General features: G+C 42.4%; 1 protein-coding gene across 3 annotated transcripts; it reads right to left on the bottom strand.

The window, feature by feature from the left end:
* Positions 1-54,093: 54,093 nt before the first annotated feature.
* Positions 54,094-181,263, bottom strand: Lypd6 (LY6/PLAUR domain containing 6). Of its 3 annotated transcripts, none has more exons than NR_033304.2 (6): positions 181,079-181,234; positions 119,129-119,293; positions 82,006-82,194; positions 73,964-74,062; positions 58,822-58,952; positions 54,094-57,013 (listed from the first exon to the last, which is right to left on the bottom strand). NR_033304.2 is itself a non-coding variant. In XM_011239116.3 (6 exons), the coding sequence occupies exons 3-6, from the start codon at positions 82,121-82,123 to the stop codon at positions 56,846-56,848; spliced, it is 516 nt and encodes a 171-aa protein (XP_011237418.1). In that variant the 5' UTR covers positions 82,124-82,194; positions 140,011-140,108; positions 181,079-181,263; the 3' UTR covers positions 54,099-56,845. The 3 variants fall into 3 exon arrangements, 2 of the variants coding, with proteins under 2 accessions (NP_796113.1, XP_011237418.1); XM_011239116.3 differs by lacking the exon at positions 119,129-119,293 and adding an exon at positions 140,011-140,108 and having other exon boundaries at positions 54,099-57,013; positions 181,079-181,263; NM_177139.5 differs by lacking the exon at positions 119,129-119,293.
* Between the last annotated feature and the right edge of the window lie 107,095 nt (positions 181,264-288,358).

Genomic DNA, 288,358 nt, shown 5'->3' with positions numbered 1-288,358 from the left:
ATGCAGATCTCTGAGTTTTAGTCAGTCCATTCAATTGAGTTGAGTTGAAGGTAGTTCTATTCAGTCAGTTGTGTTCAGTGAGTGCAGTTCAGGGCCTTTCAGTGATGGAGTTAGCTGGGATTCAGTTGAGAGTCGGTGCAGTGACTGCAGTGGCATTGTGTTCCTTCCTAAGTTCATGCAGTTCAATGCAGGGCAGCAGAGGGAGTTGAAGCCAGAGAATGAGAAGGAGCCAGAGGATTAGAACAGATTTCTACAGTTAGTCTCAGGCCAAACAGAACAATTCAGTCAGATACTGAGAGAAGCCAGATCGAATCAGTCAGCTTGGAGAAGAGTTTGAGCCGGAAGAGCTGAGTGGAACCAGCCACCTAGAGTTCAGAAAGAGCTAGGAAAAGTGAGCTTATTTTCCATGTAACACCTAGAAAGGTCTCATTGTTCAGTGTCTTCTTATTTAAAGGTTTCATCCTATTGTGCCCCTTACATTCAAGTGAACTCATAAGTACCTACACATAACAGTTGATGATTTCCCTTTTGTGTATTATGTCAAATAACAGTCATGTTGCATCAGTGACTGTTAAACCTCTATTGATTATCTATGGTCACAGTAAACAAGGAGAGCTGTGGTACTAAACCACAAATATCTCATATGCCTCATTCAGAATTACAAGGCCCCTTCTACCTGACCTTCCTCTTCACCCTTCTGCATTTGTCTATCTAGAAGAGTTTGTGAATAGAAAAGTGCCGTGGGTCTAATAGTAGAGACATGGGCAGTCACCCAGGTGAAAACCAAAGTGTTACGCGTCACTTTAACAGACTTCAGAGCATGAAAAGAGACAGTTGCTCATCAGAATGTTTTTCATTCCTCAATTTTTGGCCTCCTTTCTGGCTATGGTGATGGAGGATACAGATCTAAGCTTTAGCTAGCACCCATCACATTGAGCTATTCAATCTATAATGTCTTATCCTTACTTGGTGTCACGTGGCTGGTTAAAGTCTTCTGTCCCTTGTAATTGGGCTTCTCCATACCAATAGAAATGATTTCTACGATCTAATAAACAGATGCCCAGGCTAAGGCCTGAGGCAAATGTCTAGAAAGAGAAGAACGCTCCTGACTATTGCCAACCGATGGGGCCTGTGATGTTAAGAGATGAAGGGTTAGTTTCATGAGGATGCCAGGGACAAGTCAACTAGTGAAAATGTCCAGTCTCATGTACTGATTATTCTCCCCAGACTGGTTCCCCTGAGAAACACCTACAATGTGTGCAGCACCTGCGGGTTTAGTAGAAACCTCCTTAGGTAAAGCCATAGTGTTCTGTGTTCTCACAAATGAGCAAACTCAGAAGTCACAATAAAGACAGAGAACATTTTTGTCAATCTCAACGTTTTTCCCATGCCCTTGGTGGCCTACTCAGCAGTCACTAACCTATTTTCTGAAACATGTCATATAAGTGAAATCATTTTCATACAGCCTTTGGAGCATAGTTTTATTAACATGGAGCATTTAATCCATATGTTGCGGACATATGGATTATGTCTTTTTAACTGCTGCTATGTATTTCATTATATTGGTTTGCCATGGCATGGCTTCCTCCCCCATACATACAGTGAAGGAGCACAGGATTACCATTAGATTTGGGGATTTATGAAGAAGCCCATGCTCAATATTCACATGTGTATTTTCATGTAAAATGGGTCTTGTATCACTTGTTAGCCATTTAACAAGTGAAATACAGTAACAAAAATAGGATTTATGAGTTGTATACTAATGTATGTTTATCTTTAAAAGAAACATTTAAAGTGCTTGTACTGGAGACTAGATAGTGGTGAAGAGTACTTGCTGAATAGATGGAACTTGAGAAAATCATCCTGAGTGAGGTAGCTCTGTCCCCAAAGGACATGCATGGTATGTACTCACTTATAAGTAGATATTAGCCATAAGCACAGGATATCTATGCTATATCCCACAGACCCAAAGAAGCTAAACAAGAAGGAAGACCTAAGGGATGAAGTTTGAATCTCACTTAGAAGGAGGAATAGTCATAAGAGGCAGATGGAAGGAGGGAACTGGGAGGGAGAAGCAAGAGAGAGAAGGGAATGGAGAGGTTCGGAATCAGGTGTGGGGAAGGACAGGGGATATGGCCAGATGGCCATGAGTATGGATATTAATCTGCAACTGACAGGGGTAGAGATGTAGGTGGCATCTCCAGGCCTGGGCAGAGACCAGGAATAAGGGAGGTAACTGAGAATCAATGGGGGCAACCTTAGATGTGACAATATTGGAGCTATGGAATCTGAAGAGGCTACCTCCTGTAGCCAGGCAGGAACCCCAGTGGAGTGATAAAGACACCAACTCACTCACAAAACTTTTAACCCAAAATTTATCCTGCCTATAAGAAATATGGCATGGAGGTTGGAACAGAGACTAAGGGTATGGCCAATCAATAACCAGCCCAATTTGAGACCCATCCCATGGGCAAACACCAATCCCTATCTCTATTAGTGATAGTCTGTTATGCTTGAAGAAAGGAGCCTAACATGGCTGTTCTCCCAACAGCTGACTCAGGCAGATGTAGACACCCACAGCCAAAAAGTGGATAGAGTTTGGGGACACTTATGGAAGAATGGGAGGAAGGATTGTGGCTTGAAGGGGATAGGAACACCAAGGAAGACCAACAGAGTCAACTAATCTGGACCCTTGGGGCCCTTCAAGACTGAATCACCAACTAAAAAGTATACACAGGCTTGATATAGACTTCCCTGCACATATGTTCTAGATGTGCAGCTTGGTCTTCATGTGGGTTACAAAGACTGGAGTGGGGTAGGGGCTATCCCAAAAGCTGTTCCTTTTATGTGGGATATGTTGTTCTCCCTGGGCTGCCTTGTCTGACCTCAGAGGGAGAGCATGAACCTATCTATAACAGTGTAGCAGAAGAAGAACTCATTGTGCTTCCCAGTTCAGAGGATACTGCCCAAAGTGGCATAAAGTTATGGCGACAGAAGTGGGCAGATGTGGCAGTGAAATGTGAGGAGAATGGTTAGATGAGGAATACGGTTGTTTAAATAGGTTTGGCCTCCATAGACTCATGTGTTTGAATGCTTAGCCCAAAGGGAGTGGCACTTTTAGGAGGTGTGGCCTTGTTGGAGTAGGTGTGGCCTTCTTAGAGGAAGTATATCATTGTGGAGGCAGGCTTTGAGGTCATATGTGTTCAAGCTATGTCCAGTGTGGCACACCTTCTCTTCCTGATGCCTATAGATCAAGATGTAGAACTTTTAGCTAGTTCTCCAGCACCATGTCTGCTTGGTTGCCACCATGTTTCCTGCCATGACTATAATGGATAAAACCTCTGAATCTATAAGCCAGCTTCACTGAAAAATTTTCCTTTATAAGAGTTGCCGTGGTCCTGTTGTTTCTTCACAGCATTAAAAATGCTAAGACAATCAAAGTGGTCATCAGGAAACAAAGCAAGTGTTGGCCAAAACTAGAGACAAGTTACCACCTTCTTGTCCTACTCTTTTGATGCCACACCTTCAAGATAGACTTTGTGTCCCTAAAGTTCTATAGTGTTCCAGAAATTGTGCCAACAGCTGGGGACAAAGTATTAAACACATAATATTGTGGGGGAGATTTCATATCATCTAAGTCACAAATTTATCCTCCCCTCTCATGGACATCTTATGCACAGACTCTGAATGTGTGTCTTTAAAAGTTCCTGTAATTTTAGCATGCCCAACATTATTCTGAGGCTCAAAGACAAGTTTTGTTGTTTTGTTTTGTTTTTGCTATGATCCCTTATCGGTTAATAAAGTAACAAATTTCTAATATGTAATAGCAGGGAATAAACATTTCCATTCCAAAAGGGAAGACATGGAGAGTAATGAAGAGAGATCAAACTGTAGCCTATAGTATACCTTTTTTTTTTTTTTTTTTTTTTTTTTTTTTTTTAAGACAGGGTTTCTCTGTATAGTTCTGGATGACCTGGGCCTATAGTATATCTTGCTCCTGCAGCTTTCCCTAGCAGATATCCAATACTCTACAACTTAAGCTTCTCTTTCATGGCTTTATTTTGTCCACTTTGTAGCTCAGTGCAGAGAATCTGACCCTCTTCTATGTTGCCTAGAATTAGTAGTTTCCTAGAACCTTGGTGCAAGCCTCCATGAAAATAACATTCTTGCATCCTGCATGCCTGCAGTATCAGCTCAACGTGAAAAAACCAAGCTCTACTGACTGCTCAAAATGGAAACTGGCTTCTTAGGATCTTGGGTGCAATAGCATCAGGTAACCTGGATAAATGAGCTTGACAAAACAATTCCTTGAACATTTCTGTTTCAGCAGTGTGCTCTGGAGGCTCTATATTCTTGGAACTCTTCCAGACACTCTTCTCAAATGAATTTGCATTTTTACATTTTGCCTGTCCATGTTGGCTTGGCTATGATTGTTATTGTTGTTGTCCTTGTTTAGCTTGCGTTTAGGCAGTCATGTTGGTAAGGCTTTAGGGATGTAGTTTCTGACATTACAAGGAGACACAATCTCAAGCAAAAGTCCTCATTCCCTGTCTCTTACAATCTTTCCACAATCTCTTGTGAATTGTTCCCAGAGGCTTCAGAATGGGATTGTTTTGTAGATATACCGGCTGGGACTTGACTCAACAGCTCTGAATCTTGACAGGTCATGGTTTTCTGTGACCTTGTTCATCTGCTGCAAAGACATGAGGATGAATGGTGAGGACTCATACCTGAAGATTTGGAGCTAGGAGCCTTCTAATCTCTTTTTACAACTATGATCGTTTTGTTCTTTTTATTATTATTGTTTTTTATTAGGTATTTTCTTTATTTAAATTTCAAATGCTATCCTGACAGTCCCCTATACCCTCCCACCACCCTGCTCCCCAAGCCACTCATTCCTGCTTCCTGGCCCTGGCATTCCTCTGGGATATATATGATCTTCACAATACCAGGGTACTCTCCTCCCCATGATGGCCTACTAGGTCATCCTGTGTTATGTATGCGGCTAGAGACACGAGCTCTGGGGGTACTGGTTAGTTCATATCGTTGTTCCTCCTATAGGGTTGCAGACCCCTTCATCTCCTTGGGTACTTTCTCTAGCTCCTCCACTGGGGGCCCTGTATTCCATCCAATAGCTGACTATGAGCATTCACTTCTGTATTTGCCAGGCACTGGCATAGCCTCACAAGAGATAGCTATATCAGGGTCCTGTCAGCAAAATCTTGCTGGCATATGCAAGTGTCTGGGTTTGCTGGCTGTTTATAGGATGGATCCCCAGGTGGGGCAGTCTCTGGATGGTCCTTACTTCCATCTCAGCTCCAAACTTTGTCTCTGAAACTCCCTCCATGGGTATTTTACTCCCCATTCTAAGGAGGAACAATATATCCACACATTGGTCTTCCTTCTTGTTGAGTTTCATGTGTTTTGCAAATTGTATCTTGGGTATTCTAAGTTTCTGGGCTAATATCCACTTATCAGTGAGTGCATATTGTGTGAGTTCTTTTGTGATTGGGTTACCTCACTCAGGATGATATCCTCCAGATCCATCCATTTGCCTAAGCATTTCATAATTTATTGTTTTTAATACCTGAGTAGTACTCCATCTTGTAAATGTACCACATTTTCTGTATCCATTCCTCTGTTGAGGGACATCTGGGTTCTTTCCAGCTTCTGGCTATTATAGATAAGGCTGCTATGAACATAGTGGAGCATGTGTCCTTATTACCAGTTGGAACATATTCTGGGTATATGCCCAGGAGAGGTATTGCTGGATCCTCTAGTCGTACTATGTCTAATTTTCTGAGGAACTGCCAGACTGATTTCCAGAGTGATTGTATAAGCTTGCAATCCCACCAATAATGGAGGAGTGCTCCTCTTTCACCACATCTGCTGTCACCTAAATTTTTGATCTTAGCCATTCTGACTGATGTGAGGTGGAACTTCAAGGTTGATTTGAATTGCATTTCCCTGATGGTTAAGGATGTTGAGGTAGAATCTCAGGGTTGTTTTGAATTGCATTTCCCTGATGGTTAAGGATGTTGAACATTTTTTCAGGTGCTTCTCAGCCATTTGGTATTCCTCAGTTGAGAATGGTTTATCTCTGTACCCCATTTTTAATGGGGTTATTTGATTTTCTGGAGTCCAGCTTCTTGAGCTCTTTGTATATATTGGATATTAGTCCCCTGTTGGATTTAGGATAGGTAAAGATCTTTCCCCAATCTATTGGTGGCCTTTTTGTCTTGTTGACGGTGTCCTTTGCCTTACAGAAGCTTTGCAATTTTATGAGGTCCCATTTGTCAATTCTTGATCTTACAGCACAAGCCATTGCTGTTCTGTTCAGGAATTTTTCCCCTAAGCCCATATCTTCGAGGCTTTTTCCCTCTTTCTCCTCTATAAATTTTAGTGACTCTGGCTTTATGTGGAGTTCCTTGATCCACTTAGACTTGAACTTTGTACAAGGAGATAAGAATGGATCAATTTTCATTCTTCTACATGCTAACCTCCAGTTGAGCCAGCACCATTTGTTGAAAATGTCTTTTTTTTTCCCCCACTGGAGGGCATTAGCTCCCTAATCAAAGATCAAGTGACCATAGGTGTGTGGGTTCATCTCTGGGTCTTCAATTCTGTTCCATTGGTCTACTTGTCTGTCGCTATACCAGTACCATGCAGTTTTTTATCACAATTGCTCTGTAGTACAGCTTGACGTCAGGCATGGTGATTCCACATGAGGTTCTTTTGTTGTTGAGAATAATATTTGTTATCCTAGGTTTTTTGTTATTCCAGATGAATTTAAAAATTGCCCTTTCTGACTCAGTGAAGAATTGAGTTGGAATTTTGATGGGGATTGCATTGAATCTGTAGATTGCTTTCAGCAAGATAGCTATTTTTACTATATTAATCCTGCCAATCTAAGAGCAAGGGAGATCTTTCCATCTTCTGAGATCTTCGATTTCTTTCTTCAAAGACTTGAAGTTCTTATCATACAGATCTTTCACTTCCTTACTTAGAGTCACACCAAGGTATTTTATATTATTTGTGACTATTCTTTCTCAGCCTGTTTATCCTTTGTGTAGAGAAAGGCCACTGATTTGTTTGAGTTAATTTTATATCCACTTACTGCACTGAAGCTGTTTATCAGGCTTAGTTCTCTAGTGGAACTTTTAGGGTCACTTATATATACTATCATATAATCTGCAACTAGTGGTATTTTGACTTCTTCCTTTCCAATTTGTATCCCCTTGATCTCCTTTTGTTGTCTAATTGCTCTGGCTAGGACTTCAAGTACTGTATTGAATAGATAGGGAGAAAGTGGGCATCCTGTCTAGTCCCTGATTTTAGTGGGATTGCTTCAAGTTTCTCTCCATTTAGTATGATGTTGGCTACTGGTTTGCTGTAGATTGCTTTCATTATGTTTAGGTATGGGCCTTGAATTCCTGATCTTTCTAAGACTTTTATCATGAATGGGTGTTGAATTTTGTCAAACGCTTTCTCAGCATCTAATGTGATTTTTGCCTTTGAGTTTGTTTATAGGGTGGATTACATTGATGGATTTCTGTATATTAAACAATACCTGCATCCTTGGGATGAAGCCTACTTGATCATGATGGATGATCGTTTTTTATGTGTTCTTGGATTTTGTTTGCAAGAATTTTTTTAAATTATTTTTTTATTTACTAGATATTTTCTTCATTTACATTTCCAATTTTAATGAGTATTTTTTGCATAGATACTCATAAGGGAAATTGGTCTGAAGTTCTTTTTCTTTGTTGGGTCTTTGTGTGGTTTAGGTATCAGAGTAATTGTGGCTTCATAGAATGAAATGGTTAGAGTTCCTTCTGCTTCTATTTTGTGGAATAGTTTGAGGAGAATTGGAATTAGGTTTTTTTTTTTTTTTTTTTTTTTTTTTTTTTTTTGGTTGGGAGATGATTAATGACCACTTCTACTTCTTTAGGGGAAATGGGACTGTTTAGATCATTAATCTGATCCTGATTTAACTTTGGTACCTGGTATCTGTCTAGGAAATTGTCCATTTCATCCAGGTTTTCTAGTTTTGTTGAGTATAGCCTTTTGTCGTAGGATCTGATGATGTTTTGGATTTCCTCAGGTTCTGTTGTTATGTCTCCTTTTTTCATTTCTGATTTTGTTAATTAGGATACTGTTCTAGTGCCCTCTAGTTAGTCTGGCTAAGGGTTTATCTATCTTGTTGATTTTCTCAAAGAACCAGCTCCTGGTATGGTTGATTCTTTGTATAGTTGTTTAATCTCTTTCTTTATTTCTTCCTTGACCAAGTTATCATTGAGTAGAGTGTTGTGCAGCTTCCACGTGAATATTTGCTTTCTATTATTTATGTTGTTATTGAGGATCAGCCTTAGTCCATGGTGATCTGATAGGATGCATGGGATAATTTCAATATTTTTGTATCTGTTGAGTCCTGGTTTGTGACCAACTATATGGTCAGTTTTGGAGAAGATACCATGAAGTCCTGAGAAGAAGATATGTCCTTTGGTTTTAGGATAAAAATGTTGTGTAGATATCTGTCAAATCCATTTGTTTCATAACTTCTGCTAGTTTCAACGTGTCTCTGTTCAGTTTCTGTTTCCAGGATCTGTCCATTGATGAGAGTGGGGTGCTAAAGTCTCCCACTATTACTGTGTGCGGTGCAATATATGCTTTGAACTTTATTAAAGTTTCTTTAATGAATGTGGCTGCCCTTGCATTTGGAGCATAGATATTCAGAATTGAGAGTTCCTCTTGGAGGATTTTACCTTTGATGAGTATGAAGTGCCCTTCCTTGTCTTTTTTGATAACTTTGAGTTGGAAGTCAATTTTATTTGATATTAGGATGACTACTCCAGCTTGCTTCTTCGGACGGTTTGCTTGGAAAATTGTTTTCCAGCCTTTTACTGTGAGGTAGTGTCTGTCTTTGTCTCTGAGGTGTTTCCTGTATGCAGCAAAATGTTGGGTCCTGTTTATGTAAGCCAGTCTGTTAGTCTATGTCTTTTTATTGGGGAATTGAGTCCATTGGTATTAAGAGATATTAAGGAAAAGTAATTGTTGCTTTCTGTTATTGTTGTTAGAGTTGGGATTTTGTTCTTGCGGCTATCTTCTTTTAGGTTTGTTGAAGAATTACTTTCTTGCTTTTTCTGGAGCATAATTTCCCTCCTTGTGTTGGAGTTTTCCCTTTATTATCTTTTGAAGGGCTGGATTTGTGGAAAGATATTGTGTGAATTTGGTTTTGTCATGGAATACTTTGGTTTCTCCATCTATGGTAATTGAGAGTTTTGCTGGGTATAGTAGCCTGTGTTGGCATTTGTGTTCTCTTAGTGTCTGTATAACATCTGTCCAGGATCTTCTGGCTTTCATAGTCTCTGGTGAGAAGTCTGGTGTAATTCTAATAAGTCTGCCTTTATATGTTACTTAACCCTTTCCCCTTGCTGCTTTTAATATTCTATCTTTATTTAGTGTACTTGTTGTTCTGATTATTATGTGTTGGGAGGAATTTCTTTTCTGGTCCAGTCTTTTTGGAGTTCTGTAGGCTTCTTGTATGTTCATGGGCATCTCTTTCTTTAGGTTTGGGAAGTTTTCTTCTATAATTTTGTTAAAGATATTTACTGGCCCCTTAAGTTGAAAATCTTTATTGAATTATCCTCTGATGTACAAAGTTGCTGATGCCCAATTTCAAATTGGTAAAACCCCTGCAGTGTACCTTTTGCATAGTATGATTAAGGGTGCTGGGAATATCTTTGTAGTTAATTGTGAACATATGCTAGATGCTGAGAAGGCAGTACAAAGTGCACACCTGTAGCCAGCACACAACAATGAGTTGCCCAGGTAACTCAACCTCTCATCCTCCTGGCTTACTCGGTTCATTGATATCGCAGTGAACAGACTTTTGGTGTCACTGTATATTCAGATGTTGCCACTGGTTTTCGTCTCTACTTGCTGGATGTTGACAGAGGCCTGGCACATCATTACAATAGGTTTGTGACCCAAATATTCTCTATCTTTAGGAAATGCAACATGCAGCTATTTGTTCATCTCCATAGGTGACATAAGTACTTGGTACACATACACACACATAGACACAGGCCTATGTTGGCAGCCTGTCCCTCCTACCTCTGAGAGGAGACTACTCAACAGCTTGCCTAAGTTAGAGCTCCCTGCATGTACCCAGAAGCTAAACAGTTCCTCATTCCTAGGGATGATCTAGCCATAAGTTAGCTTGATTCCCAGCTTTGATAAACCATCTTGCATGTGGTCCATTTCAGAAAATGACACAGTGATGAAAGACATGATGTTCTCATGTGGTCGCTGCTACCTGGCTCCAAAAGAAAGAATGCCCACCCAATCATGCCTGCCAACAAGCATGTCTCTCATGCTTGGGAACCTGATTATAATAGTCTGAATAACACCATGCCACCCCACCCTCAGGACCACAGATGGATTTCAGTCAGTGCCAATTTACCTGAGCGCTAGACTTCAGTTAATCCTATCAAAGGCTGTAGGCTGGAGTAGGGATGAGATTACAAACACAATTGTATTTACACAGATGCCTTTTTTTAGCCTTGCCACACAGCCAGGATTGTATTTACATCTTGTAACAAAATCTCAATTATCACAGACCTAGCTTGTTAGAAATTTAAGACCAGGATATTAAAGAGAGATAGGGGGGTGGGAGGAATGCACAGAGCTAAGTGGGGAAGAAAAGGCACCTGGGGAAGGGTTTCCTGCAGTCAGCTGGGAGTAGAATGGCCATGTTCAACCGGCATTAGATTCTGATTAGGATGGGTCACCTGTATAATCAGATTTTCTGCCCCTTTGCAATCCATCTTCCTAAGACCCTTCTACATACGAGGCTTAGGGGTTCCTCGTGGCCACAAGATGATTCAAAGTAACTGCCAACAAAGCCTCTTTCTTTAGGACAGGATTTACTAGATTTCGTCTAAGTCAGAGCTCTCTGAATGAGAAGGAAGACAGATTTACTCTCTCATGCATTTAATCCTAAGGAGAAGCTTGGTTTTAACACATTCTATTATGGAAAGTAGTTTCCTGACTAATCAAGAAAGCTCTCTAGAATAGAACCCAAGAAGGAGTCCTTCCACATAGATAATCATCACCCAAACCTACTATATATCAACCACAGGACCAGCCAGTCAGCATAGACTGCTGGGGAGAGTGGTGGGGAACTTCGTACTGAGACATTCAGGCAGCTCCTGGCATATTCACGGCCTCAACACAGGAAATAAAATAATCTCCTTCATTGTAAAGTGCACAGGTGAAGAGAGACAGAAAGTAAGCTTTTGCAGTCTCAGTGTTACTCGATAAGATAACATTAAGAAAATCTCCCCCCTAAAGACCATGGAAGTCCAGTGATTGATGCCTGTTCAGTCTGTAGAAATTATTAATAGTTTCTACTTTTATTTATTTATGCTGCTGGTGGTAGAGGTGGTGGTGGTGGTGTGTGAGTAGGGGTAGGAGTCAGAGGACTGAAGGCAGTCTGTTCTCTCCCTTTACCACATGGTTTTTGAGTATTAAACTCAGGTCATTAGGCCTTTACACAGTGAGGCATCTTGCTGGCCCTTAAGCTGCTTTTCAAGATGAAGTTGAATTTTTAAGGTATTCAGAAAAAAAAAACCAGAACAAAACAAAACCTTCCTCTACTTTCTTTAAAACTTGCCTACTTGGGGGCACTAGGAAGGATGGCAACAATCTGAAAAAAAAAAAAAAAACTAGCGTAAAGAAAAGTATATGGAATCTAAGACACACAGGGTGTTATTCCAGATTCCATGACAAGCAAAATATGGCTGTTTAACAGAGAAGGCAAATTTCACCCTATGGCTAAGAAGAATTGAAGTCTAAATGAAATGTGAGAGGACATTTTAACTTCCTTTTAAGTGCCATCACCAGATGGTTGTTAGCATGCCTTCAGCCATTTTACACAGTCACACTGCACAAGGACTTTCTGAAGATCACTTATATGTTAAATTGTTCAGAAACACTCCCAAGAAAGATGTCCTTATAAATATTCTCCACTTGCCACTAAATACAGCCATCTCCAGGACAGAATTTCTCATGAGTAGCAAAGGAAAACAAATCCTATTTACTCGTGACTTACCCTGTCAAAATTCTCACTTCAGAAATGGAAAAGTTGTTTTAGGTTCAGCACTCAGATTATAGAGTGTCTAGGAAACAGAACAGGAAAGGGATACAGTGGAGATAGGCAGACACAGATCTGCTTCAGGCATCGTCCGAGTTACTTTACTTATTGCTGTGATAAAAATACCCTGACAGAAGCAATGCAAGGAAAGAAAGTTTCATTTGGCTTAGAGTTCCAAGAGGATCCAGTCCATCATGGCATCATGTGTGTGTGTGTGTGGGCGGGGGGGGGGGGGCGGGGAGATGGTCATGGTGGCTATCTATTTATGGTGGATCTTCCCTATTCGACGTGCTTAAGAATTTCTCCCAGGTATGCTGAGAGGTTTATCTCCTGGGGGATTCTAGAGCCTGTCAAGTCAGAATTACCTCTCACAATCACCATGTATAGTTGTTTATCCAGCCTTTATGAGCCAAGCAACACTGATCAAGGTCCAGTTAATGGGATGACAGTGTTTTCCATTCTGGAGCCACAGAACACAAAGCTGCAGTCCCAAAGGGTTCCAGTGTTCATTATTACACAGCTCTGAGAATATGCACTTCACCTGTCTGCTTCTGTGACAGGGCCACTTCCTGTCCCCTCCTTTGTGTTCCTGTGTCTATAGTATGTTCTAATCAGTTGCCAGAAAGACAGACTCTTGGGATTGTTTCAAGATTTAGTGCCCCCCACACACACACACAAGATATTGTAAAAGCAGAATGAATTATGAAAGAGAAAGGGAAAGTATTATGGAATTATGAAACCAGGTTTTTGTTCCACTGTTATTTGGACCAAGAGTTCAGAACAAGCAGCAACTGGTACCGAATAGATGGTAGGCAGCCATCTATACTATAATGGAAACAGAATGGGAGTTGGAGAATAAAGGGAAACTGGGAGGTGTCTTGATCAACTACATCCTGCATCTCAGCACCTCTTCTTTTCTTGGATGCCTGCTACTCATGTTGGCCCTTCAACCCTGGCTTCCTTGATTTTCATTATCGGTGGTGACCACCTCAGTTCCAGCACCTCTGCCACTGTGTCTACTCTCTTCCCACTTTTCACCCTTCCACATCCCTCCCGTGCTTCTTGAAACTTCAACCCATTGCAAACCACCACCTGCTTATTACAATGTTCTGGGCAATACCTTTCACTAAACCCCCGCCTTTGTCTTTCTTCTCCCTAACAGAGACCAATTCCTTTAGCAGAGTCACTCCTTCAATTTCTATCATCCCATACCCATCACCAGCAAATCCCCCAGAGCCAGCTCCATATTATTGTTCTATTTCCTACCCTCCTTGTTTAGGGGACTTTTCCTCCTTGGAGTTAACCATCTAACTTGACCAGCCTCACATAAACCGCTTTTCTAAGCCTGAAAGTCCTCTTCATGCTAAGTGAGGTCAATGTAAGAAGAAGAAATGGTAAAGTCAGGAGCAGGGTGTAACTTAGAGAATGGAGTATCTGCCTAGCAGGCATTCAAGTCAACAACACCCCTTCCCCAAAGAAAAACCACACACACACAAGTCTACAACATTCTTGTAGATTTCTTCCATCCTTTCATTTTTTTTCCTGTCATTGCTCAGCCATGAAATCAAGAGGAGTGCTTAAGAAGAAAAGAAAAAGAAACAACAAATCCGAACTCCCCCCAACGCTGTCCCAGTTGATAGGAAATTTGGCAGCAGGAGCCGTGCTTTGCTCTGTCAAACAACTCTTGCTTTGAGAAAACTCCCTAATAAGCTGAATTCCGTGTTCTTTTCATTAGGATTGCTAGTCTAGTTCTGCCTTTTGAAGCTCCGTGAAAGAAATTAAATTGCTTTCCTTATATGACAGCCCTTGGGTCACTGGAGACATTCTCACGTATTTCTGCGAGGATGCCTCTAATCCAGATTCGTGAACTTCAGGGGCCTTTGCTTGTTCTGAATGGAAAACCTTGGCAGTTATTTCACACACATAATTATATTCCCCCTGGATAGTCTTTGGGTTTTGCATGTCACACACAGAACTGCACAGTGTGTTCTCGGTGTGTTGTGACTTGTAGAGCCACTCCAGCCTCTCCAGACACGGTCTTTCTGTAAACATGGCAAAATGCTTATTAAGTTGTGGAGGTGGTGATGGTAGTGATCAGTTCACTGACTGTGCAATGCTTTTTCCTCATCACCACCAACTAATTATAACTAGAAGTTTGTTTCACTTGGTCACACCTTCACCATCTCTTCCAGGTACAGCTGGCTTTTTGTTGCAGATGCTTGCTTTTAAATTTTTATATTTAATTTATCTTATATTCTGTATATCAATTGTATTAGTCAGGGTTCTCTAGAGTCACAGAACTTATGGGTAGTCTTTATATAGTAAAGGAATTTATTGATGACTTACAGTCTGCAGCCTAATTCCCAACAATGGTTCAGTAGTAGCTGTGAATGGTTACTCAGTCTCCTACAACAAGCAGGCGAAGGAGCAAGAGCAAGACTCCCTTCTTCCAATGTCCTTATATTGTCTCCAGCAGAAGGTGTAGCCCAGATTAAAGGTGTATTCCACCACACTTTTAATCCAAGATGAAAGGTGTAGCCCCCTATTAAATGTATGTTCCATCACACCTTTAATCCCAGGTGACCTTGAACTCAGAGATTTAATCTTCTGGAATTCATAGCCACTATGCCTCAAGATCTCTATACCAAGATCCAGATCAGAAACTTCTATCTCCAAGCTTCCAGATAAGGGTCACTGGTGAGCCTTCCAATTCTGGATTGTAGTTCATTCCAAATATAATCAAGTTGACAACCAGGAATAGCCACTACATCAATATTCTGCCTGAATTTAGGACTGCATATGTCTGTGTGTACATGCATAGCACCCATGAGAGGCAGCCACTATGTGGATGTTGAGAACAAAACCTGGGTCCTCTGCAAGAGCAACACTCACTCTTTGTTATTAAGCCATTTCTTCAGCCCCACAGATGCCTTTTTGACCAAAAGTAGGATGATTAGACTTAATAGTATATTTGAGCCATAATATCAAGATAGTGAAGATCATGGGATGGTCTGATTTCAGCAATATTTGGTTATGGCCATTCTTCTCAGCTTGTTTATTTGAAGATTAGTGAGCATGTCTTCTATATCTTTACAGAGGTTTCTCCTAAATATAAATCAAGCAGAGTAACATTTATCTATTAATCAGTATCCTTTGAGTACAACTGTTTAATTCATCAATTTAAATGTACCTCATTTTTCTTCTACTTTGTCCCTAAGGCTCTGCTGAAATATGGCTGCTTTATATATATTTCATTTCTCATTTGTACCAATTTAATAATCACAGAGCCTCCAAAAAAAGATTGGTTTGGTATGATTTTGCCTTAGTCTATTTTGTGGCCCAGAAACAATACCTCAGGGGTAATATATACAAGAATTTTATTTCTGACTATGACATTCAAGAGCAAGATACTAGAACCTAGTCAGGGATGAGGTCTCTGTCCAAGATGGCATGTTGAACATGAAGACCTACTGTGTCTTAAGTTGGCAGAAAGGAAAGGGAAGAGAACTCCCTCCAACAAGCCCTTTTATGAAGGCTTCATCCCATTCTTGAGGGTGGAGCCCACTTGTCTCCATCACTCCTGAGAGCCACAGCTCCTCACCCTTGCACCAGAGAATCGGTATCTGCATGAATTTGTAGGGAACAAAAGTTTCCACTGCACCACGTGCTTCTGTGCATTCAATGACAGAGTCCTTCTTTCATAAAGTGTCTCCTCCATCCTGTTAATAGCAGTCCCCAAATCTCCTGAGATCTATAAACTTCTCACTGCTCTGCAGAGTGAACACCCTACTGTCATCATTTGAGACCTAGAGTTCCACTGGCCAACCAGAGGTCTCTTCACCTTTCTCTACTCCATCATTTCCTTGCTAGGGACACATTCCATTCTTCTACCGAACCTCAGAACTCATGAAACCTCAGAAATAGATTTACAGTGACTTCTATTTTTTTTTTTTGTACAGACAGCACATTCCCTTCATCCCACCCTAAGATACACTTGATTATAAACTCCTTAGCAACAGGGACATTTTTCTCATCATCCCCTGCAGTGCGTGCTCCATATATTTGAAGGCTTGAATTGAACTGAATTGCACAAAGACAGAAAATTAGTTTGATCAATGCAGTCTCAAAATCATTTTTTTTGTCCAATGGGATTCTTTTCATCTATCTTAATATCTAATTTGTGCATAGTTGAATCAGTCTTGCAGTTAATCTGATGTGGCTGTTAAAACTACCAAGGACTCTAAATTCATTTTCCTGATCTGGTGATTTTTAATCATAGAGTCTCAGCCACTCTCACAGAAAAATAAAACAGCAGATTAACTAGAAAACTAATAGCAGAATGATGAATGGGACTCTCCCTAGGCCCAAAGGCTATTGCAGATAATCTATGTCTCCACCAAATCCATTCATCCAGCTTTGATTCAACGCTCTTTTGTTAAGTGGTCATAATAATAATCAGTTACTGAGTGTTTCCTTTGAGCTAAGCACTGAACTGAGATAAAATAACTTGGTTGCTATTGCTATAGGGCTTGTCTTGTGCCCCAGCTCCCTTTCGTGTGGACTCTCAGAACAAAGCATAATAAACATTACTTATATCCTTCTTGTTAAATGTATTACTTCATTGAATCCTAATGAGAACCTTGTGAGTCACTCTTATTTCCTCTTTTCTTCTAAATTTGCCACCTATTAGGTGAAAGCTTCCTGCAAATGACCCTGTTATAGTTAAACTTGACTCTACACTTAAGGACTTTGCAGTGAAGTATAAGAAACTGAAATTTATATAATAAACTATTTAATCAAAAGCAGAAAAACTATTTCCCAGAGTGATATGAATTAAGAACATGAGCAGATCTAATTAATGGTTTTATATTAATGGTAGAAGTTTAGCTGAGAAGGGAGAGATGGAAAGAATTTCTGGAATGATGGCAGAGGTGAACAGTGGTCCGGTGATGGAGGCCCCAGGCAGAGACTGCTAACATTTAAAACATGTGAGGTATACTGACAACAATGTTTCTTGACCTGCCAATTGCTAGAACAATTGTTCTCATGCGGGTTGATTAGAATTATTCTTATATATGGAATGTATCAGTTAGGAAGTACTACAACACTTTGCACAGAAAAAAAAATTAACAATCCCACCTGGAAAGAGCTCGTCTCCCAAGAGTGCTGACACACCTGGAGCCACAGGTGAGACCACCACTATTGCTCCAATACCTGGCCCAAGAAGGATCTGCCAGGAGTCCAGAGGGCACAGGAGCCTCCGAGCAGACAGGGGACAGGATCCTTCTGATTTCCATCTGCTCCCCAGAGCTAACCTTATGCCACAGCTCTCCATACCCAAATTTCACCCAGAAAGAACTGGTCTCCCAGGAGTGCTGACACACCTAAGATCACAAGCTCATAGGCTCATAGGAGGGACAAGCTCCAGTCAGAGACAGCAAGACCAGCTAACACCAGAGATAACTAGATGGTGAGAGGTAAGCACAAGACTCTAAACCAAGGCTACTTGGCATTATCAGAATCCAGTTCTGGGTTCTGGGACAGCAAGCTGGTACAACCACTCTGGAATTCAGTCTGGTGGTTCTTCAGAAAATTCGACATAGTACTACCTGAGGACCCTACTATATCATTCCTGAGTATAGACCCAAAAGATGCTCCAACATATAACAAGGACATATGCTCCACTGTGTTCATAGCAGCCTTATTTATAATAGCCAGAAGCTGGAAAAAACAAGATGTCCCTCAACAGAGGAATGGATACAGAAAATGTGGTACACAATGGAGTTCTACTCAACTATTTTTTTTTAAATGACTTCATGAAATTCACAGAAAAATGGATGGAACTAGAAAATATCCCAAGTGAGTAGCCCAGTCACAAAAGAACACACATGGTATATACTCACTGATAAGTGGATATTGGGCAAAAATCTCAGAATACTCACAATACAACTCACAGACCACATGAAGCTCAAGAAGAAGAAAAACCAAAGTGTGGATGCTTCAGTCCTTCTTAGAAGGGGGAACAAAATACTCACAAGAGGTAACAGAGAGTAGGAGGGACTTGGGAGGAAAGAAAAGAGGGGGAGGGGAAAGGGGGCAGGATTAGGTATGGGAGGAGATGGGGATGATATACAGAGGATCAGGAAATTGAGCAGAGGGGTATAGAAATGGGGGATGGGGAAATGGGGGTAGCCACTAGAAAGTCCCAAATGCCAGGAAAGCAAGAGGCTCCCAGGACCCAACAGGGAGGACGTTAGCCCAACAAAGGGGAGGGAGATCCTGTAGAGACCATATCCTGAGGTTAGGCAAGGCCCCCAGTTGGGGGATGGGACCACCCACGCATCTCCAAATTTTTAACCCAGAATTGTTCCCATCTAAAGGAAATAGGGGGACAAAGTGTGGAGCAGAGACTGAAGGAAAGGCCGTCCAGAGACTGCCCCACCTGCGGATCCACTCCATATACAGACACCAAAGCCAGACACTATTGCAGATGCCAAGAAGTGCTTGATGACAGGAGCCTGATATAACTGTCTCTCAAGAGGATCTCTCAGCCTGCTTATCCTTTGTGTACAGAAAGGCCATTGACTTGTTTGAGTTAATTTTATATCCAGCTACTTCATTGAAGCTGTTTATTAGGTTTAGGAGTTCTCTGGTGGAATTTTTAGGGTCACTTATATATACTATCATATCATCTACAAAAAGAGATATTTTGACTTCTTCCTTGCCAATTTGTATTCCCTTGATCTCCTTTTGTTGTCGAATTGCTCTGGCTAGGACTTCAAGTACAATGTTGAATAGGTAGGGAAAAAGTGGGCAGCCTTGTCTAGTCCCTGATTTTATCTTTACCTATCCTAAATCAGATAGGGGAATAATATCCAACATATATAAACAACTCAAGAAGGTGGACTCCAGAAAATCAAATAACCCCATTAAAAATGGGGCTCAGAGCTAAACAAAGAATTCTCACCTGAGGAATACCGAATGGCAGAGAAGCACCTGAAAAAATGTTCAATCATCAGGGAAATGCAAATCAAAATAACCCTGAGATTCAACCTCACACCGGTCAGAATGGCTAAGATCAAAAATTCAGGTGACAGCAGATGCTGGCAAGGATGTGGAGAAAGAGGAACACTCCTCCATTGTTGGTAGGATTGCAAGCTCGTACAACCACTCTGGAAATCAGTCTGGCGGTTCCTCAGAAAATTGGACATAGTACTACCGGAGGATCCCGCAATACCTCTCCTGGGCATATATCCAGAAGATGTTCCAACCGGTAAGAAGGACACATGCTCCACTATGTTCATAGCAGCCTTATTTATAATAGCCAGAAGCTGGAAAGAACCCAGATGCCCCTCAACAGAGGAATGGATACAAAAAAATGTGGTACATTTACACAAAGGAGTACTACTCAGCTAATAAAAAGAATGAATTTATGAAATTCCTAGGCAAATAGATGGACCTGGAGGGCATCATCCTGAGTGAGGTAACCCAATTACAAAAGAACTCACACAATATGTACTCACTGATAAGTGGATATTAGTCCAGAAACTTAGAATACCCAAGATATAAGATACAATTTGCAAAACACAGGAACCTCAAGAAGAACAAAGACCAAAGTGTGGACATTTTGCCACTTCTTAGAATTGGGAACAAAACACCCATGGAAGGAGTTACAGAGACAAAGTTTGGAGCTGAGACGAAAGGGTGGACCATCTAGAAACTGTCATATCTGGGGATCCATCCCATAATCATCTTCCAAATTCTGAAACCATTGCATACACTAGCAAAATTTTGCTGAAAGGACCCAGATATAGCTGTCTCTTGTGAGACTATGCCGGGGCCTAGCAAACACAGAAGTAGATGCTCACAGTCAGCTATTGGATGGATCACAGGGCCCCCAATGGAGGAGCTAGAGAAAGTAACCAAGGAGCTAAAGGGATCTGCAACCCTATAGGTGGAACAACAATATGAATGAACCAGTATCCCCCGGAGCTCGTGTCTCTAGCTGCATATGTATCAGAAGATGGCCTAGTCAGCCATCAGTGGAAAGAGATGCCTCAGTACAGGGGAACGCCAGGGCCAAGAAGTGGGAGTGGGTGGGGAAGCCTGTGGGGGACTTTTGGGATAGCATTCGAAATGTAAATGAAATAAATACCTAATTAAAAAAAATTCATTTAGACAAAAAAAAAAAAAAAAAAAAAAAGAGGCTCTCCCAGAGTCTGACATACAAATGCAGATTCTCACAGCCAACCATTGGACTGAGCACGGGGACCACAATGGTGGAGTTAGGGAAAGGACTGAAGGAGTTGAAGGGGTTTCAAATTCCATAGGAAGATCAATATCAACCAACCAATCCCCACCCCAACCCCCAAGCTCTCAGGGACTAAACCACCAACCTAAGAGTACACATGGAGAGACCCATGGCTCCAGCTGCATATGTAGCAGAGGATGGACTTATCTGGCATCAATGGGAGGAGAGGTCCGTTTTCCTGTGAAGGCTGATGCCCCAGCGAAGTGGGATGCTAGAGCGGTGATACGGGAGTGGGTGGGGGAACACTCTCATAGAAACAGGGGGACAGGGATGGGATAGGGATTTTGCAAAGGGGAAACTGGGAAAAGAGATAACATTTGAAGTATAAATAAATAAAATATCCAATAAAAATTAACATTCACTATGTGAAATCTTGGAAATAATGTGCATAGGTATCATACCAGAGCATATAGATTTGTACTATACATCTAAAATTGAGAATAGGAGGGAGGATAGCAGATCCTCAAAGGGTTAGGAACTCAACTGGAAGACCAACAGAGTCAACAAACCTGGATCCTTGGGGCTCTCAGAGACTTAACCACCAACTAAAGAACATACACCAGGCTGGACCTAGGTCCCTGTACATATGTAGCAGATGTGCAGCTTGGTCTTCACGTGGGTCTTGAACAACTGGAACAGGGGGTCTATTCCAAAAGCTGTTGCCTGTATGCGGGATATGTTCTTCTCTCTGACCTGCCTTGTCTGGCCTCAGAGGGAGAGGAAACACCTAGCCTCAGGGAGGCTTGATGTGTCAGGATGGGTGGGGGGACCCCCCAGGGAGCCCCTATTCTCTCAGAGGAGAAGGGGACAGGGGAGGATTGTAGGAGGGAATGACCAGGAGGGAGGCAGTGAGTGGGATGTAAAGTAAATAAGTAAAAATAATCTTAAAAAGAGGAAAAGACAGAGATGAGCATAATTTTTTTTTATTGTGGTCTAAGTTTGAAAGACACCAATTAGATCAACTAGAAGCTCAGCTGTACAGATGTAGTCTGATGACGTGACTGGCAGCGGAGGAAAGCAGTGAGCTGCCAAGGGATGCGGTGGTCATGATGAAAGGAAGGATAGAGTGGAGACTAGTGAGAAGTCACTGAAGCCAGTGGCAACAGCGCATCCCAGAGTGATGTCAGTCAAGGAGGTAGTAGCAGAGATGGGGAAGAAAAAGTCTAGCCATGAGCAAATGCGTTTAATGTATAGTCAGACCTGAGTGTAGTACTAGGCTGATGAAGCTAAATATTCAGGGCTCCTGATCATCATAGGTCTCTTCTTGTCATCTGTTCATAATTTTACTTTCATGATGTTTTATTCCTTTCCTTAAAGACAGACATTAAGTTGTACAAACCTTGGGATCTACCAAGCTTGAATCTGTCCCAGCCTATTCAGACATTTGAAATAATACAGGATTTCCCTGAGAGTTTAGGATACTAATGTGCATTTTAACTGCTTGACATAAAAACTGTGTACCTTCTCCTCAGATCCTCACTCTGCCTCCTTAAGTCTTCTGCCACCTGGAACTCACTCATAGTTTGTGAGTGACTGGAAGGCATTGGCTGCAAGCTCCCTTATCTTCATGCCAATAAACATGTATTGGTGTCAAAAATAAATACTCTCTTTGAAACAATTGTTTAACCAACCCAGGTGATTTTTTTCTCTTTAATGCCCTGCTTCTCTTCTCCTTATGTGGCATCCAGACACAGGGGAAGCCCATGGACAGCTGTGTGGTCCACTTGTTAGCCTTTGACCCTTTAGGTCCACGTAGCTTATGGTTTGTTCTGATCACCTCCCGACTGCTTTACACTGTTTGCAGAAGGTGCTCTGGTCTTTTATCACATCACAGACTCCTCACTCCAACCTGAAGCTTTGACTAAGCCTCTGATCCTGTCAGCACTTTCATCCTGCAGAGATCTAGAAGCATCTCATGTCGGCGAGAGTGGGCTGGTGTTGGAGGATAGGCTCTGGGAGACAGTTCTTGCGCAACTCATCTCATCTTTAGTTTTCTCTGATTTTCCTCCTTGTTGGGTGTGATGCCAAGTCCAATGTCAGGCTAACTTGGTATCAGGCATTCTGATACCACAAGGCATCACTCAGGAAAGTCAGAGCTAGCTGTCTCTGTATACAGATCTATTGGGAACATCCAATACAACATGGTAACAGGTTAGTGTTGGGAATTGGTTCTAATGCTTTATCTTATTTGGCTCCCAAAAAGCCACACTTTTTGGATACCTTTCCCCCAGCTGGCTTTGATTGAGAGTAAAGACTTACAGTACAGGCGTTGTCTGGGCAGAGAGACAGGGCAGGACATTGAGAATGTGTTGCCAAGAGACAAAGAGAGAGGCAGGGGTGGGGTTTGGAGGAGGAGGAAAGAGGAAGGAAGGAGAAAAGAGGAGAGGGGAGGGGAGGGGGCGAATTGTCATGATGGGGAAGGAGAAACTTAAAGGCCCACGGGCATGTAAGAATCCAGGAAAGTGGCCCTTGAGGCCACTTCCCCATTGGGTCTAAGGTAGCAGAGGTAAAATGTTGATTTAGCAAATTAACTCAGGAAAGTTGGAGGGGAGAGTGTATACTAGACGCGGGGAGGATTAGAAATGCCCAGCCACTGAGCTAGTCAAAGCATATCAAAATTAACTGGTGTGTGTGTGTGTGTGTGTGTGTGTGTGTGTGTGTGTGTGTGTGTGTGTGTGAGAGAGAGAGAGAGAGAGAGAGAGAGAGAGAGAGAGAGAGAGAGATTTGCTAATCCAGAGAGCTCCTGGGCAGATGCAACTCGAAAGAGTGCAACCTGTCAGGAGCCAAAGCAGTTTGACTAATTCACTGCTGTAGGTTAGACCTCGAAAGGACTCATGTAGCTGATTTTTCTCTTTGGAGCTTCCTCTCTTCTCAACCTTCTCTCCCCTTCATATTTCCCATGCCTGCCTTATAAGAAGCCCTGTTATGTCACCTTCTTCTCTTCTGTTATTTGTGTTTTAGCAAAGGCCTTGTCCTCCATTTCTTACCCAGGGCAGTATTTGTTATTGAGCTGTAGAGTAGGATGTCAGTCAGGAAAAACAAAAACAAAACCAAATAAATCATCATCATCATCATCATCAACAAAAGAACAACAACAAAATCCCAATACCCTGATGATAGAAAAGGGGATAAAAAAAATCAGGAAAGTCTTCTAAATGCTTATGTGCCTCAGTACAAATATATCTGTTTATTCACAATATTTTCCTTTTCTGGCTCCCTTCAACATCAGTGACAAGAAGCACAATCCTTCACTGACCCTGCGACACAGCTCCGTTACCCTCAAGGAGTCTTTGCCTTATCACTGTCTTCGTCTGAAATCACTTGTCTCGCATACTCTGAATGACCGATTCTTGGCTTAAATGCTCTTCTAGATGCAGCCCATTCTCTGAGAAGACCTCTCAGAAAGACTCATCTTTCAGCCCATTCTGTACCTCAAATCTCTTCCTTTGTCCATTTCATCTGCCACAGGTTGACTTCTTCCCAGCCCAATCTATTCATCTGGATCCTGTTATTCAAGAGCACTAGTGACTCCAATGCTACTACACATATTGATGTTGTAGGGAATTGCCCATAAGGACCTGGAACTGGAGGATCCAAACCCACATCAGACTGAGGTAGGCAAATATGTAGAGAGATGTCCTATCTGGGGGCTGTAATATTAACCAAAACAGACATCTGCACAGACAGAGGTTGAGATGATGATCAGTCAGTATGACTTTCAAAGTCTGAAGAAAGTAAGTTTATCCAGAGTGAGAGGTGACAGAGTTACAAAATGACCGTGGCTTTATCTTGAGCTCTACCACCTACTCTTGTTCAGTCTCTTGCCACAAGCTAGCTGCCATGTTTCAAGCCATTCAGCAGAGAGGACTAAATATCGGGAAACTGAGAGTGGCTTACCACTTAGATTCTTGAAACAAACTGAACGTCTAGCAAAGAACTGAAGGTATTTCTTGGTTCAGTAGCCTGTAAGTACCTAAATTCTACCTGCAGTCACTGGAGAGAGCTTAGGAGAGACTCCTCCTACAATGGAGGATCCAGACAAGGTCACAGCCCCAGCCAACACCTTATCCGTATAGTCTTGTGAGAGTTGCTAAGATAAAACCCAGTTCCAGAACAGCCAGACTCACTCAGGCACATGGACACTTTTGAGATAATGTGATGCTAAGTTGGGGGTAATTTGTTACAGAGGAGAAGTAACTCATATAGGACACTGCATTGTATTTAGTCTCAAATGCTTCCCAGGGAAAAACTGTACTTTGAGGGTTTTTCTTTCTTTCTTTTCTTTTCTTTTTTTTTCTAAAATAAAGGCGTGTGTATATGTATTTGTGGGGGTAGGGTGGAGGGTTGAACATGTCACTTTTCTATAAGAAACTCCTCACTAGCCAGGTGATGGTGGTGCACGCCTTTAATCCCAGCACTCAGGAGGCAGAGGCAGGCACATTTCTGAGTTCGAGGCCAGCCTGGTCTACAGAGTGAGTTCCAGGACAGCCACTACACAGAGAAACCCTGTCTCGAAAAACCAAAACAAAAAAGGAAAGAAAGAAACTCTTCAGTAGCTATCTTGGTACAAAATCTCTATTTCTTGCTGTTGACTGCGAATGTCTTCACCTCATCTCCTCCATCTTCACCTTTATTCCAGAATGATTCTTTCCATCCCTGAGGGAGCCCTACTCTTCCCCATCTCTGGCTCTCCCCTTGCCTGAAGGGCTTGGAAGTAGAAACTTAAGGGTTCTTTGGAAAGTCAGTTGGAAGGTGTTTCGCTTGGGCAAACACGTGAAGGAACGTTCTGTTAAAGTGGATACAGGTGTGAAAGACGAAGGCAGACACAAGACAGGATGTTCTGCTAAAGCAAGCACATGAAAGGCCTCGTGATGAAGGATTCTTTGCTAATGACACACATGTATTGGTCCTTTTTACATTGCATAGATGAGCTGCATTTGACAGGATTCCATAGAGAGAAATGCACCAAAAGACTTCTGAGGGTGTACTGCAGTTTGTTGCTGCTTCCAAGGACTCAGGCTAACTGAAGGAACATGCTGAAGCAAGACACATGCCAGGGCAAGGCATGTGCAGGACATGTGATATTTGGAGGGTATGAATAGGACTCCTCGGAGTGACAGAGACAGAGCTTGGCTTGCTGGTACAGCTAGCTGGGCAATGCGTGTGGGTCTCAAGTCTTTGTTTATCTTCGCCCTGAGAGAGGCACAGCCTAGAACTTCTGGTGTTACTGTTAGTCCCTCCTGCTGAGGCCTGGCTGTCTCTGCTAGATCATGTCACTGCTGTCACTACCTGACTCTATTGAACTAGACTGCTGCTGTATCTGTGAAGTGTTTGTGAGTGGATCAAGCTGCCTCTGCCTGCTAACCTGTGAACTGAACTGTCAATTTCCAGACAACACAGATGGGATTTGCTCCAAAGAACTTTCCTAAACAGGTCCACTTCCCCCATATCCCTTCTTTTCTACTACCTCTAGTGAGTGATGGGCTACAAGGGATGCTTAAGCACTTAAGAACTGTCATTAAAAAATAGGATTTGAACAAGATTAAAAGTTACAGGGCTCCTTCAATATTCCCATGTTAGCATCTTGTTCTCTCTCCTTGAACCTGCTATTCTATATCATCTGGGGGAATTCCTCTATTCTTCATTCATATTGTCTTCCTAGGTCCTTCATTTCTGCCCTCCATCTGTCTATCAGCTTTCTTGATTCTTCTATTTGTGTACCTAAGTTTTGTAAGGACCAATGCCTGACAGAGACGACCTCAGGGGACTATTCTGCTCCACAGGACTGTACTCTCAGGTCTGTGACTAGTCTTTACACAATTGTTGAATTATTTGATTAAATAATACTTGGATCATTTCGGTAGAACTTTTCTAAAAACAAAATTTTGTTTCTCTCTTCTTCATGGAAGAAAACTTAAAGCTTCACAGAGAGAGTCCAACTTCATCAAAACATGGATTCAAACTTAACTTTATAGAACATTTACTTTCTATGACCGAAGACAGTTGTGTCTCCTTAACTGAATAAACTAATCCAGTAAATACTGTATTTTCCTATCTTACTTTCATTCTATCTTAGTTATCTTATTTACTCATGCTCTAAAAGGTTGATTTTATTTTTTGTTTGTTTATTCCGCACATTAAAAAATTCATAAGCAGACAACAACAGCATCTCCAAGGGTCCCAGAAGCAGCCTCCAAGGGGGCTCAGTGGTCACAGAACATGGCTTTCAGACTGGCTACGATGTGGGTCTCGGGCTGCCTTCTGACAGCTACAAGCTTTCGTCCCCACTCAAAGGTTCTGCCGCATCAGGGAAGAGAGAAAAGAGAGAAGGAGAAAGGGAGTCTGAAATCTCACAGCTTGTTTCTGTCAGAACACATCAGTTCCAGGTCATGTCTCTACAGCGTGAATGCCATGGAGCAAGCTCAGCCTGTCAGCACAGAGGACAGAGAAGCTCACTGACAGTTCCCAGGTTGGCACTCCGTACCCATTACAGTAGGAGAATTTGCTGTTCCCCTTCACTGAGCTGCCTGTCCCTTAGCTGAGTCCCCCCAGATGCAGGGTCAAAGCCCTGGAAGGGGCCGTGCCTCTGCTTGTCACATACATGAACAGAAGAGAGCTGCTGGGGTCATAGTTGAAGTGAGGGTGGAAAGGGACACACAGGGGAAACACAGCCCATCTCCCAGATGGTGCCTCCTGCCATGCTCTATCCTTCCACGTCAGTGTCTTAATATCTAGTGGAGAATTAAGAAAATGTGACCTACAGAACTAACTTTCTTTTCGTGAAAACTTTATACGACTGAAAATAGCATCTAGAAAATCAGTGGACAAAACTCTTGTTTTAAAGTGAATCTGTCCTCATTCTTCAGTCCGTTCAGCCTCCAGTTTCTAGAAATGAGGAGAATAGAGAGGAGAACAAGGTAGTCTGCTCATGGTTGAGAGCACACATCCTAAAACAGAGAGAGAAAGGAAGCTGTGGATGTGGCTGTGACTGGCAGTAGAATGTAGCTCAAATACCCTGAGGCTTTCTCTCATAGTTCCCCACTAGAAACCCTGGAAATATGAGTGGGTGTTTAACCCTGATGAGAACAGGTGCCAACTGTTAGGCTACTGCCAAAACCCAGGAAGAATTTTCAGGAACTCTACAGATATCAGGAATGGCTAGAGGTGCACATTTTGTGACCTTCCAATCCTCCATTTCTGTCAAAGCCAGGATGTATGGAAGCCCTAGATCACCCACACAGCTGTCACAAGCCAGCAGGTAAAGCTTGAGCCAATCATAAAGGGTGACTACCAGTGGTAGTGAATATCAGCAGGAGTAGCCCTAACCACACCTCACATTAGAAGCAGATAGGCTGCATGGATTGCAGATATTCTGAAGGTCAAGATGCCTTTCCGCCCTCTAGCAGAGCCTCAGGATGGTAACATGGTGTGGGGAGAGGAGCTAGTTTTGGAGCTGAACTCTAAACCTCCCCTTCCTTCACTGATAGAAGTATCCATTCAGCCAAGGATTATTGAGTGGCTACCATGTGCAAGACATGCCTCCTGGAAACTTCTATTGAAGAGGGAGGGATTCTAATGTAACATTATTTAACATTCAATGTGATGAAGAAAATTAAATATGCACGAAGGAGTGGAGATTAGACACAGAAAGCTGACATCTGAGGAACATCTTCAAAGAGATGCAGAAAGAGGCCAAGATGAAGTCTGGGGAGAACATCACTATAAAAGATCTGAAGGCAGAGACTTAGAGTCTTCAAGAGTGAGGCAGGACAACCAGGAACAGAGGAGGGAAGAGGAGAGGAGAGGAGAGGAGAGGAGAGGAGAGGAGAGGAGAGGAGAGGAGAGGAGAGGAGAGGAGAGGAGAGGAGAGGAGAGGAGAGGAGAGGAGAGGAGGCAAATTGCCAGGAACAGGTTAGAGCTTATTCTAACTCTAATGTGGAAGGTTCTGGGGAAGGAATCGCATGATCAGGATTGACTGCACACTTTAACAATCCATCTGGCTTCTCCATGGGCAGAAATGGAATCAGGAACTCTTGTGAATCCAGCTTAGACTGGGCTGCTGTGAATCTGGTATCATCGGTATGAATGTTATGGGTGACATTCAGTGGAGGGTGTGAAGGCTTGGGAGATAAGATGTGTAGGACAACTGGCCATATGTGTGAGAAAAAGGTTAGGATTATAGATGACTTCTTGGTTAGGAACCAGAACACTCAGGTTAACAGTGGTTCTAATTGTGATGGAAAGATCTGCGACCCAAGCAGTTTAGAAAGCAAGGAAGTTACATTTTGTATATTCTGTTTGGGATGTGTGCATTTGGGGCTATCCAGTTTTTCTGTCTGTCTGTCTGTCTGTCTTTGTGTATATCTGTCTTTGTGTATGTCTGTCTTTGTGTATGTCTGTCTTTATGTGTGTGTCTTTTCTGTGTGTGTGAAAAGGGAGTGATTCAGATATATGAATTTGGGTGCCATCAGTGTAGGACTGGAATTTGAACTGAGATCACAGAGAGCATAAAGGGGGATGTGGAAGAGAAGTCAGCCAGAGAGGAAACTGAACAGATCCCAATGGATGAGAAGAGCCTGAGCAGAAGGCAGTGGAGAGTGAGAAGTGAAGATGGGACACTGGACGCTGGCTCTGGAGTTGACTTACTGGAAGTCACAGAACTTGGAAAGGACCAATAACTCATGGGAATTGTTTCAAGACAGAACAGGAAGGGAAGTGGGTAACGTAAAGCAGACCCTGCTGCAGGAAGGAATGGCATTGCAAAGGGAGTAGAGCCATTGGGTAAGACAGTCAGCACTTCCAGTACGGGCCTGTATTTCCTCTCTTTCTCCACCAGAAGCTGAGAATCATGTCCCCTTGTTGCTATTCCAATGTCCTTTCCACTTTAACTCATTAGGGCTTCTGGTGAGCTCAGAGCAGAACCCACAGTGAGTTTTGGAAGTGGTGCTTGATTAGGTGACAGGACAGTCATGGTGGGCACAGTACAACTGGTAAAGCTAGAGCAGTTACTGAGATGAAGGGCAGGGGTCAAATCCCTCTTAATTTTTTATTGGAACATAGTTACAAACATTCCAAGACGCCCAGAGCCTATCATACCTACAATCTGGCCCTTTACCAGAAAAGAGGTTCGGTCTCCTGTAAACATGTGGAACTGGGCTAACAGTTGGGTTGCAGATACGAAAAGAGAGGGTTTGGTTGAACATGTAGGAGCCCTGGTCCTAAAGCTCTGGTCTGTGACTGGTCTAAAGGCAAGTGGGGGCCAAAGCAGTGTGTTGGTAAATATAAAGGAAGCTTATCTGGTCATATTCTCTTGGTGAAGGCATTCACTAAGAGCATGCACAGGGAAGAGAGCTTTGGAGCTGAAGACATCGTGAGAATGAGGATGACAGTGGCGTGTGATGGGGAAGAACAAGGCCAGGAGTTAAACAAAGGGCGTATCACATAGTTCTCCCCTCCCATGAGAAAGGACAAATTAAAATGACTACTATGGGCCCCTGGGTAATCACTGAAAAAGAAGAAAATAAATAGAAACTAATAACTTATGATGAGAGAGTAATGCTTAGCATAACCTAACTGTGTTCTTAGTGAGCAACAATTTCATCTTCAGGTAATGCCCTCATTGAATGTGTAGGCATAAATACATAGATAAATGGCCTCATGTAAAGACTTTCATCCCAATTCCAGTAAGGACAACTATTCCATACCAAGGCATATTGTCAAGAGCCATGGATCAGCCTAATTAATCTTGCATATGGCTATGATGAATCATGTAAGTGAAACTATGGCATTTAAAGCTTAACATTGAGAAGAAACACTGTGTTTGCAAAATATTATGTACAGTAACTTGCTCACATACACTCTGCATATGTATATGTGTATATGTGTATATTTCACAATGTTGTTTATTAATAGACAAGTATAAAAAACAAAGCCCACCACCACAAAAAATTCATGTCGACAGTTAACTTTGAGGAGAGAACAAAGGAAAATGTGATCAGGAAAAAAGTTACCAGGAACTTGGAACAATTGGGTAGTAGATTATTAGTTAAAAGGCTGGCTAAAATATGGCATGTACTCATAGTAGGTAACTCCAGGTGATAGATACTCGAGTAGTTATCTTGTTCAATTTTGGGTACTTACATAATTTTTGCAAGGTAAAAATTAAATTATAAAAGTTTATAAATAGTTTGAAAAGCAAAATCTAGACATGAGATGAACTTTTAAAATCCGTTAAATGGGATGCATCATTATAATCATTGTCAGTACATGAGAGTGGGGGTCTGCAAGCTGAGCCCCAGAGTGAACCTCCTGTTTTCTAGCCCCTACGGGTGCCACTCCACCCTTCATTTCATAGTATACATGTCACAGACTCTCTGACATTGCTCTCCTCATTTGGAAAAGTAAATTGTACCCCCTCCTTTGTGCTGGAAGAGCTGGGTGTGACCCTCAACCTTGTAGCATCAAGCTTGCTGGAATAATTCCTGGTCTACATGCATATCTTTCCTGTGGGATTGTGGGATCCTTGGGGTAGGGCTGCAAAAATCTGTCCTTGTAACTCCAGCTGATGTCGTTCCTAGTCCTCACTACATATAGCCTGCCTTTTTGCTAAATACAGTAGATTATGGGCCAGTGTATCACAGTAGGATCCTCACTAACAGAGGGCAGAATTGCACATAAACGCCTGAAGGTACCAGTAGAAAACAATCGAAACAAACCACATCCTGAAAGCTTTTCACAGGAGCTGGAAGCGTTATTATCTGAAGCTGATGTTCATAACCAACAACAAAAAAAGCACAATTGCTTGAATTTTAAAAAAAGCAGTTACAGGCTTTTCTTTCCTCTCTGCTTCATCTAAACACATAAATAGGTCAAGTTATCTTCGAAATTATTCCAAATCATATTCTCTTTTACAGCCTGTTGCCTCAGTTGCCCCATTTAACACCCTTCTGTGTATAAGAAAGCCAAGTCCAGTTATTAAAAACAAAGGAAACATACTAAACCTTTTGTAGAAGTGATGGAGGAAAGGTGGGTGTTTCCCCCATTAAATTTGACCTTAACCATGTGTAGTTTCTTTTTTAAACAATACTTTCATTTATTCTTTGAGAATTTTATACAATATATTTGGTCATATTCCTTCCCCTCCCCCAACTCTTCTCAAATCCTTCCCTACCTTCCAACCCACCTAACTTCATGTTTCTGTTCCTCTTCAAAAACAAAAACAAATGCCTAGAGTCCAATTTGTGTTGGCTGACTACTTCTGAGCATGCATCCACCCTGGAGCGTGACTGATGTTCCCAGTGTCACACCACTAAAGAAAGCTGATCTTCTTTCTCCCAATAGCTGTAAGTTGCCAATAGCTCCTTGGCTAGAGGTGGGTCTTTATGGCCACTTCTCCTCCATGTTGGGATTCTGTCTTGCTTGAGGTTGTGTAAGTCTTGTGTATGACGTCACAACCTCTGTGAGTTCATATAGGCATCTTCCCTTGGTGTCTGGAAGGTCTGTTTTCTTCAAGTCATCACCACCCCTGGATGTAAAAATCTTTCAAATCATTCTTCTGCATAGATCTCTGAGCCCTAAGGGGATGAGTGTGACAGAGGCAACCTGTTTAGGGTTGAGCATTCCAAAGTGTCTTATTCTCTGAGCGTTGACAAGCTGTGGGTTGTCTTGTTAGTTACTTTCTACTGAAAGTAGAATCTTCCCTGATGAGCATTGATGGATGCACCAATTTATGGGTATAGTAACATGTCATTTGGAATCATTTTATTGCTTTTTTAATTTATCAGAATAATAAAAGGATTTCCCCTAGGGTCCATGACCTAGCTTGCCTCAGGTTCTTAGCCTCAGTGACAGTGCCAGCCTTGGATTCCATCCCGTGGAACAGACCTTGAATCCAATCTTAAAAAGAAGTTGGTAACTTCTTCTTTTGTTTTGTTTTGGTTTGGTTTTTTTCGAGACAGGGTTTCTCTGTGTAGCCCTGGCTGTCCTGGAACTCCTTTGTAGACCAGGCTGGCCTCGAACTCAGAAATCTGCCTGCCTCTGCCTCCCAAGTGCTGGGGTTATAGGCGTGTGCCACCCCCCGCCCCCTGCCAGTTGGTAACTTCTATAACATCCCTGTCATGATTGCACCAGTGGGCATATCTTGCAGGCAGGTCATAATTATAGCTTTCAAGGTTCATAGATGCATGGGATTGATGATTTCTTTCTTCTTCTACTGACATGCATAGCACCTTCCAGAACTATGAACGCTAGTTAGTGAGGTGAAGCTTCCACTGAATATCAGCTATATCTCTCCATGTTCTATGACACACTTACGTGGTGTCATCATTACTAATGTCTTACCATCAACTTGTGGAGGGTAGCTGATAAAGACCAAAGCTTCCTGGCCCCTTGGCTTAAGAACAGTGAATCAGGACATGTCAAAAGGCCTAACTGATTTTTGAAGAACCATATGTTTATAACCCTCACACAGCTGAATCTAAGCCTAAATGGTTGGTTGTACATTCAGTTGCCTGGATGTTGCCTGTCCATTTCTATGTTCTGCTTGCCTCTTTGTGGCTCGCAAAGCTTCTTGTCCTTGGAGAAGTGAGCTGCTCTGCCTTACCCTACTGGTAGCAACTGGGTCCACCATTTTTAGGTACATGTCAATCAAGCAGCTGATATCTTGGTAGTTGTCCCAGCTGTTGTACCAACAGTGACTGTTTAAAAACATTAATAGCTTCCATTCGGCCCCCAACATCTGGAGAAGACTTCAGCTGCAGCTACTCAGAGACTTCCTCTCTGTTATCGAGCTACCACAGCAATTACCCCAGTGTCTACCTTGTCTCTAGAGGCTCTTCATAGACATAGCAGCGTCAGGTACCCTTAGGTGACCCTCCATCAATCACTCCTAGTAACCCCACCTTCTGTTGCTCAACCAAGTGAAGAAGGCACTCCTCCCCAGCCTTTGATAGCTAATGTACACATGGGGCTGCCTGTGTAAGCATGAGAAAAGACATCCCTCCTGTGCACTGTCTCCTTACTGTAGCACAGGTCCCAATAAAGCTTCCTCCATTGGTCATTCTCCTACTTATAGATTTTTATCATAGTTTAATGAGATACACTGGTTATATGAAGAGCAGGCAAAGTGTGCCTCAGATACTTAGAGTAGTTAAGGCATAGCAGGAAAGTTTCAGAGAGAAGAGGATGCTGGGAAGAGCTGAGAATAAAAAGCAAAGCGATGGGCATTGAGCTCCTGGAGGAGCTATGTGCCCTGGCTGTCGAGAGTGTGCTAGAAAGCCGTCCAGTCACATGGAGGAGCTAGGAACTGAAGGCCCGGTACCCAGAGATCTGAGCTGCTACAGGTAGTCAGTACTGGCTCACCAGAACTGGAGGCTTTGGAAGCCTAGAACTGCAGCTCTGTTCTCAAGGCTGAGAACTGTCATCCTCTGGCTTTGAAAGGGTTACTTGGAAGCCTCTTCCAGCCAAGGCTCAAGCTATGACATTAAGGAAGCCTTTTTTGCAATTTTCATTTGAGTAGAAAAAAAAAATCCTCAACCCTTTGTGACAAAGGTACTAGAATGACTCAAATTAAAGCCATTTTTCTATTGATCTTACCATTAGTGATAATAGCAGCTGTTCCATGCAGTTACAAGGACTTTCATCTAATATTCCTTGAATCTGGGTGGAGCCCAGAGCCCACCCGTGCTCATCTTTTTAACACAAGCAAGGTAAGGGTTCCATAGTTACAGAGAAATAATTTTTCAAATGAAAAACCCAGCGCTTTGTGGAATACTGTGCTCAGCAGGAATAGTATTGGGAGGGAACAGACACCAGACTGGACAGATAACAGCAATGTTCAGAAACGACCCTCATCTATTTAAATTGGTGAGTTTAGTGCATCGTTTTATCTTGCACAATAGAAACATTCTATACCTGAAATAATTCCTCTTCAATGTCAAATGTGCACAGGACAGGGAGGATCGGCCATGTCAGTCTTATTTACTGTTACTGTTGCTTGTAAGAATGCTGCCAAAAGACTGTGTGACCTAGGATAAGTTAACTGACCCGTCTGTGTTTCCATCCTTATCTAGAAAGCAGAGAATGCTCGCTTTAATTACATCTAAGGCCACTCACAGCAATTTCACAATTGTGTGGCTGTTCCTTCTTTAGCACACATTGTTGGTTATTTGAATAGACTGTAGTTGCCTTGCAACAGTTTGCCAATTGTTTTTGTGTTTATTTCTGATATTTGGGCTTTGAAATTAGGCATTTTTTCTAATCTAGAAGTTACTCCACTTCATTTACCCTGATATTAGTTGACCTAAGGTGACACTCTTGTCAATTTTTCACACATTCAGAACATAGAGATTTGTACACTCAGAATGGGAAGGTGGGTGAGGAGGGGGCTTTTATTCTACCTGAAGATGGCAACAGTTGCCAAAGAGGACAAGTCCCTTGTCGGCTCTGTATATAGCAGATGTATTGATTTCCCCTACCCTCCCAGGGTCCTAGACAACAGAAGTGGTAATGTTTTCACCTGGCGTAATAGAGGGGAGAAGAGACGATCAGTCATATCAGAATGGACAGGGACCATTGGCCGAGCTGAGAAAGGGCCATCAGTACTGCTGTGTGCCATTTGATTCATGATCTGACATACATGGGCATCTCAAGCATTTAGAACAAATTGTGTTCGGCAGGAAGAACAGAAAAAGCCAGCATCAAATCTCTCCTGGAAAGAAACATGACTTGTCTGTGAGCTGTTTCCCTCATAAAAAAGAAAGAAAGAAAGAAAAAGAAACAAAACCACCAGGCTGGGCAAAGGCTGACCTGTGTCATCTGCACCCCTACGTCCCTTGACCAGGGTGATGCCAATGTGCCCGTTAATATTTCCAAGAGAGAAAGTGAGAGATCGCAAGATAAGACATTGATGAAAGAGAGAAGGTCCAGATAGCATCTCATGTGCTCTTGTTAAAATCCTAAATTAACACCTGCTTCAGAGGGAAACTTGGCAATGAAGCACAAACCTGAACATGCACGAAATCATTGTTCTTCTCTGCGTGTTCCTCACTTTGGCTTTGGAGGGTGCACAGGTGCTCACAGCAGAATGTGGTAGACAGATCTAGACACCACTTTAATTAGGTTATGCTGCATTTGAATCAGGGGAGGAGTAGACTAAATAAGTTAGCTGTGTATTGTTACAATGGAGTGGACAGACTCACTTAGAGAATTGAGTCACCTATTAGTGTTGAACAATAAAAGGCCCCAAACATGATTTTTTCAATTTTTTTTAGATTAAAATATAATTATAACATTTTCCCTTCCCTTAAAACCCTCCCATATACCACTCTTCTCTCTCCTTCAAATTTATGGCCTATTTTCATTATATATGTTATATGTATATTCCTAAATGTAATGTTAAATCCATATAAGGTTGCTTGTGTGTATGTTTTCAAGGCTGACTATTTGATCCTGGATAACCAATTGGTGTGCTCTTCCTTGAGGAAGACCACATCTTCAGCTTCCAGCTTTTCTCAGTTGCCTGTAGTTCTTTGTGTAGAGCTGAGGTGATGCTTTGGGGGCTGTTCGCCACCCACTTTGCTTTGTCCATTACTGTCCTGCTCTTTAAGGCCATTGCTCCTACAGTTATGTTGGTGAGACATTATGGGTCTAGCGCCTGATGCTACTAAGAGACACAGTCTCACAGCAAACTTTGGCTCTTAAAATCTCTCTGCCTTCTCTTCCACAATGTTCCCTGAACCTTAGATGTGGGAGTGCCAAAAATAAAAATCTTAAAGGCCTATTCCAGAACTTTTCAGCATGTATATTTGAATTCAGTCTCATAGCTATATGAATGCATCTATTTGGTTTTGTGTGCATTGAGAACAGAGTATAAAAGCACATTCAATATATTATTAATAATGACGGTTGCTGAAGAATGGTGATAGGTGGGAGTGAAAAGATTTTGTCTTTTTCTACTTAATTACTTTGTCTTTCAGTGCACATGCATCACTTTTATATACAACCTTTCACAGGGGGATTGGAGTTACTAGGCAGTGAGCACTTGCCCAGCAAGGTACAAAACAATAAACACATAAAAATGGAAGGAAATGGTGAAATAAACTATAGCATAAGCACCAAACATAATCCCAACCAACCATTAAAAATGATCTCCTAGCACCCGACTTGCTGACAAAAATATGCTGGTGATGTATTGCTAAATTTAAAAAGCACTTTACAAAATAGAGCGAGAGTGTGAGGAGAGGACCACCCCCCCCCCCCCCCCGCAAGAACGTCATGGAAGCAGAACACAAGTTCACAGCAAACTCTGTGATCCTCTGGCTCTTACAACCTTCCAGCCCCCTCTTCCATGATGTTGCCTGAAACCAGGACAGTAAAATGGGACCATTTCCAGAACGGGGAGCAATAGTGGGGAACAGCAGAATACAAGTGAGCTTATAGGGAAAATGGGGAAGGGGCTCCTTAGAAAGAGAAATGGATTTAAATTCAGGAGGGGGGAGATGAGTAATATAACAGTTAATATTTTTATATATGCACAAACATTTCCCTTAAGTCACCCTGAAAAATATTAGTATAAAGTGACTGCTAGGAACGTTATAAAAGCTCTTATTCTATCTATATCACCAGGGGACCCTTAAAGTGGGTTTTTTTTTTTAAGACTCTAATGCTGGTCCAATGTGCTGGCACATGCTTTAATCTGAAGCCTCATACAGATGATGAGTCTCTGTGAGTTCAAGGGCACCCTGGTCTATACCAGAAGTTTGAAGCCAGTCAGGGCAAGATACTGAGACCCTGTCTAAGCCAACCAACCAACATATAAAACCTCTAATGCCTTTGCATGCAGAAACTACTGTTGAACTCACTTGCATTCTTTGTAAATGGAGCGAATATTTGAATAGTCTATTAGGTGAATAAAGTTGTCTCGGAATGATCAGAAAAGATGAAACATACAAAACTATAGAGGCCTCTCAGATCTCCTTGCATTGTCGATACAGGATGAGCTTCTGACCCTGCAGAGGCCAAGGACCCTGCCTCAGAGTCCCATAAACAGAGTGGGTTGCATGCATGAAGAGTGAGGATCCCATGTTCACTGATGAGCACTTAGAATGGTTCCAAGTCCCGAGGGATCTGCAGGTCTCAGAGGCCCGTGAGTCACAGCATAGCTGTTTGTTGGGGTGGGAGCATTTATGGGTCACCCAGTATCACTGCCATGCAAGTTCTCAGGGTGGTTCCACCCCAACACTAAAGCTTGCTTTAGTTGTACACAGTTAACTTCAATATGTGGCTTAAATAAGAAAGTTGCCTATGTGCTTCAACTGAGTGAATTTTCCATTTCTACTTCTTCTCCTACTGCTTTTAGTGAGTAAAGACCATAGCTTTCCCTTGGTGTGCTGGTGCAATTCATTGGAGTTGCAATAACCTTTCCTCCTCACGGGTGTAGGGATGTCCTCCGTGCTCTAGTTTGAGGGCAAGCATTTCCTCTTTCCTTATCTCTTAACTATGATCATCTGTGCTGTGAGACATTTTGACTCTTGTTGCTGTGCCCAAAGTACTCTCTTACAGATCTGATTTCCAACATCCTGAATCCATAGTCCAAATCCTGGCTGAATGTTCCAGAAAAAGATGTCTTAACTCTGAACTAGGATAAGGCTGAAAAGTTTATTAGATTGTATTTGATAGTTGAATTTTACCCCCTCTCCCTCTCTTACTCCCCGTTTCTTCCTTTCTACCTCTCACTCACTCTCCCTCTCTCTCCATCTCCCTCTCTCCCTCTACCACATCTCTCTCCATCTGTCTGTCTGTCTGTCTGTCTGTCTCCCTCATTCCCTCTCCCTCTCTGTCCCTCTTCCTTTCCTTCTCTGTGTCTGTTTCTGTCTCTCCTCATCCTCCTCCCTCCTTCCCCCTCTCTCTGCCCCTCTCTCTCTGTCTCTCTGTCTCTGTCTGTCTCTCTCTCTTTGTGTGTGTGTGTGTGTGTGTGTGTGTGTGTGTGTGTGTGTCTGTGTGATCAGACAGTATATGATCTGGCCATGGACAGAGCTAAAGATGTCCTGAGAGAAGGTCAGAGGTCAGAGTGGCATACCTTTTCACAGCTCATGACCGCTTCCACAGAGATCACTCATTTTCTCACTGCAATTGGTTTAGGTTAAATGTGCTTCTCACACTCCCATTTTGCTCTGACTTCACTGGGATTGAACTGAACTAGAATATCCGTTGCTTAACTGAGGGTCCATTTTAAATGGGAATGGAAGCCTTGGCCCATTTAGTTTGTAAGATCTTGGGACACCAGCAGGTCTGAACAAGGGCTGTGTGGTAGCTCTGGGTCTATTGAGGCTGGATGTTTGATTTTTCACTGCTGTCTGTGATATTTCTGCTGAAATTTTCTCTCTGTACCCATTGGAAGGCATTTTAGACTTCTAATCTAGTCTGAAAATAGATTACCCTCTGGATGAAATGCTGGCATCCTGACAATTCTTAAATGCACTAAACACTTATCAGCTTGATCAAATTGACAACTGAACAGTTATTTTTTAGAAGGTTACATGTTCGAATGATCAGGCCATATCAAGAGTCAGAATGGGTTCACATCTATTCTAATCCATTTTCTGCTATTTTAACTAAGTCTGTCTTGTCCACCCTAAATCACATACTACTACAAGTTAATATAGTTCAAACCAGTGAAAATGTGATAAGCAGTTATAATGTGCCAGATACATGCTAGATACAGAAGGCATACAGGATAACCCGTCCTCGATGGCCATCCTAGAGAGCTAACAGCACGTGTGGTGGACTCACTGTGTGACAGGTCAATCCCAAGGTCTCCCCATTGCATTCTCAGAGCCTCAGCACACACTGAATATGTTTGGGGTCACTTAGTTTTTGAACAGTGGCTGTACTCCATTACGTTGTGTTTATTGATCTAAAGCTGGTCTCATTCTGTTCCCTTCACTGTAACATGCTTTGTATGTGATTTACTTGTGATGTTTCTAAGACATACCATTAGTTTACTAACATGCAGGGAGAAATGTGTTCTTTAAAGTTTTTATTGGAAATTTTCTTTATTTACATTTCAAGTGTTATCACCTTTCCCAGTATCCCATCCCCCTTCCCACTGCTTCCTCCACCCACTTACCCACTCCCACCTCCCTGCCCTTGATTCCCCTATACTGGGGCATCTATTGAGCCTTCATAGGGCCCAGGGCATCTCCTCCCATTGAAGCTGGACAAAGCCATCCTCTGCTACATATGCAGCCAGAGCCATGTGTACTCCTTGGTTGATGGCTTAGTCCCTGGGAGCTCTAGGGGGTCTGGTTGATTGATATTATTGTTCTTCCTACAGGGTTGCAAACCCCTTCAGCACCTTCAGTCCTTTCTCTAACTTCATTAGGGACCCGTACTCAGTCCAATGGTTGGTTGCAAGCATCTGCCTCTGTATTTGTAAGGCTCTGGCAGGGCCTCTCAGAAGACAGCTATATCAGACTCCTTTAAGCAAGCATGTGGCATCAACAATAGAGTCTGAGTTTGATGATTGTGTATGGGATGAGTTCCCAGGTGGGGCAGTCTCTGGATGGCCTGTTTTTCAGTTTCTGCTCTACACTTTGTCTCCATATTTGCTTCCATGAGTATTTTGTTCCACTTTCTAAGAAGGTCTTAAGCACCCACACTTTGGTCTTCCTTCTTCTTGAGCTTATGTGGTCTGTGAATTGTATCTTGGGTATTCAGAGCTTTTGGATTAATATCCACTTATCAGTGATTGCATACCACATGTTATTTTGGGATTGGGTTACCTCACTCAGGATATTTTCTAGTTCCATCCATTTGCCTAAGAATTTCATGAATTCATTGTTTTTAATAGCTGAGTAGTACTCCATTGTGTAATGTACCACATTTTCTGTATCCATTCCTCTGTTGAAGGACATCTGGCTTCTTTCCAGCTTCTGGCTATTATAAATAAGGCTGCTATGAACATAGTGGAGCATGTGTCCTTGTTATGTGTTGGAGAATTTTTTGGGTATATGTGCAGGAGTGGTATAGCTGGGTCCTCAGGTAATACTAAGTCCAATTTCTGAGGAACTGCCAAACTGATTTCCAAAGTAGTTGTACCAGCTACTCCACCAACAATTGCAATTCCACCAACAATGGAGGAGTGTTCCTCTTTCTCCAAGACCTCTCACCAGCATCTGCTGTCGTCGACCTTAGCCATTCTGACTGGTGTGAAGTGGAATCTCAGGGTTGCTTTGATTTGCATTACTCTGATGACTAAGGATGCTAAACATTTCTTTAGGTGCTTCTGGACCATTCAGTATTCCACAGTTGAAAATTCTTTGTTTAGCTCTGTACCCCATTTTAATAAGGTTATTTGATTCTTTGGAGTCTACCTTCTTGAGTTCTTTGTATATATTGGATATTAGCCCTCTATCGAATGTAGGATTGGTAAAGATCTTTTCTCAATCTGTTGGTTGCCATTTTGTTTTATTGACAGTGTCCTTATAGAAGCTTTGCAATTTTATGAGGTCCCATTTGTCAATTCTTGATCTTAGAGCATAAGCCATAGGTGTTCTATTCAAGAACTTTCCCCCTATGCCCATATGTTTGAGGCTCTTCCCCACTTTCTCCTCTATAAGTTTCAGTGTCTCTGGTTTTATGTGGAGGTCCTTGATCCACTTGGACTGGAGCTTTTTACAAGGAGATAAGAATGGGTCAATTTGCATTTTTCTACATGTTGACCACCAGTTGAACTATAAACTTTTGTTAAGAATGCTGTCTCTTTTACTGGATACTTTTAGCTCCTTTGTCAAATATCAAGTGACCCTAGGTGTGTGGGTTCATTTCTGGATCTTCAGTTCTATTTCATTGATCTTCCTGCCTGTCTCTGTACAAATACCATATAGTTTTTTGTTTTCCTTTTTTGTTTTTGTTTTATCACTATTGCTCTGTAATACAGCTTGAGGTCAGGGATGGTGATTTCCCCAGAACTTCTTTCATTATCAAGAGTAGTTTTCATCATCCTGGGTATTTTGTTATTCCAAATGAATTTGCAAATTGTTCCTTCTAACTCTATGAAGAATTGATTTGGAATTTTGATGGGGATTGCATTGAATCTGTAGATTGCTTTCTGCAAAATGGCCATTTTTACTATATTAACCATGCCAATCCATGAGCATGGGAGATCTTTCCACCATTTGAGATCTTCTTGAAGTTCTTGTCCTACAGACCTTTCATTTGCTTGGTTAGAGTCATACCAAGGTATTTTATATTATTTGTGACTATTGTGAATGGTGTTGTTTCCCTAATTTCTTCCTCAGCCTGTTTATCCTTTGAGTAAAGGAAGGCTACTGATTTGTTTGCGTTAATTTTATATCCAGCCACTTTGTTGAAATTGTTTATCAGCTTTAGGAGTTCTCTGGTGGAATTTTTGAGGTCACTTAAGTATACTATCATCTGCAAATAATGATATTTTGACTTCTTTCTTTCCAATTCATATCCATTTGACCTCCTTTTGTTGTCTAATTCCTCTAGCTAGAACTTCAAGTACTATATTGAATAGATGGGTAGAGAGTGGGCAGCCTTGTCTAGTTCCTGATTTTAGTGGGATTGCTTCAAGTTTCTCTCCATTTAGTTTGATGTTGGCTACTGACTTGCTGTATATTGCTTTTATTATGTTTAGCTTTGGGCCTTGAATTCCTGATTTCTCTAAGACTTTTAACATGAAGGTATGCTGAATTTTGTCAAATGCTTTTTCAGCATCTAATGAAATGGTCATGTGTTTTGGTTTTTTGGTTTTGTTTTTTTTTTTTTGTTTTTGAGTTTATGTAGTGGATTACGTTGATGGATTTCCATGTATTGGACCATCTCTGCATCCCTGGGATGAAGTCTACTTGATTATGGTGAATGAACATTTTGATGGGATCTTGGATTTGGTTGGCAAGAATTCTATTGAGTATTTTTGCACCGATGTTCATAAGGGAAATTGGTCTGAAGTTCTCTTTCTTTGTTGGATCTTCATGTGATTTAGGTATAAGCATAATTAATTGTGGCTTCATAGAGCTAATTGGGTAGTATTCCTTCTGTTTCAATTTTGTGGAATAGTTTGAAGATTATTGGTACTAGGTCTTCTTTGAAGGTCTGATAGAGTTCTTCACTAAACCCTTCTGGTTCTGTGTTCTTTTTGGTTGGGAGACTATTAATGACTGCTTCTATTTCTTTCGGGTTTATGGAATTTTTTAGATGGTTTATCTGATCCTGTTTTAACTTTGGCACCTGGTATGTTTCTAGAAAATTGTCCATTTTATCCAGATTTTCCAATTTTGTTGAGTATAAGCTTTTGTAGTAGGATCTGATGATTTTTTGAATTTCCACAGTTTCTGTTGTTTTATCTCCCTTTTCATTTCTGATTTTATTAATTTGGATACTGTCTCTGTACCCTCTGGTTAGTCCAGCCCTTAGGCTTATCTATCTTGTTGATTTTCTCAAAGAACCAGTTCCTGGTTTTGTTAATTCTTTGTATAGTTCTCTTTGTTTCTATTTGGTTGATTTCAGGCCTGAGTTTGATTATTTCCTACTGTCTACTTCTCTTGGGTGTTTTGCTTCTTTTTCTTCTAGAGCTTTCAGGTGTGCTGTCAAGCTGGTAGTGTAAGCTCTCTCCAGTTTCTTTTTGGAGCTACTTAAAGCTATGAGTTTTTCTCTTACCACTGTTTTCATTGTGCCTCATAAGTATTGGTATGACGTGTCTTCATTTTCATTAAATTCTAAAAAGTCTTTAATTTCTTTCCTTATTTTTTTCTTGACCAAGTTATCACTGTGTTGAGCATTGTTCAGTTTCCATGTGTATGTGTGTTTTCCATTGTTTTTGTTGGTATTTAAGACCAGCTTAGTCTGTGGTAATCTGACAAAGTGCATGGGATTATTTCAATCTTCTTGTATCTGTTTTTGTGACCAATTATATGGTCAATTTTGGAGAACATACCATGAGGTGCTGAGAAGATTGTATATTCTTTTGCTTTAGGGTGAAATGTTCTCTCTCTCTCTCTCTCTCTCTCTCTCTCTCTCTCTCTCTCTCTCTCTCTCTTTCTCTCTCTCTCTTCCAGCCACCAGACAGGACCAAAGACTCTACCCTGCGTGGGAACCACCCAATGCCCTTTACCCCTTACCCCTTTTACCCTTTGGCCCCGGGACTGACTGAGCCAACCCTGGAGCACCCACTTTGTTCTCAGTTCTTCTGTAACATCTACTGGGATGTCTGAGACTGAGAACCTGTCATCTTTGGCCTCCATGAGGTCCAGAGACCCTAGAGCTGGCTCTTCCATGGTACCCAGTGGTCTGTGGTGCTGGAGAGTTGGAGCTGAGACTGTGCCTGGAGGCCTAACTCGCCCCAATGCCCATCCCACAGAGGTTCCGTGGGGTCCCGCAGCAGTCTCCGGAGTCTGCCCATCCAGTATCTCTGAGCTCTGGCAGGACAGGTGTCTCTCCCACCCCTTTACTTCCCCATGCCTGGCACCCGGAAGCTGTTAATATTCTTTCTTTGTTTAGTACATTTGGTGTTTTGATTACTATGTGATGGGAGGAATTTCTTTTCTGGCCCAGTCTATTTGAAGTTTTGTATGCTTCTTGTATGCACATGGGCATCTCATTTTTAGGTTAGGGAAGTTTTCTATAATTTTGTTAAAGATATTTACTGGCCCTTTAAGTTGGGAATCTTCACTGTTTCTATACCTATTATCTTTAGGTTTTTGTCTTCTCATTGTGTCCTGGATTTTCTAGATGTTTTGGGTTAGGTGCTTTTTGCATTTTCTTTGACTGTTGTGTCAATGTTTTCTATGGTATCTTCTGCACCCAAGATTCTCTCTTCTGTCTTTTGTATTCTGTTGATGATGCTTGCATCTATGACTCCTGATCTCTTCCCTAGGTTTTCTATCTCCAGGGTTGCCTCCCTTTGTGATTTATTTATTGTTTCTATTTCCATTTTTAGATCTTTGATGATTTTGTTCATTTCCTTTGCCTTTTGATTGTGTTTTCCTGTAATTCTTTAAGGGATTTTTGTGTTTCCTCTTTAAGGGCTTTTAGCTGTTTCCCTGTGTTCGGTATTTCTTTAAAGGAGTTATTTATGTCCTTCTTAAAGTCCTCTATCATCATGATGATATGTGATTTTAGATCTGAATCTTGCTTTTCTGGTTTGATGGGGTATCCAGGACTTGCTATGGTGGGAGAATTGGGTTCTGATGATGCAAAGTAACCTTGTTTTTTGTTGCTTATGGCCTTACGCTTGCCTCCTGCCATCTGATTATCTCTAGTGCTACTTGCCCTTGATATATCTGACTGGAGCCTGCCCTTCCTGTGATCTTGGCTGTATCAGAACTCCTCAGAGTCCAGCTGTCTCTGTGATCCTGAGATCCTGGGTGTGTCCAAGCTCCTGGGAGTCAAGCTGCCTCTGGGACTCTGAGATCCTGGTGTGACCAAGCTCCTGTGATCCTGGACTCCTGTGATCCTGTGAGCCTGGGCATGTTAGAGTGCCTGGGAGTGGAGCTTCCTCTGGGTGTTGTAGGACTGACTGCCTGCAGTCCTACACCCCCAAAGTGTGCTCAGGTCACTGGCCCAGACCAGAAGGAAACAATGCCACTGGTTGGGCAGAGTTCCTGGGTGCCTGGGTCCTGCGGGCCTCAGTTACTTCCGGTGTTGGGACAGATGTTGTATCCTCTGCCTCTAATGCTATGATCCTGGGTGTATTAGAGTGCCTGGGTGTAGAGCTTCCTCTGGGTGTTGTGGACTGGCTGCAGAGTTCACACCCAAGGTCTGTTCTTTAAAATTTTTAAATTTATTTTACTATATATATATATATACATGGGCCTCACATGCTAGGAAGGACATATGATCTGCTGAGCTACAGCCTATCTCTTAGGGGCTTGTTTTCTACTTTCTATTTTGAGACAAGAGCTTGCTAAATTAACCAGGCAGTCATTGAACTTGGGGTCCTCCTGTTCCCTAGTACCTGGGACTATAGACCTATGCCATCAGGCCAACCTACATTAACCAGCTATAAATATCAAACATTCATCTCCTTGACTATATTCTCTTCATAGAATTTGAGTCTAGCTATCTTCTTCTTGAATGAGTCTTTGGAATCATTTTAGCTCTGATACAGAAACTGAAGAGAAGGAAAAGTCACAAGGAAGAAGGGAGAGAGAAATGTCGTAACATTCAGTAGGAGGATTAAATCTCCCTTTCTTCTTAATCCAACATTCTCAGAGTCAACCAACATGGGTTGTTGGGTGTGAGGCAGAAAGGAATGAAATGCATGCCTTTCTCTGGGGAAATGTGCAGCCCGGAGCTGAGTAGACATGCTGAGACAGAAGTCCCCTGTCTGCACCCCTTCATCACAGGGATGCATGAACCCTGCACCTGAACGCCCAAGTGCAGAATGCCAGACAAAGCAGTTCTGACAGGCTGCCTGGGAGCCAGTGGGGTTGCTGGGCTCAGAGACACTACTTTCTTCACTAAACCCCAAAGGGAGTCCATTGCAGGTCCATGCTTGAAACCCTCTCCTGGACCCCCAGCCAGCCAGAAGCAGTTACTTTAATGGCCTGCATCTGTAGCAAGTAAAGTCCCTGGCTGTAGCTTTCTCAGCTGGTGGGAGAAGCAGGCTTGCAGGCTGCTGACAGCTTGGCCATGGCTTTCCTGAAGGGTTCACCCCTGAAGCCCTTGTTAGATGTGATCTATAGGCAGAAATGTCACTAATCTTCTACTGGTATCAGAATTGCGAAACACTTTATGTCCTAAAAAGGAAAGGAGGGGACAACCAATAAGGCCTAAAGAACCCCACAAAGGACCCAAGTGTTTAATAATGATGGCCCAAGTACTTGAGCCAGCAGAGACTTGGGTGATAAGCAACAGGAATAGATCCAGGCACAATACGGATTTAACGGATTAAGCTTGCTCTTGGGAACCTGGCATCACAAAAACGGATGAGCTGGCCCTGCCCTTCATCTGCTGTTGCACTCAGAAGAGTGGTCCCTACACCTCACCTGAGCATCACAGTAGGGCTGGCCCTGTTTGAGGGGCACAGTGGTCTGCTGTGAGGTGGCACGGGTGCTTAGGTGATGGTCTCCTCCTTCTCCATCTGCAGTAGTTGAAAGAGCTGGCCCCAAGGTCATGAGCATGGGAGAGCTAGCCCTGCCTCTTCACTGGCTGTAACACTCAGAAGAACCGTTGTTACACTTCACCTGGTAAACACAGTGGACCTGGCACTATGGCAAAGGCACAGGTGATCTCACATAGCCCCAAGAGTGTGAGAGCAGGAGGGCTGGTCCAGTCCCTCACAGGCAGCAGCATTTGGGAGAGTGGGGTCCAAGCCTTGCCTAGGAAGCACAGTGGAGCTGGCTATGAAGGCCAGAGCTATGAGTGGGCCCCAAGGTCATTGACAGCAGGACAGCTGACCCTGACTCCTGCCAATAGCAGCATTCGGTGCCTGAGCTGGAGCAGTGATGGAGAGCTCTCCCTAGCAGTGTGGATAAGAGATAAGGGAGAGCCAGCATGCCGACCAGCTCAGCTACCACCCAGGTCCAGATCCAGGGCTCTGAGTTGGCCTGAATGACTGGGATGTGTGAAAGGGCCAGTCCTGCTGTTCTAAAGCAGCAGGATCTCCATGACAAGGGGCAACAACAGGAGGAAGCCCAGGGAGGATTCACTTTTGATGCTGTCACAAATGCCAGAGATCTTGAACTAGACCAGTGACTCATTTCAATGCACACTTGCATTAATGGATAGAGAAATATTGTAATCACAGGCTTTTCCACCTACACTCCAGGTCCCAAAATAATGACTCTGAGACTTAATTTTATGAATAAATGCCTAGAGCATAAGCTTGGGTTTGTTCTCCCGACTAGCTTCTAACTTAATAACCCAATGATTTTACTCTGAGTGCCACATAACTACTACTTCTCGTCTGTTTCGTGTGTCTGTCTCCTCAGAGTTCAGGATAAATCTCCTGCCATGCCTGACTTTATCTCCTCTCTTCCTAATAGGAAGTCCCACCTCCTACTTTCTGCCATCAGCTTTTTATTGACAGGTGATGCTTCCATAGAACACACAAGAGATTCTCTCTACAGGATATACTGTGGGACACACTGTGACATACTATTGCTTCCACCATGAGATGTATTCTATGCTGTGTTTGTTTTTGTTTGTTTTGGGGGGGAGGTTTCAGGGGTCATGGGTAGATAAAGGGCATGAGGAGATGAGAAAGACTAGGGTATATGATGTGAAAATCACAAAGAATCAAAAAAATTTTTTTCTAAAGTTCACTCATAATTATACTATTGGGGATACAGAGAATGATAAGTTGTGGCACTATTTAAAGATCAATGAGTCTTTGTAGGCTTTTATAAGTCTTTGAAATTGTGGGTTCTGACATTTTGCTCTTCAGATATTTGCATCCAAGATCAATATAATGTAACTGTCTGGGGGCAGATCCAGCATTGGTAGTTTTTAAGGCTCCCAAGGGCCTACTGTGAACTGCCAGTCTGAGCACGTGGTTCAAGCAGGAGTCAGAGTCCCACTCTGGGTTACCAGCTACACTAAAGAGGAGCCTCCCAAATTGCCAAAACCATTAGCCAAAATGTATAGGCTTAACTATTTTATATGTGCTCTTCATTATGAAAGTATTATAACCACATTATACAAAATATTTTTGAAACAGAAAAACAGGAAGTTATTATGATAACTTGAGTAATTGGAGTACTTTGGTTCATTTTCCTTAAGTGCTTTTTACTGTGTCGTTGCTTCTTGAAAAGTATGACACATTGAATAGAACACGATAGTGCTGCTGTGTTCATCTGACATTGAAAACATCTTCAGGGCAATCAGTTTACGATGCTGCACCAAGGGCATGTACAGTTGTTGTTGACTTAACCACTCTCACTCCTGCCCACTTAGTTTATCTCAACTGTTTTCTTGAGTTACAAATGGTGCTTCAAGGTACATATTCGATCAGAGCTGTGTTTCTATATTTTAGACAAATGACAGAGGTTGGCTTATTAGGTCGGGATATGCCTATTCACAAAGCCCTCAATACATTTAACCACATTGCTTCTCATCAAAGCTTTAACAATTTATGCTACACCCAGCAAGAAATGCAAGCTTCACAGCATTTGGCATTAGAATTTTTTTCAGGTGTGTGTGTGGGGGGGAGAGGGGTGTACAAATTTAACATGTGAAAATGTATCTAAGAAGGCCAGAATCAGTAGAAGGGTAATCTTGGTTTTGACTATGTTATTGACCAGCTATGATACTCAGAGAAAGCACCATCTTTTTTCACTGTTTTGTGAATTGAATGATACATTCTATTCACCTACTGTGTTCCAAGCACAGTTTTCAGGGGACATGGAGGTAGCCTGAAAGTTGGGCACTAGAGGAGCAGCCCATGGCTTATTTTTTTTAGATTGGTCTTCACCAAGGATGTGTCTGTGATCCTGGCTTTTTAGCCCAAAGGCTGTTCAGCCCTTTGTGTTTGCTGGCTAATGATGGCATATCAGAATGGATAGGAGTTGGGGAACCTTAAAACTTCCTATTGATTTAAAGCAGCCCAGACCACCTCAGTCTAGACGTTGAGCTTGGTTGCCTCTGTTAACTGAATCACAGTTGATTCTGGCTTTGTGACCCACTGGGAGACACCAGAGGGCATGGGTGTTCTGTAGTTTGGTCTCTAGATACTCTCATGTCATGTTCCAGAATGATGATGTGATGTGGGATTAAAGGAACGTCTGCTCCCTTCCACTGTGGCCTCTCGAAAAAGTACCACCAGGCATGCCTGCTTTGCCTTGTCTGGGGATTAATTCTCAAATGTGTGAGAATTTAGATGGGCCCTTAGCCTTTCTTTTTGTGACTTTTCCATCAACCTAACTGACTTTGGCCTAAGCCAGCTCCATGCACAGGTTTTCCCTCCCTACAGAGGCCCTGTAAGCTATGCTTCAGCAGGGTCAGCAGTGGGCAGTGCCTCCTAGAAGGTATCAGTGCCTGAGGATACTCTCCCAAATGTCTCTAAGTTGGCCTTTGACTGCTGCCTACAACGATCAATAATCTTTCCCGCAGCCTGCTCTCACAGCTTGTCTTGTCCATTCAGCATCATCATTTGCTTATGTAAGTACCACGGATACAGCGAGCTGGCTACCAGGCTGAAGAGTCTTAAAGAGAACACACCCTGAGTCACACTCAACAGCAGGTTTCCATTGACTGAATACAATAACAACCTGACAGTTTGGGGGCAGCCTTTGTCTACCCTGGACACAGCCACTGAACAAGAGATCTGGAGACTGGTACAAAGTAGATTCCTATTGCTTTAGTGCACCAGTGTTATTGAGGTGAGAGCTCTCAGTATCCCACTTTCTTGAGTTATAAATGATGCTACAAGTTACACTGCGGTATCTCTGAGTCAGCTAGATGGCTTGCTCTAGGGAGCGTTAAGTATCAGGCAATGATGGGCCCTAATGGATGCTGATGGGCAGCTGTAAGCCATTAGGCATGAAGGGCTAAATAACCATCAGGAATGATTGATCATAACCATAGAACAGCCTTGGTGAAGAATAATCCAGATTCATTGTCAAGTTATATTTATCTATAGTTAAACTATTATCTTGTCCCAAGATTGACCTCATAGCTGTACTAGAGTACAGCATCTATGTTTCAACACCTATTCTACAAGTTAGCTCTTATACTTAACAGAGCTTTCTTTTGGATTTGATATCATTTGAGAATAGGAGAGTGTTCTCAAACTTCCAAAATGAAGCTGGTGTCTCAATTCTGGCTGCTATTAGCAACTTCAACTATAGCCTAGGCTGGACACATCATACCAGTCTACTAAATAATTAATTCCAAATATAATTTCCATATTTGTTGTTGCTGTTGTTGTGTGGATTGTTTTGTTTTGTTGGTAGGATGTATGATTTTGAATTTCATGGTAGTCTTGGCCAATCTAACATCAAGGTTATGATCCTACCCAGGACCCCTGGTATTTAGGTCAGTGGCAAAACAGTCAGAGTCATTAGCGCAACAATTGAACGTCAGAGATGGGCCCAACTCTTCAAGTATTTAAGAAGCTTTAAAGCTAGGGTTCACCCTGCTACTGACATGCACAGGAGAGCCAAGCTGAATCATGCTGATTCATGAGGAAGTCCAAATGTGCTCCTCCACAATGGCCCACTCAGCACATCTTACCAAAGAATCCCAGCACAAAACACTTGAATGTGATCTCTCTCCTTGAGCATCTTCTCTGCTCACATCATGTTCAGGCCCCAAGATGTTCCATCCTGCCTTACTGCTAGGAGAAGTTGGGTAGGTGCCAAGCCTAGTCAGCTGAGAGGCTGTTACCCGGGAAACACAGCTGAAAAGACAGATGTGTTTGGACTCTGGCACAAACTCTGCCCCTACAGTCAGGCATCTCTGTAGATAAAGTAGGACCCACACAATGCATTGATTTTGAATTCTCCTCAAATATGAATGGGTTTACTGAGCTTGTGACTTATTTTTAGCTTTTCCGTTTGCCTCCTGGCTGACTCGGGGGGTGCTTTGCCCCTCATGCCTACATTCAATAGACTTCTTTATGGATGCACTTTCCATGATTTGGCAACACAATTCCTGGTATCTTTTTGAGGGGAGATGTCACTGAAGGCTCAAAATATAGATGCAGAGATAACACATGGTTTGGGAAGCCGAGTTTATAATTCGTGATAAACAGTAACCCTGAGAAAACTATATCCTATTAAATAATAGTGTCTAATTTCCCCAGATTGCCCTTCTTTTTTTTAGTTCATGAATCTGAAAGTGATTAATTCTCTTAGTATTTCATGTTCCTCTTTTATTAATCATTTTATTTGTTTACATTTAGAATAATATTCCTTCTTCCTGGTTATCCCTCCACAAACCCTCCATCCCATCCCCTTCCTCCCCCTCCCTTTTGCATCTATGAGTGTGCTCTTTTACCTGACTATCCATTTCTTCCTCACCACTCTAGCATCCCCCCACGTTGAGGCATCAAGCCTCCACAGGACCAAGGGCCTCCCCTCCCATTGATGTCAAATAAACCCATCCTCTGCTACATATGGAGTCATGGATCCCTCCATATATATTCTTTGGTTGGTGGTTTAGTCTCTGGGAGCTCTGGATAGTCCTGTTAGTTGATATTGTTCTTCCTATGGGGTTGCAATCCCCTTCAGTTCCTTAAGTCCTTTCCCTATCTCTTCCATTGGGGTTGCTGGGCTCAGTGCAATGGTTGACTGTGAGTATCTGCATCTGTATTGGTCAGGTGCAGGGTTCCTGGGTTTCTTATTGGAAGTTTTCCATGTTCCCATGCCATTTCCTGCCTTGGTGATACCTATGGAACCTACCAACCTACAGCCCAAGTAAAAAGGCACTGCTAAACTGTTTCCTGTTTCTGGGCTTAATTATTCCAGGCATTGCAAAAGAGAAGCTTGAAAGAATGTAATCCTTAACACAGTCATGCAGTGTCTCAAGTGACAAATGATCTGTGTTCTATGGGGTTCTTTTTGTACTCACAGAAAACAAATCGGGTAGACCAGATGTTTTCTTAAGGTCCTTCCACCTTCAACTCAGCAACCTAAACAGTAGCTTTCTAGTAAAACTGCTGGAGAAAGAGGGAGACATCATGCCTATCATCCTAGTGACATGTGTGGAGCTAAGAGGAATCAGTCTTGTAAGAGGAACTGGCAGTGTGGACACAGCAAAGCTGTAGCTTTCAAGTAGTAAATGTATTCATGTTGATCAATGGAAGTAATGCACAGAGCATTTCAAAGTGTGTTGAAGACTAAAAACCTACACAACAGTTAGTATTGCCATTAGGAGAACCAAAAGGAGGGCCCTAAAGAAGTAATTTCTCAGACCCTGAATTTTAAATTTCAACTTGAATTATCACTACAAAAATTTATACTCAGCTAATTCCAACACCTGCAATTTACAAAAGGTAAGAGAGGAATTTGCTAACAGAGGAGGTCATGAGTAACAGATGAGAATGAAGCACATTTTGGGAGTTGGCAGGATTGCTCAGTTGGTAAATCTGAACCAATTGTGGAAGGACAGAGCTCCTGAAATGTGTCCTTTGACCTCTATTGGAAGGAAAGAATCAACTCCCCAAAATTATCCTCTCACCTCCATACACAAGCCAGGATGTGCAAGCACCAACACAACCACACACACACACACACACACACACACACACACACACACACACAACTGAAACAAACAGAATAATAATTTTTAGATTAAAATTAAAAATAAAAAGAAAGGACATTTTGAAAATTCGTATTCATTTGTCACGTCAGTTTTGGTTAGAAACTTTTATACTAAAAACCAATAACTAGGCAGTCGTGGTGCACACCTTTAATCCCAGCAGAGGCAGAGGGAGGCAGATTTCTGAGTTTGAGGCTAGCCTGGTCTACAGAGTGAGTTCCAGGACAGCCAGGACTGCATAGAGAAATCCTGTCTCAGAAAAACCAAAAACCAAAACAAGACAAAATAAAACCTAACTTTATATTTTTTTCATTAAATCCTCGGGGGTATCCCAATTTAAAATCATCAAATTTTTCATCTATGCCATAGTCCTGTCCCAAGAGGCTGTGCAGCTGTAATAGGAACTCAGCCTCCAAGGTTGTATTTTCTCAATGACACTGAGAATGGAATCAGTAAGAGATGCCTAAACATTTTTTCTGTATTTCATTCTAGAAGATAAACTCAAGGAAATTCAATCAAAACATTTGTGAATGTTTTTAATAATTTTATATCAAAGACTCTATAGGGCAGACAAAACAAGCCCACTGCATTGACATACTGGTATCCCTAAATTTTATGACATGTATAAGAAAGATATTCTGAATCTGTTAGAGATAAACTATGAAATTTAATTCTTTTTATATTTACATTTGACAGGATCCTTTTAAAATCCTGACCTCAGGATACAGAGTCTGTCTTTTGTACCACTTACATTCAATACACAGGAGCTGAGGATTAAGTGCTATCTCCACTGTGTGCTTATAAGGAGCACCTAACAGCAAGATCACCTCTAACTCCAATAAAAAGATTAATTTTCTTGGAAGTCACAACATACACCATTTTAAAGAAACAGGTTGTACAGTCAGGCTGAAGATTTTCAAACTTTCTTTCAGTCTATTATCTTACTAAGAACGATATAATAGATGTATTATATATGTATACATAATTCCAGGATTTCTTCCCATTCCAAAAGAAACCAACAGAGGCAAAATTTTCTATTAAAATTATTATTCATTATATATATTTATTTATTTTAAAATAAAGTTAATAAAATGCCAAACACACACACACACACACACACACACACCACACACACCACACACACACCACATCCATGGTTTTTAATTTAACAATAAAATGCTCATGGAAAACTATAGACCCTATTGAAAAGTTTGGCACTCTTTCCCTTGATTTTAGGAGCACTTATCTGTATGAATCATGTGGCGTGAGTATCTCTCTTGTGTGTATTCCTTGACATATTGGAAAGTAAGTGATGCAAAGAAACCCACTGTGGTACTAAGCCTACACCTTGGCATAACCTGACGTATTAACCATTGACATACACACTCGCAGGAAGAAGCCGAATGAAACACACTTAAAATCTTTATTCATTGATTTACAAAGTGTACAATATTTACATTTAGGCATTAATCCCATACTAACATGGATGTTGGAGAAAGTCTAAAAATAAATATGTAGAACATAGGTTAATATACACATCATGGCTCTTTGCATTTTAAGCCATCACCAATGGTGAGGTTTAATGGGAAGTTTAAAGTGACAACAGTCACATGGGTAACTAGTCCTGGACCTTCTACAGGAATGGTCCCTCCTTGGCTTCTTGAGGCTGGGGGTGGTGAGCAAATCCATATTCTTTCAAGAGAATTAAAAAGATAGTTTGAAAGGCAGTATGGATGTGTGCAGCACATGTGTACTGTGGCTGGCACTACTCCCCAGGTGAGGACAGCCTATACCTTTGAGAACCCAATCCCTGAAAACCAGCCAGGGAGGCTCTTGTGTGGTCAGTCCCTTGTCTCTTGTTCAGATTGCATGCAGACTTGGCAAATGTCAGTAGAATGTGACCATGCATAAAAACGGTACTTGTAGACATGTACAACATCAAATTCTAATTGTCTTATAGCATCTTTAGATGCAAGATCAACTATCTCCTCTCTTTACCAGAGGATAAATAAGGAAGCTATAACTTTATTCCCCAAAGAAAAAGTGACAAGGGGACACATGCAAATGTCATCCTGAGAAGCAGGATATGTTCTACATGATAAGATGGGGAAATTCCCATGAAGTCAGGCCTAGAGGTTTTCCTAGCTGAGAAATTCCAGCCCCCCTCCCCCAGTTTTTTTTTTCTTTCTTTTCAAACATGTCACATCCCACATAAACTAAATCTGAAGGAAAAGGCTTCATTTATCAAACTTCTTTGAGCCTTGGGATCTTCATTTGTACACATCAATATGTTCTGTTCTTACAGAATTGATGTACGGTTATATGGCCTAACTATGTAAAGTGCTTAGCAAAGTGCTGGGCACATAAGAGGTGCTTATTACAGGTCTTTCTCTCCTGCTCTCCCATCCGCAGTTATAAGCAAGAAATTGATAAGCCTGCCAAACTCTTCATTAAGGCTGTGTGATGAAACTTCAATGACTTGCATCAGAGTTTCTGCCGTCGGTTCAGATTTGGTGCCTGAGCGGGGTTCTAATTTAAGCTAAAGTTCCCTGTGCAGGACAGATATATTTTAACATCATTGACCTCTTCAAGACATAGCTCTGCCAAGTTCCCTGTGGACACACCTCACAGCCCTGCAAAGACTATCACACCAGTGATGGCCTCCACCTGAATCTTTCTTGGGCAACATTTCTGGGAAAACAATGAGTCAAACCCTTGAGGCAAATGCACATCTCTTGTCCATAGCACAGTAACATTTTCAGCATCAGTACAAGGAACACAGATAACTTCCCATGGTCAGGAATCCTACCATGGTCAGCATCCCTACCGCTCTTGAAAGCAAGCATTCTAACTGATATTTTGTTCAGAAAAACAAAAAGAAAGAATTCTTTTTGAAATATAGTTTTCAGTTTATACCATACAAAAATAAATGTCATTTAAAGAATTTACATAGGAGAAGAAAACAAACACAATTTTTTAGGTTAAAAAAATACATGAAAGACAATGAAAGTCTTTTCTTCTTCAAAAACAGTAGCAGAGAGAAACAAAACGTACTCCTTAGACCACCATACTACTTACAATCTATCTTTTTCTCACCCTAGCACAAGTGTGCTCTTATCTTATTGATCTACTGAGAAGTTAACCCAGAGCTTTCTCTTTAAAGTCACTGTGGTTGTGGAAGGAGACAGCTCTGTGCCAGTAAATACTGTGGAAAGAGAAGGAATTTTGCTTAGCCATTTCGGAGCCTTCCAAATGAGCTAGGACTAACCTCCAGAAAGCTTCCTTTTATTCTGAAGTCCTCTCTCTGACTACATCAGCTATATCTGACTAGAATGCAACACCTGGAGAAAATAATCCTGCTGGTCCAGCTGGAATCCTGGCACTCAGGAAGCATAATTAGCAACTGAGTCAAGGCCAATCTGCCCAGTTATAAGAAGGGATAACATTATCTTGTGGATGCTAATTTCATCAAGTTGGAGGAACTCTTTCTCTTTTCACTCCTACAAATACAACAAACTTTTATAATTGCCTTTTTAAAAAAACATCTACAAAGAGCAGAAGGAACACATTTCCCAATGTTAAGATAAGGAGACTGGGGAAATTAAATTGAGCAAAGTTCTTTCAACTCTTTCCGGGACTCCATCATAATCTCAAAGAAACTATTCCATTTATTTTGGATTTAAAGTTTTAAACTTCTAAAGCTATAGGTGCAGGTGTGATTGCAATTAAGTCAATGGTTCTTTACTCTTTTCCTGAAAAGAACGATACCTCCTGCATCCATAGCTTATTCCTCAGAGGGTCCAGGGCCTCCTGCAGCTCATGCATGGATTCTGAAGCAAGAACCCCAGACATTAATAAATGCAGAACTCTTTCTTGGAGTGAAATCACAGGTTTGTAGTATAGAAATCAGGGTCTGTATCTATTGGGGGGGACAGGCTGACTGTGATGGGGTTGTAGCTAGGCTGGAAATGACAGCATGGAAGCAATGCTTGTTCTTCATGGTTAATGGTAATTAATGGGTGGCTGCGATGACGTCTGGGGTTGCTGTGATTGTGTTGTGTCACTACTGCCAAGCCAATGACTTCATGCATGACTATGGGCCATGGGGAAACCCACAGAGCTCATCTACATTTGGTAGAGAGAAAGGGTTATTATAAGGTGAGTCCCAGCCACACCCACAAGCAGGACACGATCACTGAAACACAGTGTGGGTGCCCATTCGTCTGGTTTATAGGTGATGTGGTAGCAAATGTGGCATCAGTTTCATTTCGAGGGAGTGGTAGATTACAGATATTTCCTTCACAGCAGGAGGTGCAGATCTGAAAGAAAGAAAGAAAACAAAGGGTGAGGAGAAAAGGCCTGTTTCAGAAGGAGGCGGGACACTGGAAGGAACAGTCTCCGTCTTAGCAAATGAGAACAGTTTGCTCTAGAAAAGAAATGCCGTCTGACGTTCATGAAGACAAGAGTAATATCCCAGCTGGAAGCAACATGCTTAAAATGGAAAGGTCCAGCCCAAATTTCAGGGCGCCTCACCTGTGGCTGCTAGGTTTCACGGTCCTCTGAGATATCAGTGATTCTACCTCTGACATAGTAATTGTGAAACTTGTTTCTTTCCTCGTAGAGGCTCTTCCCGATAGCAGGAAGTCACTATTAAGAGGGTAAAACTTGCCCTTTGAGATTTTTACAGTGAGGGTGACATGGCAATGCCTTGGGTCTTGTGACCCTGAATGCTTACCTTCATTAGAACAATGGCTATGGTTAACTCCATTCTCCTATATGGGAAATATTTGAACGTTTTTTCATTTATTCTTTGAAAGGGCTTTGCTTTCTACTGCTTTACTCTTGAACCGTGTAACAGAAGTGAACCTAGTGGTTTATTGACAGAAGTTATTTTGGGCCATGGCTACACACTGTATTGACCAGCAGCCTCAAAACCAGCTGGGGCTTGTTAGAAACGCAGAATCTCACACCGTACCCAGCACTTGGGGAACTAAAATCTGAATTTTTAACAAGATCTCCAATGAATCAGGTTCAGAAGGTGGTTATTATCCAATCCAGTTACTAGTCAGGACAGATTTAAACCTTTGGCCACAATCAACGTGCGTCCCCAAATAGCATAACACTGAGATGAGACCCAAGGGGTCAAAAGTGAGTTTGACTTCCACTCTCTCACTCTCTCTCTCTTACTAGCTGTACTGACACAAGCAACTGAGACAGCTTTGGATTTTCAGTGCTTCTCTTGGTTTAAAAAAAAAAAATCACACTAATGCTTGAGAGCCGAGACCAGCTGCTGGAAGTGTTAGCTAACAACCTTGATTTGGCCTTTCTTCAAAGTAGTAACAAGTAGGCAGGTGACATTTTAAATTTTAATTCTTAGTGAACTTGAGAAGTCGTTTAAAAATTGTTTCTGCAGCTTAAAAATTGAAGTGGCCCCAGGTGACAGTGCTATTCCAGGGTACTGAGAGAGGAGTTTCACCCAACCCTAGGACAGGTGGGCAGATGTCACATAAAGGCCAAAGTATAACAAGACCATCCAGTCAGTGCTGACCCACTGCTGGAAGAGCAGGACTCCAGAGATACACAATGCTGGCGTCTCTATATTCTCCTTCCTAGAAGTCCCCAAAGTTTATTTTACATAGGATGCTCTGTGTACAGGCACCAGCTAAAGTTTAAGGTGGACAAATCTACAAGACAATGGCTTTCGTATCACCTATTGTGTGACTCAGGTGCCAGTGGAGAACTTCCCTAAACTGGGCCCCCAATAATGACGTGCACCCTCTCTCTGCAGAAAGTTATCAGAATATACTGCTGCCTGCTTCCTTGAGTAGATGACCTGGACTGTCTGCCATGCTCTACCAAGATGTGTACGAGTGGCCTCTGACTCTCTCCGTTCAGGGCTCTTCTGAGTGAAGAGAGGTTTATGATAATTCCCAGCATCCTCTTTGCACATGCTTAGACACCCCACCCATGTGTCCTTTGCTCTGCTATACACTGGTATTCTTCTAGAGCAAACAGGAAACCAGTCACATTCCCAAGGCCATGCAAAGACAGTGGGGAAGCCCAAGTGATCTGCACATGAACACTGAAGAATCCTGTAAGGACAGGGAGAGCTAATGTTTTCCCAGACCTTGTAGCCTTCGTGCTCTGAGTCTCGGCAGCCTGTGGATAAGCACTCCTCCAGCGGGACACAGCGTTTGGTGACAGAGATGCTGTTCCCTGTGACTTCCATCGTGTGCTGAGTGTAGCAGTATCTGGTGTCTGTCAAGAGAAAATAACCCTTAACTGAGATGGGTAATGCAAGCCTGGTCTGACTGAAAAGATCACAGCAGGCTGTTTTCCTGGATGCCCCTGATAATTTTACACGAATGTCCTAAATACAAACACCAGACAATGTTGACAGGGACCAAATCATCAAAAGCCTAGACACCAATAAAGACGTTTCCTAACCCAGGACCCCAATAATGAGATCAACTTTCACTCTTCAGAAAGTTATCAAAATAACTTGTTTCCTGCTCTCAGACGAATGCCCCCTAGAGTCTGCCATGCTCTACCAAGGTGATTCCCAGGAAGGTATGGCAGCACACAGGGTGGAAACAACCCCCATGCTAAGATCCACTTCCCCATAGCAGAGCAATGGTTTTCTGCAGAACACTGGTCTCTCTGCCCATCAGAATCCCCCAAACCAGGACACAATGGCATAACTGTCGTTCCACACACTTTGCCATTGATCTTATTTTTATCTTTAGGGGGTGAGTACTTCAGAGGATGGCTGTTTCCGGTCGTGTGGGCCATAGGGATTATTTTCAAACAGATTTGGAAGAGTGAGAAAAGAAAAGCTGCGAGTGGGTAACAACAGGCTTTCAGACGATGGAAGATTATAGCTGGTGTGGGTGCGTGATGTTATTCTCATATAATATCAGAGGAATTAGAAATGGATACATTTTGTTTGGTAAAGATGGTTCTCCACAGAAGAACAAACTTGACCACGATAATAGCCAGATCTAGAATGTTCAGAGACTGACAAACCTCTTCTCCTACTCTGATTCCCACGCCTCTCTGGTAGATGATGGCCACTATGGAAGTCTATAATCCTTCTTTATCTTGAGGAGAAAGCTTATGGTTTCTTCCAGAATTCCAGAGAGAATTTAAGAAGTAAGTAAAATAGCATTGCCCATGTAATTATTTACGGCCTGCAGGCAGCACACAGCAAAGTGCTCCAGTGCCACCTCCCTATCCCAAGAGGATGAATAATTCTTGGGAAGTGTCACTGAGCTGTTTTTCATCCATATCTTGGCTCTAACTCTGCAGGCTTTATACATTTGGGGTACTTAGTTGCTAATATGGAATTATGATCTTCTATGTTATTATTTATGAAGCAATAAAAAATGCCCCCATCAGATGCTGTCATGATTTTGGCATCTTTTAGCCAAAGAGCCAATGTTCAAAGAAGAAAGCTTAACATATTACATCCCAAGAATGAGCTAATACAGAGCCCATTGAAACATCTGGAAAAAAAAATGCAGACTTGGGGTGGGGGGGTTAAATGTCTTCCTAGACATGCTTACCATACAGGAATGCAGAATCACCTCTGAGTCTGACCAAGAGCACCTCCTTTCCCAGGGTGACACTGTTGTGGATGTTTATTCCCTCTCTGGGGTGCTGTTCCCACAATGCACCCTGCCTGGAATTCTGTTCCTGGAGTCCGACTGAGGCAGTCTCCAGTCTGCTCAGGGTCCTGTGGAGTTCTTTGGGATTAGGCTAAGTGAGGTCATCTGGGGGTGAACACCTGGCAACCCACCACCCGCATTCCGGTGCCCGGCATCCCTAAGCCCTAGCCTCTAATTTGTGGTGGAGGCGATTGGCGATTGGATGCGGGGGAGGAAGGTTTCTCACCTGCCTCGGTTTGGCAGCCTTTATTAAACAAAGACCAGAGGCCGAAGAGCTTACTTTGGCCTCAGACGAAGGACATTTATGGCTGTGATGGGTACACCTTCCCCACTCCCACTCCCACTTCAAATGCTGTAAAAAGCAATAAAAGCAAGACTGTTCTTATCTCCTGTTTCTGCATCGCTCAGGCAATTTGAGTTGCTGCCAGAGGTGGAGGAGCTCAGAATGCAAATGTGCACAGTTGACATCACACCCAGATGGGATAAGTAAATCATTATAGACTTCAGGCTGGGGAAACTAGGTTTGTCCCTCAAGTAATGAACGATCTTGTCTGAAATGGGCCTTAAGATAACAACTGGTGAACTGGATACAACTACGTCTTCTTCATATTTTTCTCGTTAATTTACTAGTGGGGAGTTTATTCCTCCAAACTCGAGTGGTTGCTGCAACAGGTTGAAATATCTTTTCTTTTCTTTCAGGAAAATGTACAAAACCCTATCATCTGATAAGTTAATTTTTGCTATTCTGTGGTAAGGGGAGATGACTGAAAATCCTGGGAAAGAATTTTCTCTGAAACACCATAAACCGATAAAACAAAGACATGTTGAGAACCGCTGTCACCTCTCACAGTAGAGAACCTTACTTAACGCTAAACATCAGTTCCTCGGGGCATCCGCTCCACTTCCTAACTTGCAAAGGCCCTAGGTGAGTCGGGAGTGAAATGTTAACGCAGAAAAAGGGTCTGCAGTTGAATATGGTTTTGAAATGCTCAAATAAAGCTGAAGTGGTTTCACTGGAGCACACATTAGGAGCGCCTTCCATATGTACCGGGATCTGTGATCTCCAAGGGTGTGTGTGCTGTGGAGAGCAGATGGAATTTCCCAAGCAGAACCAGGTGAGCCTCGTGTGGCTTCTCACTGAGCTGGAGCGCTGATCAAAACTGGGTTTTAGCCACAGAGCACGGCTCTCCATGCATTCTGAGTAATCCTGGGGTTGGTAATGAGGTTATATGAGAATCAAGCCTGCTGATAACTTCACACTAAAAGGATTTCAAAGGCTTTTATCTAAAAGATAAAAGATGGATTTGAATTTCTACCAGGTTAGTTTCAGCCTCTAAAATCTCATATTCTGTGACTGCATGGTATTCCCAGAGGTTGAGAAGCCAAACTCTTTAACTCATGGTAAAGTCAGAAATAGGAAAGACAACTTAATCAATAGCTAGAAAGCAAAAAGTATAATTTTCACCTCCCTCTCTCTCTTTCTCTCTCTCTTTCCTTAGCAAAGTTTTGAAATTTAAAACCAGTTCACAGCTAAAATGAGCTTTCATGAACCTACCATTATGGTTCCCAACAAAAGAAACGGCTTCAACAAACTATACATGAGATTACTTAAATTAGGGGGATATCATTTGAAAGGTAAATGAATAAAATGATTAATAATAACGATAAAAATAAGAAAGTACCTATGCCTGTGTCAGAGGAGAGAGCTTCCCCACTGCCTGTTATTCTCTGTGGCTATGCTAGTGTGGGTTTTACATAAAGATGTATAATGTTTAAAGCGCTGCTAGGAAACATGCAAGAAAATGAATGGGAAGGAAAGCACTGTAACAGCCACATTGCACAGTATACTGGGAATCAAGGAGCCAGTGGCCCTTCCTTACCCCTTAGCTTCTCAGCACTCAGTATCTGCGTGCTGACTCCAGAGTCTGCGTGGCTGCTCAGGCAGCAACCACTGCCCTGAGGCTGGGGGTTCAGGGTCTCGGCATTCCTTACTCTGCTGCTTAATCACCTCCATGGGATTTTCCACCTAGACTCTAGAGATGTATCTTCTCTGTTTTCTCTTCCAATGCTTGTTTTAACCAGACTACTTTAATCCACAGCTGTTTTTGAACCACTTTTCTCCCAAGTGACCTTGTCAAATCTCAGATTCTACATCTTCAGTCTTCCTTCATCTATCTCCCAGAAATTGCCAATGCCACATCACCCGTCACATGTCTGCAATGAAAACCCTTCTCCCCGCCAGTTATCTCCACATGTCAAACCCAGGAAGGCACCACCTGGAATGTGACACCTCTATGCTTCCAGAAAATGTGAACCAGAAATGCTCCAAATCTGAATCGCTCAACTCTCTGAAATGTCTCCATTATACATTTCCTATTGCAAGACTTCGTCACTTCCTGGTTTGGGTCTGAATAACATTCAAGAAAGTTGACAGGCGTGTACAGTTTGAATTCACTTTTGAGTAATGAATATTTATGTGCACTTAAAGAGCTTGGGGACACTGGCTTTATTGTTGCTATGAATGTACAGATGAACTTCCATAATCTACCCACATGCCTAAATACCCCAGCCATTACTAAAAATAATCCCACTAAAACTTGGCAGAAATGTTGTTCGACAAGGCCTCCCTTACACATCGAATGTCAGGCAACGTGCAACTGTTTATATTGTCAAAACAGTGGGAAATGCTGGATGTGTGGATGTTTCTAGACAAGAAAGCCAAGAACAGGAGTTGAAGAGAGCAGAGAAGTGACAGATGGCAAATGTCTGGGACAGTGTCTCTCAACCTTCCTAATGCTGTGACCCTCATTGCACAGTTCCTCATGCTGTGCTGGCCTCATAATTTTGCTACTATTATCAATCATATGGTAAATATCTGTGTTTTCTGATGGTCTTCGGCAATACCCGTGAAAGGGTCCATTGACCCGCAAAGAGGTTGCGACCAGCAGCTTGAGAACCGCTGGTCTGGGCTATCCTTGCTGGCACAGCTGTTAAGCTCTCTGGATCCCTGAGGCCCAGTTCTCTCCCTTGCCCTCCAATCCTTTTTATCTTCTTCAGACTGAGCATTTTCTACGGTTCTGCTTTCAAATCACTGCATCTTTCCTTGGTTGCCTCAACTCTGTTGGGATAGCTGCTGAACATTTGTATTTCAAGTACAGTCATGGTTTGTTTTTTTTTGTTTTTTTCACATTCAGAAATTTTCATTTGGCTCCTCTCATACTTTCCATTTATTTCCTACTTTTAGTGTAATTATGATTACTGAAGCATTTTTTTTTATTGGCACTGATTTAAACTTTTCTCTAGGCAGTTCTCCATCTCTCCCTCAGTGTGGTATTCATTTTCTAAGCATTGGGATTTGTAGTGTCCCTCAAAGGCCTGTGTGCTGCAGACTTGATCACCAGCCTCTGGCATTACTAGGAAGTAGTAGAGGCTTTCAGAAGTGAATGAGGTCTTATGAGGGAGTTAGGCCTTCAAGGATGTCTATCTCTCCAACTGTCCCCACCCACAACCACCACTGTCAGGTGAACAGCTTGCTCTATCACATTATGTGCTGCGTAGCTGAAGATCTAAACTCAACTATCACTCACATCTTCAAAATGGTGAGCCACAATAGTTTCCTCTTTGAACCGTTTGTTACTTCAGGCATGCGCTATGCTCTCCATTGAGTTTGAGAGCTCTCTGGTACGGTGAATGGTTTTTTTAACTGGAATCTGGACCTTTTCATATGACGCTATAGCATTCTATATCATATACAACCTCCTGGCTTGAGAATGCTAGGGCTGTCTGATAGTCCTCCACACCTAGATTTTACAGATGCTGCTCAGAGTATGAGGTGGGGCTTACTGTCGATGGGTGGTAGGCAAAGTTCGGACTCCCCACCGCCATGGTTTTTTACAGCAGATGGGGTGGAGACAGCTCACTGTTGGTGGACTCAGGGATCTAATATCCAGCACCATGCTCTCTGCTAGTAATATCGGGAGACCTCATAACTACCCAGAGGGAATGAGGTCCACATTCTTTGTCCTTCTCTATAACCATCCTAACAGGTAGGGCGGAACAGCAGAGGACAGCCAGCCATGAACTAAGGGATGGTCTCTCTGTTCCCTTTTGCTGGTGGAGGTGGAGTTACAACTTTGTCTGTGATGGTTGCTGAGAGTAATGGCTTTATATTAATGTTTCCTGCCCTTCTAGCTGACCTTCCCAGGCAGTTGGCTGGAGAAAGGAAGCTTTTGTTAGGGTTTATTGCGCTGGTGTTAGTCAGCTTATTCTTAGTTCCAAGTCGAGAAAGAATACTTGGAAGTCACCACAGTGCTACTGTTTTGGTTTGGTTTGGTTTTTTGTTTGTTTGTTTGTTTTTTTGTTTTTGTTTTGTTTTTTGGTTTTTTTTGGTCCTGAAGGCCATAGCTGGCTTGCACTGGTCTTCTTCTTCTTCGTCTTTCAGAGAGTTTCTCTTTCTTTTTGGATGGTACACAATGGTCAGGATTTTGCTGGCACTGAGTAAGGGACACAGACAAGAGCATCAGTGGCATCTCCCTAGCAGTGAAAGCCTTTGGCATCTCTGGCATCAGGCTAGATAGTTCTGCTTAGGATAATGGTTTGTGCACTGCAGGATGTTCAGCCATGCATATGACCTCTTCAGACTGGATGCCCCCAAACATCTCCTGTGGTAGGAGGAATACTGGTTCTGATCTACTGTTCTAGATTATGAAGAAGAATGTCCATGCTTGTTGGTGCCTACATTCCTATAATATGAAACATAGCCTTACACAACATGCAGGTCCTTAATTTATTATGAAGATCAATGTAGCTCTGGGAAGGACACATCTTCCATGTTCTTCTGCTCAAAGCTTAATCAAATTAAAACACTTTAATTTATATCTGTGATATTTATAACATCTCTACCAGGTCTGGACTGTGAATGAGCTCATCTAATTTATTTATCATCTTGGGCTGGAGAGATGGCTCAGTGGTTAAGACCACTGACTGCTCTTTCAGAGGCCCTGAGTTCAATTCTCAGCAACCACATGGTGGCTCACAACCATCTGTAATGGGATCCGATGCCCTCTTCTGCTGTGTCTGAAGAGAGCAACAGTGTACCTGTATATGTCAGATAAATAAATAAATACATAAATACATAAGATTTATTTAGCAGCTCAGTGAGAACTATATTTTTTGTATGGTGTAGCCACTTGGAAAAATTATTTGCTAAGATCTATTAAGAGTATATTCTTTCAGTGTAAGTCATACACTAACTCACACATGCACTCATTCTCTCTCTCTCTCTCTCTCTCTCCCTCTCCTCTTTCTCTCTCCCTCTCCCTCCCCCCCTCTCTCACACACACACAATGGTAAAAGGAAATGGAAATTCTAGCATACTATTTGTACAGCTGAAAACTGGGGACTATAAAAATGCCCACTGGCATCAAAATAGATAAATCAGGGCCTCTATTCACATAACAGGAAGAACAAATGGAAGAGATTTAGTAAGGCAAGTATCTCATATAACACTGAACAAATGGAATCAGAAGAAGAACTGAGAAGCCGATATAAGACAATGATGTCTATCTATATTGTTAGAAATCGGGATGGTGGCATATTAGTTTGTTAGGACTGCTATAAAATCTACCAAAGAAACAGACTTCCACTAAGGTTTTTCTTAAGTTTTGGAGGCTACAATTCTGGAGTCTAGCTTTCTTCTCAGGCTGCTTTCCTTGGCTCATAGATGGCTTCATCTCGCCACGTATTTGCATAATCTTTCTGCAATTCTGTCTAGGTTCCAATTTCCTCTCACAAGGACACCAGTCATAGGGGATCAGCATTCAGCCAATGATGTCACCTAATCTTAATCTCTGCTTTAAATATTCTGTCTCCAAATAGTCACATTCTTAGGGCTGAGGGGTGAGACTTTCAATATAGGGGTGAGGGCATGTGCTTCATTCAATAACAGTGCCCCTTGTCTGTGGGGAAAGGGCAGAAATAGGCACAAGGGAGGCTTCTGAGCTTCTGGAAATGGTTACTTCTCAAAGTGTTTCCACTTCCACTGTGTGTTCCGTTTGTGAGAGAGGTGACACTGCTTTCCTGAGAGCCTATCCTGTCATAATTCCAAGCTCGGTAACAGAAAGGCACTCATGATGAAAGGAAAGCAACTCATGAAAGGATGTCTGCAGATGCAGCTGCCAGGGAGCCCCATTACTTACTGCTCATCCTAACAGGACCATAGAGCATCTGATGTCCAGCCATTGGGTTATCTTCTTGGCTCTTGGACTCCTACCAAAGGATCCCCAGAGACCACTTGCCACGATGGGTTTTTGTCCCTGAGACAGCAATTAACAGTAAACAGGTGCTCATCAACCCCACTGAGTGGTCACTAGTCTCCTTTCTCTTATACCTCTTGGGCAAACCGCCAGACAATCGCATCCCTGTCATTTTCAAAAGGATCAACCACACTCTTTTTATTGGTATCTTTTATTTCTTGAGAGAGTTTTCCTAGAACTCCCCATGAAGCCCTCATTCCCTTCCTCTGCCTCTCAAGTTCTGCAGTCACAGGCATACTGCAGCAAGCTTGGCTCTATGATCTACAGTTCCTAATGATAGGTGACACATCCACAGGGGGAAGTTCTCCCTTCACACGCTAACATTCAGAAGGCATGCGGTCATTACAAGGTAGGGGCCAAAGTGCAGCCTGGGAAGGTATGTACACAGCAGTGAGGACTAATGAGACTCCTGCAGCAGACTGGTTAAAACAAAGGCAAGATGGCGAAAGCATGAAATGGACTCTGCCCACCTGAGCTGGATACCCTTCTCACTGCTGTGACAAAATACTCAGTCTAGGAAACTTTGAGGACTTCATTTTGGCTCATGGCTGGATGGAAGTTCCTCAGCCCTGTAGGGAAAGCAAGGATGAGTTTGTGGCACCAGGAGTATGTAGGTAAGACTGCTCACTTCTCAGTGAACAAGGGTGCAAGGACCCAGCCAGAACCGGGGTCCACTCTAGCCTGTAAAGCCCAGCAGCTGCAGTATTTCCTCGGACTGAGACTCACCTCCTAAAGATTCCAGAACTTACCAAAACAGTACCATAGCTGGGAGTAACTGGTTAAACACCCAAGTGCTTGGGGCACATTTCACTCTCAAACTATAAAACCGAAGTAATAGAAAATATCTAGACAAAACCATTGTGAATTGGAGTAGGCTTGATGTCCTCAACATACTACTACTACTAATACTACTAAGTATAAAAAATAGTAATTTTATTTAAGATGACAGAATTTTTGGTTTAAAATATCTGGATGAAATATCTAGTATTATTATCTATATGATATCTAATTATAATAATAAATATTATATACATTATATAAAATATGCATAAATAAATAATGAAAGAAAATTTTGAGAGTTTTACTTGCTGAGTCAGCCATCCTTTTATCATCTTACCAATATAAAGAATAAAATGAAAAAAAAAAAATAGAGTAGAGCTTAAGCTACTCAAATGTGGTGAAAGCCCAGGAAAGCTTCCAGAATAGATAGGATTTGATGAGCAAGGTACCAGAGAAGAGAAAAAGCCCACTTGGTTGGGCCTGACATGCTGTTCCTGGGCTCCTCTTGGGACATTTGCTAATGCAGGAATACACAGATGCAGAGGCTGGGAAGCCAAGCAGAACATGCAGCCCAGGGGCAGAGAAATAGGCGAGAGACTTAGTCCATCTCAGCAGGGTTGTGTGCACAAACCCAGTTCAGAGCTAGTTGGGTTAACTGGGAGGAAAAAGAAGCTGATAGGCTCAGAATGGAAGTCAAGGTTGGCAGTTATTCACACTTAATGTTTAAAAAATACTATGGACTTCCAGCTTCTGTTGTTTCTGTCAATAGTAAGTTTGGGCAGCATTGTGTAGCAACTGTTTGTGTGAACAGATGGTGAGAGGACAGGAACTTTAAAAATTCAGAGCATTCGGCAGTATTTGGTAAAGACAACGCTTATGTTCTCGTGCCTGGCAAGCACTATTCCTGAACAGACCTGCCTGTCAGGAATACACATGTGCATGTACCAAAAGACGCAGAGACGAGCAAGCATTTATGCTCTTCAAAACCAGACAGAGCCCAAATGCTCACAATAGCAGAACAGATGAATTTTTTAGTGTATTCACATAAGGATCGACTAAATACCTGTGAGGAAGACTAACACTGCAGCTCACAGAACACTGTAATTTCATACCCAATATTGTTTGAAAGCAAGACTATGTCCCGTAGAGCTGCATTTACACAGAACGCAATGACTATGGTCACATTGTTCCTGACTTTATGGGGTGGGATGTAATGGCTGAGAGACCAATAGGGTTTTATAACTTCACATACATGGTATACATTCAGAACCTTAACTAGATAAGGATAATCAGGTGTCCACTTAGGACTTTTCTTAAGTCTGTCTTTTGACATTCTTTAAAAGGGGGCCATCTAAGACCTCCATTTAGTACTGCAATACAATGAGAAGAGGGAGCAACTAAAAATTGTCTCATTTCTTAGTAGCCCGAGGTGCTGGAATGAACTCTCCCAAAAGGTAAAGATCTGTAGGACACACACTGTGTAAGATCTTGATTTCCTATTCTGAGAAATTTCAAAGCTTTGAGTTAATATGGAACTTGAGATATCTTGATGCAAAGTGTAGAAGCCTTGGGCAGGGATCTAAATCCTAAATGCAAACTTGCCTAAAAGAAAGAAAAAAAGTATATATCACTCTTATTTTAAATAAATCAGAAAAGTAAGCCAGGGATTGGCCTGTCAGAGAAGAAGCCTTCCTAGAAGGGCTTCTACTCAGCTGAACGAGAGATCTCATTTCTATTTCCTGCTTATACTGATGTCCCCATCAGATGAGCATCCAGAAAAAGCCACCAGTGGACATCTTCAGTGAGTCATTTTTCACAAGAAAATGGTGAGCAGCCAAGAAGCTAGGCGCAGAGGATGCCTGTTTGCTATCTTTGCGTTTTCTTTTGCTTTTCTATCAGAAAGACTTCAAAGGGAGATGTTTGTCTTAGTGGGAGGCAATGCCACTTCCTCATGAAGGGACAAATATTCTCAGGTTAGGTCTTTTGAGCTGACATTTAAACCCCAGACTCTTGATGAAGATTTATATAGATCCTCTATCAACACAGAGACATCACGGGCAAAGTAACATGTATCTAACCACGTGACTCTCAGCTCCTATTTTGCATCTTCTGTTCCTTTGGTTGGCCTCTCTCTTATGACACCATCTGGTATCCTTTCTGTTTATAAAATCAAGAAAAAGTGACCAGGTTTGGAAAAAGTATGATGAAGTTGCAGCAAAACCTGCAGCAAGTAGAATCAATGACGGAGTACATCTTAGACTCTCCTTTTGGGAACAGAGAGTACCATGCATTCGTAAGGCTCAGAGATGTGATGGAGGAGGAAACTTCTACTTTCTCTCGCTCGACCCCAGTGGCTGAGTGTGCAGCTAGCTGGCTTGCCATTATTCTATGGAAGATTCTAGCCAGGGCCAGCCTTTTTTGAAGCACACAGGATGCCCTGTGGGTCACAGCCAAGTGTGTCAACTCCATCCATTTTAGATGGATGTCATGGCATGCTAGATCTCAAAGCCCACACACTTCATAGATTTCTGCTTTTGAAAACTTGAGATTCATTCGTTCCTTAAGTAATTTGGTGCGAGGCCTCATTCTATACAGACAAGTTTAAAAAGGATCATATGGAATCAGTTCTTTCACTCTCAACAAGTAATTTTCACACCCTGTGATGACTAAAACCTAGTTAAGCATGTAACAAGATAAACACATAATGGCCCAGAGATGCCACTGGAGCCCATCGTGTCTTTTCCTGGAAGCTTCCTGGCAGCGCAGCATCTACAGCTGCTTTAGGTTAAGGTAAGCAGACAACGAAAACACAGAAAGGCTGAGTAAAAAGTCTGCATTTTAATTTAATAACATGATTTTAAACACTATTGATAAAAATCCACATAACTCTGACTCATCAACAGAAGACTCCTGCACTTTGACCTCGTCGCCTCGGGTTCGGCTTTGATTCCCACCCCTCACCTGAGGCTCAAAAGTACTCAAAATAGCCCAGGTCCAGAATCTGGGCTTCCATTAAATAGTCTTTGATACAGACAAACTTCCTTCTACCCTCAAGTCCGGTCTCTCTGCATCTGCTGGGCACGTGAAAAGAATGGTGTCCACATCTCTGCCCTGAGCGCCTGCCGCAAGAGTTGCCTTCTTGGAGTTACAGAGACAAAGTTTGGAGCTGAGATGAAAGGATGGACCATGTAGAGACTGCCATATCCAGGGATCCACCCCATAATCAGCATCCAAACGCTGACACCATTGCATACACTAGCAAGATTTTATTGAAAGGACCCAGATGTAGCTGTCTCTTGTGAGACTATGCCAGGGCCTAGCAAACACAGAAGTGGATGCTCACAGTCAGCTAATGGATGGATCACAGGGCTCCCAATGGAGGAGCTAGAGAAAGTACCCAAGGAGCTAAAGGGATCTGCAACCCTATAGGTGGAACAACATTATGAACTAACCAGTACCCCGAAGCTCTTGACTCTAGCTGCATATGTATCAAAAGATGGCCTAGTCGGCCATCACTGGAAAGAGAGGCCCATTGGACTTGCAAACTTTATATGCCCCAGTACGGGGGAACGCCAGGGCCAAAAAGGGGGAGTGGGTAGGTAGGGGAGTGGGGGTGGGTGGGTATGGGGGACTTTTGGTATAGCATTGGAAATGTAAATAAGCTAAATACCTAATAAAAAATGGGAAAAAAAAAGAGTTGCCTTTTTAAATTCTCTAAATCCATTCCTCATTGGAGAGTGGCTGTGGTCTCTGCAGCTTGAGGAGCCGCTGCCCCTCGGCCCCCAGCCTCTTCTTCCCTTCAGCTTCCACTGCACTTAAGGTCTGGCTCATCTGGCTCTTAACTTTCACCCTCTGCTCCTAACACCCGATCCGGTCAGATCTTATCTCCCAGGGTAAACTGTCTGCTCCTAGAAAGAAGAAACTAGATTCCTATCTCCCGCTGCATAATTGTCCCAGGGGCCTGGCCTGGCTGCTTTGTGTCATGGACTCAGAGTGCGACTGTATTTGTCCCTATAAAGTTAAGAACAGAAAGATAAAAGCAGAGCGGAAAGGAGGGGAAGGGTAACTTTTGTACAGACCTTGTGTAAAGACCTCTCAGTTACTTTCAGTGAGCTGTACCGTGAAAGGGGCAGATTCCGATCTAAAAGGGAAGCACCCAGATAGGGCTTTCTCTCTTCCTGGAGAGGCAGGCATTCCAGCAGAGTGCTTCTGGTCACCTGTGTTTTGTCCTCTGTGACAGGGAGGGATTTGTCTACCAAAGTCTGAATACCAGCTAACATTCCTCTCTATAAGCTCTGCTGAGGGATCTGAAGGCTAAGGGCTATGTCAACTCTCAGCGGTCACATGCTGCTACTGGCTGAATAGGCCCTCCAACATTCTTATGCTGTAACTAATTCATCCGGAGCATGGCATTAAGGGTGGAACCTTTAAGAGGCAGTTAAGTCAAAAAGCTAAAGTCCTGTGGGCAGGCCTGGGACACCTATAAAGGCCTTAGTAAGGTGTATTCGGTCCTTTCCACCTTGCCTCCTAGCCTCCCATTGTGAATACATAACTGTGTTCTCCTCCGGAGGTCACAATATGAAGGGGGCACGTTGGAAGCATGGTATCAGATACTCTCCAGACACTGAACGTCCTGGAGCCTTGCTGTTGGGCTTTACGGCCTTCAGAACAGTGGGAAATGAATTTCTCTTGTTTTCAGATCTCTGAGATTCAGACAGCATGTTCCAGCAAGTGGCAACAAGGTCAGAAGCCTGCTGGCCAGATCTGTCACAGAAGGAGCTAGCCCCGAAGCAGATCTTTCTAGATTTGTCCAGAGTCAGTGTTGACAACTGCCAAATTTTGCTGCATATTGGAGCCACTCAGGAGCCACTCATTTTTTTTTTTTTAATTACTGTCCTCAAATCCACCACATGCTAGTAAAAGAGTGACATCTGGGAGGGTCTTTGGTAACCAGTGTGTCCAAGCATTTACTAGCTGGTTGCAATGTGTGGATTTGTGGCTTTTGAGAGGCAGCAGTGCAGCAGGCCCTTTAGCAACCGATCCAAATGTTAATCCTATAGTGCTAATGTCGGGACATGAAAACACTGACTCGTTTTGGATGAAGGCAATGCCCGCAGAAAGAAACAAGACAGGACATGGTTTACCGAGGTGGCTGGGTTTACCTTGTGATTAAGGTAAACATGGTTTACCTTGTGATTAAGCTAGGCTCTCCCCTCCTCATCTATTTCTTGCTCCTGGTAATCTTTTAAGGCCCCCTGACATCACTACCTAAATGTAATCCGGGAGACTCTTGAAATGGGATGTTTCCCTCCTAGGAGGTAAAGTTCTCATGCTTGACTGTTCATCTGATGCAGGGCCCGAACCGCTGAGGCTGGTTCAATTTGGGTAGAGATGTGGTACTTGGCATCTGCTCACATGGTGCCCATTGGAAAGGTAAGTTCTCAGGCTCATTTCAGACCTGATGGGTCTGTTCTGTAGGTGAGTGGGGGAGCTGTTCTGGGATAAGCCACAGTGGTGGTGATGCACTTTGAGAGCCACTGGAGCATGCCGGGCACAGAGGTTCAACAACTTCTCTGTGTACTTCTGGAAAGCCACAGGAGCGTCTCAGGTTGAAGGGTGTTAGCCTGAGGAGCTGCTCTGTCTCTTAGTTAGTGCTGTCTTAGCTCTCCCAATTTCTAGTCTAACATGACAAGCAGGGCGGACACTCTTTGGGCTGGGTTATAAGAACTCTTGCATTATGTTGAAAAATACTGTATTGATTGTGTTCATCCTTTTAACACATCTGAATAAAATCAACAGTGAAAAGCACTCACTCTTCATACAATGGCCTGCCCCATATTCCTCACCCCGCCCACTCAACCAGTCTACTTCCCTCCAAACTAAAAACAGCCAATTAACCATGACCTCACACACAGCCAGAAACGTTGTTTTCACTTGCTAGATGGAGAGATGTGAATAGGATATGTCTTCTTTTTCAAATGAGCCTTTTTGGTCAAAATTTCAAGCTTCAATTGCAGTCCATCTCGACCTTGAAAGAGAGCTTCAGCAGTTTAAAAGGCTCAAGGTTTTTATTTATGCAGCGATGGCATTTAGAACGCCAGCTTTCACACAGTCTCAAAATGTAAGTCTGTGACGAGATGGGCAATAAATGAAATCTTTACATGAGCATCGATTCATCCTTCACATGAAAGAAGTTACTATGGATGAAGGCTTCAAAGAGTGGCAAACAGGCTGCCCATTCTCTACTGTTCCACACTTGGCTCACCCCAGGGCAGAGAAGTCTCAGTTACCTCCCGTGGAAATCCAAAGATGCTTCATGAGAGAGGGGGCGATCTTATGGGGTCCCTTTATGTCTGAAAGCCTTTGAGGATGAGTTATGCATATGCTTAAAAGATCTGCCAATAGACTTAGACAAGAGGAGCCCTTGTGATTACGAGCATGTACCAGGTCTTCAGGGCTGCGGACTCTCAAGCAGCTCTGGGGACCCAACCTCTCTCTGAGACTTTACCTCGAGGACAGTAGATGTCAGGAGCCCATCGGTTGCATTCATAATTGTCTGCTGCTTTCTCACAGGTGAAACACTTAAACCCACCAGGATACGGAGTGGCTACAAAACCAAGAGGAAAAAAAATTCGATTTTTAGACTGAGCGAAGAATCCTACAAAGTTAAGTATATTCATTTAAAGAGGAGTTTTCACGAATTTTTAACAGTGAAGTATCTAATGACTCATTTTACAATGGGCAGTTTATTCCTGAGACAGGAATACTTGTATTCACACACAAAAAATTTGCATACAACTATCCAAATGGTTGTATTTGAACAAGCTGCCCACTCCTGATTAGAAAATATGAAATCTAAGTTGCTTGCAAATCTGAAATTCTTGAGCACCAACATACTCCCCAAATTCCACACCTGACATCATGTGACCAGCTATAGAATTGAAAAGGCTCCATTCAATTCCTCCAGGGACTGTATACAATTCTTCCAGAATATTTACAAGGTATATCCTAAGATATTTTACTACATACATTCAGGTATTCCCAAAATCCAAAAGTAAACACTTGAAGTACCATGTATTTCGGATACAGGCTATTTACCCTACAAATGATCCCAAGTTGTAGCAACTCAAATATATATCAGTAGGTGAGTGGGTTAAACAAACTGTGGTACACCCATACTATGAAGTAACAGGTACCAATAAAAAGGAACAAACTGTTAATATTTTCAACAGCTGTAATAAATTTTCTTGGAATTACTCTCAGTGGAAGAAAAGCCAATCAGAAAGGTTTCATAGTGTATGGTTATATTTATATTATTACTTTATTATTTCTATATCTTTATATTTCTGTATGAATACATATTGTTTATGAATGTATGTATGTATTGTGTGCATGTGTGCATGTGTGTCCATGTACCATAGCATGCATATGGAGACAGAGGACAACCTCTGTGCAGGAATTGGTTCTCTCCTTTCACCAAAGTGGCTTCCTGGGGACCAGAACCACGTGACGAAGCGTCATGGCAGAACCACCTTGCCTACCCACAGATCATATGGGTCCATTTATGAAGAACTTCTGAAATGACAGAATTTAGAGTGGGCTGCATGCAGGTGAGTGGTTGCCAGGCGTGACTCTGCTAGGTGCAGGTAGTGTTTGGAGAAGTGCTATGGATCCCACAATTCCAGCAATGCTCTCTGATCTTTCCCATCCCCTCTCCATGCCTGGCTTGTGCTTCCTGCCTTCAGAAGACATTGCCATCCAAGTACCACATGTTCTCAGTCCTGTTCATAAGCACAGGTGAGGGTGTCCCATGAGAACCACATTCTGGAAGTGCTTATTCCACCAGAATGTTCTGTCAGCTCAAGGCAAGGGGTCAACAATCAATGTCAGGCCTTGGGGTGGGGGATGGGCAGGCCTTCAGGTTTCTCATCCCCTGGCCCACGAGCTCTCAGGAAAGCCGCATCTTACCTGGAATCCTTTGCTTGCCTTGAGATTTAGATCTCTGACTTTCATAAACAGATCCTGAGCATTTTTAAAATGTATAGCAGCACTACCTGGCCTAGTTGGAAGCTGCAGACACTTATCCAGTTCATCTGCGGGAGCCAACAGCTCTGCCTTACAGATGGCTGAGCCCGAGGATCCCACCGGTGGAAATAATCATCTCAGGGCAAATTGCATGGCCGCATGGAACCAATTAAGTGTGTTATCAAAAATAAATGCGGGAAGAGGCAGCAGCTTAAGGCCAGAATTATGGTCCAGATAAAACTTTGATTTTTCACCTTGCCCATTTGCATACGTGCCTGCAATATTTCACAGAATAGACTGTGATGATAGTACCTGGATATGGTCAGAAGCACTGTCTAACAAGGACAACTAACTGGCCCTTTCCATGGGCCCTGAGAGTCCTATGTTTCTCCCATTAGACAGTAACCCACATTTACAAATAGGTTAAAAGTAAGGGTGTGGATCATCTCTTAAAGTGATGGGACAGACTAGATGCTTTAGTCACAGGAGGGAACTGCGCCCCAGGAAAATGTTCCATCGCATCACTTCAAGAAGGAGAAGAAAATATTTGTGTGGAGCATACACAGGTAATTAGTATAGCTCCCCCTTCTAGCACCTAGCCAAGTCTGTCATATTTTAACTGTTGTTGGTGAACATAAGCTGGAAGAATTAAGGGGAATAAAAAAAGCTAAGTCTCAAATCCCAAAGCCATTCAATGTCTTATGGACATTTAATAGGTTTGTATTCTACAAATATCACTGTGAGAAAACTTATACAACCATTCTAGGAAATTATATTGGTTTGATACATTAAAAATAGTCTCGCTATTAACTTTAGAATACTTAGCACATAAATCAAATTTAAAAGATTTGACAAAAAAAAAAACCATCATTTTTCAAACAATGATCACATACACCGAGGTTTGTGACTGTAAGCTAGCTGTACCATTTCAGTCCATATGATTAATTCACTAGGATATCCAATTTTATCAGTCTGCCACTGTAGCCAAAACAAGTTTTTGGCTGGCTTGCTGGTTTAGTTATTCCTGGAAACTTTCCCATCAAAGTGATAAATTGAAAACTTTGAATAATGACCACCCAACTGCTCCAAGAATAAAGTTATCGAGAACCAAGCACAAATAAGTTGCTGTGTTCCCAAACTTGGGCTATTTAATCAGCTTCTCAAAATGATCTTTTATGAGACTGATGACATAGTGAATACTGTAACTTCTTACATACCTAAACCCTCACTCTGAAATTAACCCAAAGACATTGGAACTTGAGAAGTATGAGCCAGAACACTATGCAGCTAAAGACAGTTTTCCTTCAAACCATTCCTATCTAAATAAGCTTATCACTATATGTCCCTGGTGACTGGACAAACCCTCTCCATTGTGATCAGTCATTTTTTAAATTATTATTTCTTTCATTTATTTTCAAAGTTTCATGAGTATGAGGCTTTTGCCTGCTCCCATGGCTGTGTGCACTCTGTAAAAGCCTAGGATCTGTGGAGGCCAGCAGAGGGCGTCAGATCTCCTGCAACTGGAGCCACAGATGGTTCTAATGAGTTACAGATGGCTCTGTGGGTGCTGGGACCTGAACCTGGGTCCTATGGGAGAACAGCCGGTGTTCTGAAATGCTGAGCTATCTCTGTAGGCCCTTGTTGGTCTGATTTTAAAACCTACAAATCCATATCTGTTTCCATCCTTAAGCATTGTAGCTTAGTATCCATTTATGAGAATGTTTGTTGACATCTTGCCTGGGGAACAATGAATAGCACCGATTCCTGGCAAATCGTTGCAAACATATTTGACTTTAAGTGACTATAGCACAATACCAAATAAATGGTTAAGTTCTTCCCTGTGGAAATATTTAACTTGAATAAGGTCAACAGATGAACAACTCTCTCCAGTAACTTGTTAATTGATACTGCATCTGATAAAGAGTTTGTTTTTCTTTTAAGAGACAGGGAAAGAGGTTCCTAAGATGTGCTATTTTCTTCTTCATTACTTCAAAGCCTTACGGAGCGAGCAGACTTCAGATCCTGGTGGCCCCAGCTGTGAATGAATCTAATTTGGCTCTTGATCACAGAGCTAATAAGCTTAGTAGCCTGCATTTCAGGGCATAAGGCCTTGGTCCCTCAAGAGAAGCAGATTGTAAAGAAGAAGAAAAAAGAAGAAAAAGAAACAGTGGAGTGCCCAGTTACTTCCTGTAAGATAATCTGTCCATTAACTCTCCTGGTCAGCCATAGTTCAAGCCTCCATAATTCATCTGTAAGGCTTCGGGAAAGATTTACCCTTTGTTTCCGTCTCCTGGAACTTTTGCCTGGACAAAGACCTTCAGTTAGTGGAAATGTAGTGAAAACAGATGCTTCCCAATGTATGCTGATGTGCAGTGTGCCTGCTCTTGCCAACTCAGTTCCCACTGTTTTTAGAAAATAGATACAAATATAAAAATTCTAAAACTCTAATATTATCTTTTGTCTTGGTCCACTAAGCAACAAAATGTTGCTGATATTCTTTTACATGATCATATTTCTAATAGAATGTGCTTCCTCATACCTATCTAGAAGTCCTCTTACTCTGTAGGATTTAATGAAGTGTAGGGCTGTGCATAAATATCCTTGGTTCCCTGTGTGGGTCATAAGCAAGCCCCTGCAAAGGCATAGCTCTTTAATTCACAAGATTAAGAAGGGCTCAGAACACACATGCGAAGGGAAATTGGATTGTTTTCCAAGAGTGTTTTCTATTCTACAGAAAGAAACGGAGGCCAAGAGCAGGGCACAGTCAATTTATTAAATTTTCTTGTGTGATTTCTGACATCTGAATAAATAGTTCCATTTCTCTCAATATTAACTTTTGCTTGGGGAATTGTAATTACATTTGGGTGATTTAACCAGAGAAGAGAAAGAGAAAGCGGAACTTCTCCCATGATGATGATAATGATGAAGAGGAGGAGGAGGAAGAGAAGGAGGAGGAGGCAGAGGCCGAAGTACATACTAATTATTGAACAGGATGTTCTGGAAGATAAACCTGAAATCCATAAGTTTATTTCTTATAATCCTTGGAAACTTCAAAGATTTGGAAACCAGAGAGCACAGTAGATTAATGATGAGAAGCTGATTTTCTCAGGCCCAGTTATCATCAGTGATGCTGTCTGGACCTCAGAACAATGAGTTTGTTTGGCACAGGAAACATACGTGTGTGTGTGTGTGTGTGTGTGTGTGTGTTCTCAAGCTTCTTGTCCCCCCCCCCCCCCCGTGTTCTTCCGTGGACAGATTCTGTGCTTTGCCATATAACATTAATAGATTCTGGCTCACTCACTGACCCAGAGAAAGCAGCTTGTACCTCCACCTACAAAGTGAGGCAATTGTATAAATAATTCAAAATCAAACTAATCCCGTGTTCCCCTCATGTATTTTTTATGGCCAATGTTCAACAGAAAGTTGCTTGACAGTAGAAAGAATACTCCATCTAAGCACAACCAAGGGCTCAAGGCCAGGGAACCATGGCTGTTTACAAAGCAGACGTGAAAACAAACACCCGCAGCTCCCTTCCCAAGTAGTTTGGAGCAATGTGAAGTTAACGCTAATCCAGCGTGGGCAGAATAGCAAAGCTTTACAGACCAACAAAGATGCTCAGTGCCTGTGACCTGCGAGACCTGCCAGGGAGTGATCTGCTTATGGGTGAGTTAGAATTCACTTCTTCAACCCTTTTCAGGCTTCAAAATCATGTCAGAAAATCCCTTGCTTCTTACTTATTTAGTTAACGTAAGTCACATGAGTGAGATTTGCCAATTACCTTATTTATTTTCTTTTATTGTAGTGGGGAGATGTTGCTATGAAGCCCATGTTGGCCTGGAACTCACTAAGTAGCTCAAGGGGCCCTCAAACTCTCCTGCTTCAGCCTCTTCAATGCCAGGACTATTGCCATGTGCTACCACACCTAGCTTCCCTTGACTCCTAAAGAGCAGAAGTAACTCCTCGTGGCCTGTCAAAGTTCTTCCCTCAGAGTCAACACTGGTATCAACTTTTCAAATAGGGATATACTCACCCCAGGCACTAACTGGCTACCCCACTGAGGAAAAAGTAGTATAGCTTGATGTGGTTTACATAAACCCATTCACTTCAATTTTCAATTTCTACCCTGTAGATAGCCTTAGAAATGGCCTTGGATGGATGAGTTTGTGATCTGAGTCTCTCACTGATGCGAGCACTCTGGCACTCACTCCTGAAGGACTGAAACCAGGCTCTTTGTCTTACCATCTTTGGGGCAAAGAACAAAATGTAATCTAGTGAGCAGAGCAAGTATCAGTATCTTCTTTTCACATAAAATTTTAAAACAGAGATAAAAACTCCCACAAAATTGAGCAACCAGATAGATTTCCCATGCAAGCAATCAGTAGGCAGATTCCAGCAGTGAGGGCACAGGTGCAGTAGGCAGACCCCAGCAGTGAGGGCACAGGTGCAGTAGGCAGACCCCAGCAGTGAGGGCACAGGTGCAGTAGGCAGACCCCAGCAGTGAGGGCACAGGTGCAGTAGGCAGACCCCAGCAGTGAGGGCACAGGTGCAGTAGGCAGACCCCAGCAGTGAGGGCACAGGTGCAGTAGGCAGACCCCAGCAGTGAGGGCACAGGTGCAGTAGGCAGACCCCAGCAGTGAGGGCACAGGTGCAGTAGGCAGACCCCAGCAGTGAGGGCACAGGTGCAGTAGGCAGACCCCAGCAGTGAGGGCACAGGTGCAGTAGGCAGACCCCAGCAGTGAGGGCACAGGTGCAGTAGGCAGACCCCAGCAGTGAGGGCACAGGTGCAGTAGGCAGACCCCAGCAGTGAGGGCACAGGTGCAGTAGGCAGACCCCAGCAGTGAGGGCACAGGTGCAGTAGGCAGACCCCAGCAGTGAGGGCACAGGTGCAGTAGGCAGACCCCAGCAGTGAGGGCACTGGTGCAGTAGGCAGACCCCACCAGTGAGGGCACAGGTGCAGTAGGCAGACCCCACCAGTGAGGGCACAGGTGCAATAGGCAGGAGCCACCAGTGAGGGCACAGGTGCAGTAGGCAGACCCCACCAGTGAGGGCACTGGTGCAGTAGGCAGGAGCCACCAGTGAGGGCACAGGTGCAGGAGGCAGGAGGCACCAATGAGGGCACTGGTGCAGTAGGCAGGAGCCACCAGTGAGTGCACAGGTGTAAAACACTATGACTGGCTATCTAAAAACTACAACAGCAAAAAAACTACTGTCTATCAGGGACAGGTCTGCTTCTCCACAGGTATTATACCTGGTCTATAAAATGATGCTATAGCGTTTATATAAGTTACTGGGTTAGAAATAAACTGACAACCTACCTGAGAACGTACCACAGCTTACACTCAGTACAAAGTTTCCTGTACATTATGTTACACAATAGTCACAAAGGCAGGGGATTTGTTTCAAGTCAGGAAGCTAGGCAACAGCTGACCTAGACCTCTAGGTGGGCCACATGTCATTTCCCAAGCTATCAGAATTCACCATTCTAGTACTGAGGGGCTGAGAAAGTCCAAGCAGCCTCCTCTTTGCACACTGTATGATCGTCCAGAGAAAGAGCCATTAGTTTAGCTGCCTGTCAAGTCTTCACGCCTATCACAATGTTTGTCATGCAACAGACATTTCAAAAGAACAATCTGCTTTGGGGAACAGCTAAAGCTCCGGATACACACAATATTCTCAGCCCTCACCACCACACGGGCAATACTGAAGACTACTGGAACCAAAACAAACCCTGAAACCAAAACCAAACCAACCAACCAAACAAACAAACAAAAAACCAAACCAAACGAAAACCAAAACGAAAACCAAAACGAAAACCAAAACCAAAACCAAAACCAAAACCAAAACCAAAACCAAAACCAAAACCAAAACCAAACCAAGAGAACACAGGAGCAGCAGTGAAGACCCAGGAAGCCACACTACTGTTTTCCAAAGTGCAATCTCCGGGGAAATCTGTACCAGAAAACCCCAGATTGCTTGCGGCAAGCAGGAAGCACAAGAGCCCTGATATATGCAGAGCAGAAACCAGAGGGCTGGGAACTACTGCTGGGACCTGCAATGCTGTGGGCTCCCTGGACAGTTCAAAGACATGGGAAAGCCCAGGAAGTAGGAAGGTGTGGAAGGCAGTGGTGTTTTAACCTGAGGCTCAGATGCCAATGAGAAAGATCAGCCATTAATCAAACTATAAGGGTCTAATCCCTTTAGGAACAGCCCACCTCCTGGGATGGGCCGGTTCCCTTTGATAGCTGGGTGAGAACAACACAGCAAAAGGGAGGGGTGTATGACGTCAGCGGGATGTGTTAGGAACAGAGGAAACAAGCCTCATCATATAGTGTAAGATACAAACCAAACCTTCTGTGGAAAGGTGATAGTAACACACAAGGCCACCTTTATTACACCCCTAACTAAATCACCTGATGTTTCCCCCGCCCCCCGCATTAACTATAGACATGCTTCAATTCCTTTCTCATCAGAAATGAAGCAACATTTTTTTTTCCAGACAAGAGAACAAGTAGAAAATAGTCTTACTTGAAGGGTGGAGGTAGATTATGTCTTTCACTGTGAAGTCTCGGGACTGAGCAGCCTTCAGACAATCAGCCACCAGGCTCAGCAGTAGGAGCCAGGCCAGGGCAGGGCTAGGTTCCATGGCAGACTGGCGTGTCACTCATACAGAGGGCCTCAGAGTGGGCACTTGAGACGGTGGAAGAGAACTGGCACCTGAAATATAAACGCAGACTCATCTCAGTATCCAACAGGAGACAGTGAAGGCAGCCTGGCTGATCTCAGGTAGGTGAGTTGAGCCGGGGAGGGACAGCATGCTGAGCTGGAGGAAACAGGTGCCAAAAGGGAGAACCGTATAAATGGTAATTTTAGAGCACTCAGAACATTCCAGCCTGAATCTATGCTTAGTCAGGCTGCTCCTACTGGTAACAATCCTTCCTAATATCCAGCAGAGATAATATCAAGAGAGATTGAATTTTAATGAAATCCAGCTATGTTTTTGCCAGGAGGCCAGGGGACATGTGCCAGAGAGCAACAATAAATAAGTCATGTGCAAGGCTCGAAAAGCTTTTCCTCGACAATAGTCCAGGTCAGCAGCCCTTCTGAGTGCTAGCCACCATACCAAACTGCAGGAGCTAGACTCAGATTTGGAAGGAAATACGGGTAAGCTGACCTCTTCCAAACCCCAGACCATCTCAGTAACACCAAATCTCCTTAACATAGCCAGCCTTTATTGGTGAGTACTGTGGAAGGCATTTGCAAATATCAGTTTATTCTAATAGCCCTATGAGGTTGCCACTCCAATGACCCCATTTGCAGAGAACGGGCCCAAGCGCGGAAGGGCAGAGCTGGCTTCTACTCACAGTGCAGTTTTCAGTTCTGCATCTCAGACACCAGCAAATGCTGTACTCTGCTGACAAGTGGGTGACAGGAGCCTGAGTTGCTACTTAGCACTAAGCAGTCATCTACTGTCCTCCACTCTGACTCTTGTTCGCTCGAAACTGAGAACAGTGAAGCCCTGTGTAGACTGTCCAATGCTCTCAGAGTGCTGGGACTATTTCTTCACAAATGACTCCTCTACCATATCCTTAGTTGTGCAGAGGCTGAGTCTCCCATTCTGTGTTTCCAGATTCCATTCTCTTGCTCATTAATGGGAGTCGAAGTTAGGTGTTCACTTGTTTCAACGCAATTAAACATCAGCAATTTGGACATTCTGTTTATAGACTTAACCTAAATAGTCAACAAGATCATTTTAATTGTTCACATTTTTAAGTTCTCCTGCGTGTGGGGGTGAGGGGTGGGGGGGGGAGGGCAATCTAAATAATCACCATAATATTATAAAGGAGAGAAATTAAGTACAGAAAAAGCAAGGTTTAAGAGTCAGTTTATTTTAGGTTTGAAAACAAGTCTTGAGCCTAGGTACTCAACTGTGCTATGCCTCCATTTCCTCACTTGCAAAAGGAGCTTACTTCCCACCTCAAAACTTTATGAAGATTACAAACGATACACAGTAAAAAATATGGTATATCCTAGTGTCTTTCCTATTATATGTTTTGCTCAGAATCAGCCAGTGTGGTTTGTAAATGAGAGTAAATAGAGTGAGATTTACTTTGTTCAGCATTCAATTCACATTCCTAATTCAGAAAAAAAAAAGGAAAAATATTCAAACATCTCAAAATGCCCAAGTAAGACACATAAGGATCCATATGTTTCTTCCTCCTCAACATCTGCCCCGTGGCTCCCAAGGTTGGCACAAAGCCAGTAGGAAAAAGGAGAAAGTGTGGCAGCCGAGGTTCCTGCAGACCTTGTGACTTTCTGCCAATCCTCACCAAGGAAGCTGAGTGCTGCCCTTACAACTCTCCCTATAATGGTCTGTGTTTGCATAGCATGATATTTACACATTGCTTTGCGCACACTTCGCTTATACATGTGGTGTCAACGGAAGCAGCGAGCACAGCCTTCGTTGCCCTTCCTCCACACCTATCCTTGGTATGAATCCACACTCATCATGGTGGACTATCATGGATGAAGTTAAAACAACTATTCTGCTCACCCCAAGAGATGTGGCGATCACCTTTCCATACTGTAACAACATAGATGAGGTAAGTAACTTACAGAAAGGAAATGTTTATTTACGTGTTTAGCTGACTCTGTTGTTCGAGAGCCTATAGGACTGACCACCATGGCAGAGGACTGTAAAGCTGCTTACTTGAATGCAGCCAGTGGGAAGGCAATCACACATCCTCATCAAAGACATAGTGACTTCACTTCCACCAACTAGACACCAATTCCAAAGCTTCAACCACTTCCAGTTGTGCCACAGGCTGTCAGTCAAGCTGTCAGTACATGGTTCTTGAGATATACTTGCCCAAAATACAATGAGAACCACCATTTTACACAGGAAAGGGCAAGCCGGAGTCCTCTGACCCAATTTGTTCATGAAAAAAACTTCCAAATTTGCAGAGTTCCAACCCTTAGCCATGAATTTTAAGGTATTAAATGTAAACCTTCTAAAGTCTTAAGTATTTGAAACTTAATTCTCCCAACAGTTTGTGACACTGATCCTTCTTAGGAAAATGAGGCCTTTCCTACTTTTACGAATGATTAGGAAAAACAGACTAAATGGGGAGACACCAAAGCCATGGAAGGTTCTGGAAGATTAAAATTACTTTGTACACAGTCACTGTCACAACATGAAACTGTTCTTAAAAGTCTGACAATGAAAATTCACTTTTATGTACAATTATTCTTTAAGATTTTTTTTACTGAGATAAAATTAATATAGCATAAATCTTACCACGTTATAGCCCAGCCATACTTGGTATATTTTTCTTAACATGGCAGAATCATCATTAGCTACTTTAGACCATTTCATTCCATTTAAAAATCCTATACTCATTAAACGCAGTCACTCCCAGTACCTTCCGCCCCCATATTCTGACAGCCACTAATCTAATTCTCATCTCTGTGGATTTCATGTGAGTGGAATGGTACCGTACGTGGCCTTTGGTTTCCTAGTCCCTCAGGTCGTCATAATGTTTTCAAGGTTTATCTACATTATAGGATTGATAATATTCCTTTTTATGGCTAGATATCTCATTGAAGAAATAGAATACATTTGTTTATTCAACAGACAATGTCTATTTGAATAATTTCCATTCATGGATATTATGAATAAAGTTGTTTTTAACATCCATGTACATTTCTTGGGTCCAAACATACATTTTCATGTTTGTTAAGTATTTACCCAGGACTTGGTCTCATTAGTACCAAGGGTCTAACCCCAAGGTGAGCTGCCAGGGTCCCATAGCAGTTGTACTATCTTACATTTTCCAATGAACAATACCTGAGTTTTCTCCACATCCTCACCAGTATTATTTCTTCCTTTCCTTCTCAAAACACACAATTAGAGCCCACCCAGTACGGGTGACATGCGCTTCACTGTGTTTTTTTTTTTCTCTCTCCCTTTTTTTATTGGATATTTTCTTTATTTACATTTCAAATGTTCACCATGTTTTATTATCTACTGGATTTTCTTGCATTTATTTTCACTTCAGGAAAGCAATGGGTTTGAACATATTTTCGTGTGCTCCTCTGCCACTAGTACATCTTCTCTGGCTAGTCATATCATTTACCCAATTTTAAACTGGACTAATGATTCTCTATTGTCAAGATGTGAGAATTCTTGTATCTAGATTCTAGACATTTTCAGGTGCAACGGTATCATCAAATATTTTCTCACACTCTTTGTATCTTTTTCTGCTTTTTAAAAAAGGGTCTAATGATATGACCTTGGCTGGCCTGATCCTCCCTAAGTAGACCAGGCTATCCTCTCTCAGAGACCCACTAACCACCGCTCCATTGCTAAAGCTAAAGGCAAAAGCTGACACACCTAGAATTAATTCACTTCCTTGAGAAAATCTCTAAATGTACAGAAGATTTAATTACGATCCAATCTATGCATTGGTTTTTAAAATATAGACTTTGTTCCCTTGTAAATAGTCTAGTTCAGTTCAGCACTAGAAAGACCTATATACAATGTGCAGTAAAAGAACTTTGTAGTGATCAAAGCTATATTCTCCACTTTCCTTTTCATGAGAAAAACAGGATGGGCTGGGCCAGTTATTAATAGCCCTAATGCTGACATCCCTCCATTAATCATAGAAACCAAGCACCCTATTACTATTTTCTAGGAATGGAAAAATGAGACATTTGACAAGCATTCACCATTCGTCTAACATGACTGAACTATGGGTTCTACTGAGGGGCCTGGAGATTCTCAGGACCAGATGGAACCTTAATCCCCAATGGCATAAGTGCTCAGATATTAATATGACAGGTCTTTTCTAGGACTCTGGTGATTTCCTGAGTTCACTGTGCCTTCAGACTGTTCTACACATTTAGAAAAGGCATTGTATCTCCATTTTATGATGCTTCCATTTGAATATGAACTGTGGGCCCCATCCCTGCACAACACAGCACTTTATAAAGAAGTGCACACACTCACTTTACAGCTCTGTGACCTTTCATTTGTTATTTATGAGCTTTTGCAAAATCTAATACCACTCTGACAGATTTAATTTGTGCTCTAAATTACCTTTGCATGAGTTACTCAACTGCTGGTTTTATTCCAATAGATTACTTGCTACATTCTGGAACAGAGGCAAAAACAAGTACTTTGGGATCTATCAGACTTCCTCCACTCAGGAGACAATTGAGAAAAGCTGAATTTGGCATGAATGGTACCAGACAATCTAATAGAGAATTTCTACACTAGTCACAGATGTGAAGGAATAAAGTCCTAACCCTGGTCAAGTTTTGCAAATCTATACTCCCCGAATTTCTATTTTATATAGAGTCCATAAGTAAGCTCCTCCCACTCTAAAAATCAGTCACCAAAAGAAACTCTGGTACTTCTATAAGTTATGCTGACTCAAAACTCAAGTTCTGCAGGACAAGAACTCGGTACCAAGTGAGAACCAGGGCAACTGTGAAGTACAGATCTAAAGCAAGTTGGAAGGCATTTGGAAGCCACATCATTTCAATTTGAGATGCCTTGTAGGAATACAAAATGAAGTTCTGAGGCCTGAAAGATCATAATAGGTCTTGATTTCATTTTTAATATGAACAGATTTGATGATAGTGTAATTACCCAGAAGAGTTCATTCTACTGCCACCTGTATAAACTGAAAGCATATACTTAAAAACCTGAGCCACTTAAATATAATATTCAGACCAAAGGTATCCCATTCTAATTCCTAGCCGACTAACTCATGAACAGTAATGATTGTGGCTCATGTTTTGTGGTGATTTCGATAAGCAGGAAACAGCGAAAGGGCTAACTAGGAATTTAAAATTGAGATTTCATTCCCATTGTTATAAAGTTCACCTATCCAGATCCAGCAGGCTCTGACCACAGCTAAGAATAGCCAGTAACAAGAAACACTGTCCTCTATCTGTCATTGTTGGGAACCAGATACACCAGTCTGTTCACCTTGCTTTCAGGAATTCTAACCCTCCTACTCTGCTCTGAGGCTTCTTGTGCCTTTTTTTTTTCTTAATCTGGTTCTTCCAAAGTGTGGCCCCTGTAACAGCATCCTCAGAGAGCATCTGCCCCCAACTGTCCCAAAGGCTAAACAAAGCTGGGAGGTACGTGGATCCCTAAGGGCTCAGGGTGACTTGGCATTCCAATCAGAAGTCTTTCATCGGTGGAACAAAAGCAGAGTGTGACATCCATCAAATTCAGAGTAGGGAGAAATTGCTTTCTGAAAGGAAACCAAGGTACTGGGCCCGAATGCTGGGATGGCAAATTCCTACATGTGTCCACTCTGATGTACAATATTGTCCTTGAATAATGCTTTAATCTGAAATAAATGTTTCTGCAAATGCCAGGAAAGTGGAAGTAATATCTTCCCGTGTGATCTTCTCCACATAAAACAGCAACGACGACAGTCTGACAAGCCATCCTACAAAATGCCTCTTCTTACCTGAGCGGGTTTACACTAATGCCAATTGCAGAGTGTCACCAGGAAGCACGGTTAATCACATGTAGACCATGTTATTGGCAACTCTTGCTGGGTTCAGCCCTGGACATATGAACCAAGCAGGCAAATTAGTGTTCTTGGATAGTTTTCTTCTAGAAAATGACACGCAGCCTTCCTCTCTGGAGTAAAAGACTAACGGAAAAAGCCCAGGAATACGCAAATGCCACACTCATCTCCATTTGGAAGAGGACATGTGACTTGCTGGGTTAGAGAGATAAGGAGAAAATGAGAAGAATTCTGCCCATGTTCAGAGTCTGACTTTGGGACAGTTCGTCATTTTTCCCTCAGAGTGCAGTAAGTACCTTCACTTTCCATCCGTCAGATGCCACTGGTGTTCAGGTTAGTCTGAGAGGTATTTCCTGTCCCTTGTCACCAAGAGCTTTAACTCGAGTCTTCCTAAAGGGTCCATCTACCAACATAGATTTTTTTCCTGTGTAACAAATGTTTGTTTGTTTAATGTAGTACAGCTTTAAGCTTAGTCAGCTAAAGGTTAGAGCAGAGGTTTTCAAAAATGCCCACTATGGAGAACTAGCCAGAGACGACTCCCTTAGGAGTTTACAGACAATGATGTTTCATTCCCAATTTATGGGGAGAAAAAACGCTCACATTCCTGATCTGAACTGAAGGTTCATTTGCACAAAAGTCAATGCTTAAAAAAAAAAATGTACATTTCTTTTTCTGGAGCCGTCGAGCAAAGCTCAAGTTATAGGAAAACGCTGCCCTTCTCCTCCGTCACAAACCCATTTAATAGACAATTGTGTCAGAAAAGCTTGATTTCCTGAAAGACAAATGATGCCTGGGAATTATGCCCGGCAACGTAGTTTCACATTAAAAGATGCTGAGTTGAAGTGGATGCTCACAGTCAGCTAATGGATGGATCACAGGGCTCCCAATGGAGGAGCTAGAGAAAGTACCCAAGGAGCTAAAGGGATCTTCAACCCTATAGGTGGAACAACATTATGAACTAACCAGTACCCCTGAGCTCTTGACTCTAGCTGCATATGTATCAAAAGATGGCCTAGTCGGCCATCACTGGAAAGAGAGGCCCATTGGACACGCAGACTTTGTGTGCCCCGGTACAGGGGAACGCCAGGGCCAAAGGGGGGGAGTGGGTGGGTAGGGGAGTGGGGGTGGGTGGGTAAGGGGGACTTTTGGTATAGCATTGGAAATGTAAATGAGCTAAATACCTAATAAAAAATGGAAAAAAAAAAAAAAGATGCTGAGTTTGTCCTAGGAGACGGACGTCTCACTTGCTCGTGTTCCTACTTGAATACTTTTGAGGAATGAAGATTTTCAAGTCTAAGCAATAGGGTAGGAATGGATTACAGTCCCCACAAAGGCACTGGCTGAACTTCAGCCTGCTATCGTTTTGCTAAAGCTACATGAAATTAGGGGAATTTTTTTTGTTTCGGTGTCTTTTCTTAGTCCTTTTCTATTATATTTAAAAGTGCCAGAGTTTCATCTTATTTTTTATGGAATTCTTATCCGGGAGAGCTTTGAAATACATAGATATATCAGATGGTACTCAGAAGCAATATGAAGGTATCAGTAAGTTAATTCAGAACAAGATATACTCTTATGTTCAAAATAGCCCCATTACAAACCCAACAGTTTATATTTCACTTTATTTTGGGTGAATGAATGCATGCCTGAGTACCACTCATGGTTCTTGTGATGATAGAGGTCAGAATAAGTCAGAAGAGGGCATTAGACCTGCTGGAACTGGAATTATAACCGGATGTAAGCCATTGTGTGGGCACTGGAAATTGAACAGTTCCTACTCTATTGCTGAGTTATGTCTCCAACCCTCCAAACCCAGCATCATAATGAGACATACACTTCCATCTCCTGACCACAAGGAGATGGCCCTCAATCAAGGGAATCTACTCTATATTTAGAATGACACATTCTTCCTTCTCCCACTAATTTTGAATGCTCTGAAGCTTTGCCAACATGAAGAGTGTTATTAGTCATGGGTCCCAAAACAGCGCCTTCTCTTGGATCCACGAAGAACTACACAATTTGAATCAACTTTCATTGTTAGGGAGTATCTGCATGGTATTTGAGGCCACCTTTTTATTTCTTGCTTTAGAGAGCTAGAAAGACTCTGTTCAAGGACTGGGGTATGGTAGTCCTTGCCTGTCATTCTCCCAGAACCTTCTGCACTGCCCCTCACCAGTGCTGAGTGTCCAAAGTTCAAGTTGACATGTGCAACCCCCCATCTGGGGAACACTGATCCTCTTCAGAAAAGATTCCTTCTGTCCTTCATGGTAACTAACACTCATCTCCCAATGGCGGCTAGCTACAATTCAGTGTACTTATCCTTGTAAGCGTCAGGAACCCTGGACACTTGATCTAGAAGGCATTCCTTTCCTCGAATACTTTACATGTCATATGTCTCTTCACATAGTCTCTTCCTCTCCTCAAAAGCCAAACCTTCTGCCCTTACAGCTGTCACAGTAAAGTGAAAAGCATGACTAAACCTAATCTCTACCCAGTAGACTCTTAGAACCTTAGGTCTTGGCCAGGATTGAAAATCGGTCCATGCTGAGTCTTCACCCCCTGTCTTTCATGGAGCTGGGTTTTACCCATGGTTCTGGGAATCCTGACCAAGCTCTTGTTAAAAGTATTGTTTCTTTGTCTCTGAGACAGTTCAAATTCAAGAATGAACTGAACTTGTAAGTTTCATGTGTATGAGGAGACCCTCTGGAATTTTTTTTTAGATTTTATTATATATATATATATATACACATATATACACACACAAATATACATATATACATACATACACACACATATATACATATATACATATATATATATATATATATATATATATATATATATATATATATATATGACAAGTACACTGTAGTTGTCTTCAGTCACACCAGAAGAGGGCATCAGATGCCATTACAGATGGTTGTGAGCCACCATGTGGTTGCTGGGAACTGAACTCAGGTCCTCTGGAGGAGCAGTCGGTTCTCTTAACCTCTGAGCCATCTCTCCAGCCCTGAAATTCTTCTCATGGGAAAGAACAAGGTACAATCAATATTATAGCTTGGATATAAAGTGCCACCAAAGGAGTATGTTGAAAGGCTTGGTTGACAACAGATGGGCCTCAGGAAAGTGATTGTATCCTAAGGGCTCTGGCTGAATTCATGGATTTTGGGTAGGTGGGGCTCTGTTGAAGGAAACATGTCACTAGGGGTCTGCTGGGAAGACAGGCTTCACGGTCACCTCTGTGCTTCCCAGTCACCATGAAGTGAACAGTTCTCCAAAACCACAGGCTTCCCCAGACATGCACTGCCTCACCGCCAGACATGCACCGCCTCACCGCCAGACATGCACCGCCTCACCACCAGACATGCACCGCCTCACCGCCAGACATGCACGCCTCACCACCAGCTCAGACACAAAGGAGCCAGTGACCACGAGACCTCAGAAACCATGTGGCAACAGAAATCACAATTCCTGTCATGTGGTTTTCACAGGTATGTGTTTCAGTGGCAACAAGCTTTTGAAAATGGCTTACATCATGACTCATGGCTAAAGAACTGTTTTCAAATCACTGGATTCTTCAGCAGCTAATTTCTAAATCCTAACCATGTTTCTCACTTGATAAACGCCATGTTTAAGAAGTGGACTGCCCTAGCACCTGCCCTTCAGCTCTCTGGAACCTTGAGGTACATACATCATGATGCTCAATGTTAGTTAGTCTCGTTGTTTTGGAATTGGTTTAGAAAGGGTTTCTTAACCTATAATTTGATTGTTTTTAAAGTACATTTTATCACTTTAACACAGATACTTAAAGGAAGGAAGGATTTCATCACCCTGAGCATGAAGACAAATGGAGTCAATGAGCTGCAAGTCTCTATCATCCAGGGTGTAATCCTTTCTTGAACATACACCATCTTCATTTGCAAGTCTCTGTAAATAACAGCTACTAAAGTTTATTATTGTAGCCAAGGAGGATGTAATAAGCTTTTACATAGTATCCATTCAAGCAGAAAAGCTATAGGGGTTATTAATAGAAGAAGGCTGTTCTTGAAAATAAAACATTTTGTTTTGTTTTTATAGATAAACCAATTCATTTCTTAGGGTAAAATACTGATTAGCCTCTGTGGCTGAGGAAATGCAGCCATCCAAACTGAACACAACAGTCCGCGTGGAAGGAGCCAAGTGCCAGTCCTATAGTCTTCTCCAGACTTCTGTGTTTTTCTACCTAGACCTTAGCTGTCTTCCTGGTTTGCTACATCACTCATCCGTTCATTCATCAGTTCAGCATCCTCCATGAACCAGGTACTGATCATGTATGTGGTTAATATTTCCAGCTTAACTCCCAAATTCTTTAACTCTGTTTGAAAAACTATTCGTTTCATTCTTTTTTTAAAAAGTGCCCACAAAAACAGAATTGCTAAGAACACAAAAGGGGATGTCCATATCCATTCAATATTCAATAATATTAAAAAAGAATATTGAGGGGGTCTGTGGTTTATTTAGCCAAGAATGAATATGAACTCTGAATGTGAGGGCTTGTGCTTGTGATCCCCATCCGGAAGGGAGACTGAAGCAAAGGGGAGTGAGTTAGAGGGCCCTCTGGGAAACTTTCTAAGACTCTGTCCCAAAATAAGAGAATGAGATGGGGGAAGGCAGTGGTAGAAGGGGAGGTGGAGGAAGATGACCAAGAAAACAATGATACAATGACATGGTTTGACGTTAGTGCTAGGTAAGATGTACATACCAGATGGTGGAACCATAGACTAGGACCACACTAACCTTTCCCAGATCCTCTGGGATGCAAATCACAAGCCTTGTCAAACACTCATATTGCTAAGTCTTCTCTGATTTAGGAGGTAGCATAGAGATAAACAGAGATATCAAAGTCCTGAGGGACAGGTAGTGGCTATGGAAGGCCCTAGGACTCAGATTCACAGTGATTACACTGAACAACGGAGAACAAAATCTAGCCTCTGAACAACCGTAAGGTCCCAACACTGTCTCTGGGTAGGGATCTTGGAGGAAGAGACTGAATGAAGTAGGTGTTCCAATGGCATTGGGAACTGTTAGATCTGGCCAAATGGGAAGTGCCCATGGAGATGACCTCTCTTTAGGAAAGGCTCCAGGTTAACCCAGTTGCCTAACTTACATGTCCTGTGCCATCTGAGATGCACCAGTGATGCTGACAAGGAAAGAAGAGGCTAGCCAGCCAATCCATGTGCTCCTCCAGCTGCCTTGATTCCCTTTGCCTGCTGCACTGGGTGGTCCTTCCTGCTGATGTATCTCAGCAACAGCCAAGCAACCTAGGACTCATTACACTTTATAAAGACCTAGGCAAAATCCCTCTTATCCTTCCAATGACTAAGGAAGTCTACTTGCACTAAGACATGGGAAATGAGAGGGAAGGGAAAAGATGCTAAAATTCCATTGCGACATGAATGAACCTAGAGAAATAAGCCTGGCTCAGCAAGACAAAATGCTGCATGATCTGAGGATTGGCATAATCTAAAACAGTGTGAGAAACATAGTAGAGTGCTGGTTGCCAGAGGCTGTTGGTAGATGGGTGTGAACTGGTAGATGCTGGTCAGAGTGCAGAGTTCCAGTTAGACAAGGGGAACTTACTGTTCAGCATGATGACTACAGCTAATAATAGTTAATACTTGAAATCTGCTTAGAAAGTCCAGCTTAAATTTCTCAACACACATGCCAATAGGTATGTGGGGTAATGGGTATAGCCATCAGCTTGGTTTAATTAGTTCGCAGTGTATACCCATCCTAAAAGATCACATCACGTATCATAATCGTAAAAATGAATGAGTATTCAGCAGATAAATAATATGGAAAACTTTGAGAAGTGAAGTACCATGGCCAGAGGCTCAGAGATGCTGGAGCGAGTGAAGCTCAGCCTTTGATGTTCCTAAGGACACTGACATCTCTGAAGCCCAGATCCCCTTTTTATGGCTGCAAGTCTCCTTCTGTCCTTAGGAAGGCTTCACTACAAACACCTGAGTCAGGAGACCCTGACCAGGGATTTCTACAATTAGCTTGCTTTACTTACAGAAGGATTGGTTAATAAACGCTCCTTTTACAAATCAAAATTTTTAAGGAAAGAAAGATAGCATGCTGACAAAAGGCAGCCTCAAATCCAGGGAAGTGGAAAAGGGGCAACGAAAACCACCAACCACAAAAAAAGACTTCTTCTGGAAGATTCCTCCTGGGATGCCTGGTGGGAAACCACCCAGGATCACTTGAAGGGACAGAGCTGAGACTTCTCAGCCAACAGACCAGAGATGGCCTAGCTGGAGATAGCTTATCTGTCCACCATCTGAAGAAAGCACAGGGAAACATCTCATTCCACTAGCTGGCCCTGTGGTCTGGGACTAGACGGCCTCTTCCTCCCTTTATCCTGGAGCTGGATAGGGGGTTCCTGAAGGACACCAACGCTACCCAGAAGCCAGGCTGTCAGGAATAACTTGCGGTGACCCAGGGACTTTCCTCAGCTTTATGGTTATCATGAGGATAGAATGAACAGTGTGTGGCAGGCAGATAGTGCAAGCCCTAGAGCTGGCGCTGTGGAGCCATCCAACCCAGGCTACACTTTGCTACACCTCTGTAAGCTTGGGTAGGTTTCCTAACCCACCCTGTGCCTCAGTCTCATCCTCTAGAGAAGAGAGCAATTACAACCCAAAGTTGCTATGGCTCTCATAGGATTAGCAGGGGTAAGAAACCGAACAGATTTGGATCAAGGCCTGACTCATGCTTGCCAGATAATGGAATTCTCAAAGCCGCCTTGGGCTGTTGAGGAAGGCACCTGGTTATCCATGTGGGTCAACGCCCTGCTGGAACGGTTGGCTTTCCACTCTGAAAGCGACCCGTGACAGGCTTCACAGAGGTATTAAGAAGCACCCATTTCAATGGAAAGAAGCCAACAGGGGCAGAAGCCATTTCTACCAGCGTTTCTCTCTTGCTCTGGGCTAAGAGCTGTGTCCTTTGTTGAAGATAAAAATACAGAGCAGATGGAATAAGGCAGACTCAAGAAAGTCTAGGGAGAATTTTCCAAATTTGAAAATGTCTTTTCCTTGAGGGGAGAGGGTCTCAGAGACACAAACTGTCCTACCATCAATGTTAACTGACTAATACTAATTAAGACTCTATACATGCACAGAAAACCCTATATGTTCTTTAATGCATAAAGGCCATATCTAACCTTAAAGCTAAATGAAAATAACTAAATAAGAACAAAACAATAAATTCAGATAAAATACAAAGAAAAATAGCAACAACTCGTTTACTGAGGAGGTAGAGGGCTAACTGATCGGTCACTGTGCCAGCATTACTTTTTTATTTTATTTACAAAAAAAATTGGCAATTTCACTCAACTTATCAACTGCAAAGCACTCTGGCAAGTGATGTCTTTAAACCCCACCACACCCTCATAGACTTGCCTTATTATTCACAAGTGAATACAATGGAGCACCAAAAATGTTCACACCCCTAAAGTGGTGGTCCAAGGGTAAGTGACAGGACTTCAGTAAGCTCATCCATGCAGGAAATAAAGTATTCCAGGTGATGGAGGAAGGGTGGGGATTGCGCAATGTTTCTGGCAGTCAGTGGGAGCTAGAAGGGCCTGAAGAACTCCATCACGCCTCCTGCTGCAGGGAGGACACCACTGACCATAATCTTGACCTCGGGTTTTGCTGGAGTTGGGCTGAAGAGAGAGACTTGAGTGGTTCTCACTGGAAAAATGGGATGGGGCAGGTAGAGAGCACCAGTTAAGTCTCTGGTGAAGAGAAAATAAGAAAATATGAGGAAAGGGCGTTAGGAAGGAGAATGAGAGAGAAGCACTGTCAAGTGATTCCAAGATTTCCGCACATTGACATGTGATTTCAGCTGGGGATGCAACTGTCACACAGTATTAGCATTCTTTGCATTCCTGGTGCTAAGAGTTAGCAAGTGGGAATCACCTCTGAAAGTGCACTCCGGAAGTTCAGATTGCCATCAAGTTTAGGACACTTTAAGGGTGTTTCTCAAGTTATTAGTGAGAGGAAATAGCCCCAAAGACCTTTTGTTCTTTCACTGGCCCTGGCAAACAACACCCAGTTCCCAGTTCCCAGTTCCACTCAATTAAGGGACTATTAAGCCATCCAGTGTAAGCAGAAAGCCCTTTATTCCACATGGTCTCCTCCATCCATTCTTCCAGTGGCTTCTCCCAGTCTTTGAGGGAAGGAAATGGGAAGGCCCTGGCCTATATAACCACCACAGCAGATCCCCTTGTTTCTGATGCTCTGCCCTTAAATGAACAGAATTCTCTTCGTTTCCTTAGAGATCATTTCTCTAACTGCATTTCACCATCTAGATTCAGACTGTCCCATTATGGCCTTGAGCTATCCTTAAGTGAAATGCTCTTTTCCTGACTGACCTTGCACTTTGATTTTATGACAACGAAGCAGAGCATGTTGTTTCTAAGGGCCCCAGGATCTTCTCTAGAGACCAACACACTCTCCAAAGATTGCCAGAGAGGTGGGTAAGTTACTAAGAAGGAAGCACGGAGAGGGTTGGAGTGATGGGAAGAGATGGCCTCTGAGAGCTACAGAACAAGCTTGAACTCATGTGCTGCTGCAGAAAGCCACATGAACTTGAGCAACCAAAGTCCCCTGGGATTCAGTTCCGGATCCAGTGCAACACAAATTGCCATGCTTTCTGCTCACAGTGACCTTCTCAGTGACTCCACGCTGGGAGTAAGGATGACCGAGGGTTAAATCTTGGTGGTTGCTTAAATCTTAGCAGGTTTATCTTATCTGGCTTTCTTATCACTTTCTCTGATATTATTCACAGAAGGAAAAACCAGGGCTGGGCTGGGCTGAGTGAAAAGGAACACACAGTAGTGTGGTCACAGAGAGGAAGGATCCCCGGGCAGTCATCTTGAGCTCACTCTGTAAAGTTGGGGCAACCTACTCCCCGAATCATAGCAGACAGTCTATGGAGCTACATAGGATTCTGCAAGGCCTTGCTCTCATGAGTAGAAGGAGATGCCCCACCTCTGAGTGTGTGATGCAGAGCATTAGAGCAAAAAGGCAAAGGAACTAGGTTACAGGTCCTGAAAGGACCTGGGTTTGGTATGACTCACCGCAGATCTTGCTGTTCACTGCTATAGCCCTTAAGTACCACGCCAGTCTGTGCATGCTCAGCGCTCCGAAGTACCCAGCAGCCTGGGTGTGCAGAGAGCTCTCAAGTACTCAGCTGCCCTGGGTGTACACAGGCACATGGTTGTCAGGGGCAACAAATGGGCAGAATCAGCACTGTGTAGCAAGGCTATCTTTGAGGACAGGCGTGTTCTCCCATGAGGCCACCGTAGGGCTACTAGCCCACACGACTATTGAGCATCTGATTTGTTCACTGGAGAGTTTAATTTAATTCTACTTAATTGTAGTTTAAGCTAAAAAGCCACACGTGGAAAATAAAAGCCACATGTGGCCAATGGCCAGAGTATTCAATAATAGTGCCTTGAATTAATAATAAATCAGGAAGTCACTTAAAACTTGTGACTTCACAATCAATTAGGACGAAGGTGAAGAAGAACGGTTATTACCTAGCTAAGTACTTACACACAGACATTAATTAAATCAGAAATACTGCACAGCTGTTCCTATGGGTGTTTCTCTAAGTCTGATTTTTTTTTTTTTTTTCTGGCCTGGGGTTGAAGGGAGGTAAAGAGACCCATAGGTCAGCATTTGAAAAGTGCCACCAAAACCACTGTGTGTTTACCTTTCATCCTCAGTCCATGGCTAAAATCTATACATATGATTCTATTAATTATCTTATCAGGAAAGTTATTGTTTAACTCCAAGTTTAACAGATGGATACACTAAGGGACAGAAGGGACAGGCTAGTTGTTACCCAGGTACAAAGTGGTAGAGTCAAAGTCCGGACTCAGGCAGCCTGGATCCACATGGCATTTCTATCCTAGTCTTCAGTCAGCTGGGATGGAGGATAACATCCTGCTCAGGTATCATTGCAGGGTTGTAAGCCCATGTCTTCTTGTTGATATAACACAATACCAAAGGTTGGGGAATTGGTAAGAGACATCTATTTAGATCACCCTGCTGGAAGCTGGGATGTCCCAGGGTGTGGTGATAGATTCTGAGGTGGACTTTGAAATCACATCACGACCCAGAAGAGATTGAAAAAGCAAATAAGCACATGCAAAGAAAGGGCAAGCCACCTTCATGGCTCAGCACCACTCCACCCACACAGGTTGTCTTAGATAGAGTTTCTATTGCTGTGATGAAACACCATGACCAAAAGCAACTTGTGGGAGGAAAGGGTTTGTTTATTTACACTTCCACATCACTGTTCATCGTGGAAGAAAATCAGAGCAGGATCTCAATCAGGGTGGGAATCTGGAGGCAGGAGCTGATGCAGAGGCTGTGGAGGGGTGCTGCTCACTGGCTTGCTCTCATGGCTTGTTCAGCCTGCTTTCTTGATTAAGAAAATTGCCTACAGTCTGATCTTATGGAGACATTTTCTCAATTGATATTCCTTCCTCTCTAGCCAGGACAAGTGTAGACCCCCTGATATACTCACCTGTAGATTTCCAATACAGTATGGTGGCAATGACAATTCAACATGAGTTTGACGGGCAGCATTGAAACTGCACCAATGGGAAGCTGGCTCTTTGATCTCTAGTTAGTGAAGCGAAGGCATCTGAACACTGGGTACCAACAAAAGGATGAGGAGACAGAGCAAAGTGAAACTTGGTGCTCTGGAGTCTCAGTCTACTAGTTTGTTTTCCCAGACCATCACTCAGCTTCCACATCTTTCTCAAGTCATTGAGATCAGGGGATGATGGTGGACAGGGATGTAAGATACTCAAAGTTGAAAGATGCAGAGGAAAGTAGTGTTTCATTATATGTAGGAAGTTGACCTTGGGCTAACATATCTTGGGTACAAAATTGTATCTTCATAAATCAAGCTGCAGGTGATTTTACAGAGCTAAGCCTGGGTCAATCCCTAACCACTACCTTTTGCAGACAGCTTCTCATTTTTATGGTCTGAAAGAATGCCGGGAAGCATCCTTGCTATTTTAATGCATGGTCTATTTCCTACCATTTTCTTAAATTCCTAAGATGGTAACAGTGGAGTAACTAACAGGTCACTGGTTTGTATGAGCTCCATTGTTAAGAGTGCTAACCAAAGGTTGTTCCCCTTTCCCTGGAATGTGTCACATAGTGCTAGTATAGTCCAGGATATTTGATTTCCCTGTTTGCAATCAAGAGAAGGGAGAGACTACAGATCCATCCTTTCTTATTGTAAGCGTTCATGAAGCCAAAAGGTAGAATCCAGTAACATCTGTGTTACCCACACTTAATAGAGTTGGTCTCTGCTTACTATAAGACTTGTGGGGCTGGAGAGATGGCTCAGTGGTTAAAAGCACTTGACTGGCCTTCCAGAGGTTCTGAATAAGATTCCCAGCAATCACATGGTGGCTCACAACCATCTATAGTGAGATCTAATTGCCTCTTCTGGTGTGATGAAGGCAGACCACCCATATACAAAACACATGAATAATCTTTAAAAAAAAAAAAAAAGCTTGTGGACAGGTGTTCCTCTTGGATTGTTTGCAACCCTGGAACCCAGTGTCTCTCAGCAGCAGCTCAAGGCCCATAGACAAAACTTCCAGGTTCATTGTTAGTCAAACAAAACAAAACAAAACAAAAATAGCAATGCTCATTCCTTTAATCATTATATATTCTAATAAGTATTAGACCCTGTTCTAAGTTCTAGGGCTACATAGGAAACACAAAAGATAAAAGCGTTATCTGACCCTGTACTTCAATCTGTTTCTGACTTACCCAAGCTCTGAATTTTTGGAAGGAAAAAAAATTGGTTCAATAAAATTAATAATAGCTTTCAGCTCAAGGGCCAATTGATTAAATATGGCTTATTAACATCTTTGGCTCGGCGCAGCTCACATGTCTTCTCCAGCCATGACTGCTGGTTACACTTTAAAATACAAGAGCAACAGCATAACAGATGGATTTCTTTCAATTACCTGGCAGATCTCAAAATCCCACGGCTGTGCTAGACAGGCGTTTCCTCCAGACACACCACGATTTTACCGCTGCTACTTTCTAAATGCTTTTCCAAAGCGTCCTCGCTTCCTCATTCCTGTGGCTAGCTCCTTGCTTCCGTCCTTCACTTTTGCTTAGGCTGTGGAAACTTCTAGACTGCTTTCCCAGCCTCTGGCCTCTCCTCTGTCCCATCTTCTGATATTACAGACTTCTAAAACAGAAATCTACTAATGAAGTTTTATAGTTGGAAACCACCTTGGGGTCTGGCTGCTTCCAGGGTATAGTTTAAATTCTTCACTGTCATCACCTGGAAAGATGGAGCTTAAGCAAGCCCCAGGAGCATCATAAACCATGTGGCTGGGACTCTGGAGCAGTCATGCCATCCTAGGTAAAGAAGTGCACCCCTTTGAAGAGCTAATTTCTGCAAACCTCTGCTCCCGAGTCCTGTGGGGGCTGGGGGGGGGCACTTGCTTGTACGATACCGATACTATTTTTAAAAAGGCTCAGTAGCATGTCAGGGAATTCAAACGCAGTGGGCTCAGCCAGTGATACCCATGGTTTAAAGACTACCTGCTAAGGAGCCATGACACCACGCCATGCCCACAAGGCCCACTTCATAATGAAGAGATCAGGATTGGGACCAAATCTGTGTCATTCATTCTGGATTCCATACTGCCAGTAGCTGGCATCATAGAACCTTGGACCAGCCTTCTAACTATCTTGGCTTAAGAGCTATCATCCCTCAGAAGGGATCAGGTGTTGTCCTTTAGAAAATGTGACTGAGGCCTCTAAATAACACACTGCCCTGAGAGAAAAAGAACCTATGTGCCCCAAACCAAAGCATGGGAGCGGAGTGGCTTCTCTTTGGACACTCGCATTGTTCCATGAGGGTTATCTCACTTTCTATCCACAAACTTCTTCTCTGGAAAGCTGCAAGAGCCCATGGTATATAATCTTGCCACTGGGATTCCAGTGGAAAAGCTATAGATACCACAACAGCAGCTTGAATTCTCTGTGCCTGGGGATCTACAGAACACCACATTGTGGGAATAACTGACCCAAATTAGCAGGAAGAGGCTTAGCTGCTTCCAATGAAACCCACTGCAACCAGGAACAGTCAGTGCAGCAATCGTAGCCCAAGAACGGCACAGCCACAAGACTTCAGAGCCCAGGCAAAGGGTATGGCAGGCCTGCCATTAAGATCTGCCAAGGTGATGAGCTCAGAAAGGACAGTGTGAGGCCCAAAGTTAACTGCAATTAGAGAGGGGTGGTTTCTCCCGCTCAGCTGAGAGCAGCAGCCCACTGGAGACAGGGATGGGGATGCTCCATAAGTGTGAATGTAGAAAAGCGATGAACTTCAGCAGCCGGGAGCAAGAACATCTTGGATTTCCTGTCAATTTGGAGTGAAATGGGACTCCTCTGACAGGCATTGCTAGCTCAAGGATTCTTATAATTACAGTTTAACATCAGAGCCTTCTCGTCTTCCCTGATTCTCTTCCTCCTTCCCTCTTTTCTCATACTGCAATCTGACAGTTCCCCCAGCTCTAAGCCACGCCCTTCAAAGATGCTTATCCTAATCAGACTGTGTCAGGGCTAACCCACCTGAGCAGGGTCCTCCCTCCTCCATCTCTCCCATCTCTAGGGGCATTCTCTCTACTTCTTACCCCCTTGCTAACAGCGTGCCCACAGTCACCACAAAGCTTTCTGCTGCCAGAAATGTCTGCCGTACCCCTTGTAAGAAGCCCTCCCACTCTTCTCTCATCAACCTGAGGTGTCTGAACTAGTCAGGCAGTGGCCTTGGGGGCTGGCTTGCTCTCCTATTTCTGGTTATGCATGGCTTGCCGGGAAAAGTCCTTACATCACGTATCAGGGTTCCATATGTCGCACAGGTGTGTATCCACAGGTATGTATCCACACAAAGTTTCTTTCCCTTCAGACAGAGGAAAATCAAGAGCATCGCTCACCCAGCCAGTACTCAGGAAACATGCTTCGTGACATAAATGCTGCTGAGAGGTCTGGTAAGGAGAATTCTACTGAGGTCTTAATAAAATCAGAAATTGATGTACAAGCACGAGAGAGAGAGAGAGAGAGAGAGAGAGAGAGAGAGAGAGAGAGAGAGAGAGAGAGAGAGATTTTCCCTGAATTTTAAATGTTACATGCTCACTCACTCAAAATGAAAAAGAAAGTCAACTTGATGACAAAGCAAGTTGAACGAATGGACTGTTAGCCCAGTATGACTGCCGGTACCTATCACTCTAAACCACTTCCACAGTCACAACCAGGAGCTCAAGGAAGGTACCCTAAGAGGCTAGACTGATGGGCAGCTGGAAGATATGGAGCTTTTAAGTTCACAGGATGCTTCCCACCTCATCCTACCATAGACTGCATTCAGCTCACCAGGAAGGCAACTGAGTGCTGGCTTTCTTACTCAACAAAAGAACCTAACACAGACTAAGTCCTGCACCAAGTAGTGAACATCTAGATTTGATTAAGAACCATCCCTTTACTTCCAGAAAAATAATAATTGACTAGGAAAGAATTAACACGAAAATGGTACACTTCTGTATTATTTTGAGTAGATTTCATTAAGGTATTTATTTTCTGCTAAAAGCAAACACCTTGAGTTTTCCAATATTTCAAACAAGCAAAAATATGACATTAGCAAAGATGCTGTTTAAGGAAAGTCTTGTAAACCACTTGTTTGTTTTCAGGATGTCAACAGGGGGACTCTTGTCCTTACAAAACTATAGAATGTAGGGGCTCGGGGGCTAGCTTAGTCAGGAAAGTGCCTGACTTGCAAGCAGGAAGAGCTGAGTTTGTTCTCAGAACCCACATAAAGAATCCGGTATGGTGGCATGCTTGTTCCCCCTGCACTGGGAAAGGGCACAAACATATTCCTGGGGCTTGCAGGCCGGCCAACGTAGTCTACTTGGTGAGTTCCATGCCAGTGAAAGACACACTCAAGAAGAAATGGGCAGCACCAGATGAACAGTAGCCAAGGTTGTCCCCTGACCTTCTCATGCTCCTGCGCACACACAAATTATAGAAAATAGGTAGGAATTGAAGAAATGGGAATACTGAGACTTCCAAAAATAGTCGTGGTGGGGGATGGAGAAAGGGCTCAGTGTTTGAGAGCACTGGCTGTTCTTCCAGAGTTCTGAGTTCAATTCCCAGTCCCCACATGGTATCTTACAACTATCTATAAAGGGATCTGATATCGTCTTCTGTGTGCAGACATACAGGCTCTCATATACATGAAATATATAACTAAATCTTTAAAAAAATAATAGTAGCAAGCATTTAATAAATTTCCCAGTAAGTGCACCAACCTTCAAAATCGTAGCTTTTCTCGCCATACTGACTTTCTTGTTCTCACAGTGCTGTAAGATATACGCCAGGGAATAAAGAATCTGAAGCGCAATCCTGCTTCTTATCCCATTTCTAGTGACTTGGGGGTATTTAAAAAATAAAATAAAATAAAATAAAATAAAATAAAATAAAATAAAAAACAATCCACAAATGCAACAGCATCCATTCCTAGGGAACTGTTCACAGACTGAAGAGTGCTGAGGACCTGGCTATGCATCATAAAGGTGCAGCTGGCCAGCATGAGGTTCTGTCCATAACTTATTCACACATGCAGTGCCCTGCCAAGGTTACACAGGATGTTCTCAGTTGCTATCCAGTGTGCTGTGTGCACTGCGCTCAGGATGAGGGTGGACTTGGCACTGGTTCCAACACCCGGAGGCCACCTTCCCCAAGCAAATCGATTCCCAGGCAATGTCTGGGCTCTACAGAGTAGATATGTGAACTTCACGTTCCTAACGACCCTGGCCAGCACTTTAAAACACCCAAATTGAAACCGCTTCATGTCAGTGAGTATTGGGAGAATTTTAACAACTGGATTAAAAGGCCAATCAATGGGTAAATCCCCAGGGGAAGAGCTAATGCCAGGGAATAGATTAACCGTTAACTGATTTCAAGAGCAAATGGAAAGTGCAAATCTCAGAGAACCAAGGTGAGAAAGAGAATAAAGAGGCAGAGGGAGCAGGAGCTGGAAGAGTCCAGAGCAGTGGAAACCAGTGGGCTAAGTCTGTACCAGCGTGGGAAATAATTCTCTCTCCTACTGCCTCCCCTTCCCCACATTTTCCATTTTCTTCATGCAGATAAGATGTAGGCAGCTTTATTCTGTTCATTTGTTTTCTCGTATGTAGGTGTAATAACTAGCCAGTAAAAATGTACCCAGTATTACGGTGGAGAAAGGAAACGACGTTGAACCTGGGAGCACACTTCTTATCAGTCTATGTGGTTTGCATTTTCTTAACCACGAACAAGGATTCAAAGACATTGGAAATGTTTTCTGCAGAATATGTTTAATTCCAGGCCAGCTTCCCCTACTATCTAGTCCATTTCTTGGTCAAACACTTCTACTGGCAATCACTCTGTGAGGAAGTCAATTTATTTCAAATTATATCCCACCCCACACTGCCAATCCACTTACTAGCAAAATGGATTTGAGAAGGCCTATAATAAAAGATTCATAGTAAGGCTGTTAAATAAAACAAGCAAATCAAATGCATGGAAAGGAAGGGGAGATGAAAGGCCTGGGCATGGTATTGACCGCGATTGAGCAAGGAGCGCAGATCCAAGTTTCCCACAGAAAAGGCAGGCATGGAAGCATGATGGGGTTATCACTCTTGTTGTCTGCAAAAGAGATTTTATGCCAGTTTGTCAAAGGAGACATTTTTACCAGGTGCTGAATTCTCAGAGACAGTCTGTCAGGCACTTTGGGAACATTTTGATTTTACAGCCGTAAGCCTAGACAGTGGTTCTCAAATCTGACCCTGAAGGAGAAAGCTTATTACAGTTGGCTGAGTCCTGTTCTCACACATTCTGACCCAGACGTCTGGGGCTTAGGGTCTGAAGCTCTGCATTTCTGACAGACTCCCCGATGCTGTTACTGCGAGACCACCCTGACACCTTAGGACCCAAGACAACCCATCCCAGAGGACTGCTAATAATGGTTCTCTTCTGGCTTTCCCCCCAACTTGACACAAGCTAAACTCATATGGGAAGAAGGAACCTCATAAGAAAACCCTCATTAAGAAAATGCCTCCCAAATGGATGGAAGTAGAAAATATCACCCAGACCCAAAAGGACAGGCATGGTATATACTCACTGATAAGTGGATATTCGCCATAAAGTGCAGGATAACCATGCTTTAATCAATAGACTCAAAGAAGCCAAGTAACAAGGAGGGCCCAAGAGAGTATGGTAGAATCTTTCTTAGAAGGGGAAATAAAATAGCTCTCGGAGCTGGATGGTGGGAGAGAACTGGGTAGGAGAGTGGATGGGAATGGGGATGGGGATCAAATGTAGGGAGAGAACAGAAATGGGCAGATGGGGGTGGCAATCTCTAGAATATGCCAGAGACCTGGGATGGGGGAGGCCCCAAGGGAGCTATGGGATGATTCTAGCTGATACTCCTAGCAGTGGGGGGATATCGATTCTAAAGTGGCCACTTCCTGTAGTCAGGCAGGACTCCCAATACAGGGATAAGGACAGAAACCCACCCACAAAACCTTTGACCTAAAATGTATCCTACCTACAAGATGTGCGGGGACAAAGATGAAGTAGACTGGGGGAATGACCAACCAATGATTGTCCCAAATTGAGACCCATCTCATGGGCAAGAACCAGTCCCTGACACTATTAATAATACTCTATTTTGCTTGTAGACAGGAGCCTAGCATCCTCTGAAAGGCTACACTGGGGAGTCATATGGAAGAGAGAGAAGGATTAGGGGACCTGAAGAGGACAAGGACTGCACAGGAAGACCAAGAGAGTCAACTAACCTGAACCCTTGGGGGTTCCCACAGACTGAGCCACCAACCAAAGCAAGCACAGGCTCTCTCCCTATAGGTAACATATGTAGCAGAGCTGATGAGCATCTTGATCTTCATGTGGGTCCCCCAAGCACAGGAGTGGGGGATGTTCCTGGATCTGTTGCCTACCTGCCTGTGGATCCCATTCCCCTAGCTGGGCTGCCCTGTCTGGCCTCAGTGGGAGAGGATTCACCTAATCCTGCAGTGAGTTGATGTGCCAGGGTCTGGGGAGGGGATATTGGGGATGGGTGATACCTAGAGGGGAACTTCCCCTTCTCAAAGGAGATAGGAATGGGGGGAGGATGTGTGTAAGGGGGCACTGGGAGGAGAGGGGCCCTAATATTGGGATGTAACGTGAATAAATAAATTTCATAATTTTTTTTTTAAAAGAAAAAGAAAATGCCTCTATCAGATGGCCTATAGGCAAACCCATAGAGCCATGATTAATGACTGATTTGGGAGGGATCAGGCCAGGCAGTTTGGACAGTGTCAGCCCTGGGGAGGTGGGTGTGGGTTGTGTAAGAAAGCAGGCTGAGCAAGGCACAAGGGAGCAAGCAGGTATGCAGCATTTCTCCGTGCTTTCTGATTTCATTTTTTCCAGGAGTTCCTGCCCTGCCTTCTCCAGTGATGGAGCATGGCCTGAAAGGTGTAAGATGGAAACAAAACAAAACAGACAACCCCACTTTTCTTCCCCAAGTTTCTTTTGGTCATGGTGTTTTATCACAGCAATAAGAATGTCTCGATGGTTCCATCAAGTGGTTCTGCTGACGCCCTGGAGGAATCCTTAACACAGCCTGCATTTCAGTTAAAACATGGAAAAATAACCCAGGAGAAGGATCTCTGATGCTAAGGCGCCAAGCATGCTCTTCAAATGATCTAACCAGAAAATAAAACTAGAACTTGAAGATGGTCCTGTGTATGACCCTTCCTAACACAAACATGCAAACATGTTACAGCACCTCAGATCCAACAGTGGCTGAACAGACAATATATATACAATTTTTAAAGGGCTGATTCATTAACAACAGCGCCAATTTCTCCCAGAAAGCTGCTTTCTGGCCAGCATCTGAAACACATTATAATTCAGTTCCTAAATCAGTGATCTTGGGCCAGCTCAGTGGGTAAAGCCGCTTGCCACCAAGGCTCGATGCGTGAGTTTAATCCCCCTCAGAACACACATGGTGGAAAGAAGGAATCAACATGGAAAGTCATCTTTTGACTTGCAAGAGCACACACAAAACTGACGTGCCTTTAGAAAATCTGCACTCTCGTTTATTTCTTTTCTATTGACACTGGAAAGGAAGATGGGCTGTTTTAAGAATTAACATAGATGCTTTTCCCAGAGAAGGCAGAGTAGTTATTTTCAATATAAACGGCATCATTTGCCTTCCAGTATCCCTGAGTACCAGGCACCTGAGTCACAGCATTCAAGTCCACACCTGAGGCCACTTGTCCCTAAATTCTGCTTAGCTCATATCTGTTAAAAGCACTCAGAGCCTCAGGAGAAAAATGAGTGCATTTAACAACTGCACCCAGATACAAACACGGAAAAAAACCCACAATCACACACAAACACACCAACACTCACACTTACAATAGGTCTGATTTAAAAAATTTAAAAAACACCCCAAAATAGCCAGGCATGGTGGTGCAAACCTGCAATCTAAGCAATTAGGAGGCTAAAGAAGAAAAATCATGAATTTGAGGACAGATCCTGATCTGCCCTGCCCTTGGCCTGGGAGCATCAACTGGAAACAAATCAAGCAGATACACTTATTTGCTGATATATGGGAATAAGCACACCGACCCTGGCTCTTCTGACTGTAATTATTACTGTGGAAAAGCAGAGGTCTTCACGTGATACAGGTAAAGTGGGTGCTGGATATATGATTATGGAATATCAGCTGTGCCCAAGGGATGGACACAGTCAACTTCCAGGGCTCACAGGGGTTCTGTGGAAGGCATGACCTCATAGACACCATTAAGAGGAGCTATAGCTAGTGGGAACAAAGACAGAATGGTGAACGACCCTGAACCAGGCACCAAAGGTTGCATATACAGAAGTTACTCACCCCTTCCTCATTACACACTGAAGAACTGTGTCCAACAGGACAAGTGCTGGCCCCAAATCCACTTCCCAGAATTCCTTTCAGAAGTGATTATGGCAGTTCCTGTTCAATACAAGTGGAAGAAGGAACAGGCTCCTGGAGTCGCCTCTGTTTCAACTTTTGTTTTCCTGTCTTGTCCTTCGCCCTATTAGATGCTTATAATACAGACAAGGCATCTTAAAGTGTGGCTGCCTTTTTACAAGGAGATTGAAGTTCATAGAGATGGGCCAAAACACAGGAACTACCACACCATCCCAGGACTGCCCACATTCAGGATTTGGATCATTGAGAAAAGTAAATTCTGCTTTAGTTACTGCCTTGGCCTGAGGAGGCATACAAACAGAGGACTATCTGATACACATAGACAGTGCTCAGCAAGAACCACCACTTAGTTCTCTTCTTGTCATAAAAGATAATAAGCTTGGATGTGGTGGCACCAACCTCCAACCCCAGGACTTGGGAAGCTAATTGGAAGATCATCAAACCCAACCCACGTTAGACCATGAGTTACACCATGAGTTATACCAGGGAGGGAATGCCATGAAATAACATGATAACAATGGTTAGCAGCGTTTAGTTTATAGTTTCCTCCAAAAAAAATATTTCGTACCAATGCATAACCCCAGAGAATAAAGATTTGTTTTAACATTTGCTCTTCATCCTGTAAAAAACCACCGAGCTATGAACACGCCAATGTGTGTATGCATGCATGACCATTTATCATCTTCTTACATGCCATCACCCATCTCAAGCTCTGATGTTAGCCTTTCCTCTTGCCCCAAAACAGCCATCTGTCATCTTAGCCCAAACAGGCAGCAAGAAACCATGCCAGACTTCTTTTTTTTTTTAATTTATTTATTACATGTAAGTACACTGTAGCTGTCTTCAGACACACCAGAAGAGGGCGTCAGATCTCATTACAGATGGTTATGAGCCACCATGTGGTTGCTGGGATTTGAACTCTGGACCTTCAGAAGAGCAGTCGGGTGCTCTTACCCACTGGGCCATCTCACCAGCCCAATGCCAGACTTCTAAATTCTTTTTTTTTTCTTTTCTTCAATGGGAAGGTTGGGAGCCAGATAACCCAGGCAGATGCAATAAGAACCCCCAAATGCTGAAAGGTTACATGGCACTGCTGTCCACACAGCAGTGGGTCAGTAAATTTCCCTTCTGTCACAGAAGCACCATTAGGTCATAAGCATCGTTAGGTTGTCACTGCTGTACCTCAACAACCACACCCAGGGTTCAGGGCCAACTTCTGGAGCACTGGAACTGTAACAAGCCTACTGTAGCAGCAAGGGCTGGGGAGAACACAGGATTGCTGTCCTTCATCACAGCTCTGGACTCTTGGGCAGTATAGGAGAGTGGCAAGAAACTGGAGGCAGGAAGCCAACACCACCCTGACTTGACTAAATTGCTATGAGATAGAACGAGACAGCACACAGGCAGCCAATCTCAGCCAGCTCCATTACATCCTAGTGAATAGTCCCCAGGGTGAAGCCAGGAAGAAAGACTGAAGTTCTTAATAGTAGAGCAGATGGTCCCAGATCAAGCAGTGTCACCTCAAAGTCACACAAATAACAGGGGCAAGTGTGCACACAGTACAAAACATGAGAATCAAAGAAGGGGAGACAGTGACTGAAAGCAACAGAGAAGAGTGTCTTCACTTTGCACTCCATACTAACTTTTTGTTTAGAAATAGAGTCGCATGGTCTTGCTAATGATAATCAACAGCAACAGAAGGAAACTGTACCTTTTGTTTTCAAGTATCTATTTCCTTTTCATGTCTCGTATTCTCTATGACCTCCAACAGTTAATAAGTGGTTTAGCTATCTTATTTCTGATTTTAGTTAAACATCGAGAGTGCCTCCTTATGAAAATCATAAGCTGTCAGGCCTGGTGGCTCATGTCTATAATCCCAGCACTCAGAAGAGACAGGCAAAATAATCATGGCAAGTTCAAGACCAACTTGGTCAATGCAGAGTTTTCCAGACCAGTCATGGGACTACACTCTCAAAATATAAAAGAAAGATGGTCAAAAGCATAGCAAGTGACTGGCAAAGGAAAACGATCAGATTGGCATGGACTCTGCTTGTGCAGGACCCAGCAAAGAACTGACTCCAGGATTTCTGTATCTAATCAAGGTGTCACATGACTTGTAGACCAACAGAAAATGTATAGGGAAGCTACAACTCCACTGATGAGGCTGGACTAACAGGTGCCTTCATGACAGAGTCTATTCTACACATTTCACTTACTGTGCAGGCCATCTGCAGATGTGGCTACTGTTACTGCCTCCCCCACTCTCCATGCATGCCAGCCACACTTCTAAATCCATGTATTCAAGGAAAGAGAAGGGAAAGCAGTTACTGCGGGTCTAGCATTAAATCTAAGAGGATAATACACCATGACTAGGAACACGTCAGTTAAAAGTTAGAGATTCCTGCAGTAAGAAATGAACCCAGAATATTTTGTCATAATAGACAAGAATGGAAGAAAAAAGATGTCAGGAAGAAGCAGGGCTGAAAGCAGGCAGGGAGTGTGTGTGTGTGGGGGCGGGGGGGGGGGACGACGACGACAGGGACATAATATCCCTAAACTCTCAGTATGAACTGTCACTGATAGAAATTAATATAACTGACTTTAGAAGTGGGGAACTGAGTAGGCCAATTACTAAAGAAGAGATTGGGAATGCGGCTGAATTTCTATCATTAAAAAGGAGAACAGAAATGGGTAATTTCATAGTGGATTGCATGTGTCTTATACAGAACAGAAATCATTAAAATTAATGATTCAAGATGATAGAATCTCAGGGAAAACCCTCAAAGCCCACCATATTAGGGGAGTCATTGAGACTTAAAATGAAAACTGGTGAAGGTAAGTGTCAAGGAAGTGGAGGTGCTTCTGTGGGTGAACACTTACAAGCATTCTTAAGTAGAATCCTAATGAATGTGGCCAACCACGGGGGCTGGATGGTAGGAAAAATCTTTGCAGTGGGCAGTTTCCATAAGACCATTACCATCAAGATGACAGTCACACATGTGAACAGAAAGCAGTGGGCTATGCCAACAGAGTCTAGCCAAAGACATTTGGTGAAGCTAAGAATCCATTTAAAATAAAACTTAGTTCAAGATAAGAAGAAGATCGAAGTCTTTAAACATGAAAATAGCTAACCATTAAAAAAATCAATTGTAGACCATAACCCAACCCACACCTCAGGCAGAAGCCTCCTACCTCCCCAGAAATCAGGCCAGCACCTGAATTCAAGGAGAGACTGCCCTCCCCCACCTTGCCTATGTTGGCTAGCATGACCCCAGTCATCCCTCCTCTCCTTGTTACCACATCCTGGCCAGCACCTCCAGTGAAAGTCTCCTATTCCAACAGGGGCCCAGGCCAGCATCCTGAATCCTAGAGACCAGCACAGCTCGCTGAAAACCAGGCAGAAGCCTCCTATCCGAACAGAAGCCAGACCAGCATCTGGAACCCCAGAGGACCCCGAGCTGATCAGAGGCCACACATATTGACAAATCTCCAGCACCCAACTTGAGTGGCAACCCCCTGCTGGACCAGAGGCCACCCAGGTAATTAGAAGGCCAGCCCCCAATTTGGGCAGAACCCTCCTACTCAACCACAGGCCACTTCAGCCAGATGACCATGCAGAAAAAAATAAACCTAGGAGGAAAACACTCACCAACAAAGACAAACTCAGAAATATGTACCTAGAACTATAATCTCTCCAAATCCAGATGCCTAAACGTCAGTGTAAGAATACTACCAATAACAGATGGAACAATATGTTATCACCAGAGCCCAGCCATCCCACTACGCAAGACCTGATATTACAACATAGCTGAAGCAAAAGAAAATGACCATAAAACCAACTTTATGAAGATGTTAGAGGTCCTTAAAGAAGAAATGAACAAATCCCTCAAAGCCATCAAGGAAAAGAATCAAAACATGAGAGGAAATCAACAAATCTCTTAAAGAATTAAAGAATGTCACAAAAGCCAACAAACAGGAGGAAGAAACAAACAAAAGTGTTCAAGAACTGGAAATAGTAATCAAGGCAACAGAACTGGGGGGGGTTCTGGAAATGGAACAATCTAGGTAAGCAATCAGGAACCATAGATGCGAGCATCACCAACAGAATACAAGAGATGGAAGAGAAAATCTCAGGCATTGAAGACATGATAGAAGGAATAGATATATCATTTAAAGAAAATGTTAAATCTAAAAAATCCCTTATATAAAACATTCAGAAAATCTGGGACACTATGAAAAGACCAAAGCTAAGAATAATAGGAACAGAAAAAGATTCGCAGCTCAAAGAGCCAGAAAATATTCTTAACAAAATCATTGAAGAAAAATGTCCTAACCTAAGAAACGACATGCCTATAAAAGTACAAGAAGCATATAGAACACCAAGTAGATCTGACCAGGAAAGAAAGTTCCCTTGACACAAAATAGCAAGAACACTAAACATGCAGAGCAAAGTAAGAATATGAAAAGCTGCAAGAGAAAAGGGCCAAGTAACATTTAAAGGTAGAACTACTGGACTTACACTCCACTTCTCAGTGTAGACACTAAAAGCCAGAAGGACCTAAAGAGATATGCTGCAGACTTTAAGAGACCACAGATGCCAAGCCAGACTACTGTTCCCAGCAAATTTTCTATTACAATACATGGGAAAAACAAGATATCCCACGATAAAATCAAATTTAAACAATATCTACCCACAAAGCCAGCCCTTTAGAGATACTAGAAGAAATACTCCAACCCAAGGAGGTTAACTATACCCTCAAAAACATAGGCTATAAATAATCACACACCAGAAAAGCAAAACAAAAAGAAGGGAAACACGTGTATGCACATGTGCACACACCATACACATACAGACACTACAATCAACTATAACAAAATAACAAGAATTAACAGTCATTGTTCATTGATATCTCTCAATATCAATAGGAGTCCCTAATAAAAAGATAATGACCAACAGAATGTATATAAAAACAAGATCCTTCCTTCTGCTGCATACAAGAAACACATGTCAGCATCAAAAATAGACATTATCTCAGAGTAAAAAAGTTAGAAAAGCATTTTCCAAGCAAATGGCCCCAAGAAGCAAGCTGATGTAGACATTCTAATATCTAACAAAACAGACTTCAATTAATCAAAAGAGAAGGGGAAGGACACCATACTCATCAAAGGAAAACTCCACCAGGAGGACATCTCAATTCTGAACATCTATGTGATAAATGCAAGGACACCCATATTTGTAAAAGAAACATTATTAAAGCTTAAATCATACATCGAACCTCACTCATTGATAGTGGGAGACTTCAATGCCCCACTCTCATCCAGACATAAACAAAACAGAGAAGTATTGGATCTAACAGATATCTACAGAACATTTCACCCAAACATTAAGGAATATACCTTATTCTCTGCACTTCAGGGAAACATTCTCAAAAACAGACCTTATACTTGGTCACAAAGCAGTCTCATTTAAAATAACACCCTGCATCTAATCAGACCATCACAGACTTCTCCACATCACTGGACTTCAACAACAACAGAAACAACAGGAAGCCTACAAAGTCAATGAAAATGAACAACTCTCTACTGAATGACTACTGGGTCAAGGCAGAAATAAAGAAGATTAAAGACTTCCTAACATTCAAGTAAAATGAATGCACAGCATACCCAAACATATGGAGCACAATAGTGCTAAGAGGAAAGTTCATAGCACTAAGTACCTACATAAAGTGGAGAGATATCCTACTAGCAACTTAACAGCACACCTGAAAGTTCTAGAACAAAAAGAAGTAAACACACCCAAGAGGAGTAAAAGGCAGGAAATAATAAAACTGAGGGATGAAATCAATAAAATAGAAACAAAGAACAATATAAAGAATCAATAAACCAAAGAGTTGGTTCTTGGAGAAAAGCAACAAGATAAACAAATTATTATCCAAACTAAGTAAAAGAAAGAGGAAGAATATCCAAACTAACAAAAGCAGAAGCAAAGAGAGACACCAAGGAAATCCAAAGAATCATTAGGTCATACTTCAAAAACCTGTACTCAACAAAATTGGAAAATCTAAAACATTTTCCTCGATAGCTACCACTTACCAAATCAAGATTTAAAAAAATAATAAATAGAACTATAACCTCTGAGAAAGTAGAAACAGTCATTAAAAGACTCCCAGGCAAAAAATAGCTCAGGGTCAGATGGTTTTAGTGCAGAATGATACCAAACTTTCAAAAAAAGAGGTAAAAACCAATACTCTTCAAACTATTCTACAAAACCGAAACAGAGGGAACACTGCCAAATTCATTTTAAAAGGCCAGTCACCCTAATCCCCAAACCATACAAAGACTCAACAAAGAAAGAGAATTATAGACAGAAATTGCAGAAAGAGAAATGACAATTTCTCATGAACATTGATGAAAAATTAGTCAATATAATACTTGCAAACTGAACTCAAGAACACACCAAAAGTAGGCTTCACCTCAGAGATGCAGGGATGGTTCAACATATGAAAATATTTTAATATAATGCATCATATAAACAAACTGAAAGAAAAAATAAGATCATGTCATAAGAGGTTGAGAAAGTCTTTGACAAAACCCAACCCCACTTCATGAAAAGTCTTGTAGAGATCAGGGATACAAAGAACATAACTAATTATAATAAAAACAATTTACAGCAAGCCTATAGCCAACTTCAAATAAATTGAAAAAAACTCAAAGCAATTCCACTAAAGTCATAAACAACATAAGGCTGCCCACTCTCTCCTTATCTAGTCAATACAGTAATTGAAGTTCTAGCTAGGGCAATAAAACAACTAAAGGAGGCCAAAGGGGTACAAATTGGGAAGAAATAAGTCAAAGTATCCCTGTTTTCAGATAATTTGATTATATATATATATATCACCAAATGTTCTACCATGGGAACTTCTGCAACAGATAAACACCTTCATCGAATTGGTTGGATACAAGATTAACTCAAAAAAAAAAAAAAAAGAAAGAAAAGAAAAGGGGAGGGGAGGGGAGGGGAGGGGGAGGGGAGGGGAGGGGAGGGAAGGGAAGGGAATGAGGGAAGAAAATCAGTGGCCCTGTTACATAATGTGATAGTTTGAATGCAATTGCCCACCCCCCCCACACCCCCGCATGGGCCCATAGGGAGTAGCACTATTAGGAGGTGTGACAGCCTTGTTTAGCAGATGTGGCCTTGTTGGAGGAAGTGTGTCACTGTGGAGCTGAGCTTTGAGTTCTACTATTCTCAATCACGCCCTGTGGGACAGTCTCATTCTGCTGCCTATGGATCAAGATGTAGAACTCTCTGCTCCAACAGTTCCATGTCTACCTGCACATTGCCATGCTTCCTCCCATGATGATAATAGACTAAACCTCTAAAACTGTAAGCCAGTCCCCAATTAAATGTTTACCTTTATAAGAGTAGTCGAAGTCATGGTGTCTCTTCATAGCAATAAAACTCAAACTAAGACACATACAAATGACCAACGGGCTGAGAAAGAAATCAGAGAACACCCTTCACAATATCCACAAATATAAAAAATCTTAGGGTAACCAAGAAAGTGAAAGACCTACATGATAATAACTTCAAGTCTTTGAAGAAGGAAACTGAAGAAGATATCAGAAGATGGAAAGAACTTCCATGCACATGGATCCATAGACTCAACATGATAAAAATGGCCACCTTTCCAAAAGCAATCTTAAGTTTCAACACAATCCCCATCAAAATTCCAACACAATATTTATGTATCTTGAAATGATAATACTCAGCTGCACAGGAAAACAAACAAACAAAAAACAAAAAACAGGATAGCTAAAACAATCCTGAACAATAAAAGAACTTCAGGAGGTAGGGCCATCCCTGATTTCAAGCCATAAAACAGGGATATAGTGATAAAAATTACATGGCACTGGCACAAAAACTGACAGTTTGATCAATGAAATTAAACCGAAGATTCAGATGTAAATTGACACACCTAAAGACACCTGATTTTTAAAAAAAATAATTCATAAATATGCAATGGAAAAAGGAAAGTATCTTCAACAAATGGTGCAAGACTAACTGGATGTCTGCATGTAGAAGAATGCAAATTGATCCATATTTATCACCATGCACAAAACTCAAGTCTAAGTGGATCAAGGCCTCAACATAAAACCCAAAATACTGAATCTAATAGAAGAGAGAGTGGGGAATAGCCTTGAGTGTGTTGGCACAGGAGATAACTTTTTGAACAGAATGTCAATTACACAAGCACTAAGATGAACAATTAATAAACAGGACCTCATGAAAACAAAAAAGCTTCTGTAAGGCAAAAACCATCATCAATAGGGCAAAATGGCAGCCTACAGAATGGGAAAAGATGTTTTACCAACTCCACTTCTGTCAGAGAGGTAATATTCGAAATATATAAAAAATTCAAGAAACTAGACATCAACAAACTAAATAATCTGATAATTAGATTATCTAATAATCTGATAATCTTTAAACAATTTTAAAATGAAGTACAGGTCTAAACAGAGAATTCTCAACAGAAGAATCTCAAATGGCTGAGAAACACTTAAAGAAATGTTTGGCATCCTTAGTCACCAGGGAAATGCAAACCAAAGCAACTTTGAGGTTCCATGCACCTGCTAACACGGCTAAGATCAAAACCACAAGTGACAGCTCATGCTATCGAGGATGTGGAGCAAGGGGAACCCTCCCGTGTCACTTGTGCAAACTTGTACAGCTACTATGGGGATCAGTATGGTGGTTCCTCAGAAAACTGGGAATCAGTCTACCTCAAGAAGCAGCCATATGACTCCTGGGCATATAAGGAAAGGACACTTCATCCTAGCCCAGGGAAATTTGCTCAACTATGTTCACAGAACCTTTACTCGGAACAGCAGAAACTGGAAACAATCAACCAAAGAATGGATTAAAAAAAAAAGAGGTACATTTACACAATGGAGTATTACTCAGCTGTTAAAAAAAATGACATCATGAAGTTAGCAGGAAAATAGATGGAACTAGACCTAATCATCCTGAGTGAGGTAACCTAGACCCAGAAAGACAAGCATGGTACCTACTCATTTCTAAGTAGATATTAGCTATACATTAAAAATTACCCTGCTACAATTCATAGACCCAGAGGGGCCAAGTAACAAGGACAGCTTAAAGGGGATGCAAGGTTTTTCCTGGAAAGGAGAAATAGAATAGATTTCAAGGGTTGACTAGGGGCAGGTAGGGATTTAAACAGGAGGGATTGAAGTGAGACTCAAACCCAGCCAGAAAACCTCCCATCTAGTTTATCAGGCCTATAGGATGTGCTGGGACCAGAGCCTAGCATAATCAGAGAGACTTTATCTAGCATCTGGTGGGGACAGATGCAGAGTTCCACAGCCAAATATTAGGCAGAGTGTGGGAAATCCTGTGAAGGAGGAAGAGGAGGAGGAGGAGGATGTGGAGGAAGAAGAAGAGGAGGAAGGGGAGGAGGAAGGATTGGAGGAGCCATAGGGATCAATGACACCACAAGAACAGGGCCCCTAGAATCTACTGACTGGGACTCAAAGGGACTCAAAGAGATCTGAGAACCTGTAGAAGTCTGATCCAAGTCCTCTGCATATATGCTATGGTTGTGCAGCTTGGGGTTTTTGTGGGATTCCTAACCCAGCATCCACTGTGGACCAGAGGCTGTCTCTGACTCTTTTGCCTGCCTTTGGGTTGACCCTTTGCCTCCTACTGGGTTGCCTTGTCCAGCCTTGATGTGAGAGTACGTGTCTGGTCTTAGGCCTGCTCTTTTCTGAGAGGCAGTAAAGGAGTTGTGTATTCATCAGAAAGAACAGGCCCCAAGTATACTTGCCAGCTGCTGGAAAGTTGCATTTTATGTTTGGGACCATGAATCCTCCCAAGTCACAGACAAGCTTTGCATATTATCTCCATACCTCCTCTGTCTGCTCTAAACAGATCTTCTCGTCACATTTAGTGCAAACCAAAAGCATACCACAGAGGGGCTGAGAGAGCTGGCTTGGTGGTCAAGGACACTTATTGCTCTTAGAGAGGACCTGGGTCTAATTTCCTGCACTCACATGGTCATTCACAAACATCTGTAATTGCTCTTCTAGGGCATCTAAAACTGTCTTCTGATCTCGGTAGGCATCAGCCAAACACAAGGTGCACTTAAATGCATGCAGGCAAAACACCCATTCACATAAAATAGTCAAATATTTTTTTAAAAGAGAGAGCAAGTGTCCATGATACTGACACAGCCTGTAGAGGTCTGTATGTTCAAGCCCCAGGAGCTAAAATCAATGCTAAAATGTAGAAAACCCTCCGTTCAAATGCCACTTAAACCCTATTTATTCTTGTTGGCTGGGGAAAGCTAGTCTCATCTTTTCTCACAGTACATGGCTGCTCAGCTTGCTTGCTCTTCAGACCTGTGCACGATACCCTCTGCTACTCAAGTGCTATCATGTCAAACAAAGCAGCCCCTGGGCTCAGCCAGGCCTCTGGGGCAGATCCTTGTACGCAGCAGGCAGAAGTGCAAGAAACATCCACCTTCTTGCAGAAGCTACCCTGCTGTCTTCATCCAGTCTCCATGGACTCAGTTAGCCTTGATGCTTGATGAACTGGCAATTTAACATCTTCTAATACCCTGAAAGAGCAACCCCGAGGCTCTTTTTTTTTTCAAAGTGTATACTTCTGTAGTTGTGTGTTAAAAATAACGCAGTTACTTCTACACAGCTAAGAGCTCTGAATTAACAAGCTCGCCACTAGTTTTGACCAGACTGACTTCACCTGTCATCCTGCTGGAAAGGCTAGAAACACAGAATGCATTTTAAATGGCATCTTTTCCAGCCCAATCAGCCCTCAAAAACCCTTCTGATGGCAGCTATTTATGTGTGAAAGTGAAAAGCTCTGGATGCATAAATGTATTCAGATGACTGATTATAATTACCACGAAAAAGGGCTCGTAGCTATCACTGAATCATTTCAACTCTGGGAGGGGGTAAAGACTTACTCAGGGCTCTGCGCTGTCGAGTGGATGTGGTGAGAGAATGCAAGACGATTCTGTGCATTTCCCATCCCGCACCTCAGCCAAGGTGCAAGGATTTGTACTGTGCTCCTGCAGAAAGCCACAACCTGGTAATTGACACAGAACTTTCCTAGAGTCTCAAATCTGAACCTAAAGAATTTTGAAAAAAAAATACATTCAGCACCTTTGTAAAGCCCCCAATAAATAAATAACATCAAAAAACAGAGCATCGCTGTATTGCAGCATCCGGCTTATGGGAATGACAATAATTCCCACAGTGTGATCACAGCATCCCTGTCCCTCGGGACAACTCAAGAGTACTCTGAATTTTATAGAGTTGAGGGAAAAGCTCTGCCAAGTGTTCACAAATTCTGCCCTCTTTACTCCAAATTCAAATAGCCACTAAGGGATTGTTTTCTACAAGCATATGAATGGTGCTTTCCAGACCTGTATTTGTATGTCCACAGGCTGCTCAATCGTTCTGACCCCTGTACCATAGACCATGCTACAAACTGAGCTCCGTTGTCCCTGTCCAGTTCACAGGATGAGGCCCCAGCTCCAGGGAGACAGCATGCGGCGGTGGGACTTTGAGAGGTAACCAGCTTGGGTGTGTTCGAAAGGAAGAGACTCACCTGATAGGCAGGGACCAGAGTAAGAGTTTCTTCCTACTGTCCTGTGAGTATGGACGTCTATAAGCCCAGGCTGAGGTTTCACAAAGACCAGATTGGCTGGCGCATTGCCCCAGCCTCCCAAACGATGCTATAATAAATGCCCAGTGTTCAGAAAAGCCAGTCTGTGTGCATTTGTCATGGCAGCCTAGGCTTACTAAGACATCTGCCTTCCATGGACCCCTGCTGCTCCCATTCCTGGCACCAGGCAACCAAACCATTCATCCCACAGAGGGCTCTTCAGCTGTTCTTCCCTAGGACACTGAACCACATTTCCTTCTAGTTGATACATTGCTTTCAAAAGCTCCTTTCTTCCAGCAATCGCTCTCTCCATAAGCAAAAGGGAGGTATGCAACAGCAAGTGGGAAGGCAGGGTCATGTCTAGCTCATCACACCTCTTTGGTTGGCCTATCAGTCACTCTCTGAAGCCAGGTTTAATATGCCCCTTAGGAGGCTCAAATGCTGTACATAGAAAACATGAGTTGTGAGGGGCCATGCAAGTGAAAAATACAATTACACTGTCTATCTCTTTTTTAAAAAAAATTTCATTGCAAATCAATGCGAAAAGCACATAAAACACCAGGAACACAACCACAACAATGACAAAGACTACAACAATGACAAAGACAACAACAAACTTATACACATGACAACAGCCATAGAAGACTATGCTTCAAGAGCTAAGCTTCATGTAACTTCACGAGTTACATCATTACCTATCCATTCTTTGCAAAGTAAGAGGAACCTTCCTCAAGAAGACCCACACACATGTGGCAACCTTGGAATCAAGTGCTTGTGGGTTCTCCCTGCCTTGGGAAGTTAAGGTCTGATTGGTCATGGTCTGTCACCTGTTTATCCAATCAATGCCATTGTAAAATTGTAATGTGGCTCCTTCTAAACATAGAGATAGTTGGCATTGCAGTCTAGTGTTTACATTTTCTCCATAGCAAGAAAGAGGAGAGAGAGCAGAATAAGAGAAAACTCAAAGACATTTTGAAAAACTTTCCACACTGGCCAGTGCTGCTGAGCGAGTGGCTCCATGCCTGAATGAGATACTCCATGTAAGGGCCAGGTCTGACCTTCAAAACTGTAGACTCCATCACAGTACCTGGCACACAGCAAGAGCCAATTATTCAGTAAACAATCAGAATACACATGGAAGGGAGTGCTTGTGAGGGCTTTCTCCTGCAGACAGCAGGCTCCTAATCCTAATCCCCAGAGTTCTCCTTGGAGAACTGCAGCTGAGCCTAGCTCTGACTCTGAAGTCAGAACTATGGCTTTACACCTCACAGTGACAGTGACCCTACTCCTGACATGACTGAATTCTATTCTCCATGAAGTAAGGGGGCTGACAACCACCATGTAGGCTTGTTGTAAACTGAAGAGATACACACACAGCTCTTAGAACATTATCCAGTATACTACATGTAATAAAGGTTGTTTTGTATGTTTGCCACACTGAGAGTCAAAACCAGGACCTGGCACATGCTAAACAAGTGGTTTACCAGTGAGCTATATCCCAGTTCCAAAATCTATCTACCTGTCTGCCTGTCTGTCTGTCTACCTAACTACCTATCTATCTATCCATCTATCTACCTATCTTTCTTTTTCTCTCTTTTTCTTTATTTATCTCTTTCTTTCTCTCTCTCTCTCTCTCTCTCTCTCCCTCTCTCTCTCTCTCTCTCTCTCTCTTCCTTCCTTCCTTCCTTCCTTCCTTTCTTTCTTTCTTTCTTCTTTTTCTATTTTTTTTTTAATACTATGCAGCTCTGGCTCACCTGAAATTCACTACATCGACCAGGCTCGCCTCAAATTCCCAGAGATCTGCCTGCCCCTTCATCCTGAGTGTTAGGGTTAAAGCTCTATTCATCACCATACCCAGCTGGTTTTTATTGTTTACAAATCTCTCTGAAGAAACTGCTACATAAGCCAAATAAGCCTTAAGCTGATTTCCATCTATAAATTATGTCTAGCTATATCTCCATGCAACTATCTCTCTACACTAGTCTATAACATTGAATCGTATATTTTGTACTGGACATCAATAAACCCTAATATTAAAAAAACACACACAGATTTTGCTGTAGGATTTCGTGTCCTCAGATTTAAAGTCAAGTACCAATCCTGACAAAGAGCATAATCAAAAGGGATGGGGCCTGTGTGACAAAGGAGTGGACACGGCTACAATTCTCAGCAGTAATGTTACAAGGACTGTCCCAGAAAGCCAGCTATCTCCAAGTAGGGCCACTAAACAAGAATAGAAGGCGCCATATGCAATTCTGCCATGACATGAACTACCGCAAAGCACTGAATGAAAGGGAAACAGAACATGGCCAATGAGATCTTCTTAAACTCTCAAGCCAGGGAAAACAAAGCAGGCACTCGACTTCCGAGCTGTAGCATGTGTGTGGATCTTCCCAAGGGATCAGGGGTTTCCCCAACATACACTCCAAAACACACTCGCTTTCCTAAAAATGGATAGATAATAAAGCACAAAGGTATCAAAGGTAAGAGGCCAGAAAATGAAATCAAGGGGACTTGCCACTAGAAGGTGAAGGAGTTCTAATGCCTGGGGAAGGTTTTTTCCAAGATCAATAAAAGCACCTTGAAATTTTACTTAAGGATCCAAACTACAGATGAGATACCTGGATGGACTATCTGCTGGCAGGGAATAGACAGCAAAATAATTACCAGTTACAATGAGGAGCCTTGTGCCACAGCTCTCAGAGGGAGGGGTCCCGTGGAAACAGGACAGACCCAGCAAGGAGCCTGGGAGGTGAGGGGGGTAGCTGCCTAATTAGAAACATGAAGCCATTTACCCTACTCAAGCCTCACTCAGGAAATCAGCTGTGCCTTGAACAATAGACCTTACCTACCCAACAAAGACAGACAAGTGACAAGCTAAACCCTTAATCCTGAACCTTTGCTTCGTCCAATGCAAATGTCCTAATGAAAATGTCCCTGGGTTCAGTCCATAAGCTGAGAAGCAGATGTACAAGCGCTTGCACGGGGCATTCATTAATAAACAGGGCTATTATAAACAGGGTCCTGATTTTCATATTTCTCGAGTTTGGTTGTCATCCTCTACACGTCTGCATGGGTCATTCTCCCTGAAAACCGACCCATTCAGGATAGGGCTGTAATGGGATCTCACAAGATTTTAATTTCGTTCTGTATCTTGATTTCTTTAAACTAACAAAAGCATCTGTAAATCACGGTGGAGGAAGCGCTTTGTCCAACCTTTGACTCCTTCGCTCTATGTGACTGGCCCTGACGCCCACAAGCAGGAGTGGGACACTATTTCTATGGCTAAAGAGCTTGCTTAGGAAAGATTAGGGCGGCTGTTATCAGAACAGAAATTGAGAAAAGTACCTCATAGAAAGCCACAAAGGGGCTATAATTTCATCCATCTTTAAAATAGAAGGTTTAGGGTAATTTTTAAAAAACCTGTTCATTTCTCTCCCTTCTGGAAACCGTGGCACAATTGGCCTTTAAATACTGTACTCTACTGTGACCTGATAAAGCCCACTGTGCAATTTAACAAAGTGTTAAGTACAGTACTAGCATTCTGTTGCCCAAGGAACTTTCTGGAACTTGCCTTATCCTTCCAGGGAAGAAGTGAAATAATATGGCAGTATTAGAGAGGGTGACATTCACCAAGCTGTTGACTATTTTAATCTTTCTTTGAAAGTCATATTATCATTAATTTGAATGTTACTGAAAACAGGTTTTTGGGTTTCTTTCTTTCTTTCTTTCTTTCTTTCTTTCTTTCTTTCTTTTTTTTTTTTTTTTTTTTTTTTGACTGTTTCATAAAATATTACCCCAGCCAAGGGGGAAAGGCATTCCAACTTCAGTGATGTCAAGAACATGTAAGGAACAGGTTTTTACATCTTGTAAAGGGAAGCCAAGCATTGAAAGATAATTTCAGGACTCTCTCTCATCCGCCACACCCCAGATTCCCCAAGCCTTCATTCCCATTGAGCTGGGAGAGTCCTGTGGGCATTAATACACCTCTAGGTGGGACCTCCTGACAGATCAGTGTTCCACACAGGCTTGCTTCATCATGTGGCTTTTCTTGATTAGGGGTTCCAATATTTCTCATTCCCTCTCTTCAGCTACCCCCAACTGCAAAACAGAGTACGTTCCCACCCGAGAGGGAAAAGAGTCAGGACAGAGAGCACAAAGTAGAATTAACCTTGATAGAACATGTTGGCTTTCTTAAGAACTAGCATTTTCTTAACAGCTATATACTTTCTGTACAATCTACACGTTTCTGAATTCCTCAGCACAGTTCAGCGTGCCGGGCCCTGGTAGACCTCTAGGCCCCTGGGAGCATCATTTTACACAAGCTTCAGTTTCTGTAGGAATTCCCTCAAAGTTTTAACTCTCTGTAACTGAAGACACATGTTAAAAGAAAATATAGGGTTGGGGGAGTGACATTTAACTGTTTAAATAAAATGTAAATCTTTACTTGGGAGCATCCAGGTGGAAGAAAGATTTCAACTTTTCTTTCCTTCCATCTTTCCTCTCCTCTCTAGCTATATATCATGGACCAAGGTAACTAGAATCTTTGTTTTCTTTATAGAACCCTGTGCTAGTGAAATTTTTATACCAAGCAATTATGGTGTTTAATCCTCCAAGCCAGTGAAAAGACTGATGTTTTGGGCTGGCCTGGGAGAAATACCCACCTCCTCAACTATGAAGATTGATCGGAAATGGGTAGCAAAGCCAACCAGCGTGCACTGCTTGTCCCTGTACCCTAGAGCACGTGAGAAGGTCCTTCTCCCTATATTGCTGCCATGTGAGATCCAGATCTGAAGAAGTCCATGTCCCCCTTTAATGCCTGAGATGTCCTTCTAAGAATTAGGTCAACTCATAGAAAGGGTGCTAAGGCAAAGACAGAAGGATACTTAAAACAGCAAACAAACAAACAACCCAGCTAGAAAGAGATACACATATTTGGAGAGAGACTGACACGAAGAAGAAGAGAAGAGAATTCTCATGACCCTGTTTAGGTCCTGGATTCCACTCTCTCTGAAGGAAGACCACTCTCAAGACCTGCCAGCTATGTGAATAAAAAGATTCTTCGCACACATTGCTTTGTATTCATTTCTAATAGTCACACTACACTTTCCAAAATGAAAGTATGAACATGTAATATCTAAAATCAAATCCTTCAATGCCCCCTTTCAAAAAATTTAGAAGGAATGAAAACTTCTAAGTAGGGAACCCAGATCGTATGAAGTCTAAAGCTCCCTTTCCAAGGGTCACAGGTGAATGCTGGATGACACTTGGTTCAAGACACTCTATGTAACGCTGAAGGGAAGATGCTATTCACTCAGTTTGTCCCATTGTCCCTAGTTCTGGCTCTGTGTTTTTTCTAACTTGCCCCCTATTGCCTGACCTGCTCAAAGTGACCCATGCACACTGTTTATCAATAGGCAACCTTCAACCTCCATTAGAACTCAACAATTTGTGTTTTAATGGCCACAATACACTTTCCAAAATGAAAATATGGACATGTAATATCTAATCCTTTCCTACCTTGTAGCCAACCCCTTTAACAGCTCTCAGCGGAGGTACAGCATCCTGACACACCCAACTCCTGCCTCCCATCAGAACAGGAGTTGCTCCAACCTGCATCTGTCCTGCTTACTGTCACATCTCCAGCAATACCACTTTTGCAGTAAATCTTCATATGAATATGTACTGAATAAATCAGAGAATAAATTGGGGGAAATTAGCTTACACTAGTTGGTGATGCTTTCATAAAAGAAAAAGGTAAGAATGAGATGTTAGCATGCTTCTCTGCCACTCAAGAGGACATGGCCTGGGAGAAAAGCATCCGAGGACTAAGTCACAGAACCAGAATCATTAAAGTGTTTTCTTCCCCATCCCACTGTCTGCCTTCTCTCCCACACTGCTTTCTTGATTTTATTCATTTGAGAGAAACATTTTTCCCATGCTCATATAGAAACTAAGAGCCCTTCTACTCGGGAAGGAGCTATCTATCCTAGAAAAGCATACCTCATTGCCAATGGAGGGACCATGACATCCCGAGTACATTGGGTCTTTTGTTACCTACTGTTTATATATTGCCACTGCAGTCCCCAACAGCTAGAAACCACAATGCCTGGTAGGATGGGATGGGGTAGAATTCCAGGAGTCTTCATCACCACAAAGCCAGGATGCTGGGGCTATGCCCTGACTTGTGCACAAAATGCAGACAAGTTTGGAAGGACATCCCAAGTTCATGTTCTTAATTTACTTTTATTGTAAAAGCTAGGGAACACAAGGTTCTACCGCAGCTGTCTGCTGCCTGGCTACAGGCTGGCACACAGGAAGGAAACAGTGACCAATCACGGGCTTCCACTGGGTATTATCTACGGCATACCTTTGTTCCAACTCTCCCTCTTTAGAAATTCCATCAGCCTTCAAGTTTGGTCTAAAATGCTCATCTCTGGGGTGCTCTTCTGAAGACATCATGGCTCTTTGCGGCCAGCATCACCCCACAGTCTCTGCCGTATTTGCAGCAGCTGGTGATACATCTATAAGCCAGGCTCTCACAGTTTCCATCTGGGAAGCAGGCAATGGGTCCCCTTCTGAGTCTGATAATCAAGGGCCCATTTCTGCCCTCACTGCTGAGAGCTGGGGCTGCAATCAGACTCCTTTCAGTCAGAACGGTTCCCAACAGCTGAAGGTAAGAGGATGCGATCCCACCGAGGAGACAGTCAGGACCTCTTCCATGTCAATAACAGCATTAAAATGTGAAGCGTGTGGTGGGTGAGCAAGCTGAAGCCATCGAGTGAAGAGGAAACACTCAGGCAGCTGCCATGGAAACGAAAATATCCTCAGCTAAGGGCTGCAAGAAGCAAAGCTATCGCTCTGCCATTGCTTTCCAAGGATCCGTGGTCCCTTATTATTAAAAACAAGATCGGGTTAGCTTCCCTCTTCAAGAGGTGGTAGCTCCCATCACAGACTAGCAGGCTCTGGGCAGGTTTTTCTAAGGTCCCAAGTCCATGCTCTTAATTTACTTTTATTGTTTATACTCAAAAGTACATGGCTTAAGTCTTAAGGTCCTTTTCATTTTGGAAAACATGGGCACTTACATGGGTGATTACAGGTTTGAAGGCAAATTCTGCTCTCTTTGCCAAGATGGATCCATTTACCACCCATGGAAAGCAGCAGCCGTCCTCTTCAGCTTGGTGCTCCCGAACTGGCCAGTTCCTACAAAGAAAGCCTCAGCCAGCATGGGTGCCTGCCATTCTTCATTTCTGTTGTGCCCCAGTGTTCTTTCTTCCCCCCATCTCCTTGTCTTAAGTAATTAGTAGTTCCACTCTTACCATAAAACACCATGGCCAGAAGCAACTAGGGTATGAAAGGGTTTATTTCCTCTTCCAGCTTATAGTCCATCGAGAGCAGGAACATTTCAGAGGAATGCTGCTCACTGGTTTGCTCAGCTTGCTTTCTTATAGCATCCAGGACCACCAGCCTTGGGTGGCACTGCCCACGGTGAGCTATGCCTCCTCCCACATCATTCACCAAGCACCTGCACCACAGGTTTGCTGACAGGCCATTCAGGTGGGATCATTTGCTCAACTGGGGTTCCATCCCAAGACTCCAGCAGCTAGGAAGTTTGGGAACCACTGTTCTAGCTTGTGTTAAGTTGGCATAAAACTAGGCAGCATACACACTCTCTCTCCTTTTCTCTCCCTCTCTTTCTTTTCCTCCCTGGATGTCCATGAATTTCCCAGTGCCAGGGCTCGTCTGTTCTGGAAAAGGCAAGGCCTGATTTCTCTATTGATGACAGGAAAGGAAAATTCAGTACCTGCAAAAAGCCAGTCTAATTGCTTTCAGTTACATCTCTGGTCATTTCCCTCTAAGAAAATAAATAAATCTGCCCAATCACTCAGCTCAGAAGGCAAGTTAAGTGCCCGGATTCTTAACAAAAATAAAAAAGATAGCCTCATGCAGGCATGACTAAGATTAGGACTTGGCTTTGAGTTCTCCAAACTGTCTATTTCTGCAGCACATTGTGGTTAGCCTCTGGCTAATGCAGCTAACAGAGAAATCTAGCATGTACTTGTGGAGGCATGGCAGAAAGAATACGTGTTCCAGGTGAGGCTCCACATGCTGCATGCTATCTACAGTGAAGAGGGTCTACAGAGAACAAGGCTGGGTTTGTGCAAGGCTGGGTGTGTACAAGGCTGGGTGTGTGCAAGGCTGGGTGTGTGCAAGGCTGGGTGTGTGCAAGGCTGGGTGTGTACACAAAAGGGTGCTTCTGAATACGCCGTCCTCCTCAATTCCGTCTCACCACCTAAAACTTCACAAGCATTCCTTGGTAGTAAAGGACATATCAAATGGAAATGGGTGTAGATGTGGAGAAATGGAGACAGTGAAAGAGGAATTTTATGAAGCTGTTTGTGGGAAGAGGGATAGGGAACACAGAATCAGAGCCTGAGGACCGACCAGTCCCTCTGGTGGGTCACAGATATAGGGTGACACATGTGAATAAGATGCTCATTCTCTGTGATACCAGCCAACGTGCCAACACCTTCACCCAATAGTGAATGCCATACGGAGTGGAATGCTGCCGTTGACAATGCCCGTGTTTAGGACCAGCAGGGAACCTGAACACGGTAACAACATGGATGGTGAAGATTCTGCAAGCTGGCTTAGAGGATCTGGAGCAGACATGTTAACCCGGTTATGTCCTCTCAGATCTTGGGACAAACAGCACAGACATTTACAAATGCCTTTTAGAACCATCTTGAGTTTCTACGACCACTGGAGAATGCTTGTGTGTACATGATCCCTTCAGTAGCATCAAAGAAGGGTATTGTCTTCTCATATAAAATCAGGCTGCAGATGCTATTGTTGATTGCCTTATTAAATAAAATATGAACATCTTGGGAGTAAAAAAACTGTCAAAAAACAAAATAAGTGCTTATATTGGATGAATACATTCAATACGTTCAATAAATCAGCCAACAAGTATTTATGGGATTCCACTGTGTGCTAGGAGGTATGCTGGGGGAAAAAAGACATAGCTCTTACCCTTAAGAAGTTTTCAGTGTAGGTAGAAATGAAATTTTTATAAGGGTTTTGTAGAGTCTTATTAGACCACAAAAGATTATATGACTGTATGCGATGAAGGCTGCATAAGAAACAACACAATTCAGATCCCTTAGGGATGGTAGAAAAGTGGGCATTGGTAGGCACTTCATACTCCGGAAAACCCTGCTGTATTGTTGGATGATATGTATGATATGATAACATATATATGTCTACATTAACAGCTACTAGCAACCATCACCATGGTCTTTTAAAAGCAAATGCCTTTACGCTGGAAGGTTGTAAGTTTGCTCCCGCTAGCCTCAGTTCTTAGATTTTCCAAACTGGTTCCTGTCTGTGATTCTTACCCAACTCAAGGAGAAGGTTTGGACCACTAATGGCTCAGTAAGATGAAAGACTTTCATTCTCACTCACGTCCCTTTAGATCTCTTTAGTCTCTGTTATTTGGGGGTCTCTTTAAATTGAACTGACTTTAATCTCTGGACTGTACATGTGGCAGCACACATGATCGTCAGCTCTCTTTGATCTGAAACCAACACGTGTCGAGTTCAATTTTGAGGTACTTTGATGAAGGGATTGAGAGAAGATGCATGAAAGCAACCTCTTCACCTGGAAACCCAAACTTTAACAAGAATCCATGAGGCCATCAGCATGGCTACACTCAGCCTAGCAAGAAATGAACATACAACGAAATAAATCCTCATGATGAATAGCTTTTACCCTGAATCCATTCACTGATCCGTTAAAACACAAAGCATTATCGAAGGTGAGTCAGCTGGTGTAGAAAACGTCTTATACTTCCACATCATTTAAAAGGCACTTGTTGTTCTTAAGGTAATAGGAAATTTTTGGAAGTAGATGGCAGTTATGGGTGGTACAGCTTTATAAATTAAAAGTTAAATGGTAGGTTTCAAGTTACATATTTTTTTTATCATAAAACTGTCTTGTTGGAATATTTTCTTTGAAAACCAGGCACTTATGGAAAGTTCTTATTACCATCTCCTATGAGAGTATATAAGAGGAAAATACCCTGGTTAGCATCTATTACTTTATATCCTGGCAAAAATCACGTACAAAACATAGACATTGTAGGAAAACTGGTCTATCCTAAAGAAGCCTTGAGGACAGTCTGCAGGGCTTTCATGTGTCCCTTCTAAGTCAACGAGTTAACAGAATTATGATGCTCTCAGTTTGAGTGTCCATGACTTTTAAAGAAGTTCTGAAATTATTTGAGTTCCTATAGTATTTTATGTCTGAACAAAATTTTCACATAGTTAAGTCATCCAGACTCCAAATCCAACCAAATCCTGAATGTTTAGACTCTCCCATGGTTTATGGAATGGCAGTAGTGTCACCCAGCAAAGCTGACTGATGTCAGGGTGAACTCATAATCTAAAACACAAGACACAGGTCTAAAGGACGGTGAACACAAACACGCAGATTCAGAGCATGAATACATAGGGGAATTAGCATTTTGAGGAGAAACTGGAATTGATTAAGCTACTTTTAATACAAAGGGAAGATAATTAATCCCACCTTAGAAATTCTAATCAAACTGAAAAGAAAATGAGAGCTATTTTGCCCCAATATTACTTATGCATGTGGCAGAATTAGCATGAGACATGACTGTAAAGTGAGAGAAGTAATTCTACACACCTCAGCCCTGTTTATTATAATACTTTGCACTTAAGGAAATTATAACTTCTCATGCTAACAGAAGAATCTCTAAAATGTATTTATGGTCTGGAAAGCAACCAAAGCCTCCATTAACAGGGCTATGTTTTTCCTATTAAACAGATCTCAATTTTAAACTCTGGGCAGATTTTCTCACCATTAAACTTGCTATATCCTGGACCACAACTTAAAATGATGGGATTGAACACTTGATAGTAATGGACAGGGAAAATTAAATCTGATTTTTTTCCCCTTCAAGACTACTCAAAGGGATAAACCCAAGAAGGGAAATGGAGGTTCTAGAATTCCTTTCATACCTGGAAATCACCAGTAATTAGGATTAATTTGCAAAAAAATATTAATATAAGGGAGGAAAATATTAATATAAGGGAGAGAACTTCTATGCTGTAATTCAGAAGACAGGGATTTGAAGACCACACTCCAACATCAAGAGTGTGAAGTTAGAATGTCCAACTCTGCCAGCCACAGAGCTATTGGGGCAATCAAAATATGAGAAAGTACTTGGTGACTGGAAAGCCCTGATATGTGCATGTTTGTAAACATGACCACCACTGGAAATGAGTCTGCAGTCCCTGACAACAGGACTCACATGGCCTCTAACTACCATGCTACTCTGCAGTCAGACTCCAGTCCATACTTCACCTCCATTTTGGAAGATATATCATGTTTCCTGGTACAGAGGAACCTCTCCAGTAGACCCCATTCCTGCCAACTCTACCACACATCTCCCTCTGTGTCACCATCCTCACTTTATTAGATCAACTCCTATAGCAAAACCATACTAAGCAAAGGGACAGCAGAAGGGTCCTTCTGACTAACATATAAGGCCTGGGGTGATTTTGTTCTTCCTTTTGCAGCATAACTCTTTTTTGTTGTTGTTGTTGTTTGTTTTTTTGTTTTTTTGTTTTTTTTTTTCGAGACAGGGTTTCTCTGTATAGCCCTGGCTGTCCTGGAACTCACTTTGTAGACCAGGCTGGCCTCGAACTCAGAAATGAGCCTGCCTCTGCCTCCCAAGTGCAGGGATTAAAGGTGTGAGCCACCATGCCCAGCACAGCATAACTCTTAAAGTTTGTACCCATACAATACCTGTTCTTTCAGTTTGTCTCAAGCAGGCCCACCACCCCACCCAGAAAATTCTCAGCTAGTCGTGACTCCAGGATGCTGAGCTCAAAGGACTGCCCCTGCTGACAGCTTGCTTGAACTCTGCACAGCTGACGCCATCTTTCTATACCCATCATTTGGCTTCCAGGATGCCCATGTCTTAGCTTTTCTTCTTTGCCAACAGTCTTTCCTCACTTTCCATGGCAATCTCCACCTCTCATCCAAACTCCAAAAGTCAGCCCCAAAGCCTCTTCCCCGTGAGTTTTGCTATGGTTTAGATATGGCTTGGACGTGTTTTCCTGAGGCTCATGTGTTGGAAGTTTCGTCCCTAGCCTGTCAATGGAGAGGTGGTGGACTCTTGAAGAGGTAGAGTCTAGTGGCAGGTCACTATGGATATTGTCCTCACAGGGGATTAATGTAGATTTTATGGAACTCTGAGTTAGTTTTTACCAGAGTGGGTTGTTATAAGAGAACAAAACTGGTCCTGTCTCTCCAGTCTCCTATCTCAGCAGGTGATGGCTTCCTTGATATATCTCTATAGTTAACCATCCATCAGGGATATGGGATAGAGTGTGTGCCGTGCTGTTTGGACTTGCAGTCTTTCAAACTGTGAGTGCAATAAATATCTTTCTTCATAAGTCACCTTGCTTTGGGTTGTTATGTTATAGCAATGGAAAATAGGTTAATACACTTTTTCTTTTTCCTCATTCATTCCAGGATGATGGGTCTAAACACCAGCTCATGACTCTTGATACAGTACCTAGTTCCCTCCCATACATCTGCACTGTTGCATATTTTTGTAACCAGAATCAACTCAGCAGTTCCTCTTGGGAGAGTCTAACGCACACAGAGAACTTGAAATGCCTTCCAACGGAGAGTTGATGACTGTCCCAAAACACCTGTGGTACTAATAGGGCCTCTTGCTTTGTAAGTGACAAATCTGAGTTTGCCATGGTTAATATTGTCATCATGGCTGAATTTAGACGCTCTTAGCATAAACACTTCTGGAAGAGGGTGTTTCCAGGCGCTTAGCAAGTGTGTGGACCCTCTGTGACCTTGGCCGTCATTCTACAGGCTCCAGGCTGAATATAAAGGGGAAAGAGGAAAGCAAGCTGAGAACCAACCTACCTTTCCCTCTCTCCCTCTCTCTCTCTCTCCCCCTCTCTCTCTCTCTCTCTCTCTCTCTCTCTCTCTCTCTCACCTTCTCTCTCTCCCTCTCCCCCTCCCCCTCCCCCTCCCTCTCTCTCTCTCCTTCCTGGATGCAAGGTGACCGGACAGCTCACAGTGCTGCCATCACAGCTATGACTAGTCTCACCACCACACACACAATCAAGGAGTCAAAATAAGCCCTGCCTTCCTTCAGATGTTTTCATTGCTGTATGAAAACTATCTCATAGAATTACTCAGACTAAACTGGGATACTTGACATCACATGCCATCATACACCCACCTTTCCTCCATGTCCAAATTCCCCCAAACTACCCAGAATCTGGCTGTTTCCTCCCATTTCTCTGCCTCCAGAAACATGTCTCTAGAATGCTACACTAGTCTTTAACCTGGCTTCCTGTTCCATCCTTGGTTTCTCTTACAGTGTCTTTGAGATATCTTGGGCAGAGTAGTCCTCTGGGGGAAAAAATTGCACCAATTAATGTTCTTCCTTTACACTGAACTTTCTCATTCACTGTAAAACAAAGAGGCACATTGAAGTCTTCCAACACACTTAATAACCTAGCCCCTAGAAGTCTTTGTACCCAGTACTCTGACCCCTCTCACTGCTTGCTGATTCTTACCTTGCCTAAATATTAGTGCAATCCTGAATCTAAATTGTCCACCTGATCATTTGGGTTGAATCTAATGCAAGTTAATGAGGACTCTCCCCCCCCCACCACACACACACACAACATACCCCAAATAATTTTTAAAATGAAGGTGCATTCTATCCCAGACTCAGATACCCTTTGGTAAACTTTTTTTTAAAGTCTCAAATTTGGACCATTGAACAGTGGCTTACTAGTGCTTTACATACAACGAGCTGCAGCAGATACAGCTCCTACCTCTATAACCCTGGGCAGTCTCTGCTTCATCACCACCTTCCTCTTATAGCCAGACCTGAGTCCTGTAGATTGCTCATCGGACTGGCAGGACAGCCCTGGGGCCGCACTACACAAAGAGCTTCTGCGCAGCACAGGAAGTGATCATCAGGCTGAAAAGACTGGGAGGAGATCTTCTGAGTGTTCATGGGCAGCAGGTTAATATCCTGAATCTATAAAGTGCTGGAAAAGCTAACCCCGGGACTGGGGTTAGATCTCAGTGGTAGGAAGCCTGTCTAGAAGGCTTGAACGTCTAGGTCTAAAACCTAGCATAGGAGAAAAACATATAACACCAACAGAATAATTTACTACATCTTTGTCACAGTTAACTCTGGCTGCCAACCCAATACAATCCAGAGTCACCTGGGAAGAGGGAGCCTCAAATGAAGAACTCACTCTACCAGATTGGCCTGTGGGAGTGTTTGTGAGTCATTTTCTTGGTTGCTAATTGATATAGGAAGGCCCATCCTGGTAATAGTGGCTCCATCCTTAGGAAGGTGGGCCTAGCTGAGCAAGCAGGAATGGCAAGCCAGTAATAGCCTTCCTCGGTGGGGTGGCCTCTGCTTCAGCTCCTGCCTCCAGTTTTTTGACTTGAGTTTCTGTCTTGGCTTCAACTATAACCTGTAAGCCAAATAAATTCTTTCCTCCCCCAAGTTGCTTTTGGTCAGTGTTTTATCACAACAGAAAGCAAACTAGGACAATCTTCATCCACGAGGGGAATCCCATTCCCTCCCAATCAGAAGAGTTATCATCAAGAATATAAAAATAAATAAATAAATAAATAAAGTAATAAGTAACGTAATAGATGCTGGCAAGGATATGAGTAAAGAGCACCCTGCACACAGTGTTGGTAGGAATATATATCAGTGACACCCTTACAGAAATCAGTGTAGTAGACTCTCAAACAACCAAAACCTACCAGATGGCATACCAGCTATGCCACGCCTCCAAATGCCTTAAGAAACAAGTCAGCATACCACAGATAAACTGCACGCATATTACAGCAATATTCACAAAACCAAGTCACAAAATCAGCCTCAGTGCCTGCAGTGAATGAATGGATAAGGAAAACATGAAACAAGATGGTGCAGTATCACTTACGCATAAAAAAGAATGGCATCATGTTATTTCTGGGAAAATGGATGAAACTGGAGATCACCATGGAAATAGAACAAATCAGATTCAGGAAACATTCTTGTATGTAACATCTAGGAATAGAGATGGCATGAAAATAGAGGAAGCAATAGAAGAAAAGGGGAAGTAAGAGGGAGGTGCAAAAGGGAAACGAATTATGAATATGATTAAACTTTCACAGTGGAGTCCGTGTGATGGCTCAGCGGGTAAAGGTGCCAGCCACCAAGTCAGGAAACCTAAGTTCAACCTAGACCCACATGGTGGAAACAAACAAACAAAACCAACCAACCCTCACGTTGTGTGCTGAGCTTGTGTATACAGACACACACATACACACACACACTACTACACACATACTCATAAACACATACAAACACATACACACACATGCTCACATCCTCACAATATAAATAGATGATAGATAGATAGATAGATAGATAGATAGATAAAAATGATATGTATCGCCTCCCATGGATAACAAGCATACAAAAATATTCGTTATTAAGTTAAGGGCTGCTCAAATAAGGTAAAATTCTGCTGCTAAACTTACCACTTAAAAACAAAGCAATTCAAATGAAATGGTGGGATGACTGGTGCTCTTAAAGGCCGGATCATATGGGCTTCCTAGCTCTGCCCATGAGTTGGATACAACTAGGAGCATCATTTGCAAGGATGGGGCAAGCTGGGCAAATCGCGCCTCAGAGAGTACATAGAAAAAAGAAGCACAAAATGTGGCTGAGAACCATGTCCACTGTGGGCTCTGCTGGAGCCTGTCATGTGGGAGACAGTGAAGGTGTGTGAGAGAGAGCTACAGAGCAGTGGCCAAGCCAGTGACAAAGATGCTGACAGACTGGAGGATCAGAGGACCCTGACACAGCTTCCTTTGCTTTGCTCTATCACAGCGTGCTGGCCCTGTGAGACCCACTTGTGCCCCAGTTAAAGCCACAGCTGGGAGCACTCAGGCTCCTGCAGCATCTTTTCAGGTCTGATAAGCAGCTCCCTTGCCCACTTCAACCCAAGACTTGATCAGCAACTGTGGTTTTCTCAAGTCATTAAGCAAAGCAGGCAGGTTCCTGTATCAGCTCCTTGCTCTAAAACCTGCCAACAGGCCACAGAAAATCCATTATTCAGTACATTTCCATAAAAAGAAGAAAAGGGAAAAAAAGAAGAAGAAAAGGAAGGATAAAACTTAGTTGTCCACAGAAAAACCACTGGTGTGATTCACAGCAGAGTAGACCCTGCATCTTTCCTGTTAGACAAAGTACTAAACCGGGGGCCATCAATTTTCTCAGCAGCAATGGTCTAAAACCTTGTCAAGACTGGAGTCCTGTGGTGAAGTGGCTTCTCTGTGCACCACCAGGAACAGTAGAAGTTTGATTTAATGTCATCTCCCACTGCTGGTGTGAAAGAGGAGATGGGAAAGGATGGTGATTGGGGACTGCAGTGTGGATGGCTGGTATAAAATCAAGACAGAAGATCACACAGGCTTTGAGCTGCTCTGTATTTAATGAATGAAGGCATCACTGCTGCGATCGGGTGCCAGACAGCACAAGCCAGAACAGCAGCAATGGTTACACAAGGGCTCTGCTGTCAGTTCTAAGTTCAAATCTCCATTCTGCTCATGAGCTTTGCTTTGGGGGCCTTAAAGCATGTTACTAACTTGTCCTAATGAGACACTGTCTGTATAGGCAGCAGTGTAAGGGTGCGGCAAGCACACGATAAGGCAGCATTAGGCCATTCATGCCTGTGTGCTACCTAGTAATAAAAGCATTTTTACATTGTAATAAGACAAGTACTTGTATTCAGTTATGGTAATAACACCATAAAGGAAATGTTACTAGCAAAATCTTACAGGTAAAGGATTAGTATACCTGACTTGTGTCTTTATTTTATAGTCCCTCCCCAACGAACACCCAACAAAGGGGGTTCCTAACAGACTAGGAGGGACTCTCCTGCCTAGAAGGTCAGTGGGCCACAGAGGAAAGAGTGCATATTGGACGTATGAGGGGCTACTGCCTCTGTTTATTTTCACAGTACTCAAATGAAAGTACAAGGTGTATAGACAGATACACCAGCCAGAAGCCCCTCAATATCGCCACGTTAGAGAGCAAAGCCCTTCTGTGCTAGTTTAGGCTGCAAATATGGAGACCATATAGATAGGGCTGTTTTCCTAAGGCCTACAAAATCTAGACCCAGGCTATAAGCTATACATTCCAGCCCAAAGTTACCCAACCTAGCTTCTGTTTTCCACTCCCAGGCGGTTTCCATGCCAGCACACGGCCCTTTTGTGTTTTTGCAGTTCCGTTCCCAGCCGGCATTTGTTTAGGTGCCCTCAGTATCTCCAGCTCAGCTGCCTCCTCTGAGGCTAAAATAACATTTGGCTTCTGAACTGAGAAAACGCCGCTGCTGGGCTGCTGGGATTTTGCAGTGGTAGCACTTTCTGGATCCAGACGCCCAAGTCTGTGTGCTTCATGCTTCTTGTGTTTACAGCACGGTTATCTTTAGTCATATCCTGTCTAACTTGCCCCATGTCTCAGTTCTATGGCTTCCCTTCAGCCCCGCGTGCTCCCTCTCAAACTGGCTTCCTTGCCTCTCTGCAACAATACGAATAGGAGGAAAGATAAGAGTAAGCAGCAGTAATAGTAGCTACGTGGTCCGTAGCACTGCAAACGAATTGCTAAATGCCTTGGTGTCAGTGCAGAGATGGCCTACAAGGAAACAGTGAGAGGTAAGGAAGTGCAGGACTACACAGAGCACACAAGAGGAGCCTCATTATAGCTGGAAAAGATGCTCTCTAAATTTTGCTGCACACACAGCACAGGGAGTGAGGTCGAAGAATACATATTTTCTGCGTTTCGTTTCCTGGTGTGCAAACAGTGAGCAACAAACATTCGGTATCATTCTAACCAGTTAACCCTTAGAAGAAGAAAACAGATGGCTCATCCAACTTTCTCCCCATCTACCTCCAAAAGCTCCAGGACACAAATCCATGTAGCTTGACACCATCCAAATATCAAAGGCTACAAAGTCGTCTCCCCCCTGCCCACCCCCACTCCCCACATAGACACCCAGGTACACAAAGGGGCACATATTAGAGAATTCCTATACTCTGATGGACTGGAATAGCCTCCAGAAACCAGAGTAAGCCCTGATTTGGATACCCGAAAGTAAATCTGCGCACAGTCCCGTTGCCAGCTAAGAAAGATGTTCAAGAAGTCTTCCAATCTAACCCAAGTAGACCCTGCTCTTGGATGGTCATCACCAAGTACCTCTGCAGACTTTTGAAGAGTCAAGTTCTCCTGAGCCAATAGCTCAGTGGTCCCTGGGAACTGTGACTCAATACCAAGGCCCATAAGCCCATAACATGGAGCCCATAAACCCATAGAACAAAGAAGATGGTTAGAGATAGATACTTCCTCTGTCACATTACTTTGTGTTTAGTACCACGCAGGCACACCCCATGCTAGGCTGTATTTAGGTAAGACCCCAATGGCTGTCATTGTTCTTCAGATAGGATGTGTGTCGGATGCCATTGCAGTTCAGGATGTAAGCGCCACAGTCCACCTGTACTTTTGTTGACCCTGAGTGCCAATCACACTTTCCAGCCTGAACACCTGAGCATAACTGTGAGACCTTATTTCCCACTCACTCTATGCTTCTTTGTTGTGGATTGCAATACTTGCTTGTTTGCTTATTTGTTTTTAAATCAGCCCAAACAGTAGGCTTAACTTCTGGAATGTGGCATGAAAAATCCCTGCCCTGGACACACTCCAAATTCAGAATTTCTGCAATGAGTTTATAGAAAAGACACTATTCATTTGGCCCAAGAGACACTCAGCCTTAATACAAGTCGGAAAAAATCAGAACCCCAGAAATTCCCTCAGTGCTTCAGCCCCTAGAGATTCATAAACAGAGTACTACAAACTCCATTTCTTCATGGTTATGAATGGCAGGTGAAATGCCCTCTTTCAAATCCTACTGAGTAAATGCATGGCCTGAATTTCCCACAGCACTTTCTAAATTCAATTTCTTTCACTAAAATAGCTAGAGAAAATAAGACACCTAGTTAGTCCCCTTTGCATTGCACTGTACAATGAAACTCCAATTTAAATGGTACACACTTGATACTACGTGAAGGACTGGTGTTTTGAAAACATGGCTCTACCTCAGGAGAAATAGGTCTTGCCTTGCCCTATGTGGCTTCTACTACCACACTTCCACAGAAGCCGTTCTGCTGAGGTGGCCATTCTGCTGAGGTGGCCAAAGGCTATGAAGCCACTAAGGATGTCAGTCCTCAACTAGCCATCCACAGTTGACCTCTTCCACTTCTGCAGTGTTCTCCTTGGATGCTTCCCACACTTTGCCTTTTGACCCCTCTGCTTTGTCAGTCTCCTTCCCAGCCTGACCTCTCTGACTATAGCAATTCCTAAGGCCTTTCCCCAGAGTCCCTTTCTTTCCGTCCTAGTCTCTCTCTCAAAATGATCTCATGCATTCCCTTGGCTTTAAACACCAAGCCAGCAACACTCAATTTTATGAGTTTAGCCTCAGACCTATTTTGTGAATTCAGATTTATATATTTAATTATCCACTTGTCACATTATGCATAAGAACATTATGCATTGTGTCCTTAAGGCTGGCTCACGGGCACCCAAAAAGTGGGTCTGTAGATGAAATCTCCATCTCTAGGCGATGGTCTTTCTACCCACCCTACACTGCTGGGAGACGCAAGGACTAACTTTTAACACTTCCTTCCCCAACTCCTCCACTCATTCCTCCACCCATACCTCTCCCCACTCTGCTAGCTCTTAGGGGACCACTGAGTCAGCTCCACAGCCACTGTCATCTCTCCCCCACCAAGAGCAGCCAGACAGGATTCCTCAAAGCGCAAGTGAGAGCGTATAGCCTCCTGTGCGATTTTAAAACCAGAAGTTTACACTGAGGAACTGTAACAGAGCTCATAATCTAAAAAGTAAGGCATAAGCTCTTGAATGCGACTTGCTCTTTTTCACTTATATGTTGTCTTAGTTAGAGTTTCTATTGTTGGGAAGAGACACCATGACCACAGCAACTCTTACAATGAAAAAACAGTTAACTGGGGCTGGCTTACAGTTCAGAGGTTTAGTCCATCGCCATCATTGCCGGGAGCATGGCAGTGAACAGACAGACAAGGTGCTGGAGAAGGAGCCAAAAGTTCTACATCCAGATCTGCAGGCAACAGGAGAGAGAGAGTAAGCCACTGGGCCTGTCCTGAGCCTCTGAAACCTAAAAGTCCAGCCCCAGTCACACACTTCCTACAGTTAGGCCATACCTATTCCAACAAGGCCACATGTCCTAATCCTTTCCAAAATAATGCCACTTCCTATAAGCCAATGTGGGCCATTTTCATTCAGAATACAACATGGCTTATGAAATGATATATCCATATGCTCTTTGGGATGGTTTGGATATCTGTCACCTCCCAAACCTATGTTGGAATTTGACTGACAATGTAACAGTATTGAAAGCAGACTTCTGATCTGTCCTTTGGATAGATTAATGCAGTTACAGCGGGAGATGGCTCATTAGAATGGGGCTGGAGTCTTCATAGAAGTCAAGTTCAAGTTGCAGTTTGTCTCTCTAACCCTCTCTGTCCTTTTGTGGTGAGATGATTGAAGGCTCTCACCAGATGCCAGCTCCTTGAGGTTGAATTACTCACACTCCAGAGCTATGAATCAATACATTTTTGTTTGTGAGCTAGCAAGACGGATCAGCAGATAAAGGCATTCACCACAAAGCCTGATAGCTAAATCCACTCATATTGAACCTATACAGTGAGAGAACAGACTCCTTCAAGTTGTCTTCTGACCTCTAAACGTATTCTGTTACATACCTATTCATGTGTGTGTGCATGCATGCACACACATATACAAACACATGAACACACACAAAGGATAGATAAATAAATGTAAATTTTTTCTATTCATTACAAATTAGCCAGTCTGTGATACTCTGTCATAGCACAAAAGGGATGAAGACACCCTGTATAACACCAACCTAGAGCAACACATAATTATTCCCAGCACTCTAGAGAGCTCCTGCACCTGCCACACCCTCTTCACAGATTATTCTATTGTGGTTTTTAGATTAGTTTTGCCTGCTCTTGACCACCATATGGGTTATCTCATAAAGATTAAGAATATATTTTAACTAAAGCAAATTATTCACATGTTCCTGCAAGTTCATGATGATTAGGCCAGGTTTAAGATAGGGAACCTTCTGAAGTCACCAGAACCCAGGTATTCAGTTCTAGTGAAAAGGAAATACACACAGCCCTCCAGGTTCAGCTATTCCTTTGACCTGCCCCTTGATATTAAGATGACATAGAGGCTCTCCTCCAGGGCTTTCAGCCATCTGCTATAGCGATCTAGTCAGTTTGAGCAAAGCACCAGCATAAGGCCCCAACAGAGAAGGTCTCCTCTTTGGGTATGTCCTACCAGGAGCACTGTTATTACAAAGGGTAGGGATTCAACAGGATGGATTATGGCAAGGCAGCCGAAAGCTGGCCAAAGCCTCTCTTTACTGACTCGGCACCATGTCACCCTGGAGGACAGCTGTCATGTCTACATTCCAAAAATAACTTACAATTTTGTCTAACTAGAATGAGGGTCAGTTCCAATGAACAACCCAAGGCAGCCATGTCCCTGGAAGACCTGGCCCTCCTGAGAGCTTATTCTGTCACTTGACATCCAAAGAGACCTCTTCCCCATGATGTGGCATTCCTAGAGCTTGTGCAGACAGACAGCAGAGGCCACAGGAACTTCTTTGTGCTCATTGGGTCTCATTATCCCTACCTAAGACAGAAAAAGAAACCCTTGGCCCAAAATTCCGTTTGACTGGGAATATTCTAGATGCTTCAGGCTAAGTCTCGAAACACTGACAGAAACAGCAAACACTGCAGTGCCCTGTCCTCACCTGTTGCCATAGCAGACAGCTGCTAAGCATATCAGCTGCACCGGCCTCCCCACACCTGCTGAAGCCAGGAGTTAGCTTTTTGGCATGATGCTTGGATTTCATCAGGCACTAAAACAATTGAAAACTGTTATCATGAAGGAATCCCCACAAATCACAGATGTTGCTTGATGAACAAGCAGAGAGAAAAATGCCTGGTTTTTTCTTCATTCTGATATGAGAGGGGTGGGGGATGGGAAAGTTGTAAGAAATTAGGGGATAAGAAATCTGGGGAAAATAACCACCATATCAAATTCTTTTTGATGAACTAAATCAGATGACTTGAAGGGGGAAAAATAGTACACCTTCAGAAGAACTAACCACCTCTGAGTGTGCCTTCTCTTCCTTACTATAACTAAAATTCTCTTGAAATTCTTGCTAGTAAATCTCACACTAATAAATCTCATTTACCCTGTCAATGATACAAAGAAACTTCCAGATCCTCTGATGGGTGGGAGAGTGAGTCCAGCTATGTTAGTTAGTTTTTATTCTCAACTTGATATAATCTAGAGTCATCTGGAAAGAGATCACTTAAAGTAAGGAAATGTCCAAGTTAGATTGCGTTGTGGCTATGTCTGTGAGATTTTCTTAATTGATGACTGATGTAGGAGGGTCCAGCCCACTGTGGGTGGCACCATCCCTAGGCAGATGGGTCGGAGCTGTAGAACAAAGAAAGTTGAGCATCAGCCTGGGAACAAGCCAATAAGCAAAGTTCCTCCATGGTTTCTGCTTCATTGTGAGCGCCCACTTACTTACTTTCCTCAATGGTAGACTGTGAGCTGGAATTTTAACCTGAAACAAATCCATTCCTCCCCAAGTTGCATCTTGTCATGGTGTTTATAGCAGCAAGAGAAGCAAACTAGAATGCCAGCCATTAGAGACAGCTTCCCCTCTATTCTCTCTTCCCTAGTGACAATGGAAGTTGGGAGGATCCTGTCATCTCAGAATCCCAATCCTACCATACATGTGCTCCAAGAGGCAGCCTCATAGAGAAGAGAAATGATGGCAGACAGACAGGACAAGAGTTTGTCAGCTGCTTCCTGTCCCCTACCACTTTTTCATGCACTCATATTTCTCCTCACAGAATGCTCTCGGGCTTGCTCAGGAACTGCACTTGTCTGTATAGCTATAACAAAATAGCACAAGTTAGATTGCTTTTAAACAAAAGGAAATTATTGTTTGTAGTTCCAGGGACTGGAAAGTCTAGGATCAAAGCAACAGAAAATTCAGTATTGCAAGAGGGCTGATCTCTGCTTCCACGATGGCTTCTCGTCACTGCATCCTTATACAGAAGAAGGGCTGTGGAGACAAACGGGACCAAGAGGCACGAGGACAGACAGCTCCCCTGCACTAACTTGGTAGGCTCATTAACTCCATTGATTTAATCTCCTTTTAAAGGCTCCAGTTCTTACTACTTTACTGCTACAGGGTTGGTGATTAAGTTCATGAGGAATGCATTCAGACCACAGCATGGATGCAGGTTTTTTTTTTTTTTAATCAGACAAAGAGCCTGGGTCCAACTGGGAGCCCCCAGGAAGAGGCCTCTACCTGAAACTAACCACACCAATTTATATCTAACCCCTGTGCTACAAAAGTTACACAATCTGCGACTTTTAACATTTGCTCAGCATATTTAAGGAGCTAGAGAAGGACCTTGGGTTTTGTAAAAAAGTAAATAATTACTGATAACAGAACCTGGACTTTAACTCCACCCCTTCCCTCACCACCAAAGTCAGAGGCCTCGCCCCCTTCCCCCGCCAGGCACCTTCTTGAGAGCCATGGCCCCTTCCCGCCTGTTGATCTCACCTCCTCAGGAGTCATATTTATCCATCATGCCTCCTTTCAACTACAGTTTCTACAGTTCCAACTTACAGGCATTTCAAATTCCTCCATCACACAGAAACATACTCCCATCATTCCTGTCTAAGTAAAAAGCAGTAATTTCCCTCTTATGCTCATAGCTATTCAAATGCATCAACACAGAGTCCTCCTATTCTCCCACCTGGACCTTCCTGTGGGGTCAGCAGCATCTCACACAGTAGCCACTTCTTACACCTTAAAGCTCTTTCAGCTGGCCCACACTATACACACACACACACACACACACACACACACGCGCGCGCGCACACGCACACACACACACACACACACACACACGTGCACGCACACGCACAAGCACAAACACAAACACAAACACAAACACAAACACAGAGAGGAGGGGGAGGTGGGTCTTTCTTTTCAGTAGCTCACAGCAGACATGACCATAAGATATTCCCCTTTGTTTAGAGCTGATTCTAGCCCAAGTGTCTCTTAAATAGCCATATTTGCACCCTATGGTCCCATGGCTACCTTCCAAAATTAAAAAAAAAAAAAGGTCACTGGATTATCTCTCCCAAGAAATTAGAAATTAGATTTGGGGCTCAGAGGAGGCCAACAGGATAGTGATCTCAATGGAGAGTGACACATTTACTGCAGGTAAAATGTCAGAGGGAGAGGATGCTTAGACTGGAAAAGGACGGGACTTTGCTTAAGACATGAGGAGCTTGTACACTTAGAGAATTTTAGGTTACTAGTTCTAGTACCCTGGGCACCTCACCATCCTATTACTCTTGCCCCCATAACTTCCCTCCAAGTATTTTCCTGAGCTAGCCTGTCTGAGCTCCCATGGCATGAAACCCAAAGTCCTTGAGTACCCCAGCACTCCCTTCTCCTGAGCTCTACCATCTCTTCTCCCCCTAGCGACAAGGATTGCAGAATTAGTTATCTCTATATTCTTAACTACAATGTGCGGCAGAGAAGACCATAACTAAGTAAGCTGGCCACACCTAATCTACAGGCTCCCAACTTCAAGTACTGCTGTTCTTCACCCACGTCTCCTAAACCCTACAATGAACTCAAAGCTATAGGTTCATTGATACTTTGTAGAGTCAAACCACCAGTCACTACATGTGAGGTCCGAGCCCAGCTTCACTTCTCCGAACAACCCGTCTCTATGGTACATCTGCGTGCATCATGATCGTGCCCTCTCTGCTCATTTCATCAGCATCTTATGTGACTTCTCCATCTCCTACCACTTCAATTCTCTCTTCCTAAACCTCAGTCTGACCTAGCTGGATGCAGATCAAGCTGCTCAGAGCAATCGTCTGTGGATTTCATAACTTCATCCCTGTCGATTTTTTTCCAGTGTCATATTTTACCATTTCCAATGTAATCGCTGAAATCTGTCCAGACTGAACAACTTTCCTGAGGCACCAAACTTACCCTGACTTCACATCTCATAATTGCCCCTCCCTAGAGGCCTACCCACCCATCTTCACAGGTCATCTCCAACTGACTCAGCTCAGCTGCCCATATTTTAGGCAGCCATCGCTAGGTGCCATCTATCAATCAACCCTAAGTAAGATTAGGGTTAAGTTTCTGTGCCTCCACATTCCTCTCACATAACCCTTCTATGGCATTCTGATGGCAGTTGGTCGTTACTCACTTGTGTCTCCTCTGCATAACCAAAGGCTTAGGGAGAAAGGATGCTATCTCTCTAGTGTAGCCATATAATGTTTAATGGCAGGGCTATGTTCTGAGAAGTCCATTATGAGGTGATCTTATGGGACAGCACCACAGGTGTGTTTATACAAACTAAGGCAGCTATGATGCTACTAGGCAATAAAATTTTATGAGACCACTGCTATAGATGTTGCTTGTCATTGACTAAGACGTCACTACGTGCTGTGTGACTGTATTTATGCCTGCCAGTGGGGTGAAAAAGGCTTTTGGATGCATCATACTGAACCATCAACAGGGAACTAGTGAAAGAAAATACTGAAAAAACTTTCAAACCAGCACAACCTTTTTTTTTTTCCTGCTACCACACTGAAAATAGGAAGCTGGGTATTTTCTGGAATTGGTGGTTAGAGCTTTGGGACTATTCTCACTCTTGCATGAGTCTTCTCAAGGAGGCTCATCTCTGGGAGTCTGTATTTGCATGGGCTGGCTGACTCAGAACTTTAGAATTCCAGGAAAGGTGCTGGCTACCACCTAGCCAAGTCTCCATAGGTATCGTAACTCAGAAGAAACACAAGGTATTGGCTCTGACCAAACCCAAGGTGTTAAGGGCTTAATGGCAAGGCATCCTAGAGCTCCTTCTCAGGAATTCTGAGGTGATCCCCAGCTAGACACTAACATTCTTGTGTTATCTCCTGTGCTTTTAATGGAGGTTCTGGTGACCAGGGATGTATAGTGAAGGTGAAGGGGTGTCCCACCAGCTGACTGCCTAGCATTGACCAGGCCAACTGTACTATTGCGAAGCCCAGGCAACAAGGCTCTTTGGGCCTCCTCCTAAGCAGCCAGGAACTGAAGCCCTTGAGCCCAAGGCCAATGAGAACCTGAACGGTGGAGCAACCACATAATCCTGGATGTAGACCTTCTCTGAGCTGTGGATAAGACTTCTGCCTTAGAACAACTGACTGGGGCCTTCCTGGACTCCCAGAGCAGACCCAGCCACAGTGTGCCTGACAGAGAGCTCCAGAAGAGGAGCATTTCTTTTTATTACAGCAGCTTGCTTAGCAAGAATAACTAATTCCATTCCCCTTTAAGCCCACTGGAAGCCTAGCAACTGGAGAAAAGAAAAAGAAAAAGGGAAAAAAAAGTCTATGTCTTAGTGCTACTAGATTGACAGGACCTCATCTTCATCTGCTTGGCCAACAGCAGAGCAGTCTCATGCTAAAACTATTGCAAAACACACACACACACACACACACACACACACACACACACACACACAAGCCATAGCAGTAGAAGAAGGGGAAAAGGGAAGGAAAGTTGAATCTTTAGAGAGGCCCTGGAGAAAATGAGCAAGCGCTGCTGCTTTATTTAACTTCTAAATCTTGTTGAATTTGCTGGATGCATGTTAGCGTTCATGGTTCATTTACTTTTATTCTGACTTCTACACGCAAGCGTCCTGTGAGCCCTGATAAATGACTGAAAATCCTGCTTGACTCCAATAAAGGAATTAGCATGCTAATCTTAAAACTCTACCCATAGAAATAAATGGAAGCCTGCTTTCAAAGCCAGCCTCCACACCCCGAAAAGGGCCCTTCCCAGTCAGTCCCTACACCCTCCCCACCGTGCTGGTCTCCCTGCTCTGGCTGGGTGATTAGACCTGGCATCCTCTAATGTAGTTCAGATCTGGCTTCCTTGTGAAAGCAAACAGAAGCTGCCCGGGGCCTCTTTATGTTCCCTCATTTACATTCCTCCTTGCCAAGGGTCAGGGCTGTCAGAGCAGGTGTCAGTCGGTCAGGCTCAGCACAGCATGCCTTATCTACCAGCACAGCGTTTTCCTGCCTTGGAACAAGCCAGCATACATTTCTCTAAAATTGCAGATGGAAATATATGTTCCTGCCACAAACCTCAAGCATTGAAAATGAAGTCTGAGAGTTCAACCAAGAACTTTGACAGCGAGGACGCCAGAGCCCACAAAGCTCACAAAGAGGGTATAGGTGTCGGGGCATTGACCATCTATGTAACCTATGGATGTAGAAAAGAAAGGCCAGTGAGATACTCTGTGTGTTAGTCACCCAGAAGGCAACTCAAGACAGCTCATTGTACAGTATGTGTTCTGTAAAAGCAGTTAGTGTGGAGCCTGTTACCAGCCTTCAGCTAAGAGTAAATTCAGTTTCATATGTCAAACAGCAACTCTGTCAGCTACATACTTATGCCTGTACCATCTGTGAGGCAAAAACTCACCTGATAACAGGATGAGAGTCATTGAAATTGGTCTGTACACTAACAACAGGTTTGACCCCACAATTACGTTCAAATTGGGGCTTATCAATCTCTTCCTCCTCCTCTTCCTCTTCTTCCTCTCCCTTCTCCTCTTCTTCCTCCTACTCCTTCTCCTCTTCCTCTTTCCCCTCCTCCATCTCCCCTTTCCCCTGCTCTTCCTCTTTTGTCTCCTTTTCTCCCTCCTCCTCTGCCTCTTCATCCTCTTCCTCTTAGTTCTGGCTTTCTATCTAGTAACATGATCTCTCACTCTTACTATAAACCTGATCCTATGATTTTGCCCAAGAAAAGATATTTTATCTAAGCAAAGGAAAGTCAATGCCAGTGCCATATAATTTAACTGCCAGAATTAAAAGCTACCTGAACTTTATCTCTCTATAAAGTTACCAGTCTAAGGTATTGCGTTATAGTAACAGGACACTAGCTAGTAGGAGAAATCAAGGAGGGAAATGGTAAAACCTTAGATATGCTAATATTTTGTGGTCCTCTAAAGCTCAACTCTTCCTATTAGATTTAATCCCTAGCATTTAAATTCTCTCATTAGGAGGAATTTAAATTTAATCTATTTATTTTTTTCTAGGGAAGAAGAGGCAATAACGTAAAAATAAAAGAAGCTGAGAGACACTCCCTTAGATGCTTGGCATTCTGGATGAGCACTCTGTATGGAAAAAAGTGAGCACAAGAAGAACACACTGAGACCTTTCAGGCACTAAGAAAAATCTCCCTATAAGAGCTAATTATTGGGTCTTCTCATGTAAAAAGACAGGAGCAGAAGCAGGGACCCCAAAAGGCAGCACTGGGAACTCTGAACATGAGGTCAGGAGATAGATGGGCCAGCTCCTAGCATACAGCTAGTAGCCATGCATCCTCAGAGAATGGCTACTCATGAATAGATCTCTTTCTCTTGCTGTAATAAGAGAATGAAAATGTCTGGTTCACAATGACACTGTACTACTGAAGGAGTGGTGGTATTAACGAGGAGCTTTGCCAACAAGCAGATATTGTCTAGATTACCAGGTGTAACACATTTGTAATCCCAGGACTTCAGAGGAAGAGGCAGGGGGATCCGAATCAAACTGCTTCAAAAGGAAGGAGAAAGAAGAAGAAGAAAAAAGGAGATGTGGAGGGAGAGAGAGAAAAGAGAGGGAGGAGAGGGGGAGGACGGTGCCCTGACACTGCCCAGTGAAAGGTACATTATCTGGCAAACATTAAGGGTTCCACATGGGCCAGTGTACATATTACCATCCCTGGGACTGATGCTACTGAGAATTTCCTTTAAGATGATGTTCAGAGCCAAGTCTCCAGTCTCCAGGTCCATAGATAGAGACTGCTCATGAGAAACAGCATATCCTGCATAGAATATAAGAGGAGTGGCCCAATGAGATGCTTAAGGGAAACAGAGTCACTATGGGGAAATTTTTCCTTTTTCTCTAACATTCTCATATTGGTAAAGCCTACACCCAGAATCACCTGGGGTTTGAGCCTGGAAGACTGTGCAAACTCCATAAATGTTTACAGAATACACACTCCCTGGCTCACTCCGCAATGTTTACAGAATACACAGCTCTCTCTGCTTCGAGCTGTGCAATCTCATGTTCCGTGGGCGGAGAATGAATTAGGACAGTCTTTGGGGGGAACAGTTTATGAATAGGAATCCAAATTTTTGTTTCCTTCAGTTTAATGTTTAGTGTTCAGGGTTCTTGTTGAGTAATCCCACGTCTGAGACTCCGTCCCAGGGAAACAGTCAACAAAAGGAAGAGAGAGACATGCATACCCACCAGCCTTGCTTTATGACCAGATGGGACACTATTCAAGTAAGTAGACCCCCTTTGAACACAAGCATTCCTAAGACACTTACACTCTACAGACCTATGCTACAAGTGGAATATCTGACCAGAAAAAGAAACAATAAATCAAACTAAATGCTACAAAAAAGTCAGGAGGGTTCTCAACCAAAAATCTTTTGTTTTTTGTTTTTTTGTTTTTGTTTTTGTTTGTTTAAATGAGACCCCTGCCAAAGGGTTCAGAACTAGGCAGGCCAGACTCCTCCTTCCATTATCCTGGTGATCTCAGCTAATCTCAGAATCAAACAGCAGGAAACAGTATGGAAGGAACCAGTAACTACAGACTGAGAAACAGCCTGGAGGGGAAGAAGGCTAACACACACACACTCACACACATACACACAAACACACACACACACACACACACACACACACACACACACACCCTGCTGCCTTCTTTTAAGCTCTCTATCTCCTCAAGTCAGAACACCCAGGATTTGCAGTTCATCAATGGCCTAAGGTTTTCCACCTCAAAGGATGTCAATCCTCAAGAGATTAATTGTTCTATTAAGACCCCACTGAAAAGCTGCCAAAAATCATTGAAAGCCTGCCTTCCTGTGGGCATCAAGAGAAATGTTCTCAAGGATGCTCTATAAAGTGCTAGTTTCAAAAGGGAGAGGAAGGAGTCGCTATGCGGGAGACTAACTTCTGGGCTCCCACATTGTTAGTGATCATTGATTTAAACTACAAGAATGATAACCAGAAGGAAAAAGACACTTATCGAGTGTATTTATCAAGTATCAGTAGTCTTGGCTTAGCCAGTAAGTCAGCCATCATAGGTAATCATTGCGCATAGAAGGATCTCTGGAGATGCACAAGCTACCAAATAGATAATGGTACCCAGCATACACACAGTGGCCAATATCTTGAAGTGTATTCTCATGACTTATCATCTGATCCTCTACCCAACCGCATAAGTCAAGCAGGAAAGGGAAGACTTGACAAAGGCAGCCATGGAATTCTAGATCAGCTGACTTACACAAAGTTACTTAAAATACCGATGTTTAAATGTGCCTCTTCCAGTTTCTTCACGCCTTATAGCATTCTGGGATGGCAACACATTAATTCTATGCAATTGGTGTGAGGAACAGATTAAGCTGAGTCTGTAGCCACAGGTCACAGGTCACAAGCCACAGGCCAACCCTCCTCACTTCTGAGCATTTCCGCCTCTTCTTGGGGAAGGTGAGGTAGAGATTATTAAGTTACAATGTGCATCAGTTTCTTCACTTGCCTCATACAGATGATGATAGAACCCAGGCACAGGGTTAGCGTGAGGATCAGGAATAAGGCTCTGACCGTAGTGCCTGGCACAGAGTGAGATGCTCAAAAAGTGAGCTCTGGTCACCATGAAGGATACTGATTGAGGATCAGGAGAATGTCTCTGATTTTTTCCAGATGAGAAGCAAATAAAATTGAGACTGGCTATGTGCCAAGTGCATGGTGGGGGCGCTCTGAACATAACTACCTCTGCATATGATGCTCAGAAAATACATACTACCCCTGAATATGGCACTCAGAACATACATGCTACCCCTGAATATAATGCTCAGAACATACAAACTACCCCTGAATATGACGATCAGAGCATACATACTACCCCTGAATGTAGCTCCTTGGCAGAATGCCAATGCCGCAGACACAGTAATCTCTCCTGCTTTCTCCCATCCCCTCCTGCACCTGCTCCTCTGAAGCATGGCTGTAAACACTTCAGAAGGATTCCACTGACCTTCCTGGGGGTCATGAGACCCTTCTGTGAGCCCTGCCTTCACTATATGAAGAAGGGAGCCATTCTCCTGAAGATGCAGGTCACAGAGTGGTTAGGCAGTCCTCCCTCAGTCCCCTCCAGTTAACACCATTAAATCTCCAGTTCCCTAGACATCTTTCTCCATGACCTTCCACTCTTCATCAAGCTTAGCATAAAAACAGTTTTAGGTGTTGCTTTGTGTCTTTATTTCTACAAAAACTATTACATAAAACATGGGTGTTTTTATCTTATCAGTCTCTTGTCATGAGCACCTCAGCCACAGGTGGGCAGGGGAAAAGTTTCCTTCCCTATACTATATGAGTTTCCTATTGTGGTTGCAACAAATCGCCATAGCTTAGTGGCTCCAAAATGGCACTGACATCATCTTACTGTTCTAGAGATCTGTCTTGTTTAGGGTTTTACTGATGTGAACAGACACCATCACCAAGACAACTCTTGTAAGGACAACATTAATTGAGGCTGGCTTACAGGTTCAGAGGTTCAGTCCATTATCATCAAGGCAGAACATGGCAGTGTCCAGACAGGCATGGTGCTGGAGGATCAGAGAGTTCTATATTTTCATCTGAAGGCAGCAAGAAGAAGACTGACTTCCAGACAGCTAGGACTAGAATCTTAAAGCCACAGAATCTTAAACACCCATAGTGACGCACCTATTCCAACAAGGCTACACCTACCCCAACGAGTCCACACCTCCTAATAGTTCCACTTCCTGAGCCAAGCATATACACACCATCACAAGATCAGAGGTTTAACAGGGTCCAGCTGGGCTGAAATCAAGTGTTGACATCATTAATTTCTTTCTGGAGTTTGTAAGAGTCCTCTGGCCGCACTTCCAAGCTTCTCCGTTCTTGGCTCCTGGCTCCTTCTTCTGTCCTGAAGCAACCCATTCCAACCTTGGCTCCTTTAGCTCCCTCCTCTTCCTGCTTCCCTCATCAGTCCCCCTCCCTGAGTGCCTCCCTCTTTCATTGAGCACATGATGAAACTGATACCTTCCTGTGATGGTTGTACTTGGCTGTCAACTTGACTACATCTGGAATTCACTAAACAAATTCCCCACCAAAAAACAAACAAACAAACACTGGGCACACCTGTGAAGGGTTTCTGCTAAATCATTTGAATGGGAAAGATTCACTTCAAACCGAGTTCTGTGAGGTAGGAGGGCACACTTTTAATGGAGATATTTCGAGGTGGGAAGACCCACCTCTAATCAGGACCACACCTTCTGCTGGAAGCCTATATAAAGGAAACAGAAGATGGAATCTCTCTCTTTGCCTGCTTGCTCTTGCCCTTACTATAAAGTCCATTCCTTCACTAGCATTAACACCTACTTCTTCAGAATCCTACTGAAGACCAGCTAAGACATCCAGCCGTGTGGACGGAACAACCGCTGAATTATTGGACCTTCCATTTATAAGGCAGACACCATTGGATTAGATAGAACACAGAACATAAATCATTCTAATAAATCCCCTTTCTAAATGTAGACAGAGATTCATTCTTTAAGTTCTGTTACTCTAGAGAACCCTGATTAATATGCTGCCCCATCTCAGGATCCTTATCATCCTATCTGCTGAACCTTCTTCTGAGGTCACATCACCTCACACACAGTCCAAGATTGAGAAGTGGACATCTTTGGGAGAATCCTGATCGATCTACCAGTATACAACAGAAGCAAGGAGCTTAGGGGGGATAGATATTTGAATACCTTGGATCTGATCCTCAGACCTTGTATCCTTGTCCCCAAACAGCCTATGGTATCCCAGGTGTGTACAGAAAGAATTCACAAACTATGAACTAAAACAGACATTTAAAAAGATTAGCAATCCTAGTCTGTCCCTTGAGGCCTGGAGAGAGGACAAAGTGCTGAGGGGAGGGTGGTCACAGAGGTGGGACATTTATCTCAACTAAGCAAGGAAGAGGAATCTCACAAAGTGCCACGCAATAATACAACTAGAGTGCCAAGCCATGTCATTTTAAAGAGTGTTTTTCTCTTTAACATATAGATTACCTGAGAAGCTGCAGGTCTGGGAGAGGCTCTGGAACAGGAATTTCTTCACTGAGGAGATTTTACATCTCTAAAGGAAGTCTCTCCTATGGACTCCAGAGAAGACTAGGACAGTGGAAATCAAGAACTTGAAGCTATAAAAAGCGTTTGTGTTTGCTTCCTCCTTTTGTTCTCTCAACCAGGATGAGAAGGGGGTCTCCAAGTCACCACAAACTCTCATCAATGGGGAAGGCTCTGGCTTAAACCAGCACAGCAAATCTTGCCCTACGTTGTGTTTTTCTTGGCCCATAATACCACCACCAGTGCTCTTCCTTCTGTGACTCACTTGAAGATGTGCCTTAGGCCTGAATCAAAGCTGTTTCTAAGAACTGCTTCTTTCTCTGGGTCTTTCCCATGTATGTATGAGGCATACACATAGCAAACTTCTGTTGGGTTTTTCCTTGTTAATCTGTCTTTTTCAGTACTGGAAGCTGTTCCAGTTTAGAATTGGACAAGGCAGAAGGAACCTTATTCCCCTACCCTGGACTACCCTGGCCACTAGCATGTTCTTCATTTATGATGAAAACAAAAAACAAAAACAAAAGACATTTTGGGAGAGGGCACAAAAAAGTTAGAAATACTGATGGACCAGTAGGATTAGTACCTAGAAAACAGTGAGAAGAAAAACATCCAGAAAATATTAGAGAGGAACATGAGGGCCTTATTGTGAAGGGCCACATCAACACAGAGGTACTTTATGCAATAAGGCTGTTGATTGTGCTATTTTACTAAACTAGTGGATGCAGATTCTCTTTCAATAACCATGACTCCACCAGCACTGGGCTAGGCTTCAAGTACCAGGCATGCTTTCCTTTGTTGAATGAGTTTTAAAGTCCAATTAAAGTGCTGCTGGTCGCCTCCAAGAATATGTGTACTTTTGTCCTCTGTTTTTATGTCCTCAAATACAACTTTCCCTTTAGTCTTTAAGATGTGTTCATGCTACCAGAATAACAAATTAGGTTTCTTTGAAAATACATGGGAGTTAGGGAGGCAGGGGGCATGGGCATTACAGGAGCCTAGAGAGAGATAGAAGAGGCAAATAAGTAGATTCTAAACTTATTTCAGATAAAGAACTATACATGACATAATGCCCTAATGAGGTCAGTGATATTGAAGGCAGTATCAGGCACAACTTCAAATTCTCTAGTGGCTTCTATAGACTACAGGCAAAGGTTCTTAATGTAATAAAGGTAGGGATTCATCACAGCCATTTGGAAATTTTGAAGATTACTAATGTATCATTTTTTTTACCCACTATAAGATTCTTATACCTCCCCATGTTAACAATAATAGGCTATAAATCTGTGATCATAGATTGAGGATATATAGCAACATAACAAGAAATATTACTATTTAGAATAAAATTTATACTCCAGCCTGATCATCTGTTTCTCCAGTTGGGTTGTCTTCTATCTTTTTTGTTCCCTGCTTTGAACTACCAACTCCTTTCAATGCTCCATCCTAGCCACAGTCAAACAGATGTCTTCTCCCCAGTCAACACCCTGCTTTGATACTGTATCAAAGTGATACTTACACTCTACTTGAGGCCATGATTTCCATATCTTTATAATTGTAGGTTTGTTACACATTTATCTCCCCACACTGAGAAATAATAATTGATGTTTGGTTAAATGAATGAATGATATACTAGATGAAATAGCAAGTATATTATCTGGTCTCACCAAATCCATTTACATTTCCAAAATCCTATTGTGTTTACTTGCTATCAATAATTAAGAACTTTTTAAGGTGGCGATTCCTTTTAAATACATTACAGGATTTAGGGAGCATAGAATAAATCATATATACAACATGTCAGTAAAAATTGATTTATTTTGGCACACATGTGATACACATACTCAGGCCCATACAGCTTGAAATTTGACCCTTTTTTGGCTTTACTTATTCTGCTATTGTTTCAAAACAAAGACCGCGGTGGAGTGACGAGTAGGAATTGAATTATCCCTACCTTAAGTTTCATGTAGTAGTGGGATTTCTACATGGAACACTAAAATGATAGATTATTTCTTTCTGCTCCATCTGTGTTGAAGCAAGTGCAGTTTTATGCTTTGGGGATACTTAATGGCTTTATCAGTCAACAAGGCCAGAGAAGCAGCTCCCAGCCGGCATGCTCCCCACTGACGGCAAGAATAAAGTAAGCATGTTAACGTGTTGGTGAGGCTGTCTCTGACATGTGCATCTATTAGACGGCAACCTGCGAAAGACTGTCAGATAAGAAGGCAATCAGTTCTCTCTCCAGCCTGAAAGACAATGGGCCTTCTCTGCAAAAGTGCTTCCTCTGTGTGTGGATCGCAATGCAAACACATCAGACAGAGAGAGGCACAGGCTCTTGAAGTTAACGCTCCTAAAGCTCTCTCTAGCGCGGTGCTCTAAGTCAAGGGTTAGATGCCAATCAGGGCAGGAGAACCAGGCATGAGCCGAGAACATGAGATTTAGAAATCCACTCAAATCCTTCAGGAATGCATCATTACTGAATGGCTGTCAGAAGCAGAACACAAGTGACTTCAGACCCTTAATTTAGAAGGAGGACAGAGAAGAATGGCTCCTGATTACCCTACAGAGAATCTGGCTAACTTGTTTAAGAGCGGAAAGTTAAACGGCTTGGGAAAACTGTCTCAGGCTCAAGTCTCTGCAAATGAACCTGACTTAAAGCAAACAAACCAGGAAACAAAACTCGCAAGCACAACTATTACATGCTCTACCTATGTAAAAGATAACATCTCTGAAGGAAGTCAGGAAACTTGGGCTCATGACTGGGCTATTCATCTTGAGAAAGAATTTTAGCGCATCATCTCCTGAACCAGTAGCGGATGGCGAACCATGCTGCTTGGCCTTTTCTTCTGCCTCCTTCTCGGCCGCCACCTCCCTCAGCTTTACAAAGAGGGTGAGGCCAGTGGAGACAGAGGGAAAAAGATCAGAGAAGAGTTGCCCTAACTCACCAACCCGCCCCTTTTCTTCCACATAGGATGTGGCTCACCTAATCATGGCAGGGGAAGTGGCATTCAGGACAGATCCGAAGAGGCCAGGCAGTCACGGCTGGGAGGGAAGGGGGCAAGTATGCATGAATGGGAAGGAAACTCATGGGTGTCATGTTCCATAGACAGAGATTCCTCTGTAATACACAGAAAAGGGACCACCCACGACTGGTGCACACTAGTGCCTGATGCCAACTGTGGCAATGATTGAGGTTGGTCAGACCACAAGTTAGTCTTCCATAGTGGCATAAATCATGAGAGTTGCCCATCGCAGGGGCATCTGATCACACAATTCCCACATTGCTTGCATGGTCTACAATTAAATATATGAAACAAGCAGGCAGAGAGACAACATAGGACAGATATAGATGCTGGTCTCTGCTGAAGAGGCCCAGATATAGCCCCATTGTAACACTATTACTATTTCAAACTATTATATCTAGATATAATACTTTGTATCTATTTCTAACACTAACTGTATCTATTTCGCTATCTGTTTCTCCCTTCAAGTGGTTTGGCATATCTGTGGAACTTGTTAACTGATATGGAGGACCCTGTCCATTATGGGATTCACCAGTCCCTCAGCAGAGAATCCTGAACTGTGTCGGAGGGGAGAAATCAGGGCAATGAGAGCAAGCAAATAAGTGTGCACACATTCATTCGTTCTCTCCCTGCTCTTGACTACGGATGCAGTGTCACCACCTGTCTCCAGCTCCTGCAACTGTGACTCCTCCACACTGATAAACTGTAGCCTGGAACTGTGAGATACAATAAACTCTCTCTCCACTAACTTGCTCTGGTCAAATTACTTTGTCATGCCAACAGAAATGAAACTATAACACCACCAAAAATAATAGTCTATCATTTTCTAAAACTATACGTAAGACTTATGAAATGCTTACATTAAGACTTTCATAAGCCATATTAAATGCTTGCATTAAGATTTATTTGATAATAATTAGAAGACTATGTCTTATGCAATCAATTGAAATTAACACTGAAAGACATTTAATTCCTACCACACCCATGTAAACAATATATTTCAGCAAAAGGCAATGTTACCAAACATGTATCACAATATTAACCACTGTAATAATCATAGAAGCTTTCCTGGTAATAGACTGATAGTAGATTGTTCTACTGGCCTAGAATATTTAAAACACTCTGAATTAACATTAAACATATCTTTGAAAAGATTAAGTCATTTACCAGAAGCAAATTTTGTCCCACAGGATGAAAATGTAGGCAACAGGGAAGTTTTAATTAAATAAATTCTAATGTTCTTGATAACAATGTCTCAACAAATACTTCAGAACACCTAAGTACTCTGGACTCACACGTGTGTGGTTCCTCAAACCCCCTGTATGCTCCAATTTGCAGGGCCAAGGCAAACACAGCTATGAACCGTTGAGTGGGTACAGGAAGATCAATTTCCAGCTTGTCCTACCATTATATAAGCAATCCCTCTGAGGTTAGCATCACCAGGTTTGCGGGCCATTAATATTCTTGAGCTTCAAGCTTGAAGGAGATTGCCATTTTCAAAAAGCAAAAGGTCATCTGTATTCTCAAACCCCTTACACTGCAAAGAGGGACAGGGTGAGCGTGGGTAGTGGAGGGGATCAGCCTGACCTTGGGGTGTTTCAATCAACACAGACACACTCCATCAGGCAAATTCGATTACTGTACCATAGGACATCACTCTAGTCCTAGTCTCTTGTTTCACTCTCATGGGCACTCGGAACCTCAGCATCAAATAGTTTGCTTCTTCAAATGCTACAATGAAGCCACAGATTTGGTGTGAACTATCAGTGAACTCAGCCACCATCATTACACGCCCCCGTTTGCCCGCTTTAGACACTAGTGCAATGTTCATGAAGTGAGCGCTGGTGGTGTTGCAGAGCATTTGATCACACTGCGACCTCTGAGATTGTGTTGGAATTTGCTTCTGGTTGTGAGGTTGCTCAGCCCTTAGCACATACATTTAATCCTTCTGGCTGGAATACAAACACACCCTTAAACCCTAACAATGAAGGTAAAGTTAGCTTGTAGGAGGAAGCAGCCATGTTTGAAAGGAATGTCTAATTGAGTGGCAGACAAACTGACGAATGAGAGAAAGATATGCCCAACTCTCACAAGAAGAAAGAAGAAAGGGAAGCTATTTGCGGTGCAGGGCAGAGACAGAAGTGAAAAGAGGTAGACTTACCAGGAAAGTTGTACAGAGACAGGTTGCAGAGAGAACAAGCTGACACAGGTGAAGACAGAATGAGCCAGAGAATGAGAAGGAGCCAAAAGAATAGAACAGATTGCCAGAGTTAGTTGGAAGTCAAATAACTGGAAACCAAGAAGGAAGCAAGATTGAATCAATCATCTTGGAGAGGAGTTTGAGCCAGAACAGCTAAGTTGAACCAGCCAGTCAGCCAGCTCCCAGAAAGAACAAGAAAGTGTGAATTTATTCAACAGCAAATCTCAAACACTGAAAACTTTCTAGGCCTAGATAAGATTGTAAGGGGGCTAGAAGCTTCCAGGACTAGGCCTAGGTTAGCAGATGGAGGCAGTAAGCCTCTGAGATGACAATTAGATCAGGTAATAGATACTTCAACATGGTGGTGTAGGGTTATCTGGACAAGAGACACATGGGCCTTCGTTTATATCTCTTTAACTAACTGAGTCCTTTTTCCTAGTTATTCTCTTTCATGCCTGACTTTAGAATAGAACTCACTTAAAAGGGCTGGAGAATGGCTCCAAGGTTAAGGGCACTTGTTGCTCTTGCAGAAGACCTGGGTTCAGTTCCCATCACCCACACAGTGGTTCATAACCATCTGTAACTTCAGTTCCAGGGAAGATCTGATGCATTCTCCTGAACGTCACAGGCAACAAACGTACAAAGGATGCACATGCAGGCCACACATTTATATACATAAAGGAAAATGAATATTTTTTTAAAGGAAACAAAATACAGCACAAAATTCAAATGAGCTTTTCTCAGGTAAGCTTCTCTCTAGAAGGGGGAGATACCCCACATGGCTTTTCATCATAGCAGCAATCCTAGTCTCAAGCCCTAACACTGTGGCCACCATCTGTGGAGATCCCTAGCTTTAGATATCCATGCTGACGAGCCAGAGGAAGGAGCCTTTAAAAGGTAATTTTTAAATGGGTATATTTACATTGAGGGAGTCGAGTTCAAAATTCTAGTCACATATGAGCAATTTTCACAGAGGGAGGAGTAGCCGGATGTTCAGATGCATTTGCCTCTCATTTTGAAGTAATTCATCTTTAAAATCTCTGTGAAAATCCTACAGAGCTGCCCAGAAAATGGCACCAACCATCTGTAAGTAAAAACACTGGCTAGCTCTAGTATATATCACAGGTTCAAAGCACTTTGGCACCGGCAGATTGAACGTGTTATTAAAAGAATTTAACTGCAAGAAGAGCTCCCATAATTACACAGCAGCTGGTCTAATGTTGACAAAACAACTTTTAAAGGCTTTCAGAAGCCTTAAAGGCTAATCAATTAAAAAAGCATGAATAGTAATGGGCACCCTATCCTGCACTCTGCAAGTGACATCTCCTGAAATACAGTGAGGTTTCCATTCTGGAACAATAATTTCTTCTATCCTACAATTAAGCAGAACACGTGAATAAATTCGAGTTGTGTCTAGGTGAGATGATTATACTTAAAATAACTCCATAAAGCCCAATTATAAACATTCAACCTAACGAGCGCCTCCACAGTACACAGCTATTACCAAAATGCCAACAGCTAGTGGCAAAGTTTGTGCTTTCTTTATCAAAAGCAGGCAGAGAAATGGTTTGGAAATGTCCTGGAAGCACAATAAATGCATGCATGATTGACAGTTGGGATCAGCCTCTCCATGGCATGCAAGGACAGTGGCTTAATCCTACTGAGGAGCGGGATGCCCAAGCATCCCTGTAGAATGGCCTCCTTGGTTAGAACCTGTGTTTTTCCTTCAAGATTGAATGGAAATGGAAGCCCAACCCCACAAGAAGCCTTCTCCAGACATTTCCACATACTTATAGATTTCCTTTATCTCTCAATCCCTTTCAAAGAAGTTGAAAGGATTCCACATATGATAGGTCCCAGTCCTTTATAGGACTCTTTCTATAAATGCAAAACAATAAATATTTTAGGCTTCATGATGCAGTGTCCGTCATGGCTACTGACCTCAGCTACGGTAGGGCAATAGCTACCATGTGTGACCCTGAAACGAATGGGCCTGGCTGCATTCTAATAAAACTTTGCTGACACGTGTCAGCAGCCAGATGGATTTGGCTGACACATACTGTCCAAAGTGAGTCGCATGGGGCACATATAGCTCCGGGCACAACGGGTCTATTTAATCTTATGAATGAGTATTAGAGAAAGACCACAGAAATATCCATCAAAAATACCTTTAAACACTTAACTCAGCAAATTCTATTGTGATTCTCGGACAGGGGAGGTAAAAAGTGGTAAGCCCTGGCACAGAGGCCAACCTCTTCCATCCTTTGCCATCCTCGGTGACCTCAGAATACAGTGTTTATTGATACACACACAACACCAACGTTCAATGCAGGGATTCTGAGGTTGGGCCCTGTGTATTTTGGTCACCTACTTGACTCTTGGTTGAACTGCTGGAACCCAATCCTGGCCATTTTAATACCTTGTGCTATTTATCATTCTCTTCCATAGCCCCATCTCAATACATACACGAACTGTATTTCTGCAAAGGCATGTGGAAGAGCTTCAATTATTTACCTTTATGTTTTAAAAACTAACAAGCACCTCAAGAGTATGCTTAAGAACCTGCAAATGTCCTCATGTTATGGACCTAAGTCTTTCACAGAAGTCTTATATTCAGAACACTAGCAAAATGGCAGCTCCTGTTATTCTAAGATCTACTTGCTGGAATTTTATTCTCCTGCTCAAACAGTAGGAAAGCACTGAAGTAGGCTAGTTTGTAATATCTGCACTAGAAAGAGGGTCCTTAAGACTGTCAGAATGACATCATCTCCTTTTGTATCATCCTGCTTTTTCCTGTTGTTTCCCCATCACTTGATCACTGGTTGGCATGGTCCAGGCAACCTCGAAGACTCAGTGGGTTGAGATGAAGCAGGTGTATTTCAGAAGGATGGAACCTCGTGCATGATAAACCCTCACTGAAAGTAACCAGAAGCTCGGCTGCGGGACTCAGTAAGGTAGAGGCGGGGTGGGCAGCCACCCACCAGCCCAAGTTCAGTTCTCAAGTTAGGCCACACTGTCATGTGAGCTAGCATGTCCAGAGAGCACACACCAGCCATGTGTAGCTACTTAAATTACATCACTTAAAGTGAAGTCAATTTACAGTCCAGTTTCTCCACTAGCCATAATCCGATGCTCAGTGGCCTCAGACAGCTAGCCTGTCACACTGGCTGGTACAAATGTAGAACATGTTACCATAGAACAGAATGGGAAATTCTTCTGGATAGGGCTAGTGGGTCAGTCCATGGGTTCTTCAACCATCTTCATACCCTCCAGCCAGCCCCTTACAGTACTCAACTGATGCATACGCTTTTCAACAGGTCCTGCTGGTATTGCACTCTGTATCTCCCCAGAGGGCAGACAGGGATGTAAAATGATACCCTGGTCATTCAAAGCATCACCACACTGGGGTGTCTGGTTTGTTGTTTTATTGTGGCTCTGCTTCATTTTTGAAGTGTCTATCAGGAAAAATGGGTGATGAAACCCCTAGTTTGTTCCGTCATCAGTCAGGGTCCCCTGCCAAGGTCCCCTGTTTTCACAAGGTCACGAGGGACTGTCACACAGAAGGCAACAAGACTGGATTGTCATGATTGTCATGTCCACTTTTTCCCCCTTTAACAAAAATAAACATCAAGGGGGGGGGCAGAGGGAAACTTTCTCCAACCATTTGTTCTGGGGTTGGAATCTTTTATAGTGTTTTATGAGGCTCATCCTAGCTTTAATTATCCTGTTGCATCAAAAAAAAAAAAAAGAATGCAGAATATTTTTATCGGTAAAAAGAAATATGACTCCAAAGTTCCAGAGAAAAATGCCAAAATGCTTGGAAGATTTGGGTTTATCACCACACAAGCAAATCTGCCCCTGGGTATCAGAGCACAGAATTTTTTAAAGTTATAGTTAAATTGTCACGCCTCTAAAACCTAAGACCAAAAGAGAACGTTGCTAATAAAGTTTTTCCACAGTTACTTTGGAGAATGTGAAATTATTGAAAGACACTAAATTCAAATTCCAGGCTACTTTCTAAGAGATAAGATGACCTCCCAATAAATACTCTATAAAACCTGTGAAACATCTGTTCTGTTAACATATGTGCTTAAAATTCCCCGTGCGTCAGTTTCAAGTCACTACAAGGCAAGGCACACCAGCTGCAAAGATAAGAAGGAAAGCTGTTCCCAGGGTAATCCTTTGGGAGAGACTGAAGACTTGACTATGCCCCAGTCTCCCTCCCATTTACAAACCATTATCCAGGATGCAGGCCAAGCAGGGATTCCATGACATACACTGTCACCTAGACATGTTTTCCCGGCCACCCTTCCACTAAGCACTGTTGTGTGTTTAATTCTGGTATCCTTTAACCAAAATGCCTTCCTCTAATTTTGTGTAGCCCTCCAGATCCTAGCCATCAGCAAGAACCTTGTAAAACTCACACTTTACAAGGAGGTCTTCTTCTCTTTGTGTCTACTGGCTCCTATTTCTCTCTGTACCTAAGAAGGAACCATACAACTTCGCTGTCCCCACTGTGTTTGTGACAGAAAGATCTGGCTTCTCTGCACTTGTGGATTTACCTCCATTTTGTGGCTTTTACAGACTGGAATAATCCAAAAATTATATCTGCAGCTCACATCTCTCTCCCAAACTCAATCTACTTTCCCAGCCATCCACTCCATGCCTCTGTTGGGAAGTTAACAGACACCACAAGTCTACGGTGTCAAGGGCCATCTGAATCCCCTCCAATCCGTACTCTTTATGCTCACACTTCCTGGGATCAGACCCCAAACCTTGGATATTTCTTGATTCTACTTATTCATTCATTCATACCCCATGTCTTAGTTACCAGGAAATCTTATTCCACTCCTTCCAAGAGTCAGTGAATACTCGTTCACCAACTGCCCCAAAACCACCCACAGCTAAGCCACATGGCCTGAATTATTTCAGTAGCCTCAGGCTCACTCCTTGCAACCTCCCACACCTATCATTGATTCTCACAGAACCTTGGGATTTCTTTTCTTTTTTTTTAATCTATTAGGTATTTTCTTCATTTACATTTCTAATGCTATCCCAAAAGTTCCCCCATACCCTCCCCCCCACTCCCCTACCCACCCACTCCCACTTCTTGGCCCTGGCATTCCCCTGTACTGAGGCATATAAAATTTGCAAGTCCAATGGGCCTCTCTTTTCAGTGATGGCCTACCAGGCCATCTTTTGATACATATGCAGCTAGAGACAAGAGCTCCGGGGGGGTACTGGTTAGTTCATATTGTTGTTCCCCCTATAGGGTTGCAGATCCCTTTAGCTCCTTGGATATTTTCTCTAGCTCCTCCATTGGGGGCCCTGTGATCCATCCAATAGCTGACTTCCACTTCTGTGTTTGCTAGGCCCCGGCATAGTCTCATAAGAGACAGCTATATCTGAGCATCCACTTCTGTGTTTGCTAGGCCCCGGCATAGTCTCATAAGAGACAGCTATATCTGGGTTCTTTCAGCAAAATCTTGCTAGTGTATGCAATGGTGTCAGTGTTGGGATTTCTTAAATCGTGCGTTTAATCGGGTCATTCCTCTGTACAAAGCCTACCGTGTAACATGATCACCTCCAGAGTCTGCAACATAAACAGCCTACTCAATATGTCTTAGAGTTTTGAGATCTCTTCCTCTGGCTCACCTGACTTCCACCCTGTTCTACTTGGAGAGCAAGCTAGGTATGCTGTCCCTATATATTTCTACCTAGATGATGTTGCATAACCAATATCTAAGACAATAGGATTGAACATGAAAGGTTAATTGTGCTCAGAGTTTATATGATTTCAGTCAACAAGCACCTAAGCCCATTGCTTTAGAACCATGGTGACACATAATATCATAGTGAGAACACATGATGAAGTTTGTGCACCTCAAGGCCCAGTGCAGAAAGAGACCGTGAGCTCTTCAGAGGCACAGTTCCAATAACTTAAGTCTTCCCTTCAGGTTTCATGGGCTAAAGGTTCCACCAGCTCTCAACAGTGCCAGTCTGAGGGTGAGGCGTTTCGAGTTTAGTGGGCCTTGGAGAGCATTCTGGCCTAGTGGTTCTCAACTTCCTAGTGGTGACCCCCCCTCCCCAATCATTTTCGTTACGACTTCATAACTATAAATTTGCTACTATGAATAGTAATGTAAATATTTGTGTTTTCAGATGGTTTTAATTGATCCCTGTGAAAGAGTCACTCAACCCCCAGTGGGGCCGTGACCCACTTGGTGAGAGCCAGTGCTCTGGATCCAAAGTAAACCAGAAGACTTTCCTGGCTCCTCCCACAGGGTCTACAGGGCACTCTTAGCTGTTCCAGGTTCTCAGGAAACACTTTTCCAGTAGCTTTTCACGGCCATCATATTTAATGATTCTAGCTTCCTGATGTCTGCCCAACACTTCCGTGCCCTCTTCCTCCCCCTGACTCCCCACAGCACTCCTCCCCATCTGCCATTCAGTCTCCTGTCTCCTTGTTTTTTGCTTTCTAAACTGTAAGCATTAAAGGATGTAAGCATCTCTGAAAGATTTCAAAGGCTGGGATGTAGCTCAGTTGGTAAAATGCTCGCCTAGCATGCAAGAAGTTCTGACTCCAACCCCAAGCACCATGGAAAACTGGGCATGGTGGTACTGGCCTATAAACCCAACCTGTGGGAGGCAGGGGCTGGAGGATGAAGGGTTCAAGGTCATGCTTAGCTATACAGCAAGTTCAAGGACAGTCTAGACACATGAGACTCTCAAAATTAAAAAAGAAGAAGAAATCAAAGGTTTTTAAATTAAAGTGTAATCTCAATTTACATGTGAAAATTCCCCAAATCACAAGTACAAGAAAAATTTTTGGGACAGCAGAGATGGCTCAGCAGTTAAGAGCACTTGTGTCTCTTGTAGAGGATCCACATAGCAACTCACAATCTTTCCAGAGGATCTGAGACCCTCTTCTGTCCTCAGGTACCAAGCATGCATATAGTGCACATACACACACACATACATACATACACACATAAATACATACATACACACATACACACATACATACATACACACATACATACATACACACATACATACATACACACATACATAATACAGGCAAACACTCATTCACATGAAATAAAAATAAGTATTGATCAAAAAGAGAGAGAAAATTCTTAAGTCCTAGCAAAAATGACACAATACCTTCTCAAAAACAGATGTCAAAAAAAAAATCCAATCTTGTCACTTTGTGGGGTTATATTATAGCAACTAAAATACTCTGATGCTGCATCCCAAAACAAGACATTTCAGTTGCTTAGTCATTAGGTTGATTAATAAAAAACAACAGGTGCTTTTACAAGTCATCTCCCTTTTACCAAGCAACGACGCTCCTGAGGACATAGTGAAATTAGTAACAAATTGTGGAAATCACAAAAACACATTAGAAAGACAAAGACCTTTTCTTCTCCTCATCCCCTTTTCAAGAGGAACAGTAGGAACAGTGTGTATCTCCCCTAGAGACTGACTGCCCCTGCCAATATAGTAAAACTCCAAATCTCCATGTGATGGCATTTGGAGTTGGGTTTTTGGTTGCAGTTAGGTCACAGGATAGGGCTATCCCTGGCCAGATTCGTCTTTTTAGAAGAGACATCAAGAATGTGCTTCTTTCCTTATTCTCTCTAGACCTGCCATATGATGGCTCAATAAAGAGATGGCCATGTTTAGCCCAAGGAGCCATTCTCACCACACACCAGATTGGACTCCTCAGCCTTCAGAGTGGTAAGTGGTGAATGTCTGCAATTTAAGGCACTAAGTCTGTGGCAGTTTTTTTTTACACGTCCACCCTAAGACACAGTGTCATGTCTCAACAATCGGTCTTTAGTAAGGGAGCCTTCTAAATCCATAAACCTGACAAATAGCTGGGGAGCCCCAAGTTATCCGCACATTGAGTGCTGTCTATAACATTTTAGAGATTACATGCAGCCAAATGCAAACTCCATTCCTTTTCATAGATGACTTGAAGACTCTCTAGAAGACTTTATGGAAACCCATCATCCATAAAACAGCTAAGAACTCCAGAGGGCAAATGCTGAAACACACCAAAGCAAACCCTACCAAGTGGCTTTATGACACATATGTTCAGTCCCATAAGGGGCATCTGAGTCCTGTGTGAGGAGACTCGGGTCTTTTCCAATGCTTAAGAGCTGCTGTGGTTCACACAGACACAAGGGTTCAGTTTTCAGGGACCTGTGCCAAAGTTTCTATGTAGAGTTCTTTTGACCTTATCTGTGCATCTTAGAAAACATGAAAATAAACACGGCACACTAATTAGTATCACGCTTGTGAGTTATAAAAAATATACTTTTAATTGTTCAGTAAAATAGTGTTGGATGCCAGGTAATAGCTGCAGTACTGGCATGAAAGTGGGGACAATTAAAATAAATTAAAGTAAGTGATGCTCATTAAGTAATCTGTTCATTTACTCAGCAAGCACCAAGGGAGAGTCTCTCATCGGATACCTACCTAGCATCTGCCACATGCGTGAAGCTACTGATGAGTGACTAACAATTACCAGTGTTTTGGAAGATAGGAAAGGCTGTGTGGTGGTTTGAATAGCAATGGCCCCCATAGACTCATGTGTTTCAATGTTTGGCCTGTAGGGAGGGGCACTATTAGATATGGCTTTGTTAGAGGAGGAGGGACCTTGTAGGAAGTGTGTCACCATGGGCTTTGATGTCTCCTATGCTCAAGCTATGCCCAGTCTGGAACACAGTCCCCTTCTGCTGCCTACCTGATTCTCCTCTCCACGGACATCTCACAATCTCTTATCTTTCACCAGCTCTTCACCACACCACGGAGTCTGATACAGAAATCATGCTGGAACTGACATAGTCATTTGCAAGTATTCGAAGATGTTATGCAGGCTTCTGGGAGAAGAATGGTCATGACTAGCCTTAGCCAGCCATACAATACTGCACACTCCAATACTGGCCTGCCAGGTAAGCCGTACCCACTGGTGCAGAGTGGCAGTGACATGCACAGGAGTAACCAGCTGCTTTCTGATAGAACTTAAGACCTGCTCCACAGGATGGAATTCATACCTGTTACTGGAAAGCAGGTCACAGTCCATAGCTAGAGGGGTCTCACCTCCTTGGTGAGAACCTGCCACTGTTGCTTTGCTAAACGGACATGCTGTTCAGCTGCTTTCTGACTGGTTTTGCTTATATCCATTTATTGGTCTTGCTCTTGATCTTGTTCAAAGGCATTTTTATCTTATTTTATTTTGCAGTGGTCAGAAGAGGCTCCTAACTGGTCAAGGTGCTCAAAGTGAGTGTTCAGCCCTACCTTAGACCTTCATATAAAATACCCCCATGCAAAGCTCAGAGACCACTGCAGATGGGAGGGTAGAAGAAATGTAAGAGACAGTAAATAAAGAGTGTTATGAAATCCTATCTACTGTATATGGTGTGGCTGATGTACTACTATAGCTAGCTACACAAAAGCAAGCCAGTCAACATTCTATAATGGATGGGTGAAGGGCTCATGAGGTTTCGCTGCTATATGAGTTGCTATTGGTGATTGGTGGATGCTGAGGGAGATAAAGTCAGACTTATCAGGTGAGGGTGGTGATGAGTTGCCGAGGCTCCAGAGGACCACCCTATACTTGAGTGTAGGCTGGCAGCACTGGACAGTGTGCTATGATAATACAGAAAAGAAGGCCTAAAGGTGAAAGGTAAGTCCTGAGGACACCTGGTGGGTAACAGGATGGGGATTTGTGTCGAACATGATACACTGCATACATGTATGACATTGTCAAGGAATATATTTTAAAATCTGTTTTTTTAAAAAAGGGCATATTTTACAAAAGTCAATACAAAGTCCAGGGGTGCTGGAGCGGGAAGCTAAATATGTTCTATAATCACGTTGCCACAGGGAAGGATGGTGCGAGCTTTGTACATACTCAGTATTCATCTTTGCATCTTCATGCTACAGCTCTATGATCAACTGTGCTGCTTTGCTGAGAAATGCTGTCAGGATAAAACTCGAGTCTTCTATCCATTGCTTTGTTTCTGTTGTATCCTATTAACATAAATGTTTCAATGTTTTGTTAAGGGTGTGTGTGTGTGTGTGTGTGTGTGTGTGTGTGTGCACATGGATAACTCATTATTTGTACTTCAACTGTCTGTGACTTAATTCAGTCTACAGTGTAAAAATAAGGGAAATACACAGCTTGCAGTGGTTTTCTCTCCTCAATCTGGGTTTATTTTAAAGTAGTAGCAGGGATTTTTCTAACTGAATTTCTTATCAAAAGGTTCATAGACAATACACTCTTCTAGGCAAAAGGTCTAGCTGTAAAAGAAACGGGAAGAAATGCATTATCTTGCTGTGGATTCACAGAATTTTGAAACAAGAAAGACCACGGACATGAAAGAGTTTTGTATTTTGTGTTGCACAAATCACTGACCACCAGGACAAGCACACATAATGAGGACCACTGAGGGGTGGGGTTATCTCAGTGCCACAGCATGCCGATTGCAGATATTTCATGGTATTTAATAGCTGCATCCAGTTACTAAACGTCCTGCAACTTAAAAATAAACAAACAAACAAACCAAAAAGCGCCCCCCCCCCCCGCCCCTGTACATGGGGGTGTTTTAACTTACTCTTTCCCAGGTATGCTTGTCTTTGATGGCTGCTAGATCATTGGTCATGCCGAGGGAGCAGAGCCACCAGACTTTCCTACTTCCTGCAATACAACACAAAACCTGGAGACATGCGTGCAAGGCTGGCTCTGGAAACCCCAAACTTGTCGATTTTACAAACAAGGAAACTGAAGTTCCAGGAAGTTAGTAGGCTTAGCCACACTCCTTCACCTGCTCAGTAGTGACCAATCAGCGTGGGAGTAAGAAATGAGTGAAAGTCCCAACATCCTCCCTTTCCACGGCCTCTCACAGAAAAGTGTGGCCTCCTGTGTCCGTCTCATTTCTCTTGCTTGGACTGGAAGTATCTCGACCTTCACTTTCATGCTAGAGCCCTGTTTTCCAGCTTAGATCCATCCACTAGTGAGCATGTTCCTCCCTCAGGGAAGCCTTTTCCACTAATCCAGACCCAGGAGTTGAGGGTGGTTTTCATATGGGAGCAGAAGATCAGAGAGATGAATTATTTAAGACAGATTGGTATGGGGAGTTCTCCTCTGGCTTGTTTGTTTGTTTCTAGGACTTCCTTTGATATCATCAGAACAGAAAGTGTCATTAAACTGACTATAAAGCAGATGACACTTGTCACCATCACCTGTCTATCAGCTCCCTCTCCACAGTATCTCCTTTCCACTTTGTGTCAAATCATACCAGGTTCTCTGCCACTCCAGGACAGATCCAAACCCATATGCAATGTCAGAACAGCCCACAAGCTACAGAAAACGACTTTGCCTACAATTGCCTTACAGATGCCGTAGTATACTACATTCATTGAATGTGCATGGCCTAGCTGAAAATTGTCCCCTCTAGCAAAGGTCTCTCTAGCTCAGCTCTGAAACCAAAAAAGAAGCACTCCACTTTGACAGCCTTTTAAAATGCTATTCCACTTTATGAGACGGGTCTCCCTTCGTCTGGGGAGTTCAATCTGGATAGCCTTGGTGGGGAAATATCTTCCACAGTATGATGTGTTCACTCATCTCACCTACATGGAAAACTAAGAGCGCTAACAAAGAGAGGCACTGAATTCTGCATCATTCCGCAGAACTGATCAGCCACGTGCCATGAGATGCTTCCTAAAACACTTCGGTTGGCCACAGTACAAGTCTATGTCAGTGGGCATGAAGAAGCCTGACCGAGAGAGATTAAACAGATCTAGTCCTGTCTAGGCCTCTGTTTTAAGCAGCACCTTTGTCACTGGGCAGTGGAAGCACACACCTTTAATCCTAGCACTTGGGAGGCAGAGGCAGGTGGATTTCTGAGTTGGAGGCCAGCCTGGTCTACAGAGTGAGTTCCAGGACAGCCAGGGCTATACAGAGAAACCCTGTCTCAAAAAGCCAAAAAGAACGAATGAATGAACGAAAGAAAGAAAGAAGGGAGGGAGGGAAAGGGAAGGGAAGGAAGGAAGAAAGAAAGGGGAAAGGAAAGGAAAGGAAAGGAAAGGAAAGGAAAGGAAAGGAAAGGAAAGGAAAGGAAAGGAAAGGAAAGGAAAGGAAAGGAAAGGAAAGGGGAACGGGAAGGGGAAGGGGAAGGGGAAGGGGAAAGGGAAAGAAAAAGAAAAGAGAAGAAGAAGCACCTTTGCCATGTGTGTTATTCCCTCTGACATGGGGGTGGTGCGGGGGAGCTCCATGAGAGATGGTTCTTGGACAAGGTGTTCAATAGCATAGGACAATTGTACCTCTTGCCTGTATAGATCAACCTTGCTATAGCGCCCTCTATTTTATCTAGGATCAAATATCTGACACAGTCTGTATTTATAACACAGAAACCTGCATGTTAACAGGTAACAGTGAAGGAGCAGTAAAGAAATTACACAAGAAGAATTAAGTGGATAGAAAAGAGGGTCATTATTGTCTTCCTTGAACTTTTAATAGAAACTGCTTACCCAGCTTAGCGTGCTTTGGTAAAGAGTACAATGCAGCCCAGTTTTATTTTTATCTGTGAAGATGTCAGCTGTAATTTTCCAAAGCCCTGACTGCAGGTGACTTGAAACTTTAAGTCTATTTCCATGCATCCTGCATACCTGGAGGGTATCCCTAGGACACAGAGGCAGAGAAGGTCCTGTGGAAGATCTGCACAGTTTGTGACATCCATCTGTTGTCCTAGACATCCAGAAGCCAAAGTTAGATGACAGTTATCATACTATACCTTTCCCATCCTGTCTGATGCCTCCTGGGCCTCTATGGTTATCCTCTGTGAGAGTTACCATCCAAGTCGGTGGCTTCAACAGAGCTTTGTCTGTGCTAGACAATGTGCTCAAGCTGGCATCCAAGAGAAATAAGTCACCATATAAATAATTAGATAGGATGCAAACAAGTTACAGTGATGCAAAACATGGTGACCTGGGGAAGAGTTTAAACCTTCACTATTGGGGGGATCAGGACAAAAGGCTTCTTTGGGGGTGCACTGTGCTGGGCCTTAAAGGATAGAAAGGCTTCTCTACAGGGAAATGATGGAAGACCAGTCCTGACCAAGCAGTACAGCTGAACAAACAAATCAGAAATGCTGCAAAACGGGGCTGTGAATTCCCCGAGTTGGGTGACTGGAATTCTGCATTAAAAGAATTTGATAAAAAGAAAATGTTTCTATGAAGTTCTACATGAAAGAAAAAGCATGTATTTCTAATACAATCCTTTGATCTACAGAAAGTCACTACATAAATGCCAAATATTACTTCTATTCAAGTCAGTATTTTAGATGGCAATATTTCAGAATAATTAAAAGTAGATTTTTTTTTTAAATCTCCAAGATAGAAACATCCTAAGAAATTCAATGTATTCCATATGGATGATCAAGTCAAGATAAAAATTCCAAGAAGATGTACAAGACCTTCAATTATTTATTGTAGATCTATGCTCTTGGAAGACAGGAATTCCTGTACACAGAACTCCATTTGGACTATATACCCAATTCACTTCCAATTCATCAGAACTATTTCATTAGATCAGCAGAAATGGGAAGTTTTAAATGTCATAAGACAGTGTGTTGTTTCCTGCTCGTGTGGGACTTTAAAGTTTAACTGCAGAGCCCCTTGACTTTCTATTTGAGGCAATGAAGTCCAGACAGTGGGTGACCAACTCACTAAATGTCAGCCAGCCAGTAAAATTGAAGGGAAAGGACTTGTTGCAGGCGACAGAAGAAGGTGACTGGTAGGGCCAATGAGCCATGAGCCACGAGCACAAGCAAGCACTGACCCCCAAACCTGCACACAGTCCATTTGCCATGGGAGATTAACACTGGTGCTTACAAGGTACAATGCTGCAGATGGAGAATTTCAGAGACAGAAAGTGAAGGGTTCATAAGCACTGGAAAGTGAAGGAAGCGAACGCATTATCTGACTCTCTGTACACAGGAACGGGAATTTCTGGATGTCCTGAGAAAAAAATTTAAATATCATGTACAACTGCTAATGTTAGATACTTGGGATGGAAAAAGCAAAGGAAGAAGAAGAAGAAGAAGAAGAAGAAGAAGAAGAAGAAGAAGAAGAAGAAGAAGAAGAAGAAGAAGAAGAAGAAGAAGAAGAAGAAGAAGAAGAAGAAGAGGAGAAGAAGGAGGAGGAGGAGGAGGAGGAGGAGGAGGAGGAGGAGGAGGAGGAGGAGGAATGTTGTAATCTTTTCTTCTGCTTCTTAGAGCATTAAAAAGTGTTAAGAAAACTGAGGGCACTATGTACTTCAGGTGCAAGGCCCAGAGGTCCCTGGGATGAAGGTAATTAGAGGGCCCCTTCCCTGAGGACTAGCTTGCACAGTACCAGAAAGTGCTATTCAAGCTTCCAAAGGAAGGAGTTAAGCCACAGCACCCAGCATAGCACAACAGCCCTGAGGATGTAACAGTGGTGCCCATGCCTTGATAGTACCCAACTGCTCTCTGATTGGCTCCAAACACACTTTGTTCTTACACACACAAATCAAACATTGTTTTCACCCTCTTCAAGGAAAGGTCTCTTTTCAATGGCTGAAGGCCAATATAGAAAACCACAACCAACCAAAATGTAGACCTGTGGAGCTTAGTCCCAAGGAATACATCTAATAACAACTCCCACATCTAAGCTTTAGGGAAGACTGCAGAAGAGAAGAAAAGATTTTAACAGTCAGAAGATGAGGGAGTTTGCTGTGGGACTGTGTCCTAGTAATGTCACCATTACAACCATAAAGTCCCACCAATCTGACTGCCTAATCATGAGCTGAACAAAAACAACTAACAGATGAGCAAAAGCCCACAGAGCCTCAACCCTATTGGAAGAGCTATAGACAACTGAAGAAACCTGAGAGTGGGGGGCTTGGTTCTCTCTCTCTCTCTCTCTCTCTCTCTCTCTCTCTCTCTCTCTCTCTCTCTCTCAGGGGTGAGGTGTTTGTTTGTTATAGTGTGGTTTTAAAACAGGGTTGTTTCTCTGTGTAGTCCTGGCCATCCTGAAACTCGCCCTATAGATCAAGCTGGCCTCAAACTCAAGAGATCTGTCTGCCTCTGCCTCTCAAATACTGAAATTAAAGATGTGCCAACCATTGGACTGAACGCAGGGTCCCCAACAGAAGAGTTAGAGAAGGAACTGAAGGAGCTTAGGGGGTTTGCAGCCCCATGGGGAGAGCAACAGTGTCAACTGGCCAGACCCCCCAGAGCTCCCTGGAACTGGACCACCAACCAAAATGTATACATGGAGGGACCCATGGCTCCGGCAGCATATGTGGCAGAGGATGGCCTTGTTGGACATCAGGGGGAGGCACAGCCCTTGGGCCTGAAGGTGTTCAATGGCCCAGTGTAGGGGAATACCAGGGTGGGAAGGTGGGAGTAGGTGGAGGGGGAGCATCCTCATAGAGGCAGGGAGATAGGATGGGGGTTTCTGAAGGGGAGGCCTGGAAAGAGGAAAATATTTGAAATGTAAATAAAGAAAATATCCAATAAAAAAGAGGGGGAGAAGTGCCCTACCACTGCCCTGCATGAGATTTGGTCTTCTACAGGGAAGACCACACCAATTGGCTATCCAATATCAAAGATCAGCTCTGAAAACATACAAGTAACATCATATAGACTGAGCAGAACATATTAGGAATATATACATGTATGAATATGCTATGTAACCACCATTATTGAAAAGAAGCCATGAAGGAGAAGCGGGTGGAGGGGGGAGGAAGAGGAGAGGTTTGGAGGGAGGAAAGAAAAGTGGAAATTATGTAGTTAAGTCATAATCTCAAAAACAGTAGAAAATAGTAAAAGATATATCCTAATGGTCACTTCAAATGCATTAAATGAGTTGTTATTTAATGATTTGGAATATTTGAAGATATTCCTGTTGGCGGAAAACAGTTATTTTAAAAGGGAAGCAGGCATGGGAATATAACATAGAGGCTTTGGATTCATCCTGAGCACAGGGAAAAGGAAATCAAAACCCAAGCACAGTAACTGGATAATCCTATAGATAAGAACTCTTCTATGTAAGATTTACAAAAAGCCTGCCGCACATCAGGATTTTATACCCAATATTCATTTGACTAACAACCCATTTTGTGGCAACTATTGATAAATACACTAAAAAGCTTTCCAACCTAAGTTCTTCTCTGTATCCTCTTATCAAAGGAGAACACGGATAAGCAGATGGAGATGCAGGGCAGGAGACACAGGATTACATTACATTTAAGCTTGACGTTTTATCTAAGTCCCTTGGTTGCAAATAACAATGGGTATGTTCTAATACATTTTTTTTTCCCCATGAGAAATGACCAGGATTTATTCTACTTGTAACTATGTATACTGAGTTAGAATTAGACTTCAGACAACTACCTAGATCTTCTATAAAACCCCATAAAGGGTCAAAATGACAGACTAGCCTGGGATAAAACTGAAGGTGCTGATGGGGCATCACATTGAGCATTCTCTGAAAGCCAGGAGTAAACTAGGCACTCCCACTGGGGCCGGGAAGCAGGGAAGCAGGGAAGCAGGGAAGGAGACTTCTCTCTGGAGCTGTTATAGCGATGTTGGTATCTAGAAGGTTGAGGATCCTAGGTCAGCTGATCTTTTCCCAAGCCAATCCAATGTGGCGGCTATAACCTCACCCCAAGCTGTACTGTGTGGCCCATTCCAAGAACTCCCTAAAAGGAGTGTCTATCCTAGAGCATTATCCCTTCCAGACAGGGTTCTGCACATTACATCACCAGTTAGTAACCACTTCATCCAAACCCTACCCACAATCCTGGGCACCAACTCAACATCTGTTTGCTCTTATCTGACTCTTTGTCACCCAGCTTTCGGAAATGACAGGAAGAGAGGCACAGCCTAGACAACAGACTTTACACAAGAACAAGATGAAGCTATTTCTTTCTTCTACAAAGAATCTTTCTGAAAATATATGTAATATTATTTTCACCACAATCTCTCATTAAGTTGATGCTAGAAAACAATATCTAAAGACTCCTGAACCCCTTGAATGGATTAACTATAAATGTTTGTCTTAAACCGCCCACGTTGCCATAACAAAATGCCTTAGACAGTTACTTTACAAACAAGTAGAATTTATTGCTTAGCAGTTTAGAGACTGGGAAATCCAAGGTGAAGGAACCAGCGGATTTGCTTCCTGGGGAAGATTAAGGTCCCACTTCTAACACCTGGATCGGAAAGGGTACCAAGATCCAGACCATCAAAAATCAATAATAGTTAATGGTTCCAATATAAAGTGCTCCTTCGCAAAAGCTTGAGTTTACCCAAAGAGCCAAGGCTAACTGGACAGGTGTACAACCGGATCCACAGTGTGGAAATGGATGAGGTGACTCCAAACCAAGGACTGGGGAACAGACAAAATCCAGAGCAAAGAAAGTACAAGTCCCCAGTCATGGAAACTTGAAAGAAGAGAAGGGTACAAATGGCCGGAGAGAGATCAGAAGTCAACTTTACAGTAGAGAGTCTACAATGATAAACAACTGTCACTTTCAAGATAAAAGAAAAGCCAGGAGAATAACCAGACAGGAGACTAAATCAAGACCAGTGACTCACACTATGCCAGAGGGTAAACGGCCCTCTGAACTCCTTATTCTCATGGCTACGAATCTCGGAGTCTTTCAGCCCCTTCGTTCAGTCAGAACACTCAGTAGTATTTATTCCTGGGAGATTTCTCTATGTCCTGTCCTAAGGCAAGTACTAATTCCTTTAGGAAGTAAGAAATAGGTTAGCTCCTGTTTTCATGTGGCTTACATTCTCGGTTCTTTGTATCCTAAGAGCCATGGCAAACAGAATCCCGCTAGGTTCTGGCCAGCTGTGACTATCTATAGAAGCACCGCTGCCAATCAACGCTGACGAAGAAACTCTCGTTTCAACATATTGCCCTTTAGACAGAAAGAATCCAGAGCAGGTGGGCAGCCAATCTCCCATCCACAAAGGTTCAGAAGACAGAAAAAAAGGATACACACACAGAGTCTTTGTAACAAGACTGCGTACAAGCAACAGTTACAACAGTGTAACTTTTCCCCCACAATATGGTTCTTCATAAGAGCAAGGTATCATAAGTACTGGAGGAATTTCTGACCAAGGGTTAGGGACCTGGCTCAGTGGATAAGAACATATGCTCTGCAAGAACCTGAGTCTGGTTCGCTGGCATTCCTGTAAAAAGTCAGGAATGACAGTGCATGCCTGTAAACCCAGCACTTGCAGAGGAAATGCAGGCCGATCATGCTCAGCTTACAGAGCAAGCTTCCAGTTCAGGGAGAGACCCTATCTTAGAGCAATAAGGCAAAGAGAGAGAGGAAGACACCCTCCGTCCTTCTCTGCCCTCTGCATACATGCATAGGACATGCACTTGAATATGCAGACCCACATGGGCACACACAGATAATAATACTGAAAATTTAAAGGACAAGAAAAATTCTAGAAAATCTGCAATACTCAGAGACAGTCATTGCTAATATCTCGAAAGTTTTTCTCTACATTGATAAGTGAACAGATAGAGAAAATTTATATAAGCTCATTCAATTGCATACTCTTAAAAATAGTAGCACACCAATGCATTTTTATAAGCGTCTCTTCTCTTCACACTGACTTGAACATTTACTAAAACAGAGAGCTGAGATCCCACCCAGTTGTGCTGTCAGCTGCTAGGGACGGACTTTAAAACCACACCCCATAAACACACTAGGAACTGCTTCTCCAAGTACACCTATCTTCAATCTTCGGTTCTGACTTTAATCCTATTTCTTTTCTTCCCATTCAGGCTGTTCCCACGGAGTCATGTGAGCAGGGTGCCCTTACCATGAACATGGCTTCCTATCTGTTCACATCTGCAACCGTGTTAAAGGTGGCCACACGTCCAAACTACTTCCTGGAAGAGCCTATTTGTCCACTCAGAAGTGTCTATAGAGCTCCGCTATGCTCGTTTTTTGGCTCACTTCCCATGCCTAACAAAAGACTCTGAATAGACAAGAAACTGGGACTTATAACAGGAATTATTATGACCTATTTTCCCCAATCTCTAATCCTAACTCCTTTTTTTTTCAAACTAAGTCATTATTTTTGTTATCATCTGCTTGCTCTTAATACTAATAGCCCTGTCCCAAGGACATGGTCTGATGTGATGGGCCAAGGTTGTTTCCTGTTGCCCCTGTCCTAACAAGCGCCCTGCAGGGCACCAGCTAATGCCCCACTAATACTCTGAGGAGCTGTCTTATGAGCCGCGTCTCACACACGCACTTGGAGGACGGCCAGCTGGCCCTGGTGATTTATCTGTATCTAGTCCAGTGGTCAGGTCTAGAGTCTCCTGGGCACGTGCTGCTGCTTGATCTATTACCTCCACTGTGGGAACTGCTTGAGAGAGCCTGAGTGCAGCCATCTTACTCAGCAGAAACAGAGGCGAAGAATTCTATTTCCTCTCTCTTGGCCGCTGAATACATGTTTGGCATATGAAAGTCCACCAGTCACTCGCTGTGCAGCAACTGTGTTTCAAAACTGTTTCAGACTTTTCAAATTCACCTCTGGCTATCTCACCTCTGATGTACATACAGTGTATCACCCTTTGTGGTGACCTATTATAATAGTAACTTAACACGTCAGCCCTTCAAACAGTCCATTTCATTACATGTATTTAGGCATTCTCTTCTTTACTTCTCCCCTGCATACTTAATGTTTTAGAGCACTTGAGTCTAAGACCTTTATTTTTCTGACTACATTTGGGTACCTATACAGTAATTTACAAGCATCCCTCATTTTCTTAAGAGTCATTTGATTTCCAAGTATTTCCTTTATTTTCCCCCACTATATCGGCACTGAATTCCTTTTTACAAAATGATTGTGTATTTGACCTCTTTCTTTGGCGTGCTCTCTCCCAGGCTGAACTAAACTACTCCTCATTACATACTATAATCTGTATTAACCACTAAGTGACCAGCTGCCGAATGAAGGGATGGTAGCATCAGCTACCAGCCATGGGGCTGTTCCTAGGTACCACATCACATGCTGAAGGCTTGACATACATTCGACATTGTGCTCAGGTGCCAGACTGTAACCTTTGGCAGCACCTAGAGTGGAGCTGCTACAACTAGAACATCAATAAATACTTCATGAACAAACTGAAAAACTGCATGAAGTTCATTTCTCAACATTGCAAGAAAATTCAAAGATAGAGTGAACACTTTCTGAAGTCTCACAGTATGTGATGCCAAGACTTGAATCCAAAGCCCAAGCAATGAATTAAGACTTAACACTTGTAAAGTCAATATGCACTTGCATTCATGCAAAAAAAATTAACTTCATAAATCTCAATAGATAGAACCATACCCCAAGTAAATATACTGAGCCATGATTTTCCAAGAAAAGATCTATAAATGTCCTTAAGAAATAATCACAGAGGCAGAATTCTGTCAGCTAGCCATGCAGGTAAATGCGTGACTACTCTTTAATCAGTAGCTTCTGCCGAGGCTCTCCCGGACTTTTCCCTGCTGGATAGTTTTTTCCCTATAGTAATCCTGGGTTGACACACTGCAGTGAGCAGGCCACTCCTCAGACTTGGACTGCTTGTATCTCTAGCCACCAGCTAGTGCACACAGTGGCTCCTTAAAGCCATCTTTTGCTTTCTCCTCAACTCGTATCAGCCAAACTTAAGTGGAAGCATTAGTGGACAACAGAGCCTTTCAGCAGCAACATATCGGGAAGCGGGTTAAATAACCAAATGTGGTACAAAAGTCATAGATCATTGCTCTATTACCTCCAAGCAGCAACAACGTAAATCATGAAGGTGGGAATGTTTCAACGGGAGGAAAGACAAGAAATGATGAGGCAAAGGAAGAATTCAGAAACTAATTTGAGCACTATCATTCACCTTGGGGGGGGGGGGAATTAATCTGAAAGCCTCAATTGTTCCATGCAGAGAATGGGGTGATAAAGCATTACTTCCTCACAGATACATCACTGTATCACAGAAACTATACAATACATGTCATTTTCATCTGTCATAACCTAGAGTCAGTTCCATTTATGCACTTCACACTATAAACATTCACCTTACAAAGCTTATCAACAGCTTCAAACTATAGCCCATTTGACCCATGTCTGCCCCTTTTGGGTGGGTCTGGAAACATTTTTGATATTGTAGCCTCGTACAATACAACTCATAACAGGCTCGGTATGCCTTTAAGCTTGGGAAGCTACTGTGTGCTCATAGGATGAGCACTATAAACCACTGTTTAAGCAAGGAAGGCTCCTTTAAGTCCCCTTTGGATGGGGCACAAACTAAAACTGAAAAGGCATAGATGTTTTACATTTAAATAGGTTTAGCATCAATGTTCATTAAACGGCTGCATGGATGACTGCACAAATACCTTTCGCAAACTTGGTACACGTGAGCACATATACAGTTGTCTACAGAAATCGGCACAGGTTCAATTTTTTTTAAACAGCTACATGGAGTCCCTGGCACTTGGGAGAAAATGCAATAGCTTTAAGTAAGTTGCTCTGGTACCTACGATGGCTGTCCGGAGCAGAGTACAAACCATGAGTCAATTTAACAAGAAATAAGCTTTCTGCTGGAGAATCTGAAGTCTCCCTCTTCCCACAAAGAAAACTGAATTTTGGAAATCAAGCCTTGGGTAGCTTACCAAAGAGCCAAGCATACTATTCTTTTTGTCCTGTGTTCTGGCAGGTCAACTCTGTTCACCAAATCGCTAACACAAAAAAGCTTCACCTTCCCCAAGTTAAAACAAGTCTTTGTTGTTCCCAAGGGTGGCAAGTTTTCATCCTAAAGATACTTGTGACCACCGTGTATAAAACTATACCCAAGCATCAAGTTTTGAACCATAGGACTAGGCAAGTGACAGAAACGGGAGTCCGTGGAGGATTCAAAATGAGTCATACAGACCAACAAATAGAGCGCTTTCTGTTGAAATTAAATGCCTAATCGACTGTAACTACTGTAACCTGAGAAGAGGGCAAAAATCAAGTCCTAAGTGAAGTCCACACTCTGTTTGCAGTTCCCAGCCCGGGGTCGCCGGGGTGGGTGGTCGCAGGGTCCAACAGCAGGGCGGTGCCCTAGCACACCGCGCCTCCTACTACCGCCTCGGGTGGGCAAAACCCGGCAGCAACACGTGGGGCGCGGCCACTCTGCCGCCTGGGTACTCACTCCAGCGGGAGTTTCTTGTGCTCGCCCGCTGGGCGGCCCGCAGCCTGGGAAGCTTTCGCCAGCTTTGAACTTGCAGCTCCTGACGTCTCCATTCCTCCACAGCGCGCGCTGAGCGTACTACCGACCCGCCCGCTGCGCTCAGCTAATCGCCTTGTATGAAACGCGGTGGCCACGACTCCCGCCCCGCAGGGCAGTCCTGGCCCGGGTGGTATGCCCGGGTCGCCCACACCCAGAGCCTCCTTTTGTATCTCCCCCCATCCCAGGCTGCCCCCCTACTCACCCGGGATGCTCGTGTCCCTGCCGCCAGAGGCAGCCCGCTGCCCCATCCCACGAACACTGCGGCGCCCCCCGCGTGTGCAATGCGGAGCGCCGCCTGCGCGCGGCCCGTGCCGGGAGCGCAGTAGGAGAAGGAGGGCGCGAGCGCGGCTGGAGGGACGCGCGGGGCGGTGGGGGGGCGCGCGCCACTCCCACTCGCGCCCGGCCTCGAGGGTCGCAGGGCCAATCAGCGTGTGCAGGAGGAGCCGAGCCCTCTGCGGGATGCGTTCATTGGCCTGGCCCGCGCCGCCCAACTCTCCCAGACCCAGACCTGAGGCCAAGTCTGCAAAACTCAGGCGGAGGTCCGCCGCACACAGGTGGCGGAAAAAGGGGGACTCAGGACCTGTCCGGGAAACTGGTTCCCACGGAGCATCCATGGCAATCTGTTTGCTCAGGTTGCAGGTCCCTTCCTGTGAGCGATCCCCTGCCCACCACTAGCTGAGCAGCTCACACCGGCCAAGCACTGCTGAGCGACAACGCCCAGACCAAATCTCACTCCCAGCACTTCTCTGGGGTGAAACTCACTGGATGTTAAAGCCAGGCTCCAAACCAGAGGCCACTTGACTTTTACAAGAACACTGGCGCTGGTCTAGAAGGTGGAAAGCGGGCCGGCAGAACTTGCGTTGGACACGGGAAATGTTGGGGATTTGAGGAAACCCCGAGCAAAATGCTACCTTGTCAAACTCTTTCTCTAAGTAACTCCCCAGGCAAACACCTCCCCCTCCCCCTCCCCCTCCCACTCCCTCCTCCCCTCTCTCTCTCTCTCTCTCTCTCTCTCTCTCTCTCTCTCTCTCTCCCCTCCCCCACCCTTCCCTCCTCCCCCTCTTTCCCTCCCTCCATCTCCCCCTCTCTCCATTTCCCTCCCTCCCTCCTTTCTCATCCTTGAGTTTTGTGTTAATAACTCCTGGATTTCTCAACCTGGGAACTAATGCTACTCCTCATCAGGACAGTTCCAAGACACAATGGGGACATGGGGTGACCAAGAAAGACTCTATGGGTCCACTCTGCCTGGTCTGTCTGTGCCTGGCCTGTAGAGCTGCCTCCAAGAAGGCAGTGTGACACTGACAGCTTGAGCCCATCCTCTATCTTCCTCTGTCCTCGTGAGCTCTCTGTTTCCGGAACTATTTTAGGCCTCCTCCGAATTCCCCTTCCTCTGCCCTTCTCCCAACATAAAAAACGTACTTTTTATTTAGCATCTCCCCGTCTTGCCCTCAACAGCACCTTTTGGTGGTTTTGATCATCAGCTTTAGGGCCTCGATTCTTTCTTTCTCAGTTTATGTTCATGCACACCTTGCACAAACTTACACAAGCTTGGGGTTCAAGTCCATGGAAATAGTGTGTACCCTTATGTGATCTTTTGGCAAACAAGGAGAGGCTGCTCTCTTGGGCTTCCCACGGGGCTCGGCATTTGGAATGTGTGTTTTGAACTAATCAACGTGAACCTGCCTGTTGCTCTTAGTATGTGGGCAGGTTACACCTGCAGGTTAGGCTATGCATTTAATGTCAGCGTGTCGGGGTATCGATACCTGCTGGAACAAAACCTTTCAGTTTTGGAAGTTCACTACTATAAACCTAGTTCACCTGATTGGGAAAAAAATTATTTAAGGCTGGGGTTTTAGTTAATAATAGAACCCTCCCCTGGCATATAACAAGCTTGGTTTAATGCACATTACCACAAAAATTAATCAATTAATTTAGTATATAGTATACATGAGGTAAAACCTTAATATTTGGTTTCTAAATAATGTCCAGACTAGACCTGGTAGCTCATGCCTCTAACCCTACCATTCAAAAGTCAGAGATGGGAAGATCATTATGAGTTCAAAGCCAACTTGATGAACACAGTGAGTTCTAGGCCAGCCAGGCTACATAAGAAGATGCTGTCTCAAAACTAAACCAGCCAAACAAAGGCAAGAGGAATAGGAAAAGGAGAAGTTACCATCGTCTTTCAGGTATATTGCAGCAGTTCATAAAGCCAGAAGGGTAGAAATGAAATCCATGGGCTAAATTTTTAAATGTATTTTAGAACATATCAAGGACATATATGTATGTTGAGAAGCTAAACATCAGAGAAGCTAAACATTCTAAATCCTTCTATTCTATGCTTTATATCTGACCATCAAGGCCCATAATCCTGTTTGTAGAATAACTATATGAACAGTCTTTTCTTGACACCCCAACTGCAACTGATACCCTCAACTTGTCTGATCAGGACTCTACAACAGCTTTAACCCATTCAACCTAGTGGGCCACCCTGTTACCATCTCTTACTACCTCTAACTGTCATACTTGCCCTGTGTGAGCCAGGCTCTTATGCTGACCCCCCCCCCTTCACGGGCCCACATTCCCTGAGGCAGGATGACTTACCTATGTCTAAGATATCACGGAAGCGTGGGAAGTGTCCTCTTCTCTCTTCCTCCCTGACAGCAAGCTCCTACCTCTGCTTCAAAATTCCTTTCTAATGTCAACCCCTTAATTAAAAAAATGACCAGGAGCAGAATTAGTACCTCCCCCTCCTCCCCCTTCCCCTCCCCTTTCCCCCTCCTCCTCGATCTGCTTTCAGCTCAAGCACTTTATTTATTCAGTGATTGTTAATCCAGATCCTGCTATGTGCCAGGCACAATGAAGGAAACATATATCGTATTTATTCTCCTAGAGCACACCAAGAGAGAGACAGACTTTAAATCAAGTATTCACACAAACAAATAATTTCACAGATAAGAATGATGAAGCCACTACATCTGCAGAGAAAGTTTGTTCTGGACACGTGTCTATCACAGTCCATAACAAGTTGTGTTAGTCTATTTCTTTATTTACTGACAGTTCTGTCTTTTACCATATGCTTCTGTGTACATCCATGTATAAAACAGGGCTTGGCTCATAGTAGGTGGTCAGAAAAAAATGTTAAAATAAATCGGGGGGGGGGGGGGAAATAAAGCTTAAATACATACCCCAGGTGCGCTATATCACATGTGTTAACACATTAGTGCCCATGGACCTCAGTTCTATGTTGTGACTACTATGATCAGAGCCTTGTCATGTGTTTCTACACTCTTAACTCTCCCTGCATAAACTCTCTTATATCTTCCTATTTGACTCTTATTTAGGAGACAGACCTAATATATTATTTGTAGGTAGTCTAAAGGAATCTGTTCTTTTCTTTTTTTGTTGTTTTTGTTTTTCAAAACAAATTTTACTTTCAGCATAAAAATCAGGTTTGAAATCTGAAATTTGAAGAACAAATAAGAAGCATAATCCAAAAATTTAACTGAACTTCATTCATCTCAAGCCATTTTTTCTGTATAAACATCACCGCATTAAGAGAATGAAAAGGCAAATATAGATGGGAGAAACTCTTTGCAAGTTACCCCTGACATTGGATTGGTACCCAATATGCAAAGAGCTCTAAGGACTCAACAATAAGAAATTAAGCAAGCAATTATAGTAAATGGACAAGAAATATACAAATGCTAAGAGGAACAGCAAAGTAGTCTCAATATCATTAGCAAAATGCTAACTAAAATCACATGAGATACTCTAAACCCTTGTTAGCATAAATGTAAGAAAAACAGGAAAACCCAACAACCAACAATGCCAAGTGCTGATGAGTGATGGCAACCATGGTCGTAGTATGATTGCAAAATGCCATGACTTCTATTGGTGTCTCTCCCAAAACTGACAGTAGGCTCCTACTGTTGAAGAAAGCACTTATACAACTCATTGAACATGAAGAAGACTACCTAGCACTGTCAGCACTACAGTTTAGTATTTGTGGTACTAGAAGGTACTCTGTATAATACCAAAGGATAAAAGTAAACACCAACTCAGCTACAAACCCTTCCATATATAAGAGTGACCTGCCTGGAAGACTCACTGGTTCAATAGTGACACAAAGTTTGCAGATGCAACCAATCAATATATTTGATTTAGGTTAAAGCCTGCTTCATGAGATAGAACCCATACCCAACACTGCTTGGGTGGCAAAGAACTAAATATGCTAGGGACGTAGGATAACACCAAATAAATTAACCTAGCTAAAGGACATGGCAATGACTCCTAACAACATTCTTCTATACTCAGAGATCATCAATGCCTTACTCAGTCATCATCAGAGAAGCTTCCTCCTTCAGCCAAGGAGAAGCACAGAGATCCACAGCCAGACAATATGCAGAGATTGAGAGATATTGGCACATTCGGCCCTAAAAGTCTTCACCCAATCCCTCCCCTCAGGGTTCAGAGAACTCTTCAAAAGAAGAGGAGAAAAGAGTGTAAAAGCCAGAGAGGATGGAGGATACCAATAAACCAAAGCCTTCTAGACCTAATAGGGCTGGCTCACACATGAACTCTGGTAGTTTGAATGAAAACAACCCCCATAGAATAATAGGGAATGATATTATTTGAATAATATTTAATATGACCTTATTGAAGTAGGTGTGATCTTGCTGGAGGAAGTGTGTCACTGGGGCTAAGCTTTGAGGTTTTAGAAGGTCAAGCCAGGCCCAGTGGCTCACTCATTCTTCCTGATGCCTGACTATCCAGATGTAGAACTCTTTGTTCCTTCTCCAGGTCTGTGTCTGTCTGCTTCTTCCCATGATGATAATGGACTAAACCTCAGAGCCTGTAAGTCCACCCCAATTAAATGTTTTTCTTTGTAAGAGTTGTCACTTGTAAATGAAAATATTGTTTTCTCTGAGAGAGAGAGACAGAGAGAGAAAGAGAGAAGGGGGAGGGAGGGAGGGAGGGGTGTGAGAGGGAGAGGGAGAATAGCAGAGAAGCAAAATAGAGGTCTCAAAATGTCTCCTGCTGATGGAGGCATTTTGGGGGCCGATAACCTAAAGTTACACGAGGCAACTGTTGTGATGGGCTTCATGCCACTGGCACAGGGTTAAACTTCATTTTACCTAATATATGAATGCATGAATTAATTGCTTGGAAATTCCATTCAGTCTATGCTTATCTTATTCACAGAAATACGACCAGCGCCTCCTGTGCTCCTGGCTCACAGAGTAGATATGCAATAAATATCAGTTAGATGCATAAACAGATACAAATGAAGACAAGAGCTAGGATTTTACAGGAACAGAACAAAATGTTACATTCAGAGTCAGTGTGTCCCCTTCAAAGTAGCTACGTTGGCATGCCACATCTTTCATCACAGAGATGCTGCTTCCATCTCAAAAACACATCCCCAGTCCCTTTCTACTTATTAAAATATTGCCCTTTCTTTAAGGGAAGTCATTTCCCTTAAATAAATTATTTGTTTTCCCTTTTCCCTCAAAAGGCAAACAATAAATCTAATATGTATTAACATTTTGCTCATTTTTCCTATGCAACAAGTCATGTCTAATGTATCATCTTTATCTCTATCAAATATAAGAAGTTTATGTAACAGAAACAGAGTACGAATAAAAACTCCAGATTTTATGCAAAGCTTGAGAGATTTAGGTTCTGCCAAAAAAAAAAAATCATCTTATTTCCAGATGTATCAGTAAAAGTAATTTTCCTTTATTGGACACTGATGGTTGACATTAAGCTCTTGAAATATCATTAAAATATTTCTGCTCTACCCAGTTTGCACAGTCAAGTAACTTTTAAAAAATCATTTACAGCCAAGCTGCTGCAGTGCAATTTATTACAGAAACTCAATTTTCTCCACCAGTTTTCTACTGGGAAACAGTGATCCTGGCTGCAGGCAGGGACCCACCTCAGAGTCTTTAAGGCCTCATTTTTATATTTTGTTTCTTGCAGAGAATGGTTTTTTGCATATGAATAATGTGCTGGTTAGTTTTATGTCAACTTTACACAAGGTGCAGTCATCTTGGAAGCAGGACCTCAACTGAGAAATAATTCCATTAGATAGGCAGGAAGGAAGTCTACAAGAGCATTTCTTGATTAATGATTGATAAGAAAGGACCCAGCCCACTGTGGGCAGTGCCACCCCTGGGCAGATGATCCTCAGTTATATTAGAAAGCACACTGTACAAGTCCCTTCCAGTCCACTACAGCATTGGGGTGCATTGCCCGCGGAGTCTCCGAACACCCGCAAGGACCCACACAGGATCCCCCACGGATCCTAAGACCTATGGTGAGTGGAACACAGCATCTACTCCAATCCAATCGCACGGGACCTAAGACTGCATTAACTAGGGAAGCAGATAACCCGGCCTGATCAGGGGCACAAGTCTCTTTCGGTCCACCCCAGCACCAGGGTGCCTTGCCTGTGGAGTCTCCGGACACCCGCAAGGAACCACACAGGATCCCCCTCAGGATCCTAAGACCTCTGGTGAGTGGAACAAAACCTCTGCCAGGAGGCAGGTTCGAACAACAGATATCTGGGCACCTTCCGTCCAAGAAGAGAGCTTGCATGCAGAGAATACTCTGACCACTGAAGCTAAGGAGAGAGCTAATCTCCCCAGGTCTGCTGATAGAGGCTAACAGAGTCACCTGAGGAACAAGCTCTAACCAGAGACAACTATAACAACTAGCTTCAGAGATTACCAGATGGCGAAAGGCAAACGTAAGAATCCTACTAACAGAAATCAAGACCACTCACCATCATCAGAACGCAGCACTCCGACCCCACCTAATCCTGGGCACCCCAACACACCCGAAAAGCAAGACCCACATTTAAAAGCATATCTCATGATGATGGTAGAGGACATCAAGAAGGACTTTAATAACTCACTTAAAGAAATACAGGAGAACACAGCTAAACAGGTAGAAGACCTTAAAGAGGAAACACAAAAATTCCTTAAAGAATTGCAGGAAAACATGACCAAACAGGTGATGGAGTTGAATAAAACCATCCAAGACATAAAAAGGGAAGTAGAAACAATAAAGAAAACCCAAAGTGAGGCAACGCTGGAGATAGAAACCCTAGGAAAGAAATCTGGAACCATAGATGCAAGCATCAGCAACAGAATGCCAGAGATGGAGGACAGAATCTCAGGTGCAGAAGATTCCATAGAGAACATCAGCACAACAATCAAAGAAAATACAAAACGCAAAAAGATCCTCACTCAAAATATCCAGGAAATCCAGGACACAATGAGAAGACCAAACCTGCAGATAATAGGAGTTGATGAGAATGAAGATTTTCAACTTAAAGGGCCAGCAAATATCTTCAACAAAATTATAGAAGAAAACTTCCCAAACCTAAAGAATGACATGCCCATGAACATACAAGAAGCCTACAGAACTCCAAATAGACTGGACCAGAAAAGAAATTCCTCCTGACACATAATAATCAGAACAACACATGCACTAAATAAAGAGAGAATATTAAAAGCAGTAAGGGAGAAAGGTCAAGTAACATATAAAGGCAGGCCTATCAGAATTACACCAGACTTTTCACCAGAGACTATGAAAGCCAGAAGAGCCTGGACAGATGTTATACAGACACTAAGAGAACACAAATGCCAGCCCAGGCTACTACTATACCCGGCCAAACTCTCAATTACCATAGATGGAGAAACCAAAGTATTCCACAACAAAACCAAATTCACACAATATCTTTCCACGAATCCAGCCCTTCAAAGGATAATAACAGAAAAAAACCAATACAAGGACAGAAATCCCACATTAGAAAAAGCAAGAAAGTAATCCCTCAACAAACCAAAAAGAACACAGGCACAAGAACAGAATGCCAACTCTAACAAAAAAATAAAAGGAAACAACAATTACTTTTCCTTAATATCTCTTAATATCAAGGGGCTCAATTCCCCAATAAAAAGACATAGACTAAGAGACTGGCTACACAAACAAAACCCAACATTCTGCTGCTTACAGGAAACCCATCTCAGGGAAAAAGACAGACACTACCTCAGAGTGAAAGGATGGAAAACAATTTTCCAAGCAAATGGTCTGAAGAAACAAGCTGGAGTAGCCATTCTAATATCGAATAAAATCGACTTCCAACCCAAAGTTATCAAAAAAGACAAGGAGGGACACTTCATACTCATCAAAGGTAAAATCCTCCAAGAGGAACTCTCAATTCTGAATATCTACACTCCAAATGCAAGGGCAGCCACATTCATTAAAGACACTTTAGTAAAGCTCAAAGCACACGTTGCACCTCACACAATAATAGTGGGAGACTTCGACACACAACTCTCATCAATGGACAGATCGTGGAAACAGAAACTAAACAGGGACACAGTGAAACTAACAGAAGTTATGAAACAAATGGACTTAACAGATATCTACAGAACATTTTATCCTAAAACAAAAGGATATACCTTCTTCTCAGCACCTCACGGGACCTTCTCCAAAACTGACAATATAATTGGTCACAAAACAGGCCTCAGCAGATACAAAAATATTGAAATTGTCCCATGTATCCTATCAGACCACCATGGCCTAAGGCTGATCTTCAATAACAACATAAATAATGGAAAGCCAACATTCACATGGAAATTGAACAACACTCTTCTCAATGATACCTTGGTCAAGGAAGGAATAAAGAAAGAAATTAAAGACTTTTTAGAGTTTAATGAAAATGAAGCCACAACATACCCAAACCTATGGGACACAATGAAAGCATTTCTAAGAGGGAAACTCATAGCTCTGAGTGCCTCCAAGAAGAAACGGGAGACAGCACACACTAGCAGCTTGACTACACATCTAAATGCTCTAGAAAAAAGGAAGCAAATTCACCCAAGAGGAGTAGACAGCAGGAAATAATCAAATTCAGGGGTGAAATCAACCAAGTGGAAACAAGAACTATTCAAGGAATTAACCAAATGAGGAGTTGGTTCTTTGAGAAAATCAACAAGATAGATAAACCCTTAGCTAGACTCACTAGAGGGCACAGGGACAGCATCCTAATTAACAAAATCAGAAATGAAAAGGGAGACATAACAACAGATCCTGAAGAAATCCAAAACACCATCAGATCCTTCTACAAAAGGCTATACTCAACAAAACTGGAAAACCTGGATGAAATGGACAAATTTCTAGACAGATACCAGGTACCAAAGTTAAATCAGGATCAAGTTAACGAGCTAAACAGTCCCATATCCCCGAAAGAAATAGAAACAGTCATTAATAGTCTCCCAGCCAAAAAAAGCCCAGTACCAGATGGGTTTAGTGCAGAGTTCTATCAGACCTTCAAAGAAGATCTAATTCCAGTTCTGCACAAACTATTCCACAAAATAGAGACGGAAGGTACTCGACCCAATTCATTCTATGAAGCCACAATTACTCTGATACCTAAACCACAGAAAGATCCAACAAAGATAGAGAACCTCAGACCAATTTCCCTTATGAATATCGATGCAAAAATCCTCAATAAAATTCTCGCCAACTGAATCCAAGAACACATTAAAGCAATAATCCATCCTGACCAAGTAGGTTTTATTCCAGGGATGCAGGGATGGTTTAATATACGGAAATCCATCAACATAATCCTTTATATAAACAAACCCAAAGACAAAAACCACATGATCATCTCATTAGAAGCAGAGAAAGCATTTGACAAGATCCAACACCCATTCATGATAAAAGTCTTGGAAAGATCAGGAATTCAAGGCCCATACCTAAACATGATAAAAGCAATCTACAGCAAACCAGTAGCCAACATCAAAGTAAATGGTGAGAAACTGGAAGCAATCCCACTAAAATCAGGGACTAGACAAGGCTGCCCACTTTCTCCCTACCTCTTCAACATGGTACTTGCAGTCCTAGCCAGAGCAATTCGACAACAAAAGGAGATCAAGGGGATACAAATTGGAAAAGATGAAGTCAAAATATCACTTTTTGCAGATGATATGATAGTATATATAAGTGACCCTAAAAACTCCACCAGAGAACTACTAAACCTGATAAACAGCTTCAATGAAGTAGCTGGATATAAAATTAACTCAAAAAAGTCAATGGCCTTTCTCTACACAAAGGACAAACAGGCTGAGAAAGAAATTAGGGAAACAACACTCTTCTCAATAGTCACAAATAATATAAAATATCTTGGCGTGACTCTAACTAAGGAAGTGAAAGATCTATATGATAAGAACTTCAAGTCTCTGAAGAAAGAAATTAAAGAAGATCTCAGAAGATGGAAAGATCTCCCATGCTCATGGATTGGCAGGATCAACATTGTAAAAATGGCTATCTTGCCAAAAGCAACCTACAGATGAAATGCAATCCCCATCAAAATTCCAACTCAATTCTTCAACGAACTAGAAAGAGCAATCTGCAAATTCATCTGGAATAACAAAAAACCTAGGATAGCAAAAGCTCTTCTCAAGGATAAAAGAACCTCTGGTGGAATCACCATGCCTGACCTAAAGCTTTACTACAGAGCAATTGTGATAAAAACTGCATGATACTGGTATAGTGACAGACAAGTAGACCAATGGAATAGAATTGAAGACCCAGAAATGAACCCACACACCTATGGTCACTTGATCTTTGACAAGGGAGCTAAAACCATCCAGTGGAAGAAAGACAGCATTTTCAACAAATGGTGCTGGCACAATTTGTGGCTATCATGTAGAAGAATGCGAATTGATCCATTCCTATCTCATTGTACTAAGGTCAAATCTAAGTGGATTAAGGAACTTCACATAAAACCAGAGACACTGAAACTTAGAGAGGAGAAAGTGGTGAAAAGCCTCGAAGATATGGGTACGGGGAAAAATTCCTGAATAGAACAGCAATGGCTTGTGCTGTAAGATCGAGAATTGACAAATGGGACCTCATGAATCTGCAAAGCTTCTGCAAGGCAAAAGACACTGTCAATAAGACAAAAAGGCCACCAACAGATTGGGAAAGGATCTTTACCTATCCTAAATCAGATAGGGGACTAATATCCAATATATATAAAGAACTCAAGAAGGTGGACTCCAGAAAATCTAATAACCCCATTAAAAATGGGGCTCAGAGCTAAACAAAGAATTCTCACCTGAGGAATACCGAATGGCTGAGAAGCACCTGAAAAAATGTTCAACATCCTTAATCGTCAGAGAAATGCAAATCAAAACAACCCTGAGATTCCATCTCACACCAATCAGAATGGCTAAGATCAAAAATTCAGGTGACAGCAGATGCTGGCGAGGATGTGGAGAAAGAGGAACAGTCCTTCATTGTTGGTGGGACTGCAAGCTTGTACAACCACTCTGGAAATCAGTCTGGCGGTTCCTCAGAAAATTGGACATAGTACTACCAGAAGATCCAGCAATACCTCTCCTGGGTATATATCCAGAAGATGTCCTAATCGGTAAGAAGGACACATGCTCCACTATGTTCATAGCAGCCTTATTTATAATAGCCAGAAGCTGGAAAGAACCCAGATGCCCCTCAACAGAGGAATGGATACAAAAAATGTGGTACATTTACACAATGGAGTACTACTCAGCTATTAAAAATAATGAATTTATGAAATTCCTAGGCAAATTGTTGGACCTGGAGGGCATCATCCTGAGTGAGGTAACACAATCACAAAAGAACTCAAATGATATGTACTCACTGATAAGTGGATAGTAGCCCAGAAACTTAGTTTACCCGAGATATAAGAGACAATTTGTAAAACACATGAAACTGAAGAAGAATAAATACCAAAGTGTGGACACTTTGCCCCTTCTTAGAATTGGAAACAATCACCCATGGAAGGAGTGACAAAGACAAAGTTTGGAGCTGAGACAAAAGGATGGACCAGCTAGAAACTGCCATATCCAGGGACCCATCCCATAATTAGCCTTCAAACGATGACACCATTGCATACACTAGCAAGCTTTTGCTGAAAGGACCCAGATGTAGCTGTCTCTTGTGAGACTAGGCTGGGGCCTAGCAAACACAGAAGTGGATGCTCACAGTCAGCTATTGGATGGATCACAGGGCCCCCATGGAGGAGCTAGAGAAAGTAACCAAGGAGCTAAAGAGATCTGCAACCGTGTAGGTTCAACAACATTATGAACTAACCAGTACCCCGGAGCTCTTCACTCTAGCTGCATATGTATCAAAAGATGGCCTAGTCGGCCATCACTAGAAAGAGAGGCCCATTGGACACGCAAACTTTATATGCCCCAGTACTTGGGAACGCCAGGGCCAAAAAGTGGGAATGGGTGGGGAGGGGAGTGGGGGGGAGGGTATGGGGGATTTTTAGGATAGCATTGGAAATGTAATTGAGGAAAATACGTAATAAAAAATATGAAATTAAAAAAAAGAAAGAAAAAAAGCACCCAGCACACCTGGACATGAAGAGATGGCTCAGTGGTTAAGAGCACTGGCTGTTCTTCCAGAGGTCCTGGGTTCAATTCTCAGCAACCACATGGTGGTTCACAATCATCTGTAATGGGATCTGATGCCCTTTCTGGTGTGCCTGAAGACTCTGTGTGTTTGTGTGTGTGTGTGTGTGTGTGTGTGTGTGTGTGTGTGTGTGTGTGTGTTTTAAAGGAAGCAAATTAAATAAGCTAAGAGAAGCAAGCCAGTGAGAGTGCGCAAGATTTCTCCATGATCTTGCTTTCAGTTCCTGTCATGTTCCTGGCTTGAGCTCCTACCCTGACTTCCCCCCATGGAGGCCTGAAAGTTGTAAGCTAAAATTAACCCTTTTATGCCTATGCTGCTTTTTAGTCTATGTTTTATCACAGCAACAGAAAACAAACTGGGGCACATAGATTCCTTCCTACAAGTACTTTCCATTGTAATTCTTCACATAAATACACGTTTCCGAGTCAACATCGACAATAAAAATATTTGGGAGGAAGGGGAAAAACTGGAAAGGTTTGTCCAGAAATATGTAAACTAAACAAGGTATTGCAAAGAAAGACTACAGGGAAGTCTAAAAGCATGACTATCTTTTTTTTTTCCAACTTCTCTGTACCTGAGATAATGAAGGACTGGTTGAATTACCCTTTCCCCTTTCCCTTTTACTCAATTTGATGACATTAGATGCCAGTCATCCCATCACTGATGCATACAATTCCACCAGAACAGATATCCTTGATCAGACGACAGAGACGGGAGTATGGCTCAAATATGTTCCTCACATACAAAGTATGTGATAAAAAATAATCCCTCTAGTGTAACAGAACTCATTCTTAATTTCTAAGAATTGGGGTTCTTCAGCGGTGGCCAGACCACCTGTGCTCTAAGCCTCATAGAATGAATCTGTTATAAAGGGAGACCATCTTGCCCCCTCTCTTACTCCCTGTACTAACCTTTGTCACACTTGCAAGGGATGGCATAGCACGAAGACCTTCACCAGATGTCAACCTCTCCATCTTGGACTTCCTAGCACCTAAAACTTTAAAAAATAAATGTTCTGTTCTTTCTTCTTAGTCTCAGATAGTTTACTATAAATGCATGAAACAGCATAAGACCAAGTATCTTGGCTGGCAATTCATCTTAGCTGTTGACATCAGCTAAGATTGACTGGGACACACTGCTGGCTATAGAATGCCATGGTAGGATCGTCCAGTATGGAGTTGGTTAGGTAGGTTCAAGTCTCAAGTAAGATTGTTTTTTGAGATTTATGTATAAAGCTTTACTCCTCTTTACGTGTGTCCATGGTAGACATTGTAAAGTAATCAAGTCTTGGTCTCAGGCCCTTCTTGGTATATGGCTTCTTCTAACTACCACCAACAAACAGAACAAGAAATGACCATTAATATTCAGCATAAATTATAGGAATAGCGAGCTTAGTACTCTGTGAATGAGTATAAGACAGAAGCTGGACCAGTGAGATGACCCAGTGAGTAAAGGTACTCACCACCAAGCCTGATGACCCAGGTTATCAGAAGCCAGAAGCCATGGGGAAGGGAAGGAGGGAGGGAAGGAGAGAAAGAGAGAGAGAGAGAGAGAGAGAGAGAGAGAGAGAGAGAGAGAGAGAGAGAGAGAGCCCGTGGGTTGTATTCTAATCCCCATATATGTTTGGGTTTGTGCTGGAAAGATGGCTCAAGGGTTAAGAATGTTTGCTTCTCTTCCATAGGACTTAATTTCAGTTTCTAGAAACTGTCAGTGAGTTCCCAGTTGCTTATAACTTACTCCAGGTGGCCCAATATTCCTCCTGGACTACATGGGCTCCTAAATATATGTAGCATTCACTCACACAGATACAAACACATAAGCATAAGTAAAATAATTTTCGAATGTCTTTTTAAATCACAGAAATTAAGCATTCATAGTGCCAAAAGATTCTGTACAGCTTGCTGTGGGGAAAGTCACCAAATAATGCCACCGGTTTGTATACTCTGCCTGTTGTAATACTGACAGCCAGATGCAATATGCTCATTGATTCAATAGTGGCATAACTGTTATGGGGCAACCAGTTTCTTTCTGATCAGAGTTGAAGCCTGTTTCAGCAGGAAGAACTCATGCTCAGTGTATAAGCCTGGCCAAAAGACCACTGCTGTGGAGGCACAGGGAATCTACTATAGATGTTTCTTTAAACTGACCTGTTTTGAAAATGCCTTCTAAATATTTTTGTTTATAATGATAGACTAGAATGCTCTCAGCCTTGGCACGTGGGGGTGTCTACCACAGAGACTCAGGTCTGATCAAAGAGCTAAGAACAAGTGACTCCTGTCTACTCAGCCTTAAATGAAATATGTATATCACCCTTTTCAAGGTCTGTGTGATATGGTGGAGAGGCTAGAAAGAATATAAGACCCAGAGGATGGAAAAGAGTACTGGACAATGACCTCTTCTAGATAGGATATATCTGTTAGGATCTCACAGAAGCTGTGTTTACATACAAAAAAACCTACACAAGAACAGGCCTACATCAGCCCACCTTGGGTGGTGGAAAGACTCATAATAACCTTCTCCTGCTTGAAGTGCTATTGATAGTTAATGGATCACCAGGAGAGCGGGAGTCATTTTCCTCAGTGGGATAGGCATTAATACATTGCCCAAACTAAATAACCCTGTATCTCTGCTTATGTCAGCAACTCTGGTTAAACTCTGGGCCCTAAAACAAAAGACTTGAAAGTAGACGTGGAGGCTAGTTGGATAAAAGAAGGCTTTCATCAGGAGATGAAAGGGAACACAAGAGAGTTAAAGAGGAGTGAATCTGAAATCTTTAAATACATGGACAGAATTCTTTAAAAAACCCACATTTTGTATTCAGGCATGAAATTATTTTTTTAAAAACAGAAGCTGTGATAATTACAGAATCATTCAAGTGACTATGATGTCTGGGTAGGTTGAAGAAAGGGGAAAAAAATCAAAATGGACTCAAAATGAATTTTTTTCTCCTCATCAAATCTAAGACTTACTACATTCTAGTGCCACCTTCACTCACACGGTTTCTTTAGCTCTTGTGAAAGTAATTCTGTGTTTAAGTTGGTATTACTATGGGGAGGGACTTTAGAGGGCTCTTTCCCACCAGACATCCATCCCAAGAGCTGAAACTCACACTACTCTACGTCCTTGGATAAAGGAATTCTGGGACCAATAGTGCTTTTCTCTACTGGGTTAAATATGATGGAAACCAAGTGACCAGAACTTTGCTGGATAAAATACACCCTCTTAGAAACAAGACTGCTTGCTTTTCAGGGATGCTTTAAAGTTTCATCTTGTGGTGCTTTCTAATCTATGAGAAATGTAACAAGCTACCATTCTAGTTTGCCTGATATTACTGTTATAAAACACTGACCAAAAGCACCTGGGACATGAAATGGTTTATTTCAGTTTGCACCCTGCAGTCTATCAGGAAGAGAAGTCCTGGCAGGAACCTGGAGACAGGAACTGAAGCAGAGTCCAGAGTCTGTGCAGCAATGTTCTTACTGGCTTGTTCTCCATAGTTTATTCAGTTTGCTTTCTTACATACCACCTGTCCAGGGGTATCACCACCCACTGCTGACCTGAGTCCTCCTACGTCAGTTGTGAATTGAATAGACTTACTTACCCTTGGGTCAATCCAATGGAGGCATCTTCTCAATCGAGGTTCCCTCTTCTCAGAGGATTCTAGCTTATACCAAGGCGACAGAAAACAAAACAACAACAATAAAACAAAACACACAGACAAATGAAAAACACACCTAAGCAACTTAGTTACCCATTCCAGCCAGTTCCTGCTTTTACAAAACCTGCTTTGAAACAGCCAAGTCCTGGTTCCAAAATACTTATAAGTACTTTGTGGAAATCTATGACAAGAACCCAAAAGAGAACAGTGGCTATATATTCAGTGTTTGTAAGCACAGGAAAGTCAGCTATCAACATTTGTGTAAAGCTTTATGGTTTAAAAATGGCCAGTGGGGTAGGCTTTGGATGTGTTCTGATGAAATCATTCGGTTGCCATAGAGATGCTAGGAGAATTAGACGGATCATATCTACATGATTAGGTCTGCAGGCATGGTTAATTTTCCATGTTATATCCAGAGTTGGAAAGTCTAGAGGAAGGTGAAGGGAGTTGTCTGAGGACTGTTTCCCTGAGTTGGGCTGATCCTTGTCTATTTGTATGCACATCTGCTTGTATTCTTCTTCAGTTTCCCAATGTGAAGATGTTGAGTCTGAAATCGTGTCCAGGAGATGTTCACATTGCAGCTCACCTATTCAGTGCAACTTTTCTTGTTCATAGGTTTCTTGTGCAGGCAAGTCTGCTGAACTTGATGTTTCTCAGGGGAGGAATTTTAGAGAGTGTGGTTCTACCAAACATGCATCCCAATGCTAAGAGTTGAAGCCAACATAATTCCATACCCTTGTATTAATCAATTCTAGGGTCATGCTTTTCTCTCCCGTGTTAAACATAACAGAACCAATAAGTGTTTACTTGTTCATAGATTTTTCTAATGGTCATTAGAGTACACAACAACATATTATCCACATCTAATACTTCATCTGGTCATAACCATCTGTTTCTTCCTCCTTTTCCCTCTGAGAGGTTTCAGGGTGCTTAAATAGGCTTCTATAGCTCTCCAGCACTGTGTTGCTTCTTGGTACCTTCTATGTAGGGCATCGATCTCCTGCTTTGGAAAGGTCTTGGATGTCACAGGTTTCTAGAGTCCAGCTTCCAGGACCCCAGCAGCAAGTCATTCCTCTTTTGTCATTGGCCATAGGCAAAATCCTGTCAATCTAACACAAAAGTGTCTCTTTGCCCTTGTTTTCTCTGACCAGTAGAGAGGATGGATGCTATGAAAATAGACAGAATAATCAAATCTGGAAGTAATAAAGATTCCTGAAATTCTGTGTGACTAGCAACAAGTTTTGCTGACATCACAGGTTCATTTACTAACTATAAATCAAACCAAATTTATATAGTACACACTTGAAAAATAATGAGCAAAAGAAAAACCCAGCTGAGATCATCATGCCTTGTAAAGTTTTCAGCCTAGTGAGGGGCAAAATCATTGATCAAAAATTCTAACAAGTAAACATGAAATATGAGAGTGTTAACATGGGGAATTTGGAAGCTCTCAGAAGGTGTGCTCAGGAGATTAAATACCTAAGTTACTTTACCATAGAATACACTCATGCAAAAGGTATTTATAGCAAGCCATTAAGCAATTCATTAGATGGGCCCTAGTGGAGCTCTGCTTCCAGAGAAGATGGAGTCGCTGGGATCAAATTTACCCCTTGAACTAAACCTACTAAAAGCCAGACAATATTTGTAAGACACTGAAGATCAGACTTCAAAAGACATAATTCTGATGGACAGAAAATATTAAACAATGTTCCTGTTGGATTTCTCACTGTGAGAAACAAAAACTGCAAATATGGGGAAAGAGAGAAATTCTATAGAATTCACTTGAACAAGAGGAGGGCATGAACTAGATCTCTTGTCTCATTTATGTAGGTATGTTAGGGTGGGGCCTTTTAAAGTAAAGCCACCCCTGCAGATGTCTTTTCTTTCTCCCTTTAATACCACTTTTCCCCTGGACTTCCAAAGGAGGACAAAGTTCAGTTTACAAAACCTTTGGCACACCCAACAAACTTGAGGATCTTGACTGTACTGGGTTAGCCTGATGCTGCTTGTATTCTAATGCTAATATTGGGCCTCCAAGACTGGTTACCTCAGAGATAAGAGAGTCCTTAGGTAGATGCTAGCAAAGTGACCCTGCCCCCAGGTTATTTCTGATTGGTAAATAAAGATGACAACAGCCAATAGCTGGGCAGAAGAGACATAAATGAGCTTTAGGTTTCTTGGCCTTGAAATCTGGGTAGAATCATGAAGAGAAAGAAGAAAGTGCAAAAGAAACAGCCATGGGTTAGGTAAACTATAAAAAACGTGGCCTTGAGGGCTGGCCAAAGTTAGAAGCAGTCCAGATGAAACATATTAAGTAATAATTCGGGTTTATTGATAGGAAAATAGATTCATAGCATAGAGGGTAGGTTTCTGCCCAGTTCTTCTATTGTTTAAGGATTTTTGTAACTATAAGGGTTCTGAGTGTGCTTTATCTGGGAACTAAATGGTCAAGGCAGGGTAAACACTCCAGGATGGGATTAACCATTTCTACAGCACGTGACCTTCCGATGACTAGAATCCGTCCATCACTGACTGACTCAGTCCCTGAACGTTCTTGGGAGGCTGTAATTCTCAAAAGGATGAAAAGCATGACCTTCTTCAAACACAAAATGCATATATGTCAGAGGTCTTCTTCAGCTCATTAGTAAGGAAACAATTTTTTTAATATAGCCCAAGGAGTAATAGCAACAGTTGTATAATAGCAACAGTGGTGTCTGCAATTTAATAATAAAAATACATCAGGATAGGGTTGGTGGGAATACAACTGGCTCATAAAGTATAAACCATCTACTGTAAACTTATGACTATATTTCCTAGTGTCCACACATCATTTACAGGTGTTTTTACTTTTATTTTCATCTTATGTTGTTTTCTTTTATGTGTATGGATGTCTTGCCTACATGTATGTGTATGTGCCATGTGTGTGCCTGTGCTCACAAAGGCCAGAAGAGGACATCTCAATTCCCTGAAACTGGAGTTTCAGTGCAGAGCCATCATGTGGACGCTGAGACTGAATCTGACAAAATTCTACAAGCTGACCTATTGCAATAGTATTCACAGTTAAAGATCCTATGTCAACTGGGAGAATTTTGTCAGAGAGAGACATAAATAATTTATGCCAAGGGGCTAGAGAGATGGCTCACCAGTTAAGAGTACTGAATGTTCCTCCACAGGACCTGTGTGATGGTTTGGGGGAAGGGGCTATGGATCAGATGTGAGTGAGGGAAAATTGGGGGTATTGACAAAATCTGGCCTTCCTGCCAGAGGAAAAAAATTCAGAACAAATGACAAATACAATGTAGCAGGCAAAGAGGCTTTATAGGTCAACTCCTGTCCCCAGTCCCCACCTGTTTAGGAGTTATTCCCCTGGCAATCTATACAGAAATGAACACATGACTGAACAAGGCTAAGTGGTGATGGATTGTCTCTGCTTCTGTTGGCTTTTGCTGAGGTGTCTGAGTGGAGAGCTGGAGGATGAACTGTCATCATTCAGAGAACAAGAGGGCACCGCTGTCTGCTGAGACCTACAACCTGTGAGCTCTGTGAGGCTTGTCTTAAAGGGCACTGGAAGTCCTAAGAACTAATGTTGGTCTGACCTCATCCTGCCCCTCATTCTCTCACAGACCAAACCACAAAGCTGTAATTCTCCTTTGTAAGGCAAGCATTACAAACTCCAGCACTGTCCCCCCAAGCAAGCCATAAAACCCATGAAAGGCACTACTATAACTTTCTCTACCCATCTGTGTCAGAAGGCTGGCTATAGCCTCTCACTCTAGAAGGGGCCTGCTTCACACCAGGAAACCAAGCAGAATCCAGCTGGCCAGGTCTGGCCAGCTCCCCTCTGGGCCTACCCTTTAGTTAAGTGCAGCTGTTTGTTCTTTACTGAATCTAAGCATAAAAGTAGGCAGGTTTCCCTGGGTCTTTGAACCATCATTCTGAGGGCTCTGTGGCCCAAAACACTTTCATTAAACAAATGTGCCATGCTCTTCTCTTGCTGTCCGCCATTTGTGTAAAGGTGTGAGCCGTGGTCCTTAGGTTGGTGAGTAAAGCTGTCGCTACCATGGCTAAGCCTCCCTGTACAGTAGAAGAGCATCCTAAGGGGAGGAGGAGAAGGCAGAAGACCTCAGGCACACTGCCTTTTGTGATCCGGCACACCTGTCACCTACTGTCACCACTGCCTGAACTAACTCGTTCAAGGAAAATTACTATATCCCATCTTTGCATAGAGATGTCAAAAAATGAGAATACATCTTAAAATCATGCAGCAGAAATGGTATTTATTATCTATTCTTTACACTCATTATGATTTGTTCTTAGGACAATGAATACGTTTCAGCATGGTGGCTGGTTTCAGATCTTCTTGTCGTCTACATTCAGTCAGGGATGCCTGCTCAGATTTTAGAATGATTATACTCTCCTTAATTTTCTCGCCTTTTCCATTTTCCATCTACCTCTGCATTTTCAGTTGTACATGCTTTCTTCAATTAATTTTCCAATCACGAAAACGATTTGAAAGTTTCTGTTGACCTGTTTTCATTACTAAGAGTCCTTTGTCTTCTGATTTCCTGGCCCCTGTTCCTGTCAGGGTAACTGAACGCAATTACCCTGATTGCCTAAATACATTTATAAATGTGGCTCTTTGTAAAAACCACATTCTTGTGCTAATATGACAGCCTCCCTTTGCCCCAGATACTCCTCATACAGTTCTTCCAAAGGGTTAACATTTAAGCACAGGCAGCTAGCTAACTGAAAAAAAAAAATCTGTATTCTAAATCAGTTATCAGAAGCCTAACACACATTTGCCCCAGCTTAAACCAGTATGCCTCATCATAACCAATTGTGAACTGTCTTCAAGTGACATCACACTCTGAAATATCAAAAGCTAAGACTTCAACTTATGTTTGAGGGGAGCACAATTCAATCTGTTCTGTATATCCCCCTCTCTTATCTGTCCCCCATCCTAGGATCAGAGACTTCACTAAATACTCCCAACTCCCATAGTCCCCAGCCCTTTGCCATTCGCAATGTCCTATTTTTAAGAATTGAACATTTCAGCAAGTATACTCAACCAAACTGAGTGCTCTCATACTCATTCATTAAAGCACTTTGCTTTTGAGGACACACTTGAGGTCTGTGAGGGACATTAAAGCCTTTCCTCATGTTCTACCCCTGACTCTGATGTTCTTCTAAATCTGTGAGCTTAAGTCCATCTCATAGGACTATGGAATGAAGAAGCTCCCTAGTCTGTCTTTTGTGTGCCTAAGCTGAGACTAGAAAGGAAAACCCGAGCACAGGGATAACTTTCAATCACTCTCCAAAGTTCATTTTAGTTCCGTATGCCTTGCTTTCTCACATAGACACATGGATGCCATATGTTCCTTTGATAGTAGTCTTGGCTACTCTAAGATGGGAATTGCACGTGAGGGTAAGTATGTGGTGATCTCACGTGCGTTTGCTTCCCCTTAGTCCTTCTATAATTAAAATGTAGGTATTGTCAGGTAGGGGGAGTCCCATGTCTTCCAGAGAAAGCAAGATTTCCTCTATTTTTTTCTTTCTTTTTTTCAGTAAGCAGTGGCCTGGCTAAATGCTTGCTTGTATTTCTTCTGCAAATGTCACACCTTGTCATCAGCAATCCCCACCGTGATGAGAACACCCTACAGACATCTGTTCCTTTTGAGCAAATGCCACCCGGCAATGGGTTTTAGCCTTACTATGAAATAAAGCATGCTTTGCACTAAGTCTGTGCCTTATTCAATGAAGGGCACAAAGAACTTTCTCCTCCAAGGTAAACAAATGACTTAAAACGTAGGGGTTGCTAAGTTTTGCATTTTTCCCACCGCCTGCATCTTATCAAAGGCAGGATTCCTATTGCTATGTCAGGAAAAACTGATGGTGTGCATTAGTTAATTTACTGGAGCAAAAGAAAAGTAAGGAGAACTAATAAGTGTTTTGGTTGACAGATGGGGGGGGTGGGGGAGCCTTTCCATACAACACGGTGAAAGGGCCTGGAAAGAGATGTCGATTTTTTTTTTTCTTCTGTATTTCTTTACTCTTTGCCTGGGGCAGTGCAGCCCCAGTCTTTGAACAAGGTCAGGTGCATTGTGTATGCCCACAATTTGAAAAGCGTTGAAAGATTCCTGGAGGGGGTGTATCTCCAGCAACAAATGGCTTTGTGGGGGAGGAAACAGGGAGACAGGACCCCACACAGGCTGCCTTTTTATTTCCCAAAGGTTGAGGCCCTATAGGCTCTTAACAAGCTAAGGTGAGTTAACACCTGCTTCTAGCAAGAATTTACTCAGGCCTTCTGGTCACAGGTAGCTGATTTCCTGATGGGCAGGGCTAGAGGCCCCTTTCAGGGGGGAATTTTTGTCTCAGCATATCGACATAAAAATGAACTGTAGACAGCCATACAATGTCTTAAGGGCATTCGGTACTTGTTCCCAGAGCACAAAGAAATGAAAAATAAACCCTAAAAGTGTACATATCTGTATGTTGTATATAGGTGCTCACTTGTACTTTGTTACCTTGGAACATTCAAATATTTTATTAATCAGTACAGAGTATTTGAATTAAGGAAATGCAGGGTGTTACAAATATAGAGTTAAAGAAGTTAAGGAAATCTAGGATAAATTGGTCTGATAATTGATATTCTTAATGAGCCTCACTGCCCTTAAAGAATATATCATTTGAGTTGCACTTTAATGACAAGCTCTGGTCCCTGGGTTGGAGCAGTCAACAGACTATTTACACAATGGAACATGCACACGTAGTCGAATGAGCTGACAGGCACCAAACTGTGAAAAAACATCATGAGTATTAATGGAAGACTTTCCTGCTCAGGCATCAGTGAGAAGAGAGAGAAGTAAGAGTCACTGCAGGGATTATAAAAGGAGCCTGCATGCGCTTGTAGGGCACATCGATCTTGGCCAGTGTCATTCATTTTCCTTTTCCAAGACTTGTAGAGTGACCACATGGCAGTAAGTTTACCTTACTATCTACACATGTAGAAATGATGTTTGTGTGAAACCTCCTGCAGGGAGCCTGTGTCTATAGTGACCAATTGGCTGATTAGAATTTCCATACTATGGAGAAATTGAAATGTTGCTGATCTAAAAGACTACTTCATCTTTGGTTAGTTCAAGCCTTTGTCCACTTAGGTATCAGAATTAGCATCCTGTGACTACTAAAACACCTTTTAGAATCTATTAACTTATAAGACCACTAGCTTACTCCAATCCAAAAATCTAAGAATGCCATCAGATAGCATTTGGGGCCTATAGAATAGGTCCCCTCACAGGCCCTCTCTGGCATAGCCACCAATGCATTTTAAACTCGCCTTGATTTCTTATTTTCTTTGTCTATAAAATTATAAAAACTTCATGTAATTGCTTCCATTTGGAACATGGATTTGGAGTGACCCAAATCTGTGTTCCCAGGCCATGGTCACACAGAATGAATCCAGAAACTACCTTTTATTCCCTTTAAGATGAGAGCTATTTTTTTTTTTGCATTGACAAACAGATATAGTTTTTTTAATTCTTACCTCTGGCAGATATCAGCTGCTCAGGTGCAGGACACACCAGCCAGAATAACAGATAGGCTGCCCATCTGCTTGCAGAATATCCCCACTCTATCAGAGAAGGCTATGCTTGTCAGACGAACAGATGCAGGCACCAGAACTACAGATAGGTGACCCACCCAGGGGCTTCCTCAGCTCAACTTTCTCAGTGCCCCTCTACTATCCCCAATTGTCCCTCCCTTCCTCATCATTATGTCTTACACACACCCCTCCCCCCAAACTCTGGCAAAGATCCCTTGCTGAACCAAAGGCTACACTAGCCACCAGAAATCAAGTCCCCAACTCAGAAAGAGACTCACTACTGGCTGCCAGAATTCCAGACCAAAATAACCAGAAGAACAGAAAGGAAACAGAAACCAAGAAACAAAACATCCACCAACAAAGACAAACTCAGAAACCCTAACCTAGACCTAGAACCACTCCAAATCCAAATGCCTAGACGACTGCATAAGAACACAATCAAGGACAGTCAGGACAATATGTCTCCACTGGAATCCAGAAAGCCCTGAAATGTCCAACACATCTGAACCACAAGAAAACAACCTTAAAGCCAACTTTATAAAGACAATAGAGATCTTCAAAGAGGAAATGAACAAATCCCTCAAAGAAATTGAGGAAAGGACAATCAAAAAATTGAAGGAAATCAATAAATCCTTTAAAGAATGTCAAGAAAGCCAAGAAACAAGCAAACAAACACTTAAAGGAAACAAATAAAACTGTTCAAGACCTGTCAATGGAAATTGAAGCAATAAAGAATACACAAGCTGAGGGAATTCAGGAAATGGAAAATCTAGGTAAGCAAACAGCAACTACAGATGCAAGCATCACCAAGAGAGTACAAGAGATGAAAAGAGAATCTCGGGTGTTGAACATATAATAGGAGAAATAAATACATCAGTCAAAAACAATGCTAAATCTAAAAAAAAAAAAAAAAAAAAAAAAAAAAAAAATCCCTGACACAATACATTCAGAAATTATGGGACACTGTGGAAAGACCAAACATAAGAACAATGCAAATCAAAGGAGAAGATTCCCAGATCAAAGGCCCAGAAAATATCTTCAAAAAAAATCATAGAAGAAAAATTTCGTAAACTAAAGAATTCTTTACAGACCTTGAAAGAATAATACTCAACTCCATATAGAAATGCAAACCAAAAACAAACAAAAGCAGGATAACGAAACTAATCCTGAACAATAAAAAGATTCTGGAGGTATCACCATTTCTCGTTTCAAGCCATACTACAGAGCTATAGTAATAAAAAACATAGTATTGCTGTAAAAACAGTCAGGTTGATCAATGAAATTCAATCAAAGAACCAGATGTAAATCCACATACTTGATTTTTTTTTATAAAGAAGCCTGAAATATACAGTGGGAAACATCTTCAACAAATGGTGATGGTCTAACTGGAAGAATTCAAATAAATCCATATTGCCTTGTACAAAATTCAAGTCCAAGTGAATCAAAAACATCATCATTAAAGGAGACACACTCGTACTGACAGAAAAGAAAGTAGGGAATAGCCTTGAGTCATTGACACAGGAGACAACTTCCTGTACAGAACACCAATAGCACTGGCACTTAGATCAACAGTTAATAAATGTTACCTCATGCAACTGAAAAGCTTCTATAAGGCAAAGGACATTATCAATAGGACAAAATGTCAGTCTACAGAATGAGAAAAGATTTCACCAACCTCATAGCCAACAGAGGGCCAATATCCAAAATATATAAAGAACTCAAGAAACTATACATAAACAACCAAATAACTCAATTTAAAAATGGGGTACAGATCTAAACAGAATTCTCAATAAAGGAATATAAAATGGCTTCTAAACACTTTAAAAAATACTCAACATCCTTAGCTATTAAGGAAATGCAAATCAAAACAACTTTGAAATTTTTGTCTTACACATGTCATAAAAAGCGCAAGTGAGAGCTCATCCCAGTGAGAATGTAGAGCAAAGGAGAGTGCTCTTCCATTGCTGGTGGGAATGCAAACTTGTACAGCCACTATGGAAATGAATATAGTGGTTCCTCAGAAAATTGGAAATCGATCTACCTCAAGACCCAGCTATACCACTCCTCAGCATATAACCAAAGGACACTTCATCCTAGCACAAGGTCACTTGCTCAACTATGTTCATAGAAGCTTTATTCATAATACCTAGAAACTGGAAACAACCTAGATGTCATTCAGTGGAAGAACGCATTTTTAAAATGTGGTACGTTTACACAATGGAATATTACTCAACTGTTAAAAATGACATATAATTTCCAGACAAATGGATGAAATTAGAAAGAATCATCCTGAGTGAGGTTAACTGGACCCAGAAAGACAAACATGGTATGTATTCATAAGTGGATATTAGGCATAAAGTAAAGGATAACCATCCTACAAGACACAGTCCTAGAAAGGCTAAGTAACAAGGAGGGCTCAAAGGGAGATGCATTGTTCTCACTGGGAAGAGGAAATAGAATAATTTCTTGGGTGGACTGTGGGAGATGGAAATGGGAGAGCAAGAATCGGGGCATGGTGGGAGAGAGGACTGGGAGAGATGCCTGAAACTGGAGGGCATTTGGGGTGATATGAAAGTCTAGTGCAATAGAAACTCATTGGAATCTATGACGGTGACCCAAGAAAATGGTAGTAATGGGGATGCAGAGCCTGAATTGGCCATCTTATGTAACCAGGCAAGCCTTCCAGTGGTAGGACTCTGGTATCAACCCAGCCACAAAACTTTTGACCCACAATTTGTCCTGTCTACAAGATGTGCTATGGCAAAGGTGGCACAGAACTTGTGGGAGTGGCCAACCAAAGATCAATTCGTCCAACTTGAGGCCCACATCATAAGAGGAAACCCACATCTGAAACTGCCAGGCCAGGAACCAAAACTGGATAGTCCAGAGACCTAGGTAGAGCCAACGACCAGTGGCATAAATAAACAAACATTAATGAAATAATTCCTAATGATATTCTGCTGTACTCACAGATCAGTGCCTAGCCTAATTATCAGAGAAACTTTGTCCTGCAACCGATAGGGACAGATGCAGAGAGAGACCCACAGCCAAACTTAAGGGGAAGTTCAGGGAATCCCAGGAAATTGGGGAGGAAGGATTGTGAAGCCAGAGAGGTCAAGGACACCACAAGAACACTACCCACAGAATCAGCTAACCGGGGCTCACAGGGACTCACAGAGATCGAAGCAACAGTGATATGATATGTTTATGAAGTTTTGTGTTCATGTGAGACTAGTAACAGTGTGAGTGAGGCTGTCTCGGACTCTTTTGCCTGCTTTTAGGACCCTTGATACAATACTTTTATTGTAACTTGTTAGGTTGTGTTCAGTTAATATTCCTGGTACGCCTGCTCTTTTAGGAAGGGAAAAGGAAGAGGAGGGAGAGACTGCAAGGAGCGGTGGTTGGGATGTAATATATGAGAGAAGGATAGGTAGATGATAGATAGGTGAGAGAGAGAGAGAGAGAGAGAGAGAGAGAGAGAGAGAGAGAGAGTAGAAAGATCAAGCTAGCCTCTTCTGGATAAGAGAAACATTTCTGTGGAAAAGAGACAAAAGGAAAACATAAATTGTGTGTTGTTTGAACTCTGAAAATAGGTAGTAGTGACCAAGAACTTGGGCTCTGTATGACCAGGAATTCTAAATGAGGTGAGACCTGCAATAAAGCCCAATGAATAGGCTCCTGTAGGTTTTCAATGGTGGTCAGGGTCTCTACAGTATTTTGGTTATGGCTTTAGAGAAAGAAATGAGAGTGGAGAGAAAAATAACTAAAAGAAAAAGAGATTTTCAGGAACTGAGATAGCCTGTGGAGTCCATGATGGGTGAAGAAATAAAAGAAAAAGGGATTTTCAGGAACTGAGATAGCCTGTGGAGTCCATGATGGGTTTGTCATTGCTTCCAGTGTCTTCCAGGCCACATATCCCCAGTTCAATTAAGAGCCTCTTCCTAGCTTAGGAGCAGGAGGGCTGTTGCTGTAAAGGAAAACTTTCATGTCTGTGGGGGGAAAACTAGGGCTCTTGTACTCAAAATGAGCCTGCAAACGAAAATTCCAAAACAAACAAATTCTAAGCTCTCAAAGGACAGCAAGAAACAAAAGACTTACTACAGTAATTCACTTCAAATGAATTTATTTCAGAGAACAGTATGAAAAGACACCAACATAAATTTGTTAGGGTGTTTAAAGGCACAGATAAAGCCATTTGTGCATTAGAGAAATAAATTATTGGACAGAAAAAGGCAGAATGAAATGCAAATGAGCAAATTGAATCACAACCTCCATTCCCCCATTGCTAGAATCTCTGGAAGCCAAACTAAGGTCACAGTCAGAGTCTACCCCATACCTATGAGGGGTAATCAACCTAGGAGGCTCGTCTAATGCTGTAGGATGGATCCAAGCCCCCTCTGGTTCCTACGATGGCTGAGCTACATGAGTTACAGAGAGTATGTACACCACTTACCTGTGTACATACATGTAGAGGCAGGAAGTCACCTTCAGGTGGTGTTTCTCAGTCATCACCTCCTTGCTTTTTATTTATCTACTTGTATGTGTATATGTGCACACATGACCAGAGATTGATATTGCTTGTCTACCTTTACCAGTCCCCATCTTAGGTTTTGTTTTTGTTTTGAAAGAGTCTCTCATGTCGGGCAGTGGTGGCACATGCCTTTAATTCCAGCACTTGGGAAGCAGAGGTAGGCAGATTTCTTCTGAGTTCGAGGCCAGCCTGGTCTGCAGAGTGAGTTCCAGGACAGCCAGGGCTACACAGAGAAACCCTGTCTCAAACAAACAACAAACAAACAAACAAGCAAAAAAGAGAGTCAATGAACTTAGAGCTTACCATTTTTCAGACTGGTTGGCCAATGAGCCCCTGAGATCCATTTGTCTCTACTCCTAAATGCTGAGATCACAGATGAAAGTCACTGTGCCTTGTTTCTTCTCTCAGATTCCTGGGGATCAAGCTCAGACCATCATACTTATGAAGCAAGCACTTTCCTGTCTGTGCTGTCTCTCTGGCCCTTCCCTAGCCAGTCTACAATTTTACTTTCATCACTAGCTTGGAACACTTTGATTATTATGTACCTTGGCCCAGTGGCCTTTCTGGGTCTTGTGCTTTGAAGTCTTTCCACTTCTAATACCTACAACCTTATGGTTTTCATGTAATTTAAACATATCATAGTCACTGTCCTTTCAAATCCATTTGTGTCCTCTCCTGACCCTTTGGCAGCATGAAGCTTTCCCACAGTTCTCTGAATCTGTTCACTGTTTGAATTGCTTTTGCATCTGGGTTTTGCTTCAGATAACTTCTATTTCACGTCTTTGGCTCATCTATCTTTTGCCTCGTAATGTCTAAAATGGCACTGATGGGACATGGGGTATTTATAGCACAAGTTTGTGTCTTTGTGTCTAGAGGTTTGATTTCCACCCTCTTCACCTCTCATCTTTCTAACACTCTTTCCCCTGCCATTTTATGATGTAAAATATAGTTATAACTGAATTAATGCCTTTTTTGGCAAGTCAATGCCATAGCTTGTTCAGTTTTGAATCAGCTTTGCCTCATTAATTTTTCTCTTCATGCTTTCTTGTACAGCTGGTGATTTCTTTACCCATTATCAGAAATTCTAATTTTACTTTCTTGGGTGCTGGGTATTGTGTTTAGAATTTCATGTCTACCTGGTGGGTTGCTTCCTTGATCAGAATAACATGCCATTCTCCAGTCTTCTGATTCACTTTGACTTATAATCTATTCTATAGACAGTAGAGTAGTGATGCCTGTTTGCTTTCTGGCCCCAATTTTCCTTGAAAACTTTTTTTCCATTCTTCTAAAACCATGTTTATCGTTGAAGGTGAGGTGTGTTACTTTTAGACAAGAAAACAATGGATCCTATTTTTTCAATGGTAGCAGCCACCCTGTGTGTGTTGACTAACATATTAAAGCCCTTACCACTCAGAATTGTGATTGACAGGTGTGTCCTAACCACTTCCATTTTGAGGATTTTTGTGGTTTGTTTTCTCAGTCCTACTTTGCATACCTCATGCCCTGACATCGCTTATTTTTCCTCACCACTTCTTGATTGTGCTCATCCTTTTCTTCAGTCCAAATGATTCCTTCCATTCTTTTATGAAGGGCTGGTCTGGTAATCATAAATTCTCTTTACATTTTTCTAACACGGAAAGTTTTCTTTCTCTTTTAATTATGATGGATCGTTTTGTCTGCAATAAAGCTGCAGCATCTCTGCTCTTTCAGGACTTACTTGAGTCACATTGCTCCAGGCTCTTCTGGTGTTAAAACCTCCATTGAGAAGTAGTTATTATTCTGATGGAACTGCCTTTTTATGCTTCCTTCTCTGTTGCAGCTTCCAAAACCTGTTCTTTGTTGTATATTTGGTATTTTAACTGCAATCTGGCCTGGGGAGTTTGTTTATGGTCCTATCTATTAAATGTTCTGTGTGCCTCTGGTATGTAGAAGAGCAGCTTTTTTCCTAGAATTGGGAAATTTTCTTCTGTGATTTTATTGAAGGTGTCTCGTATGCCTTTGACCTGGAATTCTCCTTCTTCTGTACCCATAATTTTAGATTGATTTTTTTATAGTATTCCAGAGTTTCTACATATCGTATAACAAGCTGTTTGAAATTTATCACTTTCTTTGATGGAATGATCTGATTCCTCTACTTATCTTCAAGTCCTGATATTCCGTCTTCTATGTGGCCACTTCCATTGATGAGGCTCTCCAGTGAGCTCTTTATTAGACTTATTGAAATTTTCATTTCCAGCTTCACTTCTATTTAGGTTCATCTTTATTATTTCTATCTCTTTGTCACACTCAGTATTAATATCTTGAATTGTACTCTTGGATTTCAGTTTATTTTTGTCCTCTTTAAATTCATTCAAGTGTTTATTCATGTCCTCTTTGACTATCTTGAACTAGTGAGCATGTTTATAATTGTTCTTTTTAAGTTCTGTGTCTTGAGTTTCAGCTAAGCCATTCTCATTAGAAACAATTATTATGGTGTTTGATGATATTTGAAGATGACACATCCTCTTGGTTTCTTCTATTGCATACATTCTTATGACAGAAACTGAACATCTGGAGTTAAGTTCCTGGTTTTTAATATGGGTTTTTAGTTTATCAGGCCGGCATTTCTAGGCAGGGCATTGCTCTGAGGCATTAGGTGTGGGGGAGGGGGGTCTTAAATAGATAGAACCGAGGGATCCTATTCTCTTAAACAGTTGTATGGGTCCTAGGCCAAGAGGTCTTGGGAGAGTAGGGGTCATGCGGGGTCCTAATGCTGTGAGCCAAGGAGGTCTGCTCTCTTTCAAGGGTAGTCTGCAAGAGCAGGCTAACTGAGTAGGTCCCAGGACAGGGGAGGTAGAGCCAAGAATAAATCTGAGTCCATTCAGTTGGGGGGGGGGGTTCTGGTATAATATTCTAGGCTGACGCACCCTGGAAATCCTACCTAGCGGCTCTTGTTAATGTAGGAGGTATTTGGGACTACCCTACCCTGCAGTGAAATCAGCATAAGATGAAGCCAGGTACAGTCGAGCAGCCTGGAAAGGAGGAAGTAGAGGGCCTTGACATCCTGCAGTATTATTGGTGCAGGTTCAGGGGAATAGAGGTGAATGCTGGGGCACTGGATATTAGGAACTTTTCAATAAATATTTTAGACAATTGACCTGAGATATAGTGAAATTTCTTGGAACAAATTAAGATCTGCTAGGTCTTACTTTCAAGTAGAGCTTTTATAAGGTAAGACTAAAGCAGAATTTGGTTTGCGGCTAATTTCCCCCTACTATTGACATAATCTCATCATGAGTACCATTGGTGATGAGGTTGAGTTGGTGGCAATAGTCATTTTTCCCAGACTTCCAATACTTGCAGGTGATTTTTTTTTCCCCCTCAGCCTTTTGGTTGTATTTTAGACCATGTTCTGTGTCTGTAACACATTACCCAAACCCAAGTAGTTTATTAAAACTAGTTTGTTTTACAGTTCTGAAGACTGTGAAGTTCAGGAACATGTTCAAAAACACATGTTTTCCTGGTGTCTAGGGAAGGACTTCTTGACGCATTACAACACGGCAAGAGGCATCACATGATGAGACAAGGCACGTGTGTGAGGCTAGACCTCGCGTTCACTTTCCATAAATCTATGAATGTTACATAGGGATATGATCTCATATAACTCAAAATATCTCTGACACTCCACAGGCACCCAATGGATGGATTCGGGGATGCAGTTGGTAAATCATGACCTCTTAGAGAATACACTCCTGTGGCAAGCAGTCTCTATACATTGAGTGATACTCAGCTATAAACTGAGAAAAATCCTCTTCAGAACTTGAGTTTTTCATTGGACAGCTATTTTGTACCCAACATTTTAGCATCCTGACACCAATCCCATCTTGTTGACTTTGGGAACTTCCCAGGCTCTTTGGAATTCTTATTTCCCATGTTACATTTGGAAACTCTTTCTGAAAATAGACTTGCCTATTCTCAAATATCACAGGCCATTAACTAAAACTTACCGACTATTCAAAGTCATTCATTATTCAAGGGAAGAAACCAAACCTCAAGCAGGACAAGAGATAAATGACACCCACACAATTCCTTAGTGAAACGGGTGAAGCAAAGTTATCTTTTCTCTCGCTGTGACCAGTGTGCTTGCCAATATTTCACTCTTTTTAAACTACTTTAGGTTTGCCAATTAAAAAGGACAGATTCCACACTCTTAATAAGATAAAGAATATGGAATAAGATACACTCAATCAAATGATAATGTCTTTGCACTGAATGCATAAAAACAGACTCCAGTTCAATTTGGTTGTAACATGATAAAAATACTCAATCTCTTTACAGATATTTTAGGGAGAAAATTACTCACATTTCTTCCACTAAAATTAAATTAATTTGCAGTTCATCTGGAAAGGAAAAGGTTTGCCTCATGTCAGTGATAGAATCAGACACTGGTCTGAGGTCATCTCCTTCTGTAAACTCTGCTAAACTTATGAGGAGCAGGAGGACAAGTCGGCTGCCATAGAAAGTGTTCCACTGGACATGTTTTAATCCATTGGGCACCATGGATATAATTGACTGAGGACTTGATTTGTCCACGAGGATTTCCGAAGACCTGTGAAAATGTTTTGAGATGTGAAAAAGCGAAAACAAAAGCTAATTGCATCCAGACATTAAAAAAAAAAAGCTAAAATGTTTTGAGGTAACATCTTACTACATAGCACATACAGCCCTGCAATCCCATGTGTAGCCCAGGCTGACCTCGAACCCATGACTCTCCTTCCTCAGCTTTCTGAGTGCTGGGATCCCTGGCACATGCCACTATTTTCTCTCCTAAAGGTTTTATTTCTGAAAGTACAACGTGGGAACCTGTAACTGCAACTTAGCTCTTACATGGTTAGATTTATTTGATTACTTAAGGGTAGGTTGTCAGTTCATTTTCATATAGCTGACATGATGTGACAAGAGTGTTCACAAACACACCTGCACAGAGTCACTGTGGCCATCTAAATGCCTCATGTTGTTACTGAAACTCCAGAGACATCTTGAGTCCTCTTAGTGCCTTTTGTTTAGGAACAGTAGGAATTCCAATGATTAGATATCTGGATAAGATTTTTCTTTTCTTTATTTCTCCTAATATTATTTCTAATTCTTGTCTGTTGTGTACTTTTGTTTGATAAATTGTCATTGCCTGTTCAGGACATTCTGTAATCAAACCGGAGGATATTCATTCCTCTGTCTCTCTGTCATCTTCTACAGAAGACTTTCAAAAAAATCAGAAATGCCCACCGTCTAGAATGTTATAGCATTGTGTTCCCTAAATTTTCTAAGTAAAATACATCTTCTTTCAACCTATTTTCACCAGAATAATGGTAAGTTTTGTTACTGGCATGCCATAATTACTCTTGGAGCTTACACGATCTCAATGTTGATATAAAAGGAAAGAGAGAATAACCCCTCTGGGATGGTGTTTTTCTTTATTTTGTGGATGCTTATGTATATACAAAGCACCCATTACAAACTGACAGTCCCTCAAGCTATCTTCTATACCTAAGGGGATCCTAGGACACTTGAGTCTACACTACTTGCTTCCTCTTACTAAAATCATTCCTACCTGACATTCTACCCTCTCTTGAAATATGTATTGTCAACACCCCTCTCTTTTACCTAGTTTCAAGAAAACCAATGGCTTGTCAGACCCAGTAACGTAATGGAAAATATAAGCTCTTGGTTCCCAACATGGGGCTTCTAAAAACCTCAGTTTTCTAGGTGATAAGGATGCTAGAACATCCTTGGTATTAATATTTAATCTTTCACAATGATTCTTGGCACTGGGCACCTTAAATTCTTGTAATTTTCCAGGGGTCAAGAAGATGGTTTGTTGCACTGTGGCAACCCTGGATAGGCTAACAGATAGTTTAGGGATGCTGGCTTGTCTCAGTTAGTGTTTCTATTGCTGTGAAGAGACACTATATCCACAACAACACTTATAAACAAAAACATCTCACTGGGGCTGGCTCACATTTCAGAGATTTAGTCCATTATATGCATGATAGGAAGAATGCTAGTGCATAGGCAGGCATGGTATTGGAGAAGAAGAAGCTGAGAGTTCTACATCTGAATTGACAGGCAATAGGAAGAGAAAGTCATACTGGGCCTGACTTGAGCATGTGAGGTCCAAACACCTGCCCCCGGTGTCACACTTCCTTCAACAAGGCCACACCTACGACCAGACCTTACCACCTAGTAATATCACTCCCATGATCCATGCATATTCAAACCACCACAGATGCTAAGAGCATCCTTTGTATTAACATTGAGTCTTTGTCAATGATTCAGATGCAGGGTTCCTTAACTCCTTGTAACTTCCTGGGGGTCAAGAAGCTCTTTAGTTACTCTGAAACCTAGCTCTTTGAACACTATATTAGTCCTAAGTTAGCTAAGTTGAATTAAACTCCTAAATCCATCACTCTTGCTATAATCCTTTTTTTCCTCAGATACTAAGCTAACTAATAGACTATGATATCAAAACTCACCAACCATAGCCAGAGGGATGTAACACAATCAAACACGAGGTTTTAACGCTATTTAAGACTCTCCCAGGTAGTTTCTCTACACGGATGTGTCAGAGGCAGATCTGGAAGTGCTTCTTCTTGACCAGTGTATCCCACACAATTAACGCCTCATTCCACCACAGTCTTTTCTCTGCACTCGACTCTTCAGCACATTTTGTCACTGTAAAAACATACTTAATTATCACATTGTCTTCTCACTAATTGCTGTTTGAGATTATTTTGTTTCTCCAACACAATTTTATATGTTCGGTGGACAAAGAGTATTAGAACTCTTTGGCACACCATAATAACTAAAATAAGCCTAAGTACCTAATAACTGAACAGCTATGTAACCAACAGTTAATTGACTCTTAGGTTTAAGCCTCACATCAAAGATAAAGTGAAACCCCATTATGTCCGGTCACCCACCTCCCATGTACACATACAAATTAGACATTGGCTCAGAGGTACTTCAAACTATTAGATTATTTGTTATAAAAATCTCAATTTTTTTTCTTTTTCTAAAAGGCATTTGAGCTGATGTGGTTTGGGTGTTAGAATTGAATCCTCACTGTGAGGTTCTAAAAGGATGAAAACTTGATTCAACACTGTTGTGTAGAGGTGCAGTGTGGCTTTGTAGGGTACTCTAGGACTAAAGGAAGTCACTGCAGTTGAGCCCTTATGTTTGAATACGATGATTTTATGAGAGAGAAAGCACAAATAGAAAGCATACACAAGTACTCTCTGTGCCTTTCCATGTGCTACAGTTTGAATGTGATCCACTTGACTCTAAGAGTTCTCTGTGATGAGTAGAATTGCTCACCATGATGGTAAAACTCTATGAGATAAGGTTTGATGGGAAGTCTATAGTTCATGGGGGACATACTATCAGAAGGTAGCTCTATTGTTCTATTAAAGGACAATAGAAGGTAGTTCTATTAAAGGAGACACAATGGATATCATTATAAAAGAAACAAGACTGCCCCTTTCTTTTCCATCTTCTGTCTCTCCATCTTGAGATCTTTCCTCAGTATGGGCTCCATCTCCCATGAGGTCCTTGCCAGAGCTAGGCCAGCATCTATTTGGACTTTCAGCAAACAGAACTGTGAGATAAATATAAATGTCTTCTCCTAAAAAGGTAGCTGCCTCAAGTATTTCATCATAGTAACTCAAAAGTTATCAACACACTAATAACTACATGAGGCTCAGCCCAGATGTGGGCCCTTGAACTTTCAGCATTGAATTGTGATTTCTTAAAACAGTTAATCTTTATAATGTGCTATAACCCTTCAGAATTTAATTATAATAACATAAAGCAGGCACATATAGACTGATAAGAAAAGTGCAATGCCCTAAAGAGTTGGTGATGCCAAAGAGTTTGAAGCAGAAGTGGCCTTTCAGCCATGTAGTTGATTTCATTTCAACTTGCGTCCTATGAGTCCTAAATTATATCACATTAAGAAGGCTAGAAGCATGCTTCCAGGCTTATTTGGAAGAGCTCGATTTGGGGAATGTAGAAGACTAAAAATATAAAGGAACAAGACCCAGAACAAAGGTCTTGCATGGGAGAGGCTTCATGGCTACTGATAAAACTGTTAGCATTGGTCCACCACAATCTTCAAAGCACATGTGGGTCACTCTGCCCTGAGATTAGAGACAAGATCATGGAAGTGCAGGCTGATGGCTCCAGCTGCTGAGTGAAGCTGTCTGGCTCACCTTTCACCAGCTGACTATCTCTTTGTGAATGTCCAGCTTCCCCTTCCTGTCTGGTAGGCATCACTGACAATACCACTTCTTTCTCTCTTCAGACATTCTCTCTCAGCCTGCCCATTAAAATGAGCACATTCCACTTCACGATGGGCTGGGGGACAGCATTCATGATAAACAGAAGTGACTGAGATAAGGCATCTAAAAAGAAGAAGGGAGGAGGAGGAGGAGGAGGAGGAGGAAGAGGAGGAGGAGGAGGAGGAGGAGGAGAAGGAGGAGGAAGAGAGGAGAGGAGGAGGAAGAAGAGGAGGAGGAAAAAGAGGAGGAGGAGGCATCTGTGTGGTCTTACAGAGCATACCCTGATTTCATCATCCGCACTTCATTTTCACTAAAGTGGAATAGAGTGTCAGAAAGTCAGATGTGGACCAACAACAATGAGATTTTTCTTAACAGGTCTTTTTCTCTGGACAGCCTTATAGGCACCTCAAAGTCCTCTCTCTGGCCAAATTCAGCGAAGTTCCTTTTTCTTCCCGTCTCTGATGGAACAGCAGCTTTGGGAAGGGCGGTGAAGTAAGCTGAAATGAAATTGCCAAAGTTATGGTTCTCAAGTAAATGAGATTTTCTCTAATGCTTACCAACTGTCACCAGGTTAGATGGATTTTTCTGCTTGAAGTCCCTCGGTGCATTAATTTCCCTGCTGTCTTATGGTATCCCTGAGAAAGTAACTTCGGCAGCCATAAAGGCATAAGAAAATGCATAGCGTCAGTAGTACACAAAAGGACAGTAAGAAATGAAAACGAGGAGAGGGATGGAAGAAAGCTTCCTAGACAAGGCTGTTGTCTGCTTGGTTTTCACATCTGAAGGCATTTCACACATCACTGTACCCTCTGCTCCTAGCAAATGGCAGGATACGGTGAATCCAGGTCAGCCGAACTAAATTCCTAAAAGGCTTGTTGTTATTCTCTTTGTTGTGTGTAGCACAGTGGTTTTTAAAAACCTTTTAACGCAGCATAAACATTATACAAAAAGTAGCCGAAAGTGGTGCTGCACTGTCTGAGGTCCGGACCTCAACAATAGGGCGTCTTCTTCCCCCAGGAACAGCCCACCAGGGCCTCCAGGGGGCTGTCAGCTCAGAGGCAGCGCAGCACCTCTGGAGGATTTCCATGAACTGGCATGTGTTACACAAGAGTTTCACTTCTCTGATTGCCAAGAGCCATGATCTAAGTTAGAGATCAAGCAAACATCTCAGCCTCTCCCGATGTGTGGACACGCCATCTTCCAATTCACTCTAGTTTCTCAAAGGTGAGGGATAATATTATTTACAGTAAATGCCATCAGTCGGACCCAGCTATATGACTCCTGGGCATATACCCAAATGAAGTTCCAACATGTAATAAGGACACATGCTCTACTATGTTCATAGCAGCCATATTTATAATAGCCAGAAGCTGGAAACAACACAGATATCCCTCAATGGAGGGATGGATATAGAAAATGTGCTACATTTACACAATGGAATTAGCTATTAAAATCAATTTAATCAGCTATTAAAAACAATGACTTCATGAAATTCACAGGCAAATGGATGGACCTTGAAAAAGTCATCCTGAGTGAGGTAACTCAGTCATAAAAGAACACACATGGTACATACTCACTGATAAGTGGATATTAGCCCAAAAGTTCGGAATAGTCAAGATTCAATTCACAGACCATAAGAAGCCTAAGAAGGAAGACCAAAGTGTGGATACTTCGGTGATTCTTAGAAGGGTGAACAAACTACTCATAGGAAATATGGAGACAAAATGTGGAGCAGAGACTGAAGGAAAGGCCATCCAAAGACTGCCCCACTTGGGGATCCATCCCATATACACCCACCACCCTGGACACTATTGTGAATGACAGGAAATACTTGCTGATGGAAGCCTGATATGGCTGCCTCCTGTTAGAGACATATCTGTCTCTGCCAGAGCCTAACAAATACAGAGACTGATGCTTGCAGCCAACCATTGGACTGAGCTCAGGGTCCCTAATTGAGGAGTTGGAGAAGGGACTGAAGAGCTGAGGGGTTTTGCAGCCCCATAGAAGGAGCAACAGTGTCAACAGGCCAGACCTCCCAGAGTTCCCAGAGACGGGACCACCAACCAAAGACTACACATGAAGGGACCCATTGCACTGGCCGCATAAGTGGCAGAGGATGGCCTTGTTGGACATCAGTGTGAGGAGAGGCCCTTGGGCCTGAGGGGGTTTGATGCCCCAATGTAGGGGAATGACAGGGTGGGAGGACAGGAGTGGGTGGGTGGGGAGCACCCTCATAGAGGCGGATAGGAAGGATGGAATAGGGAGTTACCAAAGGGAGACCTGGAACGGAGAAAACATTTAAAATGTAAATAAAGAAAATATCCAAAAATTTAAAAAATTTAAAAAAATAAAAGATTGATGCATACAAAAATAATAAATGCCACCAGTTTTACTACCTACCATCTAGATATTTTCATCTTTCTTCCTTCAAAGGATAGCTTAACAGAAGGATATTGAACAGTTCTTATATCCAAGGCACTAGCTAGAATGAAACACACACACACACACACACACACACACACACACACACACACACACTGGGGGAGGGTGTCAAGGGGCAAATTTAACTTTAAATGCATGTGATAATAGTAACAGCAGTACTGATGAGAATAGAAGAGAACCCAGACACACCATTACATACCATTTACTAAGTGCCCGATGCTGCTCCAATCACTATACATGGATTTTGCTGTTCGCTCAAGTTAATCACACTCCAGGAAAGGGATGACCTTCACTCATAATTGGCAGAGGAGGAAACAGGAGCAGAGGAGTGAAGTGGTTCGCACAGTTCTATACCCAGAAACAGCTGAGCTGAGCTTTGGATATGGACAGCCCAAATCTCCAACCTCCACTCCACCTACATTGTCTTTGGAGCCCATCAATACTTTCGTTTCCTGTCTATGATGCCAAAGAGAAGTGTCTTTTAAGCTCTGCATCCTTCATAAACGACTATGGCTGGAGCATTTGTGACAAATACAGCTGCTTCTGCCTTTCCCTCCAAAATTGTTCACTAATTACTGGCTCTTTGTCAGGGATTGTATGACATCAATAATCTTCTGGGGTGAACAATTTTTTTTGTCATTGAAAAAGCTGAATATTTAAGAAATTTGTTAGTTTGCTTTAATGAATAAGTATCTATGATGGGTTATTTTATTTGACATTATTTTATATGTATTAATGTGTTGCCATTATATAAGCATGTGCATTGTGTGTGTGCTTAGAATCCACAGAGGCCAAAAATAGTACTGAATCCTCTGAAACTGGCATTATAGACAATCGTGAGCTGCCATGTGGATGCTGGGGAACAAACCCATGTCCTCAGGGAGATTAGCCGGTGCTCTTAACCACTGAACCATTCTCTGGCCATTCTCCTCCCTTCATGGATTCTGACCCACAGCGATCTCAATACCATGGCCATTTCTTTAATATTCCCCAGCAATGTCAGTCTCTGCCAAGATTTCAAAGTGGCTACACTTGCTCAGTAATGCCTCTAATTAACACTATTAATAGCACATGTCTCTTTTTTCCATTTTCTCCTCTCACCCTGTTTCCCTATTTTACAAAGCATAGCCTTTCCCTTATTGACCTGAAGTGGGGGAAGGGGGAAGAGCCCCTCTGCCTAGTCCATGGGTCATGAAAACAGTGCAGAACAAGTTTTGGGACTCAGCTGTTCTAAGTCCTGTGGTATTCACCTGCTCCATGCAGAACCAAGAGCTCTTGCCTGCTTGCAAATATCCAGACATTGAATATTTACATTTCCTTCATTCATCAACATGCAGCACATGGCTTTGATGTCTTAACAGAAGCTAATGGGACATGGGCAGTTGGATCAGGACACTTGAGCTAGTTTGGAACATGGGTAAGAGTGACAACTCTGTCTCTAAGATGGTTTGAACTTTCATTTTCTACCAAGGCAGCAAATAGCACAGATGATATTGGAACACAAAGTGATGAGTTACCACTAGAGCCAAGACTCTGTAGACATATGCATGCTCTAGAGAGGACCAATGTATGTCCAGGTGCCATCCTATTACCATATAAGGAATTGCTTGCAGCTCCACGTATTCATTGCTGCAGTGGTGGCAGGTCTGGCTGTAGCCTACTCTGCGGACAGAGAAGATCCTTACCATTACATGTGTGGGCTTTAGAAGTTGTAATGCTACCAGATGTCACTGCCACTAAGGATCTTGTCTGGGTTGAGTGTGAGGGGTCATCAGTAGAAGAGTGTGAGGTTGAACTATACCACTTACTTCTCTCTCTCTCTCTCTCTCTCTCTCTCTCTCTCTTTCTCTCTCTCTCTCTCTCTGTGTGTGTGTGTGTGTGTGTGTGTGTGTGTGTGTGTGCATTCTCAGCCAGTCCTAGGCATCTTACTGTCTATGTTTCCCCAGTGCTGACATTCAAACACCCACCACTATGCCTGACTTTAAACATTGTTTTTACCAAATTTAGAGCAGGAAAGGCACAGAGAGTGCCAGCTTTCAAGCACTTGGGCTAGCTGAGGCCTTGGGAGATAGAGATTCTAGCTGTAGCTACAACCATGACACATGGCTCACGCCACTGTGGAAAGCCTGGGACTAACAAACTACTTAGATAAAATTGGAGCTGATGGATGTAAAAATTCGATTATTTCGAAGAGAACTCGCAGAGCGATGCTTGAAGCAGATGTCTCTGGACCTTTTCCTTTTGTTTGTACACTCGTGTCTTTCCAAGTTCAGCAAGCACTTGTTGGAAGCACTAAGTCAAGGTTAAAAAACCACACACACACACAAATGCATACACAAAAACAAACCTGAGGTAGCCTCAGGGCTCTCTCAGCTTAGTGGAGGCACTGACCTCAAAAGAGCAGACCCCGCACAATACAGTGGTGAGTGATGTGTGCGGAGGTGAAGGTAGATACAGAGGAAAGGAAGGAGAGGCTGAGGAGGGTTTCTTAGCAAACAACCTGCGTGAATCTTAGTGGTGATATCAAGTTTGCTTGAGCACCTGAGCGGTCCCTGAGTAATGGACTGGAGCTGTAGAGCCGCACAAAAATGCCCAGCAGCATCTCCAGGCTGCTTGCCTCCTCCACTGTGCATCCAGGCAGTTGTGTTGATAAGGACCACTTCCTCCTTTGTTCTCTGCCTTATTGCATTACTTAGAGGAGATACCAGCAGGTCAGAGAACAGAGAGGAGAGGAGGGAGAGAGGGAGGGAGAGGGGGAGGGGGAGGGGGAGGGAGAGGGGGAAGAGGAGAGGAGAAGAGAGGAGAGGAGAGGAGAGGAGAGGAGAGGAGAGGAGAGAAAGAGAGAGAAAAGGAGAGGAGAGAGAAGGGAGAGAGAGGAGAGAGAGGGGGAGAGACAGAGAGAGACAGAGGAGAGACAGAGACAGACCTACAGAGAAACAGACAGAGACAAAGAGAGAGGAGACCTTCTCTTCTTGGCTTCATTATTCCTACTTGAACCTCTGAAGGAGTCCCTTCAGGTAACTGTGTCCTATCATTTTTCTGGGTGCTCCATCTGCTTCCCCACTGAGACCTTGCATGATACGTCATCCTAGGCATAGTATACATACAAAAGAGATATAAAACAACCAAGCCCAAGAATCAGAGCAGGGAGCTACAGCTGAGAGAGCTCAGAAGCCTGGTCTCATGGAGTCTCATAGCTATGTGTCAGAGACTTTATCCTTTATCCCAAAGATAGCTAATGCCACTGGGTGATGTTTGGGGCTTTTCTAATGATTTCTTCAGAATTTGTGGCCTTGATTAAAGGCTTTCCCTGCCTCTGAATTGTGGAACACAGTGTTTCCACTGCTTAGTTGTGAGGTATCAGAACTTTCTCCACGTTTTGCTTGGAATCTCCATGTAATATTCTTAAGAGAGAAAGCCAAAGACTTAGCTGAGGGAAGCAACTCTCACCTCTCAGTGCGGACACTCTGCAGGGACTAATTGACCAAACTCTAAGAATCTATGGAGAGAACTGACCGCCCTCCCTAAATAGAGTGTGGGTATCATGGCTCATCTTCTCTCTCTCTTAAACAATGACTAACTTAGGCTGGGGACATGAACCAAGTAAGAAAATCACTTCAATCTCAGTCTTTCCATATGCCTTTTCAAACTCAGACCTTTGCACTGCCTGAGAGAAGAACCAATCAGCAAAGAAGGGAGACAGGTCTTAATATGGATTATAGTATATTTGTTGTAAAAAGACATTGCTCTTGGACTGATGGCTTTAAAGGGATGCTTGAGCTCCTGAGGGACTACTGGACAAGACATCTTAGGAGTGAGTTGACCTATACCCCTTCCCAGTCTTGGTTTCTTTTGTCCATCTGGATCATCGAGAGTGGGAAAGAATACATGCCATGTCCTCCCTTGCAGTGTGGAGATCTGACATGTAAGCAGAATGCTTTTGGTGGTTTCTGAAAGACCTTTTGATTTTCTCTGGCTTTGGAGTGGGGAGGGGTGGCAATCACGGTTAGCATCACCCTCCGCTCCTTTCATCTTGACTTGAATCGAAAGAAGCTAACTGGAGCCGTAGCATCTTGTAAGGAGGAGGCAGTAACTATTAGGACCAAAAGGATGGAAAAGATTGTGGCCAAGATGGCAATAATAAGCAGTTAAAGGGATGATAGCAATAGTTTTATCTCCAGAGTTCTGGTTATGTTAGCTGCCATTTAAAATAATATTTATTGAGTAATCTGCTCTTCTAGCAAAATATGTTCTTACTTAACACACCTGGATCACAGAATAACCACAGCCATTCCACCCGTCTCATCTTCTCGATTAGAATCGCAGGTTTTTTGAAGATAATAGCATGTCTCGTATAATAAGCCATGTTTTTTCTTCCACAGTGACCTTTACATGTCTCTGCACAGAAACTATTGTTGCTATCCTAACCGACATCCATTTAACAGAAATAATAAGTCTACCTGCATTCCTGCTTAGCTTAGAGACCTTAGTCATCACTGCAGTCCTTACATAGGCTTCTCCTCATTAAGCCTCACTGTTTCTGTGGAAACCTCAGTAATAGAGAAATCCAGCCATCCCCTTCCCCCTATGGGCACCGAGGCTGCTACAGACGGATTTCCTGCTGGGACACAGTTGTGTATCTCCAGTGGGTCCTCAGCTCTGCCCCAAATCTAATTTTCTTTAACCTACTCCATCACATGTGCTTCTCTAATTCCCCTCTTAATTCCTTCTTACCCCATCCCTACAGTGTACTTAAGTTGTCTTGTTCAGCAGCTGCCCATTCTCTGTCTCCTAGCTCTGAAAACTGGGAAAATATATTGTTTGCAAGCCTCCCTTACTCAAAATGCTCTGTGGCCCAGCAGAACCTGGGGAAAATACTAGAAAAGGAGATTCTCAGAGACAATCCGATAAGCACAGAATCAGAATCTGTGAGGTCACAAGCTCCCGGCTGTGGGGAGGGTAAGGGTTACGTGTATCTTGTAGTTATCAATTGATTTGCTTTTGTTTGTTATACTGCTGGAGACCCAACACAGGGATTCTCGGATGCAGGGCAAATGTTGTACCACTGAGCCTTGTACATGTGCATGGGTGCGTGCTTTCACACACAGAGACGCACATGCACACGCACATGCGCGCGCGCGCGCGCGCGCGCACACACACACACACACACACACACACACACACACACACACATACACACATAAGCTAAAAATACTCTTGACTATTTCTTCTTGAGACTCTCCTGTCTCCTCATTCTCTTGAGTTATCATTTTTCCCCACTGATACAACAGTTCAGTCCTATCAGTAAGTCGATACTGTCAGGTACTTCCTATCTGAGAAAAGCCAAACACGACAAGGCTCGTACCCCTATCCAATGAGCACTCTTTCTCTCACTTCTCCTTTCCACGTTCATGAAACAATTCCATGCATGCATTCCCTTCTCCTTTCCCATCCACTCAGAATCCAACCAAACCCTTTCATCCTTACAAGGCAATTCAGAACAAGCTTTAGAACAAGCCAAGGTAGCCCAACACTCGGTACCTTAGCACAGGGAATACTTTCACTTGAAGGACTCTGAGAGCCCCACAGAAGCAAGAAGATCGCTCTGACATTCTCCTTCTCTTCTCCCCTGAAGTAAGCTGTAAGACCTTTATTAACCAACTCCTTCCCTCTAATAGAAGGAACACAAAGAAGGGTCAGAGCAAGTCCACCTTTCTGATTTTCCTCCAGGCGTATCACCATTGATTGCATCAGACTCTTTCTGCCCAGGTATCCATCTTTCTGCATGGCCATCACACTTCATTGAGTCTAGCACTCAAAGGATTTTCCTTTTTTTTCCCCTTTGGATCTTTATTTGTGAAGGCACTTGTGTTATACAAAATTACATATGCATGGTTTCTGTATCATTTACATATCCATCTCTGTGACCATAATGCCTTGCAGAGCAACCTCAGGGAAAAAGATTTATTTTGGCTCTGAGTTTCAGTCTCTCGTGGAAAAGGCCAGGATATAGCAGAGTTCACAGAAGAGGGGTGAATGGCAGAGAGTCTCCACTTCTTTGTAGGAAGGATGTAGAAAGCAAGGCCAGAGCCAGTAGCTGCAACTTTAAAAGGTCCATCTCTAGCAACTAGCTTAGGCTACACCTCCTAACAATTCTTCTGCCTCAAAATCATGCCATGGGCTGGGAAGTAAGCACTCAGAACATAAGCCTGCAGTAGACAACAGAATCAAGGCATCGTGTGCTCAACTGTTTAATCTGGATTTTGTTATCGGAGTCTCAGATATAAACATAGAAGTAGATGAGGAAAACATTTGCAGCAAAACCCAAGGCTTGCTTTTCTGACTTTCTTCTAGGTCCCTCAGAGCCAAGTGCTCTCTCTCTCTCTCTCTCTCTCTCTTTGGTCTTTCTGAACATTTTCCTTCTTCACCACATCGTCCTTTGCTTCTTTAATTATTTTGGTTTTCCACAGTTTAATCTCAAGTTTCCTCTCTGCCTTGTCTTTAAGTAGTCTCATCCAATTGTCTAGGGTGAAATATCACTCACTAACGTGTTGGTGTTTCCCAAATATGTCTCCAGGCCCTGAATTCCTTTCTGGAACATTCACTTACTTAGGTGGTATTTGTATGTGAAGGTCTTGGATTGGTCTCAAAGTTGTTATGTTTAAAACTGAAATCTGATTTTAACAACCTTCTCCAGAAACATTTCCTTGCCAGCTCTTTTCCTGCTCAGAGGACAAGAAGACCACCCACCCAGTAGTCTAAGTCAGGGACTTAGGAGTCATTCCTTCCCCCTCCCCCCAGTCCCTACATCATATTCATCCACACGATCCGTTTCTCTTGTCTCCCAGACAGATCACACACCGCAGCCAAGATACTTCCTTCTTCACTTGAATCTTCATAAAAGCTTCTTCATTATTCTCCCTTCTTGACAGATTTTCTTCCTGCAACCTTTTCTCCATACAGAATCAACAGCAGTCATTTGAGCTTATTCTGGTGGAATATCAGAACTATGTGAAATGGCTGACTGCACTTGGAGTAAAGTGGCATTATCTACAGGTAGGTGACTCTACCAGGCCTCCCCTCTTCCCAGTCTCCCCTGCCCCTCCCTATCTCTACACCTGATGTACTTTCACAGTGGTCAAAACCACTGAGTCTCCTCCACACCTGAGAAGGCAGTGTACCTTATTGTCTCTTTCTAATCTTTTAGGGGTCAACTGAGCTGCATCCTCCTCAGGGAACCTTTGACCTTCACATTAAGACTTCAGCCCCACCCCCACCCCACCCTTTCCTCTGTGAGCAATCCACTTTTGTCTTCAAAGCACTTCCTATGCTCAGACTCAGCACTTGTCTGTTCCCTAGAACAGGAGTGCAAAGGCCCTAGCTGCTTTGTCCTGTGAACTTCCAGCCTAGCAACTCATAGGGAACTGAATCCGTCAAAGATAAATGTGCTCATCCATAAAGCTCTCTCCACTCTGCCAACAACAACAACAACAACAACAACAACAACAGCAAAGCCTGTTTCTTTCACACTAGCAAGGATTTGAGTATGATAGAATATAAACACTTAGCCAAAACTTGAAACTGAGATGGACAGAGATAAGAACAGCACCTTAAAATTGCAAGAAAGAATAAGTTTCTAGAGAGGTAGAAAATTGCTATAATCTGTGGTAGTCCTCTTGATTTGGAAGCATTGTTAAAAGGACCCTTTACTCTCATGTAAAGCAAGTGCCTACCACAGTTCCTCTGGGTGAACTCTGAAGCCCTCTTTGACCTAAACACACAAGTTTTAGCCTGTGTGCTAACTGTTCTAGGAATGCTGGACTATTGAGCCTAATCAGAGACTTGTCCTAACAGAGATGAGCACTCCCTCCCTCTTATGGCTTAGGAACCCTAGGTTTTATCAGGCAGGCTGTATACCATATTTTGAATGTAACTGGTTGTTTTTCAGAAGGTCTGGATATATTCTTTTATTACAAAAGTGGCCACGAAAATGCATAAGCCCAGAGCAGAAGAAAACATTATGAAGACCATAAAAGCCAGGTGCTGGGCCAAGCACTTCACATGTTCTGTTTCACTTCCTCTTTTGTCCTGAATGAGATGAATGTGTGTCTATCTGTGTTTTACACTGGAAAAACAGCAAAAAAAAAAAACAAACAAAAAACAAACAAAAAACAAACAAACAAACAAACAAAAAACAAAAACAAAGCTGCAAGTGGAAAGGGTAATTTCAAAAGGCCACACAGCCCCTTAGCATCAGAGAGCAGAGCCAGAATTTGAACTGACTTCTAGGTAGGGTTCAGAAGTGAGTGTTAACTACCTGATATATTGAGGAAGCATAATCGTCAAGTCTTGCTGGAAGAGGCATTGACATGAGAAACCCAACAGGAATGCACTGGGCATAGCTCACTTGAGGCATTATTGAAGGGCTGGATACACTTTTGGCTACCATGTTGAGTCATCCTGTTTGGGTGAAGAAGAAAGCCAACATTCTCATACACAGAATCTCGCCACACAAAGAAGACACATCTGTTTTCTTATTTGAGAAAAAGTTGCTTTGGGGGTAGGAAATAACGTTTGAAGAGATGAATATCAAATGAACGAAAGTAGAAATTGCAACTCTTCCCTAGGCCTTGGCTCAGAGGGACAGACAAGCCTGAAGAAGCTGAGGTGGTGAGCCTGGCCTCTGCCCCTTGGTCAGGCTTGGCAGGGGCTAAGCCAGGAGGGTCTGGTCTTTAAGACTCAGGGTATATCCAACTAAGCACACTGTTAAATGACACTTTGATTCCAGTTGTAGTGTCTACATTAGGGAAGAAATAATAATGCACAACGCAAGCCTGGCCCCATCTCACAAGGCAGCTTGGGAGTAGTGCCAGGTCTTGGAGCAACAAAAGAACTCTATATAAAGTGGCAGGAGTGGTGTGCCTGCATGGCCAGGAGCAAAGATTGCCTGGAAACTTCTTTAGGGAGCTATGAGAGAGCATCCTGCCAGACAAGAAGTAGCTGGAGACATCTTGCTTTCTTGTCCCCATCTCCCATATGACCATAATCTAGTTTCTCTCATATAGAATCCTTTAATATCTGTGACATTACACATTTAGTCACTGGTTGGTAGGATGCTCTCATGTTTAAGGAAACATCCATGGTGCATATAACTGGCATTTTGTGTTAGCGTTTGGGTCTTTCAAATTTTGAAGCAGATAGAAAGAGAACTCAGTCCCTCTCATACTTGCAAAGGCCCCCATACTTTAAAAGCTTGGGTATCAATAGTTCAAGGACTCAATATTCATCCCAAGCCCATGCTTGCTCCGGTATTCTCTTGTATAGCTATTACCTCCAAGTTGAAACATTCCCTCCTGGAAAGAAGAGGGAGGTTCACAAGACTCAGGAGAAAGCTACAAGACTCAAGAGCCATCCCCCAAGGTTACATAAAAGCAGGAAGCACTGGCAGGTAAGGCAAAGAGGGGGAGACTTTCTGATGGGATTCTCTACAAGTTGGGCAGGGAACTTGAAGATGGAGCTCTAGTGAGTTGTCACCCACTCTGGAGGGGAACTTTCAACAATGCATGTGCTTTTGAAACACCCATGTCCTTGTGAGTAACCCCTCGCCAATGCTACCATAAGTAATCCCAATGACGTCATTGATTCATCAAACTAGCCTTAATCCATGATGCCCTATTTGGGGGTTAATAGACCTTTGTTCCTATCTCCCCAGGAAAAGTGACAGATTTCCTCTCTCCCTGCCTCTGATTTATCTGAGGGTGACTTTGTTACTGGCCGTACTTCATGATATAGCAAATAAAGTCCTACTAGTCCTAAGATGAATAAGCATACCCAAGACAGTTGGAATGAATAGCTTCAATGAGAGAAATCACAGACTCATCTCAATAGATGCAGAAAAGGCCTGTGGCAAAACAAAACAAAAACAAAGCAAAAAACAACTATGCCCTTCATGATAGAACCCTTGAGAAACAAGAAATACAAGGAACTTATCTTAACATTAAAAATTCTCTATATAACCAATCTACAGCCAGTATCTTTCTACATGAACAAAAACTAGAAGAGTTTCTACTAAATCAGGAAAAAGATAAGGGTTATTCATGGTGTTAAGACAACAGAGGTCGGGGCTGGTGAGATGGCTCAGTGGGTAAGAGCACCCGACTGCTCTTCCGAAGGTCTGGAGTTCAAATCCCAGCAACCACATGGTGGCTCACAACCATCCGTAACAAGATCTGGCGCCCTCTTCTGGAGTGTCTGAAGACAGCTACAGTGTACTTAGATATAATAAATAAATAAATCTTTAAAAAAAAAAAAAAAAAAAAGACAGCAGAGGTCACAAGAAATACAAACAGAAAAAAAAGTAAACTATTCATATTATAAGATGATGTAAATCTACACATAGGCCCTACATATTTCCCACAAAACCTCAAAGAGTTGATAAAGGCTTTCTGTAAAGTGGCAGAATACAAAATGAGTGCACAAAGATCAGTAGCCTTTATATATGCCAAATGACAAACATAGTTATAAAGAAATTAAAGAAATAAGCCTGTTAATAATATTGAAAAACAAAGGAAAAAATGGAAAAGAAAGACACCTTGGAATAAACTTTAAGCACAGAAGAGATTTCTACAATGAAAATTTTAAGATACTGAAGAAAAAAAGACAATGAAAAGACCCACCATGTTCATGGGTGGATAGAATTGACGTGGTAAAAATTAGCTGTTCTACTAAAATTAACCTGTACATTCAATATAGTCAATCCCACCAAAGAAGTCAGTGTGGGAGCTCCTCAAAAGGCAAAAGGAGAGCTAGCAGATAATTGACAGTCACCATTTTAACCCCAATGTGGTATATCCTGCTATAAAGATACTTGCTCAGCCATATTCGTTGCTACTTTATTCACAAAAGCTAGAGGTGGAGTCAGCCTAGATGGGCACCAACAGATTTTATTCAGTTGTAAGGAAAAGTGAAAATTTAAAGTTTGAACGTAAATGGATGGAGCCAGAAAATATTAAACTAAGTGAGGTAACTCAGGCCCAGGGATTCTTTTACCAGAAAAAGATAATTGGGGGGATACTTCAAGGAGTGGGGAGCAGCAGTTATCAGTGGTAGGAAACAGAGAGGAAAAATACTGGGGGTCGTTTAGTCAGGGATGGGGTTAGGGAGATGGAAGAGATGAATGGGGAAGAAGGGTTAACTAAGATGAAGAACACATGAAAAAGCCATAGGAAACCCTACTTCTTGGTGAGCCACCTAAGAAATATTTAGTTATAAAGTAATAACTTACATGGCTCAATAGTGCTTTGCCCAATAATAGCCAAAGGCTTATTAAACAAGTATCTTGGTACCAGGGGTTCCAAGTACTACATAGTCTCTTGGTTGTCTACTGGAAGATAACTCCCTTTACTGAAGAAACCACAAACCAGGGTACAAAATACAGAGAAAGCGAACAGGAACTGAGCTGTAAGTGTCCTCCATGTTGGTCAGTTTTCATAGTGCTGAAAAGTTCAGTGTAGTCTGCTGGAGCAGGGGGATCACTCTTGCTCAGCTGAGAACCCCATGAACTACAAACCTACAAGGTAATATGCTTCCATCTATACAATACTGGCATGTCTGTTATGGGAATAACCAAAGGCTCTCTTACTCCTGAGGGCCACTCTATAAGAGGAGATTTTGTACACATTTGCTACAAATCAAACCTGGTTACAAAACACTGATTGAAGGGCTTATATGCAAAAGAGACAACCTAATATTACTGGCTAGCTAAACTAAGACAATGTCAAACTGCCTTCCTAATACTTAATGTTTATACCCATGGACAAATGAGTATGACTGTCAGTCTTAAACTCAGCAATTTTTCTTTGCAATGACTTGTCGTGAGCACAGACATACACGAATGTTCTAGATGCTAAGAATAAAAGACAATTCAGTGCTCACTCATCCCTGAACAAAACATTAGTAGCATCCCATCTAAGGCTAGATAACAATGCAGAAGAGGTGGCAAGAATGTAAGAGCTGGAAGAGAGAGAGAGAGAAGGGCTATGAAATACCATCTTCTTTCCATGACTCAGCTAATGCAAGCATTATCTCTTAGCTGTAGTGCCTACATGCATTAGGTGTGCACAAGACTGGGCCTGTCAGTAGTTAATACAGATTAGGGAAGGGCCCTCATTACCTACCCATCCCTGATGAACTGTGGACTACTGATGGATTCTGGGGAAAGGTCAGATACTCTTCAGTTGTATACCTCCTGATGAACCCACCATGCTCCAATAGACAGTTTCCTACCCACCGTCACACAGGCACGCCTAGTTAAACTCAGGGAGTCATACAAACACAATGATGCAAATGTGGGAAAGTTAGTTATAGCAAGGATCATGGGTAAGAGGGAAATGCAGCAGGCAAAGGGAACAGAAATGAGAATGCACTATCCATGTGTATGAAGTTGTCAAAGAACAAAGTGTGTGTGTGTGTGTGTGTGTGTGTGTGTGTGTGTAGTTTCTGGAAGGTATACAATGACTTTGAATACTAAAACCTTAGGATATCAAACCCAAGGCAACCCCATTCCCTTTCATCAACAAAGAGAAGAGGGAGGGGGCTAGTCACATTAGCAGAAGAGATAGAAAAAAGCATTCCAAAGAAATCACGTACACGTATGTTTACCCTCTCATAGTTTCTATAAGTTAAATTTCTATGTAGAGGATTCCATTTTAGAAATGGCACTAGAGTTCTCAGACAGCAGTATCCACTTTCAAATTCCCAGGGATGACTTGAAATCATATGCATATGATCAAACATATGGAAGCCTTGAATGCAATACCCACAGTAGCTAAACACGGAGAAAAAGATCTCAAGATACACTCGAACTACAAATGGTTTTAACTGGGTCCAGCTGAGTCTCTGCCAAGAAGCCTCTGGATCAATGGCTTTCTTGCTAAAGATAAGTATCTGTAATGGGCAGATTTCATAAGCTGTCTGGCACCAAGCATATGGGTGTCCTCACTTTTAAAGCTTTTTAAGACTAGGTAAGGACACACTGATAAGGAGGAATACACAAACAGAAAAGGGAATGAGAGGAGGATTCTAGAATACCTGGTATCTGGCAGCTTTTATTTGTTGGCACCCCTACACAACCGAGGATAGTAGCTTGTATTAAACTATGTAAAGCATAAAATAGCCAGGAATCTCTTTCTGACACACAACAGTGGCACCATAGAAGAACAGTGCCTAACTTTCAGCTTTCCCTTTAAATACAGCTACTTGTCCTAGACCATCTGCCTCGTGCTGGGTTCCTCTCCTTTCTGCTCCTCTTCTGACAGACAAGACATCTAACATTTTTAAAATAATAAAGAAAGAGCAAGCCATCTAGATCAGTGGTTCTCAGTTTCCCAAATGCTGCAACCCTTCAATACAGTTCTCTCATGTTGCAGTGACCACTAAGCATAAAATTATTTCTGTTGCTACTTCATAGTTGCAATTTTGATACTGTTATGTATCATAATGTAAATATGTGAGATGAGGATATCTGATATGCGACCCCTGTGTAAGGGTCGTTCAACCTGCAGAGGGATCATAACCCACTGACCTAGATAAAGAGCCCAGCACACAGGAGATTGGGTAAGAGATGGGAAGAGAAAAAAGGCAGTTTGTCTTAGGGGTTTATCTTTCAGCCAGTCCCTCGGGGAACCAGTCAATTTCACAAGAAACCATCTTTGCGGCTTAAACACCAGTCATCATCTGTGTCATCATCTTCTGGGTGCTGTTCATCCTTCAAATGCAAGAGCTGGCATACTATCTCACTTGATTCTGAAAATGCACTAATAAACACCACACCTTGTGGATCCGTCTTAATCACCCCCATGTCTTGAAATGGCTGTTTACCAATTTTGTGTAATGTAATTAAATGCTCCAACACTATATTTAAGAAACATTAAAGATGACTTACTCTGATGAGGGCTGGGAAATCCCAGGTCTGGAATGTCGACAGTCCCTGGTGCTATAAAAATAAGATTCCCCAAGAGAACATAAACTAGAATGGTAACTAGAGAATATTGTCTCCTTCCTATTAAATATTATGATCCACGCAGAACATAAGACACAAAAGCTCGGAGGCATAGAATTTGGTTCAACACTTTCTACTGCAGGGAATCCAAAACCTGACTTGGCTTTAGGTTTCAGAAACCTGTTTCCGATGATTTATAGAAAAGGAAAGAGCGGCGAGGAAGAATTCATTCCTTCCATTTCTGAGACTAGAATTCCTGAGCTGACATCTGGTGTTTTCCCACCCACTCTCTCCACGCCAGCTGGAAATAGGTTCCTCACTTCAAGGAACAAGCGTGAAGCCTAGAATACATTTGACTGTGTGTTTGAAACAGTCTTCCCTTCAATAGTCCAGCAGTTTACTCTGTGGGTGCCTCCCTGCCATTTGCACATCAGGAGCTCCAGGCTGGGATGTCTGTCTGCTTGCTGCCTCATCTCAGATCAGCAGTACAGGGAAGAGTGGGGTGAGGAGACAACGTGGCTGCAGTAGTTTAATATGATGTTCTGTACAAGATCATGATAACAACAGTCCTTAGGATTATCTTGCGCCACACAATAACATAGCACTGGGGCCAAGACTTTGATTAGATACAGCAGTCCATCAGGTGAAGGGAAACTGGTTTTGAACCTACTTTCTGGTGTAGCCAGAAAGGCATATGCACATTCTAGAGCCTGTATTTAAGTAGCTGTGTTGGTATGTCCTAATAAAGACAGTGTATCCAGCACAGCTGCTGTGATTAACGCTGATATTTGTGTGGGTTTATGGTTGTCCACTGTAATTTGCCACAATCAACCTCATCCCCCCCCCCCCAACAACAAGGTTGCTGTGTTAAACACATAAACCAGTGTAGAAAGCACAAGGGTACCCTGATTCTATACTGTTTTCAAGGCTTATTCAAAGAATCGTTAAGATCACAATAGAGATGAAAAGCAAGTTCACCTTCAGCTCCCTCCCTCCACCTCTCAGCCTGCTATGCGAAATTAACCATTGACTTGCACAAAGCACAGATACCATTGCTAGAAATAAGAACATTCAGATTCTTTGACTCTAATTGACCAGAGTTCCCAGATGTTCCCTAGGCTGAGGGACTGGGAGTACACAGGGTAAAGTGAGGGTGGTCTTAGCCACTGTCCTAAACTTGCTGGGACAATGTACCTGTGAGCACTGTGGACCAGGCTGGGCACAGCTTAACCTGTGACCTAGAGATAGTGTTTAAGCTGAGTCACTTCGGTGTTGGAAATGCTACTCATACTCAGAAATCTCATTTCCTCGGGAGATAACAGGTCACGGCTTTCCCTGAGTCATGTCCACTCTCAGGCATCAAGAAAAGCATCAGAACCTAGGACAAGAAAAAGATTAGAGGAGAGCTTTCAAGGCCTTAATACTGTGAGAGGATAATCACATAAACAAATGATTATTAAAAAGAAATAATTATAAGACAGGACAGGAGAGCTGGGGCTGTTATTATCTCATCACAAGTTCAGCTGCCTGAATAGGTTTAGCCTAAAATCCTATGAACAAGTTCCACAGAGGTAGAACATAGCAAAGACCCACCCAACTAAAAAGCAACAGATTTATCCCTCAAAATACTTCCTGAGCGGATGCCAAGGAGAAATGGAATAAATTAACAAACAAAGGCTCAAAGCGAAAGATTGTCTCTCCTTCTCAAAATCTTTGCTGGGAAAGACCAACCCTAACCCATACACAGGGATTAGTATTGATGCGATTGAATGCTCCCTGAGGTGAGTCTAGCCCCATCATTTCCCTGACCAGCTTGGGGACTTGCTTTTAAAGTCAAGCTTATGGTTTTTGTCCCCTTGATGTTGCCTTTCTATTGCTCAGGACATTCCTGGGACCCTCTATATCAATGTCTTTAACTGCATCAAAGTAGAAAATGTTTCTATGTATAGATCTTAGGGAATTTTATTTTACAATGTAATTTTCTCTATGTGCACTAGTTTCTGAGGCAGAGAAACTACTAAAGCTGGTTAAAACATTGCTTCCCCACACAGTACCTTAATCACCCCACAGGACATGTGTGGTGGTGCAGTATTAGACATTATTTTGCACCACTACAAAAATCCTAACAGTTGCTAGGCTTGTGACTCTAAATACTAAATACATTAGTCTGATTTTTAGACCACAAGAAGAAGCTAAGCATTACACCTGGGGATTGGCCCTTTCTCTTCATAAATGTATCCTTCATTATATTTCTTCACAGAGATGCTAAATGGTATTCTTTAGCCAGCAGCTAATGGCTGGGTGCCTCTACTTCATCTTCCGTCGGCAGCTGTGGCCATCACCTAAATGAATACATGAATTGAATTAATGTGCAATGAGTGTTCACGATGTCCAGAACTACATTAAGATGTGGATTGATGGCTCTGGGGGATAAATCCCTATTTCTTTGACTCCCTATATCTTGTATGAGACGCAAATTAAAACTATCTAGTACACAGATCGCTTCTCAATTGTGAACCAGAAAAGTGCATGGCCACAAGAATGTTTGCATGGTGTTAAAGGACAACTTTTGCCTACTAACAGGCGTAGATGTGGCTGAAATTCGAGGAAATCATAAAACTTTAATGGAAGAATAAAACCCCAATATGAGGCTCTGACGGCACTTCCTGATGAGTGCACATCTTGTCCTGTGTTGAGAAGTTCGTGCATAAAGCAGTCAGAACACTCATAGAAGGCCTGTTTACAGAAGGCCTGTTTCCATGGGGGTCTGGAGAGGGTGAAATAGAAGGAGGCTTTGTAGAGGCTTTGGGGTGGCCAAAGAAACATTCAGAAAAAGTTGAGTATTCCAGGACCATGTCAGAGGGAGTGATTATCACCCTAAGATCGGAATAGGGTGGAGGGAAAGGCCATGCTGTTGAGAGCACTAGAAGAGTGGAGAAGATGTGTTATAAGAGAAAAACAGTCATCATGGAAGTATACAGCCAAGCTAGAGTACTGTAGGTGCCAAAGCAGAGGGAGAAGCAAAGGCATTACCTCACCTTCTCCAAGTGCAACCAGAAACCAGCATAAAGGCACCTACAGCACTCAGGTTGGAGGAGAGGAGAAGAAGCCTGGGGAAGCTAGCCAGTTAATGACCCTTGCAGCCACCACCCACATCAAGAGAAAAATCCTAACTTCTGCTTCTCGGTCTTTTCTTGGCTAATATAGCATTTCCCATGATGTATTCCAGATGAGGACTACATGATGTGGCAACAAGGGGCAAGTTCCCTTTGTTTGAATTCACTTAAGAACCACTGAACTAGCACATTAAATAGGTCTCATTATCCCAGGAATTTTCAAAGCTGTACTATATTTACAATACTTTTTTCTTCTCAATAAACGTCCTGGAAGGCTGTGATGACTGAAGTCCTAGGCCAAGCACTGGGGCTCCATCGTAAGCAGACACCTCACTCACAGTATGTATAAATAAATGGAGGACAGACCACAGGCAGAAAACAAAAGCCCAAAACAAAGGGCTGCAGTGTGGCTCTCAGAGGGGAGTAAACTGTGCAGAGTGTCTCAATATAAGCAACTTAGTTTGAGAGGGCTTCAACTCTGGGCAACTTTTAGGGTGTAAGAGATGGGAAAAAAATAATAACAAGAACAACAAAAAACAAAAACAAGGGGCTGGTGAGATGGCTCAGTGGGTAAGAGCACCTGACTGCTCTTCCGAAGGTCCAGAGTTCAAATCCCAGCAACCACATGGTGGCTCACAACCATCCATAACAAGACCTGACTCCCTCTTCTGGTGTGTCTGAAGACAGCTACAGTGTACTTACATATAATCAATAAATAAATCTTTAAAAAAACAAAAAAAAACAAAAAAAAAAACAAAAAAACAAAAACAAAAACAAAAGATAAACCAACCAACCAATCAATCAGACAAACAAAAACCCTTAGCTGTCCTCTGATGGTTAGTGTGTATTTTGAAATGAGATTTACATAACTAATGATAACTCATGATTCCTAGTTGTAGGTGATAGCTTTTACTCTGCCAGCCTCAGACAGTTGGTCAGAATAACTAATATTCTCGGAAAATGGGTGATGGGACGTAACGTGTGAAAGAAGAAGCTGTATTTGTTGTCAGAGCTGTATGCACGACCGTAAATATTTCATCTTCCTAACAGTAACCTCATGACCTTGGTAAAATGTGAGGATCTCTATTTGATAAATCAGGAAATTGAAGTTCATGGCTATTAAAACACTTGCTCAGGGTCTCACGTTTATTAACTTGTACAGTGAAGATTTGACAGGTTTGGTTTTTTTTATTAGCAAATTTAGCCCCTTCTTCCTTTATTGCCTATTTTATCCACTCTATCGTGTTTTGCTATTTCTTAAAATATCAGTGTTTATAACACCACTTTATGGTGTAGTCATCACAAATCTCTATACTGCTATTTGTATTTAAAAAAACCCACAGAACCTTCTAGAATTTTTCTGTGGTAGTAAAATAGGCTACACAATTAAACACTTACCCTGCTTCTGTGAGGATGATATATGAAGATTTTTATTTCTTTCCACTTGTAATGTTTGACTTGTCTTTTCTGTAAAATTAATGTCCATTGATTTCTCAGAAAACTGTGTTTTCCTCTCACAGAGGGCTTGGTTTTAGGAGAACCAAACAGTACATCATTATCGATTATGATTGCCCTTCCCGAAAGCTGCTGTGAATGTGAATACTCTTCCAAATGGGTGCTTGGACAAAACACTTTATTTAACTTATTCCCAAAATGTAGCTTGTTTCCTAGCAAATGCAACATATCTCCCCTCAGAAACAACATATTTTTAAATCAAAAAAGTCAAACAATAAACTATTATATCAGGCATCAGCTTTTATACTCATAGAAATATATCTGTCTCCATCTTAGTAGGACACCCTAAAAGAATCTCTCCTCTGGAGCTGAGAAGTGTGCACTAATATCCTCCAAGTGTGTGCATTGGGAATATTGACAAGGCACAGAGAGAGCACTGAGCTGTTGATGGGCACAGACATATCTTGGAAATAATCACTCTCGATACCGTGTGTGCTTATTTCTAACTTTGAGCAAGCCTGAAAGAACCAACTTCATGTAATTGCCATACTCTAAGGGTTCCAGAGGGAAATTACTAATCACAATTATTTACTGAAACACAAATGGGAAACTCAAGTCACCCCAGGGTTGCATTGAAACAGCTCCAGACTTGGGTTACAACTTCAAAATTAATGGGAATGAGCAGGGGGTGAAGCTGTTGAGTATATCGAACGGCCTCGCCGTAATTAAAGACCCACATGCAGCCAAATGAGATTATCCCCCACCCTGGGAGGAGTGAGGGCTTACCCACTCTCCCGAACCTCAGAACTCCAGGTGGTTGCAAGTCCTTGCCCACAATTCTATGCCTTTAAGAAGCAGGCTTTGTCCCCTGTTGTTGATGCAGTGATTGTCATGGCAGTCATTTTAATTACTTTTTAATCTTTAATAATCATGTTATCGAATGATTTATTTAAACACCACTCTGTGCCTGGCATGAGGCTTCAGGCAGCACACACTGAAGGTATCCGTGGGCACTCAACTCTAATAAGCATAGAGAGCTTAACTCTCGGAGCTTCCAACTTGTGAGTTGCTAACTTGTGAGTTCATCAACTCTCCCAGAGCCAGAGATGTGCTAGATTCACGGAAGATGATTAGAAGATGAAACAAAGTTTGGAACAAAACGACAAACTCATGTGGAGCCTAATAGACAACTATGTTCCCAGCTTCTGCCAAATGAACAAACGCACACATGATTTGAACCCGAGGTGGACTGAGACCACTGTAATCATCTGGCTGCTTCACTCTAGCTGGGTGGGATGGCTGTGCAGCATTTTTCCCCAGAGAGGACCTTTCCACAAGAAGATAGGGGCTCTACTATTCAGCTTCCAGTAAATACTGCTTTGGCCACCAGCCCTTAATATGAAGATACTGAGAGGCCATGTTTATTGGACTATGGGTATGAGGAATGCAAAGAACTGCCTGTCTACCAGAAATGCAGGGATTGAGGATGGTGCAGAGACTGAGGGAATGGCCAAGCAAATAACCAGCCCAACTTGAGACCCATCCCATGGGCAAGCACCAATCCCTGACACTATTAGTAATACTCTGTTATGCTTGTAGACAGGAGTCTAGCATGGCTGTCCTCTGAGAGGCTCCACCCAGTAGCTGACTGAAACAGATACAGAGACCTACAGCCAAGCAGTAGATGGAGCTTGGGGACTCTTATGGAAGAATAGAAGGAAGGATTGAAGGGCCCCTAATGGGATAGGAACTCCACAGGAAGACCAACAGAGTCAACTAACCTGCACCCTTGGGGCTCTCAAAGACTAAACCACCAACCAAAGAACATAAATGATCTTCACCTAGGCCCCCCAGACATATGCAGCAGATGTGCAGTTTGGTCTTCACATGGGTCCAAACAACTGGAACAGGGACTATTCCAAAAGTTGTGGCCTTTATGTAGGATATGTTCTTCTAGCTGGGCTGCCTTGTGTGGCCCTCAGTGAGAGAGGATGTGCCTAGCCTCACAGAGATCAGAGTTGGGAGGATACCTAGGGAGTCCCCACTTTCTCAGAGGAGAAGTGGAGGGGGATGTGGGATAAGTATTGTTGGAAGGGCTGATTGGGAAAGGCAGTGAGTGGGATATAAAGTGAATAAGTAAAAAGTAATAAATAAAATAAAATATATTTCAAAATGTAGAAATTAAAAATGTAAGCTATTTTCCCTCAAAATATCTGATGACATTATTTGTGGAGAAAGGGTATGGTTTATGCTGCTTGTTTGAAGGGGGGTTTGGATTGTGTTCTTTTACTTACAGTCAGTATTTTGGTCTAGGGAGTTTATTAGTTTTGTTGTGGTGTTCCTTTAGTTTTATCTGAATAATTTCTTTCAGCTCCATCTGTCTGCTGTTGGTTATCGTAGAAGAGCCACCAGACCCCTCCCAAACCCCAGAGGGATAGCCTTAGAACCCAAGACTGGTGAAACATCAGTTTGCCTGACCATGGCCAAGTCATACATTGCTCCATTTGTGCTTAAAACAAACAAACAAAACAGCCAAAGCAGCAGCAAAGAGAGTCATGTTAACAGAAGACTCAGTCCCACCACATTTTCCCACATGCCACTAAACAGCAAAACCACTATGAGAAGATCCTCAATGCAGACTCTAAATCAGTTAAAGAATACATTATCTAAATCTAGTGAAACTGATGAGGTCATCATGGCTATTATGTGAAGAGGAAGATCTGGTTGGTAAACCAGCCTGAAACTGACACACACCAACAATTCACTGGTTTTCAGCTAAATTGATATATAGTAAGCACTTCAAAATAATGAACAGTGCTTGGGTTGCTCAAGGGCTCACCAACTTTTTATGTCATGAATTTCAACTTCATTTCTGGATTGTGCTCTTTATTTATACAGGCTCAAACTGATATTTTCAGAATTCTTCATGTAATATCAACAAGATTTGAGGTTTTAGTTTCCTGTTACCAAGTATCAGTGTTAAAGTCTATCTTCTCAATCAGATTATAAAGATCTAAAAACCCATACGGATGAGGGAATGAAGAAAATATTCTCTTTTCTGATCTGACGAAATATTTATAGTCTTATCATCAGACTTTGTTTTAATGTTTCTAGAAAAACTGACAGATTTAATACCAGGTCCAAGTGGACTGTTAAAAACACAGCCAGAATATTTTCGCTACTAAAAAGAAAAATGATCTTAACTCCCACCCCAAATTGTCCATGTGTGCAAAATATAGCTCCAGACATTTGTTTCTACCCAGTGGTCTCCAGGGCAACTACAGCCACTGTCTTGGACAGCGGGATCAGAAGCATCTTGTTGCTCCTGAATGTCTCCGAGGACCTCAGATGAAAGCATTAGAGTATACAGATGAAGCTGCCAGCAGAGAAGACGCAGAAGCCACAGCTCTGCCACAGCATAACTCCACTGTCCTGGTCCTGTCCCTTTTGCTGGGTACAAATTTATTTCTGTAACTCAGTGCACCACTCTTGTCCTCAAACAAATCCATCGTCTCTGTTAGATGAAAAAAATACAAAAGAAGGTACTTTATGAAAGGAAAGTTAGCTCATGTGTGGTTTATGGATCTTTTCAGTCACTGATAGGTGGAGTTTTTAATGAATGTCTTTTTGTTTCTTGAAATGATTTCATCTGTTATGTATGCTGTTCTTTATTATCAATTAATCCAAGGCCCAAAAGCATTAATTATCCCAGCAGCAAGTCAAAGAAAAACACTGGTTACAGACATTTACACTTTGACCTTAAGAGGTAGTTACTCCTTGACATGATTTATTTGACTTTTTCTCTCCAGAGCTCTAATCTTTCAACCCTTCCCAGACAACCTATAATTCTGCTCCTTTGCCCTCTCTGAAATTACCTGAGTGCTGGCTGCCTTCGGGGAAGAGTTACTGCCCTGTGGCAGAAGTGGTGAAGGTCAGTTCAAAGCTGTAGGTCCTTCTGCCTGGGGACAGGGATTCCTCAATAATTTTACCCCACCCCCTCCCGCCACCGACTGGTTTTAGTGACGGGTGACAGGAAATGTGCTACCTCACATAGCAAGGAAGCCCTCCCCTACTTCGGACAACTTGCCGAGTTCTCTGTACGACAGGAGCTAATGATGGGGCAGAACAACCAGGACTACTCACATGACACATGAACTAGCCTGCAGACGACAGCCACGTCTCCAGGAATATGGGAGGTGTGTAACACTACTCTTGAGAGACACACTGTTTGGTTCTTGTTCCTTTCCCTCGCCTGCCTTTGTGGATGTGCAATACAGACCGAGGTGGTTCACTGTTCAACAGGAAGCCTGTTCATCTCCAATGGATCTCCTTCCCCTCCCTGCACTGCCTGGTTGGGCCTCTGTAGGAAAGGATGTACTTAGCCTTGCTGACACTAGATGTCCCAGGGTTGGGTGATACCCAAGTGGTACTTCACCATCTCTCAGGAGAAGGAGGGAGGGAAAGGAGGGAGAGATTTGTAAGGGCAGGACTGGGATGAGGCAGGGGAGTGGCAATTAGAATGTAAAGTGAATTTAAAAAGCCAAGTTATTTTAAAAAAAGAATTTTGATGGATCAGTCCATAACAAAACAAAGGACTACATGTCTGGTCCGATAAACTACAAAGGCACAGAAGCTGGCATGTGTATGCCCAATACTATCCTAGGTTTAATTAAAATTAACTGGCTAGCATTTTCTAGATTTTCCTCCTCCTAATTTCATGTTTAAATTCTAAGAATCGTCTTTCACAAATGTGACCCTACATTTGTAGATGAAGCCATAAATGTGTCCAGACAGTGGTCCTCTAAAGCAACTTTTAGTTTCAAGTGGACCAAAACCAGGAAAGGTTTCATAGCAGAAGCATGAGGCAAGGATCTGGAGTAGTGAGGAGATGACATTTAATACTGTCGCCACTTTTATAGCTCACATTATAACGAGCATAACTCTAATTATAGAGCACTGGACATTCTTCTACCTGACACTACCTCATCTCAGTTCCAGTTTCTGCGACTAAAATTCTGCAGAGAGCCCTGGGCACACAGACACATACAGAGAAGAGAATGATCTCTGGTCTCAAGGAGTGTACTGTTGCTCTATGATTCATGAAACCTTCACAGAGGGTCCTCGCTGGTTCTGTGACTCATGCCCACATTTCCAGAGCCTGACGCTGATGTCCATCTATCTGGATGAATGAAGATTCACTCCTTAGACAGAGTGACACTTTCCCTGCCCCACTTACATTCTGCTTCTCCAGTGTCCTTCAAACTTCTCAAGGTCATTTAGTGATGCTTCCTTCCTCTCAAATTGGATTCATGCATACATAAAATGACCCAATGTAGACATAAATGCCTAAGCTAGCAGCCTCATTTTGGACCCTGCTTTGAGGCAAAACTCATTCTGTTTTGACAAGTAACTCTTTTTATAGCAATACATATATATGTGCTGCTGTATCATTAGTTGATGTACATGTACATGTATATGTATACATATCATACATATGTAGTATATATTAAATGTATATATGACTTACATCAGTATAGTGATATATATGTATGTATATCATTAATTGATATGCATATACATATGTTTACATATCATACATATATGTTGTATGTATAAATATGACATATATACAAATATATCAATATAATGATATATAGCAGTATACTGATAGATAGAAAGAGAGAGACAGAGAGACAGAGAAATAGAGAGATACACACAAAAGAAAAGACATTTGCTTACTAAATACCATTGCCTCACTAATTGCTATCCTGTTTAGAGCTACTCATGTAGGCTTAAAGATCATAATTTAGGCAGACTTAAATAAATTTGTGCCTCATTTTTCCCCCCTGTATTCAAACATTTGTTCCTTTTTTTCTTCATCCTTCAGTTTGATTATTAATCATTGTATTTGACTTTTACCAAACTGAGATTAAATTTCTTAATAAAAATCTCTTGAATATTAAATCAGCAGTTCTTATGCAGCAAAGCCGTGGCCATCCACACCATGCCCAGGTTTGTCCTTCCTCCAGAGCATCTGCCTCTTAAGACCAAGCAAGAGGCCATGCTTTTGTTGACATTGATGTTCCGGTGGTGGTCTACTTGGAAGTTCCAGCTTTGTGGTCTCATCACCATGATTCGTCCCTTCCTTTGTGTTTGTATGGTTGACCTATGTATTCACTGCTATGACAACTTCCTTCAAAAGTGAAAAGAAACCTACCCAAACTCAGAATTATATTTTATTTCTTCTATTGATTTCCTTGGTTAGAGTGGTGTTTTCAATGAAAATGGCCCTCATTTGCATATTTGAATATTTGAATTCTCAATCACCAGTTGATAGGACTGTTTGGGAAGGCTTAGGAGGTAAGACCTTGCTGGACAAGGCATACCACTGGTATTTCAAAAAGCTAACTCCATCCCCAGTTAGCTCTCTGTGCCTCATGCTTGTGGATCTCAGCTACTGCTACCATACTGTCTGCCATGATAGTCATGGACTCACCCTCTGAATCTGTACCCCAATACACTCTTCTGTAAGTTGTCCTGGTCATGGTGTCCCTTCACAGCAATAGAAAGTAACTAAGGCAATTACCTTCTCACTTTAAGAGTAGGGGATGATTTTTGACACCCGTCTTTATCCTTTGTCTACTAGAACCCATGGCCAACGCTGGTGTGATAAGAGTGAGACAGCATTGGCTGCACACACATTTATCTGAGTCACATAAACCCTGCACTAGTTCCCCCAAGGTTCTATCAAGGTAAACATTCTCATATTTGGCTAAGCAAATGGACCTTTTGAAGCTTTGTACAGAATAGCACTGGCATTTACTAAGCACCCTCTCATATATCTGTCATTATGCCACATTAACTCACTTAATTATTGCAAACAGCCTCATGAATGATGTACAGTGAGATCTACTTTGGAAACGGAAAGCCGACCACCTCCCAGGTAAAAGTGAGTGCTCACAAATTATGCAGCTGTTGAACAGCGGAGCCAAGATCAGTGCCCAGGACCCTCCTGACTTCAAAATAGCCGTTTTGTCTGCAGTATGTATATATCCCTCTTCCTCTCACCAAACTACTTCTTTAAGAAACACAATAAGACTTTCTAATCTATCTTTTCTCTAAGCCAAAACCATAATAAATTCACATTCTTTGTTAATGGCCCACCATATATTTTTCCCAGACAAGCCAAGACAAGCAAGTCGTCTCATGAGAGTGCATGCTGGAGAGATTTTTTTTAAAAATCATTTATTATCTTTAATTCTTAAGGCAAATTTACATCTCTATCTGAATCATCATTACACTTTAACATCACTACTAACTAGTCCTTGCATGCATGTAGTGAAAATATATTAGCTTGTTCTTGAATACTGCGGCCTTTGGGTATACATAGCATTTCTATGCTCACAAACTACCTATTAGTGATGAGAAGAAAAAAGTACCCGTAAACATATAAATGTGTGGCTCATTCATGATTAAGAGTTGGATGCAATAGCTGTATTTCCAGCCACTCTTTTCCAGCTTTTAAGCACATATGTTGTGCATATTGCTATCATTTATTGCTCCTTTAAGAAATTTTAGTTTACCTCTTTCTTTTTAAAATGTTTGTATCACACTTTATTTATCTATTGTATTTCTGTGTACATTATGCAGGAGTTGTGTCTCTCCTTCCACCATAAATGTGTGACCCAGGGATTGAACTCAGAGCATCCGAGTTGGCAGCTAGCCCTTTACCTCACTAGGCCATCTCAGTGGCCTGGTTTTACCTTTTTCTCTTCATCCCCATAAACCTGGTCCATGGAGATTTGTTCCTTTGTTGCCATAAAACTTTGCTAACTGCATTCTCCCTGCCTCAGATTCCTTTGACACGCCTTAATAGCCAGACGAATCTTTCTGAACCATTGCTTTCATCTTCTGACTCTCATGTCAGAATTTCCAGTGAGCCGTGCCTTGTTCATCAAATCTAAAACTCCTCCTTTGAGCTACTGAGTTCTCTGAAGTCCATTCTCATAGCATTGAGCTTCTTCCCCTGCACAGCCCCGTCCCAGTCAGGTCTCCTCTCTGCATTCCAGTGAGTCTGTCTGGGTAGATCAGATCAGATCCAGAGTTCTTTCTGCTGCCTTCTGACTGTATTGGGCGAGAAACCCCTACATGTGCATACTGCATAATAAAAAGTGCATACCTCAGTATAAACTGCTAAGGAGTAGCCGGGACTTAAAGACCAAACCAAGGGCTGGATGGCTCAGTGGTTAAGAGCAGTGACTGCTCTTCCAGAGGTCATGAGTTCAATTCCCAGCACCCACATGGTGGCTCACAACCATCTGTAATGGGATCCAATGCCCTTTTCTGGTGTGTCTGAAGAGAACAACAGTGTACTCACATACATAAAATCGATAAATCTTTAAAAAAAAAAAAAAAAAGATGAAACCAGCACCAATAGTCCCAAAAGAAGCCCAAGAAAGCTGCATAGTGCTCAAGTTTCGGCAATGAGCATGGGTAGGAGGAAGGATGGCGGACGGAAATTGTTTAAACCAGTGTTACTCTATTCATGCCTGGGACTTTGGAAAGAAATTGGAGGTATCGGATGTTGACAAAATCTCCAGAGATGTTTCTCTTCTTGTCAGATGCATGCAGTCTCACATATTCAGAAGGAAGTCTAACTTGGGGGCATGGGTAAAGTCACTCAGGAGTCAAACGGGACACAATCAGGTACCACACGGGGTATTAAAGCTGTGAAACCTCCTGTGTTGATTCTTCAGATTTCAAGGGGACCAGAAGAGCGACTATCTGCTCCCGCCCCTGATAGTACATTGGGGTATGATTACCATGCATGCAACTCCAGAAACTGTTTCTAGACTGAGGGCCTTGTTGCTCACAGGGTGTGTGGAGGCTGAGATGCTTTTTATTATAAGCCCTGAGGTAACATAGCTTGCCTAGCACCACTTTTTTCCCCCTGTATTTCCTTTCTGAAACTCAGAATCATTTTCCACAAGTGTATTTGAGACTGGAAGACCATGGTTGGAAATTGATCTTCCTGTTGACTTCAGAGAGCCAAAGGGATTGCGCTCTTGAGTTGTAGATGATGTAAAAGGACTCCTAGCACTATGCTCTTGCTATAACCCAACTTTATTATTTTTTTTTCTGGTAGTACGAGCTTGAGGCTAAGTTTGCTGGAGAACATTAACACTCTAACAGTAGCCTTAGTCAGTCTTAGGCTGGCCACATTCTAACTTGGCACAGGAGTTTAAAGAAGCCCTTTCTGGCCCTTCTCCTCCCACACCTGATCCTGCCCCCTTTCCCCTCCCCCTTCTTACTCCCTCCTAAGTTCCTCCATCCGTCTATGTCCCGTGATTATTTTGTTCCCCCTTTTAAGTAGGACTGAAGCATCCACACTTTGGTCTTCCTTCTTCTTGAGCTTCATATGGTCTGTGAGTTGTATTGTGGATATTCTGAGCTCTTTTCTAATATCCACTTATCAGTAAGTACATACCATGGGTGTTCTTTTGTGACTGTGTTTCCTCATTCAGGATGATATTTTCTAATTTCATCCATTTGCCTGTGAATTTCATGAAGTCATTGTTTTTAATAACTTAGTAGTACTCCATAGAGGGTCAGGAAATTGAACAGAGGTGTGTAGCAGTGGGGGATGGGGAACTGGGGGTAGCCACCAGAAAGTCCCAGATACCAGGAAAGCAAAAGGCTCCCAGGATCCAGTGGGGATAACATTAACTAAAATACCCAACAAAGAGGAGAAAGAACCTGTAGAAACCATATCCGGAGAAAAGGCATGGCCCCCAGTTGAGGGATGGGGCCACCCACTCATCTCAAAAATATTAACCCAGAATTGTTCCTGTCTAAAGGAAATACAAGGACAAAGAGTGGAGCAGGAAAGGCCATCCAGAGACTGCCCCACATGGGGATCCATCCCATCTGCAGCGACCAAACCCAGAAACTGTTGCTGATACCAAGAAGTGCTTGCTGATATAGCTGTCTCCTGAAAGGCTCTGCCAGAGCCTGACCAATACAGATATGAATGCTTGCAGCCAACCATTGGACTGAGCATGGGGATCCCAGTGGATGAGTTAGGGGAAGAAATGAAGGAGCTGAAGGGGTTTTCAACCTCATAGGAAGAACAACAATATCAACCAACCAGACTGCAACCCTCCCCCCCCCTCCCCCCGGCCAGGGTTTCCAGGGACTAAACGGCCAACCAAAGAGTACACATGGAGGGACCCATGGTACCATCTGCATATGTAGCAGAGGATGGCCTTATTTGGCATCAACAGGAGGGGAGACCCTTGGTCCTGTGGAGGCTTGATGCCCCATCATCAGGGGATGCTAGGGTGGTGAGGCAGGAGTGGGTGGGTGTGTAAGGGAACATCCTCAGAGAAGCAGGATGTTGGGCATGGGATAAGGGGTTTGTGGAAGGGAAACCAGGGATAACATTTGAAATGTAAATAAATAAAATATCCAATAAAATTTTTTAAAAAAAGAAGCCATTTCTGTATAGTCAGCCTGAGAAAATCAGCCACAAGCTGATCTTCAATATGATGCTCCTAAGGGGTGTGTCCTTGTCTATGTTCCTGTCAGTGTCCATGTGTCAGAGTCCATGTGTGTCTGTGTGTGTGTAGTTATGTGTATGCATGTATATAGGTATATGTGTATATATATACATGCATTGTATGTATGTATGTATGCATGTAATATGATCATAGCTCATAATCTACATCAGATCACTTAACCTCTTGAAGTCTCAAGTCTACCAGCTCAGAAATCATGGTACCTTATTTTGCCTCATATTATTATCCTAGGGATGAAATAAGATTGCATTTGCAAAGAGATAAGTGCATATACAGATGTTACAGGAGGAGTATCACAAACGTGAAAATCTGTAATGTCCCCTTAGATATAGTGTTGCTTGGGAATATCGTGTATCTTATAAGTGACTAGGGCCCATTCTTGTGTTAAAACTTTTTTTGTTAATTGGAAACATAGCTAAACATGTCTCTGTGTCTTCTTAATAATATATCATTAGATTTGATCTCCTGGGTACAATGCACAGAAGACTCTAGAGAAAAGATCCACCCTCGTGTATATCTCTGGAATTTAAATTGTTGTACCTGCCCCCCCCCAAAATCAAATCCAAATATTGACGTGGATATGAATCTCAAAAATAATGATAGCAAATGTTCTTTGACCTTACTTACTTTTTATTTATTTATTTTTATATAACCTACAAATGAATCCTTTGAGGCCGGCGAGGAAGGAATGACTGTCTTTTTTCCCCCATCAACCTGGTATTTTTATTGGCTATTTGAGAATTTCACATAATGCACCCCATCGCAATTACTTCCCAGTATTCCCAGGCCCACCTCCCCAACCCTTGTGACTTCCTCCCAAACAAGAAAGAACAGAAAAAATAAAAAGAAAACCAAGTCTAATTTGTGTCACCCCTATACTCATTGGAGCATAGTCAAATTTACAATGGCCAGACCCTTAAAGAAAGCTGAGTCCTTCTCCATCCCTCCAAAGGCCATCAATTGTGTAGAGCTACACTTCAGCATCCCTATCCCAATTTTTAATTCTCTTCAATGGCTTCCATCTAGACTGCTTCTTGGGGGGGGAGGGGGTGATGGGGTTGCCATAGAAGCCTACTGTGTCTCTCATTCTCAGCTGTGAGTCTGAAGTCATCTTTTGCAAAAGGAGCCTCCTTGTCCTTTACAGTCAGCTTGCAGCATGAATAATAGGCTTCCACATGATTTCTGGCAACAGCACAGACCGTGGGCATCCACATGACCTCCAGAGTCTGTGTGGATCACAAACCTCAACATAGTCTCTGGCAGCAGTGGGGACCACAGATATCTACACAGACCTAGGCCACAGGAAAGACCATCATCAATGGCTCTTGATGGAGGCACAGGTCATGAACATCAACATGGCCTCTGGCAGCAGCATTGTCTTAGTCAGGGTCTCTATTCCTGCATAAACATCATGACCAAGAAGCAAGTTGAGGAGGAAAGGGTTTAATCGGCTTACACTTCCATACTGCTGTTCATCACCAAAGGAAGTCAGGACTGGAACTCAAGCAGGTCAGGAAGCAGGAGCTAATGCAGAGGCCATGGAGGGATGTTCATTACTAGCTTGCCTCCCCTGGCTTGCTCAGTCTGCTCTCTTATAGAACCCAAGACTACCAGCCCAGAGATGGTTCCACCCACAAGGGGCCTTTCCCCCTTGATCACTAATTGAGAAAATGCCTTACATCTGGATCTCATCGAGGCATTTCCTCAACTGAAGCTCCTTTCTCTGTGGTAACTCCAGCAGTGTCAAGTTGACACAAAACTAGCCAGTACAAGCATAGACCCCAAACATCAACCCAACCCTTGGAAGCAGCACAGGCCATGGTCATCTACCCAGCCCTCAGCTACAGCATGGACCACAGACATCATTATGACCTCCAGCTGCAGGATGGATCATGGCCACAGACACCAGCATGGCCTTGAGGGCAACTCAGCCCATGGACATCAACATTGTCTTTAGTGGCAACACCAACCATAGATATCAGCAAAAGATGTATTTTTAGGTTTTATGTGTATGGATGTTTTGCCTAAATGTATGCATGTGCACCAAGTGTATGCCTAGTGCCCACAAAGGCCAGGAGAGAGCATCAAATCCCCTCGACCTAGAGTTGCAGACTTGTGTGCCACTGTGTGGGTGCTGAGAACCAACTGTAAGAGTGCTCTTAACCATTGAGCTGTCTCTCCAACTCCTAGTCTCTTCTTTTAGTAAAGCGGTGTCTACTGAGTGCCAGGAATTGTCTTGGTTGATGAGTGAATTACAAGACATAAAACAAAGGAGTTGTAGAACTTAAATTTTGGTATGAAATTATACTGAATAAGCCAAAAAAGTTTTTAGTAAAGATAATAAGAATGAAGGGAAACTGTGCCTATAAATAAACAGATCCGGCAAAGCCCTGGTTATGAGATACTTGCTGACTTTCCTAAGTGTATTTAAGACAGTGAATTACTTTATTATCCAGATTCAGATAAAACATTGCTCGTACCCACCCATTGCTGCTGGTCTGGTTAAACCTTCCCTTCCCTGTGTCGATCATTGAGGACACAGCCTGTTTACCCTTCACTGGCCTAGCCCAGCACACCCCACAGCTGCTGGCATGAATAAGAGCTAAGGGCTGACAACAGAGTCACGCAGATAAGCTTCCCTTCCACATGTTTTCTCCAAGCTAATCAATCTACCTCCTCTGAAGGTATGCCTAGAGGATAGCAGACTCAGACTTTGATAAAGGTGTTGTCCACAGATTTCTTGCCTTTCTTGCTCCTTCTCCTATGAATTGAGTTCTGTCCTGTACCTTTAAACTTTCAATTGGTACCCCTAACCTCTCTGGTGCTGCACACAATACATTTCCTCTACTTTTTATATTTCCGGGGTATATGCAAGTGTACACACGTATGCATGCAGATGCTCATACCTACAGACATCTTTGAGGAGGATGTGAGGTGTTCTTTACTGCTATCTACCTAATTCCCTTGAGATACGGGCTCTCACTGAAACGGAAGCGCACTGGCTTGTTGTTATTGTTGATGTTGTTGTTTGGTGGCTTTGTTTCTTTTTGTTTTGGCAACCAGCCAGCAAGCCCCAGAGGCCTGACCTTCCTGTCTCTGATACCCTAGAAAGACCGACTTCCAGATGCCCTTGGCTTTTCATCAGAGTGTTAAGGATCTGAACACAGCCCCCCCACCACCCCCCAGGCTTTCATGGAATTACTCTTGCCCACTGAACCATCTCCTTAACCCATGTTTTATGTATCTTTATTTAAACTTCCTCATTGCTTGTCAGGTGACTCTCCCCCACTTCCATCTCCTAGAGAAAGAGAGAGCATCTTGCTAATGGCCTCTCTCAAGAGAGACCTCAAGTACAAATTAGAAAAAGTCACAACAATGACATTAAGGAAACGAGGAAGGGAAGAATGCATAATTATGGCGGAAAGCTTGTCAGCTAAGAGACAGCAGCTATTAAGGGCGTGTGGTGGGTCTTTACCTGCCACAGGGACAGCATTGGGACTTGCTGCACTTCTGCTGAGTCAGAAGAGAGGAGACTTGTGGGAGATGAAGACAGAAAGTGTTTGCAGGCTGACTTCTCAGGTCACTTCTAAGACTTTGACTTTTCTTCTCTATAGAGGAAAAGCCTATGAATCATCTTGAAACCCTAGTTGTTGAAATAGCCCTGAGAGTAAGAGACTAAGAGCTGCAGTATCACTGCAGATAAAGAGGACTGAGGAGGAGAGGCTGGGGTCCAGGCATGTTTTGAAGGGAGGCTTGCTGGCAGTATTGGTGCCAGGCACCAGGGAGAGCATTAATGATGACAAGAATCTTGGTTGGAGTAATCAGAAATACAGAATAACGAAAGATGAATGTGGCAAAGATTCCATGTGTAAGACTTCTGGTGGAACATGAGACTGGTGCAGAGCCATGTTGAGTCCCAAATGCCCATTAGACACCAACTGGTAGTACCTAGGAGGACTTTTGTACATACCAACTTGGAATTTCAGATAAATATCCTGAAACAGCCCCTCACATTAACAAGTAATTTTGTACAAATGCACTGGGAGAAATAAAGTCATTTCCCTAAATACTGCTGAAGATATCTGTGTAGAAAAAGAGCTACAATGTCAACTTGTATCTCATGCATATATACATTAATCTGAGATAGAATATGCTTAATGTAAAATTTAAAACCTTCTAAAGGAAAGACGAGAGAATCTATGCCATGCAAATTAATCCATGTCACCAATACCAGGGAACACTGAGGTCTCTTCAGAGAATTCCATCACATCGTTTCCAGCCAACTCCACCTCATTTGTGAGGTGGCTGCTCCCCACAGTATAATTTTCTCTTTTCAAATCCAGATAAGTAAAATCTTGTTACAGCATGTCCATTCTTTGAGGGGTTTAGGAATTCTGAGTCAGCAAAATGTTGAACATTTATCTATATTGTCAAATGTGCCAATAATTTATTCTATTTTGGCTGAGTAATATTTCCTTTTATGAATATACCACAAGTATTTTATAATTTTGGATGCATATTTGAATGTTTTTGTTTTTAAAAAAACTGTTGTGAATACTTTGCATATGCCTATTTTAGAATATATTTTTATATTTTTTGGGTAAATATCAACTAATGGGATTGCTGTCTGAAGGCAGATGTATGTTTAACTTATAAATTACCATCATAATTTCTTACTGTAGTGTTTCCATCTTAATGTCTGTGTGGAACTATGCAAGAGTACCAGCTCTTCCTCATCTTTCTCCAAAACTGACATTCTTAAGTTAGTTTATTTTGTAATTAACCATGGTACTTTATAAGGTAAAATATGATGTGTCAATATAGACATATGTATTTAAGTTATCTTTCTATTCCAGTAATAAAACATTATGATCAAGGAAATTTATATTAAAAAAAAAGAGTTTGTTTGGACTAATGGACCCATAGGAGTAGCAGCCCATTGTTATCACTACTGGGAAGCAGGCAGCAGGAAGGCATAGTGGTTAGAGAAATAGGCTGCAAACTCACACTTTTAACCATAAGCAAGAAACAGAGAAAGCACTGTAAATGGCACGAGACTTTGCAACCATGAAGCCCACCTCCAAAAGCATATTTCCTCCAACAAGGCCACACCTGCTAAACCTCCCCAAATAGTGCTACCACCCGAGGACTAAGTATTCAAACATCTGAGCCCATGGGAATTTTCTCATTCAAGCCACAATGGCATTATATCAAATGAATAATTGTATCCATTATACGTGTGTGTGTGTGTGTGTGTGTGTGTGTGTTAAAATTTTAAACTTCTAGATAATTTTTAATTATGGTTGTATGTAGTTCAATAAACACTAAGGTTTATCCCTTCTTGCTAACAGAGAGTTTATACCCTTTCCAATGACTCTTTCTCTAAAATTTTTAACTGTAATCACCTTGAGTTTAAAGTAGTGTTTCTTGGATGCTAGGGTATTGTTTTTAAGATAACTAATGGTTTTGAGCACGTTTGTAAGTATTTACTACTTATTCTTATGTTTTTAATGAAGTTTTTGCACTAAAATGTGGGTTGTCATTTTATGTCACTTTAAAGCATTCTATGCATGTTCAATGCATGTACAATGTATAACATTGATCAGACATCGCAAATCCTTTCTAATATTTTGAGATTAAAATTAACATTCATTCATCCATTCATTCTGAAGCTAACTTTGTCAGTACTTTAATAAATGAAACTTAGAAATTCTGAAAGAGTTACTACTAATTCTCTCTATGTAGTAGGTGTTCTTTTCTAATGCAACAAGTGATACCATACTGACTGAGAAAAGCCAGTCTCCCAAAAGAAAAACACACATGGTATAACATCATTCAATTCATGTGGGTTTTAAAGTAGAGAAAACTAAGAACGATGTTTGAAAATCAGATCGTTCTATATCAGAGCAGAGTTAACTAGAAATGACATGAGCCAACTCTCTATCTTGGATGCTGGATACATGAGTTTCTTCAAGGTGGCATGGACATTCTTCTATGCTTCCTTTTACTAAAACTCACAGCATCCCTTCATGGTAAAAGTCATGAAAAGACAACAGAGAGAGAAAGAACATATTTCAACATAATAAAAGATATATACAACAAACCTATAACCAACAGCATGCTAAATGGAAGACATGAGTTATTAAATGAAATTTTCAATGCTGACTATGGGATACCTTACTATGAACTATTGGTCAAGATAGCCACAGAGGTCTCTAAAACAACACAGACTATTTGCCATTGTCATTGGTCACCCACCATAGCTACACAGTAACACTCAGTAGCTGAAGACACTACACATTTTGATGACAGGAAATAGAGAAATCCATCTCACACCCACTAGCAAACTTCCACCTTGCTGGATAGCTTTTATAATGCCAGTAGTTGCTATTCAGACTGCTGGGAGAGAAAAGACATCAGTGGCCATTCCCACCACTGGGTCCTGGATGCTATGATACTGAGCTGTCAGGCAATATGGGGTCCACCAGGGAAATAGTGGCATAACTGTTACAGGACAACCAATTGCTTTCAGATTGAATTTGAAACCTATTCCACATAAGATAATTATATGCTTGGTACTATAAGCTTGCTTAAAATCCCACGATGGGATTTCATAGGCCCTCGGGTAGAACTTGCAATTGTTATTTTGTCAAATTACTGTGTAAATATTTTTACCGTAAACCTGTAGATGTTGGCTGACTTCTGCCTCGGTCAGAAAAGCTTCTTTCTGTGTTGGGTAGCAATCAATGCAAAGATTCATAATTTGTCAAAGAGGACATGTGACTGTACGCGCTAAGTGTTAAATGGAAAGTCTTTATTAACTCCCCCCAAGTCACACACCCACCAAGTGCCAGGGGACGTTGTAGAAGAGGACGCAGAGGAGTGTAAGAACTGGGAGATGTGGAAGAGAGCTGTGAAATACTGTCATCTGACTTCATTGTATACATGTATGAATTTCACAAAGAATAAATAAATAAATAATAAAAAAAAAAGCAATAAAACCCCACAAACTATTCACTTGATATCTACAAGTTTGTTGTTGTTTTTAGATGTATTTATTTTGGTTAGCAGTCTCCCTACATGTATGAATGTGCAGCACATACATGCCTGGTGCTTAGGTAGAGAGGCACCTCCAGAAAAAGATATCAGATTCCCTGGAACTGGACTTAAGGAGGGTTGTAAGCCACTGTGTGACAACCAAATCCAAGTCCTTAGCAAGAACAAATGCTCCAAAATACTGAGCCATCTCTCCTGCTCTGATCTACATGTTTTTGACAGGTGAGAACTAACTTTGATTTTCAACTCTACAACTGACCGTGGTTGAGCTCAGCTTCTGCAAAAGCATATTCCTGCTGTCCTAATGTTGGACCAGGGTCTGTCTCCTCAGACCAATCAAATCAGTACACAAGCTAAATGGGTCCCTCCCATTCATGACTGGAGAAGGAACTTGCTTTTATACCTTATGATGATGCCAGGAATGAAGGGGGAGATTCGTGAAGGAGGAAGAATTAGTTCTTACAGATATGTCAAGGATGAGTTGTTTATTCTAGCATTTCAACTGTCCCTATTAGGTCCAAAGTTAAAACAACCCTTTTGGAAAGTTGTACATGCTATAGGACAACCCCAAGTTGGAGTGCTTCAACAATGAGTGTCCCAAAGAAAACTGTGCTTGTCAAATAATTGATTCAACTATTTAAGAGCTGACTTAAATTTGTGTTCCTTATTTTTTTTGATACAGAGCATAAATGCAGACTCTATTGAGTCCAAGCTTTCTCCATCCTTCACCATGACCCAGTTCAGTCAAAGGGACAGGCTTTGATTCTGAGTAAGCACATATTTATTTTATAGCCTGGATTCTTTATTAATATCAACCATTTAGCGAAAATCTCAGAGGTTTGAAATCTTTAAAGTTTTCAAAAGCTTGATTTATATTAAGTAATTACAAATAACTTTTATTGAATCTTTAAAAGTACTCTGTGGTGTTTTCTATCTTCTACCTTGTGTAGTCAAGTTAACCACAGTCACCTTTTAATGTATTCCCGCTTCTTTAGAGTTCCTTCTTGTAATTTATATAAGGGCTCAGGAGGCTAGAAACCTAACCCATCAATGCATAAATGTATGTAAATTCAGAGTGTATACAATAAAAATTAATACCAGTCTAGCACTGCTGACAGTAATTAATTGTATATGTCAAGACAACCTGTAGAGAATATTAATAACGTTCCTAATAGACCGAAAATAGTAGTAAATGTTTAAAGTAAGAATAAGCAAACACCATCTCTGTGGGTTTGGTGGCTATAAGGTGTGGTGAGGTGGTTCAGTGGAGCACTGAGGGAAAAGAACTCAGACTGTTCTAGACTCACGGCTACCTCATCTTAAATCCTGGCTCACAGTTTTCAATCTGAGCTCTTAAAAGTACCAAACCCTACTTTCCTACCTTTAATACAAGAATAACTAAATTTGCCTATGTTGTAAAGTTACTATGAATATCTAGATCTAGAAAAGTTTCTTCCTGCTGGGCAGTGGTGCCACATGCCTGTAATCACAGCACTTGGGAGGCAGAGGCAGGCGGATTTCTGAGGTCAAGGGCAGCCTGGTCTACAAAGTGAGTTCCAGGACAACCATGGATACACAGAGAAACCCTGTCTCGAAAAGAAAGAAGGAAAGAAAGAAAGAAAGAAAGAAAGAAAGAAAGAAAGAAAGAAAGAAAGAAAGAAAGAAAGAAAAAGAAAGAAGGGAGGGAGGGAGGGAGGGAGGGAGGGAGGAAGGAAGGAAGTTAGTTTCTTCCTGTGTAACTAATGCATAGGAACAGCTAAATTATTGGCTCCCATCTTCATTATGCACGAAGGATGTCAATTCTCCATTTTCTCCATTAAAAATGAACTAAACCATCGGAGGATAATATAGCTCATTCTCTGTGGACATTCATTTAGTACAAGGTTTAGAAAGTGTGGTGTAGTGCTTGGTACCAGAGAACCTTTCCCTGCCTCCATGTTACCTCTACACTAACCTGCCTCTCCCCCCTGGGCTTCAGGGCTCAACTGTTATCATTTTACCTCTTACTGTACAGTACTGGACTCCAGAGGAGTGCAAATGAGAAGTAAGCTAGCCTTCAAATGGGGCTGTATGAATGAATGGTGTGGTGGATCAGGTGGACAAGTACTTGGACATAGCGCTGGAGAATTAGGTGTTCAAGGCCAGGTTCATTGAGGATATCAAGCCTGAGCTACATGAGACCTTGTCAAAAAACAAAACATATATTCAGAGAATTAAATAGGCCATATCTACTAATGGTAATAATTAGGACCTTTGACCTATTGTAAGTCATAGTGTTTCATGCATAAAAAAATGTGTATCCATTTTTCAAATAGCTGGAGTATGTTAATCTCTTATAGCAGTAGTTATGCCATATTAATCAAAAGCCATTTTTAAAATTACTTAACAAGGTGAACTCATTTAATGTGCTCCTAAGAATGAGAGCTCAGTGGTAGTGGAAAGTTCATGAACCAGCAAAGTGGCCAGTGTCAATGAGCACCGCCTGTCCACTGACACTTGACAGGAAAGCACAGGTCAGCCCTAAGGACTTCTCTAAGGCATGTAACATAGGAGCAACAAAAGTGCCCAGTTGTGTTGGGTGTTACCAGGACCCAACTCTCCAAGTGTCTCTACATGGATTATTTCCTTTAAGCACTACAATGATTTGTTTATATCCACTTCACAAAGAAGAAAACAAATATTTATAGACCAGCTGCCCTCTTACGTTGCTGGGTCTACAGAGCATCAGTATTTCAAGAATTAAGACACCTATAAAGAGTAGCTTTAAATATTTCACCTGTAATATGCAAACCATAGGCATGACTTCACACTTCTCTTAATGATCTAGTTCCTATGAGGACCAACAGTGAGTGTAATACCTGGGTAATTTTTTCTGTCATTAAGAAAAATCAATTTTAAGCGTATTTATCTATTTAACAATTATCACCAGAATGGTTTTAGTTTACTCTGAATGTCTTCTTGTTATTAAATATCCTCCAGGTTTGAAAATTCACACAATCATCAAGATAGTACTAAAAATACACATTCACATATTAAACCAAGCAAAATGTAATTAAGGGAGTAAATCTATAGAAGACAAAAAAAAAGCACAATTGTATGCTTTGTAACAGCCAGGAACATGGCTTCTGTGTTGTCTGTTAATTAGAAGGCATTTTGTTCTCTTTCCTTCTCTTCTATACATTCCTTACTTGCTGCATAATTACAGGGAGCCTCCTAAACACACAGGAAAATGACTCTGAATTAAGGAAGAGCATGGAGAACCAATGATGTCAAACACTTGCTGAAGGGCATTAACCTGAGGCCTCAGCCCAGAGTTGTGTTTCAATCTTCAAGTAGAGAGGTACATGGAGTCCAAAAGACAGAAGAGTCAACATTGGCCATACTTCCTCTTTGTTTTTTAACTAAAAGTGGATCTTCAGGTAAATCTTTCCAACTGAAGGTCAAGTATATATCAGAGTATTACCCCATACACTCCATTGGTGTTGCCTTAATCTCTGCACAAATACAGAGGTTACACTGAAACAAACTCTTATACGAGACTTACTTGTTCTTTCTTTGAAAAGGAATTTCATGTAAAAATGCTTCAGAAATATAGAACTTAATCAGCCCCTATCAATGTATGTAGCAGCAGGTTAAGGAAGAAATTAAATTATTTTCTATAGAATGAGTAAGAGCCTCACTTTGTCTTCTCCACATTATACGTAGAAGCAGAAGACAACAATACCACTTCCTCCCCCTCCAGCAAAATGTAAAACACAAATAGAGAATGTTCTAGAACTTTCCAAGTCGGAGAGGAATTGCAAGGAGAATTGTATTTCTCCTGGAGGTGTATTGCAAGGTTCAGGAATGCAGGTTAAAGAAAGAGTAGTTCTCCAGCAAATGAGCTGTGACTTACTCATGTATTCAACAGGAGCCATCAAAGCTTCATGAGTCTATTTCCCTACATATGTATGATAGTGCTCAGCCAACCCTTCATATTCAGTTTTAATAAGGATATCCAATTCCAGAATTTTTTTCCAGTTTCAAACTTTTCAGGGATTGTGTAAGTATGAAATGGAAACCTTGTGTTTTACTGACTCCGGGGTACGCAGCTTGAGCTATATGAATAAAATATGACTCTGGTCATTAAAATGTAATAAGAAGCTTATACTTTGAAGTCTGAACCTAAACAAGTCCACTCTCCAGTCTTCCGGGTTGCTTTGGCTGTGTTCTCAGCAGGATCCCACTGCAGCAAGCCCAGGTTTCACAGAGAGCACACAGCACCACACACGGGCAGATTCATTTCCACCGTGGGTGCCTTGGTGGCTTTCAAGGCTCTGTCATCCTCAGCCTTACAGAGTCCTTACTCGTCTCTCACCAGATAAAGCTTGCCATTGGCAGATTGGATAGACACTGTTTGCAGTTGAGGGTCCTTCATTTTGTCTCACTCCTGCCATGACAAACATAATCTCCTTGTGGGAGAACAGAGCACAGTGGCTTTCCAGGCAGATCATTCTTGCAGGGAGGGACTATTAAATGTTCCAGCAGACTGGACAATGGGACTAAGCAAGAAGACACTCAAGTAAGCATACCAGGGCTTTTACTTGTCTCAGGCTGTGCCCCTGGCATGTCCCACCCATGGGTATGTGCTCCACATAACAGTGGGTGAAAATGTTATGCCCTAAACTATGATCACCCTCAGGATTCTTCAGCCAGGATGTCCAGCGTTCAGAGGTGTTCCCTGATGGGCTATGTTCCTAAGTAGGCATGAAAGTGCTGTTTCAGCCTGTAACCCAGTATGAAACACACGGTATCTGTTAAAGACTTCCCTTCAAGATTCCTCTCCTATTATCATATAGCACAGTCAGAAAACAAAGCTAACAGCCTGAGGAGAAAGTGTTTTCAGTGAAGGGAAAAACAGACAAAAGAAAAATATTAATAAATAAGCCAGGAGTCCACTCCGGTTACTAGGTAACTAATAGCCGGTTTTGTTGTGCTTTTCAGAAGGAAGGAAATGCTTTCAGCAATAGTAGTCATTAAAGCTGTGTGTAAGGTGAACTTGGGGCAGTCATAAAAAAAAATGCTTCTTGTGGAAAAGATGTAAATAAACACCCAAGCAAACATCCATGTGCTAGAGATGTGACTGTAACAAAAGAGCAAAAGTTTTAATCCTATTCCAATACTGATCATTGGTAAGTTCTGTTTGCAATAGGTAGCTAGCAGAGGAGAGAAAGATGTCTAGCAGACCACCAACACCAAGGTTGCCTGAAATTAGTGGGTTTCTGAAGCATATGCAGTGACCTAGAACATCCCTCCCATGTAGTCTTTCCTCAGGCCTGGAACCCTGTTGAGGAAATGCATTTGAAAGGTCTGATCAGAAGCTTGACCATCTAAAGAGATCCTTAAGAAAGTTGAGAGCAGACGGTCAGCACTGCCAAAGTTCTATGTGCAATCGAGGCAGGTTTTTGTGGCCTTACTTCCCTCTGGAGACACCTCAGTCTAATCTCAAAGTCTGTCTGATACATGGAAGACATTGGTATCATTGACAGCAATTCTCTCTTTGACTTAAGCCAGAGTCAGGGGCCCCTGGCCTTCTTAACCTGCTATGTCCTGTTATTTCTTCTGCCAACAGAATGACACTAATTTATGTGGTTAACACCCAGAAAAAAAAATCCTTCCGTGCTCAATATCACAACAGTGTGACTGGCAAAAAGGAAATATTCAAATGTTTGTCAACCAATCCCATAGGCCCCAGAACAGGAAACTGGGATCCTCCTGGCACAGGAGTGACCCTTTCTGTTGTTGTAAGGGCAAGAGTTGGGGAGCTGGTTCCTGAAGGAGAGCTGAGGCATCTGGAGTGGTGGGGTTACTTGTGCTTGTATGCATATATTTTAGGGTTGACAATTTAAGACTGGATAACCATTTAGGGGGCAATACTAGCCAGTAAGGAGAAGAGGACGAGATAGAAGAGTCTCAAGGCTAAGGGTATTAGCTAACTTAATTCTTCTCCCCATCATATTTGTTTATTCTGGATGAATGTACAGAGTAAAGGACTACAGATTATGGAACAGAACTGGAGTTCATACAAATTGTAAGAGAGATCAATGTACCTGATAGCTAACCTTCAATAAAGTCCACTTTAAAGCTTCTAATACTGAAAGGACGGGAGGAAATCACATGTGGTACTGAATACCTATGGCTCATGAGGTCATAGAGTTCAGAGATGCATCTATTACTTCTACTTTGCTAACCATCCTAACTGCTTTCACGATACCCTTATAACCACAGGTAGGTGTGGCTCTCTCCCCTTATCCCAGGTCGTCTTTTCATAGCAGTCTACTACAAGACAGCAACCGCTCAACATGCAGAAAGCAACTGACTCTGGGGTACCCATCTCATTTGATGCATCTACAATACAGCCCTTAAACCTGAGGCTCAGGGGACAAAGCAGAAGAGAGGCCAGAAAGACTACAAAATCAGAGGACCAGGAAGTCTACTTCAAAGGTGAGCCCTCTAGATATGGTAGACAAACTATACGCCCATAAAACCTAAAGAAATGTAGCTGTGTAAACAAGACCTGAACAATGACAATACCAGTCGGCATAGCACAGTGGATGGAGGAAATCAAAGGGGACGCCATTCCTACACAGAGCTAGAGGCAATTAATAGCTATAGGGGTGGGGGGAGGAGGGGGAAGGGAGAAGGAGGGAAGTAGTTTTCTCCAGGGATGAGCTCCCTAAATGGCAATCCAATAGGAAATGGTCAGCCCTAAATATTATGCATGCAAACAATACTAAACAGACTCAGCAGATTGCATTTATATATTAATTTGTATATATGTTTTATGAAATGATAGTAATTAAAGAAGAGGTCAGGGATTTCTTTTTCTTTTTTGAGACTATAATATAATTACAACATTTTCCCAGTCCCTTTCTTCCCTCCAAACCCTCCTATATACCCCTCCTCAATATCATTCAAATACAGAGCCCATGAATTTTAAAGGAGGGGAAGATGGGAGGAATTGGAGCAAGGGAGAAATTATATAACTATATTTTAATTAAAAGAAACAAAACCTTCCTTGTCTCTTTGGCAGTCTTTCTCAACCCTCTTGAATCTTTCAGGGTTTTCTCTATTATTTATACTTTCCTGTGCCTGACTTCCACTGCCTATTCCTTCCTACCTTAAAAATGTCCACATTGTTCTCACCTCTGTCTTGCTTTTCCCCCCTCTCTTCCTTCTCCCCTCTTATCACTTTCTTTTATCACTGACGTGCATTTGGTTGTTTTTTTTTTTTTGGTTTTTTTTTTTGTTTGTTTGTTTTTTTTTTTTTTTTTTGCAGTATCTTATGTGAGTCACTGTGCTTTGTTGTTTGAGGGCTATATAGAAAATAAAGAAAGACGTAACATAAAGGAGGCCCATGCAAAACAAGCCTTTGTCTCATCTCAAAATTACCCCTTGCATCATCAAAGGCATGCCATTCTCAGCCTTCCCAAGTCAACAAGACAGACTTCTTTCTGCAAATTATCTGATTGTACTGTCTAGCTGAGGTCACAAGGCCAGCCACTGGGCTTCGAGCCCCTCCCTATCGTCTCTACACTACCTACCATATCTCCCCATATCCCCAAATTTCTGTTGCCTCATTCAAACTTGAGGGCAGACAAAGCCCCTTATAGTCTATACTATAAGGTTTAGTCATCTGACTTGTGAAGGAGCTGTTATGAGTACTAGAATACAGCACAATCCTCCAGGTATGGCAGGAAAGGGTGACTGGTCCACAGCACAGCCATCCCCCACACACGTGGCCAGCAGTGCTTCTCTTGGCTTGGTTCCCTGTTTGCCCCTTGTTTTGTTCTGCTTCCCAGGCCTTCAGGGCAATCAGCTCTGCCTGGGTTGGCCAATAGGAGACACTGGCTGGAAAGACGCTGAAGCAGGAGAGTTCCTTCCTTTTATTTCTGCTTTGAACTACCTCTCCCCCACCCACCCAACCCCATCTTTGCTGCTTTAGACAGGACTCAGGTCTGAAACAAGCTATCGCTGCTTGTGAGACAGTTCCCTGAACTGAGTCCCCTCTGTGTTAAATGTTCAGTGCTTTCCATGTTCCTGGGGAACTTGTAAGAAGCAGCCACCTTCTTAAAAGACAGCACCCGCCCCCCCCCCAACCTCCCCAACATCCTCACTCCGGAGACACAACACACGAACTCATCACCCGAATATCTGTTGCCTTCCCTTCTGCCACCTTAGTATGGTTCTGACATTATAGGCTCAACTTTCTTCTACTAGAGAAAAATCCTACGGCAGGGTGTGGAATCAGTAGCCTGAATTCAAAGCACTGCAGAATGGGAACACATCCAGCATCTAGGGTCTGTGCCAACTGCAGGTTGAACGTGGGAATCTGCACAGAGCAGCCAAACAATGAGCACTTCCCCTGCAGACAGGCCTGGAGGAATCAAGCCTTCAAGAATGAACATCTGAGGTTGAATTTGAATGTGTATATGTTTTGGGGAGAGGGGCAGGATATGATCTATATATTTTTTTTGATTTCTCAAATGAAATACAAATCAAAAACTGGTGAAGAAAAAGGGAGGCTTTATCAAAATAGAGAGCTTCAGTGCAGTAAAGAGCACAATTAGTCACAGAGAAGAATCCAACCCAGGGAGGGGGAAAGACTTTGCCAATATGATATTTGATAAGATGTTAATTTTCAGACTATAGAAATAATTCCTAGAATTCAAAGTAAGAAAAATGGACAAAGAAATCAAGCAGATATTTCTCTCATAAATGGATATGAATCCTTTAAGATAAAAATGTTTAACATGACAAATATTAAGAATATACAACTAAAATCCACAATAACTCACACTCATAGGACATATATTATTAAAATGCTTGAAAATAATAAATGTTATCAAGGATATGGAGAGGTTGGGGTATATACATTGTTGGTCAAACTGTGTGGTCAATAAATTATCACAATATGATAGTTTCTCAAAACATTGAAAATGAAATTAGCATATAATCCAGCAATTCCACTTCTGAGTATATTCTCAAAGGACTTGGAAGCAAGATTTCAACAGGTATTTTAAACCCACTTCACACCAGCGTTATTCAAAATAGCTGCAGGTGGAAGCCACTTGAGTGGCTCCAACACTTGAATAGATTGACAATATGTAACATATCATGCAATAGAATATTATTGCACCTTAAAAAGGAAGACTAGTTTGATATATGTTGTAGTGGATGAGACTTAATGACATTATGCCCAGCCAATTATAAGCTAGATACAATAAGGCAAACACTGTAGGCCACCCTTTACATGAGTTACCCAGCAATGCCACACTCAAAGCCCAGAGGATGAGAAAGCAAATGAGTAGCTGTTTCAGGCTACAGCGTTTCATCTCTGTAAGATGAAGACACACCACACAGCATCGTGGATGCCTGTGACACAGTTAAACTCTACACTTAAGAACTGTTAAGATACTAAGTTTGATATGACACACATCTTGCAATCTAAAGGATGCTTAAAGACAAAGACACAGGGCCAGCAAGATAGCTTAACAGGTAAAGGCACCTGTCACCAAGCCTAATGTCCCATACCTCAACCCACATGGTGGAAAGAACTAAATCCCAAATTGTCCTCAGACATGTGCATGCACACCCTCACATGCACATACACTCACACACTCATGTACACACACACACAATTATATATGTATCCTAAACATGAATTCTATTCTATGTATTCTTGAGAATGTATGTAATAGCCTAAAAGAATATATTAAGGACAACTGGATTTAGGTCACATTTTCACAACTGAATTAATTCATTGAATAGGGGCTGTGCCAGAGTTTCTTAGAAGATGCTTTTGAAGATGTAGTCAGAAGTAGTGGCCTGACTGTGGGTTTCAATGAACAGACACTGTACATAGTACATGCTCTTATTGCTGTGAAGCCAAGGCTCTATCTTCTGGTTAAAAAATAAGATAAAAGGCAATTTGATATGGTAAAAGCAACTCCAAATTTGAATTGAGGGCCAGGTTACTCAGTGGGTAGCATCACTTATACCCAGTGTACCTAAGCCTCATGACCTGTGTTAGTAGGAGACTTGACCCTGAAGTTGTTCTCTGACCTCCACATATCACATATCCAGTGTGGCACGCACATGTCTGTGCATGTTCTCTTCTCTCTCTCTCTCTCTCTCTCTCTCTCTCTCTCTCTCTCTCTCTGTGTGTGTGTGTGTGTGTGTGTGTGTGTGTGTTTGTGTTTGTGTTTCAGTAAAAATAAATAATTCAATTTGAAGTTTGGAAATCTGTTCATAAATTACCATATAATCTATGACCTTTTGAAGGTCACAAATATTCTCTAAACCTTGGGTCCTTTATCTGTAAAGTGAGCCACATAATATCTATGCCTCCTTTTATGAGGCTTCACCTACATATATGTATATACTTTATAGACTATACATATGATCCCAAAACCTGCTAATGCAAACCACATTTCCATTCCTTGCTTTGTGTATTCCCCAAATGAGTTTTATGTTATTTTTCAAAGCCCATCTGTTATTTATTCATTCTGTTAACTCAAGCAATTTAGTACACAATAAAGAACACATGAACAATTAATAGCAGCCTTGTGCAAACACTTATCTTTTCATCTTTATTGACATGCAAGCACACATCTCCATAGTGTAATTAGCTGTTGCCTACCTCCTTGTTTTTGTCTTTATCTGTCTAACATCATACACCATCCTCAAGCATCAACATGCCATGTAAAATATTCATGTTGCTGCAAAGCATCACCATGATATAGTTTGCAGCACCATTCTTGAATAGACTCCGATCTTGAAACACCATGCAAAGACCAGAAGGCTTAGAGGAGAACCTGTGTGCTAAACATATCCTTGTCCAAAAGTACCAAGTATGATCTGATGGAGTTGGGAGCCCAGGCAGCAGTAACCTCCTTGGCTGAGAGGACTCTGAACCATTAAACAAGTTAGACAGTGGTGAATATGGTGAATGGTGCTCCTACAGGAGAGAGACCTAAAGGCTTCCAAGTTATTAACCAAGAAGCAAAGGTATATTTGTCACAAGTGAAGGGGTAAAACGGTTAAGCAGAGAGCATAGAGCCAGAGCTCTCAAATGGCACATGTATTCAGCAGGAGAGCCCATGAAAGTGTCATTCTGAGATCTGACTCTGCCACCAACGGTTGCCACTGACTTATCTTTCAGAAGGATGAATCACCTCTGTCAATCTTCCATCTTCATCTGCCTTCCACTGACATGACCAAAAGATGTGGCAAAACTGCTTAAGGGAGGAAGATTTATTTTGCTGATGGTTTCATGGGTTCCTGATTTCTCGGACCTATGTACTTAGGAAGAATCATGACAGTGGGTGCAGGTGGTAGAGGGTTCTCACCTCAGGCCAGATAGAAATAAAAGAAAACTAACAAGTTAGGAACAAAAGACAGAATTGCCTCAAAAACCCACCCCAAGTGACCTGGTTTATTGGACTGGGTCCTACCTCCTAAAGTTTCCAGAAAGTCCCAAAATACCATTAACAGATGGCGATCAAGCATTCAATATGAGTCTGGGGGTAGAGGCAATACATAACCAAATCCTAATATCTGAATCAAATAACTTATAAGGATGCTTACAAAATATGTGAGATTTCCTAGTTAGCCTCAGTTGTCAAACTGACACAACACAGTGATTTAAAGGAGTCTTAAGTTGGGGATTGTCCAGATCTGATTGGCTTGTGGCCTTGTCTGTCAAGAATTGTATTGATGTGATGATGTGGGAGGGTCTAGTCCACTGTGGGCAGTGCAATCCACTTGTAAGTGGTCCTGAGAAGGTAGCTGAATATGAGCTAACAAGTAAGCCACATTCCTCATGCTTCCCACTTTACTTCCCTCAGTGATGGACTTTGACTGCAAGAGCAAGCTGAATCAAACCCCTGCTTCCCCAAGTTGATTTTAGTCATAGCATTTTGTCACAGCAATAGAAAGAAACCTAGAACATGAAACACTTACCAAGAATTCAAAATCATGGTTCTAATACAAGACACAGAGGCAGAAGGATCACAAATCTGAGGCTTGTCTGGGTTACATGAGATCCAGTCTCAAGAAGAATGGAGAAAAAAAGAAAAGATAAAAGAAAAAATAGGATCAAAAGGAAAGGTACAGAAGAGCAGAGAGAGGAGAGGAGAGGGGAAGGGAGGAGTGGGGAAAGGAAGGGAGGGGAGGCTAGAAGGGAAAGGAGAGGAGAGAGACAGGGCAGAGCAAGGTACAGAACTGTGGATAGAAAATGAAGTTTGGCATTGTTTTTACTTGTTAAGCATCCTCAATGTAGAGATTCAGTGAGGTCTTTACAAAGTGTCCATTGCTTATCAATCTTCTGAGATGGGATGGACGAGCTCACATAATGAGCTGCCAGTTGATCCCTTCCACGAGATGTGAAGTGTTCCATAAAAGCATCACTTAGGTTGCCTCCGAAGAGCTTGAGAAAGTATGACACCCCTACCTCCTGCTCCAAACCCACCCTGCTCCCAGCTGCAGAAGAAGAAAGGATGTCACACTGCCCAAATCTTATCATTCGGCATTAATAACATCATCCCTGATACTCTTGCTCGGAAACCAGGAGTCTCAGAAACTATCAGGGTGAAATTCATCTTTCATTAGGTAACTATGGACAAAGGAGAATACCAACGTCTACTCTCGACCTTACAGATTTCCAGTGAGCGGCAAACATTTCCAAAGCTGTTAACAAGAAGCAGGCTTAGCCACGCGTGAAAGGAAATGCTGTGATCTGAGGAAGGTAAATGGAATGAAGGCAGCAGGGGACTCAGAGTTCACGACTCAGCACACCCTGACCTACTGCCGCCCATAGGACCCCTGTGCATCCTCTGGTTGCTGATGCTCCAACAGTCTTTGGCTCTCCCTCTCTGCTTTAATTGACGTAAAGAGCAACTGTCTTCAGATAAAAGCTAAACAAAATCATGTTGGAGTTGATGTGGTTACCCAACCCTTCATTTTCCCCCAAACTAATCTCCTCCCAAGAAAATATACTCTATGACTGCCTTTATGAACACCAAAAAATGTGCACCAACCTGGTCTGTGGCACTGGAAGTTATGAGACTGGCAACCTTTACTAGGGGTGAAGGCAAGAGTTAATGTCAGCCAGCTCTGGAGTCTGGGAATATTTTACTTCTCCATGTAGGTGGTAGAAATATACCTGTGTTAACTTAATTCCATTTCATGAGATGGTCAGCTTGATTTGTGCATTTTCCTGCAATCATATTATACTGCAATGAATTTTCACTGTATTCTTCATACCTTAGGTTTTCTGTATAGTAGGATGGCATGATGTCTTAAAATGTTTTTCTGGCTATAATGAAACCTCCTCTCTGGGAGCTCGTCCATTCTCAAAGGCAGTGAGGGCCCAGCCTGGCGAGACTTTCACAGGTACTAAATAGCAGGAACCATGCCTTCTACTGCTGGCCTGTACACCCTAGAAGACTGAGTCCTCCTTAGTCGTTTCCCCCACCCCACACCCCAGTCTGAAGAAGTAGGGAGTTTCTCAATATCATGAAATTTCCACACTGATACACACACAGGGAGGGAGGAACGGGCAGGGAGGGAGGAAAGGAGAGGGAGGGAGGAAAGGAGAGAGAGAGAGAGAGAGAGAGAGAGAGAGAGAGAGAGAGAGAGAGAGAGAGAGAGAGAGAACCAGCTAATCTCAACCTTACCTGGGAGACAGCTCAGTAAGCATTCCTTCTTTTGCTCCTGGGGGCCCCATGCTTTCCTCAGCTGGCCTCACCCATACCTGTAGGTATGTATCCATACCTGTAAGATCTGTGAACCTGACAATTTCCCTGAAGTGAACTTGTTTCTTCTTGTGGCTAACCTGACTGACCATCACACAAAAGAAGGCAGAATGTGCCCAAGTGAATTACATACAAAAAGAAAACCCCCAAAACCCAAAAATGGGAGGTGGTGGTGCATGCCTCTAATCTAAGCACCTGGAAGGCAGAGGCAGGCTGATCTCTGGGTTCCAGGCCAACCTGGTCTCTGTAGTGAGTTCCAGGACAGCCTGGGCTACACAGAGAAATCCTGTCTCAAAAAACAAAAACAAACAAAGAAGAAAGGAAGGGGAGAAATTGTTTTATTGGAGTGAACTAATGGACAATTCCATCTAATGTCATATATAATATGAAATATGTACTGTATACCATACATATGCCATACATTCATTTTCTTTGTGTGTAAGTATATAAATGCACACATGATCTCTACCACTCATGTTTGTTCGTGGGCACCCGGAGAGAGGACAACTTGCATGAATCCCTTCTCTTCTCCTATCACGTGTGTTCTAGGATTTGATCTTAGGTTGTCAGGTTTGTTACAGGCGCCTTTAGCCCCTGAGCCATCCCACTTGTCCTTAGTCTCGTTTCTTATCATGAATCTAAGAGACATGCTGGACTTAGCAACTACAGCTTCATCACTATTATAAGGGCCATTCTTTTGCTCAGATAACTTATTCTGAAGCTAAAATCCAATAATTCATTACTAATTTCTTGAAACTGTATTAGTTTATTCGGCTTAACAAATAAATGGGGTCATTATAGCTAGAAAAAATATTTCCTTCTATATGTGTTTAAAAGAAAAAGCTTTAACATGCCAAAACTATCTTACCAATCCTAACAGGTTCAAATTTATTTATGTTCATTCATTAACTCATTTGTTTGTTTCTATATTTAAAACTGGTTGGCTTTATTTTTTATTATTTTCTTTATTGATTCTTTGAGGGTCTTGTTTATTTGTTTGATTTTGCTTTTGCTTCTTAAGCTGAGGAAAGGTGTTTGAGGAAACACACACATTCAGCAGTTACACGGAAAAAGGCCTGCAAGACAGAGGGGGACTCAGAAGCCAGAAAAACCAGTTTCTCCTTAAGGGCTGAGGTTTTAAAGTCTGAAGAGTTTTTCTCCCCTCATTTAGGGTTGGTCAGTTTGAAGAAAGCTGGGATGGTTGGTTGGCCCAGAACTGTTGTGTGGCCTGTCCTGAGCAGGTCTTGAACTTGTTGAGCCAGTCCTGCTGCGAGCCTACTGGTGGGAGACAAAAGACTCCAAGGCCTTTTATTTTAAGCTGCCTGGACTTTTGTCTCAAGTCAGAAGGCAAAGAAGGGCAATGAAAAAAGGTCCCATCTACCCTTGCTGGCTCCCGCCCCCCTTCAGTTTTCCTCTGATACATACTCCTCCCAACTTCGTGAGGTAAGGGTAACCTACCAGTGCCCACACTCTCAAAGGTGTGAGCTCCCTCAACAGCTATCAGTTGTCAATAGCTCCTCCTCCTACTCCTCCTCCTCCTCCTCCTCCTCCATTTCCTCCTCACCTCTGTAACGGTTGAGCCCTTATGAGCTCCTCTCTCATCTTTGCTGGCTGGTCTTGTGCCTGTAACCACAGCTGCTGGGAACTCATGAGAAGAACAGCCTCACCATGCTGAGAGGCCAGCACCCCACAGCCCTCCTCCCATCCTCCAGCTCTTACATTCTTTCTGTCTCCTCTTCTGAAATACTTTCGTTTTAACTTGTTCCCTAAATTTGACCAGTTCCAAGTCTCTGGATTTTTGACTGTTACCTACCAGCAGACCCAAATTTAATTCACAAATTTATTTTTTATGTTTCATACATTTATCAATATGTTCACTATATTTTTTTCAAACTTGAATTTTCAGATTCAGTAGTTGTAGTGTTTTAAATGATGTTTCTTTTCACCTGCATGCTTCTGGATCTTAGTTGTTTTGTTTCTTTCGCAGGACCGGGGTCAACCTGTTTATCTTTCCTAAGTCAATGTTATGCTTATGCAGGAGGAGCAATCTTTGCAATAACTGGTCATCTCTTCTGCTATGTAGCAGTTCACTCTGAAGTTAAAACCTTCCATCTTGGAGGGAAGCTCATTAAGACATGGGATGTTTATAAGAAGGTAAATCAACACAATATTCTAAGGGAGGGTAAAACACCCTATCCTGCAAGTATGTTAGCTAAGCTCAGGAAGTAAACAACTCAATAGCTTCAGGAAGTCACTGAAACTGACAAGACTCACTAGGATCCTCCCTCCCCAGATGTATATAAACAGTAAGGACTGCTGGTAGACACTCTAGGAGAGGTTGAAATCCCAAGGAGACTCTCAGACAAGCAGAACAGCCTGAAAGAATCAGAGAGATGCTGAGTTGCCTGGAAGAGGCTCAGACCCACTGAACTACCTGGAAAGTGAATTATCCAACCTGTTGCTCTGCCTGTAGATTGTGTAGCATGATCCAGGTTTCCAGCTTTCATGAGCTGTCACCCATGCTGTGGTGGGCTCTTGGAATGCAGCTGCCTTTGAGTTGTTTCTGCTCCTGTGAGTAACCCCTAGGTCGTACTCCTGTAACTTCTGTAAAGCTCATTGGTTTATCACTTTGGACTTTGGTGCAATCCATATGTTGATCTGTTATTGGTTCTCTCTTTCAGGTGAGTAATGTTTGTTCGTATCTTCCCAATAATAGAGTCAAGACGATACTTTCTCATGCACAGCCTCCCATGGCCTCTTTGGCATCTTCAAAAAAGATGGCCCATCACTGGCCTGCCTGGTCTGAAAAAGGACTGTTAGCTCACAGATGTTGTGAAAAACATTGCTTATTTTTGCCAAATTAAGGTCTTTCTGCCTCTTTTTTAGAATTCATGTCACCTTATGTGAGCTTTCTAAGATAAATCCATAGTAATGACTCCTGGAGTTCTGACTCTCTTTGCGTACTTGGAAACTTTGGTGTGTACTTTAACCTCCAAAATAGTCGCAAAACATGCAGAACTCAACGAACCTGGCAGTGATTCCCTAGTGACGTCAGAGTGAGCCTTGATCATCCAGAGAAGCACACATGCAATTCTTAATTTATATATGCCACCAATCACCTGATTTCTTATTCTTGGGAACACAGTTTCCAAAGTCTGAAATCAGCTATCTTCAAGATATGTTTGGCATAAAATTCGGTCTATGACTTTTCAAAAATCAAATACCTATGTAATGACACTTACCCAATAATGACACACCTCATAACCAACTCGGAGGGAGTGCCATGCACTGAACCACCCACTAAGTGGGTTCTTACTCTCTTAATCCTTCCAAATGTCCCATGGGATCAATGCTATCACTATTCTAAGTTAACAACTGGCCTGAGGTCACTTGTCTCACAAGTGTAAGAGTGTTGATGTGCCGGCAGACATGCCTGTCCCCTGACCTTCACGGTTTTCCCACACCACTGCCCTTTTCAGCTTATCTTCCTGCAGAGTTACATTAGACAACTCAGGCTTGGGAAAAACAACATTCGTCTTCATTACTCTGTGTTAAGATGGAAGTCCATTTTAAAGTTATATTTACACCCACATTGAATTAAGAACACTCAAATTATCTTCCACTGTATAATCGGTGAATGGTGGCTAGTGTTTAGTTGTAAATAGGAAGGATTATAAAAGCAGTTGGAAAAAAATACTTGAATGGAATAAAAAAACGGAATCAAAGCAACCCATACAAAGAATCTTATTTTTTTCTGCTTTGCTGCTATGGGTAAGTGTGAAAATGTAGTACTGAAGATACTGCTGGCAAATCAACAGGAGTTCTCATTTATTACTTTATCTTGTTCTGTTATCTTATGGTCTCAAGGAAGGAGACAATGGGCTTCACATTCAACCACATAGTTAATGTTAATAATATGAAGTGTGCTTTACCTTTCAAGGACCACGATAAACAGCAGACACCATTCTACAAAAATCCATAAAGTCCAACTTAAACCTTCAGAGAAAAAGTTAAGGGCCAAGGAATCGCTGAGAGCATTGTGCCAATACACAGATATAGATGATACATAGATATATAAGCTAAGTACAAAAAACTGGAAGCTTTTCACTTAATAGGTAAGAAGAGTTAGGGCCATTCTGAATGAATTTCTCTAAGAGTTCAAAGCACAGGCAAGGGCTGGGCCTGCAGCTCAAGGACAGGGCATTTTGGCTAGCACATGCAAAGCCTTGGGCTCAATCTCCAGGGCCACAAGAATAAAGAAAGGACACAAGTGAAGGCAAGGAGAGTTCTTAAACTTAGTTTGAAATGGGCTGCAAAAGGAAACCAGATCATGAAGAAGCGCTGGACAGCAGTGACTGGCTTGAGTTTCCTTTCGAAGGACTCTTATACGCAACATCATTAGCACATGACTGAATCCAGACAGTCATTTGAAAATTAATTATGTATCTATTCAAAAATGGAGATAAGCCAACACACACCAGCCAAGGAAAGACTCATTGATGGAGCCAGTTTGTGCGAAAGGTCTGAGGCCAGAGCAAATCTCAGGCTCATCTATAAATTGGGCAACGAAGAAGAGGAGCAATGGGGCCCAAAAGATACTTTTCATCTGAAGACTAAGCCAGTTTTACCAAGGTTTGTCTAGTACCTTGAAAGTCGTAATAAAATAACCACCAGGGATGGATCTGATCAGGAGCAAAATGAGAAGAGCTCCTTCATTAGATCGTGGCCCCTGTCTCATCTACCTCAACCACAGTACAGCAGGAAAGGAGGGGAGAATGAAGACCAGGAAAGGAAAGAAAACCCTGAAAGCATCCAGGGGAAGTGAGGGCTACGAAAGGAAAGCACACGGCTTCTATGTCAGGGGGCAGCAGAATGCTCATCGAAAGTCTACATGGCTGGTATCTAATACACCCTCGTCGTGCCTGATGGCCTGCCAGGTCTGTAATCAGATACATGGGAGCAAGCTCAAAGCCTGCCTGGTCTACAGAGTGAGATCAGTGCCCACCGAGTAAGCCAGGGAAGCCCCTTTAAAAAGGCCTGGCGAGGAAGTGGGAGGACCCAGGGCTATTGGCCCAGCAGGGGAGTACATACACTCACTAATATCACATTCCACAAGTGCATCCTTCTATTCTGCTGTGCTGTTCAAGATTTGGTGATGCCTGAGATGAGAGTGTGTCACGAGTCTGTTTATCAGGGATTTCCACACAGGTGATATGTGCTGGCTACTTTATGTCAACTTGATATAAGTTAGAGTCATTTAGGAAGAGGGAACCTCAATTGAAAATATTTTCCCCACCAGAGTGGCCTGTGGTGCTTTGTGTGTGTGTGTGTGTGTGTGTGTGTGTGTGTGTGTGTGTGTGTGTGTGATTGATGTGTAAGGGTCCCGCCCACTGTGGGCAGTGCCATCCCTGGGCTGGTAGTCCTGAGTGAACTGAGCAATCCAAAAGGAGAAGCAGTGTTTCTCCATGACCTCTGTATCAGCTCCTGCCTCCAGGTTCCTGTCTTGAGTTTCTGCCCTGACTGTCCTCAGTGATTGACTGTAATGTGGAACACAAGCTGAAAGAAACCTTCTCTTTCTCACATTGCTATTCTTTGTCACAACAATAGGAAAACAATTAAGACAAAGGGGTATTTTCTTGAAGCAACCGTACTTTCAGCTTCCAGATCAGTGCCTAGTATGGTAACTTCTCCTTCTTTATCTCTGCACAAATGAGGGAGTTGATTAATTGATGTATAAGCTGAAGCTATCAGAATACCTGTTTACTTCAAATACTGATATGGAAGTGGGATGATACTGACGTGACACTCCCAACTCTCTGCAAGATTTGGGTCTGTGGTCTCAGGAATGTATACAGATACTACATTCAACTAAAGTGGAAGTTGGATGGATGGATGATACATAGATAGATGAATGGATGGATAGATAGATAGATAGATAGATAGATAGATAGATAGATAGATAGATCTGACAGAAAGAAAAAAGAGTTGAAAGGGAAATATGCAAAGTATGTCTTCTGCAATGGTTTAAAAAGTAAGATCAAAACAGTAATGAGCTGCCAAGTTTAAAAGGCATTTCCATTTGGATGGAAAAAAGCAATGTGGGTTTTTTTTTTCCAAATATGTGGTGAAATTAGCACTTATGTCTTACAAGTGAGAGTGTCAAGCATTGGAGATTTTCTTCACTCCATGTAGTCTTGCTAGGATCATCAACCACATGTCCACCCTTCTACTACAAAAGTAAACTCAAGGCCACAGGACCCACAAGGGCACAGAGGTGCTGGAGAGAAAAGAGTTTTCCCTGCCATGGATGGCTACAGATAAACAAATGGGTTGGATTTGTTAAGACAAATTAGTGGCTCAAGGAGTGATGTTTCAAGTGTCAGGTGACGACAAATGCAGAGTCTTCAGGTGGCTTCTGGGAAGGAGAAGGGAAAACAGAATTGCCTTCTTTAATTTCAGAGCTAAGGGGTCTCAATAGATGGCTCAGTGGCTAAGAGCACATACTGTTCTTGCAGAGGACTTGAGTTCCTGTTCCCAGCAGTTACATCAAATGGCTCACAACCGGCACTGGGGATCTGCTGCCCCCTTCTGGCCTCTACGAGCACCTGTACTTATGTTCACAAACCCACATAGAGATGCACAATACACATAAGTAAAATAGTAATGGTAGTCTAAACAAATCTTTTTAAGAGCAAAGATTAGAAAGATGAGGACAAAGGAAATCATCCTGCAAGTCTCCAACTCCACCCAGACACCCCCATCCCCAGAACCACACCATCATCAGAAAGAAGGGAGTATAAAGAAATGCCTACTGAGCCACATCCAGACACAAAGCAGGTCTGTGTGCATACCTGGTCCCTCCCTGCATTTGCCTTTCCCTTGAACAAGAATGGCTTTGCCATAGTCATAGCAGACACTTGCCTTATCTACACAGTAGAGGATACCCAGATAATTCGTTTGCTTTTAGTTTGCTTTGGGTGAACATTGGTTAGTGAGCTAGTGACTCACGTTTTAATAAACTCATCCAGAAATTTTCCTGTCTTTTACTCATTTTTCCCCTGAGGTGTTTTCAAGTAACTAAATGGAAGGAAGTTCTCATTCCCACATTACTTACAGGGAATTCAGATCAGCTTCTGTAGTTCATTAACTAAATGTTTCCCCCTGAAACATCACACAATGACATGACCTGTGGTATCCAAAAAGAAAATATAAATTCTGAATATAGCCACTTTAGGAGTTGTAACTGTAAATGTAAGTTTTGAGTCCCCGAAGCTAGCTGGTGACAAAGAGGAGAGAGAGAGAGAGAGAGAGAGAGAGAGAGAGAGAGACTATGGACTCTTACCTCTGTGGGATAGAGGCTCAGAGGTCTATGTAGGGTAATTTTCTCCATGAATCCTTTCCAGAACTTAAGGGGTTATATTTGGTTGATTTGTAATGGTGGAAGACAGGAGAACTGATTTCTGCTGCTGAGTGGAAGTTTATGGAAAGGTCTCATGGTTGTTTCTCGACCTATACGCTTCCCTGGAGTTGCAGAATATTCCGATAAAAGCATCTTAAATGACAAAAGTGACCTTCGGTTTTACTCCCCAACCCTCAGTCACCATCATTCTAGAAATACCTGGTTCAACCCCCCATTCCCTCTTAGTCATGGCGTCATTGTCCTCAGCTTCAAGCCTCAGCCAGTCCCTTTACATCATCAGAGAAGAAAGAATCATGGCTCAATGACTCGGTGAGTTCTTAGGAAGATCAGTAAATGCATTGTCAACCCAGAAGGTTTTGAAAGAGAAAGTAGACACTATTAAATATGTCAGAACAATGCACATACATTTCAAAATAAAACAAAAAAAAAACTTAGAAAAACTAGAGTATGTGCTCACTTCACTTCCAGACGAAAAGCCTTTCCATGACTCCTAGGGAGCTGGGAAGGAGATTCCCATCCCTGAACACACTGCCTCCTGTGAAGGCTTCTGTGAACAAAGAAGTTGGTGAGATGGCACTTTGACACCTGCCGTCTTTCCAGCTCCCAAGCCAGTCTGTGCCCTGCTGGCCTCAGAAATTGAAGATGTCTGAGAGAATAAGCTACAGCCAGACATATGACTGTGGTGGTGGTAGCCATGAGACCTCCAAAGGAAAGTCTCAACTATCCCATCGTCAGAGTCCAAACTCGAACTCTCCCCTTTGAGTTAGCATTGAGTGTGTAGAGCAAAACTCACAACGAGTGGGAGCTCCAGCTGGCTGTGCAGTCGGGCATATGCTGTGTCAGCTGAATTCCCTGGTGAAGAGTGTTTGCCTTCTCAAAGTTGGTCCCGTCAGAGCAAAGATGCTACAACTTCCTCCCAGGTTCACGCTCCAGGTCATGCCAGTGATGGAGTGCTTTGTGGCATCTAAGGGTCTCATTTTTAAACAGTGAAAAGAGTCAAAGTCCTGAGAGGCTATTGCAGGTGGTTGACAAGCAGTCAGACAGATGTGCATGAAATAATTAAAATATTGTACTCATATACTAATTTCTGGATAACAGCTGAACAATTTGAGAGCATAAATTCAACATCTTGTTCCAAGATGTGCTTCCTTTTGGTGGCCATACATGCACAATGTGCCTTAAAACCTGGTTTCTGCCCAGTAGAAGAGGCTTGCTGTGCTTGTGTGAGGCCCCAACTTCCATCTCCAGCATCCCAGGAAAGAAAGCACCCTGAATTGATGGGGGTATTAAATCAGTGCGATTCTGATATGGTCTTCAACAAATGGGAAAATCTCAGTATCAATTCTCATGTTTTCTTCATGTCATAAGATTTTAAACACCCAGCCTAAAAAACTATTGTTAAATCCCTATTATATTTCTATTATTAAATCTTCACTTCTAAATGAAATAATTGGCAATAGATGGCAGGAAAAAAGAGAGACTCCTTTTGCATGTGTTTGAAGCCTGACATAGCAGGGAAGGTCGCATCACTGAGTCTATCCAGAGCTCCTGACAGATGGAGACCATGGGATGCGATTAGCGGGAGCCTACATTGGAGCACAAAAGAAACCAGAGTTCCTCACCACGCCTGTAGGAGCATCGTTTCTAAAATTGTTTAAGAAGGGAAATACCCTACATGCTATAATCCTCTCAGCTTGAGAAATGCTGAAAATGCCTTGTGTAGAAGGCGACTGGAACCCAGCAAGATGGTGTTTTAACATAATTACGTTAATTATAATTATTATATTAATTAATACTATAACTCTGATGACTTCTACTCATTTTCAGCGTTTGTTGGAGAGACGTGTTCCTTTCCAGAAGTGTACTATGTGCACAGAAAACAGATCAAACTCCATCTTAAACTTCAGTGCCTATGGCCATTTTTACTAAGCGAGACTGGTATGCTTGGAGCTGTTGCCCAACAACAGGGCATTCTCTCCCAAGCAGACTGGCGTTGGGACTTCAGTCATGCCGCATCCACCAGTGACAGCTGAAAAGGAACTCAAACTTTTAAAAAAATCTCAGAACTGCCTCTGAGATGATCTCCTACCTGACTCTCTCCCTCTCCCCCTCCCTCTCCTCTTACGGAAAAACAAAGAAATGGTGTTACCAGGGAGAAAATGAAGCCCTTTCTGGGAGAAGCAATTTTCCTGATGTAAATTGTCAATAAGTTATCAAAATAAAACAATAAAAAGCCAGTTTTGTACCAGGCACACAAAAGGCTCTCCCTTCGCACACTCCAGGGTGAGTTTCACAAGCTCCCTCTACAGTCTCTAATCCAACCCCTGTGTCACCACACTTCAGCCTTGTGATTTCTTCCAAGGCCCTCACACAAAGATTTCTCATCAAACTTGTCAACCCTAAAAAAAAAGTGCAGAGGCACAGTACAGTCTCTGGATCCCATCCAAGTGTATTAGAGGACCAGCAATCATGGAGATGTGGGCAAAAGCTTTTTACTCAATAGTGGGCTCAAAAAGACACCACACGTTTGTTTACACTTGCCATGCCTCACTTACCTCAAAACCTTGCACATTGTTTGAAAAACGGGTGTGTGGCTTTAGAATGCAGACAAATTTCATCAACAATGAATGAATTGCCGAAACCTTCCGAAGCACAGAAGTTCAATTGCAGTTCTCATGAAGGCACATATAAGACAGAAAGCCATACCAGGAAAATAATTACAGGACTGAACAACCCCAGCAATGATTATTTTATTCCCAAGTTGCCTCCAAATTCCCATATTTCCTTTAAAATCTCTAAATAAATAAAGCTGTTCTTGATAAACCAATCCATTGTATTCTCTTCTGGAAATACGTGCCCTCCCCCAGAAATAAAGGCCAAACACGGGTAGGATGCTCACAGCTAACAATGCTAACACTGGGTATTGAACTTCTGGCTCCTGGCTATTGAAATACTTACTGCCTTTCAGCTTCTTTGTAACTCTCTGTTCTGAAAATGGAACCCGCTTCACCTCAATGGTACAATGTGATATGAAAGATGTTAATTGAACATTAAGTGAGAAGATTGAGTGGATCAGCTGCTTGGGATACAGGCATGAAGACTCCAGTTCAGAGCTGAGGGTATGTGTACTTATAACCCCAGTGCTGAAGACACAGACAGAGTAGGATGCAGGGACTTGCTGGCCAGTCAAATCAGCAAGCTTCAAGGTCAGTCAAGGAGCCTGTCTCAAAGAATAAAGTGGGAAGTGACACAGAAAAATGTTTTTTTGTTGCTGTTATTTTGTTCTTTAGGTTTGGTTTTGTTTTAAAAATCTGGTAGTGGCGCACGTCTTTAATCCCAGCACTTGGGAGGCAGAGGCAGGCGAATTTCAGAGTTCAAGGCCAGCCTGGACTACAGAGTGAGTTTCAGGACAGCCAGGGCTACACAGAGAAACCCTGTCTTGAAAAACAAAGCAAAACAAAACAAAATCTGTTTTATAGACAAGGATTAGGCAGTATAAAACACTTCTGCCTGACCCACTTCCCCTCCTTTCTTTTGGAGTAGTGCTCTGCCATTAACACCCAACACCTCTAAGGCTGTCTCAGTGTCTCTTCTGAGTGGACCTACCTCATAGCCATGAGGAACAAAAATAAAGGCAAGGCACAGGAGATTTCAAAGGAAACCAATTTAATAGTCTCTGATCAAATGTCACATTTTCAAGAAGACTGAAAATGCAGCCAACTTGTCTCAAGATGTGTCCCTTTTGTCATTCACACACCTGTGTGGCTCTGTACTTCTCTTTCCTGGCTCTATTTTTCTTCCTCGCAATGTCTCTTCCCAGGTGTCTGCTTGCTTACTGGCTCCCTGTATTAGAAAACAAACTCCCCAAAGCATAGGCTCTGGCTTTGATTTACTATGAAGCCCACACTGGCAAGCACTGTCTAGAATGTGGAAAGCATTCAATACATATTCATTGAATGAATAAATCATTATTACTAGATATATTATCTTGGGCATATAAAGGGAACACACAGAAACCAGGTTCTGTATACTGAGAATTTATATTAAATGTTTAAAAAATTAGATGCACCAAATAGTCACAGATATTAACTGGATTCAGTGGCTACAATGATGAGCCTTTGTGCAATCATGGAAGTAATTACTAATTCATAAACCTGAGCAAATAAAATTTTGAGGTAAAACTAAGGTCACCTCATGCCTCTTGCTCGGACTGCATTTTGGTTTGGATTCCATATGGCTGTTGTTCTTTGTTTGGTTTGGGGTTGTTTTTATTTTTAGAGAAAACTTCAAAGTTTGTTTTGGGGGAAATCTCTTTTCTGACACCAGAGATAGATTTGCAGCCAAGAAGGTGACAGCAGGGCAGCAGGCCCAGCCTGATAGTACATTTTCAAGTGTACCAAGACAGGGGACTTTAAAGTGTTGGGAACATCAAACCATCGAAGGGCATTTAGCACAGGGCCTTTCCACCTCAGTGCTCATTAGCGCTTAGACGCCATGTTATCACTTCACAGTCCACCTTTGACACCTCCTGCTTCTTCTCCTTTCTCTTTGACTCTTCCCATCTGCCAATCACAAAGTAAAACTTCATAATATGTAATCCTATTGGCCTCTCCGTCCAGCCCACGCAGCCTTCCATCATAACTGCCACATGCATGCACATTGTACACCATACTTTAAAATGTGACCATCTTTGCTTTTAAGCAGCCAGATGTCTTTCCAGAAAATTTGAAGGGCAAATTTTCTGTACTCCCTGTATATTCACACATCTTCCATGTCCTGTGCAATTCTACTTTCATTTCTCTGAGCTTGAAGCTTTTATCGTTTCCTTTTCTTTTTTCTCTCCTTTGGGTGCAGTTTTTCAATTGGCGCACAGTAAACATACATATCTATAAAGTAGTTATAATATCTTGGGATTGTTATGTTTATCATCTCAAGCATTCATCTCTTTATTCTGTCTGGAACATCTAAGGTCCTCTTGCTTGTAACAAGCCCCCAGATCTTAGCATAACTGATGCTACCTTAGAGGTACGATTCTGCTCTTAAAACTCAGCATGTAGGTCCCAACACCTGCCAAAATGGAAACGAAGACCTAGCCCATTAAACATTTAATCCATAGGTGCAGGAAAGTCCCTAAATGTACTAACTTTGCTTGTTGGCTTCTGTAGTTCCTCTTCTTGCTAACTGAACTGTGACAGTTTGAATGTGGTTGCTGTGCATAAAATGACAAAGGGCTTAGGTAAGGCTCAGGTTGCATGATTTAGACAAGCCCCCCCATGCAACCACTGGCTGGCAATAAAGACTTTCTTTGCAGCTCGTGAGCATCTGTGTGGTGATCTCTGATGGGCTTACCTCACAACACGTCCAGTTGTTTTGAAATCTGCAGTGCAGTTAATTGTGGTCAGCTGTAGTTAACTTGGACATTTGAAGCTATCACTCCTTCCCAACCACAACCCTGGACCCATCAACCACCCTCCGTTTATCATTCCTCCCTCTTATTCTTCCAAGTCCTTGGCAACTGCTACTCCATTATTGACAATATCACCATTTATAGAATAAATATCCCCAAGTGCTGTTCTATTGAAGGCTTGGCCCTAGCTGGTGGCACTAGTTTAATCTTATCATTAGGTTAACCCGCCTAGTTATCACAGAATGGATTGTCAGTGGCTGGGTCCTAGCTGGAGAAAGTAGGTCACTGGGATAGTGCATATGTAGGATTTATTTTATTCCCAACCGCTTCCCCACACTTCTAGTCCACCCTTCTGTATCCAGGTCCACCCTGAATTGAACAAATCATATTGCAAGATTCTGCTTCCATGTCCTGAACCACTTTGAACTTCATCACAGCTTCTCCACCAGGATGAAATAACACAGAACATGAGCCAAAATAAACCACTGTGTTGCAATTTCCTGTGTTTTCCAGGCTCAAAATGTTTTATACACAAACACACACACACACACACACACATACACACACACACACACACACACACACACACGTTTCTCATGTCACATCATTGTTTTGGGGGTGGTACTTTTTATTGTTGTTGTTGGACTGTATTGTCATTATTCTCTGTGTAGTGTGACACTTTTATCTAGCTGCTTTCAAGTTTTCGACTCATGAGCCACAGGTTTTCTCAGTGGCTGCTGAGAGAGGGTTCCAGGACACATGGTACACAGATGCATACAAGTAACACAAAATGGACTCAGAAAGTTGTATGTACACATATACATATATGTGTATATATACAGATAACAATAACTGAAAGAGAGACCACGAATTTTGGAGGGTGCACAGGAGGAGTTTGATGGGGAGAGAAGGGATGATAGTGCTCACGTTTGAATTTGTCAATGAGAATATTATTTTTGAAGATTTGGCTCTCAGGACATTGATGATGATATGCCAGAGTGTGGTTTTCTACTTCAGAAATCCCTGTGTTTCCTCAGTAGATAAAGCTTTTCGTCAACTTTAAGAAATTTAGCATGACCTCCTCTATTTTATTTTTCTGCTACATTTACCCTACTGTTGGACTCAACTTTTAAATTAGATACCTTGAAATCCTTTCGGTTATTTCTCATGAATGATTGCTATTTGAGCTTTACAGATAATATTCTTTGTATTTATCTGCCTTCAGTTTCACTGGGCCCTATCCTGTCATCTCCAATCTACTATTAAGTGAACTTTTCATTTCAGTTAATACACTTTTCAGTTCAAGAGTTTGAAATTTTTTGGTGCAAAAGGGGAGGCAGACAATCCAAATGATGGAAGAAGCTGTGTCTAGTAAAAACCCGGGAGATTCAGATTGAGTAAATCTATAATGAAAGGGAAGAAGGTGAGATGGCAAATACAGATGAAGGCAACTTTTAGATTCTATAGTAGGGACATTTCAGTGCTCTGCTTCCCTAACATCTGACTTTTCTGTTAGACTTGAAGCATGCTTTCCACTGAGACCATATATGGACACAGAGGTGGTAATGAATTTGAATTTTCAAAGCTGGAAATGTCTGTAGTAGGGAAACTATCGGGAACTGTTTGGTACCCTTCTATACATTTTATAAGTTTCTCATTGTGTTGCAAAATGAATAGAAGCTTGGTCAAGCTAATAAGAGCAACAGAGCACATGAGTGTATCTGATACTCGCTATGGGATGCAAAATAGATGAGGAGGAAACAGAAGGCATAAAGGAACCCACCACTGAGAGACTGTTGTGTCCACTGAATGTCTCACCTGCTGAGTGTCGTACCCACTGAGAACAGACAACGATGAGTTTCTTGACTTGTGGCAGTGAAGGCAAATGTATCAGGGAGTCTGGTGTAGCTTTGGGAGCCATGAAATGGTGTGAAGTTAAAAACTAAGATGGTGTTGGAGTGACTCAGTAGTTGCTGCTCTAGCTGAAGTCAGAGCCCAGTTCCCAGTACCCACATTAAATGGCTCCCAACTATCTGTAACCCCAGCTTCAGGGGATCTAACATCTTCTGGACTCCCCAGACACCCATATTCACTTATGCTTTTGCATATACACACATGTCCTTAAAACCTTTTTAAAAACTGAGAGTCTGGGGCTAGAGAGATGGCTCAGTGGTTAAGAGCACTGACTGCTCTTCCAGAGGTCCTGAGTTCAATTCCCAGCAACCACATGGTGGCTCACAACCATCTGTAGTAAGATCTGATGTCCTCTTCTGGTGTGTCTGAAGACAGCTACAGTGTACTCACATACATAAAAAAAATAAACAAATCTTAAAAAAAAAAGTCTTCTCCTGGTTAGCTCTCATAGAAATCAAACAACATGAGAGTGCAAATTTTCTAAGGAAGAAAACTTTAGGCTAGAAATATAATAGGTATTTATAGTTGAGCTCATATGACAAACTAGAATAGGTCCAGCAGATAGAGAGTATAGGCCTCAGGGAGGGCCCAATGCCCATGAGTCAGCAGACAAACTGGATTCAGAAAAAGGACTTTAGAAAGAAAGATTTTCTTAGAATTTTACTGCTGTGAACAGAAAACATGATCAAGGCAACTCTTGTAAGGACATTTAATAGGGGCTGGCTTACAGCTTTCAATGTTCAGTTCATTATCAAGGCATGGCGACATCCAGGCAGGCAAAGGGCAGGAGGATTTCTACATTGTCATCTGAAGGCTGTGAGGAGAAGACTGGCTTCCAGGCAGCTAGGAGGAGGATCTAAAAGCCCATGACCACAGTGACACATTTCCAAGGCCACACTTACTCCAACAAGGCCACACTTCCTAATAGTGCCACTCCCTGGCCCAAGCATATTCAATCAGCCACAAAGATGAAACTGAAAAACTTCCAAGCAGTAGGCAGCAGAAAGGTACGTGATGATGGGGTGATGGGGTACCTGGAAAGAGAGTGGGGCTTTTGAAAAAATCTGAAAAAAAAATAGGGATGAAACATAGTAGAACAAATCCTGAAGGTCTTTTAGAAGGTGGAGATTCAGTACTAGAGTTATGGACCTGAATATTTAGTTCCTACCACCTCAAAGCTCTTTTGGCAGGAAAGTGATTTGTGAGAACTCTCTACAATTTTTCTGAAGGTCTCTGACACAGACATGGTTAGGTAGATGATAAACTCCACCTCAATGGCAATATCTAATCTGCCGAAACATCTTTGTGCAATGCATATCATATATCTATCCACCTTAGGAGTTCACCAGTAAGCCCTAAACCTGGCTAACACAATAACTTTCAAAATACATAGGTGGAGATATTTGCCCCAACTAGAAATAGGAATTAGTCTTTGACGCCTTATTGCCAGTTATGATGAACTGAGTTTGCTCATGAACAAAACAGGAACATGAATACAGAGGCTGCTCTGGGTGGGATTATTGCATGTCAACGAAGTTTACACATATGATGGATAGACTGTATGCTTCATGATTAGACCACATGGAGTGATATAGAAAAAGGATGTGATGGTGGACTTGAACTCAGTTCACCAGCACATCTCAAGAAAGATCCCAGGTCTCCATTTTGCCTGAAAACTACACAAGAGAAACTATGACATTCCTTAAAAAAGAATAAACTCATCCCTCTATTATGAAAATGTGTCATAAGATAACTAATCCATACACATTCACCCCAAATGACCTTCTGAAGTAGAAGGCAGCCACACTGTAATGTTAGGGACCCTTCACATGGATCTTTTGACAAATATGTGTTTTGATGCCTGCATTTGTTTTGGACATGAAGGTCACACTAAAACCTTGGTTTGTGCTCCCAATAAGAGGTATTCAAAGGGTCCATATTGAGTGAAATGATGTGGGTGGCAAAGGATGATAGGCAGCCACTGCAGTCTGGCAAGGAAACTGACAATGTGGCTCTCTGGATCTGGGATCCGTGACAGAATTATCGTCCACATTTTTCCATTCAGTTTCTCATAAAAAGAAGAGTTAATAAAATGCCCCAAATAACAGAATGGTTAGGCTCACTCTTTGTCCTGAAAAGGAGTCAAAAGCTTGCAGGGTAGAGAATATGAAGAGGGTGGTTGATTCGTCTTAATGTGCCAGGGACCCAACTAGATCAGAGAGCTGTTCAAGGTTTAGACACTGGGGCATTGCCCAGTGCCTTCTGCAACACTAACCTGAACATACCATACCCTAATGATTGACACAGACAGTCTCTCTACTGCACCAAGGAAGCAACTCTGCACTTGGCACCAGCTACAGCACTTCTGGGACAGCCATTTTCAATGGTTGTAAAAATTCTAGCAGCTTTCCCAGGCACATGAATAGAAAACGACAAAAAGGCAACAAAGCGGATCTCTGTTCAAGGAGAACGGGGGAACTGGTATATAAATGCCCACTTTATTTTAAAAGGTGCAGTGTGATATATTCCACCTGCAGAAATCATTGCATCAGAAATATTAAAGAGAAATATACATACTGTTTTGCTTCTTAAATTGACATGCTGGTCTGCTTGGATAGTAGCAATAGTAGGGTCCTTCCCATGTCCCATCATATCCTGGTGATCCTCAATTCCCTGAGTGTCTCTGTGCAGTTCTAGTACATTATATATTTCCTTTGTGAATGGTAAGATTTTTTCACATATATGGGTCCTATTTTTCTCATCATAGTAAAGATGTACAAAGGATATGCTTGCCCCCTTTGCAGTCTCTCTCCCCCTCCCCCTCCCCCTCCCCCTCTCCCTCTCTCTCTCAGACTCCACTGCCATCCCCCTTTCTTCTGCCAGCCTCTCTAACTTTCCTTGTAATTTCCACTTTGTAATTCTCTCGAGGTCGTTTCTCCCTTCTTATTTATAACAGATCATCATGCTCCCCCTGAGTTCCTTGGCCCCCTCCTAGTCTTAGATCTTTACCCGGGAATGGGGAAAGCATTGCACACAGATGGAGGAATAAGGATGGTCTTGGAAGTGAGTGGAGCTGACTTCAGCAAACCATTTTGCCATCACATTACTCTGAGAGGCAGAACTGTATGAGGAGGGAGGTTTGCCTTGGAATGATGTCATTTAGCCAGAGAAGGGAAGGAATGTCAGGCTTGGGGACTGAAAGAGTCAGGGTCACATCTTCTTTTCCGGGCTGGCACACAGTGAGGGAAAGAATCTATTCTCTTTAGAGTATGAAGCCAAGACTAGACACTCATCAGAGTCACTGATCTTCCTGGGCACACTAGGGAGGTCTGGAAAAATGTATGTGTATAAGACCTAAAAGAAATGACAAATTTTAGAGTGCAACTGTAGGAACAGTTGGAATAATTTCAAATGAGCACAATAATAAAAGATTAAAAGCTTATTTCTTGGGTTAGCAAGATGGCTGGGTGAGTAAGGATACATTTTTACCACACCTGCTGGCCTGAGCTTGATATCCTGGTAGAAAGGAGGACTGACTCCCCTCTGACCTCCACATGTGTTTTCTCTCTCTCTCTCTCTCTCTCTCTCTCTCTCTCTCTCTCTCTCTCTCACACACACACACACACACACACACACACACACATTTCTTACATGCACACACACTCACATACACATCACAAGTGAAGTAGCCACTATTCTGTTATTTCTAGCCCAAAGCC

Source organism: Mus musculus, chromosome 2, assembly GCF_000001635.26.
Source record: "Mus musculus strain C57BL/6J chromosome 2, GRCm38.p6 C57BL/6J".
Classification (NCBI taxonomy): Eukaryota; Metazoa; Chordata; class Mammalia; order Rodentia; family Muridae; genus Mus; species Mus musculus.
The sequence above is the reverse complement of the archived record's forward strand: the minus strand, read 5'-3'. Positions and strand labels throughout refer to the sequence as shown.

What these genes read in the sequence shown, in the direction of transcription:
- Lypd6 (XM_011239116.3), bottom strand. Translation starts at nt 82,123, where the DNA reads ATGGAACCTAGCCCTGCCCTGGCCTGGCTCCTACTGCTGAGCCTGGTG. An exon ending in AATCTACCTCCACCCTTCAA is followed by an intron (nt 74,063 to 82,005) that starts GTAAGACTATTT and finishes TTGGTTTTGTAG; the next exon opens with CCACTCCGTATCCTGGTGGG. An exon ending in TGACATCTACTGTCCTCGAG is followed by an intron (nt 58,953 to 73,963) that starts GTAAAGTCTCAG and finishes TTCTCTTGACAG; the next exon opens with ACACCAGATACTGCTACACT.